The 268743-nt window shown below is 39.7% G+C and overlaps 1 protein-coding gene across 6 annotated transcripts; it reads left to right on the top strand.

The window, feature by feature from the left end:
• Positions 1–5201: 5201 nt before the first annotated feature.
• FOXP4 (forkhead box P4) lies at positions 5202–220773 on the top strand. Of its 6 annotated transcripts, none has more exons than XM_070745335.1 (17): positions 5202–5868; positions 61431–61644; positions 114085–114174; positions 137360–137482; positions 151095–151181; positions 157730–157880; positions 162372–162576; positions 175689–175793; positions 180190–180277; positions 183301–183384; positions 186915–187116; positions 187616–187692; positions 192825–192926; positions 214363–214484; positions 216531–216597; positions 218553–218719; positions 220249–220773. In XM_070745335.1, the coding sequence occupies exons 2-17, from the start codon at positions 61447–61449 to the stop codon at positions 220391–220393; spliced, it is 2013 nt and encodes a 670-aa protein (XP_070601436.1). In that variant the 5' UTR covers positions 5202–5868; positions 61431–61446; the 3' UTR covers positions 220394–220773. The 6 variants fall into 6 exon arrangements, with proteins under 6 accessions (XP_070601436.1, XP_070601435.1, XP_070601440.1 ...); XM_070745334.1 differs by having other exon boundaries at positions 5319–5550; XM_070745339.1 differs by having other exon boundaries at positions 5332–5550; positions 162387–162576.
• Positions 220774–268743: the final 47970 nt, after the last annotated feature.

Here is a 268743-nt window from a genome sequence, read left to right on the forward strand (position 1 = left end):
TTTTTATGCCGCCCTTCTCCTTAGACTCAGGGCGGCTTACAACATGTTAGCAATAGCACTTTTTTAACAGATTAATGTGATGGAGGAAAGCTTATTTGAACTTCTGGTTGTGTTTAACTGTGGATGGGTTTTTTTTTAGCACTGCTACTTTGTTGATTTGTGTTGCAGGTGTTTTTTCATTACTGAGCACATATGGCATTAAAATGCATTTTTTCCAAAAGCATTCTTAGCATGGTAACCTTTCAGTTGGTTAGGAGCCAACTGGTTAGGCGAGACAAACAATAAACAATAAGAGCAATGTCTTGCCCAATTCTTCCTGTAAAGAGGGGAGGGGAGGGGGTGAAAAAACTACTGAGTGAAGGTCTGGAGGCAGCAGTTGCTTCGCTTCATTTCCTCAAACTATTTTTGTTTTGGAGAATGCAAACTTTTAGATGTTGTCATCAAAGCAGCAACTGCTCCAGCCTTTCCCTTCGCTGAATTTCTTAACGAAGCAACCCAATAGTGAAAACTATGCTGTGAACCTCATTGTTTCTATTCTTTTATAGGAGACAGCTGGGAGTGGTAACACTAGATGTTCTGGAGTGCTACCCTGTCTGATTGCAGACTATATGGACCAGGGCTAACAGGTGAAGTCCAAAGTATCCAGAAGGCGCAGGATACTTTCCTCTAAAAATGAAGAGGAACAGGAGGAGACTGTCATTGCTACTGCTTTCACATTGGATAAACATTTCTCTGTTTCTTATTGCAGCCACTTGCATGTACAGTGGTACCTCTACTTACGAACTTAATTCATTCCGTGACCAGGTTCTTAAGTAGAAAAGTTTGTAAGAAGAAGCAATCTTTCCCATAGGAATCAATGTAAAAGCAAATAATGTATGTGATTGAGGGTGGGTGGAGGCCCTGTTTCCTCCCAGGAAATTGGTAGAGAGGTCCCACAGAGGCTTCTTCCTGCCTTTTCTGGCCCTGTTTCCTCCAAGAGATTCCTAGAGAGGCCCCAAAGAGGCTTCTCCCCACCTTTCCCGGCCCTGTTTCCTCCCAGGAGATTCCTAGAGAAGCCGCACGGAGGCTTGTTCCTTCCTTTTCCGGTTACAGTTTCAGAGGCTCGGGTTTGTAAGTAGAAAATGGTTCTTGAGAAGAGGCAAAAAAAATCTTGAATACCAGGTTCTTATCTAGAAAAGTTTGTAAGTTGAGGCATTCTTGGGTAGCGGTACCACTGCGTATCCTATTTCTTTGGGCAATGCAGATGGAAGAATTAGGATTAGTGTGACTATTCACCATAAGTAGGTAAAATTCTCTTTCTTACTGGAGTTATGATGGGCAACTTGGCTGGCTCTTCCACTGTTAACATGCTTCATAAGGGGAGAGTCCAGGAAGAGAACACTTTCAATAACCATTTTTTTTTCTTTTCCAAGCAAAGGCCTTAGCTTGTGTTCCCAATTTTCTTGTTGTGGGGCCTTGAGGTGATCCAAGAAGTGAGCAGGACTGAGGAGTATCCTCTTTCCTCTTCTCTTAAAAATGGTACATTTCAGGCAAAAAGTATTGAAGGTGATTAAATGCTGTGTGGCAGGGGAATCTCTCCTTTTCTGATTGTTTCTAGGGTCTCCCAGATACAATTAGCTATTTACAATTTGATAAGTTTTTCCTTACCTTTTACTGTAGTTGCTTTTCATTCAAAACACGAGTAGAGAAGGAGTAATCCTGTCATAGTTCTGTCATCTTGATCTGAATTAAGTTCTGTCCTAAGGCTGTCTGATCTGTAAGCAAATACTGCATAAACCCCACAGATCATGGACTTTCTGTATCCTGTCAAGCTTAGATTATTTTATTCCTGGATTTTTGTTTGGGCTTTACATTCTTAATAAAATCATGAAGTAGAAAGGAAAATACTATATAGTAGGGATAAAATAAAGTTATGCATAATAGGCACCATATACATTAAATATTTAAGTTCTTTATAGGTAAAGGGGTGAATCTTGAAAATTAATGTATTTGTATGTATGTAGAATCCAGAAAAGAAACCACTGTAATATACATAATATATAATTTAAGATATATCTACTACTTCTTTTAGTATAAAATTACAACCAGGTTAAATCCTGTTGAATATAGATAGATTTAATGTTGAAAATAAAGGCAGGGTGACTTAAATCAAATTTTAGAACTTTCTAAAGTATCACAGCAAACCAAATTATATTATAATTTCACTGTTTTACTTAGTTTCATTGTTTCAACTACATCTATTTGTCACAAGTCAAAAACAGTATTAACTTATACAGCGATAATAATCAGTAATTTTTTTTTAAAAAAAATGTTGAATTAGGTGTGCTTTTTATTATGTTTTAAACATTGTGTTTCAAAACAAAGTGCTTCAGCAAGGATCAAACCAGGATAGTTTGTGATATAAGCAATCTTGCATGACTGGAGAAGCCAAATGCTTCAGGAGGAGGAACCACTATGTCTAAAATTCTCCAGGAGCTGCATTAGCAAGGTAGAAAGGATATGAAGTTTTCTTGCCCCTCAAACTTCTCTTTCCCATTATTTTTATATTTGTTTACAATTTTCATATATATCATGATGGAAGAAAAACTAAGCACCCAGAGCTTTGCACTTTAGGTTCATTTGGGCTTGGTGTGCTTCCTTTTTAACCTTCTCTATCCTCCAAGCACTGTGGCAACTGCAGTGAGCAGGTCCTGCTACATTATGTGACCCCAGCACCTCTCTCAGTTCCCCTGTGGCGGCTCACTTCATATGGCAACTTTCACTATTATTTTGGACACTCCCATTCTTACCAGCATTGCTTCTTTGAGATTCATAATTCCTTGATGCCAGCCCAGCCTCATAAAAAGAAAATAGCGAGAAAAAGTGACTTACAGATTACATTGTTTTCAGTCTGAAAAAAAAAGCAAAATGTTGTAAACTGTTTTATATTATAAATATATTTATTTGTTTGTTTGTTTGTTTATTTATTTATTGATTGTTTGGATTTGTATGCCGCCCCTCTCCTTAGACTCGGGGCGGCCAACAACAGTGATAAAAAACAGCATATAATTATATACAGCATATAATATATATTTATATTTTATATACCTTTAATTCAATGCAATTGGAAGAAGGTACTTGTTAAGTATAGAACTAGCATGCTCAGTCAGGCTATTTAATACTGACAAAGAAATTTATTATCTGCACTTTTAAGTATCTGATTGTAAATTAAAATAATGCTATTGAAAATACATTGTCTGTTTGCAATATATCCATTTGTAGTAAATAACTCCCCCCCCTATATTTTTACAAACTAATCCCCAGCATACCTATTGACCTGGTTTCAATCAGACCAAAATTCTAGAAAAATAACTTTTACAGTGTGAACTGTACTCCAAAGTAATTCATTTTATTTACTCCTGTATAACTTTAGATAGAATGCAATTTTAAGGAAGTTAAAAGGAGTGTCTAAAATGAACAAATAAAAATTGCAAAGGTTTCCACACTGCTCTCATCTTACTATGTTTTTTCTATCATATAGCTTGATTTTAGGGCACAACCAATGCTCATCTTCTACTTCAGTCTTGAGTTTTGAACATTTTCCTGCATCAACATGAAACCTAAAACTGAGCTTCCCACTGTGTCTATATGCAGTCATGCGAACCTTTTTGCAGAAGGCGAAGTGCAGGAAAGTCGTAAAGTGTTGATATTGGCATTAGGGGATGTGAGATGTGTAATGATACAGTTAAGCTTCACATGTGAAAATTCTTTATTCATTCTGTGGTCTTTGTATGAACTTTGTGCTTCACACACACGCCAGATCTCCAGTATGCATCTCTGCATGCACATCTTGAAGTAAATCCTCCTACTTGCATCTGTATTATGCAAGTGGAAGGATTCAAACTGGACTGCAGAAAATACGACTTCAGCCATAGAGCGATCAATGCCTGGAATGCACTATCTGACTCTGTGGTTTCTTCCCCAAACCCCAAAAACTTTAACATTAGATTATCTATGGTCAACCTCTCCCGGTTTCTAAGAGGTCTGTAAGGGGCATGCATAAGAGCACCACTGTGCCTACCGTCCCTGTCCTACTGTCCTATTGCCCTCTTTTATCATTACTTTTTAACGTATGTTATATTTATACAAACTATACACTGCTCAAAAAAAAAAATAAAGGGAACACTCAAAGAACACATCCTAGATCTGAATGAATGAAATATTCTCATTGAATACTTTGTTCTGTACAAAGTTGAATGGGTTGACAACATGTGAAATTGATTGTCAATCAGTGTTGCTCCCTAAGTAGACAGTTTGATTTCAAAGAAGTTTGATTTATATATATATATAAATATATATATATATAATATATATATATATATATAATATATATATATATATATATATATATGAAGGTCTTGGCATATTCGGGTTTCTTCCTGTGTGTATAAAAAAAAAATAAAGGGAACACTCAAAGAACACATCCTAGATCTGAATGAATGAAATATTCTCATTGAATACTTTGTTCTGTACAAAGTTGAATGGGTTGACAACATGTGAAATTGATTGTCAATCAGTGTTGCTCCCTAAGTAGACAGTTTGATTTCAAAGAAGTTTGATTTATATATATATATAAATATATATATATATATATATATATATATATATATATATATATATAAATATATATAATATATATATATATATATATATGAAGGTCTTGGCATATTCGGGTTTCTTCCTGTGTGTATATATATATATATATATATATATATATATATGACAAATATATTTGACAAATAAATAAAATAAATAAAATAAATTATACATGAAGGTTTGTTGAATAGATTTTACACAGTGAAGTGCTTAGTTTAAAATTGATCGGCTAGGACCCAATCATTCCATAGGCCACTTTACGAACGACAAACTCGATATCTGCATTCTTTTAGGGATTAATTCATCACACTGGCCATTAATTTAAGCATAGAGGAGCAAAACAAGGAGAAAGGCAGAAGAGAGTTAAGTACGGGTCGCCTTCACTATCTATATTCGGCAGCCTGGAGAAAGCAGCAGCCCCCTCAGGTAACTTTAAAAAGGCCCCAAAGTGACTTGACAGATCACGCAAAGAGAGGCCTCCGTTTCCTTTTAACTCCCCCCGGCTTCAAATAGCGTCCCTTCCCCTCTCCTTCGCCTCTTTTATCTCCCCCCTCGGCTTCCTCTCCCATTCAGGACCTTGAAAACGGAGCTGCACCTGCTTTAGAGGAATTATGGTAAAACTGGAAGTAACTCGCTCTCCCACCCCTCCCTTTTCCCAAGCTCTCAAGTCACATCTCCAGCGCAGACACAACCCCTGCGATTAGACGCCGATCTCCCCGTCTGAATGGGACAGAGAGGAGAGGAGGGACCCGCGGCGTAGAGATTGACTCCCCCCCTCCCGGCACACACACCCCTTGAGACTTCCATTGAGGAAAACGGAAGAGGAGAAGGAAGAAGCGGGCGCAGCCCCCCCGGCCCCACTACGCTACGAGAGAAGAAAACAGCGGGGGGGAAAAAAGCTTGAGCAGGAGAAAAGTATGACCATGCCCGAACTGTGTTAGAGCTTTCTTTTCTTTTCTCTCTCTCTCGGCCTCTTTCTCTTTCTTTCTTTCTCTCTCTTTCTCTCTCTCTCTTCTCCCCCCCTCCTCTTTGTCTCCGAGGTGTTTTAACTTTGGGGGATCTCGGGCATTTTCTGCACCGCAAAAGGGACGAAGCTGGAGGCGGCGACGGCGGCAAAGCAGCAAAAAGGCAGCAAGAAAGCGAGGCAGCCAGGCACATGCGCCGAGTGGGGGGGTGTTAAAAGTTGACTCTCGGTTCCGGGGCGCCGTTTAAAAAGATCCAAAAAAACCACAGGTTGGTAGGATTTCTTAAGGCCCCCCCTCCCAGCGGCCTCTCTTCTCCCCCCCCCCTCCATTCCCCTCTTTCCCCGATTCTCCGAAAACTTTCATTGTTGGTTGACTTTTTTTTTTGTTTGAATCCGGGCGAAAGGGGACCTTTTTTTTTTTTTGTAGTTCCTTCCTCTTTATTTTTATTTTATTTTCCAAGCAAGGACCGTTCTCGCGTTGAAAGTCTCGAGAAATTACCCATTATTTTTTTTTGCGCTCGGGGAGAGAAGGGGGGAAGGACGCGTAAAGTTGCTCAACTGGCCGAGCTGGTGTTTCTCTCTCCCGCGCCCCCCAGTCTCCCTCCCCCCCTCCAGGTGTTTTGGAAAACAGGTGTCAGGGGAGAACTGAGATTTCTTGCTTTGTTGGTTCCTTCTCTCCCCCCCCCTCCGCACACTTTTCTCCCACCGACCCGTGTCCTTCCTCAAAGGAGAGCCTGGGGGGTGGGGGAGGGAGAAACCCTTTTAAAAATGTCGCGGGGCTGCATGAGGTGGGGGGGTGGGAGAGAAGCGGCGGCGCGAACCTATGTGGAGAAGCCGCTCGGAAGGCGACGGCTGCCCGCCGCTCCGAGTTGGTTTGCTTTGGATTTCTCGGCGGTTGTACGTGTGTGTGTTTGTGTGTTTTCCCTGCTGACGCGACGCGTGAAAGTTTCGGGGCACCCGGGACTTCTGAGGCGAGCGAAAGACAAAGAAAAAAAAAAGGTTCCTGAGGGAGGCCAACTTTTCGGCTGGGTTTTTTTTTTGGCCGAGCCCGGGGGTTGTTTTGAGGGGGTGCGGACCCAACCGTCCCCCTCACACACACCCTCCCGGCATGAATGGGGCATCGGCCGGCGACGAAAGTGGCACGTTGGAAAGACTTCCTCTTTGTTCGGGGGCGGCGGCGGCGGCAAGGAGGCAGAGAGATAGGAGGATCTTTGCCTGTGGGGGGAGAAAAAAAAATGAAGGAAGAAGCGGCGAGCGTGCGTGCGCGTGAGTGTGAGGGGGGTGAGTGAGAGTGTATTTGGCTGTTTTTTTGTATGTGTGTGTGTGAACGCGACGAGGGGTTGGGGTGGGTGGAGGGAAGAGAAGATGTTGCAAAAACCGCTTTGGGGTTTTTCTCCAGATCAATCAGTTCGGTAAGTGTGTCTGTGAATTACAATTTATTGTGATTGACAGGACGGGTTGACTCCGAGGTTTTTTTTTCTTCTTTTCCGCGTTGATGGCCGTCTTGAGTACACACCGGGGTGGGGGAGGGGAGGGAGAGGGGAAAGCTTCGCATCGGGACGGTTTAATCCTGCTGTCCCCCCCAATTCCCCCCTTTCAACTTTACTTCTTGGAGTAACTTTTTCTGGCAGTAGTAACTTGGTTCAAATTCTTCCCTAGCCAAAAACAAAAACAAAAAACCCCAACAACCCCAAAACAAAATCCAGCTTTTGGGTTCGTTCTTGTTTGGGATTGTAAAAACTGTTGGGATGGTCAAAAAACATTAAATAGTTTTTAAAAAGCCTCAGTTGGACTAAATTTTAAATGATTTGATTGTAAACAACTTTTTTTTATTTAATAGGTCTGGTTTTTTTTAAAAGTGTAGGTGGAATAAAAGTTAGAAAAGAACGTTTCCTTTTACTATGACTTTAAAGGAGGCTTTGTTTTACATATTTTTTTAATATTGCGCAGAATATAACACTGTCAAAGAAGCTCCGTCAAGTCAGTGTGGCATCATTTTCTTGTTGGCTTTCCTTCTTTTTAATGTCACCTATGATTAGAAATGTTAGTTTAGGGTAAAAGTATCAGAGAAACTACTGGATATGTTATTATCCCTAATATAGTATTCTAATTTCTAATTCTCTCTCAAATGGAAGAAGTGATGATACAACGATACAAATGTATAATGTTGATTCAAATGTAAATAGCAGAAGGAGCAGCACTTGAAATAACATTGTTCAGTGCATCAGCTGAGATTTCTAATTTTTAAAAAATTGAAAATCAAAATTTCATTATTAAAATGAATCTTAAACGGACAATTATGCAATTGTTTCAGATTGGATATTTAGTTCCTTGACTATAGCCCAGTTAATCTCAGCCAGTATCCCGTTTCTTTGAGCAATTGAGAAGTTTCAAGCAATCTATTGAAACAATTATGATTTGCATAGATTTATGAAATGTATTAATCCATCTTTATAATATTCATTTTCCCACAATAGGAGCAAATAGTAGGTTTATTTCCTGCCCTTATTGCTAAAGTTCTGAGTCCCCCCCACTAGTTTTTCTACACATATGTTTATGCCACCCTTATACAAAATTTTGTAAGACAGATCAGTTTAAATACAATGCAGAATTTTTTTCTTTGATAAGAATTTGTTAATGTTGGCATCTTCCATTTTTAGTATGTACCTGGAACAAACACTTTGTCTTGAATTTCGTTTTTTGTTTAAAACTGTTTAAACACATTCTCCTCAAATTCATAATACATGTTGCATAGGAATAGGCATTACTGTATATTCTTTTTTAAGTACGGTATTAAGAGAAATGTGTTGGACCCCTTCATGTAAGACCTTTATTTATATATCGCTTTCCAGAGTTCATTGACAACTTCAAATATATGCTGCAGCCAAAAATTGCATTTGTCTCTTGAAGGTAAAGTTTATAAGGCAGTCTTCTACTCTAGAAAATTCCACTTTTTAGCTCTAGATTAGTACTTCAATATTTTCAGATATTGGATGTGGGGGTAGGGACAAGAAATAGAAATATTGCTTGATATAATAATGTAGAATATTAATGTAGTACTATTACAAGAAAGGGACTTGTTCCGCTAATAGGCCATTTTGTATGAAATTTACATAGTGTATGATATTAACCTTCAGCCAATAGAACTCATTGGTTGTATGTGTTAGCTGGTAACAGCATTGAGCACTCTATTGAGAAAGTTCATACAAAATTAACTTTATTTAATCCTATATACATATAGAAGTAAAATCAGTAACTTCTAAATGGTATAAAACATTCCAGTGCTGCAATGAAGCAGTAGCAGTACTCTTGATTTTTATTGTATTTTAAAGTAAAACTAAAATCTAAAGGTAAGTGATCTTCAGATAATTTGATTTCAGAATATTTAATCTTTTTCATTCTAAATTAGTAAAAAAAAATCAGGCAGATTCTATGAAACTGGGCAGAAAACAATCTGGATCAGATATATTATTTATTGTGCAAACCAAATTAGAACTGAAAAATGATTAAGAAAATTATTTTTTTTCATGTGGGATTGGATGTATTAAAAGTCATTCAATCTATATTTTGGAGATTTCTTAGAAAGTTATTCAAAGTTCAGTTGAGTCCTTGAATGAATATTTGGTGTGTATGTCTGTGTATAATTTATATGTAAATCTGAAATGTGCAGAGTATAGTAAAAATAATTTCCTAAAAGTACAACAGTTTTAATGTATGCGATGTTTCATAAAATTAATTTGGGAACATTTATCAAAATCCTGGGTACTCTATTCATTTATGCATTATATGCCAGATCAAAAAAAAAAAGCATTGAGGTAGGAAAGAACTTCAGAATATGTAAGGATGTCTTATCACAGGTCCGTTGCACAATATTGTAAGAAAATTAGGAAATTGGCATTGAATTCCATTATTCTCAGACTGATAACTTTTTAAACCATAATGGTGCTGAGCACCCTGTTATCCTAATGCCACACATTTTAAAATTATAATAAAAAAGACTGGGTTTAGGACTAAAGGATGTCAATGAGAAAATTGTTTAAATGGGTAGCTTATCCATTTAAATTTAATAATTAACATTTCCGTTTATTGTTCCTTTATTAGAGGAGATTAAAATCAAGAACAGAGAAGAATTTTGGTGTGCTCCTAACTCAGATTTCCCGTATAAGAAAGAAGGATTTTTTTAAGACTAGGAAAAAAATCTATAAAGCAAAGAGCAAATAAAATAAGCACTTGAGGCGCTTTCTCTTTTTCGTTTCTAATAACCAAGCCGGGAACTATGTGCAGTCAGTTGTGAAGTTTTTGCCCAAAGAAGCCTAGGAGCATTTCTTTTCTCCTGGCACAGGGGATGCTTTTGAATCTGATAATGTTTGTGTGTGTCTTGCTGTGGGGTTGGAATAGGGGAGGAGGGGTGGGGAGGTAAGCTGAAAATATATTTCTGTTATATGTGGAGGAGAAGATTGGAAAAGGAAAAGATTCTGTTGCATTTTATGGTCCAATCCTATGCATACTTACTTAGAAATTAATCTCATTATGTTTAATGGAGCTTAATTCCAGGAAAGTGTATATACAATAGTTTTAATCAAATCTTTGTTTATATTTCAGAAGTAGGGTAGTGGAAATTTTTTAACCTATATGTTACAGAAGACGGAATGTGGGAAAGAGGCACACATAGATTACCCATGTATGTTATTTATTTATTATACTGTGAGTCTCTATAGAAAGAATGGAATTGTGTACATTTTTACCTGACCTCTACCACAGCAGGCAAGTTTTTTTCCCTCTCAAAAAGTTGAAGAGGAGAGAGAAGAGGGGGGGGGGCAGGGATTTCCTTCTTCAAATCTCCCCTGCTAGCAAGCGTGTTTCTTACTAAGGAAGGCATTTTCTCTCCCTAGAATTGCACATCTGTGCTTTAAAAGGCAACTTAATGCTACAAAGATACTTGATTTTGAAGTTCTGCAAGACATTGTTTGCAGGCTCTTAATGATCAAACTTTAAGGTAGAAATAGGTTACTTTATTAATTCCTTATGGAGAAGGTCGCTTTTGACTGCAAAAGTATATTGTTTCTTCAGAGGCATCAAACATTTTTAGCATTATTTATCAGCAACTTCAAATCCCAGTGTTGCCCATTTTGATTTAATTATTTTCCATTCCACATTGTTGTACTCTTGGATAGAACAGGATGCCACCTTTCAAACTTGGCTACTTCACTTGCCTCCAGGGCTGAGTGATTTCCTCCTTATTCTGTGAGTAATTGCTGCACGGCAGGTTAAAGCACACCTCCCAAATGTTTGATAGGAAGGAGTGATGATTTAAAGTTAAGTGAGAACTAAAAATCTTTCTTCTGGGAAATGTGAGTAATATGTAAGTGTATTCTAAAATAAACTTACTTTAAAAGTTTACTTTAAATTTTGTCGAAATTTGCTAATTTCACATTTCATGGCTATGCTTCAAATTTGTCAGCTACTCTTAGCCTTACTTTGTCTTAGTTACATTTTTTGACTGTTGGTCCTTAGAAGTTATGTTCTTTGTTAGCTATAAACAGTTTTCTATACTAATCAAAAGCTTTTGAAATGTTCATTTTCTTTTTAAATTGCGAATGTTATTTTTCTTATTGGACTTTGTTTTGTCCATGGAGCAGTTTTAGTCCTGGGATATATAGTTTGCACATGAAATTTAAAATAATGCCCCCCCCCCATTTAAAAAAAATCTTATGGCCGAAGGATTTTCAATAAATTTAATCAAGAATGTAAGTAGAGACCTACTGAGCTGATTTTTTCTAACAAATTCTTAGCATGTGTTATGTGTGAATTTAACTATTATTATTGAATTTTAATCTATTTAAAGTATCTTTTCTTAAAATTGGGGTATCCATGGAACAATTTAACTACCCAAAAAAGGAAGAAGAAAACATTTAAAAGTGTAATTGTGCATTTGAAGATGTATTTGTGTAGGGTGAACTAAAGTTCATAGAGCTGTGATTCATAGCATAAACCTGATTTCTCATTTTGTTTATTCTGTATGGAAGAATGATTACTGAAGATAAAATGCAAGTACATCAGGTTAGTGGGATTGTTGGATTGAGCTGTGAGCACTATTGCCAGATTTTTAAAATTATTGTATTCTATAACATGCTCTGCTGAATTGCCTTTACAGCATTATCAGTATTTATCACCAAACAGTCTGCATTTATTTCATATCCTTTGTGTCTTTGAAAGGAGACAGGATCAAATCCTTTTATTCCCATGTTCTTTGAACCTCCTTGTTACCCCTCAGTGAGAAAACTTGCAGTAAATAAATGGGAAAATATCAGAATTTTTGATTTCTTTTTGGAATTCCTATAAATCTTCTAGCTGTATTTTAACTATGTTAAAACTTAGATTCGTTTAAGTACTGTAGGCATTTACAGAAAAATATAAACTACTAAGGATTTGAGTAAAAGGAGAATAGCCACTTTCTTTGATGTATTTGGTAAGCATTTTATTCTAACTTATTGACCTGACTGTACATCTAACATCACACAGTTAAGATGGGAGCTGACAGCAAACAGGAAGAATTCATTCCAAAACGATTTACTAAGAAATACATGCAATACATATGTAGTTAGCAAGAATCTTACAAATTATGAAGAATTGGAAGTGTAGTGTGCATTGTTTACATATTGATTAGATCTTCATACTTAAAGACTCAAATGTTATTTTTCAAATGTGCCGGTTGCAATATCTTGGCTATAGCAACTTGGTGAAATTTAAAAGAAACTGCTACTTACCTGCATAAAAAGATGGAACTGAAGTGTAGGTGCATAGGGGAATGCATGCAGCATTATACATTAAAAAGATAAAATGATCCATGTGCATATGTGGTGTAAGACTACAGAGCATGTATATAGTGTGTTCCTTGAGGGCAGGATAGGAACTAACATGTTTCTGGATTTATTTGGCGGTATTTGATCCTTTCAAACGGAAACTCTTTGTGTAATGACTCACACATGCAGGAGTGAACAAAGCAGTTTTAGGGAATTTATCCATCTGTGCAGATGGAGGTAGGCCCTGACTATACCCTTTTAAAAGTCCAGAATGAGTACCCAGGAACTTAGGACCCTGCTTCAATCCCCCATGACCCCATTAAAAAAAAGTTTAAAAAAAACAAAGGCAGAAAAGGAAGAGTGTTGCTGAATTACTTCCATAACTCCAGGCAGAGCTGGAATAATAAAGAGTTGATTTTCACAAGCATTGTTGAAGGAGATTTGGCATGCATGATGACTCTGTTTTTAGCTTGGGTTGAAATTTGAATTTGGCTAAGTAGTAATATAAATACTCCATTTCATGCCAAGCTGCAACTTTGTTGGACGGTACAAACTATTTTTGAGGCTGATAAGAAAGCTAATTTTGGTGAAGAATTAAGTCCAAATATGAATCTATAATCTGGTCCCATGAGCACATCTTATGTTGTATTCCTTAAGGAATTACGGGATTTGTTTAAAATAAATTTGAAAATAGCAAATTGTGTGTACCTTTTGACATTAAAAAATTTCTATATATTTTAAAAGCTCAGACCATCTTAAAAGTAGTGATTTTATAATAGTTACTAAATTACAGGTATATTTAATTCAAACATGTATTTTGCTAACCATAATCTGTATTCTTAGTCCTTCATTAAAGGAATTGTCTAATTTCATTATAAGAAAAGGGTAATCCCAGTTTATGGTCCGAATGGCAAGGAACTCCTTGAAGATGGAATAGATCTTTTAGAATTTTTGTAAAATGTGTAATTCCCCGAATACAGTAAAGGAAGCTTGAAGTTGTTGAGGTGTGTAAAGGAAAGGCATTTTTCCGATTCTAATATAGAAATAACTAAAAAGGGGAAATGGAAAATAGTATTGTAGATTCTTTAGTTCTACAAAATGAAATTATAGAATTTCAGTTATTGGCATGACATAGGAATAGCTAGGGTTTTTTTAATGAAGGAAATATGCCTTTAGGGATGTGATGAAAAGAAAGCTTCTCTATCTTTACAAACAGCTGATATTTAGCATCCCTTCCAATATAGTACTTTATATCAAGGTAGGTAAATATTGTATTTATTGCAAAACTGCTTCAAATGTCAGGACATATCTACCGATTCTGATATAATATATATTTAAAACTAAAAAAAAATTCCTCTGAGTATATTCTGAATTTAGGATTTATTGCAGTACCAAAAGTTAACTGATCACTTAGTCATTTTATGGAAGTCCACTCATGGTGACCTCAGACCATTTTAAATTTCACAAGTTATTGTAGATGAAAAATGGACTTTGGGGCTAAAGTTAGATTCCTGATTTGTGGCAGATAAGATGCAGTTCTAGTAGTCTAAACTTGTGTCAAGTATGTCTATTACTTAAGTTGGGTGCCTCTTATGTACTTGTTCCAATATTATTGTTGATTGCAAGTTCTTAATGTTGGCTTGAATATATCTGAGAGAGCAGAATTGGTGAAGGCTGCTTTGTAACATCTACACAAATCTCTTTGTGCACCTTGCTGTATCAAACTGATTTAAGATATGAAACACTGTTTTACATGGAAAAAGGTTGACTGCATTTGGGAAGTAGTTTAGATCCTTATTTGTAAGATATCGATTGGAAAATGATGATGCTAAAAATCAAGTGAGTGAAACTTAATAATTAGCAGTTATTTGTATTAAAGATATATTTAATTTGGACCATTTTTCTAGGTCTTCTTTGGTTCTGTTTAAAAGTTTCATATAATTTAATTCTTTTAAAGACAAATATCTAGATGTGAGCCAAAGTCCTAGGTATTTAATTTTTTTTCCTATTTGAAAATACTTTTAATGGGAAGGATTAATACTATAAAATCTAATATACTTCCGAGATGGCTGTACCCCTTTCAAACGGCACCAATTCAATTGGATAAAAATTTTTCTCGAAAATAAATAGAACAATCTCTAAATTTATTTGGCATAATAAAAAACCAAGGATAAGTATCAAAGCACTGCAGGATTCAAGACTGAGAGGAAGATTTGGTCTTCCGAACTTAGAATTATATTACCAGGCTACAATATTTTTGTGGATTAAAGAATGGATTAAATTGGAGAACATTAGAATCTTAGCAATAGAAGGACATCATATTAATGAGGGATGGCACTCACACCTGTGGGAAAGAGAGTGTATCAAACATTCACAATTTAGACAACACCAGATACGGAATATTCTACTTGAATACTGGAGAAAAGTAAGAAAAAAACACTACGGAGAAGTGCCTAGATGGTTATCTACATTGGAAGCTCAAATACACCCGAATATAATCAATAAAAATCCAATTAAAATATATGGAGAACTTCTTGATTCCAAGGGAGTCTTAAAATCCAGAGAAAATCTTAAAAGTGAAGGCCTGGAGTTAGATTGGTTACCATATTTTCAGGTACAAAGTAGATATAAAAAAGATCTAATTGAATTCGGAATATGTAAAAAACCTAGTGAAATAGATAAAATTTTAATAGGACCAGATAAAAAAATTATTTTCAAAATGTACGGTTATTTACTAAACTATGAAAATACAGAGGAAATAGTTAAACATAACATGATAGCATGGATGACAAATTTTGGTTACTCTATTCAGCTAGATGATTGGGAAAAATTATGGAAAATTAATTATAAGATGACTGTCAGTATCATATAAAGAGAATTTACACAAGATGTTTTATTGGTGGCATTATGCTCCAGCACGTCTAGCCAAAATCCATCCAAATATAAGTAATAAGTGCTGGAAATGCAAATCTGCCATTGGAACGTACTATCACATTTGGTGGTTATGTCCGGAAGCAGAAAGATTTTGGTCTAGGATTCAAAATTGGTTGAAAGAAATATTAAATTATCAATTGGAAATGAAACCGGAAAGGTATCTGTTGGGAATAATCAGAGGACAGCATAGCAAAGAAGACTACTATTTAATAACTCATATATTAACATCAGCAAGGTTGGTGTTCGCACAAACTTGGAAACAACAAAATATACCAAATGAAGAAATAGTGATTAGGAAAATGTTAGCCTGTGCTAAATTAAGTAAATTAACATATGAATTACAGAATAAACAAAATAAGGACTACTATACAGTTTGGGGGAAACTATATAATTGGACAGAAAAAAAATAAAAAACTGAACTAATGTTTAAGGGAAGGAAATGAACTACTAGAAACAGAATTGTAAAGTATAAAATATTAAGCAAATTTAACCTGTATATATATAAGTATGTCTATATGTTTTGTTTTGTTTGTATTATAATGAAAATTTAAAAAATAGCAGTTATTTGTAGAATTTATTCTGCAATATGACGAAGACATCAATCCCTTAACAATCTTAATCAATGGAATTTAAGAAATAATCTTATTTCAACTCAGGCTGAAGTTGCTTGTCTTTTGACTAGTCAGGGCAATAGAAATTGTACCATTAAGAAACACCCAATGATTGGTTCTAATTCCAGTGTTGTCTCTAGGGTGGTACAATATTTGACATAAATTGTTTCTAATTAAAATAGGAGGGAAACTTAATCTAACTAGCCACAAAGTATAGTTTTGGGAACTAATTTCAATAAAAATTACTCAGAAGAGCACTGAGATCCAGTATGGCTTTCCCAGCTTATCCTGATCTTAGAACTTTAGTTGTTCTTTGGTTGTTTTTTTTTTCATTTTTACTCTTTTTCTCATTCTGCATCATGTGCTGATAGAGGACTCAATTTATATAGAGACATGATATTACTCCCCTGCCATCTTGTTACAATTACAGGAAGTGTCTAAATCTACCACCACATCACTGCTGTTTTAAAGAGTATTTTCCTTTATATCTTGTAATTGCTTCACATTTGTTTGTCAAGGTTCCTTAAATTTCTCAATAGTGGTCCTTGGCAGCCAGTGGAAGACAAATTGTTGCCAGTACCAAATATTTACAGCAATAATAAATATTTAATTGTGCAAGTCCCTTTCTCCTTCCCCAAAGTCAGCTCTATTGGCTTAAGACTCTGGCTACAGGATCTGGCAGGTTGGGTCTGCTCAGTAATGAACAGTGCCCTGGTTTTCCTCTCTGCCTTTGTTTATTACAAGGGTGGATATATTAATCAGAAGGGGTATGGCAGTTCATAATGCCAAGATATTTTCTTAGCAAGTCGAACTTAACAGACTCTTTCCTCTTCCCTCAAGAAAAAAAAAGAAAAATCTGGCTGACTTCTTCAGTAAATAGAAGGGAAAAGTTGGCACTGCATGATGGAGAACTATGAGGAAAAATAACAAAAATATGTAGTCACTTGAAAGCAAAGCAAAACACCTAGAAAAAAGTTTTCTGCAAAATGTATCTAAAGTGGTACATTTAGATCCATATCTGTACTTTAGTTAGACCAAGTGACATAGTGACTGGTAAAAGTCTGTTTGAACTTTATACTGTTCAGTTTTATAATGGGATTTTTAAGAAGTCAGAGGAGCCAGGACTCTTCTTTTTAAAGTTCTGATTTTAAGATTATTTAATAAATTGCATCCATTACTTTCTTTTCACCTATTTTTGTTCCCTATGTTATACAATATCATATTTAATGGACAAAGGCTTATTTTTGTGGTGAACTGAAACTGAAAAAGATTTTACTCAGTGAAATAGCTTTCTTACCTACCTACCTTGTTTATTTTGATAAAATTATGCTTTGGTAATAAAATATGTATTTGCTTTGAAAGCACCTCAAATAACTTCATGTCATGTAACTGCTCCAAGTTATCCTTGGCAGAATGAATAATTTCTTTCTCTTCCAAACTCTCAATTAAAAATGAAAATAACAAACAACAACTTCTGTTTACCTTCTTAATTTCAAATGAATCCGTATCCCCTTCTGTTTATTTTGCATATGTGGAAGAACTTGATTGCTTTATGTTATAAATGAAGAACTTACATTTTTGAATTTGTATTTTCATTGATCTTAACACTTTTTTAATATGGTATTTTTTGCTTCGTTTTACTGATATCCTCTCTATGGCAGATTATTTCATCAATAGATGAATGTAGAATTGAGATGGGTGCTGCATTCATTTATCTATTATGATAGGTGAAAGATTTGTTTTCACTGCTGTTCTTTGGACAACTCACAGTCATGCAGAAGAGCAAAATAAACATGGCTTGTTTGGCTTTTTCACCATTACAGAGGCTGTTTGTCCAATTCCCAATATGTTTTCCATCTATATTTTTCCCCAATATTGTTAGACTATGAGAGGGATCCCCAAACCTTGCCACTTGCTGGCTGCAGAATTCTGGGAGTTGAAGTCCACAAGACTTCACAAGTTGCCAGGTTTGAAGACCTCTGGACCTCTGGATATCCCAAACATCCTAATAATAATGCAGGAGTTTCCCCTCTATGCTTGCTTATTTGTGGGGCAAGTATATTTTGCTTATGTATTTATGTGGTATTTTATGAGTGCATGTTTTTTTTAATGCATATGAATCTGGGCTCTTGGATTTTTATAGATTATTTTCTTTTTGTTAAGTATGTGTTTGTGCCATTTAAAAACAACATTGGATTATTTGTGTTACTTTTATTTTTGTGCATCTTCCTATGTTTTCTTTGGGGTGAAGTGTTGGTATGAATTTTTTTCTCTGGGAAATGTAAAGTTTACATCTGGTTTGTTTGTATTGTTCCTTTTGTTATTTTCTGTTTGTGTGAATTTGGTGGTACGGCTGTGAATTTTTATATAATGTATATATTTTGCCCATGTGTATTTTTCTGAGCTTTGCAAGTTTTCCTTCTGTGACATGGATATTTTTTGTAGTTTGGGGAAGCAGATACATGATTTGCATTTAGTGATCAATTCTTCTCTTCTGCTTTTGACCTGGAGAAAACCTAGATACAGACAGTTGTTATCAGAGAGGAATAGGAAAGAAAATGCAAAAAAGTAAAATTTAACCTGAAAAATAGTACCTTTTAAATATGCTCCTGGCTTGCACTTTTGGATTGATAAGAGTGCTGACTCACTTAAAAATAAGCCAAGAGAAACATAGGGTTCAGAGTTTCAGGTGTGAAAAGCTAAATTAAATATTTAGGATTTAATCTAGATTAAGATTTGTTGCCAAATTAAATTCTGATTTCTTACCTTAAATAGTTTCAAATATTAAAATGAGTTATGAAGGAAACTATTTGCGGAATAACATCATGTGTGAACAAGTTAAAGAAATAGTTAAAGTTACCCAGATAATTTATGTTAGATTGTTGCTGGTAAATTCTATTCAATATCAGGCCCAGTTTCAATGATTGATGCAGAATTCTTTTGAAACAATTCTAATCTCTGTTTCTTTGCTATGCAAAATATATACATCCCTTTGAAAGGAAAATTACTTTAGCATTCCATCACCTCATTTCATATCTAAAAAAGAGGATGATTATTTTACTTGCTCTCAACTTTGACTTACTGTTGGATGTTCATAGATATTGTAAAATCTTAAAAGTAACCATAGTGTGGGAATTAGTATCCTTCTATCATTAGTGCAGGATATGTCATCAAATAACATTTCCTGGGCTATTCTCTGAATATTTGCTGAAAAAAGCTCATTCTGACGGACAAGGGGACTCTGGCAAAATGCCTTCAACAATGTTATAAATTGCTCAAAGTAAATAATCTGATTTTATTTCTGAAAGGAATAATGATACTATTCTGTATGGCAAATGATTTTGCACGTTGATGATATTGCAAGCATTATTAATGGTCAGCCAGTCATTATTTATATCCAAAGCAGAGCTAGTGCAAAGGCATCCTATATCAGTGATGCTGAACCGTTTTTGGCTCAAGTGCCAAAAGGGTGCGTACGCGCGTGATAGCATACACATGCATGCCTGAATCCATAATGCAATGCCCTCCCCGTACATGCGTACAATCCCCGCACTGTCCATGTGCATGTGTACAACCCCCTCTATGCTGCCCTCCCGTGCATGCGCACATGCCTCACTGAAGCCTCTGGACTCCCAAGGTTTTCCTGAACCTTGCGGATGGCAAAAAATGGCTGAAAAGAAGGCTGAAAATCAGATGGCCAGTGTGCTGGAGCTCACTCACATAGGGCAACATCTTGCATGCCCTCAGATATGGCTCCATGTGCCACCTGTGGAACGCATGCCATAGGTTCACCATCACTGTCCTATAATGTTGGCTTTTTAGTGATATTTGTTTATCTTTTAGTCTTTTTTCCTTTATCAAGTTTATAGAAAAAGGAAACAGATTTAAATCAGTTTCTCACTCCTTTTTTCAAGCTTGACTTGCTTGGTATCCTTGACAGGGACATGATGTTAAGGGCTTGGTGGTACAGTTTCCTTGGAAGCTGCAGAGGGCCTTTATACAGGTAGTTCTTGGTTTAGGACAACAATTTAGATAAACAAATAATAATAATAATAATAATAATAATAATAATAATAATAATAATAATAAATTAGACTTGTATGCCGCCCCTCTCCAAAGACTTGGGGCGGCTCACAACAACAATAAAACAATACAGATACAAATCTAATAATTAAAACTGTAACTGAAACCCATTATCTTAAAAACAATTGATACTACACAATCATAACCACACATAACTTTCAATGGTCAGAGGGGGGGGGGGACACTTTCCATTGTAAAGCAAGGTAAGTCATGCCAATTATACACTCTTTTAAGTAAATCCCTGGAGTTGTTAACTGAATCAGCTGTGGTTCTTAAGCGAGTCTGGCTACTCTCATTGACCTTGCTTGTCAAAAGCTGGCTGGGAAGGTTTCAAATGGCAATCACATGACCTTGAGACATGGCAACCATCATGGTAAATACATGCCAGTTGGCAAGTGTCCAACTTTTGATTACATGACCATTGGGTTGCAGCAACTGGTGTAAATGTGAGGATTGATTGTAAGTTAATTTTTCGTGCCATTGTAATTTAGTCATTAAATGGGTGATTGTAAATTGAAGATTACCCATATGTCTAGTATTGCTTTCTGAGGACAAGAATTAGTCAAGATGTTCTAGATTTTCTATTATTTTAACCTGCATCTAGCAGCAAACAATTAGACTGCACATGCTCAGGGGAAGCTTTCCCAGTGGAAAACAGGAGGCTTATTAATATCAATTTTGAAAAACCACGAAGCAGGAATAAAATAAAACTGATGAAAGTCTTTTCAACATGCTTCCATTACACTTGGATATAATGGTAAATTCTAAGTCCCCTGTGCACGTTTTCTTTCACTGAAAATTGCAAAATATAATATTCAGAATGAAAAGCTATTTTTTATCTATACTTATGTAAGGATGTCTGAATACACAGATGCGTTTGTTTTGATAGTACAATATCACCAAGATTGTATCTAATCCCTATGTGGAAAGAAATGGGGTGGGTGGGGAGATGCTGTGGTTATTCTCTCTATTTTAATTATCATTTGTAGTGTTTGTGTGTGTGTATGTGACATTCTGTGAACATTTTTCTTGACAATATGTCATGAGAAATAAAGGCTTTTGCCCTTTTGATAGCAGCGGAGCTTTTTAGGCTTCTCTGTCATGTTTTTACAGGTCAGGTACTAAGTTTAACAAGAACTTTTTGTTCTTACCACCACTTTGACTCTTGTTCTGATGGAGTAACTGCATCCATGGGGGCAAGGGTTAAATGCTCCTGGTTTGGACAGGTCGGTCAGTCATCGTAGAACTGGCAGCAATCACAGCGTGAGGCTTCCGCCACCTGCTTGGATGCCACCATTCGGCTTCTGCACATGCACAGAGGGTAAAATAACCCAAATGGTGGCATCCAAGTGAGTGGGTGAAGCACTGTGATTGCTACCATCTCTATGACGACTGACTGGTCCACCCGAACTGGGAGCATTTCCCCCCTGCATGGGAGTTGTAGAGTTACCCCTTAGTGGGGTGCTGGGGAGGAACGTATCTATGAAAACTTTGAGAAAATGGAAGGGAGAATTGTCAGAGAACAAAATATTTATGGAAAATATATAGTTTTTGGTACCTGCAACTAAAAGTTGGGGCTATGGTCGACTGATAACTTGATGATGTCTTGGAGTTTTCTTACAGTACATTTATTCAATAATTTTTCAACATTGGTTCTGGCTTTTTTAATGCGATGGTAAGATTTGTATTTTGTAAATACTTTGTATTTGTGATAATTTAAAAGTCTTAAATAATTATGTGCATGAATATTTTTTGGGCAAAAGCCCTATTTTTAGGTAGAGCAACAATAAAGATCTTGAGTTCCATAGTTCATAGGATTATGTAGTAAAAATTCTTCTTACGACTGAAATATTTCAAACTGTAGGTAGCTAAATTACACATATGAATACTCCTTTGTGGTACCTCTGTTTAGTGTAGTCTTAAACTATTTCCCTTGATTGCTGGACTTTTGTCTCTGTGCAGGCACTATATTATCCCCTTATTTATTATTCTATAACTCTTTCTTTTTGCTGACTACAAATTGTTGTAATGTGATTTCCCACTCCCCCTGGCTCTGCTTCACAATGCATTCAGTGCAACAGTTTTTAAAGAAGTTGAATTAACATTATACTGCACATGAATCTGTGAGGTCACACAGTAATGCGATCAGTTTGTCTCATATAATTTTTATGGTGTTAATTTTTGTGTGATTAGGAAAATTCTCTTTCAATTCCCTCCAGTTCTTTGCTTCTGTTGTCCAGGGACTGGCATTTCTTAAGTACTTGCTTGATTTTTGATTTTTGGATCTAGATTGGAATACTGTAGTTCTCTTCTCTCTTCTACTGCTTCTCTATTAGATTTATTGGCAGTTAATTTATATATTCTTAAACATTGATATTTTACAACATTCTGCTGTTTTAATATTCGTATTTCATTTTACTGTGAAGAACAGCATATGAATACTCAAGAAGAGGCCCTGGCTCTATCTCTGAATACAACTTTCTGCATTCTTAATTTTTGGCTCTGATGGGTAGAGGTTCTAAAGTTGTAACTCAGAAAAATCTAGCAGGAAAAAGCTCCAATAATGGCTTTGCTATAAATTGTCTTGTCTAGATGAGTTTACATCACATTTTTTTGAAGTACTGTACTGATTAAAAGTTAAACAAAAAATCCACATGATCTTTATTAATCATGGGAGTATTAAATAATGGGAATTATGCTTACATGTTCCCTTGCTCCTCTATTATTATATGATAGGAAAAAATCTGGATTGTTAAAACACAGCTTCTTGTTACATTCAAAGTAGGAACTGCTGCTTGATTTCTGATTATAAGTAGAGGCAGAAACCAGAAAGATCTTAGTACATATATAATGGGAAATTAAGGTTTAATAAAATATTGCAGTTTCTAATCCTGGTGCGTAAGAGATAAAAAGGGATGGATATAAAATAATCATGATTTGATTAGGAACTGTACCATTGTACAGTTCCTAATCAAATCATGATTATTTTCTATCCATCCCTTCTATTTCCCACTATTGAATCCTAACTATCTTTTTGTCTAAGAATAAGTTCCAAGTTTTAATATATTTTTACTGTATGATCAATTTAATAGATAGGTATACTGTATGGGATTTTTTTTTTTTAGTATAGATGAAATCTGAACTGTTCTTGTCCCACTAAGGCATTCCCATGTTGTCAACTCTGTAAATATATGTGCATTTTGTATAATTCATTGTTATATAAAACAATGTAAACTTAAAATGTACCCACCTATTATTTTCTTCTCTCAAATGTTGGATACGCATAGATAGGTATAGAGCTACTCATTACAAAAAAATCAGCTTCCAGTAGTCTATGCTATTAACTTTACAGCTCCATACTGTTGTGTGAAACTACCATTGCTTTATTCCTCACATGAAATTGGTTGTATCAGGGTAAAAATGTAGTTATGCACTTTTGAACTTCAGATTGATATAGCGTTCACTGAGATAAAATCTGTTGCCCTTATGTGCTTGGTATGGTTAAGTTGCAACATTTTTTAAAATTACTAATATGCTAATTTGAAAATGAAAGTCCACATTGATGTTTGTAGAACTTGCCAGTGGAGAAGAGATTCCTATATGATTCATAGGCATAGAGGGGAAACAACAATCTCATTTTTCCAGTGTGTATTGTGCTGGATTGTGAATATCTTCTCAGTTCTCAATGAAACCGAAGGCCCTATCATTAAAGCAGCCAATGTAACTGATATTTAACTTGCTGCCATTCTTCTTGCAGGTTAGAAATTAAATGCATAGGGAGATTCGTTTTGTGTTGGGGAGATGGAGGTATTGCCCAAGATATGTGAGAAACCTTTTTTCTACACATTAGTGTTTACTATCCATGTTCTAAATCCTTCAGAATTATGAGTCTAATTTGTTTATTCTATAAAATTGTGATAAAAATCTTCAGAAAAAGCAATAACACTTAGAACTGGGCTCTGCTATGAGATACTGTATATGTATTATGTTTTGGAGTTCTTGAGAACAACTTTGTATAGTGCCTGTATAAGAAGACAATGCACAGGGATAGCTGGAAAGTGCCCATTTAATTATTGTCTTTGTCTTTGTTAATGATTGTCTTCATTGTTTTCCAAACTAAATCCACTCAGAAAAAGTATTTTCAGCTTTTCAAAACAATATGGAAATGCTTTCAGCAAAAACTATTGTGCTGCCTCTGTATTTTATAGTAATTTAAACTCTGGCACAATTGGATTTGCAGAACTATTTTTAAATGACAAAAAATAGTTTTAGTTACACCTAACATGTGTATACATGTAATATTTCATGATATAAACTTTTGCTTAATAGCTTGTGGTGGAACTAATAAACTAATTTACCATGTTGTTTCTTGCATGACTGAAGTCACTGATTCAGTTTCTTTTAAAGCTGAGGAGAAAATAGATAATGTGGCCAGAGTTCCACTAATAAAGTGGTAGTGTTTTGCATGATATCGACCACAGAAACTGTCATTTAAAATACTGTGGCTTATAGGAATGAGTGAACTGCCATCATCTATGGACTGCACCTTCTGCGCCAGAATGTTTCATGTGAAAAATAGGATCAGATTGAAATTATAAAGCATATCCCACAAAAGACCGTTGAAAAGTTTGTCTTTCAGGGCAAACAATAAACGATAGATATCCAAACTTGTGATTGCTTGACTTTATGCAATTTCAACTGGCTTGATTAATACTTAGTCCTGTAACTATGTTACAGCAAATTCATAGCAATGGAGAATTTGATTCTATTAGAAGTTGGTATTCTCCATAGGATCCTCTGGAGAGGCCAGGTTGAGTAGGTTTAGCCCTGCAGCTCTATGATTGAGTTGTAACCTTAGGACCGTTTCCCTGCCAAGAGGGAACTGAGTCTTCAACTCAGTCCTAGCTGTGAAGGACGCTCTGGAGATTTCTCCTTAGCTAAATTTGGGTTAGGATTATCAGTGAAAACTCCCCTGCTTTTTTGCCTAAAGGCAATCCTTTTGCTATTCTTGCTATTGAGAAACACTGTCAGATTGATCAGCTGTTTGGGGGGGGGGGGCTCTCCTGGGCTGCAGATAGAGTGGGGATGGATTCCCTCACTGCTGCGATCATCGGAGGCTAGCTCCGGGCTTGGGGCTAGCCAGATTAGACTTTCGAACTTAGCCTGAAGTGAGTGTGTTCTGGTCGCGGCTCCTTGGCTCTCCGCTAAAGTGGATTGCAGCTTTGAGGGGGCAGTCAGCCATTTTGAGGCACTTCAAAATTTGAGGGACAGAGAATGGGGAAAAAATTGTCATTTTGAAATTGAAGCCTCTGGGGCTTGTGAGCTTGCTGGCTGTGCTGGGATGCTTTCCTGCCTGAAAAGGACTTTGGTGAGCTTCTGGCTGAGTTTCTCTTGGTTCCCACTCTAGGCAGTTGGAAACTTTGAGGGAGCGGCCATCTTTTTTTAAAGTTTGTTTTGGCACCAAAATCCTTGCTTGTTGGCTTCCCTTGGTTTTTCCCATGGGATTGTCTTGACTTGACTACAGCATTGCAAGTGTTCCTATTGCTGTCCCTGGGGAGTCAGCTTTTTCCCCCTTGGCTCTCTGTCAGGATCAAGCTTGGAGGGGGTTGGCCTTTTGAAACCAGTCACCAGCTCTTTTCACTGGTCACCATTTTGGCAGGTTTGGTTCCTTTTTCACAGGCTTTGGGCCATAGTTTACAACTATCCTCTTCAATGGCCATTGACTCAGGTCCTTTTTTTCTTGATTACCTATAGTGTCTCTCTGACAGAAGCCTCAGATCACCTTGTCCAGTTGCCCAGGCAGCAGTGATTCATGTAAGACTGCTCATTTTATGGTGGGGTCAGTATTTGTGCCCACCTACCTAAACAGCTGTGTCGGCAGCAGTGCTTGTTAGCATGCCTGCCTAATTTTTCTCCTGTCTGCAATGGAAGACAGTGGCACTGGGCCCAGCCGCTTGCAGGAGGGTGCTTGGTCACCTCAGTCCTCTGAAAGAACTGGCAAGGCTGTGGCCAAGCCAAAATCAGCCAGTTTGGTGGTGGCCTCCAAAATAAAAGGCCAAGGCTCAAAAGAAGGCCTCTAGGGCGGAGGAAAAGGCTGCTAGACAGCACAGAATGCATTGGACAGAGAGTTTGACCAAGCTAAGAAAATGGCTATAGAACAGGGTCTGTCACCTGTTCAACCATTGGCTATTCCAGGTGGCCACATCATGCCTATCACTGGACCAGTGCAGCAGCAAATTGATCATTTGTTTCTGCATACCAGATCCTGGTCTCTTTTCACAGGGAGCGATCAGGTCACCACTCAGGTGGGCATTTCCTCCCAGTTGGTGGCCCAGCCTCAGAGTGTTTCTGTAGAAACACTTGACTTGGGGGGACGTAGAGGTGCTCCAGAGGTGTCTTTCACTCTGACGACTGCAGGGCTCCATCAGGGGGGTTCTCTAGGGAAGGAGGTGCCCTCCTTCCTCAAACAGTGGATCACCCAGGCGGTTCAGAAGGAGGTTTCACAGGGTCTCCAACAGGCTCATCGACTCCTGTGCCTGAGGCAGACCTTAGGAGTCACCAGATACCTTTGGGTCCTTTGGGACCACAGGTTTTCTGTGATTTTGGACAAGTGTAATTTAGTCTCATCTGCTAGATTGGTTGGTTCATCTAGGGGCCCTTACTGACACTGTCAATGAACTTGTCTTCCTTTCTCAGGAGCTAAGGACTAGCATTCAGGTCCTGTCTAATGAAATCATCCTTGCACTCTCTGTCTACGCTCCTGGGGGAATGATATCCTGCATTTATATCGTGCCCTGGGGTCATTTCCATACAAACCAACCAATGCCCAAGGGGATCGCTGCTCATTCAACCAGGAATGTGGCTATTACCACTGCCTGGGCGACTCAAGCTTCAGTGGAAGAGATTTGCAGGGTGGTGATGTGGATGTTCATCCGCCACTATAGACTTGATTCTTTTGCTTCGACGGAGGCTGCCTTCAGCAGGAGGATTCTGCAGTGGGCCCATGATCATCAAGGGGTTCAGGAACATTTGGACAAGTACCCATAGGGTATGCCAAGTTTGGTATGTCCCATCCTGGCCTCTCTGGAGGATGCCATGGAGAAGGGACGTTGGCCTTACCTTATATGCCCTTTCTTGTGGCAATTTGAAGGAGAGGCCAGACCCTTTCTGTGGGTTTTTGTTTTGCCTTTGGGGTTTCTCTCTCTCTCTCTCTGTGTTTTGTTCCTGGCCCCAACTGGGGTATCCGTAGGACTTGACAGGATTGGCTCAGATTTGGAGACTGAGGGCAATACTATGGTATTGGTCAGCACAGCTGGCATTTGGATTTCACGGATTCTGGAATGCTTTGGATGTCGTGTTGGCTTCATTTCAAACTGGATGATTGGCAGGGAGGTGGTCCTAAATGTTACAACACAGTCATAGAGCTGGATGACTAGAGCCACCCATCCTGGCCTTTTCTTTGGATTGCCATAATCAGATAAGGCTAACACCCCTCTTCAAACATTTCTTTGCATCTTCGGGAATGTGATATCTGTGTGAGTAGCACTTAGATTTATATACCACTTCATAGTGCTTTACAGCCTTCTCTAACTGGTTTACAGAGCCAGCATATTGCTCCCAACAATATAAGTCCTCATTTTACCAACCTCGGAAGGATGAAAGGCTGAGTCAACCTTGAGCCTGGTGAGATTCGGTCTGCCAAACTGCTGTCAGTCAGCAGAAATAGTCTGCAGTACTGCACTCTAACCACTGCACCACTGAAACATAGAAACATAGAAGACTGACGGCAGAAAAAGACCTCATGGTCCATCTAGTCTGTACTTATACTATTTCCTGTATTTTATCTTACAATGGATATATGTTTATCCCAGGCATGTTTAAATTCAGTTACTGTGGATTTACCAACTATGTCTGCTGGAAGTTTGTTCCAAGGATCTACTACTGTTTCAGTAAAATAATATTTTCTCAAGTTGCTTTTGATCTTTCCCCCAAATAACTTCATGTATGTCTGCTCACTACTTCAGTGTTCCTTCTTTGGATGCTAGATTCAGCAACAGAAATTCTGACCTTCATTAAATCAGAATTTTGCCTGTGAATTGGAGATGTGTAACTTAAAGTCAGGAAGCAAAATATAAATTAACATTAAAGCAGAGTTCTGTGGTTCTTTTGTCTTACACATTTGTACCCATCTGTTTATTGTTGTTTCCTATTATTATGTGACATTAATGTTGCTAATTAAGAAGAAAATCTTTTTTCCTAAGTATGGAACAACTCTCCCTCTCTTTCTCCATGTACCACCTTCTCATATTAGAATATGACCTTGGCATTTGGATAGGATGCAAGGAGAAGGAGAAGACACTTGTGCAGATACCATGGCACCAGACAAAGCTGTACATTGTTTTAAAGCTATAATATCAGTTTGATCTTGAAATAGCTCATTGAAAACCAATGGCAAAGTATTCATGACTGTTAATCAAGACATGCAAAAATAATAATAAAATCCTTTGGGGTCTAATTTAAATTTACAGTTCTATTCTTAAATTAGGCCATGAAAAATATATTGTAATAATCTAAAGTTATGGAAATGTGGACAAGAGCCAAATTATATTTATTCATATAAAAGTACATATGTATTATCAGTTTAAAGAGAAAACATACGGTACTTCTGTAACTGGATCCAAAGAGAAAGCCAAACTCATTTGATAGCCATTATTTGTATATCATCTTATTTGAAGTGATTATTTTATTTATTGGTTTGTAAGCAACCAGTTGTTGGAAGGAAACTATAGAATAATAGATTCAGATAAGTGTCTTTAGGTTATCAGATCCATGTTTAAATAGAGGAGGACAGAGGCAAGAGTTGAGTCTTACCTATATTTAGAGATATCTCAATCCATATCTCAGATAATCTCTTCCTGTGGTTTTATATAAACCTAAACCTTAAAGAAGATAAAAGATGCTTTGTAAAACCCATTGTTTAGCTACATAGAAGCACAACAAAATTCTTTTAAACTAATCATCCAAATGCTATGGTGATTATGTTTCTGTGACACCATCAAGTTGTAACCTAGATGAACTGCCCAGAAACATACTAAGGTTGATGGTGTTAAAAGTCTTATCAGAAGTGGGGAGCCTTGTTCTTCCCATTCAAATAATCTTGTCAGTTGATCAGTCCAGTTCAGTTTGGAAACCTGATTTAAATGAGGCTAGAAAAGCAATTTCATCCAAAATTATATGTAGTTCCCTGGTGACTTTTTCCCCAAGCACCTTGGCCATTCATTAGCCCATATATGAACAGTTCAATGTAAGAGGAGTATGCTGGATCAGACTAGAATCTTGTCAGGTCTATTGTTGTTGATATACATAACTTCTGATACTGGAAAGAATACTGTGTTATTCCCCTTGAATTATATAATCTAGTCTGAAAATACTACTTATGTTTGCTTGTCTTTTTTTAGAAATAATTCCTCTGATCAGTAGATAGTAGATAGGAATCTATAGATATAATATAATATAATAGAATAGAATAGAATAGAATTCCTTGGACACACAAGGAATTTGTCTTTCGTGATATGCTCTCAGTGTACATAAGAGAAAAAGAAACATTTGTCAAGAATCATGAGGTACAACACTTAATGTCATAGGGGTCAAATAAGCAATGAAGAAACAATATTAATAAAAATCTTAAGGATACAAGCAACAAGTTACAGTCATAAGTTGGAGGAAATGGGTGATAGAAATGATGAGAAAAAAACTAGTAGTAATAGTAGTGCAGACTTAGTAAATAGTTTGACAGTGTTGAGGGAATTATTTGTTTAGCAGAGTGATGGTGTTTGGGAAAAAAAACTGTTCTTGTGTCTTGTTGTCTTGGTGTGCAGTGCTCTGTAGTGATGCTTTGAGGTAGGTGTTGAAACAGTTTGTGTCCAGGATGCGAGGGGTCAGTAAATATATTCAGTAAATATTTTCACTACCCTCTTTTTGACTTGTGCAGTATACAGGTCCTCCGTGGAAGGCAGGTGGGCAGCAATTGTTTTTTCTGCAATTCTGATTCTCCTCTGAACTCTGTGTCGGTCTGGTTGGGTTGCAGAACCAAACTAGACAGTTATAGAGGTGCAGATGACAGATACAGGAGATGTAACAATATAATTTAATCTAATATAGACTTAGTTTTTCTAGTTGGAATAGTGTCTATTTGTTTATTTTGGAATTAAATAAAGAGGGACATAGATTGGGTAGATTTTTAACATTTGAAGATTCAACAATTTACTGCTGAGTTACAACTTTGTATATTTTGACAGTTTAAGGGTGAAAATTGAATAAATTTAGGAGCAATTCTCTGAAGCTTATTTCATTCCCACAACACAAGGAAGAATGGGGAAAACTCATTTGTAACTACAAGTAGTTGACTGGATCTTCCTTTTCTTAAATTCTATGATTCTTACTTTCATAATACTTATCATTAGATTTATACCCCATCTGTCTGTTTATGTAAGCATTATGTAAGGCTTAGAATAATTAAAAATCTAATTAGAATTTAAGATATGATACCTGGGTTTCTCACTTCAAAAAATTATAAATCTAAAAAATAACCATCAATGAAATACATCCTTAGGGTTCGAAACTAGAAGCCCAATTTAAGAGCTATTAAAACTTAAAGCAATATTAAAGACTGAGTCTTATCCCCTGAAGAAATTATGGCTATAGTAGTAGGATTCATAATCACTGGTTGCATCTGCAGGCTTGTTTTTTCAACTGCCTGGTGTGGTTTGTTTCTATTTCTTCTCCCATCTGATATTTGAGGGTGTTCGACAACAGCCACTCTGGAGGGATTGGGCCATTAATTCAGTTTAGAAAATGTTGCAAAGAATACACTGTTCTATTAATATGCCTCTCTTTCCTCATCTGAAAATAATTCCAGATTTTTATAGTGGTTCAGGGCTGGCAATGTTTTGGTACTTGGGTATTTTTCCAGGCACTTATCTAATTGTAACCCTAAATATATGGTATGAAATTATATTTTATATGCAAAATTGTATTATATATTAAATGTGGGGAAATCGGTTATAACTTGGTTCTGGGCTAAACAAAGACAGCACAAATCTCTTTGTCTGTGAGTGATTAAGCCATTAGCTGTAGCTAATATTTGAGATGATGATTTAAAAATAAATGAATACACTTGACTGTCTCTCTAAATGGAGGAGCAGTATGCTTTAATTTGCCAATGAACTCTTTCACTCAATTTGACAATATGTAAAGGCTTAGGGAGGGAAAAACAGTTGCTGGCTCTGAACTGAATATCCCATGGAGCAATTTATCCAAGCGCTGACGGCATCTAGTAGAAGCTATGAGTAGAGGCAGTTAGATAAAATATGTACAATCTGACTGCCTTTGTCATCTTTCACTATTGAATTAAGATTATTGTAGATGAACCTTCCTGTTTGATTAGCTGAGAAGTTGTTTAGAAGGTCTGGTTCTCTCTGCAAATGTAAACATATACTGTTTCCTCCAAAATAAGACATCCCCTGATAATCAGCCCAATCGGGCTTTTGAATGCATGGCAATAAGACCAAGTGCTTATTTCAGGGTTCCAAAAATAAATAAATAAATATAAGACAGGGTCTTATTTTTGGGAAACACAGTATATTAAGATGAGAAGCAATGCAATCTCCCGTACTTTGTTTCTAGGGATTTTTCCATTCAGATAGAATTTCCTGAATATTACAGGGTACTTCTCTAACTCTACAAGGTTTCAGTGGTAAGTTTCAACAGCAGGAAGCACTAGAAACATAATATGTGTAAGGGTTTTTATTTCATTGATTTTCTACCCTTCATAAATTAATTTTTACTGTGATATATTCTCTTTTCTGATTAATTAGGCTGTGAAGAGAAATTATCTCTATTCAATGGTAAAACTCTGGTCCAAGCTGAAAGCTTGTATAGTGCATGAGGACATAATGTCAGGAGAAATATTATTTTAAAAATAATTCTCTTTATAAAAGCTTCTTAAAAGAAATGGTTTTCCTTTTCTGATGCCACCATCACCCCACCCCCCACCCTAATTAAACGGTTTGAATTTGCACGTTAACCGCTTGGCGTTTCCTCCGTGTCTCAGATGATTAGAAAGGGATATTCATTTATGCCTTTTAAACGCCACCCCGATTAAAATCAGAGAGATTTTTTTTCCTTCATCAAAATCTAACATCCTTGAAAAATTAATTTGATGCCTCTTGTTATCAATTAATTGAATCTCGTTGGGAAGGAAGCTTGTTCAGCGGGTGGTTAGAGCTGGTCCTTCTGTTCTTAGCTGTTTTTTTTTTACATATTCTTTTTTTCTCTTTTCCACCACTTTTTCCAAACAGTGTGGCATTGTACAACTTCATTATTATTTTACACTTCTTATACAATGAAGGAATAAAATTTGGGTCTCTACCATCTCCCTCCCTTTTCTGGAGTTTCTTCATATAAAAGGAAAATATTTCCTCTATATTCAAAGGGGGGGGGAAACATTAATTTTTAGCACTTTCTTGCTACTAAAGGTGGGTCTTCATTTGCTTTCAAAAGGTGAAATTAGATATTTTATTTTAATTTCTATTCATTTAAAAATGTACTGTACCTTCTTTTAAACTTATGCTTTTTCCTTACCAAAGTAGTTTTTAAAACATGGATTCTTCCCACAATATGAATAGACTTTCATCTTGAAACGTAAATAGCTCTTTGTCCCATTTTCATTTTCTTAGACAAAAAGCTTAAATACAAACCAATTTTTTATTTAAGCCTTTTATCTGTTTTAGTCAATTTTAAAATATTTTTAAAGAAATACTGTAATATATAGTACGTCTAAAGTTTTGACCTCTCTTTCCATATTACAGCAAAAGCATGGTCTAGTTATTTATCCAAATGTATAGCACCATGCTTAATAATATGTAATCCAGAATAGGAAGTTCTATTTATTTACATTCTACCTTTATCATTATTTTAAATAACTCAGTGATGAGAAAATTTTGCCTCAAACAGAAAGGCAGGAGTAGTAAATGATCTATAGTACATCTATCTCCTTCTCCTCCACTTTCAAATTCCTGATGCTTAAACATAAAGTATCCACTGTCCTGAAAGATTAAAATCCTGTATGTTCTATTTAAAATTAATATTTTTATTCTATGTTTTATTACCTGGTTCCTTTGAGTAACTTGATTAAAAGCATTTTCAAATTATGAACTGTTTTTAACAGCATCTACACACATGTATTCATGTATGTATTTATCCTCCCCCCCCCCCCGAAAATAACACCCTGTCTTATATTTTTTTGAACCCTAAAATAAGCGCTTGGCCTTATTGCCATGCACTCAAAAAAAGCCCAATTGTCTTATTATCAGAGGAAGTCTTATTTTGGGGAAAACAGGGTATGTATTCTCACACATAGATGAAAATGAATGCTGATGGTAGAACATTATGTAAAGTAATTGTGGAATGACAGCCTGAACTGTTGTAGGGATAAATTTACCCAGCAATTCTACATAAGAAAATATCACCTTTTATCTTGGTTAGTTTGTGCTGTTACTTAATTTATTTTTGAAAATTGGATCTTTTTTCTAATTCTTGATAACACTGAAAAAAGTAGAGCTTCAGAGGTTTTTCTAGCAAAACCATATACAAAATGTAGAAAATAAGAGTATAAGAGAAACTTTCATATTTTCAAGGGTGGATGGAGTATCTAGATAGACTTTATGGACATCAGTATTCATGTAGTTAGGAAATTGGCACTAGCTATTTTGAAATAACTTTTCTTAAGGGCAAGTTGCATATTATTTCATCCAACCCTATACTTTATAGATTAAATCCCATGCATGTGAATTTGAATGGGCGTATTTTGTATTAAGTGCACTCAAGTTAACATGAAGCTGGCATAATGCTTAGATACTGTAATTTGTGTAGTAGTGCATGTAAAGTCTCTTTCAAAATGGGGATGGCAGACTATTGTTGGTCAATGAATATCTTTTATTATAGGCAGAAGTAACATTGTTAATATTTGTAAGGAGCGAATGGTATGGAGAGATACAGTGAATGGTGCTGATCTAAACTGGATAAAGCTTGCTTTCTTTCTTTCTTTCTTTCTTTCTTTCTTTCTTTCTTTCTTTCTTTCTTTCTTTCTCCCCCCTCCCTCCCTCCCTCCTTCCTTCCTTTCCCCTAAAAAACAAGACCCAGATACATACTGTTTGTGAATATGTATGGATACCCTGGAGACATATGACTAGTTCAACATGTATTGTGCATAGTCTTCACCAATATCACCAATTGTGTGTGTGTGTGTGTGTGTGTGTGTGTGTGTGTGTGTGTAAAGATTAGAAACTTTGGGGGTTTTGGGTTTTTTTGCATTAAATCAAACCATTCGTATTGTACTACTTGCTGCAGCGCCTCTCCAAAATTCAGGCAAAATTTTGTTTCCTCATCTTATTTGGAGATATTGGTGGATACTTTGCAAAATATGTGTTGAATTACTTATGTACCTCCAGTTTTGGTGTGTTGTGTTTTTGTGATTGAGATTCATTATAAATAATAATGATGATGATGATAATAATAATAATAATAATAATAATAATAATAATAATAATATCAACATGGGTTAAGTTTGGCTTTTCACCTGGCAACTAATGGGGCAGTAGAAAGAAAAAATTCCATGATTGAAAAATACCTCCATTGTTATGTAAGACATAGACAAGATGATTGGGCTGACCTCTTTCTGTATGCCGAGGTTGCTACAGGTAGGGAGTTCGTCCCGATAGCTGAATGTCCCCAGGTGGATTCTACAGTCCAAAAATTGGTTGAGCAAACCCAGAGTCCGGCCAATCATATAAGAAGTTCTTCAACAATCCGCTAGGCAATATAAGCAACAGGTGGATAGGAAAAGACAGCCTCATCCACCTTTTCAAGTTGGTCAGACGGTCTACCTATTAACCAAATATCTGAATTTAAACTGCAATTGCTTTCTTAAAACCTATTTACTGATTCATGCCTTTCTAATATGACATTTAAATTTAGCATTTGTTTATTTTTTCTTGTTTATGATTTCATTTGTGTTTGCCTCAATATTGGCTGTGGAATACAAAAGAAATGATAGTTTCCATTTATGTATTCTAGCTAGTATACAATTTGACATCTCCATTATGGAATGTGAAATATTAAGACTCAGGACCTATACATTAGGTCCAATTGAAAGCAATAACCATATGCATAGAATGAGTTGGCATAAAAAGTAGTTTTAAATGCTGTATTTAAAAGTGTTATGTGGGGAATATTACAGTCTTGCTATTTCACATACAATATTGTACAATTTATACAGCAGAGTCTAAGGAGAAGGGCGGCATAAAAATTGAATAAATAAAATAAATAAATAAATAAATAAATATTCATAAAGTGCATTAAGATTGAGTTATAAAAGTAGTTTTAACAAATTTAATCAGAAAACTGAGCTAAAAATCCATCTCTTTTGTAGTGGATACATAGACTAGCATGCCGACTTAAAATGAACCATAAATATTTTTATTATTACTTTCTCAGCTAATTTGCTCTTATTATTTTGATAGTCAAAAATACATATTTGGGGAATTTATTATTAGGAGATTAAGAGAAGAAACAAATTATATAAAGAAACATGTAAACTAAAATCCATTAAATTAAAATGTTTTTACGTATAGAAAGTAAATAGCAATAATATCCTCAAAACAAGCAGATAATCCAAACCTAAGCAGGCAGTTTAATGAAGCAAATTTAGCAAACTTTCACCGTTAATAAGAAATGAAATATCTTGGCTTCAGCCTTTACACTTAAATATATCAGTCTAAACTGTAGAAACAAGAAAATTCCTGATAGTTAGATCAGTGGAATGGCTTCCCTTCAGAAGTTGTAGATGCTCCACCACTGAAGATTTTTAAGAAGAGATTGGCAACCATTAGTCTGAAATGATGTAGGATCTTCTGCTCGAGCAGAGGGTTGAATTAGAATACTGTACCCCCAAGGTTCCTTCCCACTCTGTTTTTTGTTAATGTGCAGTGCAACAATATATAAGTTATTAAGTGGCAACTTCTACTCACAGAAAGTGGCATTTTAAATAGGAAATGTTATAAAATCATAGAATTATGGAGTTGGATGAAACCACAAGTATCATGTAGTTCAACCCACTGCAAGGTACTGGAAAACAAACCATGAATGAGTGATTGTCCAGCCTCTTCTTAAAACCTCTAGTCAAAGAACTCATGCTTTCTGGTAGTAGATTGTTCCACAATTGAACCAATTTTACTATCAGGAAATGTTCTCTTGTATTTAAGCAAAACATAAGTAGTTGCAGTTTGTCTCCATTATTTCTGGTCATAGTTTCTGAAAAATAGTTCCTGCTATCTTCCCTATGGTATCCTTTTATATACCTGAACATATTATATCTCCCCACCACCACCATCTTCTTTTCTCCATATTTTGTTTATGTGTACCTCTGAACCACTCTGGCTGCTTCAAGGACATGTCCATGCAGTTGACTTGGCAATATTTTTGGGAATAGTTTTCTGTTGTCTTCCTAGGACTGACAGAGAATGACTGGTTTAAATCACCTAGCTGACTTTATCCCTAAAGCAGGGTTAGAACTCATAATATCCTTTTTTTGGGCTCCTTTCCTTTAACAACCACACAACTGGACTAATCATCTCCAATTCTTTCAGCTTATCCTCAAAGTACTTGTTCTCAGGTGGAAACTAGGAATGGTCTCACGTGTCTCATCTTTAGCTTGTTTTCACTGAGCAGACACAAGTCTTTGTCCAATGTAATGCTTCCAAGACACAAACTCTGCATCTTAAGTATATACTCTATATTTTTCTCCCTAAATGTAATACAGTGATCCCCCGAGTTTCGCGATCCCGATCATTGCGAAAGGCTATATCGCGATTTTTCCACCCGATGACGTCACTCCCTTCCTTTCTCATCTTTCTTTCTCTCTCTCTTTCTCTATCTTGCTTCTTCCTCTCTCACACTCTCTTCCTCCCTCTCTCATCTCTTTCTTTCCTTCTCTCTCTTTCTCTATCTCTCCCCCTCTTGCTCTCGAGCGGCAAGCGAGCAGCCGGGCGGGCGGGCGAACGGGCAAGCGGCAAGCGAGCAGGCGGGCGGGCGAACGGGCAAGCGGCAAGCGGCAAGCGAGCGGCCGGGCGAGTGGGTGACGGGCAAGCGGCAAGCGGCAAGCGATCTTGGGGTTTCCCCTTTGCCTGGGCGGCGGGAAGACCCAGGGAAGGTTCCTTCGGCCGCCCAACAGCTGATCTGCTCCGCAGCACGGCAGCAGCGAGGAGCCGAAGATGGGGTTTCCCCGTTGCCTGGGCAACGGGGAAACCCCATCTTCGGCTCCTCGCTGCTGCCGCGCTGCGGAGCAGATCAGCTGTTGGGCGGCCGAAGGAACCTTCTCCGGTCTTCCCCGCCACCCACACGCAAACTCCACCATCTGCGCATGTGCGGCCATGGAAAAAGGGGCGCGCATGCGCAGATGGTGTTTTTACTTCCGCACCACTACATCCCGAAATATCGATTATTGCGAGGGGTCTTGGAACGGAACCCTCGCGATAATCGGGGGATCACTGTACCTTACATTTCTCCCTACTGAAGGATTTCTTGTTCATCTCCGCCCAATCTTTCAGCTTGTCCATATTAGATTTCTATTTTATTCTATCATCCTGAGTGTTGACAAGACCTCTCACATTTGTCAAGCAGCAGGTCAACCCTTTTATTCAGATCATTAATAATGTTGCATACTATTGAATACAAGTCAAATCCTTGTGAGAACCTGATTGACAGACTGTCTTAAATGTGGTTAGTCAACCAGTTTTGGAATCAACTTTGTTGTAATGCCATCCAAACCACATTTCTATTGGTGGTCAGTGGGAACAACCTATGGCCTTGCTTTGCTGATTTTTGGATAGATTATATCCATAGCATTCTGCTCTTGTGGTTCATGACATTTAGTTTATCTGGTTTATTACTTATATTTTCTACATGAGTGTAGAATCTTTTAAGATAAAAGTTGGATTACATATAGTTATTCTCCCACTTTTTATGCCCGAAATTATTTTATTGTCAATTATATGCAAATTCGTTAATCACCAGTGGTCTTATGACTCTTGTTCCCAGTCTCTGCTTCCTGGTTGGTACCATTGTTGAAAATCCACAACCTCTTTTGCTTGCACCAATCCTGCAATAAGGAATTTACTGGAAATATTTTTATTTTCCTCATGAAATTTTGTCTTTAATGGGGGAAGTATTAATTAGAATACGATATGGGTCCCATGATCCTTCACCTCCTCCGAAAGCCATAAAATGTTATATGCTGCCTATCATATGTCCCCATATGACTGAGCAGAAAAGACCTGCCATCAATTCCAGTGAATCCTACAACACAAGTTTCTACAATGACAAGTTTCCTTTTCTTCCTATTGATGGTGGTAGACTACTTCAATATTGCCAGGTGATTGAGTTTCAGCTATGGGTTTAGGGTAGTTTTCAATGTTTGTAGAAGCTTCTTGGAGGATAAAGTTTGAAATTGATTGTTCAAGACTAGGGGAATGGCCTCCTTAGTGCTAATTTTGTTTGTGATGATGATGTGTTCCCAAATACAGTCATTGTCATTCTTTGATGAAATTGTAAGCTTCTACAATGGTATATGAAAAAGACAATGAGAAACTGGGCAAAAAGATGAAGGGAATGGTTAAATAAGAAATAGCAATGCTTGCAACTAGATTCAGAATAGCCTGCAGTTAGAGAGAAAGCAGCTCAACATCATTTGTACCGGGGGCGCCTCTGGTGGCCTGAGTGCTTTGCTAGTGAATACCGGCTCCCAATCTCCATTTTTGGCTGGGATGGTCTTCTGCAACCTCGGCCAGTGAAAAAGGAACTCGGGAGGGCCGCTTTTGCTGGCAGAGGGTTGCAGGAGGCCATCCAATCTGAAAATGGAGATTTGGAGTTCATTTTTGCTAGCAGGCTGGTCCTCTGTTGTTTCTAGGGTGGTCCCGAAAGCCAGATCTAAGCACCCGATGGGCCGAATCCGGCACCCAAGCCTTGAGTTTGACACCCCTGTCCTACCAGATGGACACAGTGAGGAGACCTGACCACTATTGTCTCGAGCTGCTTCCTAGCTGCAAATATGTATGGTTTCCTGATTCTTCTAAACAGTGAGGGAAGAGCCCTGTGTGTGCAACGTCACTATTTAATTAGTTATCCCTGATTAACAAAACTTGGCGTTCAGCTTCCTTCTGCCCTCATCTTTCCTGGCTTCGAATCAATGGCTTTGATATGCTAATTAGGGAGTAATTTAATTTCAAAAGGCCGCAATTAACAAGGGTGTTGTGGACATGCTGTAGTTAAGCGGCGTAATCTAATTTGCATTAGTAACAAGCAGGGACTAATTAGAAGCTTAATTAGACACTTAGATGGCTCTTGTGTTTACTTTCTTAATGAGATGGAGTGGGGCTCTTTTTTAATCTTTTCAAGAGCTCAGCAGAAAGCAAGCAGTGGGTGAAACTAGAATGCCAACCCCTGGCACCTTTTCAGTTGCTGTAGGCAGCAAAAACAGGCCAGTTGCCTTAGCCAGCCACTTTGCTTTTCCGTAGGGAAAAAGACTTCCTAATCTAACCTGTGTAGGTTTTCATATTTCAAATTTCTAAAACTTGATGCTGGATTTAGGAAAGGGTTTGTGGATTTTTTAAAATCTTGACATTATAGAATTCTCCCTGCTACTCACTTCTGAACTGACTGAATGAGGCTGCTGGGAGTTGTAGTTCAAGATCTGAAAGGCTATCGTTTCCCCACTGTTTCTAGTTGTTTTGAATGTTGAATGACATTTTACTCTTTACTAGAGAAAGCTACATGGGAGCCATTTACCTATCCATATCAACATCATCTTCTGTTTTCTCTCCTAGTACTGTATCTTACAGATACAGTTTGGAAATAAAATAACATACTTTTAATAAATCAATAAAATTAATTTCAGCATATTTGTAAAATGCACAATTATGAAAGACCAGTTCATGTTTGGAAATAAAATAAATTAATATACTTTTATTTAAGATAAAAATAAAATAATTTCAGCATATTTGGAAAGTGCACAATTATGAAAGACTAGTTTACGTTTATGAGAAAGGGATTTTCCCACCTTAGATTTATCAGGCTGAGCATAAAGTGGAGGACCTTGAGGCCAAATAATTCCGAAGGAAAGCATCCTTAAACATACATAGAGGGACTAATTGTTGATAATTGTTAGCTGGACAGAGCTGCTACTGATGTGATATAATTTTACTTCAAATGGTTGGAGATGCAAGGAAAATACTTCTAAGTTAAATTAAAGTTAGTTTGTTTCTTATCTCTCTTCAGACACAATAGCCAAATACACTGTATTTTCTTTGTTTTTTATTTTCTGCTATGTAAATTTAATTTTAACTAGCCAATTCTTTTATCTCTGTGAAAAGACTTTCAAATTATATAGATTTTACAATGCAGACCACTACATAATTCTTATTCTTTAATATAAAAGGAACGGGATTGGACTAGAAGACCTCCAATGTCCCTTCCATTTCTTGTTATTCTTCATTCTGTATTCTATAACATGAAATCTATGTCCATGAAATTACTCTGTTGTCTCCAGCTTCTATTATTAGATGTACAATTTTATCATTGTGTAATCATACAGCTCATATTCAGAGTTAAGGACTTTGACCACATAAGCAAACTTAGAAATTGATAAAATCTAAATACTGCATCATGTATCACACTGAGGACTTAAAATCAGTTCTCTAAATAAAAGTTCAGGGAGGGAAGAAGCATAGGAGCACTTGTCATGTACTGGAAGTGTGTGTGTGTATGTGTGTGCACGCACATATGCACGCCCATATGCATGCTTCAGTGCCATATTAGTATATTAGGAAGCTCAAAGGTGACTGTTGTCCAAAACATAAGAAATAAAAATTAGTACTAGATGAAAGCATACCTAGTGGTGATCCCATTAAAGGGGAACCTTGACTAAGCCAATCCTTCTTCCTTAAATCTTTTCTAATTTACAGTAATGCTTTAAATTCATTTTAGCTCTTGCAGATTTTATTTTCTAATCCCCCTCTACATTTTCTGTGTTTATGTGTTAATTAAAGGGTAAAAAGCCATATGGAGCAATTTCGGGTTCTTCTCCTCCAAATCATTTTATGATTAAATAACTGCTTTTTAAAGTCATTCTGGTGCTTATACCTGGGAACAAAATGGTTCATTTCTCTTCATTTAAAAGCTAGGACTGCAGAAGTGAAGATACCTGAATGTCATTTCCAGGAGATTTTATCATTTATACGTTTGGAAAATATATTCTTGAAAACTATATTGGTTATTTTAGACACCATGTAGAAATAGTCTGAGGTGTTTCCGTGAAGGTAATAAGAAAGTCATAAGATCTCTTTTCTCCTGCATGAAGTATGAGTTTTTGTTAGCCTTGAAGTCTGTATCAAGTGAGACATTATTTCAAAGGTGTCTGTAGAATATGAGTGAACATTATGCTACGCGCACATTGAATTTTGTGTTTGGGAATGGATGACTATGGCCTTGAATTTTATTGTGGCCGCATACACATTTATCCTTGCTTATTGTAGAGAGGAAAAGTATACACTTCGATTTGCTTAAAATTTTTACTCTCTTTAGTACAGCAGTGGAGAAACTTTTTTGTCTCGGGTGCCAAAAAGATGTACAGGCTTGCAATAGCATGTATACGGGTACCCATACCCATAATCAAATGCCCTCCCCCAATCTATGTGTACAACCTCCGCACTGTACCCCATGCACATGCGCCTAGGCCTCACTGAAGCTGTGGAGTTGCAACCAGGCATCCCACACTTCGGCCCATTTCTTCTGCAGCCGACAATGCTTTCCTGAAGGACTTTGTAGCCGATAACAGAGTTCCAGATCAATTCGGAGCTCTGTTATCAGCTGCAGAGGCCTTTTTCTGAAGGCCTCTCTCGCCGATAACAGAGCTCTGGCTTGATTTGGAGCTCTGTAATCGGCTGCAGAGGCCTTCAGGAAAGCCTTGCCGGTAGCAGAAGAAATGAGCAGAGATGTAAGAGGCCTGGCTACAGCTGTCCAAATCCAAAGAAGTTCCTGAAGATCTCTGACAGTGAAAAGGAGGCTAAAGGTGACACACACAAATGAACTTCCGGTTGAGCCATTTTTCACCGTCCGCAGGCTTCAGGAGGCTTTCCTGAATTATGGGGAGAACTCAAATGGCTGAAAAGGCCAAAAATGAGCTGGCCTAGGGCAATGCCTCGTGCGCCCACAGATATGGCTCTGTGTGCCACCTGTGGCACTCATGCCATAGATTTGCCATCACTGCTTTAGTATCTTCAGTATCTTCATACCCAAAGGTGCAAAGAAAATAGATTTATTTACAGTTGCTTTATCTAAATGTCTCTGATGAATTAGTATTACTCAGGGTAATATTAGGTATTAGAAAAAGTAAACTAAGATAAAAATATCTGCAAAATGGGTTTCCTAAAGGTGTTATTTGTGAAATTGTATTTTGTTGTGTTCTTCTTATACCCAGCTAAAGACAACAGTGTCTGATATATAGTATTTCTTAATTTTGGTGTGGCTGTTTAAGAATGTCAAGTGTTATTTTCTGTAAGCTACTGAGTCTCTTGCTGAATATGCTGGGATATAAATGGAATGAATGAATAGGTGCATAAATATATTTATTATAAAAGTCCCTTAGCACATAAGTAGGCAATCAGGAATTTTTCGAATATCATGTGATGCAATTTCTATAAACCTTATCCAGTGCCATAGGGTGCCATAGAGACAACATCTCTACCATTTGATAACATCTGAAGATATCATCCATACTATCTGAGCATTAGAAGAACACTTTCTTGTACTTAGGGGAATAAACACAATTTTGTATCTAGCCTCAGTTGTAAACACAGTTTTCTACTTGGAGCCTAAAAGTATTGGACAAATTAATACAAATATACAGAATGGCCTGATGCTGCCGACTTGAAGACTGTGAATTAGTCTCCAAGTCTGCAGAAAGCTCCAGAGCCTGTCTAGGAGCGTGGGGAGGGCGAAAATTGCCTCTCCCCGCGGAGGCACTCTGGAGGCTAGAAATGGCCCATTTCAAGTTGTGAAACGAGCTTTCCCCACCTCCTCCAGAGACTGACTCCCAGTGGACTGACTCCCAACTGGCTGGTGTGTGCATGCGCACTGGACCTGATCTTCTTTGCCCGCCAATATGGCTCTACATGCCACAGGTTCACCATCACGTTGTGTCAAACTAATACAATCCTGTAATACAGTGGTACCTCTATCTAAGAATGCCTCTACTTACGAACTTTTCTAGATAAGAATCAGGTGTTCAAGATTTTTTTTGTCTCTTCTCAAAAACCATTTTCAACTTACAAAGCCTCTGAAACTGTAATCAGAAAAGGCAGGGAGAAGCCTCCATGAGGCCTCTCTAGGAATCTCCAAGGAGGAAACAGTCGGAAAAGGCGGGGAGAAACCTCCGTGGGGCCTCTCTAGGAACCTCCTGGGAGGAAACAGGGCCCTCCCTGTGATATCCCCAGTCGCACACATTATTTGCTTTTACATTGATTCCTATGGGGAAAATGGCTTCTTCTTACAAACTTTTCTACTTAAGAACCTGGTCACGGAATGAATTTAAGTTCGTAAATAGAGGTAATACTGTATATTGATTGTTTTAGATTTCTATTTTAATGCAAAATACAGTGGTACCTCAAGATACGAACCCCTCGTCTTACGAACAACTCGTGATACGAACCCGGGGTTCAGAAAAATTTTGCCTCTTCTTACGAACTTTTTTCGAGTTACGAACCGGCGTTCGGAGACTGCTGGGAAGCTGCGCGGCTGTTTTAAAAGGTGACAGCCGGGCGGCGGGGCTTCCCAGAAGCCTCCCGAACGCCGGTTCGTAACTCGAACAAAGTTCGTAAGAAGAGGCAAAATTTTTCTGAAGCCCGGGTTCGGTTCGGGAGGTTGCTGGGAAGCCCCCCAGCCCGGCTGCGACCTTTTAAAACAGGCGCGCGGCTTCCCAGCTGTCTCCCGAAGCCGAACGCGGAAGTTCGACTTTGGCGTTCGGCTTCAGGAGACAGCTGGGAAGCCGGGCGGCTGTTTTAAAAGGTCGCAGCCGGCCTGGGGGGCTTCCCAGCACCCCCGAACCCCGAACCCGGGTTCGGGGGGGTGCTGGGAAGCCCCCCAGGCCGGCTGTCACCTTTTAAAACAGCCGCGCCGCTTCCCAGCAGTCGCCGAAAGCCGTTTTTTTGCGGGGGTTTTTTTGGTTGCACGGATTAATTGACTTTACATTGTTTCCTATGGGAAACAATGTTTCGTCTTACGAACCTTTCGTCTTACGAACCTCCTCCTTGCACCAATTAAGTTCGTATCATGAGGTATTACTGTATTTATTTTATTCTTTCTAAAAGAAAATGTGTGGGGGAGAGGAAGGGTCTCCTAAAGTACCCAATTTTTCTGCTATAAAAAATCCTAAAAACTCTTTAGGGATTAAAATGGGATGGGAAAATTCATACCCTTGTTCAGTTCAATTCATAGCCTCAAAATTTGTTGGATCTAAATAGGATGCTACTGAGATAGTTATCTACCCCATAATTAATTTCCAGAGTGATCTCCTTATTTTTACTATTTTGATATAGCTGTCTTTTCAGCTCAGATTGATTAAAACTTCTGAAATAGAAAGGAGTGGGGAAATGTTCTGTACTCAAATTCCATGTTAATGGAGACATGGGGTAGGTTTAGTGAGTGGACTGATTTGCCTTGAATATGAGTATATTTTTTTATTACACTGTCTGATCAGAATTGCAAACAAAAACACATTAAAAATAAAAGCAAAACAAAGATAAAATGTTATAATTGTTGGTGGCCTTGTTAGGGTAAAAAAATCTGCCTTATTTTACAGGCAATAAAATGGCTATATTCAAGGAAATGGAATTAAATATGTTCTGCTAACAACTATACATTAAAAAACCCCATATGTTTCTAACATTTTACCAGGTAAAAAATTGTAAGGCATGTTCCTGAGTCCTTATAAAAAATACTGTATTAGAACATGAACTGTAGTTTCAACAGCTTCCTATTCTCAGGGACACAGTCTCAGCTCCTGTACAATTTAGTTGTATCTGTCCAAACCTGTTCTGGGGAGAGTGCTAAAGTGTTTAAAGTTAGTGTTTTGGGGTACCAGAGAAAAACTCCTTGTGTGTCCAATCACACTTGGCCAATAAATAATTCTATGCTATGCTACGCTACGCTATTTTGTTCTAAAAATGTTCATAGGTAAAGCAGACTGACTGGTCCTGTTGCTATATGGTTTAACTGTGTTGAGTGCATGCTTGTAATCCATCAGTAGAAGCCAAGATGTTGAAGCTTTTCTGACATTGTTCTAAATGATATTGATTCGTAATTGTCTTCAATAAAGTAAAAACTCAAACCTGGGGTGAAGTGCTCCCAGTTTGCTTGTGCCTGTTGGTCATCAGAGAACCAGTCGTGAAGGCATTTGGTATGACAAAGTTCTGATGTTCATTGTGATTGCTGGATTTATGGAAAACCATGCCCAAGTATTTAAATTATACTGCTCAAAAAAAATAAAATAAAGGGAACACTTGAACACAATATACTGTCTCCAAGTAAATCAAACTTCTGTGAAATCAAACTGTCCACTTAGGAAGCAACACTGATTGACAATCAATTTCACATGTTCAGCACATTCAACTTTGTACAGAACAAAGTATTCAATGAGAATATTTCATTCATTCGGATCTAGGATGTGTTCTTTGAGTGTTCCCTTTATTTTTTTGAGCAGTGTATTTCACTTGTTCAGTATTTTGACCATTTATCCCCCAGGTGTGTGTGTGGATCTCTTTGCAAAGACCAGAATTTTAGTTTTACTGTACAGTGTTCCCTCGATTTTCGCGGGTTCAAACTTTGTGGATAGCCTATACCACAGTTTTTCAAAAAAATATTAATTAAAAAATACTATGCGGGTTTTTTTCTATGCCAAACTTTTATCTGCCATTGCTGATTGGCTGAAATAATAATAAATAATAATAATAATTTATTAGATTTGTATGCCGCCCCTCTCCGAAGACTCGGGGCGGCTCACAACAACGTCAGCGTTGTTATCACACACAAAAAATAATTATTGTTAAAAAATAATTATGTTTATAAATATCAGGATTACTAAGTGTCTTATTCAATGGTGAGTATCAGTAATAATGGTGAGAAAATGGTTGTTAAGGGAATGGGAATTGGTAATTTAGGGATTTAAAGTGTTAAGGGATGGCTTGTGATACTGTTCATAGCCAAAAATGGTGTATTTATTTCCGCATCTCTACTTCGCGGAAATTCAATTTTCGCGGGCGGTCTTGGAACGCATCCCCCGCGAAAATCGAGGGAACACTGTAGTTGGTTTTAGATGCTTCCTCAGATCAGTAATTGGCCAGAGCATTCAAAACTCATTTAAGTTCAATTAACATTTGTGACTGAAATATTGTGTCGTCTGCGCACAACGAAGTTGCAGTATGTCTCTTTGCTAGGGTTTTTTTGAGGGGGGAGGGGATGATGTTCTAATATATTTTGTTCATAAGTGTACAGATTAAACAAGGGAGATAAAATACATCCCTGCCTCACTCCTCTGTGGTTACAATATTTTTAATGTGGTTGCCTTGCATATAGCATTAAACTTGGATTTTAGAAATGTTATTAAGATTTGCGATAGTAGCTGCCTATCAGTGGTAGTATTTTGGTTAGTCCATAGCCTTGCTCTGGGAACTGCTGTAGATCGAATTTAAACCTAAAATCAATAAATGCAGTATACAATATTGAACCTGTTTTAGATGTGTATTTTTCGGCCAAGTGTGCATATTGATTTGTCTTTTGGACATTCTGGTTTAGATTTAGTGGATAATTGCTTCTAATTAACCCATACTTCATTGTTTCTGATAGGGATAAGTGCCTTTCCCCACCTTAAAACCCTGAAAGAAAAAACCATTCTGATGGATACCTCAATGAGATTTTCTCATCTCCTGAAGCAGCATTCATTCTGTAGTCTTTTTGATATCTCTGTTAGAACGATTATTCATTTTACATCTATTTTCCATGTAAATTAAGATTTTTGCAAAAGTTTTGCAACATTTAAACATTTGCTAAAATATTTTATAATTTCGCTATTCTATCAATAAATCCTCTATGTACTTTATCTGAAATTCCATGATTGTGATAGATGGCACGAAGACAGATTATGTTTGTGGATCTACATCTTCTTTGATTACTTTAAGAGTCGAATGTGTAGACATGGTGAAAGCAGAACTTTTCGTGTCCGAAGGTTCTGTGGCAGTTGATAGTGGGCAATGGGAAAGACCAGAAGACATGGAGATTCTGGTTGCTCCTTGCAACAAGTATATACTTGGCAAGATAATTATTTACTTGACATTTAGAAGAGGAGAAGCCCCAGGAATATGAGGTGATAAAATTTTTGCCAGTACAGTATAAGAAAACTGGGCCATATATTTGTAGAGCTGTATTGGCAATTGTATCTATCATTTCACTTAATTTGGATAAGATATCATTGCATTTATCAACCAAATCAGAAATACTGCACTGAGACTGTAATAGAAAAGTTGAGATATCACCCTGGTATGGAGAATAATGTTCAGAAAGGAGAAATAGTATTTCAAAAGGATATTTTTAGTTGACTATAACAGTTTTGATAAAAGGAAGTCTTTACTCATAGATTAAGGGACAAGAAATGAAAGGGAAATTTGGCATGTGTATGTATACTTGTTGCTTCAAGAGCTCCATGAGAAGAATATATGCAATGTACTGTATTTTTTGGACTATAAGATGCACCAGTGTATAAGATGCACCAAGATTTCAAAGAGGTAAGTAAAAAAAAAAAGTTTTTGTCCTCCTCCTAGGAGCATTCAGCAGGCTTCCCAAACCCTCTTTTTTGCAAAAATGGGCCCATTTTTTTCACCCATTTTTGCAAAAAAAAAAAAAGGGGGGGTGCACAGAGGGTTTATGAGGCTTGCAGGTGCTTCTGGGGGCTTGGGGGAAGGCAAAACCACCCCCGTTTTTGCAAAAAAAAAAAAAAAGCTTTTTCCACTTTTTTTTTCCTTTGCAAAAACGAGGTCATGTTTGCCTTCCCCCAGTGCCCAGGAGCACTCTGCAGGTCTCCCAAACTCTCTGCGCACACCATTTTTGCAAAAATGAGATGCGGACGCAGGGCTTCGGGAGGAGAAAAATGGCTGCGTTCAATGTATAAGATGCAAAGATGGGGTGTGCAGAGGGTTTGGGAGACCAATATTTCCACCCTCTTTTTTAGGGGGGGAAAGTGCATCTTATATTCCAAAAATATTGTATTTGAGTATATAATTATAATATATTTTTCTATGAAAACAATAATCCATGACAATTTAGAGTTCTGCACATTTAAAGATATTAATGCTAGTAAAGAGTTGGCATAGTTATTGGTGATTACACTAAGGTGTCTTTATATATTTAGGATGAAATACATGAAAATTATGGAATATGCATATATGCAGACCTATAGTTGCCCCCATTTAAAATTTAGTGGATAATTTGGGTCCTCAGCTATGTATGCTTGCTCTCAGTGGGAGATCTGTCCACATAGCAAAACCAACTGATCTCTGCTCTCCCTTCTGGGAAACTCCAGGCATCCATCAGTCTGTTAATTGCACTAATTAGAGAGTGCTGAGGTGTTAATTGGAAAACCCTGGTATTGTGCCTGTTTAGGGGAAGAAAATGTCAATAAAAATTAATTGATGACTTGGCATGGCATGTGCACTTCACAGGTTAGCAGAGAGTCAAAAGATGTCAAGGCAAATGTTACTGCTCAGATTAAGCAATCGTTAATTAAAAAGTAGCAGTAATTAATATGCCTATTTGCCATATGGTATTGGGTCTCTAGTAGCCCTTCTTTCTTTTCTTCTCTCTCCTGGCACCTTTTTCATTACCAAATAAAAATGTGTTTGAAATAAACAAGGATAGTAAAATGGATTGGCAGTTATTGAATAAATGTATTTTGATTCTATCTAAAAAGAACATTAATTAGATATTCAGTTACAGTACTTCAATTATTGTAGAATGAGTGTTTGCCTTTCGTGCAAACACTTTTTATTCGCTTACGTAGTTAACTTTTTCAAAAAGCCTATAAACTACTAGTGTTAACATTGCCATTTTACATTTTATTTTTTACTTGCTTAGCACCAGTTAGACCTTTTTAAAAAAATTACTTATTTATTACTTAGATTTCTATGCTGCCTTTCTCTGCAGACTCAAAGTGGCTTAAAACAGGATGAAATAACAAATAAATATTAGCATCTTTTAAATCTAGCAGTTCTCATCACTGGTCATATTGATATACCGTTCAAACAGAGCCAAAGTTAGAAGAACAAGATATATTTTTGTGACCATGAATACTTTGATCATAGATCTTGGCTTTATCATTGGTCATATAATTAAGACAAAAGGGGTGATAATCTCGTAGGTTTGTTTATTTACTTACTTACTTACTTACTTACTTACTTACTTACTTACTTACTTACTTATTTGATTTTTATGCCCTCCTTCTCCTTAAACTCATGTCCACCCTAGTCCTTCTTTTCATTAAACTGGACATACCCAGCTCTTGCAACCATTCCTTATATGTTTTAGCTTCTAGTCCCCTAATCATCTTGTTGCTCTTCTCTGCAGTCTTTCTAAAATCTCAACATCTTTTTTATATTGTGGCAAACAAAACTGCATGCAATATTCCAAGTATAGCCTTCTCAAGGCATTTTAAAGTGCTAGTAACATCAGAAAGGATAGTCTTATTTTTCTTTTGTTAATGAAATATCTGTAGCCTTCTGCCCATATCCTATGAATTAGTACAGTGCCCCCTCCAAATCTTTTGGGCACCAGGGACTAGTTCCATGGAAGGATATTTTTCCTTGGACTGGGGGCAGGGTAGTTTCATGTACTTCCTGCACCCCTTTGCTTGTTTGCATGGCCCGATTTCTGGCATGTGGTGGATCAGTGCCTTTCCACAGACCAGGGGTTGGGAACCCCTGAATTAATATATAGTGCATAAATGAGCAAATGAAACACTTATAAAACTTCATATCTTATATCTTTAGAGATACACTATGGTATGTGAAGTCATACATATAGAATGCATGTCATTTCTTAGGCATGACATGCATTCTATATGTATGACAAATATAAATGTAATTACAAAAACTGTTACAAGCAGCTCAGAATTGCCTAGAACCATGAGATGGGCGGCAAACATATTTGGCAAATAAAACCAAAACACATTATTGAAAAAATAGCTTCTAGTAAATTGATACATAATTCTGGTAAATTGATACAAGTTACATAATAGTAATGGCAATGTGACTTTTTAAGTAATAATTTCTAACCTTTTGCTAATATGGCCTATATGATTGTTCTGGGTCTAGATCTACTTTCACAGTTGTGTGATAAATGGTTCTTAACAAAGTGGAAAAACAGGAATAAGCCTGTTCTTTCCTCTTTTTTTCCCCAGCTATGTTTTCCCCCCCTAGTGTTCCTGGTGTTTGTCAGTAGACGGTTAACTATCTGACATGTGTTTCTAAATCTGTAAACAGCTTCAACCCCCCCCCCCCTTTTAAATGCTTTGTAATATATGGTCTCACTTGCTTCAATACTTTTTCCCTTTACTTGAAAATTGGTTTTCTCACAAAATAAATATGCTTGGCAAAAAATGGTCAAATGCACAGATGTTTGACAATTGAACGTATTAAAAGAAAAAAAATCTAAAAAGGAGAAACAAAATCAAATGTGCATGAATAAAAAAAGAAGAAATGTGTAGAGTTAGCCGTTAGCTGTAGTAAAACCTGTTTTCATGCAAGTACGTATGTCTTGGGATCATAGATATGTCCATGCAGTTTTCTTTTTAATATGTAGTAATTTAAAGTAGCTGAAAGCCTATTTTTGGTGCATACGGTGCTCTACTTTAAAGCACATTTCTTTTAATGGAAATCTTCCATATTATGGTAATTGTTTCATGCTAATTTCCCACCGGAGAGAAGTGGTTACCATGTTGGGAGTATTCCCCTCCCCGATAGTGTAAAGTCTTTCCATATATTTTAATCGAAGTTGTACTGTTTATCCATTTCATTCTGTATTTTCCATTATTGGCAATACCAGCAGACATCTTTCAGCTGAATTGCTGAATGAGATGCCAGATATTGAATCAGGGACCTTCTACATGTTAACCATGTGCTATTCCTTTCAGAGTTTATAGAAATGAGGCATGGTGCAATAACAATTGTGGTATGATTTTTCAACCTTATATTTTCCTTTTGGGTCTGATTGTGATCTTCAGCCAGGCATAAGCAGAATTAATAGGTAGCTAGAGAATAAAATTTGATGCATTACCCATACCCATATACCCATAACTATATCTATTATTTACATTCAGCTTGGTTCCTGTTAACTTCAAGAAACGTTGATGTTGTTTTCTTGGTCAAAATAAAGAAATGGATTGCTTCTCCCTTATTTCAACCATTTTCTTCTTTACTTGCTTTCCTATTAACTAAGCCTGAGCCTGCTCAGCTTCAAAATCCAGGCATAGTCAGTTATGTGCTGCCACCTTCTGAAATGCCACAGTGTGAGTATTACAAGGCTTTAGCCTCCCTCCTACTTCCCATTCTCCATAGTAAGTGGAGCTAACATCCAAGAATGGGGATGACACCATCCATTCAGCAAATGAGGACTGAGTTGTCAAATTGTAGATCTCCGCCTCTGCCTCGATTTCCCCATCTTTGACTCAGTCCTCCGTCTGAAAGGACCTGTGTTTGTTACTCTTTCATCTTGAGATATCATCTCTACTTTTTCTATCCCTACATGCAGTCCATCATAAATGAGGCCATCAGACAGGGCATTAAAGTGGGAATGAAGCTGGCAGATCCTTTCCTACTTTGTGATAGCTGGGCTGTCAGCTCCCACCCGCACATGAGCACATGAGGACCCCCAGGGTAGAATTACGACAGGTATTCCCCTAATCGCTCCATGGGGTCCCGATCACAGGGGTCCCTGGAAGATGGTCAACTAGACTTGGACCTCTCTGAGGGTGAGGGCCTTGTCCCAGACCCCCACCTTATCTGTACTGTTGATCCAGGCCTTTTCAAATCTTGAAAGAAGGCCACCACCAACTTAGGTTCTCCCTCTGTACCTTCAACCAAAGCTCCGGATCGAGAGACCCTCTTTTTAACCCTTGTATGCTGTTCGAAAAAAGTTCCTAGTGATATGTTCGGGTCACATACGACCCGGACAGAAAACACTTCATTTGAAGTGCTTATGTTTGGTCAATTTGAAAACTTTTTTCACTTGGAAAGTAGTCTGAACATTTCTGCACACAATGATATGAAAATTGAAATGAAAAAATTAATCCTTATTGGTTTATTTTGCACATAAATGTGCCCCCCCCCCCGTTTTTGTGATTTTTTTTCAATTTATGGATAGTTTTGCTTGCAAAATGCATTCTATTTTACTAAAGTTGGTGTGGGATTGGTAGCTTGAACATTACTGCACACAATGATATGAAAATTGAACTGAAAAAATTAATCCTTATTGGTTTATTTTGCACATAAATGTGCCTCCCCCCGTTTTTGTGAAATAGTCTTTACTTTATGGATAGTTTTGCTAGCAGAATGCATTCTATTTTGCTAAAGTTGGTGTGGGATTTGTAGCTTGAACATTTCTGAACATAATGATACTGGAAAAATTGATGCATATTGGTTTATTTTGCATATAAATTTATTTCAATTTATATAAAAATTATGCTGTTAATTTCAAACTTACATACTTTTTTTTAGTAAAATGGATTTCTTTCATAAAATTAGTTATCTGCCTACAATGTGGTTGATTTTCAAAAGGATATTCCAAATATTTATAGACAAATATGTATAAACAGTGACAATAATGGCACACAGCAAGGCCGGGGGGGTGGCCCTTTTGTGGCAAAAATAAACCAATAAGAACCATTTTTTTCAGTTCATTTATATTTTTCTCATGTTCAGAAATGTTCAATTTAGTATATCAAACCTTTTGGGGGAAAATTCCTTAGGGATTTGTAGCCTTAAAAAATATAAATTGACACGAAATTCAGAAAGGATGGGGGGAGGGGCTTTTTGATCAAAATAAAAATATAAGTCTCAATTTTTCCAGTTCAATTTTCATACCATTATGTTCATAAATGTTCAAACTAGTTTTCCAGTTGAAAAAGTTTTCAAAAAGATTAAATTCAAGTACCTAAAAAAAATATTTTTGGTCCTGTCATATACGAACAGAAACAGATTTTAAGTTATGATTTTTTTTTGCCCAGAAAACAATTAGCCACCACCCCAAAAATATTTTTTGATGACCAGCATTGTTAAATTGAGTAAATGAATGCCTAAGATTTTAAAGAATATTTCGGATTTGGAGCATAAAAAAATAAAAAGTGAAAATGATTGCAAGCAGCCGAGGGGGGGGGGGGAGGCCTTATTTCTGATGTTAAAAAACCAGTAAGAATCATTTTTTTCAGTTCCTTTATATTTTTCTTATATTCAGAAATGTTCAAGCTACCAATCCCACACCAACTCCAGTAAAATAGAATGGATTTTGCAAGCAAAACTATCCATAAATTGAAAAAAAATCACAAAAACGGGGGGGGGCGGCACATTTATGTGCAAAATAAACCAATAAGGATTAATTTTTTCATTTCAATTTTCATATCATTGTGTGCAGAAATGTTCAGACTACTTTCCAAGTGAAAAAAGTTTTCAAATTGACCAAACATAAGCACTTCAAATGAAGTGTTTTCGGTCCGGGTCGTATGTGACCCGAACATAACATTAGGAACTTTTTTTGCTCAGCAAAAACTAAGCCCCCCACCCCCCCAAAAAAATTCTCATAGAGAGAACCCCTGAAATGATGAAAAGTCATGAAATTTCAAGTTTCAGATATGCAGGGAAAATTTTTTACAGGGACTCAAACTTGGCTTCGGGTCACATACGACCCGAACAGAACAGCATTAAGGAAGCCACAGCGGAGGCTGACGTTTTCCCGGCTCTCACTCTTTCTGTAGACACAGTTCTGTGACAGTGGCACTTTCCAGCATCAGGAAGATGTCTGTCACTGGCAGACAAACGCTATTATAATGTAGCCATGGATCTTGAGCAGCATCTCCAGATTCCATTTGTGGATGCTCTGGTCTCGACCTTGTATTTCATGTATTCCATGGCCAACATGCCAGATTATCCTGAAGAACTGCTGTAGCCTGAGGACAGGAGAATAGAACAGGCACTCAAGAAAGCTCACCAGGTGGCTGCTCCCATCAGTGGTAGACTGGCTCTTTTTGCCAGCAGGTGGGGGAAAATTATGACAGATAAGTGGGTTAGGGAGACAATTTCATCTGGTCTCTCCCTGCAGTTCCTTTCCACCCACCGAATGTTTTTCATAAGATGCCCTAGGTCAGGGGTAGGCCAAGTTGGCTCTTCGATGACTTGTGGACTTCAACCCCCAGAATTCCTGAGCCAAGCATGCTAGCTCAGGAATTCTGGGAGTTTCACCCCTGACTAGAAATGTATATTTTGCCTAAAACCAAATAATGGTAACGTTCTGTCCTTGAAATCCCTGGTGCAAGTATGTCATTCTGTGTCACAGTGTGTGTACTTGATAGTGTACAGGAGGGAATCTACAACTCCACATGGGAATTAATGTCATTCGCACACCCTGTGGAAATGACTTTTGAAATGCATATAATCTCAAACATGCAAATGAGAAGCTTGCTTCACCCTGTTTAATATGAATGATAGCTTCTGAATAGCTATTATTACATGGCACATTCCAGCAATTTTGTTGTTCCCCAGTTTGTCGGTCTATCCTGCCAAAAAAGCAACAGCAAAATCTACAGGCATTAAAGAAAAAGGTAGTAAAAAAAAAACCACCCTCTTCTTCTGCCCTTTTTTGTTTTCACACTTGCTGATTCCTTGTCTGGTCAGTTCCAAGTGTGGGCTTTGTGCTTCATTTGATCCAGAAAGCAGCAGTCTTGAAGGAAGAATGAGTACTGTTTTCTTTATAGAGGAAGAAAGCGAAAAATCCCAGTGTCTCTTCGTTTTTCATTTCCATTAGTTTGATTCTAGTGTAATTACAAAAGCAGAAATTACTCATTGGTTATCATTCAAAATTGGTGATAATCAATTTAAAGCAATTGGCATTTCCTCTACCGAAGATATTACCTAGCTGAGTAATAAAATGTTTGAGAGCACCCAGGACCCCACAATTTAGCCCTGAGCTACACATTTTCTATCTCCTCAAATTTCAATTTCCTAGATTACTGAAATACTTTGAATACATATTTGAGTCTGCTTTTACTTTGTAGATGAACAATTCTTTTCTAGTAGTGGCAGAGGAAATACTGATCATGATTAGAATACACCTTCAAGAGGAGCCCAGCTATAACTATTACAGCTCTCTGCTCTTCCAGCCCTCATACATTAAAGGCATATTGATACCTGCAGCTGGGACTATCCCTTCTGGAGTTGAAGTCCACAAGTCTTAAAGTTGCCAAGTTTGAAGACCTCTGATAGACAAGAGTTTCTGGCAATTTACTCAGAAAGTAACCATTTTAGATTCTTGTTCATCTGTCTGTGGTTTGAGCTGAGGGCAAAGTTCTACACAAATTACTTTCAAAATTATTAGTCTGAATATCCAGGACAAATAAAAATAAAATTTCCAAAGTCTTTGGCACTGTATTTTGCATTTGAGGATCTGGGTATTTTTGCTTTGCTGAGAGGAGAGTGGGAGAAATGTTAAATTGTTATTGTTCAACCATCTAGGAAAGCTTTATCTTTATTAAGATCATGCATTCAAACTGAGAAAGTACATTGTCCCATCCCAAGCAGAACAGCAGAACACCTTATTCAGAGGTGGGCTGCTACGGTGGAATGGTGAATAATAATAATAATAATAATAATAATAATAATAATAATAATAATAATAATAATAATAATAATAATAATAATTTAGATTTGTATGCCACCCCTCTCCGAAGGCTCGGGGCGGCTCACAACAACAATAACAGTACAGTACTGTACAAATCTAATAGTTAAAAACTAAAGTTAAAAAGCCCCCCCCGGAGAGCAGAATTGCTCCCACCCTCCTTGCCTTTCGTAAGCTCCTTAAAACCCACCTCTGTCCTCAGGCTTGGGGGAACTGAACTACCCTTTTTCCCCCTAGGCCTATACAATTTATGCATGGTATGTTTGTGTGTATGTTTGGTTTTAAATAAGGGTTTTTAATTATTTTAAACATTAGATTTGTTATATGCTGTTTACTACTGTTGTTAGCCACCCCGAGTCTACGGAGAGGGGCGGCATTCAAATCAAATCAAATCAAATCAAATCAATAAATACCCACTATCCTTAAAAAACAATTGATACTACACAATCATATCATACTCAAGTCCTACTAGTCAGATGCATTAATCTCCCCGTGTAAGCTCGCCCCCATGGCTCTGAGTGCTAGCAGAGTCCAGCACAATTCTGATACTGCACCTGGGCAGGTAGTGAAATTGCGCGCGGATATGCAGGTGCCCCCATGCCCAGGTGCAGTAGCAGAATTGTGCTGGACTCCGCTAGCACTCAGAGCCACAGGGGCGAGCACACATAACCGTTCCACTTTAGCAGTCCACCTCTGACCTTATGTATCTTGCAGTAATGAAGATTGTTGTCTATGTATAGAGCTAAGTGAGACAAGAAAATTGATGATTGGGAATTGATGTGATTCTCATTTTGCCAGGGGGTGCTGGTAGCATGAGGACAAGCAAGTTTCCTTTTTGTTTCTCCCTTCTAATCTCTAATGTGGTTGAGATGAAGGACTGACAGCTAGAGGTGGGAATGCCTCCATTCCTCCCAATCCTTCCTAGGTTTTAAAAATTATCATGGAGATTATCCTTTTACAATTTAAAGGTTTTCAATGGGAAAATACATAAAGCCTTATTGCCATTATTTAATGTTGAAAATTAAAATTGGAGGCTATTCTGAACCTTTCTATAACGGGGGGATAGAATTACTCTCTGTTACTATATCGGAGAATTCAAGTATGACTGTCTTTCCTAATAATTAACTCGCATGGTTTTGAAGAAGTGAGCAATCTTTCCCACTGTTGACCTCTTTATGCTGTTTATGCAGTCTTGCAATTTTTGAATAGAAAGGTTTTGAGAGCCAGCGTGGTTTGGTGGTCAAATGTTGGACTGTGTCTGGGAAGGTCCAGACTCAGGTTTGCTTTCAGCCATGGAAAACCTTTGGTGAGTTGGGCATGTCATAATTCTCTCAGCCCAGCCCACTGGATAGAATTGCTCTTTCAGGAAAAAGGAATTAGAACAGAGAATGCTGAGTAAGCAGCTTTGAGCTCATTGAGAAAATGCATATTTAACAAATAAATTAATATCTTTATGTTTGGAAAATCCATGTATCTTTGATGATAATTGTGTCTGTGTGTGTGAAGACAAAGAATCTCTTGATTCTTTGTCTTCACAAACATTTTGTGATCTAGAAATGGTAAACTTTTAGTTTTCCTCTTCAATTCAATTTTTCTCTTCAGTTGTGAGGACATCAGTAGTGGGCTGCGCCCCGTACGGGCCACATTATAGTGTGGTTGTAAAATGGAGATACAGTACACATGCATCTCTGTGCGCATTTGTGTGAAATTCTACTTCTGCGCATGCACCAGAAGTGAAATCTCACACGAGGATGCTCATGCGTGAGAGATTCCACCAATTTTGGGCCGGTTTTTTGCTTCCGTGTATGCCAAAAATTGGCAAAATCTCATGCGTGTGAGTGTCCTTGTGCGAGATTTTGCTTCTGGTGCATGCGCAGAAGCTGAATTTTGCACCAACATGCATGTGCCTGTCTATAGGAGTGCACCGGGAGCACCAGAGACAAGGAACCCTACACTGAATGACAAGCATTTCTTATTTTCACTAGCACAGTAATAATTACATATAGCTATTGGAATAGCTTCTCACAGCTTTTAACCTAACATTTTAAACACAGCATTGCGTATCTCCCACAAAAACTTTGAATTAGATAGCTGGAGCAACATTTTTATGATATATTATGTTTCACCTTTATTCATTTACTTTCATTGTCTATGTCCAGCATCTTTCCTGCAAAGTGTCAGTAATATGAGAGAGGGAGTTTGGTTCTAGAGGTCCTTTTATAATAGTTTCCTAACTACCTGATGCCGTCTATGAATACACTGCGTGCTTTCAGATATGTGTGTGTATTCTTTCAAATCAGTGCTTTTCTCCTGGAGACTGTCTCTGCTGTTTTCTTGGCAAGGCTTTTGGAAGTGGTTTTCCGTTGACTTGTTCCTAAGGCTACAAAAAAGACAGACTGGCTCAAGATCATCTAGCTAATTAAGGTAGAACTAGAACTCATAGCTTTCCAATTTTAGCCACATGGTTTTTACCCACTACACCAATTTGGCTCTGCCTAATTTGAACACTGTCTAGGGATGGGACATTTTAGGATATCTGGTAGACAAATTTTAGATTACCTACAGATGCCTTCAATCACTGGTTTACATCCAGAAGTGTTCCTATATTCCCACGATAATGTTGCAGGATCCAATCTTGGTCAGTCACTGGGACTTCTGAGGTTTCCGACTCACACTGGAGCCCATCACGGGGAACTTTCCTCTCACCAGAATGCATGCTTTGAGATATTCTATGCATAGTATTTAGGCGGTGCCTGGTTGTATATGACTTTTTTATTATTGATTGGGTTGTTGATAGCTGATTATTAAGTTGTTGGCTGTTGTTTCCTCGTGCTACCAAGACTCTTCAGTACCTGATAACTGGGGGTAAATCAACACTCCTGTTGACTGACAAAGGGCATGTTTCAACCATTTCCCTGGTAATTTTTATACCTGCTTAGCCAACAATCTTAGTAGCTGTGAAATGTATACTCTTGTTCATTGCAATGTTCCTGTACAATTTGCACATATCAAATATTAATTGTGCGTTAGTGCCTGTTCTTGTTAACAATCCTTGAACACAATACAAATGAACAACATTCTGTCTCTGTATTAATTTGCATTGAGAAGTTGGGTTTTACTCTGTAAATTTTCATAGTGGGATGGTTGTCATTTTATTATACGACTGCTATATAAAGTATCCAGTTCTTCTCTTTGTTTTAAGTCAGGGTTAGGCAAAGTTGGCTCTTCTATGACCCATGGACTTCAACTCCCAGAATTCCTGAGCCAGTCATGCTAGTTAAGGAATTCTGGGAGTTGAAGTCCACATGTCATAGAAGAGCCAACTTTGCCTACCCCTGTTTTAAGTATTTCAAGAGCAGATGAGTACCCAATGTATATAATTTAGTATGTTGAATGCTGAAATGGGGATATTGGTGTGTGTACTTGATTGAAATATTTTATGATCCCCTTGTTAATTATAATAAATATTATATTGTCTATTTTCCCTTTGGTATGGAATGAAATTCTATTGAAAGATTTGTGCAGGATTTGCACTTAAAATTGTATTTTCTTATATATGAATATTGGCTGCTTTTACTTTTTTTTGAGGGGAGAACAGATACAAATATGAAATTAAAAAATACAATAAAGTAATAAAGGTATTTTATTAATCAAATTTATATAGCTACCTATTTCAGCAAAGACGATTCTGGGTGGTGCACGACAATAATATAATAATAATAGCTTTTTGGTGATATATGGTTATACAAGTTAAAGGGAAAAAAAGGAATAAAATTCATGTTTACCAATGCACATATTTGCTTGGGTATTTATTAACTAGCACTACATAAAAGGGACAAAGTTTTTCCAAAGATAAAGTTTTTGAAGCATCTTCTTGATTTCTCCTTAAATTGTCATTTCTTCAAACAATGTTTGTGATGAATGGAGAGCTAGATAAAAGACTCCACAATATTATGATTAAAGTGATAGCATCATCAATTCACACTTAAATGTTTGTTGTTCAATTTGATATACCTCTATCAAAGAACTTTATACAAGAGGTTTCTTGACATCAGAATGGGATAACTTGTTATGGCCAGCTCACCCAGCCAACTAACTTGCCACAGCCAACTCATCATAGGACAGTGATGGCGAACCTATGGCACGGGTGCCACAGGTGGCATGCAGAGCCATATCTGCTGGCACACGAGCTGTTGCCCTAGCTCAGCTTCAACATGCATGTGTGTGCTGGCCAGCTGATTTTTGGCTCACACAGAGGCTCTGGTAGGGTGTTTTTGGCTTCCAGGGAGCCTTCAGGGGGATGGGGGAGGGTGTTTTTACCATCCCCCAGCTCCAGGGAAGCCTTTGGAGCCTGGGGAGAGGAACATACTGGGTCCACCAGAAGTTGGGAAACAGGCAATTTCTGGCCTCTGGAGGGTCTCTGTTTTCACCCTCCCCAGGCATTGAATTATGGGTGTGGGCACTTGTGCATGTGTAATATCGTGCACCGAAGCTCTTTTGGCACCTGAAGAAAAAAAGGTTCACCATCACTGTCATAGGATAACTCTGTTGGACAATTAAATTATTTAAAATTATTTAAAAAGTATTTTAATTTTTGTCATTCACATTTCATTTTGTCCCATTTTTTGCTTTAACAATCCTATTGCGTTATTTCTTTGCTATTACTGTAACTCTCATCCCATGGAGGGTTGTCCTGTGGTGAGTTGGCCATGTCCTGTGGTGAGTTGGCTATGGTAAGTTGTCTCACAGCAAGTTGGATAGAATGAATTGGCTGTGGCAAGTTGAATACAGTGAATTGGTCATGATAAAGTGGTCATAGTCAGTTGGCCATGGTGAGTTGGCTGTGGCGAGTTATCCTAGACCAGTGTTTCACAATCTTGGCAACTTGACGATATCTGGACTTCAACTCCCAGAATTCCCCAGCCAGCATTTGCTGGCTGGGGAATTCTGGGAGTTGAAGTCCAAATATCTTCAAGTTGCCAAGGTTGGGAAACACTGTCTAGACTCTCTTGACATCACTGTCTTCCATCTGTAATAGTCCTGAATTTCTCTTTCTTATAGGAAAAAATAGCTAAGTGATGTATTTGATTGGTAATGGTTTTATTAGCAAATGGTTCAAAAAACTATATTTTAAACTCAAAAATAGTGTATAAATCTTATTCTCTGAAATACAGCAGCAAATCTCCTTTGCAAAGAAAGCAAAGGAATGAAACATCACTTATTAGAATGTGATCCTCAAGTATAATTTAGAACCTGCAGCTCATATCTTTGCTTAGATATCCTGTTATTTCTTTCTTTATAAAGGTGCTGCTAGCAAGTCATGATGGTTGAATCAGCCTCAGAGACAATACGTTCTACTCCCTCCGGTCAAAATGGTGTCAGCAGCCTAAACAATCCAACTGATGGAGGAGGAGGAGGTGGCGGCGGTGGAGGAGGATGTGGAAGAGAGGGAGGAGCCAGTGGAGAGACCAATGGAGAAGTGAGCCCAGTGGAACTCCTCCATTTTCAGCAGCAGCAGGTACTGTGGACTTGATTCTTTCATTTTCTTCTTTATTTTTCTTGCTCCATTTCTTTTAAGTTAAGTTGGCCCTAGCTTTAGGAATAGAATAGAATAGAAATGGAAATAGAAAAGTTATAAATCAGGTGAATAACCTGAAGATGGTGGGTCCCACGTTATATTTGTTTTCTTGCATTTATAAAAACACATTACGCCTAAATCCTGGGTAAGAAGATTCTCACGGCACTTCTTTGTTGATGTGTATGATGTTTTTAACAGAAACATTCATCCATGGGGGCTATTTGACTGCATCTTCTTACTAATAAATCTTGCTAAAATTTAAGGGTTTAAGGTAAACCTGGTGCATAATTGTTTCTTAAGTTGTCCCAATACATAATTCAGAAGCTACAATGTGACATCCTTAGAAATACTGCTTTGGTGACAAAATAAAAACATTTGACATGGCTACAAACACTCTAGAACAGTGGTTCCCAACGTGGGGCCCATGCCCCATGAGGGGAGGCATTTTGATTTTTAATGGGGGCAATTAGAACATTGTGTAAACCAAATTAATGGCCTTTTTGGCTTCCTCCGTGTGAGTAGGAGTTCACTTTTTGAATAGTAAGAATTAGATGTCATGTGGGGGGAGACCAGGATTTTAGAGATGCTTAGGTGGGGCATGGCCAAAAAAAGGTTGGGAACCACTGCTCTAGAAATATGCCAATACTTCTCCGTACTGAAGGAGCGGGTCCAGCAGTCACATGGGGTTGCTCATGTCCAATCCGGTGGAACTGAGCCTAGTGTTAAAAAAGCTTGCCGGATCCGCCCCTTCCCCAGAATTCGCTCAGTTCGCATATCCTGCGGTTGTATTGTGATAGCTCGTTCAACATTCTAACACCTTCCCTTCGATCTTTTCCTTCAAAAGTAGTAAGAATTGTTTTACCATTATTATTTACTTGCACTAATAGCGCCAGCCGTTTGCGGCTCGGCTTTTTTCCTTTGGAGAAGTTGCGGTTTCGTTTTCCCCCGGCGGTTTTGCCGTGTACGATCCCCGCTGCCGCTTGTGGATTCCTTTAATCCTTTGGCCTGGAGGTCTTGGTGCAAGTATTGATTTATTGATTTATTGATTCATTATTGTATATTATTAAAGGGCTTAAGAAATACCTCCTGCGGAGTGAGACGTCTTTCTAGTCTCCTGGACTTAGTCGATCGCTTCCCCTTTAAGGAATATTACGGAGCGATTTTTCGGCGCGAAGGCCTTCGCGCCCTTTTTAAATTTAGGCCTCTCGTGTTGGCCTCCTGCCAGCCGCGTAGGCCTCAGTCCACCGCGTGGATCCCGGAGCGGGCCTTGGGACGCCCAGGCTTAATTCTCCACCGGCTAAGCCTCCAACCAGAGTGCCTTGGTTTACTTAATTATAAAGTTTAGGGAGGCTGGCCCCGCTGGATTTGGGGACACGAACTCTGGGTTTGCCCAGATTGCCCTCAAGTCTCAGCAGCTTCGAGGCCTCGAAGCAGGATCCATTCCTCTTGGGAAGTCCTTGAAATTCTTCTCCTTAATTATTCAGTTATTGGCTCAGCCTTGTCTTCTGTTAATTGTCAGACTATGGCTACTTTTCCCAAGAGAGGCACAACTAAAGGTCCCAGAGAGGCCAGGCCTACAGGCGATGAGATTACTAGTATCCCCCAGGCCTCTTCCTCCTCTTCTCCAGGGGCCCGCCCCTCGACCAAGGTCACCAGGGCCGAGAAGAGAAGGGACCTAGCCCTACAAAGAATCCATGACAAATCAGCAAAACGTTTGAAAGTACAGGCCCAAGTACTCAGTAGTCAAGACCCCCCAGAGGCCTCTAGTCTACCTCCTTCTGGGGTCCCTGTGTTATCTCTGGATGAGCCTAACCTAGACAGACCCCAACCTAACCTATGGGGCATAGGTCCAGAGGAACCAGATATTATTGAAGATTCCCCCCAGCCAGGATCCTCCCAGGCCTTTAGGGATTCTTCTGCCATTCCTGCTGATATTTCTAGTTTACCTCCTGAGTTCCAATCTATTTTTGCTGTGTTGTCCAAGGCCATTGATGCCAAACTCTCCACCATCAATGAGCTTCCCTTACCTCCTCCTCCTCCTCGTCCCTCCCGCCCCTTGGGTTCTTCCCCAGCGGTTAGAGCTCCTATTCAGGATGATTCAGATTCCTCTCAGGACGAATATGAGGATATGGAGGATGATGAGGATCCCTTTCAAGGCCTCTCAGATGATGAGGAATCCCAAATAAAGGTTCCTTCTCCAATTACTATTTTTCCTTCTCAATTATTCAAATCTCTCCTCCTCAAAGCTAGAATTTCTACGGGATTAGCGGCCCAGGAGAAACAAGCCTCCACTTCCACTGATCCCCCGGAGGAGAATTTACCTTACTTCACAGAGGAACAGGAGGATAACGAGGTAATTCCTATGCCTAAATTGTTTAAAGATGCTTTACTCAAACAGTGGGATTTCCCAGCCTCTGGCCTTAATCCCTCCACCAAGGACAGAAAGTTGTACAAACTTTCCTCTTCCTATGAAGAGCTTCTGTCTTTTCCCAAACCGGATGAACCTGTCAAGATCCTTCACTCGGCAGCGGCTGTGCCAGGCGAAGCGGAGGAAGTCCTCCGCCCAGAGGACAAGCGGATTGAACAAATGCTCAAAAGAGGATTCACCGCAGATTCCTGGGCCATTAAAAGTTCTGCAGCAGCTTCCTTTTTCTCCAGAGCCATGCTTCTGTGGCTTCGCCAACTTCAACAGCATATTCCTCCCGATGACTTGAGAGGTCAACAAGACTTCAACAAGGTCTTTGCAGCTGCCCAGTACGTGGCTGATGCCACCTTGCAATCTACTAGATTTTCTGCTAAGTCTATTGCAGCTTCTACAACGGCAAGAAGACTCCTATGGATTCGCCCTTGGCAAGCGGGAGTACGCCAGAAGTGGCAGTTATCCCAGGGACCCTTAAAGCGCGACCTTCTTTTCGGCGATCTTCTGGATCCACTCCTCACGGAAACCACGGACAAGAAGAAAGTTTTGGGTCCAACCACAAAAAAGGCTACCAAAACGCAGTCCTTTCGTCGCCCAGGGCGCCAGCAAGACCAAGCGGCTTCCTATCAGAGATCTCCAGGTCAGTATTCCCCCCGCTTTCGTTCCCAAGGTAGGAACTCCAGGGGCAGAGGTTTTCGCTTCCAAAGGGGAGCGTCCTCTAACAGGGCTTCAAAGAAACCTAGATGGTAATCTTTCCTCAATTCCCATAGGGGGTCGCCTAGCCCATTTCGCCTCTAATTGGCGTCTCACCTCCAAGGACCCCTGGGTCATTGACACTGTTCAAACAGGCCTTCTTTTAGAATTTATTTCTCCTCCCCCGAAACGTTTTATTTCCTGCCCTTCTCCCAGGTCCTCCTCAGATTGTAACCGTATGGAGGAGGCCATTTCTCATTTATTGTCCATCAGAGCCATTCAACCGGTTCCTTCCGGTCAGAAGGGCCTAGGTTTTTACTCCATCCTATTTATGGTTCCAAAGTCCTCCGGAGGTTGGAGAGCTATTTTGGATTTAAAGAAGCTAAACCTATTCATCAAATATAGGAAGTTTAAGATGCACTCCTTATCTTCTATTTTGGCCGCCATCCACACGGGAGATTTCATGGTCTCCTTAGACCTCACTGAGGCCTACCTCCACATTCCTATAGCCAAATGCCACAGAAAATTTTTACGTTTTTCCTTTCAAGGCAGGCATTTCCAGTATAGGGCGATGCCATTTGGCCTTTCCTCGGCCCCTCGGGTCTTTACAAAGCTCTTGGGGTCCCTGGCGGCCTATATCCGGGCGTCTCCCATCCACATTTTATGTTATCTTGATGATATTTTGATTCATGGGAACTCCCTAGAGAAAGTGAAAACAGACCTTTCTGTCACCATGTCAGTCCTTCAGGACCATGGATTTTCCATCAACTTTGATAAAAGTCACCTCCAACCTTCCACATCCATCTTACACCTGGGATCCATTATTAATTCAGAATCCTCCCAGGTTTTTCTCTCTCCCGAGAGAAAACTCAGTATAGGGGAGTTAATTTCTAACATTGTATCTAATTCTTCAGTATCCATAGTAACTCTGTCATCCCTTTTGGGGAAGATGGTGTCATGCATAGGCATCATTCCCTGGGCTCGCCTTCATGCTAGGGAACTCCAGTGGCTCCTATTACCCTTTCAGAGATCGGGGCACAGCAACTCAAATCGTCGCATTGTCATCCCACCAAGTGTTCGCAGATCCTTCAAGTGGTGGAAGTCTCCGGCCATGGACAAAGGATCCCCGTTCAGGTGCCCGGATCAATTTGTCATCACCACAGATGCCAGTCTATCGGGATGGGGCGCCCACGCCCAGGGGATGATAGCCCAGGGCACGTGGTCCCCGGAGGAAGCTTCCAGGCCAATCAATTGGCTAGAGTTAAGAGCCGTTTCCCTGGCTCTGAAGCATTTCCCTCCTCGCATTCCCAACCGGCACGTTCTCATTCTCACCGACAACATTGCCACAAAAAGCCATATCTGCAGACAGGGGGGCACGAGATCCAAGGCCCTCATGAGGGAGGCCCTCAAGTTAGGCCTTTGGGCGGAAAAACATCTTCGGTCGCTCCTAGCCGACCACATCTCGGGGAGCCTCAACGTCCAGGCGGATTGGCTATCTCGAGCAACGATAGACCCAGGAGAGTGGAACCTCCATCAAGACCTGTTCCATCAAATCAGCCTCAGATTCGGCCTACCAATCCTGGATCTCTTCGCGACCAATGCGAACGCCCAACTCCCTCGCTTCTTTTCCAGATTTCCATCCCCGGGAGCGGAAGCAATCAATGCCCTCCGGAGTCCATGGCCTCCAGGCCTACTCTACGCATTTCCTCCAATTCCAATTCTCCCGGACGTGATTCACAAGGTCCTCACCGAGAGGGCCCGAGTAATCTTAATCGCCCCTCATTGGCCCCGCCGGCCCTGGTTCGCGGATCTCCAACAGCTGTCCGTCCAGGACCCTTGGCGACTCCCCGTTTCGGGGGATATGCTGCGGCAGGGGGCCTCATTCCATCCAGACCCGGAGTGGTTCCACCTCACCGCCTGGCTGTTATCAGGAGAGACTTAGAACTGCGTGGTCATGACCCCGATTCAGTGGAGGTCATTTTAAAGGCCAGAAGGGGTTCGACCAATCGAATCTACGACCACACGTGGTCCAAGTTTCACCAGTGGTGTCTACAGGAAGGTCTCTCCCCTCTGTGCATCCCCATACACAGAATCATTTCCTTCCTTATGCAAGGCTTCCATAAAGGACTTTCCACCAGCACCCTCCGGCGTCATCTGGCAGCCATTTCGTCTGTCCTAGGGGGTCCCCGCAGACAGCCTCTCCGATCCTTCCCTGAAGTCCAGGAATTCCTCAAGGGCATAGCCAACCTCAGACCTTCCAAGGTCCACAGGTATCCATCCTGGGATTTGCCACGGGTTCTCCATTCCCTCACGCAGGCACCATACGAACCCCTAAAATCGGCGTCCCTCAGGTACCTATCCTTTAAGGTAGCATTCCTGGTGGCTATTACCTCTGCACGACGCATTTCGGAGTTGGCTGCCCTCTCAATCAGGCAGGACCTTTGTCAATTTCATCAGGACAAGGTAGTCTTGCGACTGGACCCCACCTTCTTACCCAAGGTCAGTTCCATGTTCCACAGAACTCAGGATATTGTCCTACCATCCTTCTGCCTCCAACGAGACCATCCCTTGGCAATTAGATGGCACACCCTGGATCTTATTAGAGCGCTGAGAATCTATATCCAACGCACTGGACCCTTTCGGAGGTCAGAAGCACTGTTTATAGCCTATCACCCCAGAGTCATGGGTGCCAAAGTGTCTTCAACAGTAATAGGCCGTTGGATCAGAGGGACTATATCTAAGGCCTATGAATCGGCCTCCCTCTCAGTCCCAGGGAACATCACAGCGCATTCCACCAGGAGCGCAGCCACCTCGGCCGCTTGGGCGACTCAAGCCCCGTTGGAGGAGGTCTGCAAAGCAGCCACTTGGGCCTCGCCAAATTCCTTCATCAGGCACTACAAGATTGATGCTTACGCTTCAGCGGACGCTGCCTTCGGCAGAAGGGTACTCCAATCCGTTATCTCACACGATAGCAATCTAATCCCTCCCTAGGGACCATCTATTGGGTATGTCCCATGTGACTGCTGGACCCGCTCCTTCAGTACGGAGAATAGGCGTTGATTGCTTACCTGAACGCCTCTTCTCGTACGGTGAGCGGGTACAGCAGTCACTTCCCGCCCTTGTATGTGTCTTCTTTACCTTCTATAATCCTTTTTCCTCTAACAATAAGAGTTGAACACTACAGAGCTTCACAGCTGAGCCTAGTCTATGGATTCGCGAATTCTGGGGAAGGGGCGGATCCGGCAAGCTTTTTTAACACTAGGCTCAGTTCCACCGGATTGGACATGAGCAACCCCATGTGACTGCTGTACCCGCTCACCGTACGAGAAGAGGCGTTCAGGTAAGCAATCAACGCCTATTCTCTCATTTTTTATTTATAAAAGCAGCTGTCAGTTTAGTTATATGTTTATGCTCGGTATCTCTATGCTTAGTTTCACTAAAACTATTATTCAACTGTTAACTGTTGTGCTTCTTCAGTTTTATTTTACAAATAGCATTTGAACAGTGGCTTCAAAGAAAGTGTGCAAAATTTTTTGTAAACCCTAAAATTCCTTTCATTTCAGCTTCTATAATCAAAAACTTAATAAGCATTCATTAGTACATATTTGAATAATTATTTTATAGGTGAAGAAATTAGCAAACGTTAATCTGAAACGATGCTTCATGTTTCAAAGGGCAGTGATAATAAATACATTAGTAACAGCCTATGCTAACAGATCTAATGTAATGTTAACACATCAAGAAAATATGCATATAAAAATATTGTACATCTAAATCCTGTTCACTATTTATGTTCCTTCCACCATCCAACTGTTATTTTTCTTTACTTATTTTTAGATAGTTCTATAAATGCAGAGGCAGTTATAAAGTTCATGGGCATTTAATTGCTTATTTTGAACACTTATTGACTATAGATTTGACGGCACTTCATTTGTAAATGCTAACATGCTATGTTGTACAGTGATCCCCCGGGTATTGCGATCCCGATCATTGCGAAACGGCTATATGGCGATTTTTCAACCCGGAAGTACAAACACCATCTGCGCATGCGCGCCCTTTTTTCTATGGGTACACATGCGTAGATGGTGCCGGGCAGATCAGCTGCTGGGCGGCTTCCCTGGGTCTTCCCCCTCTTGCTGGCGGGAGGGCGAGAAGCCCCCCCCAGCACCCGCTCGCCCGCCGTTCGCCCGGCTCGCCCGCCGCTCGCCCGCCCTTCGCCCGGCCACCCGGGTTCGTTTGGCTTCGGGACATGCCGGCGGCGACGTTTTAAAACAGCCGCGCAGCTTCCCAACTGAGTCCCGAAGCCAAACGCGGAAGTTCGCCTTTGACTTCGGGACTCAGTTGGGAAGCCGCGCGGCTGTTTTAAAACGTCGCCGCCGGCATGTCCCGAAGCCAAACGAACCCGGGTGGCCGGGCGAGCAGCGAGCGAACGGCGGGTGGCCGGGCGAAGGGCGGGCGCGCGGGCAGGCAGGCGGCGGACAAGCGGCGGGCGCGGCAGCAGCGAGGAGTTTGCGTGGGCGGCGGGGGATCCCCAATCTTCGGCTCCTCGCTGCTGCAGCGGAAGTAAAAACACCATCTGCGCATGCGCAGATGGTGTTTTTACTTCCGCAGCGCTACTTCACGAAAAACCGATCATTGCGAGGGGTCCTGGAACGGAACCCTCGCAATGATCGGGGGATCACTGTATATCCTTTAAAGAATAAAATTGCCTGGATTGGCAAAATTGTCATTTCATTTTAATGTTATATATTACACACACACACACACATACACACACATATACATGTATACATATATACATACATAACACAAATCTTGACCACCCCTTCCCCCAATTTCTTATTTACTCAATTTATCATGTGTATAAAAATGAAAATGAAGGCTGTCCCAAAAGAAGATTGCCAAATAAGTGAAGATTTCACCAATAGAAAATGCTACCTGTTATCTCAACCATTCAGAGCGATACAGTAAGCAACTTCTGCTTGCAGAGAAAATGTTGTAATGCAGCATTTGTGTCATTTGTTTAATTGCAGCCAGACAAGGTCCAAACAAAATCTTTCAAAAGGATTTAAACGTTATATAAATAACTTGCAGTTAGAAAACTTCTGTTCATTAGCAGTCACTAGTGGTATCACAAGCAGTACACATATTAAAACATATTCATGTGTGTTCCTAGGCTATCATGGTATAATAAAGAAAGATTTGCCATTTTCATTGGTAAATTTTAACTGTGGGATGTTTTTAAGTACAGTTGGGAGATGTTAAAAGTCTGTTATCTTGTCGCTATATCAAGTACATAAAGATGGACCAAGTTTCATTTGCATTCATTGTTTCTAATTGGAATTTTTAAGAAAGACAGCTTACTGTTTGTCCATACAGCTACCCATCCATTTACCTCTTCTCTCCAAACCAAAGGACCCTAATAGCCTTTGACAATGATATGCCTGCTAGCGTAGTTCTGCATTACACAACTGAATGTGATTATATTGCTGTGTATCAGTTGTTTTGTATGCTGACTCTTCTGTTCATTTTGCTTTGCTTGCACATTTTAAAATGACAGTCCCAGTGACTCTATAATTGTTTGTGAGGTAGTATGTACTTGCTACATTCAATATGAGTAGGTTCCAAAGCAAAGTGTTCTACCTATCAAACACAACTTTATCTTATCTATCATAATAAGAATATAATCAATCAGGAAACTAGTTGTCAAAATTTTCAAATACAGTGGTACCTCTACTTACGAACTTAATTCGTTCCGTGACCAGGTTCTTAAGTAGAAAAGTTTGTAAGAAGAAGCATTTTTCCCCATAGGAATCAATGTAAAAGCAAATAATGCATGCGATTAGGGAAACCATAGGGAGGGTAGAGGCCCTGTTTCCTCCCAGGAGATTCCTAGAGAGGCCCCACGGAGGCTTCCCCCCACCTTTTCCGGCCCCGTTTCATCCCAGAAGATTCCTAGAGAGGCCCCACAGAGGCTCTCCCCATCTTTTCCGGCCCTGTTTCCTCCCAGGAGATTCCTAGAGAGGCTCCATGGAGGCTTCTCCCTGCCTTTTCCGGTTACAGTTTCAGAGGCTCGGTTTTGTAAGTGGAAAACGGTTCTTGAGAAGAGGCAAATAAATCTTGAACACCCGATTCTTATCTAGAAAAGTTCTTAAGCAGAGGCATTTGTAGATAGAGGTACCACTGTATATAGATAACTTATAGCTTAGTGAGATAATTCTTGTCTGCATATAGAAACATGTCATCCAGTTGATTCTTCTGTTAGCTGACTCTGCAGTTGGCTTGCAAACTGTAGTTAAAGAATACTCATCATGGTTTCTCAATAAATTGGACTAAGGTTATAGAGTTCAGTTCTTGGGATTGATTCATTTTAGCATTCTTATTAATAAATTGGACAAATTGCAGGTAATACAGAACTGGATAAATAGTTTAAAACTGGGGTCCCAAACCCCCAGGTCTCAGCCCACTAGTGGGCCTTGAGCTTTTGAAAACTTGGCCGTGGAACTGGCAAGGGTGCACGTGTGCACATGCATGTATGCATCCCCACTCTTGAGAGCAGTGGGTGAGTGTGTGCATGCACATTCAATTTCCACAAAATCATTCCTTTCCCTTCCCCCTCCACCCACTGCTCTTCAAAGCTGAAAAGATTGGGGAATCCTGCTTTAAAAGAGAAACGTTTCAAAATGATCTTGATTTTTCAATGCATTGATCCTCCTGTTGCACAAGAGGAATGGAAAGCTTATCACATTAAAAAAAAACCATCCACAGTTATAGGATGTAAAAGAACTGATTTGTTAGTAGTGTATATGAAACGTATATTGGAATTATTTATTCTCTCAATATATAGTCTGTTTTTATTAGAATGAGTAGAGTGACATTGCTGCAAAAAACCCAAAAAAACCAACTCATTTTTGTTGCTTGTATAGTTTGCAAACCATAGAAAATAATAGTTCCACTGTATTCTGGATTAATCGGATTCCACCTTGAGTAGTGTGTCCAGTTCTGACAAGGAGTTGGGAATGTTTAGTTTTGAGAAAGGTGACACAGGGAGGCTATAATACTTGAAGGGTTGTCACATACAAGAAAAATATTTTTTATTCTGTCTGTGTTCAAGATATAGAATAATGGTCACATGATTATAGGAAGCATTGCCAATAATAATAACAATTTTATACTAGAATCAATTATTAAAGGTGATAAGATATATTTGCTGTAAAAGGCAATAATCGGACAAGGATATAATCTGGATTTTTGTTCTATGCAGGGGTTGATTGTCTAAACGGTTACAATTCTCTGCTGTTATTTTATCAGTAATGCCATTTCATCAAGGATTATTACCTGCATATGCTGTAGTACATGTACATTAGCATCAGCTTCTTCTTTCATGGCATTCAAGATTTAGGAGGTCACTTAGCATTAGGAGAATATCTTGAATAGTGAATGATATGCCTGGAACTATGTCATAAACATAATTGTTAATACAGTCAGCGAATCAACAGTGACCTCTCAGGCTAGGGTCTGGGTCCAATCAGCAAAGTAACCCTCTCTTCAATTTTCATAGAGTAGGCAACAAGGCACCACTCGCACGGGCTGGTTCCCCTCTCCCCTCCACCAGGGCACCAAGCCATAAAGGTTGGGGACCGCTACCTTAAGGAGGCCTCATAAATGAGGTGAAATAATGTGGCCCCTTTGCCTTTAGAAACAAAAGGCCATGCTGCTTTAAAAAGCAGTGCTGAAGATGTGTTTCATGCAGATTTCTGTCAAAGCAGCTCAGCCGTTTGGAACCTTTCACAGACATTGTATGTACTTTTATCAAATAATCAAGTAATTATGCATTTGCTGTATCTACAATCTCTTGCTCTTCAATTACATAAGCTTGTAATAAATCAGTTTATAGTTCCATCTTGTAGTTACTGGGTTTTTTTAGATCAGCTTTATGGGCTATGTCATAAATCCCTACAATCCCCTGTTTAAAAGATTGACTACACTATGCTTATGTAGGTTCCACTTGCTCACAAGAAATCCAAACAATAGTCTTATGGGAATAAATCATGCTACTTTTGGTTTTGTCCATGTTTGTCCTACACAAACATGTTTTTTTTTTAAAAAAGTATGTGTTTTATAATGGATTATACCTTTGACCCAAATTTTAGGCAGACCTTGTCAGGATATTTTTTGTGTGAATTCAAAAGTCCTCAAAGGGAAATTTATCTCTCATAAAATGTGCTTTTACCCATGTTCTTAAATGATGTGTGTGTGCACCTATTTGTGTATATTGCGCTATGCCTGTATCTCTGTCTCTATTTCTATCTCTGTCCCAGGAATGACATCAGAGCTCTCTTTCCAGAAGAGTGCAGTGTTAGGGGTAGCTTAAGATACTGAACAGAACCCTCAAAATCCCAGGCCTCTGGTAGATGACCTGAGATTGAGAAAGCACATATTCCCCTTAGGGGTGAGAAGGGATTTTTAAAAAATCAGCAGTATGCTTGGACGTCAGCCTATATTTTTGCTATGTTCTTTCAAAATAAAGAAGTGTGTACAGATATGGTAGGTTTGTTTCATATAAAAGAAAAGTATAGAAAGTATAAGGATTTTTCAGCTTGCATTTTTATTCTCTCCCCTCAACACCCCAACATTTAGGTATTTGTTTGAACATAATGTGGATAAAGTATCTACACAGTAACTGCACAGATGTGTCTGAATATGTATGCATATATAAATATATGCTAGTTAGCTCTAAAAGAAGTGAAGGCTCCTTGGTCTCTCTGAACTTGGTTGTTTTCTTGCAGGCGTTTCATTACCCAAACTAGGTAACATCATCAGGGCTAGTCATTTCTAAAATGACTTTTAGGCAACATAATATGTTCCTCCTCATTTATTAAATACGGCAATGAGTCCAACCACGTTGGAGATTGTCTCCCTGAGCCATAAATATTAGTGCCAGAGCTATAAAAAAATTTCTATGATGCTTTAATAGCTAACATTGTAAATCCATTACCTTTACATTAGATTGCAATGAAATGCACAATGCAATGTACATTATATTACAACTGTTTCTTATTCAGTCAAGCCTCCGTTTTTGTGATCTGAAAGGAAATTGTGTGTGTCCTGCTTTTTGGAATCGTTCTGCAGAACGGTAGAGATGCATTTCCCTCTCCTGTCACAGATGTGCTTGTGCTTATGGCCTTAGTAAAGTCTGTCTTCATAATGCCTAGAATCTCGGCAGCGTAATTCAATTAATTACTTTGTAGGCTCTATTTCACTAGGGGTCTAAGTACTGCAGTGCTCAATGAGCAGAAAGTCCTTTACTGAGACGGGTGCTGATTGGTTGGGCCATTAAAATTCACAGAAGGAAAATTATGTCATGTTTACTTAATGCCTCTCCCAATCAATGTGGAAATTGCCAGATACTTTCAAACAAGAGCTTATGATATGGTTTGACTTGATGTTGTACATGGAAAAGATGTTCAGACTCACCGTGTACCTCTCAGAGGCAACAAATACTGTGTTTATATATTTATCACAGTCACTTGTATAAGGTTACACAAAGATCTGCGGGACAATTATGTTGAAGAGGTGCTTATGAAACATTCAATTAGTCATTGGATTTTTGGATTCCATATGAACTAGCCAAGTGGATGACAGTTTTCTCCAAATTTCTTTTCATTTATGAATTATGTATTTTTGCAAATATAAATAATTGTATTAAATTTAGCTGCGGGTTCTATTTATAAGATGACTTGTCCCCCCTTTTAAACTAAGCACAGAAAAACATTTGGTTTGCTTCCCTTCCTTTTCTCTATAGCATACGTAGCATCATTCACTATATCTTATTAGGCAGATATTTCTTTATTTAATTTATATGCTGCCCATCTCACTATCCCAAGCAACTCTAGGCGGCTTACAGTGCCATAAAATCAAAGATATACAAGTATTCAAATTAACCAATAAAGACTAAAAATTAAGAGCCTGAACAGTACAGTAGTCACCTCTTGTCTTATCACTCCACCAACTACCTCCAGCATAATGCTCCTCCATCGAGGCCCCAAGTCAACCATCAGAGCCAAGATTTTAAGACTCTTCCAGATGGCCAAAATGGTTGTGGCAAATCTCACCTCTGGTGGCAAGGTGTTCCAGAAGGTGGGGCCATAGCAGAAAAGGCTCTTCTCCCAGACCCCACAGTCTGAAGTTCCTTGACTTGATCAGTTTTGTAGAAAGTTTACCTTATATCCTTCAGAAAGCACTCTAAAGGCAAGGAAGGTGAAAATTGGTTGAAAACACAGCTCCTGTAGATACACTATTATGATAGGATCTGACTGAACAAGAAACATTGGACAGGATTGTTTCAATTTATGTAATGTTCCCTAATCCTTTCTGGTATTGGAAGTACAGTATTGTATTTATTGTTGCTATCACTATGGTCTATATTAACTGCAGTTTTAACTTTTCCTCCTTAGCCTGCAAAGATCATAATATTGTGTCCATTATGTAGGGGGGTGGGGAATGCTCAGCCTATATATCTTCCCTTTGGAGAAAGGATTAAGATATGAAATAGGTGTGCTGAACAATATGGGGGTCTGATGCATTTTTAAGAGGAATAATGTGAAAATTTGGCTTGTTGAAAATTTGTATGTTTTTTTAAAGAAATGTTATGTGATTTGTAGCATTCTTAGGGTTATAAAACTATATGTGGATATAAATCATCCATGCCTCCAATATAGTTGATCGAAGTGATAGAAGTGATAGAAAAAAGTAGAAATGAACATACTTTAATGTCCTTTACTTATATCAGCAAAGATAGCCTCTTAAATCTACCCTTCCATGTATGTATCTTAACTGTAAAAAGAAGCTATGGGCATGTGTATGTGTGCACCCACACATGCACACTTGGAATCATTATCCCCAATAATGTTTGCCTTCACTTAAATGCATTCCCTGATGATGTATATAATTAACCTGTGGAACTCACCAGTGCGAGACAGTACTTGAAGGCAGAGGAAGTTTTGAACACAGATGGCATCTGCAGTGACAATAGCTCAGATGAGAATCATTGGTGCCATCAATCTTCATGCTTCAGGAAACAAGCTGAGCAGCAGCTGGGGTCAGTAATAAATGTCCCCATCTATAGAGTTTTGCACAATTAGGTACTTCATGAAGGATTTACACCTTCTCAAGAAGTATCCCATGTCTGCCCCTGCTTAAAAGGGTAACCTAGCCATCAGCTTGTTCCTGTCTGACAGCTTCTGTCTCTTCCTTGTGCTTTAGACCCCAATACATTTTACCTCAATGCTTTTTCCTGTTGAGCTCTAATTCTCAAGAGGGAAAAGGATAGAATGAAAATATGGACTATAAAGAAGAATGTAAAGGAAATATTAGTTTTCCTTCGGGTATCGAGCCAATGCAAAATGCAGTGTCTAATAACCTCCATGCCATACGATGGTCCAGGGTGCTACAAGATGAAAAAAAAAATTCTGAATAATTTCTTTCTGAGGACAAATAGCTAACACCATCAAATGAGGAAAGTTTAAAACTTTCTGGTGTAGGACTAAATGTAATTTAAGTTGGCTTCATTTGGAGAGAGACAATGGCAATGCATCGTGATTTGTGTATATGAAGCTAATTATCATATTCTCCGTACTGAAGGAGTGGGTCCAGCAGTCACATGGGTTTGCTCTGTCCAATCCGGTGGAACTGAGCCTAGTATTAAAAAAGACTGCTGGATCCGCCCCTTCCCCAGAATTCGCTCAGTTCGCATTCCTTCGGATGTGTGTGAATGCTCGTTCCTCCCAAAACACCTTCCCTTCGATCTCTCTTCAAATCCAGTAAGAATTTTCCATTACTGTATTAAGCTTGCCGGCTGGGGATTCCACTCAGCCCTCCTGGGCTTTGAGTTGGGGGAGAAGTTAGCGGCTCAGCCCCCGCGGTTTTTCCCTCCGTGCTGCTGCCGCGGCCGTTATTTTACTATTACGGTCTGGAGGTCCCGCCGAGAGCAAGCCTTCTTTAACTAAAATAAACAAACTATTAAGGGCTAATTACCTCCCGCGGTGTGGGACTTGAATTGTCTCCCGGGCTTAGTGTCTCCGATCATAAATTAACGGAGCGTTTGTTTTTGGCGCCAAAGGCCCTCGCGCCCAGTAATTGCACTTTCGGTTCTGCCCTAAGAGGTCGGCCATTAGTGCTTCCAGCCCGCCGCCTGACCCTTGGAGTCGTCGTTCGAGTTCCCTCGAACCTATTCTCCACGGAAGTGGCCTCCAACCAGTTGTGCCTTGGTTTTTCTTAAAGTTAAGTTTGTGAGGCCTGCCACGCTGCACTTAGGGACACGAACTCTCTGGTACCGTCCAGGATTGCCCCTTAAGGCGCAGCTGCTCCTGGGCCTAGGAGCAGGGTCACCTCTCCTCTTGGGAAAGCTCACAAAAAATTCTTCTCCCCCCTATTTTATTGGCTCAAGCCTTGTCCTCTGTAATTTGTTTCAGACTATGGCTTCTTTTCCCAAGAGAGGCACTACTAAGAGTCCCAAAGAGGTTAGGCCTACTGTTAATTCTACTGAAGTTCCCCAGGCCTATTCCTCCTCTTCCTCTGGCGCCCATTCCTTAGCCGGGCCCACCAGGGCTGAGAAGAGAAGGGACCTAGCCCTACAAAAATTACATGATAAATCAGCCAAACGTTTTAAAGTGCAGGTCCAAGTGCATACCAATACACCCCTCCCGGAGGCCTCTAACCTGCCTCCCTCTGGGGTTCCTGTGTTATCCCTGGATGAGCCAAACCTAAATCCACCCCAACCTAACCTATGGGGTTTAGGTCCAGAGGAGCCAGATATTACTGAGGATCCTTCCCAGCCAGAATCTGCTCAGGCCTTCAGGGATCCTCCTTCCTTTCCGGCTGATGTTTCTTCCTTGCCTCCGGAGTTTCAGTCTATCTTGACTATTTTGACTAACACCATGGACGCTAAACTCTCATCTTTCCATGTGTCTTCTTTGTCTCATCCCCTCCCACGCTCCTCCCGTCCCGTGAGTTCTGCTCCTTCCTACAGAGCCCCATTCATGGAGGTCTCTGACTCCTTTCAGGAAGAGGATGAGGACGTGAATGCAGCAGAGGATGATGACCCCTTTCAAGGGCTGTCGGAAGACGAGGAATCCCAGATCAAGATTCCAGCCCCAGCTGCTATCTTCCCTTCTCAGCTTTTCAAATCTCTCCTGCTTAAAGCAAGAGTATCCACGGGGCTAGCCGGACAGGAAAAACAGGCTACTACTCCTTCAGACCCTCCGGAGGAAAATCTTCCTTACTTCATGGAAGAACAGGAAGACAATGAGGTAATTCCTATGCCCAAATTATTTAAGGATGCCTTGCTCAAACAGTGGGACCACCCAACTGCTCGCCTCACTCCCACTTCCAAGGACAAGAAGCTTTACAAGCTTTCTCCCTCCTATGAGGAGCTCCTAACATGTCCTAGGCCAGATGAGCCAGTGAAAACGCTCCACTCAACGGCCGCCATGCCTGGCGAAGCAGAGGAGGTCCTCCGGCCGGAGGACAAACGCCTTGAGCAGATGCTCAAAAGAAGCCTCTTCGCAGATTCATGGGCCATTAAGAGTGCTGCAGCGGCATCCTTCTTCTCCAGAGCTATGCTCTTGTGGCTCCGTCAGCTCCAATCTCACCTGCCTCCAGATGATCTAAGGGGCCAACAGGATTTAAACAAAGTCTTCGCAGCTGCCCAATACGTAGCAGATGCTACCTTCCAATCTTCAAGATTTGCAGCCAGGTCAGTAGCAGCCTCAACAACGGCCAGAAGACTTCTGTGGCTCCGCCCTTGGCAGGCGGGAGTAAGACAAAAGTGGCAGCTAGCCATGGGTCCGCTGAAACGCAACTTGCTCTTCGGAGACCTACTGGATCCTCTCCTTACAGAGACCACAGACAAGAAAAAGGTCTTAGGACCCACCACCAAGAAGGCCCCTAAGCCGCAGCCCTTTCGGCGCACAGGACGGCAACAGGATCAGGGCTTCACCCTTCAAAGGAGTCCAGGTCAATATTCCCCTCGGTTTCGATCCCATTCTAGAACCACCAGGGGCAGAGGTTCCCGTTATCAGAGAGGATCCTCCTCTACCAGGGCTTCCAAAAGAGCCAGATGGTAAGTACTCCTTTTTCCCCATAGGCGGTTGCCTAGCCTGGTTCTCTTCCGCCTGGCACCGTTCTTGTAAGGACCCCTGGGTCATTGACACTGTGAACAGGGGCCTAAGATTAGAGTTCATTCTTCTCCCCCTAACCGCTTGTTTCTTGTTCTTCTCCCAGCCTCCCTTCAGATAGTTTCCGAATGGAGGAGGCTATTTCCCTTTTGTTGGCTATTAGAGCTATTCAACCGGTCCCCTCTCTCCGGAGAGGTTCTGGCTTCTATTCCATCCTCTTCATGGTCCCTAAGACCTCTGGAGGCCGGAGAGCCTTTTTGGACCTAAAGAAATTGAACCGGTTCATAAAATATAGGAAATTCAAACGCATTCCTTATCTTCCATCCTAGCAGCCCTTCATCGGGGAGACTTTATGGTGTCTCTGGATCTCACGGAGGCCTTCCTCCATCTTCCCATTGCCAAGGCCCATAGGAAATTTTTGCGCTTCGCCTTTCAAGGCAGGCACTTCCAGTATAGGGCTATGCCATTTGGGCTCTCCTCAGCTCCCAGAGTCCTCACTAAACTCTTGGGATCCTTGACGGCTCATTCCCGAGCCTCTCCCATTCATATCTTATGTTATTTAGATGACATTTAAATTCATGGGAATTCCAGAACTGGAGTGGCTGCAGACCTCTCCCTTACCATGTCGGTTCTACAGAATCATGGTTTCTCCATAAATTTCAAAAAGAGCCACCTGGATCCTTCCACTTCCATTCTGCATCTGGGAACTATCATTAATTCTGAGTTAGCCCAGGTTTTCCTCTCCACTGAGAGAAAACGTAGTTTTTTGGGGTCTCATTGCTCGCATTATGCCCCAACAATCTGCCTCCATTGCCACCCTATCTTCCCTTTTGGGTAAAATGGTGTCATGTATTGGTATTGTCCCCTGGGCCCGCCTTCACGCCAGGGAACTACAGTGGCTTCTGTTACCGTTTTCAGAGATCGGGCCACAGCAACTCAAATCGCCGCATTTCCATTCTTCTGCGGTTCGCAGATCCCTCAAGTGGTGGTCGTCTCCAGCCCTAGCAAAGGGATCTCTCTTCCGGTGCCCGACCAGTTTGTAGTCACCACAGATGCCAGCCTCTCGGGCTGGGGAGCCCTCGCCCAAGGTCTTTTAGCTCAGGGCACAGGGTCACCGGAGGAGGCTTCCAGGCCCATCAATTGACTAGAATTACGAGCCGTGTCTCTAGCTCTAAAACAATCCCAATCTCACATCTCCAATCAGCATGTGTTGGTCCTCACGGACAATATAGCCACCAATAGCCATATTTGCAGACAGGGAGGCACAAGATCCAAGGATCTCATGAGGGAGGCCCTGAAGTTAGGCCTCTGGGCAGAGAAACATCTCCAGTCGCTTCTAGCCGATCACATCTCGGGGAGCCTAAACGTCCAAGCGGACTGGCTCTCGCGAGCGACCATAGACCCAGGCGAGTGGAACCTCCATCAGTCACTGTTCCACCTAATCTGCCTCAGGTTCGGCCACCCAGTGTTAGATCTGTTTGCGACCAAAGCCAATGCCCAGCTCCCTCGCTTCATCTCCAGGTTCCCGTCTCCGGGAGCAGAGGCAATAAATGCTCTCAGGAGTCCTTGGCCTCCGGGTCTTCTGTATGCCCTCCCTCCAATTTCAATTCTGTCAGACGTGATCCACATAATTCTTCTGGAAAAAGCCGGGTAATCCTGATAGCCCCTCACTGGCCTCGCAGGCCATGGTTCGCGGACCTCCAACAACTGTCCATCCAGGACCCCTGGCGACTCCCCGTTTCGGAGGAGATGTTGCGGCAAGGGGCCCCCTTCCATCCGGACCCGGAGTGGTTCCATCTCACCGCCTGGCTATTATCCGGAGGGACCTAGACCTGCGAGGGAATGACCCGGACACAGTGGAAGTCATCCTGTAGTCCAGATGGGGGTCTACCAATCGGATCTACGACCATACTTGGTCCAAATTCCATCAATGGTGCTCACAGGAGGGCTTATCTCCCCTGTGTCCTTCCATACACAGGATAATCGCCTTCCTCATGAAAGGTTTTCCACCAAGGCCTCTTTACCAGCACCATCCGGCGTCACCTGGCAGTCATTTCTTCCGTCCTGGCGGGGCCTCCCAGGCAGCCCCTACGCTCCTTCCCGGAAATCCAAGAATTCCTAAGAGGAGTGGCCAACCTCAGGCCTTCCAAGATCCACAGATATCCTACCTGGGACTTGCCACGGGTTCTCCACTCCCTTACTCAGGCACCTTACGAACCCCTGAAGTCTGCGTCCCTCAGGTACCTATCCTTCAAGGTAGCATTCCTGGTGGCGATTACATCTGCCCGACGCATGTCTGAATTGGCAGCCCTTTCTACCAGACAGGACCTCTGTCAGTTCCACCAGGACAAGGTGGTTCTGCGACTGGACCCCACCTTTCTCCCAAAGGTCAGTTCCATGTTCCACAGATCTCAGGATATCGTCTTACCTTCCTTCTGTCTCCAACGAGAGCATCCCCTGGCAATTAGATGGCACATCCTGGTTTCACTAGGGCGCTAAAGATCTATATCCAACGCACAGGACCCATAGGAAGGTCAGAAGCACTCTCGGGGCTTACCACCCCAGATCCCGGGGATCTAGAGTGTCTTCCACAGTAATAGGCCGTTGGATCAGAGGGACCATCTCTAAGGCCTACGAGACAGCTTCCCTTTCCATTCCAAGGAATATTACAGCGCACTCCACCAGAAGTGCTGCCACATCTGCCACTTGAGCAACTCAGGCTCCGTTGGAAGAAGTCTGCAAAGCAGCCACTTGGGCCTCACCAAATTCCTTCATAAAGCACTACAAAATTGATTCGTACGCATCAGCGGACGCTGCCTTCGGCAGAAGAGTACTCCAATCCGTTATCTCTCACGATAGCCATGTACTCCCACCCTAGGGACCTATCTATTGGGTATGTCCCATGTGACTGCTGGACCCACTCCTTCAGTACGGAGAATAGGCGTTGATATGCTTACCTGAACGCCTCTTCTCGTACGGTGAGTGGGTACAGCAGTCACTTCCCTCCCTTTGTGTGGTCTTCTTCACTTTCTATTCTAACTTCTTTTAACACGGGAGTTGAACTTTAAAGAGCTTCACTACTGAGCCTAGTCTACGGATTCGCGAATTCTGGGGAAGGGGCGGATCCAGCAGTCTTTTTTAATACTAGGCTCAGTTCCACCGGATTGGACAGAGCAAACCCATGTGACTGCTGTACCCACTCACCGTACGAGAAGAGGCGTTCAGGTAAGCATATCAACGCCTATTCACTGATGATAGTTTATTTTAACTTGGTCTTTGCCAACCTGGTACAGTTGATGAGTGGGAACTTCACTTTGAGAATAAACTAGTCAGCATAGCTAGAACAACATTTCTCAGCTGTGGCGAGGGGGGCACTTGCACAGGTCCTGCTGGTGCATCAGTTGCGGCCATATTTGGACAGGGAGTCTCTTCTCACAGTCACTCATGCCCTCATCAGTGGCCTTGTCTACTTCATCAGGTGTCACCATTTCAAACTTATCCTACACAACCAGACTAAGATGTAACCCTATCACCTCTGTTGATTCTGCCCAGTTGGAATCCAGGTCTGTCCAGATCTGACCGATGTTATCCGCGAGAAACTTATTAAACTCCTCAGCTCTGCCCTGCAAGGATTTCTCCACTCTCTCCATGTCAAGGAGGGAGGGAGTCACCCTACTAAACAGGGCAGCTGGGTGAGATTCTGCAGATGCAATCATGGTGGAAAGATGCTAACATTTTACCGTCTTGATAGCCACTAGATAAGTCTTAATAAAAGATCTGAACAGTGTCTGGTCAGATCTAGATTTACTGGCCCTCCAATGCTGCTCCAGACATTTTTTTGGGTGCTTTATCTCCCTGAGCTCTTTGGAGAACCAAGATCTCCTGGGTCTACTGCCACAAAAAGGTCGCAAAGGCACAATCCGGTCCAGAGCCCCCATTGCGGCCGTATTCCAGGTCATTACCAGGGACTCTGTTGAGCTGTGCATAAGCGAATCCAGAATTTCCCCAAGCGCCCTTTGAAACGCTTCTGGGTCCATTAGGCATCTGGGGCTGAACCATCTAATCAGTTCCACCTCCCTGTGAGGGAGGATTGGAGCCTTGAAGTCAATCCATAGCAGAAAATGATCTGACCACGACAAGGGCAAGGTGTATCTCAAAGAGAAACATTCACCTGATTGTTGAGCAGAGTATGCTATAACAGTCTTAGTCATTTGAAATTATAGTGGACCCACTCCTACATTTGCATTCACATGACATGATAATTTGCATGCACAACATTGTATGTTTCTGGCTTCATAGTCTATCTAACTGTCTAACCAATGGGGAGACTTCTTCACATATGTAGTTGACCTCGCCTGTACTAAAAGTACACATATACTGTATGTTCATAACAATAAAAAACACAATCCTTGGAGTTCAAATCAGTTCTATGTCTACTCTTGTATTTTCTTTCTTTTTCTAGTGACAGAAAGGTGGATTTTCCCTAAACATACCACTCCAGTGCATTCACCAGACTGATCACTGGATAAATCCTTGATTCAAATATCAAAACTATTTTGTAAAAGCTGCCCATAATTGTATAAGCCACCTGCAGATCACATATATCTGATGAGTTGATTGTGGAATATATTGATTTACTGTTCTGGCAAACAGGTGCTGTGGGCAAAGTGATATAGTGGTACCTTGTGATACGAACCCCTCGCCATACGAACAATCCGAGATACGAACCCGGGGTTTGGAAAATTTTTTGCCTCTTCTTCCGAACTTTTTCCGTGTTACGAACCCACTGCCCGAACGCCGAACCCGGAAGTTTGGCAAGAGTTCGGGTTTGGCGTTCGGGTTTGGGAGGACGCCGAGAAGCCCCCCCAGCTGTTTCAAAAGGTGACAGCCAGGCGGCGGGGCTTCTCGGCGGCCACCCGAACCCGAACTTTTGCCGAACTTCCGGGTTCGGCATTGGGAGAACGCTGAGAAGTGCCCGGCTGTTTCAAAAGGTGACAGCCGGGCAGCGGCGGTTTTTTGCGCTTTTTTTCTTGCACGCATTAATTCATTTTACATTGTTTCCTATGGGAAACAATGTTTTGTCTTACGAACTTTTCGCCTTACGAACCTTTTCCGGGAACCAATTAGGTTCGTAAGATGAGGTATTACTGTATATAGATTTAGTCTGCAGTATTCAACATGAGGCAATCATAACTTTATCATAAAACATGTTAGTTGAAACAATGCTTCTTGTCCCAGTGTATAGCCTCTGCCTTATTTTATTGAACTCATTTGGTTTTGCAGATGAGCATTCTAGTAATGCTATCATTTTGTTAGAGAAATTCTCAAATTCCTCGCAAGTGGTAATATATTTTCCCAAAACAGTTGAATATCTAGGACAAAACAATTACACAACCTGTGAGAGACGTCTACTAACTGTAAGAGCGCTTCTGCATGGCAACTTTAAGCCGCTTGTTTGTGCTAAAGCCAACTGGAAATTAAGCCAGCTTAAGAAATTGCTGTGTGGAATTCAGACACTTCATCAGTTTTAGCAATTATGCTGGCTAGGTGTCCTGTCCAGATGGTGGTTGCCATGACCCCTGATTGGTGGATTCCCCTATTTCTTTACCCCATCACCTGGTCTGGAAAATCAAGCATCATTCACCATGTGGATAAGTCTTTAAATATGTAATTTCCAGTGATAGATTTTTTTTAAAAAAAAAAACACCTAGTTCACTAGTGTATAAAAAAGAAAGGTGCCACAAATGTGCAGGGAGTTAAGGAAGACCCCCTTTTTAAAAAGAAAAACAATCACAATTTTACTATTCTTCACTTGGGCTGGAAGGATTCAGCTGTCCTTTGTGAGATTATATGTTTATTTGTTACAATTTGATAGGGCCGAAGACATAGTAAAAGGGTGAATGATTGCATAGGTAAAAAAAGTGGGACACAATATACACTTGGCTGACTGGGAATTTTTTTTGAATAGAAATGATAAAATAACAAAATAGGCATCATATAATAATAATTATAAAATCTTCTATCGCTGGCATTTGGCACCTGTGTGGTTGGTTAAAATATATCCAAATTCAAATTCAATCTATTGGAAATGCAAAAAAGAGCAAGACACTTTCTTTCACATATGATGGTCGTGTCCCATGAAAAAATATTGGACAGAGATAAATAATTGGTTACAAGAAATAATAGAATAACATTAGAATTTACCCCAGAACTTTTTTTATTAGGTATATTTAAAAGGCAATATGATAAAAATACCAAGTATCTGATTTTGCACATCACAACCGCTTCTAGGATTGGGTACCCACAATGGTGGAGGAACCCTAATGTAGGCACCAAAAATTTTATATTCAAGAAGATATGTGGTTGTGCAGAAATGGACAAATTAACCATAGAACTTAGAGGACAAAAGGACCCAGACTATTATGAAATATGGGAAAAGTGGTTTGAATGGACTAACGATAGAAAATCAAAGAGATAATGTGGGACGAAGATACAGAATTAGAAAATACTGTAAAATGATATATAACTTGTATAAATATAACAATAATGTATAGAAAAGGCTGTAGATCTGCTCAAAAGAAATGTTATACAGTAAGCCCTCACCTATCGCTGGTGTTACGTTCCACACCCGGCCGCGATAGGTGAAATCCGCGATGGGGAATTTATCGATTGATAGTACAGTGGTACCTCAAGATACGAACCCCTCGTCTTACGAACAACTCGTGATACGAACCCGGGGTTCAGAAAAATTTTGCCTCTTCTTACGAACTTTTTTCGAGTTACGAACCGGCATTCGGAGACTGCTAGGAAGCCGCGCGGCTGTTTTAAAAGGTGACAGCTGGGGGGCGGGGCTTCCCAGAAGCCTCCCGAACGCCGGTTCGTAACTCGAACAAAGTTCGTAAGAAGAGGCAAAATTTTTCTGAACCCCGGGTTCGGTTCGGGAGGTTGCTGGCAAGCCCCCCAGGCCGGCTGCGACCTTTTAAAACAGCTGCGCCGCTTCCCAGCTGTCTCCTGAAGCCGAACGCTAAAGCCGAACTTCCGCGTTCGGCTTCAGGAGACAGCTGGGAAGCGGCGCGCCTGTTTTAAAAGGTCGCGGCCGGCCTGGGGGGCTTGCCAGCACCCCCCCGAACCCCGAACCCGGGTTTGGGGGGGTGCTGGGAAGCCCCCAGGCCGGCTGTCACCTTTTAAAACAGCCGCGCGGCTTCCCAGCAGTCGCCGAAAGCCGTTTTTTTGCGGGGTTTTTTTTGGTTGCACGGATTAATTGACTTTACATTGTTTCCTATGGGAAACAATGTTTCGTCTTATGAACCTTTCGTCTTACGAACCTCCTCCTTGCACCAATTAAGTTCGTATCATGAGGTATTACTGTACTTATTTAAGTATTTATATTGTAATTGTTTGGTAAGTTTTCATTGTTTTAAGTGTTTATAAACCCTTCCCACACAGTATTTATTTTAGATACAGTATTTAAATACAGTATTTACAATTTTAGATATATTTTTTTTGAAAAACCTGCCGATCGAGTTCCGTGGGCTGTTTAAATCTGCCGATCGACTTCCTCAGAAACCCGCGAACCAGCGAAGATCCGCGAATGATTTTTCCCATTAATATTTCTTGAAAACCCGCGATGAAGTGAAGCCGCAGTAGGTGAAGCGTGATATAGCGAGGGACTACTGTAATATGTAAAATGTGTAAAATCAATAAAAACACATTTAAAAAGGGGGGGGGGGCATGCAGGCTGGCAGCCCAGGACAGATGCCAGGACCTGAAGATATTTGCTCCACAATGCATAGGAGCCAAACAGAGTGGAGGCATTTGCTGCTAATAAAGGGAAGGGCAGTGGGTGGATCACTCAGCATTACTTGTGAAAGCAGAAGTAGAAAAATACTACTTTTAATGCAGGCAAGAAAAAGCAAGTAAAGGTTGCTTTACTTGCTCACCACAGTGGACTGTGGTGAGGAAGAGGGCAAGCTAAGGATGGCAATAGGCACCACTGCTCTTATCCTGATGTTTGAGGAAGCAGTGTGGAGGAGCCCTGAATGCTGAGTTAATTGCTCTCTGGCTTTTAGATTGCTGCTTGGTCTGAAAAATGATTTCTTGATCTTTTGGTAACTTGGGCTTTTTCTGTCAATGCCTAACTAATCTGCAGGCTGAAATCACTTGATAAAGATATTGTAAAGATGCCTACTTTCAAACATGGAGTTTAAAAGAACCTCTTAGATAGTATAGAAAAGAATTTTGTTGTGATTATTCCAGCTGTTGTACAGGTATAACATGTTCTCCCCACCTCTTCCCAGGCAGACAGAGTGCCCAACTCCTGAGCTTATGGTAAACAAGGTCTGGAAACGTGAGCTCGGCTGTGGAGTAATGAGGTGACAGAAAGAGAGAGAGATAAACAGAGAGAGTCAGAAGTCAGGCATCTGACAGGAGTTTAGGCTGAAACAAACAGCATTGGCAAGAGAGCACACGTCACTTTTGAACAAGACAGAGTGTCTGTTTCCATGCAACGGGTAGAACTGAAGAGCTTGTTTAAACAGAGATGAAAGGAGCAAGGAGACGGGGTGACCTGTAGCCAGTGTATGGTCCTGATGTTAGGGGAAAAAATGAAGAGAGGTGTAAGGAAAAGAAGAAGGGAGTTGCTGAATCCTAATTCACAGTGTTTTTAAAAAATCTGGGATAGGTAAGTAAAGACCTTGAGAATTCCATGCAGAGATCAAGAAGTTTAGGCTATTTCATTTATGAATTAAACAAGGACTCAATTTAATAAAAGGGAAAGCAGAACCAGTGGTATACGATTTAATAACCTCTGTTGCTAAATCTGCAGCCTCAGACTGACAAAGATTGCAGCTTTTTGGTATTTAGGGGAAGAATATTTGAACCCAAAATCAGAAGTGTTTTGTTTTGTTTTGTTTTTTTGCTAATGATGGTTTACTTCCCATTTCTGAATTTCTGGCTCATAAGTCTAGTTAGTGTTCTGTTATCTTCTGAAAACTTGTCATTTTATCAGTCTTTTCAACCTCATATTCCTGTTCTTTATGGCATGCTTCTTAGCTTCTCTTTCTTTTTTTCCGATCACCTTTTTCTATTCACTTTGGCCTTTCCAATTTAATGCAGTAGAGTCTCTAAGAAAACATTAAATATTGTGTGCAGCTGTTAAAAAAGCAGAAATAGTCATTTTATGTTCTGCAATTTACTAAGAGTCTATTAGTCAGGATCTGTGTTTGTGTTTATTCATTGTAGAGCAACTTGTAATTGAAAGTACTGTACTTTTATAAGTAATAGTACATTTGTATAATAATAGGTACAGTTCAGCACTGGGTTGCTCCCGGTTCAGACCAGTGCTTAGAATCGGTAATGGTGGCGGCAGGAGGCTCCACCCACCTATCCAGGATGCTTCAGAGAGGGGCGGCATACAAATCTAATAAATTCAAATTCAATTCAATTCTGTGCAGGCGTGTGTGCGTGCAAAAACCTGTAGCAAATTAATTCAGAACCCACTAATATAGTTGTATAATAACAATTTGTATAATAACAATGTTCTTATGTAGTTTGAGGTTGCTAGAATAGATTAGGCTCTGATTACCTTTGAAAGGGATACTTTGGAACACAAGGGCATGAATACAGTTCTTGTCTGTGACTCATTAAAGCAGTCATGTCTGTTTCCAGGATTGTGTGGTTTCAGCAAATATCTCCCCTGCTTTCCCTTTGCAGATGCTTAAAAAAGATGTGTTTGCCTGAATGACTCATATATAGATGCCACATTCTTATTCCTGCACATTCTGAAGCTTTATATAGTCCTTTATAGATATTATCACTTGCCCAGATAAGCTGCCAAAACATTTGTAGTGGTTCTAAGGAATGTTTTAAAATGCTTCTTCCCACATTTCCTATCCAGGTACCTATAGATCATACAGATTGATATTTGAATCTGAAAAAGTAGTGCTGCATGAACAAGTTTCTTATGCAATAAAAAGGTTTTATATATAAAGCTTCTACAAGTAACCCTGGTACACAGCAAAGCTTTTCAACAATATGCACCAGCAAATAGATCTAAACTGATCCTTCACGAATTCCTTGTGGAAGCTGAAACTAAAGTACTGAATTTTCAAATCTCAGTAGAGATTTAGTTGGGCTCCTAAGCACATTGTTAAAGAAATAAGTACAGTACATGTGTTCTGCGACAGTCAACCTAGATCAGGGATTGTGCTTTTGTTGGAGAACTCTGGACACATTTGTGCTCCTTACACTGGCTCATTTAAGTGGTTTTAAAAAAAAATAGAAAATATGTTTTGGGATTTCTTGCTTGCATTCTGAAAGACCAGAGGTCAAGAGCCCTTGATTGTAAGCAACCCAGGTCTGGAAATATAGCTGCAACAATATGCTATGGTGTGTCTTGTTCATTTGAATTGTGTTCACTTTCAAAGTAATTGTGCCACACTTAGTTCACAAGGTCAGTATACCTGCAATCTAAAAGCCGGTTTAGCAGACTGTATGCATACAGTTCTCTTGCAATTCTGCCCTAAAATGTCTTCAGGAAATGGGGAGAACAACTCTCATCCCTTTCCAAGGATGAAAGTATTAAATGCAAAATCTACAGAGCTTGTCTGAGAATGGGAAGAACAGAGGAATCACTTCCCAGCTTTCTCTAGCAAATTTGATGGTGTTAGGAGAAAAAGCTTAAGTTTCAATGGTGGGGCCCAGTTGAAAAATGTCCTGAGATTCAATAGCATGCACTTACTTTGTGGCAAAGGTCATGGGAGGTGAAAGGTCAGTCAGGGTCATGAGAGGGTTGCCTAGCATCTGGGAACTCCCACAGTGGTTGCTGTGGGAACACCGAGAGACCTCCAGTGTGCTAACATCCTGTAACGAGATTCAGAAGAGCTCCAATCTTTATACAATAATGAGTTTTTAACTTGGGCTAAGTCCACCCCTCCAGAACCATGTTCTCAAATGCAGATCCCTTTAATCCTTAGGAAAGGGTTGGTGGGGGCGGATACTGCAGAGACTGCATAGTGAAAAACAAGGCAACATGGTGAAAAGTGACCCTCTTCCTTGCTCAATACAATGAGGGTAAGAATATAACCCTGAGTAGTAGGCTTAGAACAGAATTATGGTGCTCTTGACTTCCTTAGGGGCCTTTGATAAGAACATCTGGAGAAAGATCAACTCTTCAGAAACCTATTATTTTTCTTCTGTATCTGCTTGACAGGATGATCAATCTGGTAACTAAAATTCTGACACAAATGTCCTCTCTGCTGGAGTGGCCAGACTAACCATGCTGTAAAGCCAATGTTTATCATCTGGCTTTGAACTAAGTTTTGTTTCAGTGTGTCTGGGATATTTGCAACTGTTATTATGATCCTTTTTCTCTCAAAGCAAGGATCTTTGCCAGATGTCTGCAGGCACAAGTAAGCCTATATCTTAGGCAGTTTAATGCTGCGAAGACTGTTCTTTCTAGTGAATTATATTTGACAATTGTTTTCTGTCTATACTCTGCTCAGAACCGCTTGAAACTGCTGACAAAATGCAGAGTAACTTGTGTGAAAGAGGCTGCATCTTGTTTACACATGCTGACTTTGAAGGTGGACTAATAATTTCCCTCTATATGCAGTATTCCCCTCTCTCCACATATCTTTTAAAGCAGAAATCTGCCAGTTTGATTGGCCTTCTGATGGGCTAATTAGATTAGTAGGTATTGAGTTTCTAAATTCTGCAGAACCATCATTTGTTCCATTAATCTTTAGAAACAAAAAAAACCCCTAAGTGCCAGTTCAGGTGTTGTTAATTTCAAAATAATTACAGTGATCTAATATATTGAAATGTTTCAATTTTATATTTAATATAATTGAATACAGTTTCATAAAATTTCTAATGGTTTTTAAGGATTAGGGACAGGTGTTCTCACACTACATCTGATTTCTAATTTAATCAATCCATGCTACACATTTGTTGGGAAAGTACTGTGGATATTTAGCAGGACAGTTCCAAAGTGAATATCTTTGACTTTTCTAAGTTTAAACCTTTGATTGAGCAGTAGCAGAATAGAGATGGAAAGTGGGACTCCAGGTGATCTTTTCTCTATTCTGTACCAGGGAAGAAAAAGTTGATGGGATGGAAATGATATATTCAGCAACATTCAGAAGGTGTAGAATAAATCAAGAGGATGGATAATAAAATAGTCAAAGGCAGCTAGTAAATGCATGCTATTGAATCTCAGGACATTTTTGAAGGGGTCAGAATGATGAGAACATTTCACCATTCCAACGCAAGATTAAAAATAGGCAATGTTATGAAAACCATGTTAAATATACAATTTATATATATTTAGAGCTATCTACAAATATGGGATGTATAGTTCTTATGCTTAGGCTTGCTTATGAAATGTCACTGAAGCTCAATTCTTATTTGGAAGGCTTCTTCCAGTATTATAGTTAGTTCAGAAGCAATAACATCTGAGATGATTAGGGGAATATACAGAAAGTTAGGTCTTGATTTTCCAAACAAATAATGTTGATTTTTTTTTAAAAAAGAAGCCAATGTTTGATAAAGTCATCATCAGTATGATTGGTAATCTAAGACATTTATTTTTAGCTTTTAATCTGAAACATAAAATTGCAGTTAAAATTAAAAAAAAACTAGGCAAAAATAAAACATTATAGGATGCACTTTTTCATTACATAGGAAACAAACTAGCTACCTTTGATAGTGCACAACACCATGGCATAATGAAACATTGAAATACATGGTTAGCTGACAATAATTGACAGTGATCTGCTAATCCTGCAAAAATTATAGAAAGTACAGTAATTTGTTCAGGGAAAAGTTTCTAAAAGAAACTAGTGTTTTTAAAAGAACTAAAAAAACAGAATAACAACAAAATAACAAGAGTTGGAAAGGGGCTTGGAGTTTTCAAGTCCAACCCCCTGCCTAAGCAGAAAGCTCTATACTGTGTCAGACAAATTATTCTCCAATCAGTGGTCACAAATGTATAGGTATCATGTGAGTACAGAAAGATTGGCAATGTCATAGATATCACCCATTAAGTGCCCTGGCAACTGCACTACCCATTACACTTAGCAAGTGCACAGCAATGGCAGTGCTAACTGGTAGAGGAGAATGTCATTTATTCTGCAATCCTAAAACAAGAGTATAGTACTCAAAATAGATCTAGGTCAAGAATCTAGAGCAGTGATGGCGAACCTATGGCACGGGTGCCACAGGTGGCACGCGGAGCCATATCTGCTGGCACGCGAGCCATTACCCTAGCTGAGCTCAAATGTGCTTGTGTGTGCCTGCCAGCTGATTTTTTGGCTCGCCCAGAAGCTTTGGGGGGGTGTTTTTGGCTTTCAGAGAGCCTCTGGGGAGATGGGGGAGGGCATTTTTACCCTCCCCAGAGAAACCTTTGGAGCCCGAGGAGGGAGAAACACAAGCCCACTGGGCCCACCAGAAGTTGGGGAAAAGGCCATTTCCAGCCTCCAGAAGATCTTAAGGGGGCAGGGAAAACTGTTTTTGCCCTCTCCAGGCATTGAATTATGGGTGTGGCATTCATGCATATGCGATAGCACATGTGCACAATCTTTCGGCACCTGAGGAAAAAAAGGTTCACCAGAGAGTTAGGACAGACTTATCCTTAAGATTTTCTTCTTATTAGTCTGGCAAGCAGGCAAGAGAAGTACAGTGTTCCCTCGATTTTCGCGGGTTCGAACTTCGCGGAAAGTCTATACCACGGTTTTTCAAAAATATTAATTAAAAAATACTTTGCAGGTTTTCCCCCTTTACCACGGTTTTTCCCACCCGATGGCGTCATGTGTCATTGCCAAACTTTCGTCTGCCTTTAATAAATATTTTTTTTAATAAACTTTAATAAATCAACATGGTGAGTAATAATCTGAATGGTTGCTAAGGGAATGGGAAATTGCACTTTAGGGGTTTAAAGTGTTAAGGGAAGGCTTGTGATACAGTTCATAGCCAAAAATAGTGTATTTACTTCCGCATCTCTGCTTCGCGGAAATTCAACTTTCGCGGGCGGTCTCGGAACACATCCCCCGCGAAAAGCGAGGGGACACTGTAGTTCCTTGCTAAGCCTTACTTCCATGGCCACATGTAGAAAACTCAAGGAGAAACAGGTAATCAACTAATTACTTCAGAGGAATTGGGTGCTGGTTAACCGATTAGTGGAAAAGAACACTAAGAGACACTGATTGGTTGCTAAAAAGAAGTATAATACAAAACTGTAAAAATAGTCTTCGGAGAGGGGCGGCATACAAATCTAATAAATTATAATTATTTATTATTATTATTACTTTCTTTTTGCAATTTTGAGAAAGAAAGAAACTTTCTAATATAATCTTTGCTCTTAATCTGTATATTTTAATGACAGATTATATTTGATCACACAGGTTTTCCCAAAGGAGATAACTGGATGTATGAACACCTCCCTCCCTCTCTCTCATGTCTAAGTAAAATACAGTATATTGTATGAGTTTAAAGTTTGAGTTTAATTTTAGTTCCTAAAAACTTCCTTACTTTCTTACTTTATGCTTACAAAAAATTTGGCAGTGCTACTGAAATACACCTTAAAGTCTTAAAAAAAAATGTTAAAAGCCCCTAAGGGAAGTGTTTGATATATTGTCCCCTACCTATTATCTACAACAGTGTTTCCACACATGTGATTCATGTGCTTTCAAATTTTTGAACTTTGGGGATGGGAAAAGTGGATTTCATAAACCTCTCCCTTTTATTGTAATAGCTGTAAATTTTCAAGTGAGTTTTCTATTGCTCAAAACCTCATTGGATATAGGTTGGGCACCCTATTGCTTCAAGCACCAAAAGAAATATCAGATTATTTCATCCCATTTAGAAAAAAGCTGTTCTCTCCTAAGACAATTCTGTTGATTTTGAGTAACTGCTTTTTAAAAATACAATGAAATAATACTGGCCCATCTGGAAAAACCATTTCATTGACAAGGTATAGAATTTATTTTGTCTCTTTGGAACCAGTTTTATGACAGACATATGTTATACTAATGTTAAGTGAAAATAAGCTTTTAAAATGGAACAGTTCATATTAAAACAGAGTGAAGGTGTATCTACATAGATTGGAAAATAAGTTGACCACATAAAACTATGTTCAATGGATCTGATCACATTTCAAATATACATTTGTAAAACATTATTAGAGTATTTTAAGATAAAAATGAAAGGTTGGAGCACTTAAGTGCTCATCAGCTTTCTATTACTTTGCCTGATTTATAGTTCCTAAATGAATATAAAACAGACTTTTTTAAAAAAAAAATGAGAGAAGCTGTTTTTTCTATCCTTTGTTAGTGATGTTTTTGACGAAGGAGAGTGATAGATAAAAATTGAAGTCCTACATAGACTTTGTAAGGAGTTGGTAACATGTGGCTATAAAAAAATAATGAGCTTGGAAGTTAGAGACATTTCTTTCAACAAATTGGAAAAATCTGACCACATGTTGCTGCTTTTTTATACCATTTTGTTCTGATCATATAAAAATAAGCAGATGTAAGTATATATTTCAGAGTGATAACATTTCTTGCTAATAGCTATCCAAAATATGTGATCAAATGTTTTAAAACTGCTGAATTTGGAATATGATGTTATTTTTTATGAGGCTAATATAACAAAATGTGAAATATGTGTGGCTTTTCCATACTTTTCTGATTAAGTTTTTTTTTAGTAGTTGCACACATGTATAGATAGATACTTAGCTATCACATTGTTCTCTTTCAGAATAAGTAATAATAGGCAGAGTGAATTAAAATAAATATAGTAGTGAACCTTAGAAATTGAAGGTTTGATTATACTAAAAACAGAAATAGTGTTACAATAATGAACATCAACACAATTCACTGCATTTCTTACCTTGGAAATTCTTCTTGCTTTCATCATATGGCTTCAAATTTTGCTCTTTATCCTTTAAACTTCTCACTTCTCTTTTTTGAGGAATTCATCTACTCCATTCATCCATGACTTGCTCAGTCTTTTCCTTTCTCTCAATTCACTTGCGCTTCCTTTATATATTTGTTTTGCGAGTTGATCCTGCTCCATTTTCATTAGATGACCAGATCACCTCAATGTACTTCATACCACCAGTCTTTTTTGCATTCAAGTCACAGCCGTTCATGACCCATTCACCTTTACTGATTTTTCACCATAACATTTCTTAAGTGCCCTGTTCCCACTGCATTAAATTTTTGTGTTTCTTCTAACAAACCTAGCTCCCTCTTCTATATTAAAAGTGGCAAAACCTATGTAGCCACTTTCATATCTTTCAATATTCATTCCTTAAGATTCGTGCATTACTTCATTACTTTTTGATCAATATTTCCATATGTTACATTTCCACTTCTATTATCAACCATTTTAATAATCCTTTTAAAATAAACCATTTAAAAAAGCATATACATTTATTTACTTGCTGCGGTTTACAGCAGTACCTTGTACTTGTTCATTCCATTTCCCCGTCAAATACAGATTTACTGATGTGTGATAAATTGATAGATCATTCTTGTTGCATTATATACTGTACATGATCATTTAGGCAACATTTGTATGTATTTATATCCCCAACTAACCTATCTGCTGTCACAAGTTTTTCATAAATTATCCATTAATATATTAAGCTATCAAGGGGACATTAGGCATCCTTATTCCATGCTCAGTTGAAAGCATTCATTAAGCCTTATATTTATTCTCATGCATACAGTTTATTTCCATAATATGTTGCTCTTATCTTTTCAGCAGTCCTAACCTCTGTCTTCATTTTCAATTTAACCAATGTAGTCCATAATTCAGGCATAGTAACTTTAACCATTTTTTCTCTAAATAGATTTTCTTTCAGAAAACATACAGCGTTATATACCTCACTAATTCTTGCAGTCTTTCATCATAGGCTAGTGATGGTGAACCTTTTTTCCCTCGGGTGCCCAAAGAATGTGGACACGCACTGTTGCGCATGCCCAAGTGCCCACACCCACAATTCAATTCCTGGGGAGAGCTTCCCCTGCCCCCTCCACCCCCCAGAGGCCCTCTGGAGGGCAGGAACAATTTGTATCTCAACTTCTGGTGGGCCAAGAAGGCTCGTGTTTCACCCTTTTCAAACTCCAAAGGCTTTCTTGGAGCTGGGGGAAAAGTAAAAATGCCCTCTCCCAGCCTCCTGAAGGCTCTCTGGAAGCCAAAAATGCCCTCCAGAGCGTCTGTGCGAGCCAAAAATCAGCTGGCCAGCACACACATGCACATTGGCGGTGAGCTAGGACAACAGCTCACGTGCCAGCAGATGTGGCCCCGCGTGCCACCTGTGCCACCTTTATAAAAAAGGTTCGCCATCACTGTCATAGGCCATTAAGTCAACTATGCTTTCAAATTTATATTATTTCCATTCTTATGTGAACATATGAATAAACGTATAGCTGCATGCAAACGTTTAGGCACTTTTGGTCAAACTATATATTTAAATAAATCCAGAAGTAAATGTAAAGTGACAGAATCTCAATAGGGTATAAAGTTAAATACAGTGATCCTCCGATCATTGCGAGGGTTCCGTTCCAGGACCCCTCGCAATGATCGGTTTTGCGCGAAGTAGCGCTGCGGAAGTAAAAACACCATCTGCGCATGCGCAGATGGTGTTTTTACTTCCCAGCAGCGAGGAGCCGAAGATTGGGGTTTCCCCCCCGCCCACGCAAACTCCTCACTGCTGTCGCGCCCGCCACTCGCCCGCCCTTCGCCCGGCCACCCGCCGTTAGCTCGCTGCTCGCCCGGCCACCTGGGTTCGTTTGGCTTCGGGACATGCCGGCGGCGACGTTTTAAAACAGCCGCGCTGTTTTAAAACGTCGCCACCGGCATGTCCCGAAGCCAAACAAACCCGGGTGGCCGGGCGAGCAGCGAGCGAACGGCGGGTGGCCGGGCGAAGGGCGGGCAAGCGGCGGGCGAGCCGGGCGAAGGGCGGGCGAACGGCGGGTGGCCGGGCGAAGGGCGGGCGAGCGGCGAGCGGCGGGTGGCCGGGCGAACGGTGGGCGAGCGGGTGCTGGGGGGGGGTTCGCCCTCCCACCAGCAAGAGGGGGAAGACCCAGGGAAGCCGCCCAGCAGCTGATCTGCCCGGCGCCATCTATGCATGCGTGCCCATAGAAAAAAAGGGCGCGCATGCGCAGATGGTGTTTTTACTTCCGGGTTCAAAAATCGCCATATAGCCATTTCGCAATGATCGGGCTCGCAATACCCGGGGGATCACTGTATATCTATTTGCAAATTTGAAAGCATGTTTATTATGTGTTATTGTTTATATGTAGTTTATAAATATGCAATTTATAAAGTGAGCAAAGCCAGAGTTGCAAAGCAAGAGCTACAAATGCTGTGACAATGGTGCCCACACATGCCTACCCAACATGAGACAGAACATTTCGTGACCGAAGAGCCAGGGTGGTGCAGCAGGTAGAGTGCTGTACTGCAGGCCACTGAAGCTGACTAGATCTGTAGGTCAGTGGTTCAAATCTCATCACCGGCTCAAGGTTGACTCAGCCTTCCATCCTTCCAAGGTGGGTAAATTGACCTGGATTGTGGGGGCAATATGCTGGTTCTGTTAAAGTGCTATTGCTAACATGTTGTAAGCCGTCCTGAGTCTAAGGAGAAGGGCGGCATAAAAATTGATTGAATGGATGAATGAATGAATAAATAAATAAATAAAATAAAGGAGTGAATATGTGAAGTAGAGAAGCTTGGCTGCTCTCATTGATTCAATTCCTTATTTTAATTTGAAATTGTTAATGAGTGGATGTTTGTATATACACATACACACACCAAGAGACACCATTGTCTTAGGTCTACAACTGACTGTGATGATAATTTCACAGGTGAACAAATACTCTGACCGATCTCATATTAGGCATTATTTTTCTGTCTGCTTTAAATGTATTCTAAGCAGTTTCTTTATTAGGAGTAAATATATCTTACCAATACTTACAAAGCAGGGGAAGATTTATTTTAAATGGTCTTTAGAATTTTGTGGTGGTTTTGAATTTTCTGTACTTCTACGATGGACAGAAAATATTGATATTTCTAAATATCATTTAAAACATGAACTTTATTGCTGCCATGGAGCGTGGAGGGGAAGGAAGGATATCTAATTTTAGGATTTGTGTGGAGAAGAGATCATGGTTTTGGTCACATTTGTGCAAAATTATGAAAAATATGGAAGGTTTGCAAGCATTTGGACACTACCATATATGTAAAAAAAATGTTTTTTGGACATTTTCAATTGAGATAAAGAAATTAAAATTATATAGATCTTGTAACAAATCCTGGAAGAATAAGAAAAATCTCTTTTAGAATCAACTCAGAATTGTTCAGAATGGCAAAACAGAAGCCATAGGTCACCACAGATGACCTGATAAAAAGTTAAGCTGATACAAGAGTAGTTAATAGGTCTACAGTAGAATATTGCATATATAACAATAATCTTGCCAGAAGACTTTCTTTGTTATCGCAAAAGTCATTATCTACAGTATGTGAAAGAAAATGTTGATATACATTTTGAAACAAAAGTGCTTTTGACTGATGAAATAAAACCTGACATATTTGGCAACAATTACACAAGAACGATCTGGACAAAAGAATAAAACGTCATATTTAATAGAAAATAACACCTTGCCAACCATTAAGCATAATTGATGGCTGCATTTTATTTTGGGTTTTATGGTAGCCAGTGGCATAAGAAATAGTGTACAAAAAGAAGAAAGGATTCATATATCAGCATATACAGTGATCCCTCGATTATTGCGAGGGTTCCGTTCCAAGACCCCTCGCGATAATCGATTTTTCGCGATGTAGGGTTGCGGAAGTAAAAACACCATCTGCGCATGCGCGCCCTTTTTTTCATGGCCGCGCATGCGCAGATGGTGGAGTTTGCGTGGGCGGCGGGGAAGACCCAGGGAAGGTTCCTTCGGCCGCCCAGCAGCTGATCTGCTCGGTAGCGCAGCAGCAGCGAGCAGACGAAGATCGGGGTTTCCCCTTTGTGTGGGCGGCGGGGAAACCCCGATCTTCGTCTGCTCGCTGCTGCTGCGGCCGCCCAGCAGCTGATCTGCTCGGTAGCGCAGCAGCAGCGAGCAGACAAAGATCGGGGTTTCCCCGCCGCCCACGCAAAGGGGAAACCCCGATTTGGCTCCTCGCTGCTGCTGCGCTACCGAGCAGATCAGCTGTTGGGCGGCCGCAGCAGCAGCGAGCAGACGAAGATCGGGGTTTCCCCGCCGCCCACGCAAAGGGGAAACCCCGATTCGGCTCCTCGCTGCTGCTGCGCTACCGAGCAGATCAGCTGCTGGGCGGCCGAACGCTGATGCCCCCGCTCGCCCGCCCGCCCGCCGCCCGCCGCCCGCCAGCAAGAGGGGGAGAGATAGAGAAAGAGAGAGAAGGAAAGAAAGAGATGAGAGAGGGAGGAAGAGAGTGTGAGAGAGGAAGAAGCAAGATAGAGAAAGAGAGAGAGAAAGAAAGATGAGAAAGGAAGGAAGAGAGTGACGTCATCGGGTGGAAAAATCACGATATAGCGTTTCGCGACGAACGAGATCGCGAAAATCGAGGGATCACTGTACTAGAAGCCGATGTTTCATTGTTCTTAAATGAAGAAATTAAAGACATTGGACATTTCAGCAAGGCAAAAATCCAAAACATCTCCCAATCAATCATGAAATAAAGAAAAAAATGGTTTGGAACAGACAGTGCTGAGAGTTAATATTCTTAAAAATCTGTGGGAATTATTTTATTAGATTTGTATGCTGCCCCTCTCCGAAGACTTGGAGGGAATATTGCATGCATGCATAGAAACCTAAAAATATTTCTGATTATAAAAAAGGGTTTTTTTTTAATTCAAAATCAAAGATAGAAAGATTCTTTGTTAATTACAGGAAATGGTTGTATGTTGTTGATTTCATTAACAAAGGTATAACAATCAGTACCTGCTATATTCCTTCATTCATATGTTTAATATCAACACAACTTTTTTTAAAAAGGGGGAAATTCTTTTTTAAATGTTCAGTTTTAGGAGTATGCGAACATTTTATTTGTTGCTTACTGCTTAGCATTTTAGCTGTTCTTATTCCAAGTAGTTCTTGAGTTACAATTGTAATGGAGCTGCCTATCCCAATCATAACTCATGATATTTGTAAAGCAACTTGTATAACCAATTTGATATTAATCTTTTTTTGTAGTGCTTGTTAATGTTTGGTCATTAATTAAAAGTAAATTTTGGCAACACCATCATAAAATGTGTGATTGTGACCTGCATCTGGGGATGTTCCAGTCTCATCCTTGTATTCCATGGCCAACATGCCAGGCAAACCAGATCAACTGCTGCGGCCTGAGGACAGGAGAATGGAACAAGCACTCAAGAAAGATCACCAGGTAGCTTCCTGGTTGGTTCGGGCATCAAATTTGGTCTCCTTTATTTCCCGCACTTCACTGAAGTGGCTGAGACATATTCAGGAACAAATTCCACTCTCTGACCTCAGGGCCCACCAGGATTTGACCTGTCATGAACCACAGCCCAGGGTCTGGGGACCTCTGATACATTAAATGTGCTTTTATTAGATGGGAAAGCATTTCAAACATGATATATGAAGTACAGTGGAACCCCGACATAAGAGCTGCTCTACTTAAGAGCAACTCGAGATAAGAGCTGGGAGGGGAGAGATATTTTTGTTCTACTTACAAGCCCAAATTCGAGATACAAGCGCCAAGGAGCTGTCTCCTGAAGCCAAACGCTAACTTCCGCGTTCGGCTTCAGGAGACAGCTGCGAAGCGGTGCGCGTGTTTTAAAAGGTTGCAGCCAGCCTGGGGGGCTCGGGGGGGGGTGCTTGCAGCTTTCTTTCTTGCTCTTTTTCTTTCTCTCTTTTACCTTCCCTTCCTCTATTTCTTCTTTTCTTTCTCCTTCCCACCTTCTTCCCTCCCTCCCTCCCTTCACTCATTCCTCTCTTACTCTCCCCTTTCATAAGTTTCCTTGCTTCCTTCCTCTGTTCCTGTCCCTTCCCCCTTCCCCCTTTCTTTCTTTCTTTCTTTCTTTCTTTCTTTCTTTCTTTCTTGCTCTTTTTCTTTCTCTCTTTTACCTTCCCTTCCTCTATTTCTTCTTTTCTTTCTCCTTCCCACCTTCTTCCCTCCCTCCCTCCCTTCACTCATTCCTACTCTCCCCTTTCATAAGTTTCCTTGCTTCCTTCCTCTGTTCCTGTCCCTTCCCTCTTTCCTTCCTTCCTTCCCACCCTCCGTCCATTCATTCACCCATTCCTCTCTTGATCGCTTAAAGCCGGTCCCTGGTGCAAAAAGGGTTGGGGACCTCTGTCCTACAGGATTGGGTGGCAGAGAAGTTGAACATATGTAAATTTAAAAGTTTAAGAAAGTTTACAAGTTAAGTGAAAGAAACTTCATTATTCATTTATATGTACATGTACATTTCTTCATTAAAAACATGTCTTTCTGCATAATTTAGACTAACTTTGTGAGTTTTTTGAGGGCTGGAACCAATTAAAATTATTTACATTAATTCCTATGGGGAAAAGTTGTTCGAGATAAGAGCTGCTCGACTTAAGAGCCCAGGTCTGGAACGAATTAAACTCGTATCTCGAGGTACCACTGTATTTTTAAAATGTCAAACTCTTTCAACGTCTTAACAGTCTTCAAAATGTCTACCTTGTCTTTCACTTTGAGTTAGGTTACATAGAAACACAATTGACATTAAGAACTGTAGTGAGTCTTTTTTCCCTTCTAATTCTCAAATTCAGACTTTATATGTGAGCAGAATATCTGAACCTAGCCAGAATTATGACCATGACTGCTCATGTAGTGAAATGGAATTATTTAACTGCATTAGATTACTGTAGAGTGGTCTCCACTTTGTCCTCTGGTGATGAACAAGGTAAGGTTAGATTAGATTTCACAATGTTGCACAGATAATCAGTTTCTTTTCTATAACCTTCTAGAGTAAGCTTTATGGCTGGTATCAACCTATAAGTAATTAGTAAAGGGATGCGAAGTCATGCAATCACCTAAAGTTGTTTTTGCCCTTATTTTTGTTTTGTTTTGTTTGTTTTAGGAGAAGGCAGAGAAAAGACATTGCCGCATGTCTGCTTTGGCATCTCTCCCAGACTACTCAGTCAGGGCATCAGTTTGTAACCAGTAGCACAAGTGATTTATGGCCAAGTTCATTGTTTGGAATTTTAAAAAAACCTCTTTTGTTTATTATGTTTTAATTTACAAATAATATATTTTGGCATGCCGCTTAAAGGATAAGCATGTTTCCATATTACCAATCAATGTGAGCAAACTAAAATATATAAACCAATCCTTTTTTTAAGTGATGGAGATTAACAATTTAAATACAAACAAGATTTGGAATCTGAAAAGAAGGCTATCTAGGCCTGTCACAAAGAAATTAATATGTGGGTATTAGGCAGGTATCCTTTGGGCATCATAGATGGGCTGTCACTGTGGTGAAAATCCAGTCTTGTTTGGTTGAAATGCTCATTATAAAACTAAACCTGAAAAGTGAAATAGCTGGGTTCATTGTAGATATTAAGATGTCGTTGTGTTTACTTCATGAACATTGTTGATAGCAAACAAGTAAAATAAAGAGATAATTTTGTTTAGTTCGTCATAAGAGTAAGAATAATAATGACATTGTGCTAAATAAAATAAAGAGGAGAAAGGCAAAGGTATTTCAGTAGAATTAAAGATCAGAATACAGTAATACCTTGTCTTACGAACTTAATTGGTTCCGGGAGGAGGTTCGTAAGGTGAAAAGTTCGTAAGACGAAACAATGTTTCCCATAGGAAACAATGAAAAACTGATTAATGCGTGCAAGCCCCCCCCCCCCAAAATTGCAAAAATGGGCACTCCGCTGGGCGTTGCCACCTGGCTGTCACCTTCCGAAACAACCGGGTGCTTCTCGGCGTTATCCTGAATGCTGAACCCAAAAAGTTCACCAAAAGTTCAGTTTCGGGCGGTCACCGAGAAGCACCACTGCCCGGCTGTCACCTTCTGAAACAGCTGAGGGGCTTCTCGGCATTCTCCCGAACACCGAATCCGGAAGTTCGGCAAAAGTTCAGGTTTGGCATTCGGGTTCAGGAGACCATTGAGAAGCGCCGCCGCCTGGCTGTCACCTTCCCAGAAGACCCATGGAGCTGTCGGCCAGTCAGGAGGCTCAAACGGAGGAGGGGAATCCCAGGCCTCCCAACTGGTCAACAGCTCCAGGGCTCTTCTGGAAAGGTGGCAGCCAGACGGCGGCGCTTCTTGGCATTCTCCCGAATGCTGAACCCAAACTTTTGCCGAACTTCCGGGTTCAGTGTTTGGGAGAACGCCGAGAAGCCCCCCGGCTGTTTCAGAAGGTGACAGCCGGGTGGCGGCACTTCTCGGTGGTCTCCCGAACCCAAACGCAGAACCCAAACTTTTGCCGAACTTCCAGGTTTGGTGTTCGGGAGAACGCCGAGAAGCCCCCCGGCTGTTTTGGAAGGTGACAGCCATGCGGCGGCGCTTCTCGGTGGTCTCCCGAACCTGAATGCCGTTGCAACGGAAGTCTGGAGGTGGGGCATCCTGGCGGCAGCGGCAGATTCGTAAGGCGAAAAAAGTTTGTAAGAAGAGGCAAAAAAATTCCGAACCCTGGGTTCGTATGTCGAAAAGTTCATATGACGAGGGGTTCGTATGACGAGGTACTACTGTAGTTAAAAACAACTGCCTTTCAAGGGAATATTTGATTGTAAAAGCTGCCCATTAAGAAAGCACAAGAAGGAAACAGATCTTTTGAATTCTAGGTTGGGATTTGATGACTAAGAAATCACAGACTTCAAGAAGGCCCAGTTCATCAGTTCTGGGCCAGAAAGGGGCTGATGACTTGAAAAAATGATCAGCAAGCAGAAATCACATTGGGAATGGGATTTGGGGATGAGATTAAACAAAAGATTGTCTAAAATTGCTGATTAGACCTGTGAAGATTTATAGTAATAGAAAAAAGGGAAGGTCCTAGCCCTCTGAAACCACCTCCCCCCGGAGATTAGAATTGTCCCCACCCTCCCTGTCTTTCATAAACTACTCAAGACTCATTTATACCGCCAGGCATGGGGGAGTTGAGATATTACTTCCCCCTAGGCCATTACAAGTTATGCATAGTATGTCTGTTTGTATGTTTGGTTTTATAATAAGGGTTTTTAGTTGTTTTATTATTGGATTGTCACATGCTGTTTTTATCATTGTTAGCCGCCCCGAGTTTACGGAGAGGGGCGGCATACAAATCCAATAAATTATTATTATTATTATTATTAATAATAATAATAATAATAATAATAATAATAGTTTTGTGGATGGACAGAATTTTAAAAAACACTATTTGAAGGAATATTGATTGATTATGTGCCATCGTCAGTGTTGAATTTAACAACCACATAGATTTTCTCTATGACAATTACTCCCTCGCTTGATTTTTCAGGTCTTCTAATGGTATTAGGGGTAGAAACTTACCAAATTTAGGCAAGTTGAATGGACATACAATAATCAGGAATTGAATTTAACTTGATAGGCTCAAACTCAGAGGACAGGCAATTTTTAAAAAAAGAAATTGAGACCCAAGATTGTTTTCTTTTTTAGAAAGCATTGTACTAAAATCCTGAATGGCAGTTGAATGAAAACTATTAATATTCAGAATGTACATTATTGCTGTTGACTTGAAAATATCAGCCAATTTCAAGTATTCTAAGCAGCTGACTTTGGACAAAGTATGCTATTTGAAAAGTACACAAATAGTTAACCAGACTTGTTCAAGGTTTTAGTGGCATCTTCAGATCTCACTTGTAACTCATCTGAATTAACGAAATCAAATGGTATGAATATTTTGATTAATGAAATTAACTTCATTAATTGTGGAATCATATCAATTCTATCTTTAAAATGTCTTGTAAATTTGTCACAGCAAGACACTGATAGTGTGACCATTTCCTTTTTATAGGTAGTTCATCATAACTCTTTCCCTGGGAATGTGCTGAATTATTCTAAAAAAGGCATAGCAAAAGTGAAGAAATCAAATGCTTTTTTTTTTGCTACTTAATCTACTATATCATAAACTTACTAATCAATTGTGATAATTTTTTCATCTGGATTTAGCAAAGAATCTTCTCCACCTGCACATTAACTGCTCTCCCACTTGTTTCACTGTGTTCAACTTTGAAATTTCCTCTTCCTCCTCTTCCTCCTCTTCCTCCTCCTCCTCCTCCTCCTCCTCCTCCTCCTGCAGTTTCCCACAGATGCAGGGGCTGCTTTTTAGATCAGGAACACCATTTCATGCAATATCGTATCCACATTAGTTGTATCCTGCTACCTTTGTTTTGGTTTTCTGAATGGGCATTTGCCATCAATGATAAAATGGTAAGTGGTGTAAATAAAGGTATGTGGTGGTGATTGTAGAGCATGGCCATCCCGTTGTAGGTATTTTTCCTTCATTTTCTCTACTACTGTATTAGTGCAACCCATCTGATGCTGGACTGTATCATTGTTAAAAAGGAAAACACCTAAAGACAAATGGAACAAACTCCATGGCATGTAAAGGATTCTCAGCAGTGGTGAGTTCCTCCTGGTTTGGACCAGTTTGGCCGAACCGGTAGTTGACTCACTGGTGATGTCATTGAACTGGATCAGTCGGTGCTGGTCCATGGGTGCTGCCATATATTTTTTTTATTTTCATTTTTTTACTTTTTGGAAGGTTTTTCCTGTTCTGCTCCTTGAAAGAGTGACCTCCTTTGCGCCCCCCGGTTTTATACTGACCTGTATTCCTTCTTGTGAAGCTCAGCTAATCAGCTAATCAGCTGCTTAGCTGTGTTTTGGGCTGATTTCAAGCTACTGAGCATGTGTGGAAGCAAAATTGCACATGGGGATGCGCACATGCAAAACATGCACTTCCATCGCAATGCGAACTGGTGGGGAAGATAAATAGAACCTACCCCGATTCTCAGCACTTTGGGTTGTTGGCCAGTACTTACGGTATATAATTTCCAGTATATGTTGAGGTGTTGCTAAATTGGACAGTTCTATAGGGGTGATGGTTAAGGGTTTTTTTTCTTTTGTGAGAGCTACATATTGAATAACTTTTCTGTGACAGTTCATTTCCCATAGGACAATCAGTTTGAGAGTAGGCAGTATAACACCTTGATTTTATGTCACTTTCTTGATCCATGTCTAGCCTTATTCAAAAATCAGTTAGAAATGTTCATAATCATTAAACTCTCCCTTAGATATCTTCTATTTCATCTTGTAGTTGTTTTTCCATCTTTTCATAATTAGATGTTTTACAGCATTCTTTCAGCTCTGAATTCTTTACTCTCATTATCCTTCTTTCAATTTGCAATGGCCTTTTAAAATTTGTTTAACACTCTCTCTTGTACTTAAGATATGGAATGCCTGTAGTTAGGTTCCGACTGTACACTGTTGCTTTAATTGTTTTAAAATGCTTAATTTTTTTCCTTTGCAAATGTTGATATTTCAGAATTTAATTTTTATTTATAAAACAGACAGGACAATTTTAATAGAATCTAGATTATTAATATCTATCTTTCTTGGCTTTGTAACGCTTGACTCTGTCTTTTTGAATTTTGTTTTTAATCTCTGTTATCTAGATTTTTTATTATTTTTCAGTTGTATAGGCATAACTCAATTTTATTAATTCTATCAAGTAATTCATCTTTTGCTTGTTAATATGCACCAATTTGACTCCCTAATCAGTAATCAATTAGTGTTTTCTTTCTGTGGACCAATCTAACTATTAGCAACTATGCTCATTTAATAACAGTAATCACAAAGAAAGAATTTAAAATGTTATTAAAGATACCTTGGGGATCAGCAAAACGATGGACTACATGGATCTACATCCCTTGTTATTTGATATTCCTTCTATCTATCTTACATTCACCTTTATAAATGGCACTTTTATATTCTGTTTCTTTTCTTTCAGGAACATTCCCACTGTTTGTAAACTTCACAAAATGTTCCCTCCAAATATTCTTGGTAAGGGTAAAATAATTTCCACAACTGAACTATGATTAAATATATTTTCCCTCAAGTATATTCACGGAAACTATGAAGGATGTGTTGTAGGAGAAGATCTAAGACTTCCCTTAGGCTACTAACCTACGGAATTCCTCTTTTATCACTCTCCTTCTCTCCCTTCCCCCCTCTCTCTTGTTTGCATGCAGATACATTTGATACCAGCATAAGGATTGCAAGATAAGTGCTTTAAAATTAGATAGTCATCAAATAATGCCAGCTTTTCTCCTAATGTCAGTTTAACATTTTCTTCACTAATCTGGCACAGATAGAGACTATAGCCCTTTTCTTACAATGCTCACTATCTGTAAATTCTATGCTCTGTTTGAAAATTGCATAATAAAAGATCAGGTCATCACTTTCATATTTAGAACTCCCACTTGCACTTCCCCTTATATATTAGCCTGGTTTGTTCCAAGTGTTTCTGTTGCCTGAAACTCATCTCTCTTCACCAATAAGTTGTATGTTGAGACACTTGATCTTTGTTTAGTTGTGCACTGCTAAAGTAAGTATTTCAGAGCAAGACAGTGGTGGGTTGCTCCTGGTTCAGCCCGGTTCTGTGAACCGATAGCGTGGTGGTGGGAGGCTCCGCCCACCCACCCGGGACACTTCTGTGCATGCGTTCCACCCATGCAAACTGGTAGCGATGGGATTTAGAACTCACTACTGGAGCAAGGCATCTTGGGAGTCCTGCTATCAAGAAATCTAAATTTCCCTTTCTTTTATTCTTTAATTATCTTAGCATTATTATGGTATTGCTCTTAATTTCTCTCTCATTAAACCTATGTTCTTCTTAAAAATATATAAATTAAATAGAGATATGTTCAGCAAGGAAGGAGCAAATGGACACATCGATTTCAAAGATTAAAATAGAAAATCTGAAGAATTGGCAAGTTTCATTTTTTGTAAATTAATTACTAATAATATAAATTTACCTCCATATAATTCATGCTGCATAGTTAATTTTTAAATAATATTGATTGAAAATTTATTTATTTTCATGTTTGCAATATTGCTTGTTAATGTGCTGTCACTGATTGCTCAAAAGGAACCTGCATTTTAATCCTCAACATTTTTTGCTTCTGTTTTAACTTATTAAATTATTTCTATACAGTATAACAATTTAAAACATCAGCCACAAGGCAGCATAGAAATTATTTAATAATTTTATATTTAAAAATTGAATCAAGTGAATCTAGTCTGCTGATCACATGCTGGTTGACTTTTAAAATGTATTTATTTATTACATTTCTATGCCACCAACCTCTCCTACAAGATGACTCTGATCGTCTTAGAAATTATCAAACCAGATGAAAATAATTTTAAAAATTAGAGAAAAGTACTAAACTTGAAACAAATTTTGACAGATCTTGAAACCTCATTTATTAGTTTGAAAGGAGACTGTGGCTAATTCGTAGTCACCAGCAGTTTCTCTGGCCATTAATTGAATAGGATGTCTGTGATAGGAACGGCATATAAGCCAATATGTAAATAAAATCAATAATGTGTACATTAATTATAGATTTGTGTGTATTAGAGGCATATGTGCTTTGTGACATAATTACAAATGTTTGTCAACTGTTCCGATGAAATTCATTTAGCATATTTTGGAAAAAACAATTCTAACCCCAACTTTTCTGGAACCTGGAGCTACCTATGCAGCTGATTCCTATCATTGAATGCTCTATTTTCTTCTTCTTCTCCCTTTGTTGATTGTAGCTGAGGGAGGGAAGGAAGTATATCTGTGGGTGAACTGCATAATTGTCACAAGGGGACCCTGAGACTGTAAAGCCATGTCATTTTTTCCCTCTGTAAATCTTGTAATTTCGTGCTTCAGAGCACAACAAAGTGAGAGAGTCAGCAGGGAGTGAATTAAATTCCCCCATGAGAGCTCCTATGGGGTGGGCCTCTCCATTCTGTTCACAATTCTCTTGGCTCTTGTGCACCATGCTGTTCATCCCCACAATCAAGCACCAGGCCTTATGCTGCCTCCTGTGTACCAGGATGGCTTGGTGCCCTCTTGACATGTTCTGGCACTCGTCACAAGTTGTATTCTTCTTGCACAAGCCACGACCAACTTAATAAACTCACACTGTCTTTACAGGGTTCCCAAAGCCCATAAAACAGGAGGCAGTCCTTGCCGTCCTTGTGGGAACAATGCTCCCATTGGGTGGCTAATGCAATTAAAATGGGGTCTTTTGGAGACTTTATACAGCTGGCTGCAGCATCACAGTTTCTGCTAGCAAGCCACCTTTCCAATCAGTATGGCATTTGTGCTGTGACATAACCCCTTTCTCCTAGACTTGCTCAGAATTTGTTCTAAACTTTGGTTAAATTAATTTAGGAATTGAAAAGCAGACATGGGAAGTATTACTGCTATATTGTTTTATTGTTGTTGTGAGCCACCCCGAGTCTTCGGAGAGGGGCGGCATACAAGTCCAATAAAGTATTATTATTATTATTATTATTATTATTATTATTATTATTATTATTATTAAAGACTGAGTTTTTTCAGTGGAAGATTTTTGACAAATAAGCGTTTGATTTGTTTGGTCCATGATCCTTACTCCTGTTAAAAAGTAGTCATATCCCTTTTGAAGATTTTTTTTTCTTTCGGCAGAGTGCCTGATGTACTTTATAGTGACCCTGGAAGTTATTGCATTGGGGCAAATAATATTTTAAGAGGTTCTGGTTTAGTCAACAGTGTGACAGAGCTGTATGAATCCAAGGCAGGTCACTACAACCTATCGTGAATGAAATCCGACTGTTTTGAATTGACTTGCCTTCCTTAAGCAAAGGAAAACAAGCATTTGGCAAAAGTTAATTCAACGTGCTGTTAAAAGAAAAATAAGTTGTTTGGGATACAGTTATAGTGCACAGAAATTAACAATTCCCACCGTTGTTCGAAAGCCAGGTGGTGCAACTGAAACTTCAGACTGTTGAATTTTGAAGGAGGGGGGTGGGTTTCTTTTTTACTGTTCTTATTTTGTCTTGCACCTATGTAACAGTAGAAAAAATAAATGAAAAAAAATAAATTTTATTCCATAAAATGGCAATGTCAGTCTCCCTGGTTTATTTAGTTATTTACACTTGTTTCCCCCTTCCCCAGGAATTGACTGTTGAGATTTTCTTTTCTGTTTATCGTTTTTTCCCCTTCTAACATTTATAAATAACAACAGCTAACAATATAGTGGAGATTTTAGTATTAAGCTCACAAATCAAAACCTTTCTCATATTGTATAGCAATTCATTGCATTTTGCAGCAGTTTAATTATACAGTTAATCGAACTTAAGTTCATTATATTTTAGAAATCATGGTTAAGTTTGTTGTAAAGTTTTCTCATTTTTAAAGGTTTAATTTATCTAAATCATCACAATGTTAATCATTTTAATTGCTATTGTATAAATACCACTACATTCAGCCACTATCTATATTCTATAAAGTATTACCTGCATTTTATAATACAATAAAACTATTAACTGGGGGAGGGGGGGTGAAGAAAAGAAAAACAGTGAATTTAGATTTAGGGACTTAAATGTATTGTCTGTGATATTTTTCGTACTTGTTGAAAGCCTCAAATTGGATGTGATCTTTGGCTTTACTTTTATATTTTATAAACATGATTTTAAAGTTACTTTAAATTGACAGTTACGTTTTAGATTTTTATACAGCATCTAAAATTACTGTAGTGAATGTAGTGAATTGGGTCAGAAATTGATTGCTATGGGCACCTGTGCAAACAAGGGAAATTATCAGTAAACTTACTCTTTAGTCATTCAACTGCTTTAAAGGTGTAGAAGAAACATTATCCTTTTTAGTACTTAGCATAGTTTTAATAAAATACCTGATTTTCCTAAGAAACCATTCTATGAATAATAAATATTCATAACTTGTAATTTTAAGGGGTACTTTGCAAAAGATTTGCTTTTTCAGTAAATTTGCATAAAATACAAATTAGTCCATTTAACAGTAATAGTAAATATTAATTATGTTTGCTATATAGCAGATTTAAATCAAAATCTATACATGAATTTTATGTATGTGTAGTGATCCTGAATTTTAACATCCTTAATTGGTAAACTTTTTAAATTATATTCTTATAGAATCCTGAAATTAATTTTAGAAATATTAAGCTTCTGTGTTCATAGATGGAATACAGTATATATTTAAAAAAAAACAATTCCAAAGTGTGCTCTGTATGCAACTTTATGTATGTACATATATTTCTGCAGTACGTTTCTAAAATGACATATTCCCTATTTGTGTTTCTTCACTGCAAATCCGATGGTTTTAGTTTTTGATAGTACATTGCAATGTTTCTCTTGTACGTATGCGTAGTTAAACTGTAAGTAATAATTGGTGTAGAAAATCAGCTGTTCCTGCAAACAGAGAAAGTACGGTAGTGTATGCAGGATTTTAAAGGCCTGACGGAAAGTAACTTTGTTCTTTATGGCTGGAAATGTGGAAAATTAACAAGCGACTCTTTCTCTGGGACACACCCTGCAAGTGCCTCTATTGAGCAGGGAGAGCACAGCCGGCCTTTGGAAGCCAGAGCCTTGATTTACGGCTGCAGTGTTGACAGCTCAGTGGAACCCACATGCTGTTTGCAGCACCGCCAAGCTGGGCTATGACCCGCCGACCTCTACCCTGTGCTCCCCCCTCTTGTCTCTGTGCTGTAATAAAAACCTGTCTTGCAGGCAGGGCTACAATGACTTTGTTGTTCAGAAATGTACCAAAATTTTTTTTTATGAAATTCTTTTCAAAGCAAAAATAAGGAACGCATGAGGAAATGGGGCTTTGGGAGCGGGTTTGTTTGTGCTAGAATTTATTCTCTGCTTGCAGTCCTCTGCTGCTGGCTCCTGAATGGAACTCCTCTTCTCGGTATGCTTTCCTCCCCACCAACTTTCTGGGGACAGCCCCTCCAGTCTGAAACACCAGGGCACACTTTTAAATGCTTGCATTCTTTCACAAGTTTCCTGCTTTATGCGCACCTTTCCCCTTTCTTTTTTTTCCTGAGTGGCTATCAGGATTTTAAAAGGAGATCCAGCCATACTGCCTTCCTGAAGATCTTGTGTCCCTGAAGCTCCAGAATACAGTTGTGTTCCATTTGGGAACTGAACATTTGATAGGGCACAAGTTGATTCATGTATATAAAATGAGAATTTAAGAGAATTAATGGCTCGTTTCATTCACCCGTCCTTACACTTTGGTCTAGCAAAGATAATCCTCTGTTAGGCCAAAGAAATAGGGTAAATTGAACTTTTCATTGACTACTTAGAGTCCTAGACACATCCTGTTATTATTGTTTTTATAATGATAGAGTGGTTTAACATTGCTTTCTTAATATAATAGATAATAATCTCCATTTTCCTTAACTAGCATGGTGTTTCATACTGCGTGGAGGTATTAATCTTATCCAGGCCCCCCATTAGAAAAAGGCAATATTTCTTCTAATTATTTTATGGATGCGTATGTGTGTGAGAGAGAGCGAGTGAGAGTTTAGCTTCAAATTCCTTGAAATACACACACACACAGAGAGAGAGAGAGAGAGAGAGAGAGAGAGACACAGAGACAGAGAGATTATCTGATTTGAGAGCTCAGTGATTTGCCAAACCACATAAAAATTGAGATGGTATAAGAATTGGGATTTAAACTGAGTAACGCTTTTTGTGTGAGTCTGTGGGTATCTGTCCAATAAATAATCATACACAATAAATGGAGACTTTTCTTGAAAGTGCGCTCTCATCTGATAGAGGGCCACAGTTGGTTTTCTTTGCTTTAATGAGAACTTGCTAAGTTAAAAGCTGCTTTCATGTTGGTAATCAACATGTTTCTTCTAGTTGCATGCTGTCAATTTACAGTAGAAAATTATTTTCAGATAGCTTTAAACTCTTTATACATATCAGAGAGAAAGATAAATATTTTTAATGTATATAGATACTAAGTTACACTTATCTAAGCTACATTCGAAGTATACTATGTGTCTAAAATATAATACAGCCCCTCATGCTGTTGCACATTTCTTATTTTTCTGCATTTTTAGCAATGCCCTTTTTACTGAAACAGTTTTAGAAGTAACTGTGGCCAAATTCACACTGCCTTGAGTCATATGTTATATCCATATGCAGAACATATATTGAGAACATTAGCATGAAGCTTAAATATATTTCTGAGATATTAATGGTCTGAATAAAAGATTGGTGCATTGCATGCCATTCAATCCACAGTTATGTATCATCTTAAATAAATCCATAATTATAATTTTAACTTTTATCCTAATATAGTACATATTTTGTAGATAAAATGAACTATTCTAAGCAATGCATTGCATTAGGAAAGGTATGGAAATGGTAAGTACAGTATATGGTATGAAGGAGAGTAGTGCATAAGTGAAAAGAAAACCATTTTCAGATCTTTCCTTGAGAAGTATAAATTAATGGTTCATTTAAGAATTCCTATTCTTAATCTGATTCAATTGCCTTTTTCCTTTGAGGCTAGCAGAATTCATAGACATTTATCTTGAATGGGCTTTGCATAGGAAGTAGGGTGCAGTGAAAGAAAGCATCAATAGAGTCCATCTGTCAGATAATCTATTGAAGTCCCCCCCCCCCCGAATATAATACGTTGTATGTACATTTTGTTTGTTGATTTGTTTGTTGGGTGTTCCAGGGTATTCCCATTGAGTTTGCCAATCCAGTCTATTTCCATTCAGCAGCATTATGCAGCATTTTGAAATTGTCAGATTATTCTGTGAGCTCTAGGATATTTCAGGGTTGAAGATGTATTTCTTCTTACATAAGAGAATACTTCACAAAATTACATCACTATGTAGGAATCATGCTGTTTGAATTAAGTCTACACTTTTATCGATCATACAGACTTTTAGGGACCCTTCCCTACACTGATAGCTTAAACATGTACATAGTTATTGTAGTTTATTGCTTTTGAAGAAAACTGAAAAGAGAGTGTAACTTTTTCCCCTTTATTCTGTCCTGCATTTGTTTCTATCAAGGCTCTTCAGGTGGCAAGGCAATTCCTTCTGCAGCAGGCAACAGGACTGACCTCTCCTACCAGCAATGAAAACAAGCAGCCAGCTGTTCAGGTAAGGGACGGTGAAAATGTGGGTACTTGCTATTAAATGTAATAGGATATGAGAATGTTTAAAATTCTACTTCAAATCTGAAAATCTGAGCTGCCTTAGTATAGCTTTCAAAAAGCATTAATTCTGTAAACTCTTTAGCGATTGAAAGGTATTTTTGCCATGTTAATATTATTGGCATGCTTTTCATTGCCATGATTTTATGGTATAGGGCAGGGGTCGGCAATCCACAACTCTGGAGCCACATGCAGCTCTTTGGAGACCCTGCTGTGGCTCCCTGTCCCATCACTGCCTGACCTCGCCCTCCTCTCCCTCGCCTGGCCTGAAAAGGTAAGGGTGACGGCAGGAATGGAGAAGTCGCCAGGGCTGATTTTTCAGAACTAGTTGAGGAACATAGCCACCCCCCTTGTATAGGCTTCCCTTTGGGGGACCCTCCTCCCCCTTTCATGACTCCCTGGATGGCTATGGAAAGGCCAGGAGGGTGCGCATGCGTAGGGAGATCCTCCTTCTGGAAGTCGTGGAGCCGTGAGAACCTTTCTTCTGGAAGCAGAAGTCGTGGTGGGCGGGCAGCTTCTCACTTAAGGAGGGTCTTTGGACGCAGTTTCTCTCCTGGCCTAAGGATCCAGCCATCACCTTGCCATGCCTCCCCCCACATGAGAGGAGTGGAGAAGGAGGAAGGACATGGGGGCCTTAGTGCAGGAACGAAGACGCCCTGTACCTGCCTTCACATCACATTTATGTGTAAGGTTTCACTTCCTTCACTTCCTGCTGCTTCAGGCTGGAGCTTATGTTCTCCGTGCTCGGCCAAAGAGCTGTGGGGATGCGGTGCACAGGGCAAGGTGACTGAATACTGTGTTCATTTCTGGAGACCTCACCTACAAAAAGATATTGATACAATTGAACGGGTCCAAAAACGGGCTACAGGAATGGTACAAGGTCTTAAGCATAAAACGTATCAGGAAAGACTTAATGAACTCAATCTGTATAGTCTGGAGGACAGAAGGAAAAGGGGGGACATGATCGAAACATTTAACTATGTCAAAGGGTTAAATAAGGTTCAGGAGGGAAGTGTTTTTAATAGGAAAGTGAACACAAGAACAAGGGGACACAATCTGAAGTTAGTTGGGGAAAAGATCAAAAGCAACATGAGAAAATATTATTTTACTGAAAGAGTAGTAGATCCTTGGAACACACTTCCAGCAGACGTGGTTTGTAAATCCATAGTAACTGAATTTAAACATGCCTGGGATAAACATATATCCATCCTAAGATAAAATACAAAAAATAGTATAAGGGCAGACTAGATGGATCATGAGGTCTTTTTCTGCCGTCAGTCTTCTATGTTTCTATGGCTAGATCCTTAGGGCAGGAGACAATCCATGTCCAAAAACCCTCCTTAAGCGAGAAGCCACCAGCCCTCCATGCCTTCTCGCTTCCAGAAGAAAGGTTCTGGCTTCTCCACAGCTGGAGGGTCTCCCTGCGCATATCCGTTTCCCATAGAAAAGAAAACATAGGCATAAAACCTGAGTTACGTGGTTGTGTGGGGGGGTGTGTGTCATGAGACTTGGTGGGAGTGAGTGACATTGAGTTGGCCACACCCACCCAGGTTTTTTTCCTCTGGGAAACAGGTCCAAATGGCTCTTCGAGTTTTTAAGGTTGATGACCTCTGATATAGAGCGTTATCATGATTCTCATTATACTCATTATAGAGGTGAGGAAAACTATTATTGTGCTGATGCTTTCTGCAAGGTGGAAGTTTTGTAGCTACAGAGAATTTGTCTTTCACGTTCTAAGCCAGTTCAGTATTGTCACTCGTTGATAATGTGCAGTTTTGACTGTCTGTAAAAATAATTGTAATGCCTGCTATTAGAATCTCTTTATCTATAAAACAATTTTTCAACCATTGGGGATATGATGGCATTTTTAATATTATTGTACTTTTTAAACATTTCTGCACCATTATACTGCAGTGATTTAAATAATTAAAACTTACTACCAAGAAATTTACTACCAGGGAAGAATTTAGAAACGACTGGTCTACCTTAAATGAAATTTGACAGTTTTCTTCTTTGCTTGTAAGCCTTATATTTACTTTTCATTATAAAAACCATGAGAACCACTAGGGGTATCAAAAAGTATTAAAATTAAAGTTTTTAATAATGAGGAACTTTCTTTTGGATGGAGATGAACATTATCAGAAAATACAGGTGACCTGATATTCTGCAGTGGAAAAAAATAGTAAAAAGAAAAAAATCCTTTTCTATTTTTTTCCAGGAGACAATGCAGGCAACTTCTGGTTCTAGTATTTTGGGAATGAGAAAATAGCTTTTCTTTGTCTATTTTATCTATACAGCGCAAAGGTCTATATACTTCAATCATATCTCTTCTCATTTGCTTCCATTCTAGATTAAAAATTCTGAATTTTACAACTTTTCCACATAGGAAAGCAATCTCTTAATCATCTTAGTCCATTTCCTCTGAACCTTTTCTAGCTTCAATATGTACTTTTAAGGTGCAGCAAACAGATCTACACACAATATTGCAGGAATGGTTACACAATTGATTTACAAAAGGGTATCTTTGGTATCTAATATTGATATCTTTGTTTTCAATATATTATTCCTAAAATATTGTTGACCTTTACAACAGATGCATGCTGTGTTAACATCTTCATTGAACTATTTACCATTGCTTCAAGATCTCTTACTCATCACTGACTACTAACTCTGATCTCCTTAGTCTATTTAAGTAATTATAATGTTTGGCAGCAACGTACATACTTTACATCTACTCATATTGAGAGACATCTGCTATTTTGATGACCACTATCCTATTGTGCAGATATCCCTTTGGAGCTCTTTTATAGTCCCTTATTATTTTTACTACTCTGAACAATTTAATGTAATCAGGAAAATTGGCTATTTTACTAGTGGCATTTCATTCTTATTTATAAATATATTAAAAAGCACTGGTCCTAGGACAGAAACCTGTGGGATTCCATTAGTTACATTCCTCCATTGTAAGAAATTGATTTGGTTTTCTCCTCCTCTTTTCTATTTTTAGTTGCTTTCCTATTCAAGCCTGCTGGGAAATCTTTGATGATGAATTTTATTAGAGACTTTGAAAATCTGAGTAGATGATATCTAATTGCTTGCTCTTATCTGCATCTTTGTTAACAAATTTTAATAGATTAGTTATACAAGACATACCTTAGTGAAGCCATATTGGATATCCCTGAGCAAGACCTGTGTCTCCAAATGCTTGATAATTTTATCTTTAATAGTAGTTTCAAATACGTTGTTGTTGTTGTTGTTGTTATATTATTATTATTATTATTATTATTATTATTATTATTATTATTATTATTATTAAATTGGATTTATATCCTGCCCCTCTCCAAGGACGGTGATCTGTTCCCTGAAACAGTTATTAAACCAACAGGCCGAAAATTTCCTGGATCTCCTATGACAGTGATAGCGAACCTTTTGGTTCAAGTGCCATAAGGGGGGAGCATGGGGGGGTTGCGCACCTGTGTGCCCACACCTATAATTCCATGAGGCCCCCCCCACGCATTCACACATTATCCCCCCACTCCCGGCATGCAATGGCATGCCTATTTTTTTGCTCTCCCCAGGCTTCAGAGCCTTTCTAGGAGCCTGGAGAAGGTGAAAATGGCTTTTCCCACCCACCCCCAGATGCTCTCTGGAGGTAGAAAATGGCCCATTTGTCAACTTCTGGTTGGGCTGGAAGGCCCATTTTTTTGCTCTCCACAGGCTTCGGAGCCTTTCTAGGAGTTTGAGGAGGGCAAAAACAGCCTCCTCCACCCCCTCGAAGACCCTCCGGAACCCAGAAATGGCCCATTTCCAAATTTCTAGACAGCAAAAAAATGGGCCTTGCTGACCCCTCCAGAGGCTGGAAACAGCTTGTTTCCCAACTCCCACTGGACCCAGAATGCCTGAAAATCAGCTGTCTAGCATGCACATCAGACCTGAGCTCGCGTGCCCACCAATATGTCTCCGTGTGCCACTTATGGCACGTGTGCCATAGTTTCGCCATCACTGTCCTATGAGCCATTCTTAACAATCACTGTCCTATGAGCCATCTTCCAGTCTTCAGTGATCAGTAGAATCTGGCTGCATAGTTCAGTTAGAAGGATCCCAATCTCAACTCTTAAATTCACCAGTATGTATTATTCTCTTTTGAGTTTTGCACTAGACACCTAGATCAGTGATGGTGAACCTGTTTTTTCCCTTAGGTGCCGAAAGAGTGTGTGTGTGCCCACACCCATAATTCAATGCCCGAGGAGGGCAAAAACAGCTTCCCCCAGCTCCCAGAGGCCCTCTGGAGGCCGGAAACGCCCTGTTTCCCAACTTCTGGTGGCCCCAGTAGGCTCCTGTTTTGCCCTCCTGAGGCTGCAAAGGCTTCCCTGGAGCTGGAGGAGGGTAAAAATGCCCTCCCCCATTTCCCCCCAAGGCTCTCTGGAAGCCAAGAACACCCTCCCAGAGCCTCTGTGCAAGACAAAAATCAGTTGGCCAGCACACACATGCATGCTGGAGCTGAGCTACGGCAATGGCTCGCGTGCCAGCAGATATGGATCCTTGTGCCATAGGTTCACCATCACTGACCTAGATGATCAACCCTAAACAGAAGTAGTCTGCAGTAGTGGGCTCTAACCACTGTGCCACTGCAGCTTGGTTTATTATCATTACATAATAAAAAATAACTGTCTTGTTTATTGTACGGGAAACCAACCCACCATTCCTATACTGTAGAATTTTCTGGAATGTCCCATCTGTGGTTTATGCATGTGCATATTTATATCTAAATAGTAAATGAATAATGCAGGTAGTCCTCGACTTACAACAGTTTTTTTTATTGTTCAGAGTTTCAATGGCATTTGAAAACTGTCTTAGGATTGTTCTTCATACTTCATAGCATCCCCATGGACATGTGATCAAAATTCAGGCACTTGGAAACTGGCTCATATTTATGATGGTTGCAGTGTCCCAGGGTCATGTGATCATTTTTTTTACAACCTTCTTCTGACAAGAAAAGCCATGTTCACCTAACAACTGTGTTACTCGCTTAACAACTGTAATGATTTACTTAACAAAGGTTAAGGATTTGAACTGGCTAATACTTTCTTGGGAGACCACCAGGAAGTCCCAGGTCTATAACTTATACTGGAAAATTAAAAAGAAATCCGAGAAATCAGCAATAGATAATTGCTTATGTCATGTTACTTAAGAAACAAATTGGATGCACTTGGCGTTGATTACAATTTGATGGAGGCTTTAGTGATTTACTTATTTATAAACTAAATCTACAGGCAATGAATGAATCCTCACTGGGTTTGTAAAAACTCAGCATCATTGGCTGTTATTTGAGGTTTTCTAGTATTGAGATTTAATTTATCTTAGTTTTTATATATAAAATTCTGCCATGCCTAACTAGGGTGTTGTATTATTTGCCCATGACATTGTAGAAAATATAAACATTTTTACTCACCAACTGAAACAGAAAGTATTGACGCTCCCGTCTCTACCCACTATGTGATTATGGAACTAGAATATTATCACAGTCACAAAGCTGTTGCTCTTCTGGCATCTAACATTGTGTGGAATATCATGTTGTCATGTTCTGCACTGCCCTCCCCCCTAAAGTGATACCTAGCGATTACAGTGGGAATGAAGAAATATATAGCATGATGTCATCACATCACACTTTTGTCGACATTACAAGGAAGAGTGTGAAAGAGACCCAGAAAGAGGTAGCAACTTTATGCCTTTTGTAACATCTAATTACACCCTGAATCAGTTACATCTCAAGCATCAAGCCTGCTCTTTAAATTTAAAATGGTAAAACTGTCCTCTTTTCAGCTTCAAATGTCCCCAGAGACGTTGCCAAAGTAGAGGTCATTGTACATACCAGCCAGGGTAGTGGACCTGGGATATGCAAAGGGTTGCCAGATGAGCATAAATTAAGGTCTAAAGGAGGAACAGAAAAAAAGGAGGGGAAGCCCAAGTGAGTGGAAAGTGACAATTTTAAATAGCTGTGTGGAGGGACTCTCCCTTTAGGCTAATTAAATTTATCGCCGAAGAGCAGGATACTTTATTAGAGCCACACAGGTTTAATTAGCAAAATAAAGTAATTAATATGTGCTATCCTGAAACTGAAGGTCCTACCTATATATCAGTCTGCACTCCTTCTCAAATCTGCTAGAAATCGCAGCCTGTTTTCTGATTATCTAGAAGGCTCCAGGTGGCTAAAAACCCTGTGATAATCTTGATATTTGTTTTGATCTCATGTTTTGTTTTTAAAGTGCGTCTCAAAACAAGAGGATTATCTTGTCTGTGGTTTCTCATTCCGTTTTGTATGCGCACACCCTGTCCTCAAGTGAATATGCCCCATTTCCTTTTTAACCAGATTCTATTTATTTCTCATAGAGGCTGTCTGCCTCGGAAACTGTGCAGCTGAAGCTGTGTTATGTTCCTTTGAAAGCCAGAGAAATTTTGATTTCTTGATGCCCAGCATTATTCATTTCATGATCATATGAAGATATTATTAGCGAGACTAAAGTTCATTGTGCCAAGATTCACTTTTCAGAGAAGGCTTGTCTTTGAACACCCTCTCCCCTCCCCGAGTTGCCTCCACTTTCTACATCTTAGTAAAGTAAAGCTAAGCCAGATCAGAATCCATTCTGGAAAAATAGTTTTAACTCACATGTTCTACTCTCGCTTCACTTGTATGGTGACTTTGCTTGTTCCAATAATTTTCAAATGAACTCCTACTGTGAGTTTTCTGCTAACCGTCTTGGGGTTTTTTTTCCTCCTAGAGTCTTGAAAACACCATAAAATGACATTAACTTATAAAAGTTTGTGAGACATGACAGAATCCAGATCCACTTAGAAACATTTCCCCCCCCTGTATGTCTGTCTTCCTTCTTCCTTCTCCTTCATCACACCTGACCTGAAAGGAGGAGCCGTTCGGCAGAGGGAGCAGAGAAGCCACCGGTTTCATTAATGAGTTTAACTGAAAGTGAAGAAGGCAAAATCATTGTTGATATTAACAGCAATAATTCATCTGCACTTCTCCTGAGCCAACAGTCAGCTTTTTCCAATAGCTTTTTCAGGAAGGAAATGCAGTTACTAAGTGGAAAACATATTTAAAGAACAAAGGCAGTATGGGTGAAGTCAGATTCCTGTAATCTGTGAGTCTCTCTCCTTTTTATTTTTGTGTGAATACACATGCCCATATTTCCTATATTTTTCCTATTGTTTTTCTCCCCTTCTATTTTCTTTTCATTTTTTTTAGGGATTATTAAGTGTGAATCTAGTCTCATTCTGTCATTATGTGTTTACCTTCCATTTCACCTTCCCTTGTTCCTGGTCTGTTTTCTCTCTCCCTCTTTTATTTTTTATGGTTCTTTTGCTTTGTCTCTTTACATTACCACCACTCTTGGTGCACCCTTTTCCAGTCTCTTTTCTGTCTGTCTTGATAACTTTCTTAATGTAAACAAAGCCGAATGTTCTCTCTGCGTCTACCCACCTTCCTCCCCACTTCTTCCTCCCCATTTTTTTGTGTTGCAAAAACATTTGTAAAAATTATAGGCGTGAGTCAGGCATAACTCAAAACTCAGCAGCTTCTCTCTCCTCCGTATTCTCCAGCAGTGTTACTGGAGGAGGATTGAAATGAAGTGATGGGATTAAGCCAGACCTTTTTTAAAATAAATAAATATATTTTATCTAACAGGGGAATATGGTGTAGATGAGATTGTCCAGGAGTTTTCTTCAGGTTGGAGAACGGATAGAAAGTGTGTTTGTGTGAATGAAGAATCTGTTGAATAGGAATGCTCCAACACTGGAAGTTTTTAAGAAGATGTTGAAGTAGTGTGGGGTTTCCTGCCTAAGCAGGGGATTGGACTAGAAGACCTCCAGGGTCCCTTCTAACTCTGTTGTTGTTGTTTGTTTGTTTGTTGTTGTTGTTGTTAAGAATAAAATGTAGGCTTGTCGATAGAATATGTAAAAAAATGATTATAGAACTTCAGAGTATTTTGAATTTGAACTTTTATATAAATTCTGCAGCCAAAGACAAGTCCAAATGAAGCAGGTATGTTTCCATGAGCGTAAGAGAAACAAAACAAGACTTTGGCCCTGCCTCCTACCCTGCTCGACAGGCTTCAATCATTGTTTTCCACTCTTGCCCATAGAGTGGAAAGAAATGAGAACTCTCCAGTCCAGTAGTCCCTGAACCACCCACTATAATGTTTTCCTTTACAAAGGGGATAGGAAGTATTAAAAACAAGCTGCACGACTAGAAAGGAAAGTAGAGCTTTCTAATATTGAAATCAGACTTAGTGCAAGTGTAAAACACATTAATTTGATATGATGTGGCAGAAGAAGGAAAGCAAAACAAATGTAGCATTTTAAAACTTTTCTATTCAGGTTTGGTAGCATGAATACTGTATGGTGTATGCATGAATATTGAGAAAAACCGAAACTGTATTGTTGATCTTACTGAATAATAACATCAGATACCAACATTTAATAACTGGGGTTTTAGACAAAATTTAGATCAGTTTTAATTAATGGGTTCCTCTTACGTCTTTTTGTATTGTTCTCACTTTGTAAGCCATTCTGAATCTATGGAGAAGGGTGGCATAGAAATCTAAGTAATAAAATTAAACAAACAAACAGTTTCCCCCAACAAAAAAAATGAAGTTTTGACAAAATACGTTATTTTCATATCTCTTTAACTATGTCTTGTAGTGGTATTTTAATAAATTGAATAAAATTGAATCTGGTTTTGGAGCCATATATAGATGGAAGCTACCTTCTATATATAGATAGACTCTAGTCCAAAGTTTGAAATGGAGAAGTTTCCTACAGAACAACTTTTCAAATATAAATTGTCTCATTTTAACACTCATTGCTTGTCAATTGTAATTTTTTTGGGTGATGTGGGCGAGAACTTGCCAAGCCTAAACTTCCCTATCAGGCTTGTATAGTCAAAAAGTATTAAAACATTGAATCTATTTCAGTTTGATAGTTGTATGTGGCTTAGTGAAATAAGTGATGTGCCTGTTTATTTTATTTAGAAGTCACAAAATTACTGTAAAGCAAAATCCACGAAAAAGAGTTAACTTTAGGCATTTTTATTTTTTTTTGTGGTTGAAAAAGGTCACTCAGATTAGAATAATTTGTGGAACTTTATTATAGAGGAAATTCAGTGTATCTGAACTTTGTGAACTCTGATGCATATAATCCGAATTAATGTGTGAAAAATAATTATAATGTTTTGTCACGTTTTTTTCAAAGTTCACAGTGCTGTTTTCAAATCTGTCTTAGAGTAAAAAAAGTTCTTAAATAGCACTTTGAACATTATGTGTGTAATATAAATTACATATTTAGGTACAAATTGTGTGTATTTTAACAAGAAGGAAGGGAAAGGGAGGGAAGGAGGGAGGGTGGAAGGAAGGAAGGAAGGAAGGAAGGAAGGAAGGAAGGAAGGAAGGAAGGAAATTAATTCAAGGGAAACCAAACAGCCATTTGCTAACCTTTGGTTTCAGAGGAACATTTCACATCCTCTAGATTTATATCATTTGCATTATATTGTGAGCTGTGAGTATGCATGTGATATTAGGAAAAGTATCTTTAATGTTTTATAGATTTTTATTTAGGATTTCTGAAATTTTGACATTAAAATTAGTTACAAACTCTTCCTTCATTACTTGCTTCCTTTCCTCCTTCCCTCCCTTCCCTTCCCCTCCTCTCCCCTCTCCTTCTCTTTTTGACCAAGTGAACATATCCTTACAGTTCTACTTGGCATTCTTAGCTATCTGCTATTTTATTTCTTCCTTGATTTGTTGTATTTCTTATTAATTGTAGTTGTTTTCCTCTTTGTCCTCACATATCACATGCACATTCGTATGAGGTATTCACTCATTTGCTTGCTGCTGCTTCCACTTCAATGATTACACTTTTGAATGTTTTATTAATGATTCCATTTTAAAGTCAATATTTGTTTCAAAATTTTAGGTGGAGGCCTCTATGTACAGTATTCCCTCGATTTTTGCGGGTTCGAACTTCGCAAAAAGTCTATACCACGGTTTTTCAAAAATATTAATTAAAAAATACTTGGTGGTTTCCCCCCCTATACCACGGTTTTTCCCACCCGATGATGTCATATGTCATCACCAAACTTTCGTCCACCTTTAATAAATATTTTTAAAATAAACTTTAATAAAGAAACATGGTGAGTAATAATCTAAATGGTTGCTAAGGGAATGGGAAATTGCAATTTAGGGGTTTAAAGTGTTAAGGGATGGCTTGTGATACTGTTCATAGCCAAAAATAGTGTATTTACTTCCTCATCTCTACTTCGCGGAAATTCAACTTTCGCGGGTGGTCTTAGAACGCATCCCCTGCGAAAATCGAGGGAACACTGTATAATTTTTTTTTCTTATATCAGATTATAAATTTGTAGAAAAGTGTCAGTATCCATTTGGCCTTTGAATTACGGTACTTTGAATCACCTGGCAGGTACTAGGTAAAATGATAATGCCTATTTGAAGTAAACATAAAAAGTTTTGATATTCAACTGAGATGAAACAATCAGATTTCAATGATAATGAATCTACCATATTTATTTTGATAATCTGAGGTAATTTCATGTTCTGATTTATTATTAATTCTATCTTAGATGATTTATTGTTTAAAAGAAAAAGCAGAATTAATTCCAGGAGTAACACTGAAATTCAACTCTCCATTCTGACCTTTGGCATGTTATGAATTTTATGTATATGAGAGCATAATGCTAATGTAATTCACTCTACATCCCTAAATCGGTATTTTACACTTGGAAGTTCAATTATGCAGTGATGACAAATTATGAAAACCAGGTTCTTTCTGTATAAGATTACTTAATTTTAATAGTCTATGTAGTTGCACATTTGTACTCACTCTACTTTTTTTCTGTTTGTTTGTTTAGAAATATATTACGGGATATAAACTAAAATATAAAATATTTATTTCATGTAATCTCTGAAAGATGAAAATGTCCCAGTCACTATTTTAAAATGCGAACTTCTAGTGTTTCTGTAACTATACTGATCAAGGTTACTTCCCTCAACAAAAGATACTTTTCATGCAAAATTACCTATCTTGGGTATGACCTGTCATTTTGATTGCAACTTTTATGTGTTAATGCTTTTACTTTACCTTATACATAATATGACTTCCATTTCTTGATCTTGAGTCACACCCCTCCCCCCAAAAATGTTAAATAGGACTCTTCTCTATCAAAAGATGGCTCAATCCTGACTTATAGAATAGAATAGAATAGAATAGAATAGAATTTTTATTAGCCAAGTGTGATTGGACACACAAGGAATTTGTCTTGGTGCATATGCTCTCAGCGTACATAAAATAAAATATACATTTGTCAAGAATCATGTGGTACAACACTTAATGATTGTCATAGGGGTCAAATAAGCCATGAAGAAGCAATATTAATAAAAATCTTAGGATATACGCAACAAGTTACAGTCATACAGTCAACATGGGAGGAAATGGTGGCACAATACATTTCACAAATGAATTGGAATTTAAACTGCACCCCCAATTTATTTTGGCAGTTGTGCTTCAGTAGAATTTGATATTCCACCATCTTCCCCAGCCATTTGGGCTATAGAAGTTGATGGACTAGGAGCCAATGATGTGGTTTCAAAAGAACATTTCCAAATTCTACTTTGGAGAATGAATTGGTTGCAAGATTATGCCCATTTTAAAAAGTTCTGGCAATGGGAAACACTCTTTTCTTCTTGAGATTTTGTCCATTTCTGAAAGAAAACTGCAGGGTAAATGTGCTATTTCAAGGCATTTTTGTAACCAAAGAACAGTACAGGGAAAGAGCAGCAAGTCTGGAGCAACTGCAGGAAATTGCTTTTCTTTTGTTTGTGTGGCAAGAGACCAGTGGTGTGGAAAAGTGTATTTTGTTGATCTGAACTTGAGTGAAATGGGTAATGAAGACAGATCAATATTAGCCCTTCTACCTTCACTCACTTGAGAAAAAACAGGACTTCCTCTATATGTTTTGTACAGCTGATATTTCTTTTAGTTGGTCATAGTAAAGCTGATTCTCTTATTATCTTCCATGCCTTGATCGTCCTCCTTTTTTATTTGTTCTGTCTTTTGGTTACAACTCTTACTTTTGCTTGGTATCCAGAACATTGGTAATGTAGGTAAAGAGAGATTATGAAACAAAATTACATTGCATTGGTCATTCGGGGTAATAAACTATTGGTTTAACACTGATAAATCTGAACAGTGTCATAGGAGATTGTCATGAAACTTTAACACACTGGTTTTTTTGTCCAGGGATGCTAATGTATCTCCCACAATGTTCATATTCTGTTCTTAGAATCCCAGAATTCAGTGGACTTTTGCTTCATTTGGATTAAGAGTATGATGCCCATCTCAGGCCATCTGTTTAAGAATATTTTTACTTTAACTTGTAGCAATTAAAAATCAATAAAATACTTGTGCAAAGTTTCTTAAAATATAAATGAATTAACAACTAAATGTTAGGTGCATTTTTATAATAATTAGAGAATACAGTAAGACTCAAATTTGTATAAATTTACCTAGTAGGCACTTATATGTGTGTGCTATAGTACAATAATTTAAAATATTCTGATTCCACTACAAACCCAAAGAAAGCTTTCCACAATTTTTACCTCTTCTTATGATATTATGTCCCGCATGACAGATTATTTTTTAAGTAGGAAAAATGTGCCAGCCCCTGGAATAAGATTTAGCTCAGAATGATATGTTATATTATAACTTGGATATGCTATGTTCGATATTGCATTATTTCCTTGAATCACTTGATTTCTCCATCCCCATTCCTCCAAACAAATTTATATCTTAGGTATTTATACAACTTTGGGTGAAGATGCCAAAATAAGTTATAAAAGTATGCCTACTTATATACAATCTTTCCAATTAGTATTTTTGGCTGGCTGAATGGGATAGAACTCTCTAGCTTTTTGAAAGTCAGGCTTCTGCTCTCTTTCAACCAAATGTAAATATCGAAATCCCCTTCAGAACCTCTGAGGAAGTTTGCAGTCGAATAGGTGAGTTTGGCACATGATATGCTAATCTGGGTGTATTGTGCATGACCTTACACCCTTACATGTGTTTGCAAATCCTGATTGATATAAACTTGAATAGGGCTATTTCTTTCTTAATATGACACTTGCTTTCTACCTACAAACAGGCTATTCTTTTGTTATTTAGTCTTTAATTAGGGTATAATGGACTTCCTGCTCAAGCATCTTGAAAAGGCATCTCCATTCTGATGCTTTATCAGAGCTTTGTTATAAGTCTAGAACAGTTAGTAAGCAGTTTTGTAGAATGGCAACAGGCCAACAAGTGAGTCATTGACTATCCCAGCTCATGGTCTGCCAAATGCCAGCTATGACACACCCATACCGACAAACCATTATTGAAGAGAGAAATTCATATCTCTATCCACAGACACAATGCTTCTGTTGTTGCTGAGAGTGTTAATTTTTTAGGAGAAGAGTCTAAGATTGTAAAATTTAAAAAGTAGGCTTGGGGCTAGTTAGTAGAAAGTTCCATAGTAACTTAATTTCTCTTGAACTTATGTTAGTAGTGCAGAAACTAGCTGAAATTGCAACCCTCCTTAGAGTTTGGACTTGTGTGTAAGGCTTACTGAGAGCTTAATTAATAAATAGTGGTTTGAAAGTTTAAGTCAAAATTGAAGATATTTTTAAATAGTTACCCTGAAAAAATGATGTGTGTGTGGCTTCCTTGTTTGCTTGCAAATTAAAACTAACTAGAGCAAGAGTATCAAACTTGTGCCCCATGGGCCAATGTGTCACATGCTGGCTCCACCTGGTTTAGTGAAAGGGGGGAAAGTCCCGATACATCACATGATGCCATTGTAATGGCACGAGTTTGACACCCCTGAACTAGCAGTTAGTAAAAGTGGATTTTAAAAACTTGTTTGCATCTTAATGTAAAGAAAACTGTAAACCCCTTATTAATTTTTTGCTGAAAGTGGATAAAAATGACATTGATTTCTGGATTTTAAAAGAGTTGGATATATGGAAGAACTACGTGATATAATCTTCATGGGGGGGGAGGAGTGACAATAAATACAATTGTAACAGTTGTATGGAAGATTGAAAGTTGCTTTTCTGTTCATTTTAAATATTCAAATTATTTATCAACAAATAAGACTTAAAAGTTTTTTAAAAAGTCACAGTAGAAGGGAGGTGCCTTCAGAATACACAGCTAAAACAAATGAGTGAAGATCAGTTGTTGCACCATAAAATGTACTGTACATTTCATAGCTTGACAATAATACAGAAGGGCCTCTTTTGCATGTCTGATGCACAGCCTTAGAAATAAAGGAGATATCTTTGGATGGTCTCTACTGTATAATTTTATACCACTCAGAGTCACTTCTTATGAGACAGACAGCTATATAAATGTGTTAGATAAATAAAGTCATAATAGAAGAGGGCATCCTTCAGATATTCACGTTTTAAGACATTTAGAGTTGTACAATTAATCTGCCTATTCAGATACTTGGTAGGGACAGACTCTTTCTGTAAATGAGAAAGACATTGTTATGTCAACAATTTATATAATTTATATAGTCTAATTGAGAACAGCCATATTCAACCTGGAGCCCTCCAGATTTGTTGGTTTGCAACTCTTGTACTCAGCCTGCATGGCAACTGCTACTGTAGGCTGGCATTGGGAAAATTAAAGTCCAGCACACTGGAGAATCCCCATACTGGGGAAGGATAAAGAAGGTAGGTGAAAGTAAGAATCTAATCACGATTAGTGACCGTTTCCATCAACTCTTTGTAAACTAGGAAGCAGGAATGTGTGAATCATAGCTCATGTATATCTTCCTTCATGACCCTCCTCTAAGAAGCCCCCACCATTCATGGTGTCAGCATAGCATTTTAAGAGAAAAGGGGAAGCTATTTGATGTAGACAAAGGTTTGTATGAAAATATAATTCTGCTTTGTTAGCAGCCATCACACTCTAAAAGGCGCCGCTTTTGTTTTCTTGTAACGTTGTGAAAACCTCATGTCGGATCGAGAGCTGCGGCCCTCGACTAATCGCCTCTCCTTTGTGTTTTTAGATTATAGGGGCAATTAGTGTTGTCAAAACCTCTGGCAAGTCTCTTTGCTCTTGACAGGGTGTCAGTCCGACGGGCGCGAAATGGAAGGTGTTATAACTCTCCGGTAATTAGAATGCCTCCGATTTTGAAAATGCCAGCCAACGTGTATCAAGCTGGATGTACGGTGTGGTGGTGGGGGTTGGGGGGGGGGGAGAGTTCAGATGGGGGATGCAGATGAGCAATTAATTACAGACTCTCATTCAGAGCACATTGCAAGCTGATGAGCAGCAAAAGGAAATTATCCTGATGCTTGTCTCTTAAAGAGTGGGCATCAACGGCATTTTTTCTTGTTCTCCTATTTGCTGTTACCCAAATTTCTCTGCTGATTTTCATTGCTTCTTGCATGTTGGAACAGCCATTATGATAGATAAAGCATGAACTACCAGCAACTTGATATACTAGCCAAATACAGATTTGTGGAGGTTACAATAACAAGTCTTTATGTTAATTACTCCACTACAATTCATTAAGTCTCTTCTGCTGTTGCTGTCCTTGTGATAAATTTAATTTCCTATGAGCTCTCTTCAGGTAAAAGCTTGGAGGAATGCTACAATTATCATAAGCATTGTTAGTCTCTTTCTACTATTAGGAAGTTCAAGCAGTCTGGATTTTGTCAGGATGGACCAAGGTCCTATTGCCTTGATTCATTGACTGATTCTGGTTGTCAGTGCCTCTTCAGCAGTCTTGGCGCAAGTCCAAAGGCAGTTAATAAATAACCTCATAAGTTAACTTGGAGTGACTTCTAGAATGACAAATGAAATTTGGGGCACCTCCCTCAAGCCAGCAACCTGAGTAAACAGATAAGCTTTGTAACATGCCCCAAAGGTCAGCAAGCTCCTGCTTGCTTGAACTGACAGGACAGAAGGGTGTAGAAATTCCCTGGTGCAATTCTGTCTGCTTCAAGAACTATTAAATCTAAAGGTAAGAATGTCTTCCAGGTTTTTTTCCCCCTCACTTGCTGGTCTGATGACAGAGTTGATCTGCTTCATGTGCCAAGTTGCAGCCTTTCTCTTTTTTAATAGATTGAGAGAAGAGAAGAGGCAACAAGCATTGCATGGCCTTCAATGAAAGGAAAATGAGCTGGGGCATCCTTAATGACAAGTAATGCTGGATGAGATGAAAAATGTGTGCTACTGTATACATCATTTGGGAAAGCAACAGATAATGTTTCCTTGAATGTACTCCAAATATGAGACCTGTTCCTTGTAGTGTTCATTTGACATTTCCTCCTTGGAGAAAGGCATGGCTGAAATAGAGTAATTTACATTCCTTGTACAAGTAATTTATATGCCATTTTCCTGTGCTCAAAGTGACTTCAAAGCATCTATTCCAAGAGCACTGAAATGCTTGAAACATACAGCTAATTACCATCAGAAATAGATATTCCTTACAGAAGACACAAAGGAGGAATGCTACCTAGCTTAACCAGGAAATCTTTCCACCATTTCATGACATCTGGGTTCAAAATCTTGCTTTTGGTTGAAGGCACATAGAGAAAAGCTCATCTGACATGTTTGGATCTTTTTCTAGGATATGTTCCATTTGAAGAAACAATAAATTAATTTTATCCTAAAAATTTAAATCCTCAAACTTCCATTTTCCTTCGCTCTTTGTATTCCTAGCCAACAACTACTATAAGAAGGACCATGACATTGTTTAGAGAGAGAAAATATGCTGAGTGCATTAGATTTAAGGTATATTTATGTACTGTGAGTTAGTTGAGAAGATGCAAAAAGACCAGGTGTAAATGCTTAACTATTTTTAACACCAATATTGAAATGTAATAACTGGCAGCTACACTGAACTAGTCCAAAGCAATTACAATATTTGAAATATAATTTTATAGAGCTTTGCGTGGAAAACGCTACTCAGTTCCACTAGCTAGATCAGACCAGGAAATGATCTCCATAGGAAAGCTAAAACTACTTTATTGAGATTGATTTTAACAACAGAGTCTTGAAAATCTGATTATGACATATCTCCTCCCCCTTCAGGGAAGAATCTGGCCATGTCACTTATTAATATTATCTCATTTCTCTGGACTTCTTGTCCTCTGAAGCTTCAACTTCATAACAATTCTTGAATATTTCTGCCACGATCATTTCATAAAGATTGTATATATATTCATATATCTTTATCTCTATCTGTCTATCTATTCTATCTGTCTCTATCTATCCTATCTATCTAGAATATATCTCCAGGATTTAAAGTGTACAATTGATAATCTAAGTTATCATTGGAAGCCACTATGGTTCAAGAATTCCTTATTGGGTAATCAAGGTGAGAGTTATGCAATATGAGCCACACGGAACGTATTTCAGATGAGTTCAGGGAGGAAGGAGAAAATAGGTTACACAGGCAAGTGTTTGCTCTGATAACAATGGAGGTAGGCTATATTCCAAGAGTGTTCAATGATATTTTAAGGATTATTTTAATAGAAGTTTAGTTTATTATTGTTAGTTTTCTTGAAACACAATGTGCTAACTATGTGTGCACATGTGTAGGGTGTTTTAGAAATATAGATTGACTTTGAAATCAGTTGTATTATTTCTGGAGCAGAAAGGCATTCAAAACAACCTTGTCCCCCTAAATGCTGTTTGGAATAGAAGAAAGAACTGCCAGGGTGAAAATACATTTTTTTTCTTGTCTATGGAGATTCTCAAACATCCAGGTACTGGTTGTCCCATAGATAGTTTTGCAAGAGGCAACTGGACTTTCTTGTTTTTCTTTGAAGATGTTTCACTTCTCATCTAAGAAGCATCTTCAGCTCTTTTATTTTCTTATTCCTCCCACCTATATCTTCTGGGCTAGCATATAGCCTAAGGTCCATTAAAAATGGAACTCTTTATGGACTATTCTATCAATAACATAAGATAAAAGAACTCATTTCCTCCACATGGTAAATGGCTTTAATTAAAATACCCAATTAGGCAAATGGAATGGATACAATCCTAATCAAATTTAAGTTTTTATTTTTCTTCAAGTGGTTATTGCTGAGGAACAGACATTTTTAATTGCACGTTAAGATAATCGAGGATTTTATTTCTGTCTAATATGATATTATATAATATCAATGTTTTAAAATATCTGCAAGAATTTCAAGAAAAATAATTAGAAGATAAAAGTTAGAATTTTGTTTGGGCTATAGTAATTTAATCATACAAGTGATTGAAATTTTTCTTCCTAATGAAATATTTCACTTCAAGTATTTCTGATTACTGGAGGGAAAATCAAATATGGATGCAGCATGAAAAATATTCTATGCTTTTCTTAGTTTTCTAATTGTTGATAATTGTAATAATAATCAGTAGGTTGTCGATAAGCATGAAAAATCTGATTCCATTAATTTAGGGAAACAAGCCTTCATGAAACTTTTTTGAATAAAAAAAATGTTTCTGTAATGGCGTGCCTAATGCTTTAGGCATGCCATATGTTTTCCTCTCCCCACTTTATTTAATGGAAAACATTTTTTCTTGCAACAAATACATTTCAACCTGAAGACACTATTTCTCTCACAGTCGGCATTTTCTCAATCAACCAGAATAGAGCAGGAAGGGACCTTGGAGATCTTCTAGACCAGTGATGGTGAACCTTTTTTGGTTTGCATGTCCCCCCCCTCCCGCGCATGTGTACAGGTCTTATTGAAGCCTGGTAGATGAAAAAAAAAAACCAGAGATTCAGATGGCAAACCAGAGATTCAGAAAATGCACTTCTGTTTTGCCCATTGTGCTGTTTTTTGCACTCTGGGGCTTCAGGAAGCTTCCCTGAAAAAACAGCACAACCGTAAACTGAAAGTGCATTTCCCCAAACCTCTGTCCATTGGGTGATTTTTTTTTTTTGCTTTCAGGGCTTCAGGAAAGCTTCCCTGAAACATCCAGAGAGTGAAACAGCCTTTCCCAAGACCAAAAATGAGCTGGCCAGTGCACGCATGCACATTGGAGCTGGCGCAGGGCAAAGTCTCGCGTGCCCTCCAATATGTCTCTGCGTGCCACCTTTGGCATATGTGTCACCAGTTTGCCATCACGATTCTAGTTCAACCTCCTGCTCAAGCAGGCGACCCTATATTAGTGATGGCGAACCATTTTTCCTCGGATGCCGAAAGCTATCGTGCATGTGTCCACATCTATAATTCAATGCCCTCACACATATCCCCCCCTGTGCTGCCCTGCCCCCCATGCATACATGTACAGGCCCCCCAGAGACCAAAAGCATCCCATTTTTCAATTTCCAGTGGGCCCGGTAGGCCCGTATTTTGCCTTCCCCAACCTCCAGAGGCTTTCTTGGAGCCTGGGGACATCAAAAACATCCTCCCCCACCCTGGGAGACCCTTCAGAGGCCAAAAACATTCTCCCATAGCCTATGTGCAAGCCAAAAATCATCTGGCACATGCACTCTGGAGCTGAGTTATGGCAACAGTTCGCATGCCACTTGTGGCACACATGCCATAGTTGCACCATCACAACCCTATATCATTTCAGACAAGTGACTCTCCAGTCTCTTTTTAAAACCTTTCAGTGATGAAGCACTCACAACTTCTGAAGGCAAGCTATTTCACCGGTTAATTGTTCACACTGTTAGGAAGTTTCTCTTTAATTCCAGGTTGCTTCTCTCATTGATAAGTTCCCTTCCATTGTTTCTTGTCCTGCTTTCTGGTGGAGACCCTTCATCTTTGTGGCAGCCACTCAAATATTGAAACATTGCTATCATGTTCCCCAACAGTCTTCCTTTTCTCTCCACTAGCCAACCCCAAATCCTGTAACCATTCTTCATATGTTTTAGTCTCCCTACCTTGCACCATATTGTGATAAACATGTTACCTAACTCGCTGTTATGAACAGCAGTGCAATTTTCATGCCACAACAACATCACAAACTTAGAATAAATGTTTTCAGTACTGATGGATTTGCTGTCACCGATGGCTTGTTGACTGGAAGTGTTATTCACAAATGAACAAAGATCAGGGGTGGGTTCCTCCCAGTTTGGACAGTTCACCCAAACTGGTAGTGGCCTCCTGATGATATCACAATGATATCACTGACCCAGATTGGCCGGTGCCAGTCTATGGGCGCGGCCATCTTTTTTTATTTTTTTTTTTATTTTTTTTAAATTGATTTTTCCCCCTCTTCTGAACATGCACACAAGCTGAGTTCTGACACTATGCATGCAGTCGCCTTATTCATTCATTCATTCATTCATTCATTCATTCATTCATTCATTCATCCATCCATCCATCCATCCATCCATCCATTCATTCATTTGATTTTTATGCTGCCCTTCTCCTTAGACTCAGGGTGGCTTACAGCACGTTAGCAATAGCGCTTTTTAACAGGGCCAGCATATTGCCCCCACAATCCGGGTCCTCATTTTACCCACCTCGGAAGGATGGAAGGCTGAGTCAACCTTGAGCCGGTGATGAGATTTGAACCACTGACCTACAGATCTACAGTCAGCTTCAGTGGCCTGCAGTACAGCACCCTACCCGCTGCGCCACCACGGCTCTTTTTTCATATTTTTTTAAAAAAATTGTTACTGCGCATGCGTGTGCACATGGCCATGCGGCGCACTCACGCAGTGCGAGAGAGAGCAAACCGGCAGCGAGGTAAGTTGGAACCCACCTCTGACAAAAAGGAAATAGTGATCAACCACAAAATATTTATGTGACTTGTTCTTGGTCTCCCTTGTCCGGTAAGGATGAACCCTCATTTAAAATTTTTGTTTGACAGAGCATCATGAATTATAGTGACCCAATTCTGACTTGTCTGTTTTGATAGTAATGTAGGCTGTAAGAATAATAACCTTTGGGAACTTAAAGAAAGCAGTACTATTTCCTGCTCTTAACAGGGCATGTTAGGACAGGTGGTTTATAGCCCACAGACAAGTTTTTTTTTCAAAGGCTGGGAAATAGTATTATGAAGCAATGAGTGAACATTAAATGCATGCTTGGGTGGAAGAATGGGATCAAATCTCAGTATGAATCTCTGTTCAAAATATTTTGTAACATTATGCAATACTTTGCTACAACAAAAAAGCAGAATTTTATTCTCAGGAATTCAGCTATATTGCATGTCTCGATTGTGTTAAATAGACAACTTGCCACCCTGAAGCTGTTCTGATTGTGCTGCTAGCTTTTTATGGCCCAATTGCTAAGAACCAATTTAAAATGGAAAACTCACAACATTCTAGACTAAATCTAGAAACAAAGTACAGTATTTAAAACAGAATGAAATTCCCATTAAAACAAAAGGACTGACAAATTGTCCGCATTTATGAGTGTGATGTAACCGACTCACTTTGCCTGCTCTAGCCTACTTTACCAGTCAAAAACAAATAAGTGCAGCAATTGGTAAAAAGGAAGTACCACAGAACTTTTCAAAACAACCTATGGCTGTGATGGCCAACATATGGCGTGCATGCCACAGGTGGCACACGGAGCCATATCTACCGGCATGCGAGCAGTTGGCCTAGATCAGCTCCAGCACGTGTGTGCATGCCCACCAGCTGATGTTTTGCTCGTACAGAGGATTGGAGGGCAATTTTGGCCTCCAGAGTACCTCCAGAGTGAGGGTGGGGAGCATTTTCATCCTCCCCAAGCTCCAAGAAAGCCTCTGGAGCCTGGGGATGAAAAATAACGGGGATACCGGGCCCCCTGGAAGTCGGGAAATGGGGCAATGGGAGGTTGCACACAGTGAAGGGCTGGCAAAATTTTTACTACCACACTGTGGGCGTGGCTTATGCATTTTCTTTCAACATCTTTCAGTGCAAATTGGGTGCTCTGGGGTGGAGCTTCATTTTTGCTACCCCATTGTGCCCCCCCTCATCTGGGCAATAGCCCACCCCTGGTCGCACATGCAAGCGCAGGGGGTGGGGTGAGTGGGGGGCTTTGAATTATGAGTGTGGGCACACACACTACTGTATTTGGCACCCAAGGGAAAAAAGATTCACCATCACTGACTTATAGCTTCATCTAAGAAAATAGCATTTTCTCTCGCTTTCATTTCTCTCTCTGTTTGCGTGCACATGTTTATGTGTGTGTGTACACAACTCTTTGAATAATGTTCATTCACTAGCTTCAGTTCTGATTAGGGGAGGTAGAATAAAAAAAAAATCTGCTAATTGAATTACCTGTGAAATATGAAGTAGAATTTTGTATTTCCGTCTACAGCTTTCCATCTGTAGTGTTAACATCAACTTTTGTCCCAGGCTTGTTTCACTGTGTGCATTCGGAACTTGGATAAAATTTTAGGATTTGACAGAAAAGTGTACCTCAAAATTGAGATCATGTTTTGTGATATATATTTTTTAACACTAAGCAACAAGTTTTGGCTTTTCTGATTCTGAGTACTTAAACACTCTAGCTTTACTGCACCTGAAGAAAATACATCCACATATCTGGACAATAAAGAATATGTATATGAGTGTAATACATTATCTGTGCAAGTATAGAAACACAGAAACATAGAAGTCTGACGGCAGAAAAAGACCTCATGGTGCATCTAGTCTGCCCTTATACTATTTTCTGTATTTTATCTTAGGATGGATCTATGTTTATCCCAGGCATGTTTAAATTCAGTTACTGTGGATTTATCAACCACGTCTGCTGGAAGTTTGTTCCAAGGATCTACTACTCTTTCAGTAAAATAATATTTTCTCATGTTGCTTTTGATCTTCCCCCAACTAAGTTCAGATTGTGTCCCCTTGTTCTTGTGTTCACTTTCCTATTGAAAACACTTCCCTCCTGGACCTTATTTAACCCTTTAACATATTTAAATGTTTCGATCATGTCCCCCCCTTTTCCTTCTGTCCTCCAGACTCTGCAGATTGAGTTCATTAAGTCTTTCCTGATATGTTTTATGCTTAAGACATTCCACCATTCTTGTAGCTTGTCTTTGGACCCGTTCAATTTTCCCCCAGGTTTCTTAACCCTTTACTTGACATGGCCTGTAACCTATCTTTTTTTCTTTAGGTTCCAGTGTCTGTGGCTATGATGTCTCCTCAGATGATCACACCCCAGCAAATGCAACAGATTCTGTCTCCACCCCAGCTTCAAGCCCTGCTGCAGCAGCAACAAGCAATTATGCTGCAACAGGTAAAGCAGCTTACATTTGAACAAACCTTTTATGTGAGAGTCACAAAGGCTGACGTCTATGTCTGAATTTCTCTCCTGCAAGTGCAATGTGTTTCCTGTTTGTAAATTTGCAGGATGGGCTGAAAACTACTGACTTGCCCAAAATTGTTGGATGTAATAGTCGAATAAAAACATGAATCCTTGACAGTAAAGTCCAAGGGCTCTTTTCAGTTTAAAAGAACTTTTTTCTTTGGTCATGGTCATGAACTAAATATATGGATTGCAATCTTTTATATAATTCAAATATTGGAGGTTGATAAAAAAGATAGGATATATATAAGGGAAGATTGAGGATTTTATTTGCAGATGAAGATTTTGCTTGTGAATAGGCGTTGATTGCTTACCTGAACGCCTCTTCTCGTACGGTGAGCGGGTACAGCAGTCACATGGGTTGCTCATGTCCAATCCGGTGGAACTGAGCCTAGTGTTAAAAAAGCTTGCTGGATCCGCCCCTTCCCCAGAATTCGCGAATCCATAGACTAGGCTCAGCTGTGAAGCTCTGTAGTGTTCAACTCTCATTGTTAGAGGAAGAAAGGTTATAGGAAGGTAAAGAAGACACATACAAGGGCGGGAAGTGACTGCTGTACCCGCTCACCGTACGAGAAGAGGCGTTCAGGTAAGCAATCAACGCCTATTCTCCGTACTGAAGGAGCGGGTCCAGCAGTCACATGGGACATACCCAATAGATGGTCCCTAGGGTGGGATTAGATTGCTATCGTGAGAGATAACGGATTGGAGTACCCTTCTGCCGAAGGCAGCGTCCGCTGAAGCGTAAGAGTCAATCTTGTAGTGCCTGATGAAGGAATTTGGCGAGGCCCAAGTGGCTGCTTTGCAGACCTCCTCCAACGGGGCTTGAGTCGCCCAAGCGGCCGAGGTGGCTGCGCTCCTGGTGGAATGCGCTGTAATGTTCTTTGGAACTGAAAGGGAGGCCGACTCGTAGGCCTTAGATATAGTCCCTCTGATCCAACGGCCAATCACTGTTGAAGACACTTTGGTACCCATGACTCTGGGGTGATAGGCTATAAAAAGTGCTTCTGACCTCCGAAAGGGTCCTGTGCGTTGGATATAGATCCTCAGCGCTCTGATGAGATCCAGGGTGTGCCATCTAATTGCCAAGGGATGGACCCGTTGGAGACAGAAGGAAGGTAGGACAATATCCTGTGTTCTGTGGAACATGGAACTGACCTTGGGTAAGAAGGTGGGGTCCAGTCGCAAGACTACCTTGTCCTGATGAAATTGGCAGAGGTCCTGCCTGATTGAGAGGGCAGCCAGCTCCGAAATGCGTCGGGCAGAGGTAATAGCCACCAGGAATGCTACTTTAAAGGATAGGTACCTGAGGGACGCCGATTTTAGGGGTTCGTATGGTGCCTGCGTGAGGGAATGGAGAACCCGTGGCAAATCCCAGGAAGGATACCTGTGGACCTTGGAAGGTCTGAGGTTGGCTATATCCTTGAGGAATTCCTGAACTTCTGGAAAGGAACGGAGAGGCTGTCTGCGGGGCCCCGCTAGGACAGAGGAAATGGCCGCCAGATGACGCCGGAGGGTGCTGGTGGAGAGGCCTTGATGGAATCCCTGCATAAGGAAGGAAATGATCCTGTGTATGGGGATGCACAGGGGAGAGAGGCCTTCCTGTAGACACCACTGGTGAAACTTGGACCACGTATGGTCGTAGATTCGATTGGTCGAACCCCTTCTGGCCTTTAAAATGACCTCCACTGTATCGGGGTCGTGGCCACGCAGTACTAAGTCTCTCCTGATAACAGCCAGGCGGTGAGGTGGAACCACTCCGGGTCTGGATGGAATGAGGCCCCCTGCCGCAGCATATCCCCCGAAACGGGGAGTCGCCAAGGGTCCTGGACGGACAACTGTTGGAGATCCGCGAACCAGGGCCGGCGGGGCCAATGAGGGGCGATTAGGATTACTCGGGCCCTCTCGGTGAGGACCTTGTGAATCACGTCCGGGAGAATTGGAATTGGAGGGAATGCGTAAAGTAGGCCTGGAGGCCATGGGCTCCGGAGGGCATTGATTGCTTCCGCTCCCGGGGATGGAAATCTGGAAAAAAAGCGAGGGAGTTGGGCGTTCGCATTGGTCGCGAAGAGATCCAGAACTGGTAGGCCGAATCTGAGGCTGATTTGATGGAACAGGTCTTGATGGAGATTCCACTCTCCTGGGTCTATCGTTGCTCGAGATAGCCAATCCGCCTGGACGTTGAGGCTCCCCGAGATGTGATCGGCTAGGAGCGACCGAAGATGTTTTTCCGCCCAAAGGCCTAACTTGAGGGCCTCCCTCATGAGGGCCTTGGATCTCGTGCCCCCCTGTCTGCAGATATGGCTTTTTGTGGCAATGTTGTCGGTGAGAATGAGAACGTGCCGGTTGGGAATGCGAGGAGAGAAATGCTTCAGAGCCAGGGATACGGCTCTTAACTCTAGCCAATTGATTGGCTTGGAAGCTTCCTCCGGGGACCACGTGCCCTGGGCTATCATCCCCTGGGCGTGGGCGCCCCATCCCGATAGACTGGCATCTGTGGTGATGACAAATTGATCCGGGCACCTGAACGGGGATCCTTTGTCCATGGCCGGAGACTTCCACCACTTGAAGGATCTGCGAACGATTGGTGGGATGACAATGCGACGACTTGAGTTGCTGTGCCCCGATCTCTGAAAGGGTAATAGGAGCCACTGTAGTTCCCTAGCATGAAGGCGAGCCCAGGGAATGATGCCTATGCATGACACCATCTTCCCCAAAAGGGAAGACAGGGATACTATGGAAACTGAAGGTTGAGATAAAATGCATGAAATTAACTCCCCTATACTGATTTTTCTCTCAGGAGAGAGAAAGACCTGGGAGGATTCTGAATTAATAACGGATCCCAGGTGTAAAATGGATGTGGAAGGTTGGAGATGACTTTTGTCAAAGTTGATGGAAAATCCATGGTCCTGTAGAACTGACATGGTGACAGAAAGGTCTGTTTTCACTTTCTCTAGGGAGTTCCCATGAATCAAAATATCATCAAGGTAACATAAAATGTGGATGGGAGACGCCCGGATATAGGCCGCCAGGGACCCCAAGAGCTTTGTAAAGACCCGAGGGGCCGAGGAAAGGCCAAATGGCATCGCCCTATACTGGAAATGCCTGCCCTGAAAGGAGAAACGTAAAAATTTTCTGTGGCATTTGGCTATAGGAATATGGAGGTAGGCCTCAGTGAGGTCTAAAGAGACCATGAAATCTCCCGGGTGGATGGCGGCCAAAATGGATGATAAGGAGTGCATCTTAAACTTCCTATATTTGATGAATAGGTTCAGCTTCTTTAAATCCAAAATAGCTCTCCAACCTCCGGAGGATTTTGGAACCATAAATAGGATGGAATAAAAACCTAGGCCCTTCTGACCGGCAGGAACCGGTTGAATGGCTCTGATGGACAATAAGTGGGAAATGGCCTCCTCCATACGGTTACAATCTGAGGAGGACCTGGGAGAAGGGCAGGAAATAAAACGTTTCGGGGGGGGAGAAGTAAATTCTAAAAGAAGGCCTGTTTGAACAGTGTCAATGACCCAGGGGTCCTTGGAGGTGAGACGCCAATTAGAGGCGAAATGGGCTAGGCGGCCACCTATGGGAATCGAGGAAAAACTACCATCTAGGTTTTTTTGAAGCCCTGTTAGAGGACGCTCCCCTTTGGAAGCGAAAACCTCTGCCCCTGGAGTTCCTACCTTGGGAACGAAAACGGGGGGAATACTGACCTGGAGATCTCTGATAGGAAGCCGCTTGATCTTGCTGACGCCCTGGGCGACGAAAGGACTGCGTTTTGGTAGCCTTTTTGGTGGTTGGACCCAATACTTTCTTCTTGTCCGTGGTTTCCGTGAGGAGTGGATCCAGAAGATCCCCGAAAAGAAGGTCGCGCTTTAAGGGTCCCAGAGATAACTGCCACTTCTGACGTACTCCTGCTTGCCAAGGGCGAAGCCATAGGAGTCTTCTTGCCGTTGTAGAAGCTGCAATAGACTTAGCAGAAAATCTAGTAGATTGTAAAGTGGCATCAGCCACGTACTGAGCAGCTGCAAAGACCTTGTTGAAGTCTTGTTGACCTCTCAAGTCATCGGGAGGAATATGCTGTTGAAGTTGGCGAAGCCACAGAAGCATGGCTCTGGAGAAAAAGGAAGCCGCTGCAGAACTTTTAATGGCCCAGGAATCTGCGGTGAATCCTCTTTTGAGCATCTGTTCAATCCGCTTGTCCTCTGGGCGGAGGACTTCCTCTGCTTCGCCTGGCACAGCAGCCGCCGAGTGAAGGATCTTGACAGGTTCATCCGGTTTAGGAAAAGATAGGAGCTCCTCATAGGAAGAGGAGAGTTTGTACAACTTTTTGTCCTTGGTTGTGGGATTAAGCCCCGAGGCTGGGAAATCCCACTGCTTAAGTAAGGCATCTTTAAACAATTTAGGCATAGGAATTACCTCGTTATCCTCCTGTTCCTCTGTGAAGTAAGGTAAATTCTCGTCCGGGGGATCAGTGGATGTGGAGGCCTGTTTCTCCTGGGCCGCCAATCCCGTAGAAATTCTAGCTTTGAGGAGGAGAGATTTGAACAATTGAGAGGGAAAAATAGTAATTGGAGAAGGAACCTTTATTTGGGATTCCTCATCATCTGAGAGGCCTTGAAAGGGATCCTCATCCTCCTCCATATCCTCATATTCGTCCTGAGAGGAATCTGATTCATCCTGAATAGGAGCTCTAACCGTTGGGGAAGAACCCAAGGGGCGGGAGGGACGAGGAGGTGGAGGAGGTAAGGGAAGCGCATTGATGGTAGAGAGTTTAGCATCAATGGCCTTGGATAACACAGAAAAAATAGATTGGAATTCAGGAGGTAAATTAGAAATATCAGCAGGAATGGCAGAAGAATCCCTGAAGGCCTGGGAGGATCCTGGCTGGGGGGAATCTTCAATAATATCTGGTTCCTCTGGACCTACTCCCCATAGGTTAGGTTGGGGTCTGTCTAGGTTTGGCTCATCCAGAGATAACACAGTGACCCCAGAAGAAGGCAGATTAGAAGCCTCTGGGGGGTCATGACTACTGAGTACTTGGGCCTGTACTTTCAAACGCTTTGCTGATTTGTCATGGATTTTTTGTAGGGCTAGGTCCCTTCTCTTCTCAGCCCTGGTGACTTTGGTCGAGGGGCGGGCCCCTGAAGAAGAGGAGGTCGAGGCCTGGGGGATACTGGTAATCTCATCGCCTGTAGGCCTGGCCTCTCTGGGACCTTGATTGGTGCCTCTCTTGGGAAAAGTAGCCATAGTCTGACAATTAACAGAAGACAAGGCTGAGCCAAATAACTGAATAATTAGGGAGAAGAATTTCAAAGACTTCCCAAGAGGAATGGATCCTGCTCCTAGGCCTCGGAGCTGCTGAGACTTGAGGGCAATCTGGGCAAACCCAGAGTTCGTGTCCCCAAATACAGCGTGGCCAGCCTCCCTAAACTTTAATTAAAGTAACCAAGGCACTCTGGTTGGAGGCTTAGCCGGTGGAGAATTAAGCCTGAGCGTCCCAAAGCCCACTCCGGGATCCAAGCGGTGGACTGAGGCCTAAGCGGCTGGCAGAAGGCCAACACGAGAGGCCTAAATTTAAAAAGCGCGCGAAGGCCTTCGCGCCGAAAAATCGCTCCGTAATAGAAAACTTAAAGGGGAAGCGATCGACTAAGTCCAGGAGACTAGAAACAAGCGTCTCACTCCGCAGGAGGTATTTCTTAAGCCCTTTAACAATAATACAATAATAAATCAATGAAGCAATACTTGCACCAAGACCTCCAGGCCAAAGGATTAAAGGAATCCACAAGCGGCAGCGGGGATCGTAAACGGCAAAACAGCCGGGGGAAAACGAAACCGCAACTTCTCCCAAAGGAAAAAAGCCGAGCCACAAACGGCTGGCGCTATTAGTGCAAGTAAACAAATAAGGATAAACAATTCTTACTACTTTTGAAGGAAAGATCGAAGGGAAGGTGTTAGAATGTTGAACGAGCTATCACAATACAACCGCAGGATATGCGAACTGAGCGAATTCTGGGGAAGGGGCGGATCCAGCAAGCTTTTTTAACACTAGGCTCAGCTCCACCGGATTGGACATGAGCAACCCATGTGACTGCTGGACCCGCTCCTTCAGTACGGAGAATTTGATTTTTGTTTTATTTACCGAGATATATTATAGTGGACAGATTGGGATTCCAGTGGCCCAATTTTCTTTTGATTTACTTTGTTTTTCTCTTAATTGTGATCTGGAATTGCTCTAGTTATGCATAAATTGGAAAGTCTAACTTTGTTAAATGTCGGAAGTTAAAAATATTGTAAAATGGTTTCGAAGTTATACTATAGTTGGATAAAATGTGGCTCCATAGTGGGAGGAACTATCATCCAGAATGGGTCACCCTCATCCAATCAGCTGAGGACTGAGTCTGTTAATTTTGAATTTGGAGTTCTGTCTTGCCTGGTATCTCCAATTACAACTCAGTCCTCAGACTGGACAGATGTGGTTTGGTCATCTCCATTCCTGCAGTGTTTTTCTGAATCAGCGTTCTATAGAACATCGTGAGTTGTCATTCTCCCGGCTCTTCAATTCAAATCATTGCAAGAGCCAGATGGATTGTGGCAAAGAGCATCAGTTCTCGCTGCCCCAGCAGTTGCCCGTGCTGCAGGAGGCATTGAGACTTGTATAAAACATTGTCTTTGTTCTGCCTCAGAACCAGAGGTTCCCTCCAATCCGCTCCAGCACATGTAAGGGGCTTAGACTCTGTCCTTCTTGGACAACACAGCATTGGCCTGAGGAGCTTCCGCGCTCCCCTCTCCCTCGGACAATTATTTAACATCAAGTGGGAGAGTTCCAGCGCTGCAGCAAACTGATTGGGACAGTTTTTCAACAGGTAACAGCTCAGCACGGTCTCAGGACTATCTCAACTGGTGACCTGGCCACTTCTAGGGTCTGCTCCCCGTTTTCACCATTTTTTTCTCTCCTTCTCTGCCAGTCTGTAACTAATCACTTGATGGAGTCTTGAGCTCCTGTGATATGGGCGGTTTCTGCATGTGCCCTGCCAATTATCAGCTGTGTTCCCCTAAACAGCTAATGATCAGCAAGCGTCTGCTCAGCTAAATTAATAATAATAATAATAATAATAATAATAATAATAATAATAATGGACAAAAAGAGTCAAAAGGAGGTCGAGCTGTCGGAGGATGTGGGCTTCACTTCAGAAGATACACCTAATGGATTCTGTCATCCAGCAACTGTTGGACATTGGAGCCATCCAACAGTGCCTCACCATCAAATCGATTTCATTTTGTTCTTGTTCCCCAGACCTGGGGGAGATGGAGGGTGATTCTGGACCTAAAGCATTTGAACCATTATATAAAAGATTGGCGGTTCAAAACGCAATCCCTTCGATCCATCCTTGAGGGAGTGCGCAGGGGGGGGACTACCTACCTTCCATAGATCTCACTGAAGCCTACCTGCAGATTCCCATCAATCTCCTTTACCAGAAATACCTCCAGTTCTGCTATGCGGGCAGGCACTACCAGTGCACAACCCTCCTCTTTGGCCTGTCCTCCACTCCTTATGTCTTCATGAAAGGACTCACGGTGGTGGTGGCCCACCTAAGATCCATGCCTGTGCATGTCCAGTATTATCTCAATGACATCCTGATTCAGGCCTCTTCCAGACAACTGGCCTTAATTCGTATCCAGATAACCTTGGACACTGAGACATCATGGGTTCTCGATAAACACGGATAAGAGCCATCTAGATCTCTCTACCACCAACCTCCACTTGGGAGCTGTCATTGACTCTGTTGAAGGCAGAGTCTACTTGTCTCACAACAAGCAAGATAGTATCAGAGACCTCTCTGCCCTTTCTAACACCAGCATAGATTCCCAATTTCTCTACTGTCTTCTCTTTTGGGGAAGATGAGCTCGACAATTTCCATCATGCCCTGAGTTTGTTTACATTCCAGGGCTCCTCAATGGCTTCTTTTACCAGAAAGCAGGCTGCAGCACCTCTATGGCCAAGATCCTGGTCCCTCTGAAAGTTCGCAGGTCCCTCACCAGGTGGTGCTTGACAGTGATATTGTAGGGCTGCCTCTTCTGAGAATCCGCCCGCCTAGTCGTTACCACCAATGTCAGCCTTATAAAATCGATACCTTCATGTAGCTGACACATTGTTTGCCTGCAGGGTGTTGCAGAGGATCCTTGAAGATGGGGTAAGGTGAGGGACCCAGCTTGATCCCTCCCAAGGACAAATTGCTTGGGTATATCCCATCCTGGATGATGGTTCCACCCATTATGGAGAAGGGGTGTTGGTCTTACCTGATACGCTTCTTCTCGTAGGGTAGAACTATCATCCAGTCCCACCCAACATCCGCTGGGCATGAACAGTGTTCTACTTGCCATGGCTACGGCCTCTTGAATTTCCAATGCCTCCGCTCATGAACAGTGTTTCCCCCTGCTGGTTCTGCAATTTCCTGAGAATCCTGGAGACATCACGTCAAGTCTGTGTTTATTGGCTTCATCGTAACTAGGGATACCAGACAAGGCAGAAGTTCAGAATTCAAATTCAAAATTAACAGACTCAGACCTCAGCTGATTAGATGAGTAGATGAGGTCGCCCCATCCTGGATGATAGTTCCATCCTACAATAAGAGGCATGTCAGGTAAGAACAACGCCCCTTTTCCCCCCATAAGAAAATTATTGGGTTCTACCCTAATCCTGGCAAATACAGTTCCCTTCCCATAGCAGGTTCCTTAGCACAAATTTTAGTGCTAGTGGACAGTTATAAAAAGTTCTTTGTTTCTTGTCCTCCTGCATTGATGAAATTTTAAGAGAGAGTAATTGGAGGAAAACTGAAAATGAGAAGCATAATCCTTGACTTATAGCAGTTCATTTAGTGAATGTTCAAAGTTACAATGGCCCTGAAAAAAGTGACTTACGGTCATTTTTCACACTTATGACTGTTGCAGCATCCCCATGGTCATGTGATCTAAATTCAAATGCAATTGGCACATATTTATGACGGTTGCAGTGTCCCAGGGTCATGTGATCACCTTTTGCAAACTTCTCATAAGAAAAGTCAATGGGGAAGCTAGATTTCCTGAACAACTGTGTTGCTAACTTAGCAACTGCAGGGATTCACTTAGCAACTATGGCAAAAAAGGTTGTAAAGTGGGACAAAACTCACTTAACCATTGTTTTGCGTAGCAACAGAAATTTGGGGCTCAATTGTGACTGTAAGTCGAAGACTACGTGTACATCTTTCAGTTAAAGATTTGTACTAAACAAATTAAGATTAAATGAATGCCCTACTTAACAACATATATTTTGCATTGAAACTTCATTCCACACATTGTATTTTGAAGTTGTTTTTTTTTAAACATAATTTTCATTTTGGTTTTGGTGACCAAGCATATACTCTACGCTGCAACTTTTCAAGTTCTGGCTTCTGAATTGCAGCAGCATGTTTATCATAGAAGCTTATGGCTCTAAAATATGCCTAATCCTATAAAGCTTTATATTAAAGCAAACAGTTCCCTTAGGAAATATTTTCATCAACCACCATGTAGACTTGGGAATCGGGTGACCATTTTTTAAGAAAGTATATGTAAGTGAAAATAATTATTAAAATGAGGGAAGAGATTTAAAAATCCCCAAGAAAACACAACTGTTTGGACAAACATTTACACCAGGGAAGGGAGAGCAAACATAAAAACCACAGCATCCTCCACACCCTTCCTCCTGCCTTAAGTACCTGTTTATTTCAAACATGCTGATAAGGAGTCAAGGTTAGCCCCAAGGGAAGAACAAAAGGTAAACACTAACCTGGGTGGGGTCCTTCCCTCTCAGAGCCTTTTTGGAGCCAGATAGAGAAACACGTCTGACTGCAAATTAAACAGCCTGGACCGGAATAGCTGGCATTCTCTGTGAGAAGAAAACCAAACATCACACCTCTCACCTCTTGACCCAATGTTCTCAGAATCCCATATAGAGACCTGGTTTTGATTGGCTTTTGGGTAAACAAGGGAGGCTTTCCAAACCTGTTCAGCAAAGTTAAAGAGAAAGGTTTCTGCTGTCAGTACTGTCAAACACAAGCTGATAAGGACTCTCCCAGAATCCCCAGGGACATTCCTCAAAGTCAGCTTTCCCCTGCTTCAACCGCCCCCCCCGCCCCCAGTTGAGAAAATCTGTGCTGGTCTCTTCTCCCCCCCCTCCCCCCGAAAAGAAATTACATCTGTAAATCATGTATTTTAATATAATGAAACTAAAACTGGAAGGCCTAAGAAAAGCTTAGAGTAATGCCATTTACCGTACACTGAGCAAAATTGCACTGAAGAGGTGAAATCCTTCATTGTGATAAATATGATTGATTGATTGATTGATTGATTGATTGATTGATTGATTGATTGATTGGACTTTTATGCCAAATGTTTTATTAACATTTTGTGGACAAAACAATTAAGGAACTAAAACTGAAGTAATTTATAATTTTATATTCTGAATCTAGTAATAGTCACTAGTTAAAAGTTATTTTAATTTTTATTTGTAAGGGGTTGTTTTTTAAAAAAAAAGATTAAAAATACATTCTTTAGTTTTTATTGAGGTAAGATAGGTCTGAAAATAAGCAATATTAACCTAGAAATGGCTCTCTGTCCAAAATATTAAACCAAGTTAAGTACAAAATCACATTGCCAGTATTTCTCAACTTTAGCAACTTTAAGTTGTGTGCATTTTAACTCCCAGAATTCCCCTGCTAGCATACCTAATGACATGGAATAGTTTATATAATTAGTTTCATTCATTACTTATTAAGTTTGCTAAACAATAATAGGTATACATTTTTACTATGGTCCACTCAAGCTCATTATTTGAGTGCTTGTAAAAACAGATTCATCCATTGGTTTATCTATATAGATTAGGTCATATTCCAAAGCTTCTCTTAATTGAAGTTCATAAATTGCACATAACTTTCCAAAAACATTTATTTAGAACCAAGTTTACTAGTTATGGATTAGGAAAAGCCATAGCTTGCGAACCAGCCAGATGTGAAAATAAATATTCCTAATGTCTTCAGGCACCTGGGTTTCCAGAGACAAAGCCTTGAACACCATATTTTATAAAAATGTTATAAAAATAATTGCAGGAACACCTATAGGCAAGAATAAAATGGTAGGACGAGATATATATATAGATATATAGACTATATTAGATAGGAGAGAGAGAGAAGAGAGGGAGGGAGGGAGGGAGGGAGAGAGTGAGAGAGAGAGAGAGAGAGAGAGAGAGATGTGTTTGTTTTCTAAGGCAGATGCTCTTTCCTAAAGAGGATGGGAGTAGAACATGGAACCTTTTTACCCCTAAACCCTTTCGATATAATTTTTAATTCTCGTCCCCAATGATAGCCAAAGCTTGTTCATATTCACATGTATTCATGCTTTCTACCCTTCATCTCATCTTAAACTTTAAGCTCCTTTAAAGAAGCCTGTTTCTTTTCCAATAAAGCATTGCCTATAGTATAAATTATTCTTCGTGGTCTCCTCTGCATGAAGCCCCTTCATCTGCCTGAATCATAAGGCTTCTACAGCTGTTCTGTACCTGAACTGATCTGGCAAGTTGCAATGCAAGAGTAAACCATGCAAAAAAGTGCTTTCAGCATTAACTTCTAAGCTATGTAGCAGGTCTCCCACCAGCAAAACTCTTACCTTGCCTCAGTTTTTTGGCTGCTTCTGCCACCTTGCTGAAGTCACCATGACATCCTACCAACATCTCAATGTGAGCTTTAATGAGCAGATTTTTTTTCTTTCAAGCATATAGAGTAAGACAAGAACAAAAGGCGAAGCAGTTGGAAAAAGCATTGGTTGACTCTAGATGTCACAGTCCTAAGGACACTTGCAAGACGCAACAAAAATGGTTTTCCTTTTTTAGGATTAAGAGATCCCAGTGGCTGTGCACCCTGAGATACTAAACCAAAGCTCAAAGAAACAAAATATTTGAGAACCCCTCATTTTTGCTGCTTGTTTTACTACAGCTGCTATGCTATGCTTTTAGTTTGTTATTTTCATATAGGTCAGTCTGCTGAATGCATTTATTCCTATTGTATTCTTGGGTTTATTGTGTATTAATCTCAAATAAGATTGACCTTTTAAATTAGAGGTTTACAACTTTTGTAGAACTGTAACTTAAAGGCAAGTATAAATGTTTTAATAAGCAAAATAAATAACATTTGCTCTGATGTGAATATAAACATTATTTAGGCAAGAATGATTTTTCTTCTGTGACTTCATCCTGTTAAAACAGTATTTGTTCACAATAGTGCCAGATAAGCCCTGGGAACTAATTATATCCAACAAGCCTTGTTTGGGTCAAATGCCCCTCCAAACGTTTCTGTGAAAATGTTATCATTTTAATTAATCAAAAAGGGAAAATTAAATAAATGACTCATTGAATAAGTTAAAACAAATATACTTTCTGCCTTGGGCACTCCATTTTTTTCCTTCTGCTTTTTCTAATTTGGTATGCAGCAGTTGGAATGCCATGTGCCACATGCGATAGTTTCTCCAAAGTTCAATATCTCTGAAATATGGCATAATGCAGTTCCATGTCTATTTATTTCTGGTTAAAAAAAAAGACATAAAAATCCACAGGATTCCATATCTTCGCCTCCTCTCTTCCCTCTTCAATCTGTTTCTCTTGTCCCAAATAATGATTGGCAAGAGAAGGTTACAGCCTAAACCTCATGTAATTCAATAAAATGTTAGTGAGTCATATTCCTTCAGTTCTGGGAATGCTTCTTTTGATTGACTCTTCTAGACTGTTGACATGTATTCTCTACACCCTCTAGAAAAATATTGCAGTTGGCTATCTGCTTTCATTTCAAGTTCTGTATTTTTGGGGGAATAATTTCCACGTCCTCTTTCTCAAAAAAAGAATATTCGTGAGAAGATCAGGTTTCATGAAGTTATCAATATTTTGGTCTCTGGATCTATATGAGAATAGAAATGTTAGTGACCTCTTTTCAATAACGATAGTGACTTTCAGCAATTATATGCTAAAAGCAAAAAGAAGTAAAAATATTTGTTTGACTGACTGTTATGATCCTATAGGTCAGCGGTGTCAACCTCGATTTCATTGAGGACAGAATCAAGGTTGTATTTGACCTTGGGGGGCCAGGGTGGGGGTAACCAGCTTGATGTCACTCGTGTTGGTGTCTGTGGTTCTCCAAGCACTCTGCCAGTGAAAATGGACTCCTGATCTCCGTTTTCAGCTAAGACAGTCTCCTGCAACCCTCTGCCAGCGAAAACGGAGCTCAGGAGACATCCCAAGCTCCATTTTCACTGGCAGAGACATCATGGGATGGTCCTTCTCTATTTCCAGGGTGGCTCCGCAGACCAGATCTAAGGACCCCATGGGCTGGATCTATCCTGCAGGCCTTGAGTTTGACACCCCTGATAGCACCATCATATCTGTTATGGTGTGTTTGCATCTTATTAGATAGTTGCAAAGGATTAAAGTACTGCAACACCAACTTTATCATCATTTTTTTCTATTTTTCTCTTATCTTTTCTTCAGCTTCAGGAATACTACAAGAAGCAGCAGGAACAGCTTCACCTACAGCTTCTGACTCAGCAACAAGCTGGAAAGCAGCAAGCCAAAGAGGTGAGGTTTTCTTTGAGTTTAGGAAGACACTATACTTTGTAAAAAAAAAAAAAAACTGCAGAAAAGAAAAAAATAATTGAGGGGAAAACATACCTGCTAAAAAAATTGCATTGCCCTGCATGCAAAATAACAGATGTGCTTCTTGTCCATCTGAGAAAATAAGCTGGACTATCTTTAGTTATTCAGTATAGATTTAATTTCAAAAAAATTATCAAGGTACTGCCTCTGTTATAACCTATGTTTTGCAATAAGCAGGTTTAACTGTGACTAATTCACTGTTTAGGTAAATGTTTTGCAGGGATTCTCATTTTAGATATTTATCTGCCTTGAGTACATGCTTTTTGCTGTAGAATTCTAAAATAAAAGACACTTGTACCACTTCTGCTATTGGTACTTTTGCCAGAAGCATCATCATAATGTAGAGTGTTGTGAAAGAATTTCTGGCAGATGTGAGGTTACTGAGAAACATAAATTGAGACTCTATGATAATATGGAAAATCTATTATATTCATCTTATTAGTACAAGGAAAACATAAAGGGTTACCTCTTAGACTCGAAAAGAATAACTTTTCAGAATTCCTATATTCATTTTATATTATTATTATTTATGATTAACTTAAAAATAGGTATTTTTATGTTAGTTCCAAGGTCAAAAGGTGACATACAGAACAAAATCTCCTTCAATTTTCCTCTCAGCGTGGTTAAGCGAGGTTGGAAGAAAACGTCTGGCCCAAACTCAACCCATGAGTTTATGTGGCCTTGAACCCAGATTTTCAACATCCTTTGCAATACTGTAATCATTACACTATGTTGACTGACATAAAGTTAAAAGGATGTATGTTGTAAGTAATTTTAGTACATCTCACAAACTTTCTGTACTGCACTACTTCTTAGTCTATGATTGGGGGGGGGGGTCTATTGATGGTAGAGTTTGCTTCAAATGATCCCTAATATGAGTACCAAAATGGTCAAAATCCCAATCACATTGTTGTATTGTCTGAAAGTTTGTTGACCTACTCTGAAACTCTGTGAAATTTGATTTTGGCCAGCTATATTTATTTAAAGATATAATATCCTATAAAATCACATCACATCACAGGGCATCTATGTCGTGATATCTGCAAATGCATGCTTAACCTTCAGTTTCTGTGGCTTCTTGGATGAGAAGTGAAACATCTTCAAAGTCCAGCTGCCTCTTGAAAAAACTCCTTTGGGATAACTTTAGAAATGTTGCTTTCTTTGAATTAAAGGGGAAAAAATGTTGGCAGGTATAACTTCAGCCCTGTCATCATATACTGTGCCTAGGGTTACCTTGTGCTTTGTACGGATGCATTTGAAATGCTAAGATAGATTCAAGAAATCTTGCAATCCTAATTTCTTCTGTAACTCCAGAAAGCTTGAGAGTGAGAATTTTCAGAAAGAATCTTGTCCCTGACAGTTGTCCCAGTATACCACCTGATACACCATGGTTAATCTAGGAGGGGAGCAGCACAGGAGGATTGGCCAGCAAGTAACCTGGGCATCAAATTAATGAAGTGCTCCTGTCAGTCCACAGTGTCACGCTGAAACTTCTCTTGATGTGCTCATAAATCAAAGTGACGGAGCCTGTTACCCCAGTAACTGCACCCACTCAGCTGCATCTAATGTAAACAGAGCAGACAAAATGTTTTAAGAAATTCAAACTCCATCACCAGGGAAAAGATCAGGGATCAAAGAACATAGAGTTGGTGCAACAAGAAGTGAAGGTAAAAATCTGAGCTTTAATCCTAAATAAACGCTTTCTATAGATACCTGCAAGTATTAGAGGAAGAAAGGATTGTAAACAGTATGATCAGTACACCAGTAATTGCTAGTGACTGGCAGAATAATCTTCAATAATTATTTTCTTGTGTTTAAGATTTTTATCAGTGTGCAGATAAGCTTCTTGCTTCATTGGTTCTATTAAAAGTACATGGAGGATGATCTCCAAAAGTGAAAATGCTCACAAATTCTGACAACAGAAAATATGGGTAAATGTTTCTAAGGCAATGCCAGATTAGCTCTTTAGATCTAGTGATCAGGGAAAAATCTTGGAGTAATGTGGGTTAATAAAAATAATACAGAAGAACAAATGACGTGCTACCTAATGGGCTGCATTTTTTGTACCCAACACACTGCTGGGCTTAGTAAAATTACCAATATTTCAAATTTCTAATAAATTTCCCACAACTCCCCAGGACAAAGTACAGTAGTTTAAATTATGCGATTTACTTTGCCTGGCATTCAGTTTTTAATTAAAGGATTTAACATGCGGACTGTTTTTTTAAAAAAAATTGGTGCATTGTGGGTTAGGTTGGCTGTACAACTTTTGGGAAGTAGAGATAATTTGGGTTCAATAAAATTAGTTATTCCCAAAAAAAATCATTCTCCACAAGTAATCCTATATTCTACCTATATGCTCATGACAATTTCCTTTAGAAGGAAACTCACATTTAGAATACTATAAAAAATAAAAAAATAAAAAAATTAAAGATACTTCCAAATGAAGCTTTTATTGTGCAACCACCTGCTTCACCCATGAAGCTTCATTTCAACGGAAGGAATCCAAGCATCACAATTATCTATTTATTACCTCCCCATAGTTCTCCATTGCTTTTATTTTTATTAATATATAATATATAAAATCCCATATGTAATCCTTGTAGGAGGATAAACCAAGATAACTTGGCCTCTTGACTGGTGAGTTCTGGAAGCTATTCTTCTATTGTTCTGGAAACTTCTGAAAAGGAAGTTTCTTCTCAAACATAAAGAAAGTATATAAGAAAAGCATTTAAAAAAACAAACAAACATTAAACATTAGTCATTCATAAGCACTTTTTCATTTCCCCTAAGTTAATTCAAGGCCTAAAAAGCAAGGTAAAGCTACTACTTGACTTACACTGGTTCATTTAGTGACTAAATGAAATGGTTTACTTAGTGACAACAGCACTGAAAAAAAATGACATATAACTGTTTTCCACATTTATGACTGTTGCAAAATCCCCGTGGTCACATGATCAACATTCGAATGCTTGGCAACTGACGCATATTTGGCCCAGTGTCATGTAAACACCTTTTGCAAACTTCTGACAAGCAAAGTCAACGGGGGAGCCAGACTCACTTAAATAACCATGTCACAAACTTAACAACCGCAGTGTGATTCACTTAACAACTGTAGCAAGCAAGGTTGTAAAATGAGGCAAAACTCATTTAACAAATGTCTCACTTGGCTACAGGAATTCTGGGCTGAATTGTGGTCTTAAGCTGAGGACTACTTGCACTTATAACGTGGTTATCAAATTAATAGGCTTGGATTTCACTGAATTTGTAGTGGGAGGAAAGTTTATAACTGTGAGCAATCACCAAGAACGTCAGTCTTTGTAATAATCCTGTTTCTTGAACTTGAACTACGCATTCTATAAACACAAGATCATCTTTGGCTGATGCCAGGATGTATTCCCATAAAAAAATGATACTCAATAAATCTTGTAAGTGTTCGGGGGGGGGGGGGGGAGAAACATAGAGAAGTGACGGGCAAATGTTCTTGACCCGCTCATACTGTTGTTCTACTTGTGTTGATTGGGAAGGCCTGCAGAGCGGCTGGAATTCTATTCAGCTTATGTACTTCCAATTTTCTCTGCATTTGAGAACTAAAGCAAATTGAGGGCAGTGCTGTCAGAAAGGAGAGGGCTGGAGTTCCCTCTTTTTCCCCCCTCTCCAGGCCACTTAGTACAGCTGTTTCACCCACAAAAATGGCTTAATGTGAATGCCTAACCTTTTCTTGGTGTGCAATAGTAGTTAAGATATTCGCCTAGAAACCAGGAGACCGTGAGTTCTAGCCCCACTGTAATCTTGAAAACCACTTGGCCCAGTCACTTTCTCTCAGCCCAACTGACTTAGAAACATAGAAGATTGATGGCAGAAAAAGACCTCATGGTCTATCTAGTCTGCCCTTACACTATTTCCTATATTTTATCTTAGGATGAATCGAGGTTTATCCCCGGCATCTTTAAATTCAGTTACTGTGGATTTACCAACCACGTCTGCTGGAAGTTTGTTCCAAGCATCTACTACTCTTTCAGTAAAATAATATTTTCTCTAATCTTTTCCCCAACTAACTTCAGATTGTGTCCCCTTGTTCTTGTGTTCACTTTCCTATTAAAAACACTTCCCTCCTGAACCTTATTTAACCCTTTGACATATTTAAATGTTTCGATCATGTCCCCCCTTTTCCTTCTGTCCTCCAGACTTCACAGATTGTGGGGGAAGAGCGGAAGAGGAAGAAGTATTAATATGTTTGCTGGCCTGAGTTTGATGCTTTTAGTTATTTATTTAAAAAGTAATGAAAAATGTTTTTTTTAAAGACATTTTTTGTTTTCCTGCCTGCAGTATAATCCCTGCAGGGGATGTCCCTTCCCACTTTGATGCCTTTTTGTTTAAAAGTCCTGATGATTCATTGGAAAGGAATTCAGCCCCAAATCAAAAGTGAATGACCTTGTCTTGAAATAGGCACAATCCATAATGATGTATTCTATTTTGTTCTTCAGAAAACTACTAGTCAAATGCTTTCGAAATGAAATGATAGACAAATTTAATGTTTGGGGCCTTGAGTATGTCACGTGTCAAAGCTACCAATTCTTGATTCTCTGAGGCCCTCTTCAGACTCAAGCTGCTGCGGGTCTCTTTGGCTTCTTAAGCGATCTTAGCTGCTCTGCTCATTAGAGTATACATAATTCTTGAGTAGAGGCTAGGAAGATAAGAATTGTGATAGAAAAGAGCTACATTGGAGGGCGTGTGATTTTTTTTTGTTTAAAATATATTGTCTGTTACAGTGTTGCTGATAACATAATAATTTAATAATAATAATTTATTCGATTTGTATGCCGCCCCTCTCCGAGGACTTTTCATAAATATTAAAAACCTATTTCTGATGGTGCTTATAAAATAAATCCTGCTAATGTAGACTTGTGAATATTTTGGCAGTGGCTATTACTACAGAGGGCCAGATTTCAGGGATAAAGCTTAAATGAAGAAGCTAGGCCACTGGAAGCAGCAGCAAAGGCTACCCACGCATCAAGGATGAATTAATTATAGCAAAAAAGAGACGGAATAGCAGAGTTACAATCAGGGGTGGGCTACTGCCCGAATGGGGGTAACGCAGTGGGGTAGCGAAAATGGAGCTCCACCCCAGAGCACCCAATTTGCACTGAAAGATGTTGAAAGAAAATGACGGTGTCCTGCATAAGCCACGCCCAGAGTGTGGTAGTAAAAATTTTTGTAGTCCTTCACTGGTGACAATGCTTGTTTTTTATAACATTACTAACTATAAAGACTTAGTGTATGCATCACTGCACCATGGCACAGTACTAACAAGAAAATGGACCACAATGGAAAAGTAAATACCTGCGATTATCTTTGTAGCAGCGTTTTTTATGCTTACATATTCATTGTATTAGCCCTATAACAATATGGACAATTTGATTTAAAGGTCAACTATGAAATGGCTACAAAACAAAAATAATTATATAGTGTATAGATTATACTCAAAAATTGTTCGAATGATTTATAACATTTTGTATGCTACCCACTCCTTTAATGGCTCAAGATCATTTACAGGACTCAAATATTTAGTGCTAGTGGCAAGTGCACTTTATTTTCCATATGCAACACTTTGCTCTTTACTCTCCTGATTGCAACACCACAACACTGCAACACCCCAATGTATACTGTATGTTGTAACAGGTTTAAAGCAATTAAATAACAAGGTTAGATAAAAGGGGGAAAATTTGTTTGGAATCTTTAATTAAAACTTCATTATCCCTGCATCATTAATATCGAGCGCATCTATATACTTGATTGCTTCCATATGTAATTCAAGGTGACATAACTAGGATTCTCATGTATGAGAGTGATAGAGTGCATCAAATCAATTAATATTGAACATTCCCTTTTATTTTGAAACCTCTGGATCTCATGTATTCTCATTTCCGGTATATGTGCGGCCCAGGCAGTACTGAGTTTCTGCACAAAAAGGAGCTTTCTTGCCTTTAAAAAGCCTCGTGGGAGACTGCATGTATGCACAAGCCTTTGGCATTCATAGGAGCTTAATTTATACATGTTTAAGGTCGATAGCTTCTGCTGACATATAAGATGTTTTGTCTCTTATAACAATCCAAATAACAGATTTAATGGAAAGGCTCATTTGAGAGAGAGAGAGAGAGAGAAATAGAGAGGGAGTGTGTGTGTGTGTGTGTGTGTGTGTCAGCGTTTTCAGTGCTCCGCCAAGCAAGCTCGCTGTCTTCTCTTCCGCCACCCTCCCTTCGTTTTCTGCCGCTCTGATAGATCAAAGGCTTTCAGTCTTGGTTATATGCTGTGTAGCCACGGAGGATAAGAGATCAGAACTGAGAGCTGTGCTAGCTATAGCTAAAGCTGAGACCGGGCTGCTCGTGCAAGACCTGATGGGGGAAAATAGAGAAGGCCCGTGCTTCGGGAATGGAAATGTGTTTTAATTTATTTCTTTTGTTTTCCAGCAGCCATTAGGGAATAAGCAGCTGGCATTCCAACAACAGCTCCTGCAGATGCAGCAGCTGCAGCAGCAGCACCTGTTAAACCTCCAGCGACAAGGGTTGGTCAGTTTACAGCCAGGACAAGGCACCGTTCCTCTACAGACCCTGCCACAAGGTAATGCGCATAAGCCTCCTTCTTCTCTAATTGCTGTAGGGAGAACCCACCCAGCCACTGCAGCCATTAGCTTTGCCAGTCGGTTTTCAGCTAATTTTAAAAGCTGCCTTTTGTCCATGTACTTGAAGCCTGATGCTTGCTACACTTTTACGTTTTGCTGTCAAACAGCCATCGATAAAAGCATTATTAGATTGCAATGCTGTGGTCCTCTAATTCGGGAACAGTTCAAGGACTACCTGGAAATGTGCTGATGATAGTAATGGGAGAGAGAGCTGGGCCTAATGTGGAAAACAGTCACTGGGAAGCAGTAGCTGCAGTGCTGCTACTTTTTCTATAGAAAAAGAGAATTTGTATGTGATAATGTTGTTTTATTCCATATACTTTATGTCTTCACTATTTTTAAAGGAATTAGCAGAATCTGGGCTGAAATCATGCTAAATATCAGCATTCCAGGGATAATAATATGTAATGGGGAGGGATGGATAAGATGGGAGTGAAAGCACAGTTTGGATTTCCTGAAGGGGGGCGGCGTACAAATCTAATAAGTTGTTGTTGTTGTTGTTGTTATTGTTATTATTATTATTATTGTTATTGTTATTATTATTATTATTATTATTATTATTATTATTATTATTATTTATTTTTTATTTATTGGTTAGATTTGTATGCCTCCCCTCTCCGTAGACTCGGGGCAGCTAACAACAATAATAAAGCAGCATATGACAAATCTAATATTTAAAATAACTAAAAACCCTTATTAAAAAACCAAACATACACACAAACATACCATGCATCAATTGTACAGGCCTGGGGGGAAAGGAATATCTCAATTCCCCCATGCCTGACGACAGAGGTGGGTTTTAAAGGAGCTTACGAAAGGCGAGGAGGGTGGGAGCAATTTTGATCTCTGGGGGGAGTTGGTTCCAGAGGGTCGGGGCCGCCACAGTGAAGGCTCTTCCCCTGGGTCCTGCCAAATGATGTTGTTGTTGTTGTTATTATTATTATTATTATTTATTGTTAGCAGCATGCACCTGAAAGCTATTTTCTTATGCCTTTCCCTAACCTATGTTCATACACCACCTATCAACTTCTGTCAAATTCATGATTAAGGAAATTTGAGATGGAATAATAATAATAATAATAATAATAATAATAATAATAATAATAATTTATTAGACTTGTATGCCACCCCTCTCCGAAGACTCGGAGCGGCTCACAAAGACTCGGAGTGGCTCCAAGTCAGTAAAGTCCATGTAAACCATTGAAATTACAATCTGACATTCTGGAGCCGTTCTAGTTACAAGAAGGAAAATAGCAACAGTGTGTCAATATAGAATGAACAATTTATTAATTTATTATTAGAGTTGGACGGGAGCTTGCAGGTCATCTAGTCCAATCCCCTGCTCGAGTAGGAGACCCTACACCACCCAAGACAGATGGCAGTCCAATCTCTTTTTGAAAGTGTCGAGTGTATTAAATTCTTAATTTATCCCCTGTATATCTATTAAGGATACACATTTCATCTATCAACCCAAAAGGCATTTAGATACTGCTGGACAACAGATAACTGAATTCATGTTCAGTTGCCATGTTTCCTCTATTAAAACTCCAAGGCTAGCTACCAATAAATTTCATGAATAGATTGACTCAATTTGGACATCAACCACTATAATCCAAAACCACCCAAATGAACTGCAACAAGTCTTAAGCTCTTTAACAATCCTGATCCATTTTCCTTCTGTGGCATGTTCAGGTTGAGTTTACAATCAGCTTTCTCTTATGATTTTATTTAATGCAGTTTAGGCATTTATCTGAATTCTAAATTGTTGGATAAATGAATGTTATGAGATAAATAACAGTTTGTGGGTTTGAGGAAATGACAAAAAGAGTCAATTTAACACGAAAAAATGTTTTTGAATATTTCTTTTCATTTATATGAATAGATCAGAGAAGGAAGCATGCAACCTCCTTTTCATCACTTTAAACTATGCTTCATTGTGACCTAGAACTTACTTATCCAATCAAGGTATAACCTTATAGCATAAAGAGGTTTTCTCAGATATCTATAAGCTAGCATCCCTGTAAATATTCCCAATTTATCCTAGTAGACAAGAAAAATAATGCCTTTAATTATATATATCAAGTAATCCTATATATATGGGTTTTGAAGTTAGTCAAAATCCTTCAGATTAAAAACCAAAAAAAATCAACTTTAATATACAAACGTGGTCCTAATTAGAAGTAAGAAAATAATAACTGTAATCCAATATGGCGTAGAATAAGTGTTAAACTTTTGGAGATTATCTCTCCAAAAGTGGGAGAAGTTGCATGTCAAGGATATTGAAGTGTGACATACTATGCTAACTTTGAAACAGTTTGATAAATAGCACAAATATTTATGATTAGCCCTCAGCTAATTTAAAGTTAGAAAAACAAGTTTGTCCACTAAACTGACAGAAGAAATGTTTAATCCTGTGGAATGATCCACGATTTAAAATTTTCCTAAAACTTTGCTTTGTTTTACAAAACAAAAAGAATAATAATCATAGAGCTACTTGTGTATTTTCTTCCATAAGGGCAAATGCAAAGTAAATGATTATGGATCAGAGGAATTGGTCCCCTCAAATCCATCAGTAGAAAATAGCTACTTTTAGTTTATCATAATTTTTCTGTGATCTTGTCATGTCAATAAATGAGTTTTCTACCTCAAGGATCCTAAAATTTTAATAGATATTATGCTTGGTATTTTATGCAAGGCCTTAGGTATGATCCTAACCTCAATATAAGTGCACAGGGACATAGAAACATAGAAGTCTGACGGCAGAAAAAGACCTCATGGTCCATCTTGTCTGCCCTTATACTATTTTCTGTATTTTATCTTAGGATGGATATATGTTTATCCCAGGCATGTTTAAATTCAGTTACTGTGGATTTATCTACCACGTCTGCTGGAAGTTTGTTCCAAGGATCTACTACTCTTTCAGTAAAATAATATTTTCTCATGTTGCTTTTGATCTTTCCCCCAACTAACTTCAGATTGTGTCCCCTTGTTCTTGTGTTCACTTTCCTATTAAAAACACTTCCCTCCTGGACCTTATTTAACCCTTTAATATATTTAAATGTTTTGATCATGTCCCCCCTTTTCCTTCTGTCCTCCAGACTATACAGATTGAGTTCATTAAGTCTTTCCTGATACGTTTTATGCTTAAGACCTTCCACCATTCTTGTAGCCCGTCTTTGGACCCGTTCAATTTTGTCAATATCTTTTTGTAGGTGAGGTCTCCAGAACTGAACACAGTATTCCAAATGTGGTCTCACCAGCACTCTATATAGCGGGATCATAATCTCCCTCTTCCTGCTTGCTATACATCTAACTATGCAGCCAAGCATCCTACTTGCTTTCCCTACCGCCTGACTGCACTGTTCACCCACTGTCCCTAGATGATAGTTATTTAAAAAATAAAGATGGCCATAAACAGACAAGAAAGCCCAACTTTATAAGATCTATATTATCACATATGATTCCATGAGAGTTCACATTCTTAATTTTTTAAATTTTTTTCCCCTTTCTCTTTTGTTATTCTTCCTGTGAATCATATGAAATCTCCATACTTGATCTTCGCCAAAAGGCTGAGAAGCAATGAATCACATGAAATCTCATGATTGTGCTCTGTACCTAAAAATCTACTAATCTTTGATGGAACAGAAAACCAAGGATTCTAGTTCAGCACAGATACTATGACTAGGCAAATTAAAATAATAATTTTACAAAACAAATTAATAAATAAGTAATTAGATTCAGAAATGTAAAGTTTATTCTGAATATTAGACTTGCATTTTTCTCTGGCATAATTTACATGAAAGTAGCAGGTTAGATGGAATTCATACTTGATTTTACTCAGCATTGCTTAAAATCAAGAAATATAAATTCTGTCCAATCTACCACTTTTACGTAAATTATTAGCACTGATTATCACGTAAATTATTAGCACTGATTATCTATTAATATTTAAGTGATTTATAGTTTGGATTTGTTTTTTTTCATGATGATTTGTCTTAAGTGTTGAGATTCTTGTACTTTCTTAAAGCAAATAACAGGATTGAAATATATGCAGTATTGCTCTGAAATATGTTTAAATATTTAAAAGTCTCAGAGGCTGCAATTTAATATCAGTGTGGAAAGTTTGTATGTAAGGAATCCTTGGTGCTCTCTGGGCTTCATTGTTTTCTTACAAATGTTTCATTACCCAAACTAGGTGACATAATTAGTGCTAGAGCACCAAGGATCCTTCATGTCAACTCTGAGCTACAAAAATTCTCCTTTGTTAAGGGAATAATAGCTATGTATTAGACTGATATAAATTAATTCCTTTTTTGTCACTGCATTAAACTGGGGAGACCTTCGCAGTGATAGAGTTGTTCTGAAGTACTTATAAATAAATCTCTCTGTGTGTCCTCTCTCCCTCTCTTCTCCCTACAACACTTATGAAGCTGTATGTCCCTCAGACCTTCAGCAGCTGTGGAAAGAGGTCACTGCTACTCATCCTATAGAAGAAAGCATCAAGCAAGAGGGACTTGACCTCAGCACCAACACCTCGAATTCTACCTCGTTTTCGGTTGCCAAGGTCTCTCCTCCAATTTCCCATCACCCTCTCTCCAATGGACAGAACGCCATGCTCGCACAAAGGAGGGACAGGTGAAGCTAATGGACCTTTATGTGAAAACAATATAGATTTTATAAAAAGAAGATTTAATCTCACTATAGAACTTCTATTTGTTAAAGTCTGCATATATAATAGGACAAACCCTAAAATCTGTTTTTGTCTCCTGCGTTCAAATCTAAGGCACTATTGTTATGTGCTAGAATTCAAAGTAATAGCACCATAGAAAGCAGAACTCGGAGGCAGATAGATTCCTCAAAGAACAATTTTGTTGGCGCTATCATATTGGCACAAACTGATGAAAACCGACTCTGAAAATTCCCGTGGTTTTCACCTGATTAAAAGTGAAAGTTTCCCTTTTCTCCAAACAGTCAGTCACATTGTCCAATCAAGGTCCTGGTCAGTTGTTATTTCACCCCTCTTTCTCCAGCTGCCTATTGAAATGTCCTTGGTTCCCACAGGAAACTATAGTTAGATGAGAGTTTTGTATTCAAAACAATGTCCCCCCCACCGTATCTCTTCTTCACATTGTGGCAACCCTGAAGCTTTCAAAAAGGCCCCATCCAGGTTTGCATTTCAATTTGCTATAGTATCAGCAAATAAACTTGGACTCAAATTCTGATTGTAACAGTTTAGGATAGTAATCTATAGCTAAAGAATACGCCTCCTGAAGTCAGCTTTGGGATACTGATTTTATCCCATCAGTTGCCTTATGGCAGTGTCTAGAAAGTAATAATTTAATTTTTTTTAAAAAAAATCTAAAGGTGGCTGGCTGTACGTGTGTGTAGATCTCACATATATACTGCTCAAAAAAATAAAGGGAACACTCAAATAACACATCCTATAAAATGTTCCCTCTAATTTTTTTTTCTGCTAATGTCTGAGCGGCACATTTTCATGCCTGGGCGTGGATCAGTTAGAAACCTGGTCTTTAAGCAAATCTGGCTTCTCTTCCCCCCCTCCCCCATTGTCTTTGCTTGTGACACAGTCACAAAAGGGGGTCACGTGACCTCAAGACACAGCAACTATCATAAATATGAAATGGCGGCCAAGTTTTGATCACACAGTCATGGGGCTGCTACAAAGGTCATAAGTGTGAAAAGGGGGCGTAAGTCACTTTTTTCAGGGCCATTGCGACTTTGAACAGTCAGTAAGTGAACCATTGTAAGTCGAGGACAACCTGCCTTCTCCCCTAGATATTTTCTGTGGAGCTTCAAAATGGACTCCTGATCTGCTTCTAAAAGAGTGCACTGGTCAGAGAGATAATCTTCGACTTCTGTTCTGACCCCAATGGAGGCCAAAGTTTCTATCTCCTGAGTAAGACAATTATTAAGTGAGTTCTACCTCACTTTACAACCTTTCTTGCCACAGTCGTTAAGTGAATCCCTGCAGTTGCTTGTCAGAAGATCCCAAAAGTTGTTCACATAATCCAGGGACATTGCCACCATCATAACTACGGACCAGTTGTCAAGTGTCCAAAGTTTGACGCTATGACTCCTTTATTTTTTCTAACAAAGTCCTTCTTTCCTAGAAGGAAGAATAGAAAGAATAAAATGGAAAAAGGGATTAAAAGGGGATACGAAGAAAGAAAGAAAAGGGTTCAGGTCAAAGTTCTGCTCAGATGAAAGAAATTGGAATTTGAGAAGGGGTGATTAAGCTTGGAGTATTGTTTTGTTTGCTCTTTTTTTAAAACTTTAATTATTTTTTCTATTTAGATATATGAATTTAGGAATTGCTGATCTGTTTTAATAAAATTAGAAGTATTAATTATAATAAGATATGTAGTAGGTGATACTCATTTGGATTAATGCATAAATAGAATTGAATTTAGAATTGTTGGGGAGATTAATGAGGTTAATGATTTTTAATCGATTGAAAATAGAGAATATTTAGAATTTCTCCCCCTTTATTTCTCTTCTCAAAGTGACTGAAATTTAAGATTAATAATTAAATAAGAAATTGGCTAATGTTAGATGGGCTGAAATAATTTTTAAATTTGGTATTAGGTAAATGTACTATTTAGAGGGGGGAAGAAATCTGTAATTCGTATATGTTTATGTTTTGTTTTTAATTTACTTTTGTTAACATTTGATTGGTTATACAAGGTTTTCTTGGTTTATAGAAAAATGTACAAAGAAAGGAAGGAAGCACTTTGGCATAATATTTAATAAGTTAGAAATATAATTGGTGGTATACTTTTTGAAGGAACATTAAGGAGGGAATTTAATTAAAAGAAAATGTATGTAACTGGATGACAAAATTAGAAAGAAAAACTTCTGCGATTTTTTGGATGATTGATATTAATTACTAACAAAACTGCATTTTTATTCATGGGAAATTAGATGGTACATTGTATTGTTTCAATGTATGTTGAGAGAATTTTTTTAAAAATTACCCCCCCCCAAAAAGTCCTTCCTTCCTCCTTCCCTCCATTCATTTCATTCTTCCTCCTTCTTTCCTTCCTTCCTTATTCCCTCCATTTCTCCTTCCTTCTTTCCTTCCTTCCTTCCTTCCTCTCCACTTCTCTCTTTCCCACTCTCTCTTTACCTTGTCTTCCTTTCTCTCCACCTCTTTTCTCTCTCTCTCATTCTCTCCTTCCAGGTCTCTCTCATTTCTGTGTCCTCTCCCTCTCCCCCCCCCTTCACTCTCTCATTTGTTTCTCTCTCCTCCCTTGTGTGTCTAATCACACTTGGCCAGTAAAGAAACAAAGGAGGGATCGTCCTGGAGCAGACTCCACTGGCTCCGAAACAGGGGGGACTGCGCTGAGGGGTCTGGGTCGCGGGTGTGTTGGAAGGAAATAGGGTAGGGAAGAGACGTGCTGCCAGGCTCCATCTCCTCTTGCCTTTTCACCCTTCGGCCGAGACAACCCTACCTCTCTCTGAAATTTCACAACTCCACCCATTGTCTCAGCACTCCTAAACCGGCTTTTGTTTCTGAGGAAGTCTTTGAGGACGGCTCGCATCTCTTTTGACTGCCATATTTCCCATTTCAAAATGGGGGGGGAGCAATCTTCCAGGCCCTGCTTTATACACCCTCAGAAGGCTTTTGAGACTCTTTCACAGTGAAAAGCACTGTTCCTAAAGACAGCCCGAGACTCCGGGGCCCAGCAAAGATGGGGGGGGGGGGAGATGGGCACAAAAGGCAGGGCTGGCCATCGCCGTCCTCAAAGACTTCCTCAGAAACAAAAGCCGGTCTAGGAAGTCTTGTCCCACTGGTTTGCTATGAAGGGAGGGAGGTAAAGGAAGGAGAGAAAAGAAGCAGCTTTCCCAGTTCCGGACACAAAGGACATCACCTTACCGCAACAGGAGGCGATGAGCAGGAGCAGCAGTGGAAGGGTCCAAGCAACGGACCTTTCTGCTCCCCAGCAAGAGGCCATAACACCGCCATGCGGGGGAGGGAGGGGGGAGGAGGAAGAGACCAACCAGAGTTGCATCATGTGAGCCCCGCAGTGGGAGGGCCTTGCTGTCGCCTGGCCGGGGAAGAGCTCCCCCTGCGCAGCCTGGGCTTTGCTGGGCGCTGGCTTGGAAAGGGAATCCAAGGCACTTGGGGTTGAGGCCAGGGAGCATGGGGGCAAGGCATCCCCTCGGCGCATCTTGGGAATCCCACGGGGGCAGATCCTGGCCAAAGAGAGATTTCACAGAAGCAAAAGACAGAAGCTCTGCCCCGCGGGACTCCCAGGATGTGCCGAGGGGACGCCTTGCCTGGTTCTTCGCAGGAGCAAAGTGTCTTGTTCCCTCTTGGGTGGAATAGTGCTTGGCTCATTGCTAGGTGCACCAGCGCGCACCTATGCACCTTAGAGGGAACATTGATCTTAGATCTCAATGAATAAAATATTCTCATTGAATACTTTGTTCTGGTCAAAGTTGAATGTGCACAACAGCATGTGAAATTGATTGTCAATCATTGTTGCTTTCTAAGTGGACAGCTTGATTTCACAGAAGTTTGATTTACTTGGAGTTGTAGTTGTTGTTTAAGTGTTCCCTTTATTTTTTTGAGCAGTGTATATACCATGTATGTATGTATGTATGTATGTATGTATGTATGTATGTATGTATGTATGTCATTGGCAACCTTCAGTCTCGAAAGACTATGGTATCGTGCTATGGATTGAGTTCCTAGAACAGCATCTAGTATGGTTGAAAAGGCCATATGTGATATAGATAGATGGATGGATGGATGGATGGATGGATGGATGGATGGAGAAATAGAGAGAGAGAGAGAGAGAGAGAGAGAGAGATGTAGATGTAGATCAATATATACAAGTCTAATAAATAATAATAATTTATTAATTATTATTAATTATTATTTTTATTATTATTAATTAGATTTTATGCCACCCCTCACATTTTTGGGAGTTTAAGACACACCTTTCCCCCCCCCAAAAAAGTGGGTGAAAATTTAGGTGTGTTTTCTAGGCCAAATACAGGTGTTTTTGGCCTCCCGAACCTTACGTACATTGTGTTTCACCCTCCCAGCTCCCAGAAACACTTTTCAGTGTTCAGCATGGCCCATTTTTGCCAATAATGGGCTCATTTTTGGCCTGCAGATTGCCTTTTGAGGTCAGAGAGGGTGAAAACGTGATGTGCAGAGGGTTTTGGTTTTTTTTTTGTGAAAATGGGTCATGTAGAGTACTGCAAAGTGTTTCTGGAGGCTGCGGAGGACGAAAAAGTGATGCATGGAGGCTAAAAACTATTTTTTTCTTATTTTCCTCCTGTAAATTTAGGTGCATCTTATAGTATGAAAATTACAGTAGTTACAGAGACTCATTGTATTATTATTATTGAATTATATTTGTTTATTCAATAAAAAGTGTATAGGTTCTTAAATAAACGTGTGCAGCATCAGAACAGCAGAGAAGACGTCAAACTAAGTTATGATAGTGCTATAATTTGAATTTTCTGTACAAAATAGTATATAATCAGAAGTCTTCTTTTTCTTTTGTAGAAATAAATAGAGGGTTATTCAGAAAGAACGAACTGATTTCATAACGCATTGCTTCAGTTCTTAAGCATCGTCATGTAAAGAGTCAATGACCATTTGAAAGAGGCGTTATCTAAGTTTTGAATGGCTGCCATCAGGGCAATGTAGTCGTGTCGTTCTTCCGGCAATGTTCAGTTGTTTGTTTACGATCGACTTAGTGGGTTGTGATATGCTGATACACGCCTTGGATGAATTCTCTTATCATATTGATGTTGCCTGTGCTGCAGGTGGTGGCCACATTGAACATTTGTAAGACAGGAGATAAAAGTTGATTGTGAGTAGAGTACGTGAGACTTTGCTGGAGTTTTGTATTACTTTTCCTTGATAAAATATTGCGTCATGAAATTGGTTCATTCTTTTCGAATAACCCTGTATAATCCATAGAACGATAGTAAATGGGAGGAAAGAAACAACCTGTCAAGATACAAAGCAAAAGCAGTCCAAAAGGAAACAAAGGAAGCTAAAAACTGACAAAACAAGTCGTGATTATTTTGCTTAGCTGCAAAGCATATTCTGTCTTGTTCAGCAAACCATGGTATAAAAAGTTGTTACTGTGCAATGTATGAACCTAGTCATGGTCAAATAAGGAAAGTTCTCCTTAGGGTCACTGAATGCAAAATGTAAAATTAATTAGCTATAGCTCTGTGGAGATAATTCTTTCTTTGCCAGCTCAAATGCTCTTTTGATTCCTTAGTACAAATACTGTATAGGCTGAATGTTTCAGTTTACAAGTAATCCTCATTCAGTGACCACAATTGAGTTTGGCAGCTCTGTCATTAAGTAAAGCGGTTGCTAGGTGGATAGTTAAATCACTGTGACTGTTTCTCTACCCTTTGAAAGATTTACCCTTGAGCTGGAATAATTAGTAAAAAGGGGAAATAATACTTGTATTTACATTCATTGGAGAGGAAGGGATTACAAGAGAGTAAGCAGGCACACAATTAAGAATACACCAGCTGGGGTTGGGTGCTGCAGGAATACTCAGAGCTGCATGTGCCACTGCATTTCTGTTGATGTGTATCCCCATTGCTTACTCTCTTATAATCCCTTCCTGGGCAATCTCTCCACTCTGCAAAGGGAGTATAGGGCAGGCTTAGGACAGGGCAGGCATAAGGCAATGCATACTGATTGTAATGGCAATCATGTGACTGAGAAACATTGTGAAAGTCATACATTGATCATAAAGTTATTTTTTCAATGCCATTGTAACTTTGAATGGTTACTAAATGGGCCAGTTAAGTGAGGTCTCCTTTATTACACAAGATTGCCCATCCTCCCTACTAATCATATTGTTTGCTAAGGTCAGAAGTGAAACTATTACGGATCTAGAATTTCCTACACTCCTAGATTTTGCGCATTCTAGCAGACAGCTAGGAATGTAATGGTTTGAAATTACTTGGGGGGAATTAGACTGATGGCAATGAGAGGAAGACTGGTAATCAGCAAATCTATCAACATCACATAGATTCAATGTATATTGTGATGATGTTTTATATCAGTGCCTCTAGGATGCTAGAGCCATCTGGTAGTCCATTTAAGGTGAATGCGCAAAAGAATGGTTATATCTGACTTTGGTGTCTTGGTGTGTGCACATATAGATGTGCCAAACAGATCCCCCCACACACATTTTTTTTTGCTGGAAAAAAGGGAATTCTTTGCACTGAACTCTGTACCATGATTATATTCCATATCAGGATACATAATTGCAACTTAAAACATTGCTTTAAAATATTTGGGATAATTTGTAAGGCCAAATCTGTGGCAGTTTCTGAATGTATGCGTATAACCTGCATGCAGTAAAATATGAGCTGGATCACATTTCCTCCAGAAGACTCACATTTGCCATGCCATCTATAGGATAAATCTAAGACGAACTAAGATGAGTAAATTCATTCTCCATTGACTCTGGAAGGAGAGTCCATCATGGGTTGTAAACCAATCCTATTGGTAGAGACTGAGTTAATTTAAATAATTAATTAACTGGCACCGCCCCCTTAGCAGCCCCCATGAGCCAGTTTTAAAAACTCAGTCTAAGTGTAGAGACTGTTGTTTTATGTACTCTGTGATTTTAATGTTTGAAATGTTTAAAATGTTTATATTTATTAAAGTGGTACCGTTAATCTTTTCTTCTTTTGTCTTACTGCAGGTGTGAAGAAATTTTCAAGGGGTCTCTGCCCTCCGTGGGCACCACCCCCATCGTTATCTCCTCGGGGGCCCCTTCCCTCAGCGGGTACCACCCTGATCGAGGAGCAACACAGCCCAGGGTCCCTGTCCTCCGTGGTCAGACCCGGCTGCGAGCTGAAGGTGGGGGGGTCCGTCCCCCCCACTGGGAAGCTTCGGAAAGTCGATCCCTGTCCTTATTTTTGAAGAAAAAGCGGTTTGGCGGCGTGCTAGCGCCTCTCAGCTGTTCGGCGGCCGGAATTAAAGCCGCCGCCTCCGCCTCCGCGTTACTGTGAAAGCCGCCGTTTTTCTTGCTGCCGACAGTCTTTTGAAGAGGTTTTTCGGCGTTTGCAAGCGGCGTGCTGGGACCTGCCTTTGTAGCTTCGGCTCTTCGGCAGAGGAAGGGATCGCGTTTGCCTCAGAGCGCCGCCATTTTGGGCTGTCAAAAATAGACGAAAATGCCCGCGCTTTTTATTGTGGCCAGAGGCTGTGAGGTTCCTCTCCGCCTTTTTTATTAGGCGCGAATGAACTAGGCAGGCAGTTCTGCGCATGTGCAGTGCCTGCAAAGCTCCCGATCGCCATTTTTATTGTTCTGAGAGAGAGGCGAGTGTCGTGGAGCAGTGCTTTTGAAGTCTGTGGTGTTGTGATCAGCTCTAGTGAGTACTATGGAGGGTCACGCTACACCTGATAAGGTGACCTCTCCCTCGGTGGCCCCCAAAGAAAAGGCCAAGATTTCCAAGTCCAAGGACAAGTCTAGGACATCCCAGGCCTCCTCTTCATCAATTAAAGAGGCAGAGAGGCGTATCAAGGCCTTAGAGCAAAAACTTGAAGCTGCTCTTCATGTCCCAGCAGTGCCCTCTGTGCCTTCTCAATTAACTATGGCCAGAGAGGTCTTGTCTCCTTTGCCTGCTATGAGGACTGCTGAATCCTTCTCTGACAAAGACTGGTCTCCTGATAGGCAATTTACCATCAATCCGGTTCTGCCATCTCCAGGCCACAGTGGGCCTAGACCAGGCTCTGCATCACATTCAGTGAGGAGCTGCCAAGGGCCATCTGCTACTTTCACACCCACAGCAGCAGGGTTGCGAGCACAACCTGATTCCTGGCATCAGATGTCCCCATCAGTGCAGGATTTAATTAACAATGCCTATTCTCAGGGGATGGCAGCGGGGGTGCAACAAGTCACTCAGCAACCCCGCCCAGTGCAAAAGAACCTGTGGTGTGCACCGCCCCCCTCAGGTATGGGGTCTTGGGCTGAAGAAGCTAACCCTTTGGAGGAATCTGACAAAGATTATGAACTGTCTGACGATGAGACACCACCAGAGCAGCCTGTAGCTGCTGGACTTTTTAAGGCCTCCACTTTCAGGGTTTTGCTTCGTAAGGCCAAGCTAACTGTGGATTTACCAGGTCCTGCTAAACCAGACACCACGGATGGGACCAAACCAGCTACAGTCCTATTCAAGGAACCCCAACCTGAGTCAGAGCACATTCCATCCTCTGATATTATTGTACAAAGTGTAAAAAGACCCTGGCAACACCCAGCTGCAGCCCAGGGCCCTTCTGCAGTAGAAAGGAGATTCTACACTTGTGATGAGGAGGTGGAGAAATTATTGGAATTCCCTCCTATAGATCAGCCTGTCATGCAGCTGATTTCTAAGTCCTTTGTACCCTCTGAGACAGGGGATAGCTTGAAGCCTGAGGACAGAAAGGCAGAGGTGTTGATACGTAAAACGCATCAAATGGCGAGCTGGGGATTTCGAGCAGCGGCGGCTGCTTCCTTTTTCACCAGGGCGTCTATAGTATGGCTGCAGGAGATGCAGGCCCGGCTGGGACCGGATGAAAGCCGCCTGAGACAGGATCTGGGAAAGCTGTTGGCAGCAGCTGAGTTTTCTGCAGACGCCACTCTGCATGCTGCTAAATTTTCGGCCAGAAGTATGGCGGCCACTTTGGCATCGCGGCGCCTCCTCTGGCTGAGAAGCTGGCCAGCAGACCTAAAGTCGAAATGGAACCTGGCCTCGGCGCCCTTTCAGGGGGAAAAGCTTTTTGGGGAAGCGTTAGATCCCGTCCTTGTGGAAGACAAGGACAAAAAGAAGTCCCTCCCCAGAGCTTACAGGCGACAGGAGCGTCGTTATACCCCCTACCAGCGCAGGCCGTCCTTTCGGTGGGACTCTTCGGCTCCAACGGGTCAGAATACTAGACCCTACTCCCAGCCCCAGTATAATTCTAACACATTCCGGGGTGATAGAGCGCCCTTCCAGGATCGCCAGAGAGGGTATCAACAGGCGAGGCGGCCCTTTCGTGGAAACCAGAGGGGCTTCAAGCGCCCTAAATGACTCTGTTCATCAACACCTGGGAGGCAAGCTCCAGTTTTTCGAGGCCTCCTGGCGGACTACGTCCTCAGACAGGTGGGCGTTAGCAACTGTCTCCCAGGGCTTGCGTTTGGAGTTCCTCCAGCCCCCTCCATACCGTTATGTTCAGTGCCCAGTTCAGAGGGACCCCCACAAAAGGTTACAGCTTTCAAAGGAGATAGCCCATCTCTTGGAGATACGGGCGATAGAGGAAGTGCCCAGGCAAGAAATAGGTACCGGCTTTTATTCAAGGGTCTTCCTTGTACCAAAATCATCGGGAGGGGTCCGAATGATCCTCAATTTAAAAAACCTCAACGCTTACATCAAGTATCGACGGTTCCGGATGCATTCTCTTTCGACCATCTTGGCTGCAATCCGAAGGCAGGATCTATTGACGTCCATAGATTTAAAAGAGGCTTACTTGCATGTCCCAATCCTGCCGGCTCATCGGAGGTTTCTCCGGTTCCACCTAGACGGCTCCCACTACCAATACAGGGCAATGCCGTTCGGCCTCTCTTCGGCCCCTCGCACATTTACAAAGCTTCTCGACGTATTGACTGCCCATATCAGGTCCCGGGGAATTCGAATCCTGGCATACCTGGACGATCTTATTGTCCTGTCCAGCTCGGCTCAGAGTGCGCTGGCCGATTTGGCAGTCACGAGACAGACGTTGGAATCCCACGGGTTCACGATCAACGAGGAAAAAAGTCATCTTTCCCCAACAGTCAGACTGTTACACCTGGGGTCCATGATAGATACTTCCACAGGGACTGTGACCTTATCCCCAGAAAGGATGGAAAACATTCGTCAACTAATTTTACAGCTTCAGCGCCAACAGCGGGTGCCGCTCGCGTTCCTTTCCAAAGTACTGGGGACCCTGGTCTCGACTATTGGCATAGTGCCTTGGGCTCGTCATCATCTCAGGGCACTGCAATGGTTCCTCCTTCCCTGGCAGAAGGCCAAATTGAGTCATTCACAAAGGTTAGTGCGGCTCCCTTCAGATGTCAGGGTGTCGTTGCGATGGTGGACTTCCCCGGCCTTACACAAGGGGTCACTCTTCTGCAACCGGGACCTCTTAATCCTCACAACAGATGCCAGTCTGTCGGGCTGGGGGGCCCACATGGGACTGCACATGGCCCAGGGACTTTGGTCTCCGGAGGATCTGAGCCCGATCAACATAAACTACTTGGAGCTCAAAGCAGTTTTCTGGCTCTTCAGGCTTTTTCCCCTTGGATTCAAGACAAGCATGTGTTGGTTTTAACCGACAATGTGGCCACCAGGGCCCACGTCAACCATCAAGGGGGAACGAAATCCCTCCGTCTGATGGTAGAGTCAGCGGCCCTTTTCACCTGGGCCGAGTCCCGCTTAGCTTCTCTGTCGGCGGAGCACATTGCCGGGACCAGCAACGTCCAAGCCGACTGGCTGAGCAGGTCCACTCTAGACCCAGCAGAGTGGAAGCTCGATCCCGGAGTCTTTCATCAGATTATTCAACGCTTCGGGACCCCTCTGGTGGACCTTTTTGCGTCACGAACCAACACGCAGCTGGAGAGGTTTTATTCCCGGTTTCCGACACCGGGGGCAGAAGGGGTCAATGCCCTCTTGTCCCCATGGCCCAGAGGTCTGTTGTACGCATTCCCCCCGACGTGTCTGCTTCAACGAGTTCTGGACATTGTAATCCGGGAGAGGGCCGAAGTCATCATCGTGGCTCCATACTGGCCCCGAAGGCCGTGGTTCGCAGACCTGGTCGCCCTCTCGGTGTCCCCTCCTTGGAGGATACCGGATCAGCTCGTCTCCCTCACTCAAGGATCCATTTGTCACCCGGATCCTCAATGGTTCCAGTTAGCCGCCTGGCGTGTGAGCGGGAGAGATTGACGCAGCAGCACCTTCCAGACACGGTCATTGCAACAATGCAGGCGGCTCGGAGGCCGTCGACGGTGCGAATATACCAGGCAACATGGGCTGCATTCTGCAACTTTTGTTCTAACCGCCACTGTGATCCACAGCAAGCCTCGCTTATTGTAGTTCTAGAATTTCTCCAATCAGGGATTGACCGGGGATTGGCCCCTAACACCCTGAAGCGACAAGTGGCTGCCCTGTCCACTATAATTCATGTATCAGATTTTCGATCCTTGGCTCACCATCCATGGGTGAGGGATTTCCTCAAGGGAGCTATAAATCAGCACGCTCCCCCAGTAAGGCGGTTCCCTACGTGGGATCTTACCCTGGTGCTACGTGCACTCACGGGGCCTCCCTTTGAGCCCATGAGGTCCATTTCATATAGATTGTTATCCATTAAGACATTGTTTCTGGTCGCAGTTACATCTGCCCGAAGGGTCTCGGAATTGTCGGCACTGTCCATCAGGCCGGACTTGTGTGTGTTCCATCCGGACAGGGTGGTGTTGCGATTGGACCCTTCGTTCATCCCGAAGGTGAATTCGGATTTCCACAGACGGCAAGAACTGGTGCTACCGGACTTTTGCACACATGGTCAACATCCTTCCGAACTTCGTTGGCACAAGATTGATGTCCGAAGAGCCTTGAAGCTCTATATCAGGAGGACAGCATCCTTTAGAAAGACTGAAAGACTCTTTGTGTCCTTTGCTCAAGCCACGATGGGTCTTGGAGTTTCTTCCCAATCGCTTAGTCGCTGGATTAGGGATTGCATTGCTGAGGCTTATTCATCAAGTTCTCAATCTCCTCCCACCGGTGTTATGGCACATTCCACTAGAAGTGCGGCTACTTCGGCGGCTTGGTCAACTCAAGCTTCTTTGGAAGATATTTGTCGAGCTGCTACTTGGGCATCATCTTCTACTTTTATACGCCACTATAAACTAGACTCTTTGGCTTCTGCGGAAGCTTCATTTGGCAGGCGTGTCTTACAGCGAGTGTGTGTCACTCCACCGACCTTGGCCCAGCCTTTTCCCTCCCAGGGGAATTGATCTTTGGTATATCCCATGATGGACTCTCCTTCCAGAGTCAATGGAGAAGAACCGTTGTACATACCTGAACGGTCTTCTCAGTGCTCTGGAAGGAGAGTCCATACCCACCCGGCATGGTGTTTGGCCAGGTCGCCGGAGTGCTGGGACTGTTATAGTTTATGTTTGGTTATGAAGTTAATAAATTTTTTCTGATTATTACATTGTCTTCGTTTTTAAAACTGGCTCATGGGGGCTGCTAAGGGGGCGGTGCCAGTTAATTAATTATTTAAATTAACTCAGTCTCTACCAATAGGATTGGTTTACAACCCATGATGGACTCTCCTTCCAGAGCACTGAGAAGACCGTTCAGGTATGTACAACGGTTCTTCTGCCAGCATAAATCTGCAGATTATGTCCGAGCTACTTAAACAATAACTTGTCTTCACTCCTGTTTTGATCATGCAGATGAATGATTGCAGATCACAGCTGCTCAACCTAGGGAATGCACCTTCTGCCAATTTGGACAGCATATCAAATTCCTCTAAAATTCACATATAGTTTTTCTCTTGTTGACCAGTACAAATGCATTATATAATATATGCTTAGTCCAAAACTCAGAGATATGAAAGGCGGGGAAAAAATATCCCCTTTCCAACTTTATAGTTCCTAGTAGGCAGAACAGAGAAGCCTTTAATGTTCAGCAGTCATGTTTATTTTCTTTTTCTTTGTCCCCATTTGCAGCTCTTCTTACGAGGAGACTCCTGGCTCACATCCCTTGTATGGACATGGGGAGTGCAAATGGCCTGGATGTGAAACCCTCTGCGAGGACTTGGGACAGTTTATCAAGTAAGTGACTTGATTCAGCCGCTATGCTCATTAGCTAAAGATATACTTTGTTTTCATTCATCTGCATCCCAGTATAGAGCTAAATGTATAAATAAGAAACACCAGTAATTATTGTTCTTGGATCATGAGGACGGTTTCCTCTGTGCTGGACTTAGTTTGCTTTGGCATGTCAGAAGATAAAGGGTCCTTAGTGCTCTCTGATTTTGCTTGTTTTCTTACAGATGTTTCATTACCCAAACTAGGTAACATTATCAGTGCCAGTAAGGAATGCGGTTTGCTGTCAGTTTATATTCTACAATATAAATAGAACCATGATGGCCAACCTATGGCACACGTGCCACAGGTGGCACACAGAGCCACATGAAAGGGCACGCGAGACTTTGTCCTTATCAGCTCCAGTGCTCATGTGTGCACTGGCCAGCTGATTTTCGGCCTTTGGAAAGGCAGTTTCATCTTCTATAACAAGTGTTTCCCAACCTTGGCAACTTGAAGATATTTGGACTTCAACTCCCAGAATTCCCCAGCCAGCAAATGCTGGCTGGGGAATTCTGGGAGTTGAAGTCCAAATATCTTCAGGTTGCCAAGGTTGAGAAACACTGTTCTATACACTGAAGCCCCGGAGGCAAAAAAAATAATACCCCAACGGACAAACCGGAAGTTCAGGAAAATGCACTTCCGGTTTGCACATTTGGGCATTTTTTTCACTACTAGCAGTGGTGAGTTCATACCAGTGTGGTCCAGAGATCTGTGCTGGTATGAACCCACTGATTTTCGGTTATTTTTTTGACATTAAGACAAGGGTGGACAGGAGGGCTTCTTCCATACAGAGACGCCGTAAAAAAAAAAAAAAGCTGAAAATCAATGGGTTCATACCAATGCATCTCTCTGGACCACACCGGTAGGAACCCACCATTGCCTACCAGGCTTAAGGCCTGTGTGCATGTGTGTGTGTGCGCATGGGGGGCGAGGAGTGTAGGGAAGTGTAGCACATCTACACACACCCTTTTGGCACACAAACCAAAAAAGATTTGCCATCACTGCAATAGAATATTCTAGATCAGTGATGACAATCCTTTTTTTCCTCAGGTGCCAAAAGAGCATGTGTACACGCTATCGTGCAAGCGCAAGTGCCCAAACTCATAAATCAATGCCTGGGGAGGGTGAAAACAGGTTCCCTCGCATCCCGGAGCCCCTCTGGAGGCCGGAAACGGCCTGTTTCCCAACTTTTGGTGGGCCCAGTCAGCTTGTGTTTCACCCTCCACAGACTCCAAAGGCTTCCCTGGACCCGGGGAAGGGTAAAAATTCCCTCCTCCATCCCCCCGGAGGCTCTCTGGAAGCCAAAAATGTCCTCCCAAAGCCTCTGTGAGAGCCAAAAATCAGCTGGCCAGCACACACATGCACATTGGAGCTGAGCTGGGGAAACGGCTCACGTGCCAGCAGATATGGTCCGCCATCACTGTTCTAGATATTCTTATATTCTATTCTAGAATATAAACTGACAGCAAATTGCACTCCTTACTAGTGTTCTGTCGGGCTCTCTGGTAGAAGCCTCTTGAAAATTCACGGGTACAAATTTCAGACATACACACGTTTCAAAATTCAAAACAATGTCCTTTATCACAAAATTCAAAAGAAACAAAGCACCCTTTTTGTATTGCAAAGAGCAGTCTTCCCCAAAACAACCTTGTAGGCTGTACAAGTCCCTTAATCAGTCCTTAAGTACTTAGCTAGTAGCTGTGAAGAAACGTCACAGCCCTCCTTATTCCCACGAAGCGAAACACACACACAGTTTACTCTGCTTTGGTGTCAAAGGTGTGAAAAATCCACAAAGTTCAGAAACAGCGAGGCACGATCCTGAAGAACTGTGATCAGATAATCTTCCACAACGGCCAAACTAGCACGCTGCTATTTATAGCAGCAGCTCCAATTACTGGAGCCCCCCCCAAACACAGGTGGCCTCTCTTATCTCCTGTAATATTTCCTCAATTGGTCTCTTCGATGCATAAGTCTGCGCCTGCATGGGTCTAACACTTTGTCATCCGAATCGACCAAAGATAATGGTGATTGGCTTCCTGGGCTGTGTGCCAAGCCCCCCTCTTCCAAGTCACCCCCACCTTCTTCGTCCAAGGAAACTGCACTCCCTGACTCTGCTGGCAACAAAACAGGCCTAGGACATGTTGACGTTTCCCCTGCCTTCACCTCCACATTCCTTGGGGCAGGAGCTGGGCCAGAGCCAACCACAACAACTAGCATTGATGATGTTAGCTAGAGTTTGGGTAATGAAACGTCTGCAGGAAAACAAGCAAGCTCAGAGATTATTAACAAGGATCCCTCACTTCAACCCTGAGCTACAAATGGTCTCCTTTATTGATATCAGAAGATAGTTTTGCTCTCTTTAAAGAAGTAGTTGCCCAGCAAGGTTTGACAATTAACCCCTTTTTGGAACTTGAAGCAGATCTATCTGCCACGGTTACATGTAGAAAAATTGATCACAGCACGTGTTCTCAAAATGTCCTGAAATGGAGGTAAGTCACTCTGCTCCTCACTTGTGAAATATAGTTAGGTTCCCATTATATGCTTAATAGGGAGAATGCCGAAAGCCTACAAGACCCCATGGCTGTACACTGAGAAGTGCAAAAGGGGTGTAGACAGGAGGAGAAGCTGCTGAAGGGATCTACAGCAATGAGACCAGCAAAGTTTATAACTTGTTCACGTTAGGCAAAGGAAGGCAGGAAGGTGGGGGTGGAGGAGAGAACTAGAGAGAAACAGATGGCAGCACGGCAGCCTGCTGACACCGCTTGTGGGCTCTGTCACTGACTGATTAACTCTGCTGTCTAAGAGCCCTCTGCTAGCGTCAGGGTCAAACAAATTGTTTTCACGCTTCGTCAGAGGTTTACTTAATTAGTTCATTTGCAATTAGATCTCTTTGTAGCCAAGATTTTTAGCAAAGACATCAGATGAAACTGACGGGTTTTCTTTTCCTTGCCTCTTTGGGATTTTCCCCTCCCCTTCTTTGCTTTGTGACTACACATGCTCCCCCTCCCACAGGCACAATATACCTCTGCTTGTTTTCAACCCCCCCCCCCTTCCCACTCTACTGCCTTTTGAACAGAATGTTGGGGAGGAGGGTGGAAATGATGTTAAGAAGGCGGGAGATATTGGGAAGCACAGCCTGTGTGCCTAATCAGACAGTGTGTAATGTTATTCTGCAAACTGAGCATTTCGACAAATCTTCCTTTCACTAGTGGAAGATCACTACAATGGCCAACAAGTGTCGACCGTAACAGACTTGGGTACTCCTTCCAAACTCCACCCAGCATTTTGCATTTCCAAATGCGAAGGACAAATGGAGAATTGTTTTCATATATATGTATATTTTTACTCTGCCCTTCCACAGTCTTCCCAAGATTAGAGAATGCTTCCCTTTATCTCAATCCTCACAAAAAAAGTTGTTTTGACATTGCTGTGATTCTCTAATACTGCACAGAATGTTGTTTAGCAACCAAACCAAAAATCTTGGAATGAGATATAGCGTATTTCATTGTCTGACATTAGGACAACTTTCACTTGGTGCCTAATTTCCATTTTGAAGTTTGTGACTAAGTTCAGGTTTGTTCTAGCTTTATTAATTTAGTATAGCAATAGAGCAGTGTTTCCCAACCTTGGCAACTTGAAGATATTTGGACTTCAACTCCCAGGGAATTCTGGGAGTTGAAGTCCAAATATCTTCAAGTTGCCAAGGTTGGGAAACACTGCAACAGAGTACCATGCTTCAGTCATTGACATGAACTTCACAGCAGTTTATTTCAGCCAGAAAAGTTTGCTTAGGAATCTACACTAGAGAGATTGCTGCTAAGAAATAGAAGAAAAGTACCTCTTTTTTAATCCATCTCACCAAGATGAAGAAATTTTCTTTTTAAATGGAGAATGACAAATTGTTATTCTGTTTAATGGGTTTGTAAACATGACATTGTGATTCTATGATTCAGGATCTCCACCTATTCCTTTGATTGTCCTATCCCTTCAAACTATAAAAATGTGTTGTGTATATATAATGCCATTAGAGAATTAGCTTTGAAAGAGGAAGTTCTGGAGACAAATCTCTGCTCAGTTTACTGGGCTACTGAATCAAAGTTACTAATAGACTCGCTAAGAGTTATTTCCCCACAGGACATCTTTCACAGTTATCATCATGATAAAATAGAAAAACCTAATGTTATCAGCAATTCAAAAGAAAAAACAGAATGAAAATCTGCTAAATAGGAAAATATATAACATAGGCTAGGTCGCAACTCTTAAACATAAAACATTAAAAAAAATGCACAAATGAGTTATGTTAATTAAGCACTGCACATTTCAAATCCTTGGAGAAAAATGGGTATTTTCCTATTTTTAGACACCTCAACACAGAACATGCACTTGATGACCGGAGTACGGCTCAGTGTCGAGTTCAAATGCAAGTGGTACAGCAGCTGGAAATACAGGTCAGTATAAATGTATGCAATAAGTATATTTAATTCTATAAAATTTGCTAGGAGCTGTAGCCTTGAGTATCCTCTTACCTGATTTAAAGTTTACTTAAAAGCTATTTCCCAGATGGTTTTTACTCCTTTATTTGACCACCGTAATTTTTGAATTGCATTCTGCCGTCTTGATTGTAGCACACGGAAGGTACAAATTGGATTCATTGGGCCCAGTTGCCACAATCTCCATAGAACATGTGTCACTGTTACAAGAATGGCAGTTGCTACACCTTTTTTGAATACCACCTGCTTCATACCTCATTTTTCCACTCTGCAATGCATAGACCTCATAATGTGTTGGAGAACTGCTCATGTGGAGAGAAAAAGTCCCTTAGTGAAAAGCAGCTTGAGGTTTCATGATTTGCTCTGCTATGGCATGTTTGTCATGTTTGTCAAATCAAGGTAGGCTATAGTTAATATAAAAGGAAGCAAATAGTGGACTATTTGCTTGATAGGTTGTATTTCTAACATAGAAAAAGGCAATTTACAAAGCAGAGGAAACTGATTTAATAGCCTGGTTATTTGCACATCTCCCATGTAGAAAGACTCTGAGATGTGCGAACCAACCACAAATATAATCCAGCAGTGCTGGCTGAAATGGGCTTCTGTGGCACTGAACTGATTTTCCACAATGTTCCCCCATCTGAGTTTTATTTTATGGTTCCAGAACTGATCATATGAGTTTATGGATTATTAATATGGGTAATAGATTTATCAAAAATAGATTCAGAAAGCAGCAGCAACAAAATTTTCTTTCTTTTTGACTTGGTGATGTAAAATTGTGCTGATTTCCACATTCTCCCAAAAGTAATTGCCAATGAAGCAGAAAGAATATAAAAAAAACAAAAACAGACAACACAATATCTTTATGTCACACATTTCATCTTTTGAATGTTGGCACTGCACAAGTAAGGACAAGTGGTACCCTGCTACTGATCTGTATGACAGTCATGTAACAACTATAACATTTATTTGAGGGCTATAAATTGTAAACAGTGACAGAAGGCTGTAACATTAACAGATTGAAAGTTAGCATCTCAAAGGGTGATGAGAGAAAAGTGTCCATGAGGAGGTAACTATAAATGGTTGTTAAATGTATGGGATGCGGTGAAACAGCATGTAATCTATGATATGTAACAGGGAATGCCCTTTGTTTTTAAAGTTCCTTGCAGTCTCTGCCAGCACTGATACTTGCTTCATGAACTCCAGAGAGATGGAGCAGGAGTTTCTTTTTATCCATGTTGTTGCATGAATTATATATGAGTGAAATGGGGATGGGGATGAAAGCAGGAGCATTTCACGGGACATGGCTCTGCAGCAACAGGATTAGTGGCAGAGGAAAGAGACTGCCAGGGAGATAGCCAGTTATAACATAGTGGAGGCCGTCTCTCTTGAAAGTTAAATTAAATCAATGGGTGCAAATGGGGTTGGCTAGAAGGATGCATCATTTACACCAAGTAAAACAGGCAAAGAGCTTTTAAAAAGCAGAGTTACATTGTTTATAACCTTCAGTCAACTATGCGAATTTGTCCTATTCTCAAACAGACTTTCAAACAATTACTGATCGTTATGTGGGAGACAGTCTTTTTAAGAGAGAAGAAAGTTGTGTGTGTGAAAAGAAGAACCTGCCATTGCTCCCCATTATAAAGTTTTTACTGCAGAGATCCTACAGTGGATCACAGGAATGGATCTGTCAACTGCAACGAAAGCCACGATGCTGTCAGATCATCCTTATGTCAGAATCTCTCAGGCAGCAGTGGGTTGGTACCGGTACAGCCCATATCTACGAACCGGTAGTGGTAGCTGACTCTGCCCACCCGCCCCGGAAAACTTCTGTGCATTTGCAGAAGCGTGTGTGAATATAGAGATGGGACTTGCAACCTATTACTGCTCTCAAGCCTTCAGCAAACTCAATACTGCATTTAATTCACGTGATTTTAGCCCTCATCTTTTCTTCTGGGAAGGGATTCCGGACATCATAAGGGGGAAAATGTCCTTTTCTCCATAACCCCTGCAGTCTGCTTCAGGACCCATCAGGTCTGGGTGGAACCAAAGAAATGTTTGAACATTTAGAAAATGAAGGTAGCAATAAGATCCTACAGGCTCCACTGTTTTTACAGCATCCAATCTCTCCAGCGCCATAGCACGTATTTCACCTTTCCCCGAAACCTGAGAAATAAAGTCTATCACACAACATAAAGCATTCCACTTAAATAATATTGCGCAACTGGAGAGGTAGATAGGCAGGTAAGTGGATAAGCTGAGAAAAACAAAAGCAAAAAAGCAACAGAAACAAGACAGTAGAGACATGGACAAATGACAAATTAAAAGAGAGCAAGCAAAAGAAAGCAAGAGCAAATGTCTGAGAGGAAAGGATATTAGAAAGATGGTTGATCTAATCTAGCGGCATTCCTTATGGGACAGGGTGCTAGTACCAGACACGCATAGAGAAAATAACCCAAGTTCTGTTAGTTGTGAAAAAGAAAAGCAGTATATAGATATCATTTTATTTGCGGGTAATAGCCTGTCTCTGTATAGCCAAAATTAATTTCCTTACAGTAAATGCATCAGAGCTGAAAACCCCACTTCCTAATTCTGACATCCATTTATGAAAGACAATAATTTAGTGGCCTGGAAATATAATGTTCTTGCCAGAGTCATGATATTAAGGAATCAGAAAAGTTAGCAGTTTTTTCTCCCTTTCAGGTATGTTCTAAAAGGCAGCAAGACAAGAGTTAAAGGAACAGCTTTGTAATGCCACATTATATCATGTAAGAACAATTAGTCAAAACGAGAGGAAACCATGCATACTCCGTAGCTGAACAGGGCAATCTAAAGTAGCTGGTATTGCCTCTTAGTGATGGACAGGGAGACATTTTAGGGAATGGTTATCAAATCTTGGCCCTTTTTCTAAATAAATGAATTGATCATTGTAAGGGATGTTTCCTCCAAACAAATAACTTCCTGTTTGATTCTCTCCACAGCTAGCTAAAGAAAGTGAACGTCTCCAGGCAATGATGGCCCATCTGCATATGAGACCTTCAGAGCCAAAACCCTTCAGTCAGCCTGTAAGTCTGGTCATTTCTGACACGTATGCCCCAACTTCTCTTTATAATAGGATTTATTTTAAAAGATGATGTCATCGTCTTAGGGGACTGATTCAGGGCTGAAAGCCAGTGCTGACTGTGACATTATTATTAAGCTCAAAGGGGAAGGACTGTTTCCAAGGAGCATGAAGATATTGTGCAAGACAGACGGTTTTTGTTCCTACTGAAGATGCTAAATAAGATGTTACTGTTTTCTCAAGCAACTTGTTTGAATGCTTGAAGATTACTCTCCTCAGATGAAATCATAGAGGTCAGATGAGATTATAATAACTGACCGACCAATTAGCAGCAGTAGTCCTGTTTTATCATAGTGAAGCTCTTGTTCAAATGGTTGCCTCCAAATCCACTTAAGGATTCAGGCCTCATGGTTTCCTACAAGGTTGATCCAAAGGTTAGGTAAGCTCCTCCTTGCAATAATTTGTCTTCATGTGACTCCATAAAGCATTGTAATAATGCTGGCAGGCTGTATAAATAAAAATAATAGGTCCTTTACTAGGTCTACTTTAGGAGTATTAATCCGTTCTTTCTATATACAGACAAAGTGAAGTTGTTTTGATACAGCATAGCTTACAAGTTGTGCCTAGTTAACCAAAATCACTGATATATGCCATTAATAGAAAAGAAAGTGTCATTCTTGAACTTAGAAAACCAAACAATAGAAAGAGTGTACTGCTGCTTAAGTGAGGGACTACCAGCAGGAGCTGAAAAGCTCTGTTGTTTGAAAATGTGGAGACAGCAGACACAATCCTGATGTCATAACTGATATTAACAAGACCTAGGAACTTACACGTAGGGTGTGTCACTGCTCCTTCCTGATCTGTTGCCCATTTGTTTATCAGCCATTCCATATGGCTACTAAGGAAAAGCCAGCTTGTGACACTGATGCCCTAGACCACATCAATCAGAAACCCTGCTAGAATAATTTGCATTGTCAACCCAAATATTTAATATTTTCCTTTTACCATCTTGTTCTGCATTTTGCACATATGGCATTTGGACCTTGTTACCACAGTCCATAAAAAGGAAGGCAACTGTAATCATAACTTGAGGAAGGAGTAAATAAATATATTGCTACTACTACCTCAGAATAATTTATTGGAAGATGTTTGTGTGCTATCTCTCTTGCCAAAAGCATCAAACAATATGGTTTATATCATGCAAAATTGCAAAAAAGAAAAATGTAAAAGATAGTATAAATCAGTCAAGGCACTAGATCAAAATGTAACAATATCTGCCATACACAAGGGAAACTTTGTAGAATTGTCTTTAGCATATAGTAAAGGCCAACAAAGAAAGATGCAGCTGCCCAGGGCAAAACATTTTTTAGTCTGGGAGCAGCCATTGCAAAGATTTGTTTTTCCCTTTCAAACATGTTTTTATGATAAACAGGAAGTAGAACCTTCGCTCCCTTCTGTTTTTAGCAAGCAAAATGCAGGAAGGAGAAATGCTAACTTATTCTGTATGTATCTCAGACACCCGCATTTTGTTAATTAAAATTTTATTGATTTTCAAATAAAAAGACAAACTTTTCAAACAAACAAAAAAACCCCCAAACCAAACATATAACATAATTTTTGAAAAAATAAATGCCCTGTAAAAATTAAATACCCAGACACCAGCATTTTGAATTAGAAGCTGGAAGCTGTTTGATAACCAATGCAGCTCTTGCAGGATTGGTATAATATGATTATTTATTTATTTATTTATTTATAGGTTTTAGGAAATTATCTACTGTTTTTTATTTCAAAAGCACCAGAGTGATTCATGTTAAAAACTATGTACACAAACTGCATAACAATCAAAATCATAAAATCACTTTGTTATTACTGTAAATAAAAGCTTTGTAGCCTTATTGGTAGTTGTTATCTGCTGCACCTGGACCAGAGTGAGCTTCTGTAGCCTTTTCAGAGATGGTTTAGGTTTAGGTTTATTGGATTTATATGCCGCCCCTCTCCGCAAACTCGGGGCGGCTCACAACAATAATAAAAAAAAAACAGTACAGTACACAATACCAAATCCAATGCCCACCCATCCATATAAATTACTCCATATAAATTGCATTCTACATGTCCAGTATGAATATGACTGAAGCAGCTGTAACTATATCAAAGCCTGATCTCCAGGAAAATGATCAGACTAGTTTCAAGTGTCGGGGCCCTTCACACTACATCTGCTAAAGATTAATCATGTGTGGCCATAGCTACGCATGAATGTCACATATTTGTCTGTAGAGGTGGGTAGCATAACTCTTCCTTCAAGATTGTTAGCACAAAAGCCTCTCTTTCAAAAAAGGCATTATCTTTCAAATTCAGTTCATATTCCCGCCCTGTTTACTCACATAACTTAGAAGGCCAGTGATTCAACCTTGAATGGCTGATATCATGCTCGAAAGATCCCAATCGATGTCCTTAGATTCAGTTCCATATCACCCACTAATGTGTCCTCCAGCCATGTCTCCTGAGCTGAGTCATGTTGATATTGCCACCTATAAGAAACAAGTTGTGTCTGCCTTTTCTGTTTTCTTTTTTCTTTTTTAAAAAAACTCTTTTCTAAGTCGTGTTGTTTCTAATATTAAAATAAGATTCAGATTCCTATTCAGCTGGTTGGTTGGTTGGTTGGCCCAGTACTTCAGTGTGTCATTCAGTGTTTATATGAAGCTATCAAATCAGGTTGTGGTATTAGGGAATTTGGGTATATTGTCTTCAATAATTCCCTCAACACTGTCAGACTTTTTACTAAATCTGCACTTCTATTTCTACTAGTTTTTCTCATCATTCCTATCATCCTTTTCCTCCCACTTAGGACTGTATGACTTTAACTTTTTATTTTTATTAATATTGATTGTTTCTTCATTGCTTATTTGACCCCTAACAATCATTAAGTGTTGTACCACATGATTCTTGACAAATGTATCTTTTTCTTTTATGTACGCTGAGAGCATATGCACCAAGACAAATTCCTTGTGTGTCCAATCACACTTGGCCAATAAAATTCTATTCTATTCTATTCTATATACATCGCACCATTTTTTTTCTCTGCAGTGTCATTTAAACTTTTCCAAGTCTGATTCTTTAACTTTAGCACCAGTTGTGGTATAGATTTAATACTGCTGAACTTTGAGGTGATAGAGTTGGGTAATCATCATTGAAAATTATTCCTCTTAAAATCTGTCTATACAAAAAAAAAACCTAAGGATTTGTTTTTGTTTTAATTGGAAGTATACTAAACAACATGCTTTGTTATAGCTAAAGTTGGTAAAGGGTTTCAAGAATCAACTTGTCATGATTTGGTCCAATATACTTTGAAATACAACGAATATGTCTCCAATTGTCAATGAATGAGGTCCCATTGAAATATACCTACTTTCACTGTTATAGTTATCTTTATTGATAAATAGTGCTCACCACCTGCTCCATCTTGACAAATAGTGTTTATTCACTGACTTCTGCACTAGTTTTAATCATGGTCTTCTTTTAAACCTCTTTGAGCAGCTGAATCTGGTTTCCAGCGCTACAATGTCCAAAAGCACTTCTGATACCTTTCCTGATGGATTACCTCATCCCCCCACCTCTGCAACTGCACCCATTACTCCATTGCGACAGGGTCCTTCTGTTATCAGCTCCTCGACTTTACACAATGTAGGGCCTATTCGCAGGAGAAACTCAGAGAAGTTCTGCACACCAATTTCCTCAGGTGAGATACCATATTTTTCAGAGTATGAGATGCACCCGAATATAAGACACACCTTAGTTTTGGAGGAGGAAAATAGGGAGGAAATCTACCTAACAGGTATTCCCCTGGATAGCGCCCTTAGTCTGTTCAGGTTCAGCACATTATTTTATCCCCAGTTGGGCTGAATAAGCCTTTTTCAGAGGGAGTAGGAATGAAAAGCCCACAAAGACGTAGGGCTGGAAAATACCTTATTCAGAGGGAGTAGGAAGCCAGGAAGATTGTTTGCACCTAGTTAGGGCTGTTTGGGGAGGGCGGAGCTTTGAAAAAGCTACATTTGGAATATAAGATGCACTCAAATTTTAAGCCTCTTTTAGGAAGGAAAAAGGTGCATCTTATATTCTGAAAAATAAATCAGTCAAGGCACTGAGTTGAGAAGTTCCAGTTACATCAGATATTGTACTGAAATTGATTATTTGGAATGTCTTTTGCTGTTCTTGATAACTTACTTTCTTCTACCTAGAACTTGCACAGAATCATGAATTTTACAAAAATGCAGATGTCCGCCCTCCCTTCACATATGCCTCACTTATCAGACAGGTAAAAAAACTTCTCTGTTTTGTAAGAATGCACATAAATATAATGATGTCTGGAAAAGGCAGCAATCTTTCTTATGAAGTATTCCCACTTATATTCAATTGTTAATTGTTGCAAGTGTTTCTAATGTGCCAGTAATGTACCCTGAGATTGTTGCATTCTGTCCTAACTCTGAGGAATGCAGTTTCGTTAAGCTGCAAATTTAACTGCCAATTTACATCTTGAGAGCAAAATTATCTGTGGTCTTAAGCCTTTGTTTGTGCCTTTCACTAAGCATTCTAGTACTGCTGGTAAATGAATCAGATACATATTCTTTTTTTCTTTTGTCTATTTTGTATGAAGGAGAGACCTAGAGACAAAAGACACAAGAGTTGTATTTCTAGTTTTTATTGCTCTTTAATTATTTATAATTATAGTTGTATCCTGCTCGAATCCGACAGCTCTTGGCAGTTCTGACCTTAGTTCTTCTTAATGCACTGTTTCATATAGTCAGGTTAATAGCTCTCTGAATAAGGGTAGGGAAGGGACTTTTTTAATAAAAAAAAAAATGACAGTGATAAGCTCAATTTTCATTAGTAAAAAAAATCTGCCCTTCAGTGTCTTCAAGAGTTTTCAAAAATACAGCAATGTAATGTTAAAGTAATTTCTTTCAGAGTTGCTAACCTTGTACTGAATAACAAAAGTCTCCCTTTAAAATAACTTGTATTGATTAATCCTGTTTTCTGGTAGATTTCATTGAAATATTTTAATTAAAACTAATTATTAGGCTAATTTAACTAGTCATAGTCAAACATTTAATATTTGTATATAAGAGATCATCGTTTACTGTAGATTCATTTGTATCAAATGTTTCTTAATTTTAGATGCAGTATAATCACATGTTTCACTTATGTAAAACTATAGAGTTCCTATACAGTATATTCATGTTAGTGGTTTGTAACTGCTGATGTCTCCTTCCAATCTTAATTTTCTGGCAGAGCAGATATAGTTTTTTTTGGGTCATAATGTCTTATATAAACTGCAACCTTCTATAGCACATCTTCAAAAAAAATCAAATCTCATTTCCTTCTCTGTTCTGTCTTCTATTCCTTTATTTGACTATTTATTTTCAGTTATTTTTTTAAAATTTACTCTAATTATTTTTAATACAACTATATACAAAAAAAAACACCATTAAATTTCCTGAGAAAATGGCTACCATTGCACCCTGATAATATTGTTTTGGGCCAGCATCTCTATTTTGCAGTGAATAAAAACAAGCTGGGTACCTTAAGAGTACAGACTACAGTATTTTCCTAGGCCTCTGACCTTACAGCCCTATTTCCTTCTGGCTGAATAAATGCCTTTATAAATGCTTTATTTTGCATTTAAAATATGCTTAGAAAGACAAACTAAGACCATTACTTCTATTATCTCCTCCTTAGATGTAGTCTTTTAAAGCCTATGCAAAAAGTCTGAATTAGATTGTTTCCTGGTAACTTATTCCCGTTATTTTCAGGTCTTTCAGATTAACCTGAATCTACGGGATATCTATGATTTGATAAGCTTTTCCAAGAGATATTTTGAAAGTTTAAACAAATATTCTCACTCACTAGCTCCCCCAAATATTTTTGCCCTTGATGCAGATAGTGACATGTAAAAATATTAGGTTAGATCAAATTACTCTTTCAAACATCCCAACCCTGCTGAGTTAACAGTTGATAGAAATTTACTGTCTCCATCTTAATCCCAGTCCTGAAAATTTTGATTATGTTTCATTTTTAATTGCATCACCACTAAAAACTGATTGGGCCAAGTGCCTGAAGTATTGCCTGATCTGTATTAGTAAACCTGAATGCCAACCTGTTATCTTTTCTCTGTTGACTTTGCTAAATATTGAGATGCAAAAGAAAAATAAAAGAAAAGAACCATTTTAGGGTGCTCTTCTTTTGCTATATAAGCAATGACCAGTTTTTGAAGAATGTTTGAGTACATATTGACAACCTTTCTTTGCCCATATACAGTGATCCCCCGTTTATTGCGTCCCCAACCATTGCGAACAGGGTACTTCGCTATTTTTCAACCCGGAAGTCAAAAATACCATCTACGCATGCGTGCCGGGCACGCATGGGTAGATGGCAGCGGCTTCCCTGGGTCTTCCCCCTCTTGCTGGCGTCAGCGAGGAGTTTCCCCACCGCCCACGCAAACTCCTCGCTGCCGCTCGCCCGCCCTTCGCCTGCCCACGCCGTTCGCTCCCCCCTCTTGCTGTCGGGAGGGCGAGAAGCCCTCCCCAGCACCCGCTCGCCCGCCCTTCGCCCTGGCGGAGAAATTCCAGCCCCCACCTGGTCCCGCCCGATCCTCCTCCCTGAGGCAGCTCGCCCTCCCATGGCCGCTTCCTCCACCCTCTATTGCAAGCCTCTCTCCTCCCATATTCTGCCCCCCTCCCAGCTTCCAAGCCGCATTCGCCTTCCTCCGCCAGGAGACGGCCGCCGTCACCGCCATACGCGGCTCGGCTTCCCTGGCTGCTGCTCCGGTCGCCCGATCGTCTCCTGCCTCCCGTGCCGATGTTCCCTGCCAAGCCTGGCTCGGATTCCCTGGCTGCTTGGCCGGGGGGGGGGGGCTCGGCCGAAAGGAGCTGGAGACGCAGAGCTGAACACACCCCTTCATCCCCAAAGGCCGGCCTTTTTGTCTGGGAGGGAAGATGACGTGCCGGTGGCACAGGGGCGAGGGGCGGGAGGCAAATCGCTGCGTCTCCAGCCACTTTTGGCCGAGCCCCCCCCTCCGGCCAAGCAGCCAGGGAAGCCGAACTGGGCTTGGCGGGGAACATCGGCACGGGAGGCAGCTTCTGCCGGACATGGGCAATGGGCGGGACAGAGAAGCGGGGAGAATCAGGAGGCTCCTTTGGCAGCTGGGGGCTGCCTGGCTTTGTTGTTTTGGCTGCAGCGGGTGCCAGGCAGCCTCCAGCCGCCAAAGGAACCTCCTGATTCTTCCCGCTTCTCTGTCCCGCCCATTGCCCGTGTCCGGCAGAAGCTGCTGCCTTATTGCTCTTTGCCGGCGGGATGCAAAGTGCTGGGGTGGGAGGGTGTCCTGACAGCCCCCCCACCCATATGCTTCGCCTCCCGCCGGGCAAGAGCGCTCGGGTGGCAACTTCTTCTAGATACGGGCGATGTCCACGCTCTCTCTCGGCGCTTTCGAGCCGAGTCCGTGAGCGAGTTCGCTCCCGGACTCGGCTCGAAGGCGGCGAGAGACAGCGGCAAGGAACGGGCCTGTCCACGCTCTCTCTCGGCGCTTTCGAGCCGAGTCCGTGAGCGAGTTCGCTCCCGGACTCGGCTCGAAGGCGGCGAGAGACAGCGCCAAGGAACGGGCCTGTCCACGCTCTCTCTCGGCGCTTTCGAGCCGAGTCCGTGAGCGAGTTCGCTCCCGGACTCGGCTCGAAGGCGGCGAGAGACAGCGCCAAGGAACGGGCCTGTCCACGCTCTCTCTCGGCGCTTTCGAGCCGAGTCCGTGAGCGAGTTCGCTCCCGGACTCGGCTCGAAGGCGGCGAGAGACAGCGCCAAGGAACGGGCCTGTCCACGCTCTCTCTCGGCGCTTTCGAGCCGAGTCCGTGAGCGAGTTCGCTCCCGGACTCGGCTCGAAAGCGCCGAGAGACAGCGCCCCCCGGACCCCCAACCCGGGTTTGGGGGGCTGCTAGGAAGCCCTCCATGCCGGCGGCAAACAGCCGCGCCGCCCCCAATCTTCGGCTCCTCGCTAGCGCTGTGGGAGTAAAAACACCATCTGCACATGCGCAGACGGTGTTTTTACTTCCGCATCGCTACTTCGCGAAAACCCGCTCGTTGCGGGGGCTCCTGGAACGGAACCCTCGCAACGAGCGGGGGATCACTGTAGTACAATTCTCAGCTTGGAGACATGATTACAGTACCTGCCTTGCTTAGTCTGCTCCATTTCTGTACTTAGGGAATAATAATTAGCAGCAATTTTGTACTTACTATTTAGCAGATCTTGTTCTCAGCAGTTAAGCCTACAGTACTGTATGTAAAACAGAATATTGTTCTATTTGCATAAAGGAACCTTCTGCTAAATACAGCTGTCTAAAACCTTATTCCCTGAGCAATGCTACTCCTGATCTACATAGATTAGATCTACTTCTTTATGTGAGATGGATGACCTTATTAGACTTACTGACTTATATGAGAGGTACCCATATAATTTGAAAATAAATTTTAAAAATTAAGAATAATTTTTAATTTAACTAAAAATTAAATTAAAAAATAGAAATATTTATTTTTTAAAAAAATAAAAAATACTTCAGAAATCATTAGGCCTACAAAATGGTGTTCTACATTCAAACAAAGAAAATAAATGTTTAAGTTGGTTGGTCTGGTTATTTTTTTAAATAAAATGCTGAAAGAACCAATTTTATTGTGTTTGGGAATTTTGTATATCATTTCCTAGAATTAATAATAATAATAATAATAATAATAATAATAATAATAATAATAATAATAATCTAATATTAGCAAATATTGAATTTCTCTGAAGATATTTAATTTAATTTATTTAAATTTTAACCCACCCAACTCCCTGGGAACTCTGATATAAATACAACTTAATAAAAAGACTGTATGGTCTTTACATTTTCTTTTGGTACCCAGTTGCATGGTGACACATTGCTGTGTCCATAATATATACCTTTATTGGCTTCTACTGTTTTGTCTTGGAATAAGCAATGATAATTCATGATATTACAGTATGTCATTCCTAGATACTTCTACATTTTTGAATGTCAATTGATTGGTTCACAAATGTGTATGTTACTCTCGATGCTTTGTCATATAGCTTTTGTTGAGTCATAAATTCAATTCACTAAAAACCTGTGGTTTCTGGGTAACATCATTCCATGGGAAAACTCAATAATATAGGATCTATATGGCTACTTTACTCACACTAATTCCCACTTCATTTTCTAATCATTAAGTGAAGAGAAATCAATATGTATTAACTTGTCCTAGGTTCAGCAATTTTAACAAGTGGTTGAAAGTTTTGTAAACATACCATAGTAATGTCGTTCCTTTTAACATTTTTAATAGTAGTTCACCCAGGAATAGTGATGAGGAATGCTGAGTCTTGTAATGACTTTTTCTCATGTCTAAATGTAGGCTATTCTTGAGACACCTGACAGGCAGCTAACATTGAATGAAATCTACAATTGGTTCACACGGATGTTTGCCTACTTCAGGAGAAATACAGCTACATGGAAGGTAAAATTTAACCTAGGATTTAAATATAGCCTTGAGACACATATACAGTGTTCCCTCGATTTTCGCGGGTTCAAACTTCGCGAATAGCCTATACCACGTTTTTTTCAAAAAATATTAATTAAAAATACTTCGTGCTTTTTTTCTATACCACAGTTTTTCCCGCCCGATGATGTCATATGCCATACGTCAAAAACTAATAATGTTTGCAAATATATAACAAAAAAAATAATTATTGTTAATAAATAATTATGTTTATAAATATCAGAATCACCAAGTGTCTTATTCAATGGTGAGTACCAGTACCAGTCTGCGGAGAGGGGCAGCATACAAATCCAATTAAGTAATAATAATAATAATAATAATAATAATAATAATAATAATAATAATAATAATGGTGAGTAAATTGTTGTTAAGGGAATGAGAAATGGTAATTTAGGGATTTAAAGTGTTAAGGGATGGCTTGTGATACTGTCCATAGCCAAAAATGGTGTTTTTACTTCCACATCTCTACTTCGCGGAAATTCGACTTTTGCGGGCGGTCTCGGAACGCATCCCCCGCGAAAATCAAGGGAACACTGTATATAATATTCTTCACAACAATATCACTTTTTAAAGAAATATGGAACTCTATTAATCAGAATGATTAATAAATATGGAGAAATGGATGGAGTCAGAAAAAAATTAAGAAATACTAATGGTATAAATGTAGGGAGTAGTATGTAGTGTGTCATGAAAAACTGTTTATGGAAAGAAATGAAAACTGCCTATAGGTAAGTGCATTTCTACCTACTTGTATTGATTGTATTTTATGGTATTAAGAACACAGTGAGAATAGATTTATTTAAGAAGTGTATGTAGTTAAAACCAGAAGAGATGGGAAGTGGGAATTAATAAGAAATGGATGAGTAGAAGTACAGAACTAAGTGACCATTATGTAAAAGAGATGTTGAGGTGAATTGATCATATAGAACGGATAAATGAAAAACACATTGCAATACAAATATATGAAGGAAAAATTGAAAGATTTAGAAGTTTATGTCAGGATGAGAGTAATTAAAGTCAGTTTGAACCTTAAATCATCCTGGAGGTGATGGATTGAGAGCTCAGACATTTGTTCTTAAAGCAAGATTTCTTTTTATTATAAAAGAAGAAAATTAAATATGTCACAAGGGACAAATGAAAAATACATCTTCACATGATGGCTGCTAAGACAGGAATGAATTAGCAAATATGGAGAAAGGTATAAAGACGGATGTGAGGTATAATGACGTGGCAGGATTTTACATCATAGTAGGAGGATCTAATAAAACACACACACACAGTTAAATATTTAATTACTGAATGTCTCTGAATGTCTCTGGGGCTGTCAATATTCAGCGTGACAGTTTAGACATTGCTGGATGATGAATTCCTCAACTTTAACTTGTAAACAGAGGTTGCCAGTTAAATGAAGAAAAGACAATCCAGGTAGTCCTCGACTTACAACAGTTCATTCAGTGACCAAAGTCCCAGTGGCACTGAAAAAAAGGGATTTATGATCATTTTTCCATACTCACGACCATTGCAGCATCCCCATGTTTAGGTGATCAAAATTCAAATATTTGGGAACTGGCTCATATTTGGAGTGTCCTGGGGTCACGCGAAGTCCCTTTTGCAACCTTTTGACGAAGCAAAGTCCATTCACTTAACAACTGTGCTACTAACTTAACAACTGCAGTGATTCACTTAAGAAGTGTGGCAGGAAAGGTCGTAAAGTGGGGCAAAAACTCACTTAACACATGTCCCACTTAGCAACAGAAATGTTGGGCTCAATTGTGGTTGTAAGTTGAGGACTATCTGCATGAAGCACTATATGGCCATGGTGAAGATAAGGAAGATTTGCAGAGAGGGTATGGATAAGTATACAGTAGTCCCTCGCTATACCGCGCTTCACCTACTGCAGCTTCACTTCATCGCGGGTTTTCAAGAAATATTAATGAGAAAAATCATTCGCGGATCTTCGCTGGTTCGCGGATTTCTGAAGAAGTCGATCGGCAGATTTAAACAGCCCGCGGAACTCGATCGGCAGGTTTTTCAAAAAATATATATCTAAAATTGTAAATACTGTATTTAAATACTGTATCTAAAATAAATACTGTGTGGGAAGGGTTTATAAACACTTAAAACAATGAAAACTTACCAAACAATTACAATATAAATACAGTGGTACCTCGAGATACGAGTTTAATTCGTTCCGGACCTGGGCTCTTAAGTCGAGCAGCTCTTATCTCGAACGACTTTTCCCCATAGGAATTAATGTAAATAATTTTAATTGGTTCCAGCCCTCAAAAAACTCACAAAGTTAGTCTAAATTATGCAGAAAGACATGTTTTTAATGAAGAAATGTACATGTACATATAAATGAATAATGAAGTTTCTTTCACTTAACTTGTAAACTTTCTTAAACTTTTAAATTTACATATGTTCAACTTCTCTGCCACCCAATCCTGTAGGACAGAGGTCCCCAACCCTTTTTGCACCAGGGACCGGCTTTAAGCGATCAAGAGAGGAATGGGTGAATGAATGGACGGAGGGTGGGAAGGAAGGAAGGAAAGAGGGAAGGGACAGGAACAGAGGAAGGAAGCAAGGAAACTTATGAAAGGGGAGAGTAAGAGAGGAATGAGTGAAGGGAGGGAGGGAAGAAGGTGGGAAGGAGAAAGAAAAGAAGAAATAGAGGAAGGGAAGGTAAAAGAGAGAAAGAAAAAGAGCAAGAAAGAAAGAAAGAAAGAAAGGGGGAAGGGACAGGAACAGAGGAAGGAAGCAAGAAAACTTATGAAAGGGGAGAGTAAGAGAGGAATGAGTGAAGGGAGGGAGGGAGGGAAGAAGGTGGGAAGGAGAAAGAAAAGAAGAAATAGAGGAAGGGAAGGTAAAAGAGAGAAAGAAAAAGAGCAAGAAAGAAAGCTGCAAGCACCCCCCCGAGCCTCCCAGGCCGGCTGCAACCTTTTAAAACACGCGCGCCGCTTCGCAGCTGTCTCCTGAAGCCGAACGCGGAAGTTAGCGTTTGGCTTCAGGAGACAGCTCCTTGGCGCTTGTATCTCGAATTTGGGCTTGTAAGTAGAACAAAAATATCTCTCCCCTCCCAGCTCTTATCTCGAGTTGCTCTTAAGTAGAGCAGCTCTTATGTCGGGGTTCCACTGTACTTAAATAAGTACTATCAGTCGATAAATTCCCCATCGCAGATTTCACCTATCGCAGCCGGGTCTGGAACGTAACACCAGCAATAGGTGAGGTCTTACTGTAGTCCAAGAGTCACTCTGGATAATGAGATTGGTGGCATATACATTTAATAAATAAATAGTGATGATATTAGTCTATATTAAATTTAACTGAATACTTTTGTTTTCCCACTTTAATTTCTTTAGCTTATATTTCTGACTCCTTTTCTGTGCTCTGTCTAATGTTGGTAACCACAAAATGGAATTGTTGGTTGTATGTGTGTGTCTGCTCACCTGTGCATATGTACAGGTTCTAAATGTAGAAGATATACAGGACTGAATTCAAAATTACCCTTAGAAAAACAATAATATGTTTATGGCTGAACTGGGTTATATTTTATTAGTATTCTGAATGTGGGCATGATATTAAGAATTTTACAAAACCTATACACAATCGCACATCAATACATTCATTCTATGATTTAGTAGCAGCATGGTTGAGTTTCCTTATTTGATTCCATGTGCAACAAAATCTGCCCTGAAGATCTTAATATGTGAAGGTAAAGAGAAAGATTGTAAAGAATATATTGTGCTATATAATGTACAGTGATACCTTGTCTTACAAACTTAATTGGTTCTGGGACGAGGTTCTTAAGGTGAAAAGTTTGTAAGATGAAACAATGTTTCCCATAAGAATCAATGGAAAAGCGATTAATGCGTGCAAGCCCAAAATTCAACCCTTTTGCCAGCCGAAGCGCCCGTTTTTGCACTGCTGGGATTCCCCTGAGGCTCCCCTCCATGGGAAACCCCACCTCTGGACTTCTGTGTTTTTGCAATGCTGCAGGGGAATCCCAGCATCACAAAAACGAGTGCTTTGCTGGCAACAGAAGTCTGAAGGTGGGGTTTCCCATGGAGGGGAGCCTCAGGGGAATCCCAGCAGCGCAAAAATGGATGCTTCGCTGGCAACGGAAGTCCGGAAGTGGGGCATCCCAGTGGCAGCGGTGGGTTTGCAAGGTGAAAATAGTTTGTAAGAAGTGGCAAAAAAATCTTAAACCCCGGGTTTGTATCTCAAAAAGTTTGTATGACAAGGCGTTTGTAAGACAAGGTATCACTGTACTTGGGTATTTCAGGTGACTTAACATGATCCACTGAAATGATATTTGAGTGACTTGTGAAACGTTTTCTTTTCTTTCTTGGCTTCTACTATATTATGTGCGGAAGACAAAATTCTTATCTCTCCTTCAGTAAAATATATGGTGTATTCCATATCTTCCACAAGTAAGGTGATCCGTTCTTTAGCCATTACCCAAAGTGGAGAAAATAGATATCTGAGTCATTTTGTTGCTTCCAGTTAGGATGAAGGGGCTGTGAGACTGTCGGGACTGATGAATTCCACCTTCTTGAGCACAAGATATTCCTCTGCCTCTGTGGCTTTCTTTCTGAGCTGTGGGCTATAGTTTTCTCTTGATGAGAATGTATATTCCTCAGCACAATAAACAGATAATTTAACATAAAATGTGTCAAAATGCATGGATGATTAAACCAGATTAGAGCATTAGGTTCCATCCCTCAGAACAATGTGTTTTAGCTTCTGAGGTGGGGATAACGATGTGTGGGTTGGTGACAACAGCATGTGATCAGTCTGTTCCATTATAAGCCTGCAGAAATAGGTCTGCAGCTGCATGCGTGTGGCTTCAGTACAAGAAAAGCAGAAGGGAAGTTCAAGATGCTGGAAATAGAAAATAGGGCTAATGATAAAGAATAATAAAGAATTCTATAACCTGGGGGGTTGGTATCTCACTGCATGTGGCAAATAGATGTTTCAGTCAACCTAATTCAGGTTAGTTTCCAGATTACAAGAAGTACTTGCCATAATACAGAAGGCGTCCTAATAGGATAGTCATGGGTGTATGTGTGTGTTCACAAGAGAGATACATGCAATACTCAATTCAAACCTAGCTTTCAATTCTGGGAGAGAATAATAATAATAATAATAATTTATTGGATTTGTATGCCGCCCCTCTCCGTAGACTCGGGGCGGCTAACAACAATGATAAAAACAGCATGTGACAATCCAATAATAAAACAACTAAAAACCCTTATTATAAAACCAAACATACACACAGACATACCATGCATAACTTTTAATGGCCTAGGGGGAAGGAATATCTCAACTCCCCCATGCCTGGCGGTATAAATGAGTCTTGAGTAGTTTACGAAAGACAGGGAGGGTGGGGGCAATTCTAATCTTTGGGGGGAGTTGGTTCCAGAGGGCCGGGGCCGCCACAGAGAAGGCTCTTCCCCTGGGGCCCGCCAAACGGCATTGTTTAGTCGACGGGACCTTGAGAAGGCCAACTCTGTGGGACCTTATCGGTCGCTGGGATTCCTGCGGTAGCAGGCGGTTCCGGAGGTAGTCTGGTCCAAAGCCATGTAGGGCTTTAAAGGTCATGACCAACACTTTGAATTGTGACTGGAAACTGATCGGCAGCCAATGCAAGCCACGGAGTGATGAGGAAACATGGGCGAATCTTGGAAGCCCCACGATGGCTCTCGCGGCTGCGTTCTGCACGATCTGAAGTTTCCGAACACTTTTCAAAGGTAGCCCCATGTAGAGAGCATTGCACTAATTGAACCTCAAGGTGATGAGGGCATGAGTGACTGTGAGCAGTGACTCCCTGTCCAAATAGGATCGCAACTGGTGCACCAGACGAACCTGGGCAAATTAAACTTTACAATGGAAGTTAGCCTTATAATAGTTTCCAGTATCCAGGCTTTTATCCTGAACACACTCTTGAGGTTCTAATAAAGACACTAACCTGGGGACACTAACCATCAATCGCTGCCTATGGATGAATGTATGTTGAATGGAAAGTATGTTGGTGGATTGGAATGACTTTTCAAATTAAATTAGTGTTTTAGATTGGTTGTTTTAGTTATTATGGGATTTTAGAATTGTATTATTTTTACATGTTGTAAGCCACCCCGAGTCCTCAGAGATAAATAAATAAAGGTCTGATCACCTAATATAGCTAGTCCTCCAATTGTAAAATAAAACAAGAATTCACATAGTGTGGTCCATCACTGTAGACTATAGAGAACAGTACACTAAGTGGACCAAGTAGTGAGTGTATGTGTATGTTTCCCTTAAATCAAACCAATTGTGTTCTAATGTTTAGAAAAGCAACAGTTTGAAAATATTAGGTGCCAAGGCTTGTTTATATTATAAAATCCAAAATGCCTTCTTTGCAGATTTGTTTTTCTGATTAATACTTTAGTAAAACCATACAGTAGATCCTTAAAATATGAAGTTTGTGTGCTTGTCTCTCCCTCCATCCCTCCCTCTGTGTGTGTGTGTGTGTATTTTTCTTCATGTGAAATAGTACTCAATTTCCATTTTTAATTTGTATTTTGACCTGTTAATAACCTCTGTCTCTGAATCTATTTGCCCTTCCTTGCTTCAGTGATATCTGGAAATAGAAGAGGCTAGTTCTCCTTGGGATGCAAAAAGGGGGGAGGGGGGAGAAGCAGAGGGTTGTCTCCAGAGCAGAGAGGAGAGGTGTCATGTTCATGCAGCTGGGCATCTTTGCCTTTCAGACAAAGCCCCGATAAGATTCCATCCTCCAGACATGACATAATTCTGCCAGTGTCACACTCAGGCCCCGATACAATCACTCCCTTAGACGGGAAGCCAGAGTTATTGTGTAGCCGTCAGACTTTGATAACGGCCCAGCAGAACTTGCTGCTTGTTAAGCAAACACAAGTCTGAGAGCAGCAAATTACTCTGAGAATGAAAAGGAGGTCGTGGCATTAGGCTCTTGTGGGAAGTGAGTTGATTTGGATCAATCCAGGAGGGACCATGAAAATCTGAACTTGCCAGTGAAGTTTGCTGGAGAAGGCAGCTGCCCTCTAGTCCAACTCATGCTTTGAGACAATACATGAAATAACCCATTATGAGATTTCAGAGGGCAGGCAGAATGTAAACTTCTTCTTAAGATACTTCTTGTTTCCAGGGAAAAGCAATTTTGTTCGTACTCGTTAAAAATTACCGCTAAAACTTGCTGCTTGAAGCCTTATTTTTGTTTATGGTATGGGATGTTTGTGAACAGTTTTTCTTTTCAGAAGATGAATTGTAAGGTTTCAGAAAAAAAGGAAGAAGTCATTTCCTACCTTCTTTCCTTCTTATGAATGCATGCATGATTCTAAGATTTATGCATGATTATTTTTAAGATTAACTATGAAACTGCCAAATGTAGAACTGTAACTAACACAAAATCTTTACACAAACCTCTAAACATAAACACAATAATATTTCTATTTCTGGTGTGCATTTTGAGCCATTTTATTCTGGCAGCACATATAACAAAGTGCTGATTACTCCCTGTGTAGAACATGTCTTAGACAAGTTGCATAATCACTGTAATAGATTGTCTATATAGATAGACCTTCACAACCATAATTGAGCCCAAAATTGGTTGTTAATAGAGACTATTTTTAAGTGAGTTCTGCTCCCAATTTATAACCTGTGTTACCACTGTTGTTAAATGAATAGTACAATTGTTAAATTAGTAACAGAGTTGTTAAGTGAATCTGGCTTCCCTATTTACCTGCTTGTCAGAAAGTTGCAAAAGGTGACCCAGCACTGTGTAATCATCATAAATACATGCCAGATGCCAAGCATCTGAATTTTGATCACATGATTGTGGGGATGCTGAAACAGTTATGTGAAAAATAGCAAATCATTTCCATGCTGTTGCCAAAAAAACCTGCACAGTTATATCAATCCATGTAATCAAAGTCCACCTTGGCTTGAGATTTTTAAAAACTGTATTAAACCTTCTGTGTCATTGGAATGTAAAGCTCAGCTTACCTCATAGGCATATTAAAATTTCTGATGCATACATTTTATAGCATGCCAAATTATTGGTTATATGCCATCTTAAGAATGCAAAGCATGTATCTGAGAAATGTGTAGAAAAGCTGCAAATTTTCTATCAGCAAAGGTTTGGGAAAATACTGCTGTCAATTCCCTTGTATGTTTCTGATTAGGAAAGGGGGTAAATGAATTTGTGTTATGTCCACTTAATTGTTGCAATTGGCTGGCTGGCTTTAGTTTTTGCAGTCCTGTCCTAGTAGAAAGACTTCTGATTTAATCACACAGGGAGTTCAATTTCTCTGAAAGCCCTGGATCTTGCTAGTCATCTGTATCTATATTTTTGTCCTTTTTTATTTGAGAAAAGGAATCCTTCCTGTGGTTAATATAAGCATTGTACAATATTAGGCTCATATAACAAATTGCTGAAAGCTCTAATATTGCAATTGACCACATCACAGAGCTTTTCCCATAGATGGTGGCAGATGGTTAACCTATTGAAGTATAATATAGAGGCCTTAAAGAATTTTCATTTATGCTTGTTCAAGAATTATATAATCTTGGTTGTTGGAGTCTAGAAAACAATTATTAGCTGACACCTAGTCAATTCACCTGCCAGAGGAAGAATTTTTCCTACTATGTAATTATTTACAATACAACAAATTTCAGCTGTAATAGCTTATGTTATGCTATAATCATGTTCTGAAAACACCAGATATGAAAGTGCTTCAGGGGAATACAACCGCTGTGAAATTCACAAACAGCATGTGATGTCTTTAGCAATGATATCAACTGTGTATAGCCTTGTGCTTTTATGTTTTGCTTATAGTTTCTGTTAACAAGAATTAAGAGTATTCTTACTGGCCTTCCTATATGCTATATAGGCAGATGCAACGATGTAGTACTGTATCTGATGTTATTGCCATTTATTTTTTATGCTATATGTAGGTATGGTATTAAAATAAATTTAAAATAAATTTTGTAGAATGAAATAATTTCAAATTATTGTAGGAATGAAATAACAATTGTTGTTCCAAGTGAAGTTGATTTAAAAATGGGAACTTAAGCCTCTGTTTCACATCATGCAGTATTATTTAATAACTATATGGGAAATATTATTGACTATACCTACAGTTCATCTGAATTTCAGACTAGCTTTTGAGGTCCCCAGAGTGCTTTTCCATAGACATTTAGCTTTTGAGGTGAATCAGCCCAAGGTAAAAAGCCAAAAGTAAGCAAGATGCCCTATTGTGAGGGCTCTTCTCTTTTAAAATAGAATAGAATTTTATTGGCCAAGTATGATTGAACACACAAGGAATTTGTCTTGGTGCATATGCCCTCAACGTACATAAAAGAAAAAGATACATTTGTCAAGAATCGTGTTGGTACAACACTTAATGATTGTCATAGGGGCCAAATAAGCAATGAAGAAACAATCAATATTAATAAAAATCTTAAGGATACAAGCAACAAGTTACAGTCATACAGTCCTAAGAGGGAGGAAAAGGATGATAGGAATGATGAGAAAAACTAATAGAATAGAAGTGCAGATTTAGTAAAAAGTCTGACAGTGTTCAGGGAATTATTTATTTAGTAGAATGTTGGCTTTTCGGCTTTTTATACAGATCCACAAGATGCCTTGTGCAATATATCTTCCTTCGTGAATGAATTGCGTGAAAAAGATTATATTTGATCACTTCGCTTGATTCATTTCAGTACTATCCAACTTTCCTTGTCATCCCATCCAAATATCCATATAACAGAGGTATACATCTACTGCAGGGCAGCCTTTGAACATTGACCTACAGACTTTAATCTTTCAGGGAAGTCTCAATGTGTAGAAGCCTAACTATGTAGACCTTTCCATGTTTGAAATTGCTGTTGTTGGGTGAATTAAAAATTGCAGAAACAGAATTCTTTTGCAAATGGATTTAAACAATCTTGTTGCATACTAAGTGTTCTGTCGGGCTCTCTGGTAGACTCCTCCCAAAAATTCACAGGTACAAATTTCAGACACACACCCGTTTTAAAATTCAAAACAATGTTCTTTATAATGAAAATTCACTCTTTTGGTATAGCAAACAGCACTTGTCTCCAAACAAACTGGTCATTTGTACAAGTCCCATATCAGTTCTGTGATACTTAGCTTGCAGCTGTGAGGCAATTCACAGTCCTTCTTCTTTCACAAAGTGAAACACACTTTGCCCTGGTTTAGTTTCAAAACGGGGAAAAATCAGCACACAAAAGGTCAAAGTCAGTAAAGCAGTCACGAAACACAACGATCAGATAATTCTCCACAGTGGCCAAACCCACAGGCTGCTTTTATATAATAACATATCTGAGAGATATAATAATCTCTCAGTTGTTGTTGCCTATGCAATGTATATGGCTGTATCATTAACTCTTGTTCTGAATCCATGGAGGAGCTAGATAATTGATCTCCTTCTGAGCTGTCTGCCACACTCTCCTCCTCCCTGTCACTCATGTCTTCTTGGTCAGAGCAGCCTTCATCAGCAGATTCAGCATGTGGATGTCTCCCCCACATCCACAGTCCTTGGGGCAGGAGCTGGGCCAGAGCTAACCACAACACTGTTTGAATTATTAATTTATGAAAAAGACTTATCCAGGGATAGGGAACTTATGAAACTCAAGATGATGCTTAGCAACAGTTCCAAATAGCTCAGCCAATTTTGAGTAATGTTGGGAATTGTGGGCCAGAACATTTCAGGAGCACACCTTGTCCATTTCTATATAAGATTAAGAATAGACATTCAGAAGAGATTGTATATAGCTCGGGGTTAAACTATGGAGTTTAGTATACTCTCAGCTTGGTTGATGGCTTGCAGACATTTAATTACCCAACTTAATAACAACAGTGCACATAATATAGACTATAGAAATAATAATACTCTCCAAACATATCTCTCTCTCAGGTCCTTTTCACTCTTTAATGAATAAATGAATAAATTATTTTTTTCTCTTATCCGTAGCCTACAAAAGAAGATACTGATACTTCAGTTGTCAGACAAACTGTGAAGCTTAAAAGGAAAGGGGTAGAGTTATTGGCCGTCCAGATTGACCTATCTGGACTTTATGTTGTAATACATATGACTTAGGATTTATGTAATATGTTTCTTAACATTTACTTATGTTAAGAATTAGGTTATGGATAATAAATATTGTTAGAAAAGTATGAAAAAAAATCTTAAAATATGTGGTATCTAATTGTTCCATAAAAATATTCATCATCCACATCAGGGTGTCAAACTCACATCCTCACGACATCGTCATGTGATGTATTGTAACTTTTTCCCCTTTACTAAACTGAGTATGGGCGTGGCCAGCGCATGATGCATCCAGCCCATGGGTCACAAATTTGGCAGCCATGATCCATATGATTTACCATATCCTGTCTGCTAGTCTTCTATAAGCTTCAGATAATTTTTTAAAATCTAATCATTGTTCCTAACTGTATACAAATTATCACTTCATTTTTTTTATTTAAATGTGAGTGTGACTTACAGAGAAAAAGAGGTAATTTAAACTGTGTTCATTTCCCCCCTTGTTCTTAAAAATGAATAAACTCTCTTCCATATTTGGTAGCTAAAAAGGATGGTTTATATCTAGAATCACTTAAGGATGAAAAAAGCTAAAATGCACATAAACAATGGGATTCCCTACCTCCACATTTATTTATTTTATTTATTTATTAATTAGATTTGTATGCTGCCCCTCCCCGTAGACTCGGGGCGGCTAACAACAGTTAAAAGACAATATGAACAAATTTAATATTAAAAGTAATGTAAAAAACCCCATTTTAAGAAACCAATCATACATACAGACATACCATGCATAAATGTTATAAGCCTAGGAGGAAGGGAATATCTCAGTTCCTCCATGCCTGATAACAGAGGTGGGTTTTAAGGAGCTTACAAAAGGCAAGGAGGGTGGGGGCAACTCTGATATCTGGGGGGAGTTGGTTCCAGAGAGTTGGGGCCGCCACAGAGAAGGCTCTTCCCTTGGGTCCCGCCAAACGACATTGTTTAGTTGATGGGACCCGGAGAAGCCAACTCTGTGGGACCTAACTGGTCGCTGGGATTCGTGCGACAGAAGACGGTCCCAGAGATATTCTGGTCCAATGCCATGAAGGGCTTTATAGGTCATAACCAACACTTTGAATTGTGACCGGAAATTGATCGGCAACCAGTGCAGACTGCGGAGTGTTGGTGTGACATGGGCATATTTAGGAAGGCCCATTATAGCTCTCGCAGCTGCATTCTGCACGATCTGAAGTTTCCGAACACTTTTCAAAGGTAGCCCCATGTTCCAAAGAAGAAATTTGCACACAGACAAGACCAATGTCCTTTGTCCATTTTTTGAATATGGAAATTTTGGCGGGTTCTTAGGGGTCACAGTGATTATAGCTTCTACATTCATCTTCATTTTAATCACAAAACTAATAAAGTTCATGCTACTGAAATTTTTATTGTGAAATTTGCCAGTGCAACCTAATTATGAGGCCCCTAAAAGAAGGCTAGGGACCATATGTAGCCTAGGAGTAGAGAGAATTGTAGAGATGCAAAAAGGAAGGTCACAGAAATGAAAATTAGAAGCAAGGCTGATAATAGAGATGCAGACTTTAAAAAGTACTGCTGCATGGGTTAACAAAAGATTGCTGGGTTGGTGGGTGAAGGGACTAAAAAGTCATGAATTAGAATAATCTAGGGTAAAGTGGGAGGAGGTTAGGTAGTGGGATAAAACGTGCAGCTGGCTAATATTTTGTTCAGAAATAAACCTCAAAATTGACGAAGAAGCAGATATCTGTGAATAATATGGTGAAGCATTCCTCTGAGTTAATAAAAATAAAAAGTGGCTCTGTAATCAGTGTTCCCTCTAAATTTTTTTTTTGGGGGGGGCGGAAAAGTATAGTGTCTGAGCGGCAGTCCCTTCGGGACTGGGCGGCACAGAAATAATAAACAAACAAACAAACAAAAAACCCACCCTGTTTTGCCTCAGAGAATATCAAAATAAAGTACTGTACTGTGTGTCTATAACAGTGAGCTCATAATAGGGCAACTCTATCAATATCAAAATGCCACTTAAATAGTTGAGCTAGTTTCAAACTAGATTTTGATTTTCTTTCTCTCTTCCTTACTCCCATTCTTTTTCTTTCTCTTTTCCTTCCTCTCTTTTTTCTATCTGTTTCTCTCTCTTCCTCTCTTCCTCTCTCTCTCCTTCCCTCTCACTCTTTCCCTCTCGGCTTCTGGGCAGGTTTGGAAAACTCTGAGTTGATGATGATTTTTAAGTGAGCGATTGCTCACTACTCAGCTTAGAGGGAACTATGACTGTAATTTTAAGTTGCAGAGAGGGAATCTGCATTTTCTTCTCCTCATTTCTACAGTTACCTTCCCTTCCCTTACTGCTCATGTTTCTTGTCTCATTTAAGGTTCTCTGTGCCCCAAACGTGTACAATTTGCCTCGTTGTCTATCACTCAAATGAAAGCAGCATAATCTGAGGCATTTTCTGAGTTGCCATTTAAAAAGACACCATCACATTCATGTGGAAAGGGAAATGGGTACTTTATATTGCTCTCCTGTTCCTTGACTTTGAGCGGAGCATATCTTTAACCTGTTTTAAGTGGGTGGGCGAGTATCAGTTGCCATTTCAGGAACATTTGAAGGGGAAAGCTCAGCTTGTTAATTTTAGCACAAACAAATTCATGTATTTTTTGTGTTTCAGTATCTGACTCATAGTGGGCCATCAACTATGAAATACTTAGTGTTTTTGTGTGGTGTATTTTCCATTGTTCTTAGTTTTCAATTCTTTGGTATATCTATTTTTATTGTGTAAGTGGCTACTTACTATTCTTAATTAGCTTTATGTGTTCTTACTGCTAACCATTCATAGATGTTTAAAGTGCAAATCGGTCACACAACTTACTACCAAGATTATTTATTTATTTATTTATTCATTCATTTGTCCAATTCACAAATACATAGGAAGAAAAATAAACATGTAGTAGTATATATAAGGGTAAAAGTGAACTTAGAGGAGAGGACATATGAAAGGAAGAGAATATATAAGATAGGTGAAAGAAAGGAAAGACAATTGGACAGGGGACGAAAGGCACATCAGTGCACTTATGTACGTCCCTTACTGGCCTCTTAGGAACCTGGAGAGGTCAATCGTGGATAGTCTAAGGGAGAAATGTTGGGGGTTAGGGGTTGACACAATTGAGTCTGGCAATGAGTTCCATGCTTCGATAACTCGATTGTTGAAATCATATTTTTTACAGTCAAGTTTGGAGCGGTTCATATTTACAGTCAAGTTTGGAGCGGTTCATATTAAGTTTGAATCTGTTGCGTGCTCTTGTGTTGTTGCGGTTGAAGCTGAAGTAGTCATTGACCGGTAGAACATTGCAGCATAAATCGTATTTTAAGCGCCGTAGTTCTAATAGCTGATTCTATATTAATTAATTTGAATCCCACCTTTTTTTAAAAATGAGATGTGCCGCATTTTATGAAGAAAACTTGGAACAGCTGTGTATCTTCCTTCCCAGCTAATGGATTTTATAGTAACATGTTATTGTTATCCCTTTGTTTGGAAGAGGATGTCAAGGAAAGGGAACTGCCATTAAGTTCCATTATCCTAACCTACTATTTCCTAACTTTTTAAAACTAGTTTTTTAAAACAATCTCTCCTCTCCCCAACAAGGAACATAAAAAACTCTAATACATTCATTTCATTCCCTGTCTAGAATATTTCCCTCATTTTTGCAGAGATTAATTTTCATATTTATTACTTGCATCTCAGGTCAATAATTTTTAAAAAGTGAATGCCTGTGTATAGGTAGTTGTTGGGGGGAGAGTCACACACACACACACACACACACACTTTCTCTCCCTCTCTCTCTTTCGCTCTCTCTGATGGAATTGTGATGTGAAAACAGCACTGGTGATAGATATAGTAGAGCAACATCAGGAAATATGAAAACCTGGAGAAGTACTGGGTCCTTAAGAAGGGATTAGAGAGGACATGGAAAATAAAGGCCAAAGTGGTCTTAGTGGTGATAGAGGCACTCAGTGTTGTGACTTTTAATTGGCTCCAACAGATTCCAGGAACAAAATCAGATCTTCCTGTCCAGAAGAGTGCAGTGTTAGGAACAACTAAAGTACTTCACAGAATTTTAAAACTCTCAGGTTTTCAGTCGAGGGCCTGAGTGTGGAGGAAGACCCATACCACCTCCAGCAGGGGTGTCAAACTCAAGGCTCATGGGTCTCAGCTGGCCCGTAGGGTGCTTAGATCTGGCCAGTAGGACCAACCTGGAAACAGCAAAAGATCAGCCCACAGTGAAAATGGAATATGTTGGGGGGGGGAGCACATGCAACCCCCAGGCTCTGTTTTCACTGGCAGAGTACTATCAAAATAAACTAAAAACAAAAAGGAGAATGTTTCCCCTTTTACATCTGAGCATGTAAAGGAGGGACAGGAAAGGAGAAAGGGAAAAAGGAAAGACAAAAAAAGATGTAAAGATGAGAAGAGAACAAGGAAGGAAAAATAAGGAAAGGGGAAGGAAGAAGAAAGGAGAATGGAGAGGGAAGAAGAAAAGGGAGGGAGGTTATAATGAAAGTGAGAGAGGGTCATGAAATAAGAATAGAATAGAACAGAACAGAATAAAATAGAATTCTTTATTGGCCAAGTGTGATTAGACACACAAGAATTTGTCTTTGGTGCATTTGCTCTGTGTACATAAAAGAAAAGATACATTTGTCAAGAATCATGAGATACAACACCTAATGATTATCATAGGATACAAATAAGCAATCTGGAAACGATTAATATTAATATCAATCGTATGGATACAAGCAACAAGTTACAATCATACAGTCATAAGTGGGAAGAGATGGGTGATAGGTATGATGAGAAGATTAATAGTAATGGTAATGCAGCCTTAGTGAATAGTTTGACAGTGGTGAGGGAATTATTTGTTTAGCAGAGTGATGGTGTTCAGGAAAAAAACTGTTCTTGTGTCTAGTTGTCTTGGTGTGCAGTGCATCATTTTGAGGGTAAGAGTTGAAACAATTTATGTCCAGGTTGCAAGAGGTCAGCAAATATTTTCACAGCCCTCTTTTTGATTTGTGCAGTATAGAGGTCTTCAATGGAAGGCAGGTTGGCAGTAATTGTTTTTTCTGCAGTTCTGATGGAAGTCCAGCCTTAGCACTTGGCCACCACAGGTGCCCCCAACACAAATCCCATGTCACGACCACCATGGCACCATGCCGCACGCACTCCCTGGCCCTCTAAGGTCAAACGTAACCCTGATGGGGCCCTCAGTGAAATCGAGTTTGACACCCCTGACCTATGGTTTTAAGTTTTATGCATGTTCTGACAAGGAAATTGTGTTTTGTAAGTTTTAAAATTCTTACAAAAATAATTAATAAATAATATGTACTAATATGACGAATGCTACTGTTGCTATTCTTTGGGTTTAGACATGTAAAAATGGCTTTAGACAGTTATACTCAGGTCAAGTGCATCACCCTTTTATTTAGTTATTTTATTTATTTATTTATTTTGTCCAATACACAACAATACGCAATGAAGGTTATAGAGGTTATACTCGAGTAAAATATATTAGAGAAAGAATAGAAGTGAAAATTTAGGAATAGAATATATCAGTTAGTGAATAGAAGGATATTATGAGAGTATAAGAGGATTATAATAGAAGAATAGTAGATATGATATAGGAAATATAGGAGAGACAATAGGACAAGGGACTGGAGGCATTAATAAGCGCTATTAAGATATATATATATATTTTAAAGACGGGGACAGATCTGAGTCAAGATGTGGTTAGATGACACTTTTATTTTCACTCCTTACTTTGAAGCAAAAACCACATTATTAATCAGAATAGATATCTGTGAACTGAAATTTGAAACAAACTGGTGTAATCATTGACCAATCATCGACTCCCTCTAATGGTTTGGTTCAAAAACTACAAGTACAAACACTGGTTGTACCTTTGAAACTAAACAGATTATATATACTATGCATGTTGCAAGTGGAGCTCCATAGGAGAAAATGGGGTGAGGAGGCTTGTGTTGGGAATATGTCAGACAGAGTCCCGTTTAGAACCAGTGAGATAAGAATAGAAAATGGACATCCATATATTTGTGTCTATACCTTTGAAAGAAGTGGAATGGATAAAAAGTTGTCCATCTTTGAGTTCTCTATTGATACAAACATATGAGCCATCCTGTTACTATTAGAAAAAAACGCTGTTGCAAATTGAAGAATGATACTTTAAAGCCCCTGCCTGTGAAAAATACCTTTTAAATTGTTTTTGTGAGTTGCCTTCCAAAAATGGCTGTTTAGTTATCACAGGAAGTTCTAAATACCCTTTCCTTTTTCATTGGAAGAATTAAAGCAGTGTCTTTTTTTCTTTTCTTTCAAAGGGATTATGGGTAAAACAGAGATTTTACCACCACGACATGCTTTTTTTTTCCCCTGCAGGTATATATTTCGAGTGACACAAAGAAAGTGTTTCAATGTTTTAATGATGATAACATTTAGATATCCTTCTATAGCACTTTGAAGTATTCTTTTAATAGAAGCTGGGCAAATGCAAAGTAAACAGGTGCCAAGAGGTAAAGTGCCCAGTGCCTATAAAGAGACAGGTGTGAGGAGGCTTTCAATGATATGACAATAGCAGCACACAGGGTAAGGAGCTGAGGGAGATACTAAATGGCTGGGATTTGAGCTGGAGAGACCGGCTGGGCCAGAGGCATAAAGCAAACATCATTAGAAAAGGCAAAGATAAGAAACAAACAGAGCAGCCAAGGCTGATATTAGACAAATACTCTGTAAAAATACAAAAGCTGCATAAAATCAGGCAAGAAGGCCTCCCTAGAGCAGGGAGTCACAGAATTGAAGAAAAAAAAAACACCCCAAGATGTGCTTGACAGAACCCTGCTACCACCCACTGGTGGGAAGATAAAGAGGAATTAAAAATGGTAAGTTCCCAAATGCTACGAAGTTGAAGATTCTTCAGAAATCAAGTTGTGTCAGCCATCAGATTGGCATTGTGATATAAAATTATGCTTCTAAATTTGAACGGAACATTCTTGTAAAACAAATTCCAGAAAGATGTGAGAATAGCATAGAACAAAAGGGAATAATAAATCATTATGTTACTATTACATTTCCTATTAGGTATACAAAATAAGGTAACATCACACTTCTGTTTAAAGGAATTGGGCAAAAGCAATAAAATAGCACACTGATGCTAAAACAAATCTAGGTTTGGATCTGGACCTCTTGATTATCAGAAGAAAAAGACTCACTTTTAAACCTTATTATTTGGTCATTTGTATAGTTGGGAAACAAATGTGCACAGGGTATTATTCCAACAATAAAATAACAAGCCTACCTTGAGAAGAACACATGGGAAGTATATTTCCAAATGCATTGTCATTTCTGTGAACCATAGGAAAAAATGCATCATTTGTTTTCCAGCTATGTATTCCAACCAGATATCAATAAGGCAACAGCATTTTTGCAGAGGGACCCGAACATATCTTTGATTTCAGTGTTGTGATTATGTAGAGATACAGATTCAATTCTTATCTGAAATGGACTTCCTAAATTTTATCATTTTCATTATTCTTTTCCTGCCCCCTTCAACTCACTTCTTGCTTTCTTCTGCACACATGCAACATGTCCCACTATTTGTGAGATATATATTACAGGCAGTAGTGGGCTCTAAATCCCATTGCTACTGGTTCACTCGTGAGCACACGTGCATGCAACGCTTCTGCACATGTGCAAAAGTAGGTGGGTGGAGCCTCCCGCCGCCACTACTGCTTCATCGAACCAGGAGCAACCCACTACTGATTACAGGTAATCTTCAGTGGGGTTATTCTGATTATAGATAATCCACAAAGCAGCATTTAGTATTTATCTGAACTTCATGCTACAGCCATGCACCATCAGTGCCACAGAAAGTGAAGAGTTTCAATCTCATTGAAAAACATGCAGAAGACTAAATACCACTTGGGCTTCTGTATTAACACCAGCAAAGCAATTAGGAAAACCATTTTATTAGGTTGCAACGTATTTGACTATTTTTAAAAGAATGATACCTTGCAGATCCCCTGAAGCTATTGTGAACTTTCGCACAGCTATCCCAAGAAGATAGAGTCCCCACACTTTGGAAGTGTTCGGTGGCAATGATTGAAGGCTATTGAGAAATTCTTTAGCTGCCTAAAAAAAAATGGGTCAGCTGGTTTAAGAAATAGCAAAGCAAAGTCAAGTACAAGCTTTTTCTTTTTTTTTTCTTTCTTTTAAATAATTTTATTGATTTTTAAAAACAGAAAATTAAAACAATAAACAGAAGAAAAAATATTTTAAAAAGAGAAAAAAAATCAAGAAATAATATTGAAGTGCAAAAGGAAAAAAGAAAAAATTTAAAAAGAATTTCTGATTTTCATATATAGATGAATTTTAAAAATATACCATAGTCTTACTCTGTGATTAACCTTTGTCTGCTTTATTTCAATAATCTCATATAAATATATATATTTTAAATTTGTCATAGGCATGCCAGTATGAGAACTCGGCTCTTACCGTTTTGTCAGTCAGTGTGGTCTTTCAGCCCCAAGAAAGAAGTTTTCCCTACTGCTAAATTCCTTTGCTGATCAAGTGATGTGTCAGCAATATAAAACCTAATGTGGTTGCAGACATTTATGACAAAAATGCCCTTTATAACAAAATTTTTTTAAAAGGTCCTCCTTTCTAAATTTGGGGAACAGGCATTGAGGAGGAACAACTGCATAATTACAATTGGATAACTAAGTGGAGAGAGAACCTTGGAAAATAAACAGTAACCAAAATTGGAGGAAAAACTCTAATTCATTGAGTTTCCAAGAACTGTAACATTTCTAAGGTGGGGGGATTGTTTCCCATCTCTCGCTTTTGCCTTGTTGTCTTGGCCAGCTCTTTTGTTTATACGGCCCCCATTCGACCTTTTAAATTGCTGTTAATGTTTTAGCGTAACGAATTAGTCTCTCATCACGAATCAGGGCTCGAAATAAAAAAAAAAAAATCCTCTGAGGCCAACATCCTGAAATTGGGGTCATTCTCATTTGCAAGGCAGAGAATCTGAGAACCTTAATGCAAGGAAATTTATTCAAAGGCAGAGCCCCAACGTGATTAGGCCCTTTGTAATTATAGCTCGGAGAGATTCCACTCCAGCCTCCTGCCTCCCTCATGGATTAGCAAGTGAGTCGGAAAAATACACAGGATTTAATTAGAGGCAAATTAAAATTGGTAATGAAATAGGGGCAGTAGCAAATGGCAGGGAGCGACTTGGGGGGGGGGGAGAAGGAGCTAGTAGCTCTCAGGGCAACACTGCCTGTGTACGTGCATTTTCTTTATTTTTACATTTAGAAATGTAAAGATGGGAGAATAAAACGGAGGGACGTGCTGTGAAAAAGGAGGGAGAACTCGGGGTTTCAGAAAGAAGATGACAATAGAAATTCATTGCAATATCTGAGCTTATTTTTCCTCTCCTTTTCCCCCTAATTTAGCCGATAGTAAAGAAATATGTAGGGTGGTTTGTGGAAACCCAGTGAATATCGTTGATTGATAAACGAAAGAAAAACAATAACAATAATTTGAAATTTCCATTAAAAATTAGATTGCAACCCATGGTTGTTGTAGGGAAGTTTTATTATTAGATGTTTTAGAGTTTAAGAAAGAGTGGTTGCCCAATTTGATGAAGTACACTGACTCTCAGGAAAACTGGATTGAAATTGTCATTCAGTAATCCCTTCCTTTCATATCTCTAGGTAATAGTCTTTTTCAAGTGGCTGTGGGCACTTGATCTCATTGCAGTGGTGTCTCGTGTAACTAGTGATCATATTTTTTCCCCTATTACTGACATTCTATTTCATGGAGCTCAGATCTCATAACCATTGAAATTCTTCAGGATAGTCCATGAGTATGTCTGTGTTATGACATGCGTTAACTGGGACTGTTAATGTTTAGGAGAAAAGATTTCATACAGATCAAGAGATATAAATGAGCAATATTATAGGACAATTGAATAGAGAGAATTCAACAAAAAAAACCCATCTGTTGCAACAATTACTACATGTTGTTTTCAGCACCTGAAACCAGTTCTTTCTTAGAACATATTATGTAGAGTTCTTTAAAATATAGATACCATTTTGTTGATGACAGCTCTGTAGGAGGCTATGTTTGGTTAACAGAAAAATTGATTGGAAATTTTTCTTGGAGAAGAACTGTTAAATGGAAGATCTTCATCCAGTTTGATAATGTTCTGTTTCTCTCTCTACCCTGCTGTAGAATGCTGTACGCCACAACCTGAGCCTGCATAAGTGCTTTGTGCGAGTGGAAAATGTCAAGGGAGCCGTGTGGACAGTGGATGAACATGAGTACCAAAAGAGAAGGCCACCAAAGATGACCGGGTATGTCTGATAGTTTGCCAGGTAGCTTCTTTGGGAAGAAGAGTGTTATGGTTCAATCTTTACTGAAAAAGTAAATGTGATCTCGAGTATAACACTTGGTGACTAAGTAAACACAACAGAAGAAAACACAAGAAGTTTGGTATAATGTTGTTTTAGTCCTAAAACTGGCCCATACACATATTATTTTCCAGTGATTCCAGATTTATATATTACCCTGCTTACTTTCTGAACACAGACAAGATAAGCCAATGATTCCTTCTGCTGAGATATGGGAATGGTTGGGAGTAAACAAAAACCAAATTACATGCAGGTGGGAAGTGCATGGAAATTCTGGAACAGGAGCATTGGATCTCACATCAATATATATCTGTCATAACTATTAGTCATTCATAGCCTCCTATGAATATCTAGGCTTATGACCACCACTGACATATTATATATTATGACCACCACTAATACATTATAAGCCGTATATACATAAGCTAGTAGTATATTTTTGAAATAAGTATTTAACCGCAATATGATTCCCACCAAATGACCCAGGAAAAGAGGTGACTGAGAGGCTTGTATGATTATTGCATTCTTGAGGGACTTCATTATGCATTTAGTCTTTTTTTTAGAACCATATTTTAACTTTTGCTTTAATAACTAATGTTCATGTTGACATGTCAGCTTCTTTGTGTGAACTGAACCACAACACAGTATTACAATGATTTTGTAATCATTTGGCTGGCTGTTCATTTTCATGCTCCATGTGTATATATAAATGTGTGCAATGTAAATATCCCCTATCAATACGAGACCCTTATCACTAACTGTTTCAGAGATTGCCTTGCCTCAGTTTATGACAGTTCCCTTGGGAATTGCATAAAGTATCAAAAAAGAGGGAGTTTAGTCAAATAAAAACCAGCCAAAAGAAGACAGGATGGAAATGAAAAAAGAGAATGTATCTGGTACATTCAATATGCATTGATACCAATGTTATTGCTATAGCCATACTATTAATTTCTGTAAGTTTATGTGATCAAAAGAATTGTATACTTTCCTTCTTGAATAGTATATAGAATTGTGCTGCAAACATGACCTGAGCATGTCGTAGCATTGATAAAAATACATAGAAGCATTTGGCAGAATAAACAGATACAAAGGGCAGATACCAGATAGTAACTGAAACGTACTAATAGTTGTTCATACATAATAGTGCTATAGCTTCCCATTATTCTTGACAAAATGCTGTTAAATAAACCATTGTTTGTTTTGCCATTAGCTGTGTTTAGAGGTATATTTATATATAAAAACTGAGCTAACATAAATAATATGCCGCATTTTTCAGAGTATAAGACACACCTTAGTTTTTGGGGAGGAAAATAGGGAAAAGAATCTGCTTACCATCTGGCTAGCGTCCTTAGTCTGGTCAGCTTCAGCACATTATTTTATCCCTGGTTAGGGCTTAAAAAAAACCTTATTCAGAGAGTGTAACAATGAAAGACCTTGCAAGCCAGTAAGAGCTGGGAACATCATTAGCACCTGAAAAGAAACATTCAGAGCAAGTAGAGCAATGGGGAAAACCCTGCAAAGACTTAGGGCTTGAGACATCCTTAGGTGTTACAAGTAGCTGAGAAACATCAACCATAACACAATGAATAGGGGGGGGGGGTGTTTAAGTAACAAAAATGTCCAGAATTGTTTCCATAATGATAATGTCTACGTTGCAAGGAGTAGGAACAAATTACCTTCACCTACTTATCCCCCTTGTCTTTCCAGGAGTCCTTCTTGAATGGCCTGGCAACATATAAAATAAAATAAGACAGACTGTAGCAGAACTTAGAATATATTGAGAGTAAATAGCTGTATTATAAAGCTAGGCTAGAAATATCTCAATATTCCTTAAAATGGTGGTTTTGTATTAGGGGAGTTGTAAATTATGGGAATTGGGAAGGATTAAACAATGAGGGAGATGAACAACAGTGTTTTTTTGAAGGCACCTTTGTTATCTTACTCTTGTTTCTTGATAGGAATGTTAAAAGCTGCATCTTTTGTTTATAGGAGTCCAACTTTAGTGAAAAACATGATTTCTGGCCTTAGTTATGGAGCACTTAATGCCAGCTACCAGGTAAGACTTGTGGAGAAACACAGTTGTTTCCATTACAGCAAGACATCTTTTTTAGGGGAATATTGGGTTGGTTGTCCCAAGTTATCAGAGTAACTTCTGCTCTATTGGAATCTTGTATTGCATTGTAGAAAATCTTCAAAACTCTTTCAATGATCATTGAAGTCATTATTCCATTTAGTTTATATTCCAGTACAGAATATTTAGTGTGGTATTTTGAAAATACAATTTTTCCTCAAGATAATCAGAGGAACCAGATTACTGTAACTCACCACTTCACCACTCCTGGTATACTCCAGTATCCACCACCTTGCTGTTTCTGTTACATTGCAATGTTTGCTTATTTTTAATGTTCTGCTTCACAATATAAACGCTAACTTTTAACAAGGTGAGAAGAAATCAGTTACAGCAAATGGTAGAATAGATCAGTGGTCTGCTACCTTGCTCTTCTGATGGGGAATAACAGATTGGAATAAAAGATAGCATTGGGTCCTAATGTGAACTAGCTGTGTAGATATTTTACGCATTTTTTTCTGTTAGGGAAAGAGTGACATATTACTATTTAATGAATCCCATTAAATTAAGCTTCAGACCAAACGATTATCAGTACCCATATGGGTAGAAAGCTTATATTTCTGACATCTGCTTGAAACAGACCAAAATATTTGCCGCAATCTTTTTAAAGGGATAAAACGTAAGGGAATAAAACCATAGAGCAGGGGTAGGGAACGTTGGCTCTTCTATGACTTGTGGACTTCAACTCCCAGAATTCCTGAGCCAATCATGCTAGCTCAGGAATTCTGGGAGTTGAAGTCCACAAGTCACAGAAGAGCCAACGTTCCCTACCCCTGCCATAGAGGTTAACCAATGGGGCTTTCAAATCAAGAAGAGAAGCAACCTTGAATTAAGGAGAAATTTCCTAAAAATGAGAACAATTAACCAATGGAACAGCTTGCTGTCAGAAGTTGTGGGTGCTTCATCACTGGGTATTTTTAAGAACAGACTGGACAAATACCGTACTTGTCTGAAATGGTATAAGGCCTCCTACTTGAGCAGGGGGTTGGACTAGAATACCTCCAAGATCCCTTCCAGTTCTATTCTATTCTAATTATATTTTAGTTATCTATGCTGAATTATTTTTTCACGTAAGCCATTGTAATTGTTGGTTATCCCCTATGAAGCCCAACAGGGCTGAGAACCAGATTATTTACGGGACCGACTTCTGCCTCACACTTCCCAGTGGCTGATCAGAGCCCACAGGGCTGGCCTTCTCCGGGTCCCATTGGCCAAACAGTGTCAGCTGACAAGACCGCGGGGGAGGACCTTCTCTGTGGCAGCGCTGGCTCTTTGGAAACAGCTATCCCTGGAGATCTGCACTGCTCCCACCCTCCTGGCCATCCGGAAGGCCCTAAAAACATGGCTTTGCCAGCAGGCCTGGCACCATTGAGCTAAAGCACTCTGCTCCGGCCTAGAAGTGGTGAATGGGTTTTTTTGTGTTGGGGTTTTAATCATTGTATAGTGGTTTTTTTACATACGCTGCCCAGAGTCCGTTAGGAGCCTATAAATTCAATAAAATAAAATAAATAATTGATATTACTGAACGCGAAGGTAGAAAGTAAGCATTCTTAATAAGTAATACATTTGTATTTATCTAAACCAGTGTTTCTCAACTTTGGCAACTTGAAGATATTTGGACTTCAATTCCCAGAATTCCCCAGCCAGCGAATGCTGGCTGGGGAATTCTGGGAGTTGAAGTCCAAATATCTTCAAGTTGCCAAGGTTGGGAAACACTGATCTAAACCATTGATCTTTTCTGAAAAATAAATGTACTGTTAGTAAATAAATAAGGGGTTTAACCATTTTCTCAATAAATAAATATCGGGGGTTGTTTTCCAAACATGTCATATTTGATTTCTTTTAAGCATTTGTGAATTATACCAGTTGCTTTTTGTGTTTAGGCAGCTCTGGCTGAGAGCAACTTTCCTCTTCTGAATAGTCCCACCATGATCAACACAAGCTCAACTAGTGGCATGCTGCACATAGGACATGATGACGTGAGCAGCACTGTAGAACAAGTCAACAGCAATGGCAGCAACAGCCCCCGGCTTTCACCACAGCAGTACAAGTAAGCCCAGAAACAAAGTGTTGGTGGATATTACTGCTTCTGCTACTACTACTACTTCATACTGATGAAAATTAATGAAGTTTATTGGAAGTGCTAATACAATGTTATTTCCAGAAGTGAGATTACTAGATCCAGAAGTCTTTAAGATTTAATAGAGAATCCATTTAGAATTTTTCAAGAGCTTATGCAAACTTGAAATAGATCTAGAACTTCCATTGTTGATTATTTTCAAAAAAAATAATCATATTAGTCTTTCACAACAAAAAGAAAAAGCATTGAAACACTGTAAAGACTAAGACATTCATTATCATGTGAGCTTTCAATTACAGTCCACTTCATCAGCTGCTTATTTTTGTCAATAAGCAGGCATGGCCCTGGACTTTCACACAAGGTTTTTAGTAATACTGAGATAAGCTTTGCAATTCTGTCCTTCAGCCTACTGTAGCAATCTATAGGTTTGTTTGTTATTTAACTTGTGCCAGCAACACTATTAATAGCGCAAATGAATACAGTGGTACCTCTACTTAAGAACTTAAGAGTCTTCGGAGAGGGGCGGCATACAAATCTAAATAATAAAAATAATAATAAACTTAATTCGTTCCATGACCAGGTTCTTAAGTAGAAACGTTTGTAAGTAGAAGCATTTTTTTTCCATAGGAATCAATGTAAAAGCAAATAATATGTGCAAACCCATTAGGAAATAAATAAAAGCTCAAAATTTGGGTGGGAGGAGGAGGAAGAAGAAGAGGAGGATAGTCGTTGCCTAGAGCGAAGGGAGCATTTCTTTTCTCTGGGCGCTGGCAGAGGTTTATTCCCTCTCCAAACGCCCAGAGAATGGAAAATGCTTTGTTCGCTCTGGACTGCCAAAGCTTCCTTAAGCGCCACCGAAAGGCTCTTCTGGGAGTCCAGAAAAGCCCGAGATGGCCGGGATTAAAGGGGGAATGGCAGGAAACTGTCCGGGCCTTTGTGTCGCTCTCAAATTTCCTGGGAAATTTTTCTGGGCTTGGATTCTTAAGTAGAAAATGGTTCTTAAGAAGAGGGGGGGAAATCTTGAACACACGGTTCTTATCTAGAAAAGTTCTTAAGTAGAGGCGTTCTTAAGTAGAGGTACCACTGTATTGCCTTATTTAGTCTAACTAACAGGTAGATATTTTCACTATGGTCCAGCCATCAAAAGACAGCTTGAAAAATGTATTTGGATTACTTGTACTGACAAAGACGTCTAATTTACAATGTTTAGAAAATATGGAGAAAAAGAATACATTTTTTAATGTCAAAAATGTAATCATGTGGAGGGGTGCAGCATGGGAGTTGTGTGCATGCATGGGGGTAAGGAATTCATTATGGGTGTGGGCATGCATATGTATGTGTGCTATCGCGTGCGCACCCTTTTGGCGCCCAAGTTAAAAAAGGTTTGCCATTAGTGCTCTGCTATATAGTTCCATCTGAAACCGCTCTTGCCAATCTCTTGTAGACTCTTATTGTATTTGTTCTAATTCTACCTGGTTCTCCAAAATTTTATTCTTCAGCCATCAAGTGCATGTGAAGGAGGAACCAGCTGAGACAGAAGATGACAACAGACCTGTTTCTCTCATGGCAACTACTAATCAGAATGTGACGATTCCTGATGACAGAGACCTAGAGGAGGAACTGCCAGTGGAAGACTTGTCTTAAGGGTCCATCATCTTCACATAGGGCCCATCATTTCCCAGAGACAAAGTAATGGCTCCCACCTCCTCAAGGTGACCTTCAGCATTACTTAGTTAAGGCACTTCTACAAAGCAAAAGGCTTTCCAGGAGCCTACCCACTGCTGAAGGAACACACTCCCCCCCTCCCCCTTTTTACATCCCGATGACTCTTAAAAGACTTTCACAGAGGGGATGTGAAAACACAAACAAAAAACGGAGTTGAGCTTTTTCCTTTTCTTATTTTTTTTTAAATTTTGTAATTGGTAAACGAGGATGGTAGGTTGTTTCTGTCCGAAGACTTCTTTGCTGCCTCCCCTCCCCATACCCCCATCTCATGGGGATAAAAAAAAACAAGCTGTCTTGTATTGTCTGCTCTGTGTTTTGTCATTTTCAACCCACATGCCTGGTTTCCACAAATCAAGATTTTGGAAGCATCCAGTACATTAAGGGGCAATATCAAAGCCAAAGGCTTCAGTGAATGTCCCTTATTTTCCCGTGGAAATTTTCATTAGTTTGCCGGTAATCCCACTGAGAACTTTGCACTAGGAGGAATCTATTCTCACTTTTTCTTACTTTCACACATGCACTGTCTCCATTTCTCACACACATACATCCTTGCCACTGTAACACCATTTCAGAGTACTGGAATAACAATGGAAGCAAGACCCCTGCCAAGGTCTTAAATATTGCAATTTATGTTCATTTTCTGACTGGGCAAAAAATGAAAAACTGACTTTATTAAGTACATTATAGGATAGCAAGGGGTTACTGCCACACATAAAACCACTTGGTTATTCTTTTTTTCCAACCTCTGTTTGCATCTTTCCAAATTCAAGAAGCATTCTTCTATCACCAGTCATGATTGACAGCCAGTCTTCAACCCACAAAAATTTATTCTGCACAAAATCAAGGAATCAATATCCATTCCCTGCCGTCACATAATTTTAAATAACTTTCAGAAGCCTATACTGTATATGGGCAGCCAGCGGTCAAGATAATGGGGCCCAGCTTGAGACAGAATCAGGGAGAGACTTCGGCAAGATGAATCTTTTGCTTGCTTCTATCAGCTGCCATCCTGTGTTTTTTTTCCGTTCGAGCAAATACTGAAGCCAGAAAGCATGACTCCTTGATCGCTTGTGTGAGCAATGGGAAGGTTTAACAGATGTAAATACAGCTGATTTGGCAAAGCCACCAACATCTCAAGCACTTGGGATAGGAAAGTGGGGGTTAAGCTGAAATTTATGGCTGTGGAGAACAGACCAAAACTGGGTTGACCAAACAGAATTCAAAGCAATATACCTGTATAAATGTAAGATAAGTAATTCTCCACCTTTGTGACCAACCTGAACAAAACTGTAAAGAAGCACAGTTTCCTTGAACATTCTCTAGTAGAAATATATCCTGTCCCACAACTCTTGTGCTACTCATTAGTTCTTAGCTGTAAGCCAATGTGGGAGGGAAGATGCTTCAAAACTAATAAGAATTAAATGTGTCAGATGAATAGTGTTGACCCAGACTTGTCCCCATACTTGATTTTATCAACTCATTGTCTGCTGCCTCATATCAAAATATTTTTTTTAATCTAAAGAACATTTTGTGTGACAGAAAACATCAGGTTTCCAAAGGCTACTTTGCTATTGTCCTCATGAAAGGACAACCCAAACACTTCTCCATGATTACTGAGACTTTGATAATTGCTGATTGGCAAACTGGTTTGTTATTTGTGTGATTGGGAATCCAATATCTTAAGGAAGATGGATACTAATGTTTCTAAGGAAGCCTTTTTACAACAGATCACCATATGCTTCCCTTTCCCATCAGGAAATATCTGAAATTTATTTTCAGGCCAAATTGGGATATAGGAGTTTCTCCCATTATTTTGGAGACAAGCTGATCCAGGCAATTTGATGTTTTCTGAAAAGACAGCTGTTCCTGTTCTATATTCTGTAGCCCATGAAGAAAATAAATCATCACAGCTATGTTTGAATAGTCACATTCAACATTGATAATTATGTTAAATGACTTCCCCAAACTAAGATGCTCAAGAATACTTTGTCAGCATATTTCTGATTAATTTAGGATTCCTTTCTACTCTTCTGATTTTCGTCGTTAAATAATGTTTTTTCATTGCTCCAAACACTATGCAGCTCAGTTGGTAATATGTAACATTGGTATTTTTGACTTAGGAGGGGAAGGGAGAAGAGGGATATTGCATTTTTTTCTTATATACAGAATTTCTCCATTTGTCTCACATACTTGGTGCCCTTTTTAGCAGCTGGCCAACTGTGGTGACAGACTGTCTTTTTTTAAAAAAAAATGCTCTTAACTCACAAAATTATAATAAATCAAGTAGCACTTGAGCCTTTTTACCTATCACAAAAAAGGACATTATTCCTGTACAAATTTCTGTTTGTACACAATTGGTGTCAAATTTCTTAACCCAAATCAAATTATCTTTCTTTTTTAAAAAAGATAGAGGATTATTCTGAGGATTATTCTTTCCAATAACTCTAAAGCACAGAGTAATCTCTATTTGCTCAGTTTTTCAAATAGATCTAGGGCTATGGCGGGTCATGCTAGCATTAAAAAAGGAAAGAAATGGTAGCTGGCTGATCTTGGCCAGTCTCCAACTTTTTCTCCATGGATGGAAGCAAAGCCTTGACTTCAAATCTCAGCCTTGGTAAAATTTCAAAACATTTTATCTAATTCTTGGCATTGTCCATCTAGCAAACAAAGTTTATACTTCCTTTCTAAAATTCCCCTCCTCCAAGATTCTCAATTTTCTAAATAACGTATCCAAATAATCCAAATTGATTTTGAATCCAGGTAAAATCAAGAACACCAAAAATTTGGGGGGGTGTCTCCATTTCTGAATTATGACTGCAAGAAATTCCACAATCCTTACTACAGAAAACTTGTCAAGACTTGATTCCAGTAGAGGGCTCTACTGAACATGCATTTTCTCCTATTTTGTTTACTACTGCTCCTAACAGGCAAGCAAAGTTGTCATTTAGATAAAATGAGCTAATTACGCTGATTTGAAAGGGGCTGTATGCTTAAGGGGGCCAAGAGGAACAGTCTCTATGCTTCAGAAAACTGGAGATGATCATGTTTAATGGGGTGTGAATCAAAATACATTAGCTTGTTTGAGCCTCCTTGGAGAACCGTCAACAAGTGGCTTGCTCTTCAAGGACCACAAAGACAGGCAATATAGGATTGTAGGCACTAAGAATACCTCAACACTTTCATTATCCATCTCTTGGGTCCCAGCTTTACTCCAGAAGCAGCTCGAGAAAATGTATCTATCCTCCTTTTATTAAGAACACACCACACCTCATTTTATTCTTGGGACCATATTTAAATGTCTCCCTGGTGTCCTCTATAGAATGCTTTGCAATTGGCTTAACCATTTACCAAAGACCTTGCTTAGACAAGAAGCATAAACCAAAACACTTAATATTTTTTGTTTGTGTGGTGCTTTTATTCTGACTTATCCTAACTTTTGGCATCAGCCAAAAAGGGGAGAAAAATCACAAAGATCCTGCATCCCCTTAGCCCTTTTGTCACTTTCTTTTGATTTTAAGTTATTATTTAAATCAAAGTTTACAGGTGCTGTTTTGTACATTTCTAATGAAGTTGTATGGGGAGCATGGATTGCTGCTTTGTGTTTGAAGTTTCTTGAACCAAGGGTACGCTGTGAAGCCTAGAGTGGTTTGGCATTCCATGGATCTCTTCTGAACCTACTTCCATCTTGCTGCTGGTGGTTTCTTTTCTTTTTTCCTTTTTTCTTTTTACAGGTCAGAACTGTATTTCATGTTAACTTTTCAGCTGTTTTTTATACACTTTGGAATTTCTCTCTTGTTTTTAGCATTTTTTTCTTAATATTCAAAGAGTTCATTGCCCCTAACCCCTTCTCCTTCTCTTCCCAAAATTGGTCTTTTCTTTGAAGCACTGTTGGGTAACTTGTGTTTTTGAAATACAACAGATTCATTGTATAATGTCTCAAACTTTGGGCAGTTGATCTACAAATTGCACTGTGTGGATTAGAGAATTCTGAACATAAAATAATGTTGCAGGGGTTGCTGAAGTCACATCATGTAATTGTTTCCCATAAATAAAACCTATAGTAAAGTTTATAGTTTATAGTAAAGTCATGCATCAGAAAAACAAATTATGCATAGTTTATGTATGCAAGTTTTCATTGATTTTTTTAAAACTTTGGGTTGCATCTTAAAAAAAGATTCTTGCAGCCTAAAATGGTAAATTCTGGAATGTGTAATGTTTAGACCCAACTCTGTGCGTGGACTGAAGTGCTTTTTTGAACTTTGTCCGATTGTATCACAATTTGTAGTGCTCCATTGTGTCAAATTGCTTTGCAAACAGTTTTAGAACTAAATGGCTGTTGTATTTTGTCCTTGGCTCCCTTTTCTGTCAATCCTGGTATTACAGCTACATTATGATAAGTTTATTCTTCTCAAAGTTGCTACCATCCTGATTCACTGATCTCGGGTTTTTGTCTTGCCTGGTCCTGGTACAATATCAACCGTTTTTTGGACATCTGCAGCTGGACCTGAGATGCCCAGGATATATGTTTTCTGCCAGTATTAAGTGATGTTTCCTGGTACTGTATAGTCAAGAGCTAACTGTAACCACCCTAACACTGAGAAGAGATTCTCTTTAGAAATATAATTGTCTCTGTTCAAACTAAAACTTTTGCCTTGCTGTTTGGGTTTGTTCATCCTTATACATTTAAAGAGAGAGGCACAAGAAAAAGAAAGCACGATACACTGGGGTTAATAAATAAATTACCCATTGTAAACTGAGAGATAAGTAATACTCAATTATAGAGCTGGGGAGTGCTTCAGGTTTCAAGGGGAAAATATGCTTTGGTTCATGTGGGGGAGCTAGTGTAACATCTTGTTAATATGGCAACCATAAGAAAATATTTTGAGTTTAAGGCATTCCAGACAGGCTACATCCCACTTTGGCTAACTCCAAAATGTATTTTTACCTTCAAATCCAAAGCATTGCAAAGCCTAACTTGGCTGTTGTTGCAGTGTTGCACAACAACACTTAATATATTTAAAATTAAAAGTTTTCCAATACTATCTCATTTGGGATAACAGAATGGAGAAAGGTCATCTGGAGCTACAGAACTGAGGAAAGGTTATTGCCAGACAGAAAGTTACCAGTAATCTTTAAGCCTTTTCCATCATATACTAAACAGTCATTGGGCAGAGTTTTCCCCCAATGCATAATAAAGCAATATGCTACTATCCTTCCAAAGAAACAGTGCAAGAAACTATTGTACAATTCTTTGGTGGATATCTGTAATTTAGCTTGACTTTCTGAACTTGGATGCTGCTCTAGAAGCATCCCTAACCTGTGTTGTTACTATACTGGTAGCCTTCCATATTTTTTTCTTGAGACTCTTGACAAAGTTGGGGGTATTTCCCTTTCATCCTATACATAATTCATTAGGCATTTACTATCTCTCAGGGGAAATGATTTCAGCCCTTCACTGCTGCATAAAGGCAAACAAATGCAGCCTCTAGAATTCAGTTTTGCCCAAAATGGAGCAGCTCCAGAATGTATTTCATGGCTAAAAAAAAATCCTGCCAGTTTGAGCTCTTTCCTGCCTTCGTGTGACAGTATTAATAATATATGTGTGTATCTTCAGAGGATAGCTTTAAACCTAACTCTCACAGGATCTGTCTGTGCTTAACTATGTCAGATCAGCCTACAAGAGGGAAGGAAGTCATGTGACTAAGCGGTCATCTCACCACAACTTTCTTCCATGCAGAATTATAAATAAATAAATGGAAAAATTAGCCACACAATCTGCTACTTGAAGCCTGAAGTGGTACAACTCAAAGACAGGTTTATTCATTGAGAAATCATTTAGTTATCATTGAAGGCGGGTGTTTTAGGTCTTCGATGCTGTGACAATATTAAGTTCCTCAACCAAGTGGTGCTTTCCTTCTGTTTCTTTCTCCATCTGCTTTTGTAGTAGATGAGCTTCAAAATATTGGGTGTGCTTTCTTCAAATGTCTGTCTTATATGCTGAAGCTTGGCTTCTGTACCCAACTTGTCAATATGAGAGGTGGATAGATAACTCTTACTGTTGGATTGGCTTAGAATCTAGGCCTGGCCCTGAAGGGAACCAGCATATATCTAAGAATTGGAAAGTAAGAAACTTTGGAATCATGGATTTTTCTTCCAACTTGTGCCTGTGACTTAAAGCAAAATTATTATATCACCGTATTTCTTGTTTTATTTGGTGACCCTGGCATTCCCAACAAAGATTGGTTAGAACTGTAATTTCATTTGTTCAGTGTTGTCAAACGGTCCCAATTTGGGGGGGGGGGGGGGGTGTTGGTTACAAAACATTTTTTTTTACAAGCCAACAATGAAATTGAGAAGCAGATCCTAAATCTATTCATTTTCAATTAAAATCTGTCTGCTGGTTATGCTTGCAATTAATGAGGACTTGCATTATATTTATTTCTCTTGAGAGCTTTGAGAAGCCTACAGGTGTTTGTGTAGTTTGTAGGACTTTAAATGTATTTTTCTAATCCTGATATATCTCTTAAAAGTATACTGAAGAAATAATTTAATTCAGCATCACTGAATAAATATGCTGTTCCCTAAAGATCTTCAGTTTAGGGTGATTTTGTCCCCCAACATCTTGGAACTTTGAAATTTCTCCCAATTTGAACTGTTAAAGCTTTAGTTCCCAACACCTGACATGGCTGATGCTGTTTTGTTTAAATGTACCACATTTGACACTCTTTTTTTCTAATTACGACTGGGCATTTGTGTCCTGAATTTGATTGCCTATCACCGATAAAGTGGATTGATTTATAAAAACCTTTAAATTGAGTGAGAGAATCACCAGCAAATGATGACCAGTTGCTTCTGCCCTCGTTCTTTGGTTAGCATTTGTTCTGTTACAATAGCATAAATTCAGATAAATATAAAAAAAAATAATAAATGGCACCTAAGGAATCCAGGGCAAGGGTGGATGAGGAAGAATGTTTATTCTGTTTTAAAAGCCTATTTAAATTTTAGCAATAAAACCTGTCCTCCTGGCTTCCTTCCTAACAAAATCAAACAGTTAAATGAGAAAGATATGCCTATTTGAGTAAGCACATTGAGTAGGTACTAAAGCCATGATTTCATCTGCAAGAGTCCCTTCAAACATTTATAAACTCATTGGTCCTTTACTTAGATTACGTTTCTCCTATAAGGGTTTAATGGATTATTTCTAATTCTATTTTTTGGTGGGTTGCTGTAATCAGCAGATTCACCTCACTTTTTCACTTGAACGATGCATATACAAATATACATGGGCCCAGTAAGAAATAAACAATAGCATTTATGTGACTGCTTCTATTTACTTAAATATGTCCATGTATTATTATTCCATATACCAATACTATTCTTCCATTCATGCTATGGAAGCATAGTATTTAAAAGTTTGTGTTGGCGGCCTCAAGCTCTTGGGATTTTATTTTTCTCACCCTTAATTCCTGATTGCTGAAGTGAGCTTTGAAGAGCCCCCTTTCTTTGGCCATTCTTCCCAGACTCTTGACTCCATTAGGTACATCTATTTTTGCACATTTATGTCCACCAAATTATTTCATTCAAAACTACATATAGTACTTATCTGGGGGAATTTCTTTTTTTGTCTTTAAAAAAAATATTTTATTTTTTGTTGTTACCTCAAAAATGGTTTCTAAAGGGGTAGTGTGGGAAAGACCAAACACAATTCGTGGCAGGATAGTATATGTATATATTGATATAAATGCTGGTTGAAAACCTACTAAAATTAGATTATTGTCTGTTTAACCATCCTGTGATGAGACTAATGCAGGGAATACTTGGGAAAGGGTTTTTTTTTCCTTGTTCTGGAATTTAGGAAGCCATTCTTGTATTTCTCTTTGACTTGACTTGGATGCTGTACCAGTTCTTTATGTTGTTTTTGGCTTGTTTTCTCTCTTAAATTAGTCAGTAGAAATAGTGGGAGGAGATAGATGGTTGCTGAAAAGAAACCAGGATAATGATATAATTTCCTTTCCCTCATTGGTTCCTGAAGTTAGAAAAATAGGAACGGAATAAAAGAAAACATTGTATTAAACCAAAGGTGTTCATATTTCAGTTTTGTATGTTTACATAATTTTAATAGAGTTATTTTTCAGGGTGAACGACAGAAATCCTACTCTGAAAAACCCCCTAGGATTTTGCCCTGTATTATCCATACTCTGAATTCCTGATTGCCCTGATCCACATGAATGTGGAAATGCTCCATAATTTGCAGGGGAATGTTTCGTTTGTTTTTCCAGATTTAGATATATTCCAAAGTGCTGAAGGTTTGTCAGTTCGGAGTCCTCTTGGTTTGTTTGTTTTTTTATATAACCATGTTGTTCTACTATAGAAGTAAGATTTGAAGACCCATTTCTCTGCCCTTCATTTTGACGGGATGCTCTATGAAACCACGTTTCTCTGGGCCCTCCCAAAGGGTTGAGGCTCTACTTCCCTTGGCGTTCTTGTCTTCCAAATCTCTCAACTGAATCTCAGGTGGCAGGAAAACACCCAAGAACCAGTGACTGGTGACTCTCGAATCGTATCAGCGTCAGCGGTTCAGCACGAGCCAGCAGGGTCTCTGATCTCACTGAATGAAAACGGGAGGTTGACATGTCTCCTGCAATGATCTGGTTTTTCTCATTTGTAATATTTTATGTTGGCCCCAAGGGGCTTCTTCTAATTAAATCTTCTCTGTTGCGAATAGGTATCTCCTTCCTCATGCTAGGACCCAATGTGTGGTGGGAAGGTGAGGAGCACTGACATGTCAGCACTCGGCTGTCATTTCCTTTTCCTGGCACTCAGGAAGATAGAAGGAAAGAGGCGAGACATGCAGTGACCTTTAATATTGTGGGTTTTTTCTCCCTCACATTTGTTGGTTTGATGTGATCATCCTTTTAGCAGGTGGCAAGTCAGTGTGAAGTGAAAGATTACTGGGAAGGATGTCTGTAATCCTTTGATCCATCCTCCTCTTACTGCCTCACACTGCCATATTTCCATGCTGTATAAAGGAAATAGCATTGCTGTGTATTTGTATTCTGGACTTCTGTGTGTCTGCTCTGTCAGACGGTAAACCCTTGTACAGTAGATCTAGCTGCATGTAATCTGTATGGACAATGGCATTATAAAATGCAATAAAATTAAATTACCTATGAGGTGGCTGTGACTTCTTAAGAATATAATTCCTCCAGTTTCTCTATACCATTGTTCCTTCTGCCTACAGTTCTCATGCTTCTTTCATGTGGTCTTACCTTAGGGAAATGGCTTCACTCAATATTTTAATACTCTCTGTATGTTAGCAGCAGACACGTTTTTCCACACATAATATTTTCATGTTGCTTTGTTCTATCAATTGAGTTCTTATTCACTGCTTTGTGGGAGTGATTTAACTTCCTTTCCCCTTCTTCCTTCCACCCTATATGTAAAAAAGAGACCAATGATATTTAGGGTGATAGAGTCATGAAATCACAGATGGAACTATTAAATGACTCATTGGTTTTTAAAATGAGTTATATTTTCTGGCAACATCTTGATTCATTTAAGCTAACATTGGTCCAGTTATTAAATTAGTATTCTTCTTATACTCAAATCCTACTCATCAGCAACCCAAAAGAACATCTGTCTCCTGTAAAGAGCATTTCCCCCCCTTTTAACATGTCCAAGACATCCAACACCAGTCTGATTATCTTAATGCAATACTATTTTTAAATAATCTCAGAGACCCCATGAGTTGTACAGCTCCAGGCATCACTTCCAGGTGTAGAACACTTATACAGTAATGCATTTCTAATAATTGATTATGTTATACACTGACCACCAGGAACCTACAGGACATCTAGAGCCATCTCCATCTGATCTGGAGTAGATCAGAACATCTTGGGGTAATTTTTAATTTGTTTGGGTGGCATAAACAACTTAAACTGTTCTATCTCTGATTCAAAAAGCTCCATAGAAGCATGGTGCCCTATGTGATGATGCAGTGATTAGAATAACTCTGACCAGTGCCAACAGTTCAATTCTGATCAGCTGAAAGTTGACTCAGCCTTCCATCCTTCTAAGGTCAGTGCGATGAGGACCCATATTGTTGGGAGCAATATGCTGACTCTATAAACCACTTAGAGAGGGCTTTAAAGCTCTGTGAAGCGGTATACATAAGTCTTAAGTGCTAGTATTGTATCCTGGTTTTTTCCAGGAATGTTGTGCTTAGTCTTCTGCAGTCCCTTGAGAAGAGGAGGAAAGGAGAGTATTAGATTCAGTAATTGACATATGCACCATCAAATCAGATTGATTGTCATGATAACATTACCATCTTTTTGTCTACTCCTACCATCTTGAAAACTAAATAGAGAAAAGGTGTTGGGAGAATCCTTTGACTATTTTGTCTCGGGTATCTCTCTTCCCATCTATAGAAGCAAAACTTTTGTAATGGTTAACAACCTTACTGCTTTAGATATGTTAAGTTTATATTCTCCCCACTTTTAATACTTGACAATCATTTCACTGCATTCATAAAATATTATTCCTTACCCCTGCCTCCTCTTATCATCTGCTTGTATTTTTGATTTATTTATCCCCTATGTCTTAAATATCTTCACTCAAGATAAAAAGGTATTAGTACTTTGTAAAATATCTTCACTCAAGATAAAAAAGTATTAGTACTTTGTAAAATATAAAATTGGAATTTAAAGGCATATGGTTTGAAAAAAGATGCACAAGTTTCTATAAACTGACATGCTTTATTTATTCAAAGAAATCTAACTTCTACATTTTGTCATGTTCTGGTAAAAAGTCAATTAACAAAATAAATATTCAGCACTTTAGAAACTGATCGTAAAGAGAGTTTGCTTTGTGCTAATATTTATGAAGAGCATTGGTGAATACCCTCTATTTACAATGCTTTCCTGCATCCTTCAATTCTGGTTTTTGGAGGAATGAGAGGTGGGTTGGAGGGGAGCATAAAGTAACAGCTCTTTGGTTTTCTATGCTAGATAATAAAAGATTGGGGATTTTTCTTCCAATTGTGTTGTATTACCCTAGTTCGACATAGTGTGGATTGGTTTTAAAGGGCCAAATACATAACCATACAAATGGAGACACAGATCAAAAGCTATCTTCTGCAGGCAGGAAGTCAACTACTAACTGGTTCAATTTCTCAAGACAACGGCAGGGATTTTTTTCTTCAGATTCCTAGTTAATGTTCAAGAAATGTTCAAGCTACCCATACCAATCTTTAGTAAAATAGAACGCATTTTGCAGGCAAAACTATCTATAAATTGAAAAAAAAAATCCACAAAAACGGTGTGTGTGTGCATTTTATCAGCAAAATAAACCAATAAGCATTATTTTTTCCTTTCAATTTTCCTTTCATTGTGTGCAGAAATGTTCAAACTTGTTTCCAAGTGAAGAAAGCTTTCCAAAAGACCAAATATAGGTACCTAAAATGAACAATTTGCGGTCCGGGTCAAATAGACCCAGGAACAGAACTTTAGGGTGTGTTTTTGAGCAGAACAGCAGGAATAAAGTGCTAAATTATTACTAAAACTCTTATTGGTGTTCATTTAGTCCAATTTGAAAATAGTAGCAGTTTCTCTTTCCGCAGGACAAAAAGAGTTGTTTTTGCAAGATCGAAGGGAGTCCCAACTTTTCAAAAATAACCTGTTTTTCAGACAAGATCTTGAGATAGTCTGAAAGAGAAGATTCAATCAAAATATTATCCTGGCTTGATGATGGGTATCTTTTCAAGTATTTTTGTATATATTGAGCATTTCTAACACTCCATGTTGAAAACCAAGCCTCAGCCTGTCACTTAGAAAGAATCATAATAAGTAATAGTTCATGAAAAATCTTTCCTTAATATGGTCTTGCCAGATTGTTCTCAATAAGTTCCTGTCTAGACTTCTGAATTATACAGTCTTGCATATATGAATCTACAGCCTTCCTCCACCACTTCCTCCTTAGTGACCAGTTTTGTACCAATTGTCAATTCATTTTTTCCTGCAATGACAGGGGAGCCTAGTATGTCCTAGCATGCTATAAAAAGAGAACATGGCCAAGTTATCTCTGCATTGCATTGATGCCACATTTCATTTCTTCTTATCCCCTTCCAAAATCGGGAGAAAGAACTAATAAGAACACAAAAATACTATGCAACTGGCAATGTCACATTGATAGTGCATGCTAAAATCCAGTCTTACCAGTCAGGCACAAGGAGAGCCAGAATGTAGCAACACCGACATGCTTCTATAACATTGTGATGTTTCTATTCATTTGTGATTAAATTTGAATCCCTCACTTCTACAAATGTAAGCATTGAAAGTGCTTTATTATGCACCATTTGGAATAAAATGGTTTGAAGAAAGGACTGGAATAACTGCTTAAACATGCAAATGCAGCCTTGTCACACACCTTTCCCAAGTGATGCTCAGACATTGTGCCATGGAGTTCTCAGTTCAGAATGAAACAACTGTGGCATAAATTAAGGGCACTGAAGTGGGGATTATTTGGAGATTCCTACATGCTTGGGTTTGCACCCCTGACATTTATAAATACATGCAATAAATAATCATGGTTTTGACTAATAGATTAACAGAAGATAATGTGCTAAAATGTTCAGTAAAGCTGATTCAAAGGAGACTTGCATAACAGTGAAATTGGTTTTGCTTCAGCAAGTCCTGCTTAAGAAGCTTTTGTTGTACAGTACAGTGGTACCTCTACTTACGAACTTAATTCGTTCCATGACCAGGTTCTTAAGTAGAAAAGCCATTGCTCATCCCATTGTGCTGGTTTTGTTATGATGGTTGGGTCTTGAATCTGTCAGCTTTCCATCCAAAAAGCCCAGCATCTTAATCACTGAACTATTGTGCCATAGGAGGACGTGGGTAATACACCCCAAGAATTATCTTTTTCCTCTTCTGTCCAGAACTACAATTCTTCTAATTCACTATTTCATATTAGCATCAATGACTGATCAACTAAAGTTCCTAGCTTGTTTATAATGGTTAATTCCTGAACAAATTTAATCTCTTGACCTGCAATATTTAACTATTGTGTCTGCAATCCAACATGGCCAGCCATCATTATCCTCTAAAGCAGGAGTATTAAACTCAATGCCCCGGGACCGGATCCATTCCGTGGGGTTCTTAGACCTGACCTGCCAATGAAGGACTTGTTTACAGTGCCTCCACCAGCGAAAACGGTGCTTGGGAGGGCTGCTCTGTTTTTACTGTCAGAGGATTGCAGGAGCCATTGCAGCCAAAAACAGAGCTCGGAAGCCCATTTTCACTGGCAGAGCACTCTGCCCAGCGCAGTCACCCCCAAAACGAGTGACATTGAACTGGCTACACCTATCCTGGCCCTCCCAAGGTGAAACACAATCCTGATGCAGCCCTCAATGAAATTAAGTTTGACGCCCCTGCTCTATAGGAAGAATGTCCAACATTGGCAATTTTAAAAATTTATCTCCTGGAATTCCCCAGCCAGCATGTTGATAAGGATGGACTCCCTGCTCTATAACATGGAACAGCTTGCCTTCACAAGTTGTGAATGCCAAACACTGGAAGTTTTTAAGCAGATGTTGAATGACCATCTGTCTGGAGTAGTGTAGCTTTTCCTGTCGAGGCAGGGGGTTGGACTAGAAGACCTCCAAGGTCCCTTCCAACTTTGTTATTATTATTATTTTTAAATAGTTTTTATTGAAATTTAAAAGAAAATAAAGACATACAAAAAGACAAAACACAAAAAAGGAAACATAAGAGAAACTAAACAACATACACATAACAATAAATCAATTTACAAAAACATTATTATATCAAACACCTTCCTTATATTCTTTGGTTTTCTTGTTTTGGCAAATAACTTGGTAAAAAAAACATATTTTGGTTATTAATTTCTCTAAATATATACATCTATTATCATTCCTACTTCCTTATCTTAATATTTAATACAAGAATTCATGTAATTAAAATAATCAAATTTAGTATATAATTTTAAAAAAATGATATTTTAATATTCTTAAATGTCTGGATATTTGTAATTCATACACTAATTTATTATACTATAGCCGCCCCGAGTCTGTGGAGAGGGGTGGCATACAAATCTAATATTATTATTATTATTATTATTATTATTATTATTATTATTATTATTATTATTATTATTATTATTATTATTATACATTTAGTTTTCCTTCCTTCTTTCCAACTCTGTTATTATTATTATTAACATCAAAAGTCCTTTCCCTTGTGTCTACTCCTATTCTGACTAGTTATACGCAAAACAAATTCCAGCAGAGGTGATTAGTATGTTAGCTGAGTTCAGCCAATGTCTACGTTTTTACTACTAGCTACATCAGGAAGGCAGGGAATCTATCATCACACGTTTGTAACCTTTCTGCCAACCAATTTGTCCCAAAATCCAGACATTTCACCATCATTGGCCACCAGAGGGAGGTATTGGATTTGAACTAGGGGCCTCTTATGAGCAAGAACTGCTTCTAGGAGTGAGAATGGGGAATTAGGAATAAGGTGGGTCATAACTTGTTCCGTCAAGATAAATTCTTTTGTAATTATGCTCCACAATCTAGACAGCTCTGAAAAAAGTTTTAATATTGTAGTCTGACTTTGAGAAATGGAAAGGAAGGAATATATGTGGTGATGGCATTTCGGTTTACCCAAGATCATGCTACTTTTCATTGTCCAGCAGGTTTCCTGCTACTGCCGGACTCCCCTGTATCTAATCACATTCAAATTATATAGACACATTATATAACTAATGACTAGCTAATAAATATTCCTGCGCCAGTGAAAGTTGTGTACGCAGCTGGCCAATTGTACAGTGACTACACAAGATCCCTAAGCATGGATTAATTTACAGTTTAATGCAGCTGTCTGTCCTATTCATCATTCTTTCTTCACCCCCATTGTAAAGCAAATAAAATACATGGTGGGGCTCTTTACTTATTTTCATGCATATTAACATATGAAGTGTGCAGTGCCTGCACCAATAGAGCCTAGCTATTCCTGATTGAGGGATATCACGAACGTCTGAACTAATAATGTGTGCAAAATGTTACTGGGTGAAGGAATGGATTCCCCCCCCCAATCTCCCAATTAAACACAGGCTTTTGTGTGTTCTCTGGGGGAGGGGGGGTGATTTAAATTGCAGTTATTTAAATAAATTGGAATAGGCAAAACTGAAGCTACACTTTGGTCCTGAGCACCAAATTAAAGTCCTAGCTTATTCAGCTGTCACTCCAAACCGTCTCTAAGGTTTTCCCATTTGACAAAGTACCCGTGAGAGGTACTTTGCATTCAGAAATAGCTCAGACACAGGTAGCCACCTCTGTCATCCTACCCAAGTTTTATTTAAAAAATTATGAGATGCAAATATTAGGGAGTAACCCTGCTATTACTGAGCTGCAGCAATGTCTAAAACAAGCTCTAAAGGGAATAAGAGTAGCTTATTTTGTGCTGGAGTGTGATAAATTTCCTGACAGTGAGAGCAATTAATCAGTGGAATGACTTGCCTCCTAAAGTTGTGGGTGATCCATCACTGGAGGTGTTCAAGAAGAGAGTGGACAACCATTTTTCTGGAATGGTACAAGTTTTTCTAATTCAGGCAGGGGGTTGGACTAGAAGACCTCCAAGATCCCTTCAAACCAGCGGTACGTTGCACTTACCTGCAAAATGGTGCACTGCGCACACATCCTCTTCACTCAGGCACGTCTAACTGCACGCCCGGTCATGCATCCCTCGTGCAATTTTGTTTCCGTGCATGTAAAGAAAGCAAAAATGTGCCAAAATCTCATGAAGAGATGGACGTGCAATTTCAGCTATTTATTTCTTTGACTTCTATGCCGCCCAATCCCAAAGGACTTGTTGTGGTTAGCTCTGGCCCAGCTCCTGCCCCAAGGACTGTGGATGTGGGGGAGACACCCACATGCTGCAGGCCTGTTTTGCCCCCGGTGGAATCTGCTGATGAAGGCTCCTCTGACCAAGAAGACATGAGTGACAGGGAGGAGGAGAGTGTGGCAGACAGCTCAGAAGGAGATCAATTATCTAGCTCCTCCTTGGATTCAGAACAAGAGTTAATGATACAGCCACGCATGCGGAGAGTGATGCATAGGCAACAACAACTGAGAGATTATTATCAAAGAAAATGAGGCCACCTGTGGTTTGGTGAGGTTGTGGTAATTAGTGAGGCTGCTATAAATAGCAGCCTGTGGGTTTGGCCATTGTGGAGGATTATCTGATCATTGTATTTTGTGACTGCTTTACTGACTTTGACCTTTTGTGTGCTGTTTTTCCCCCGCTTTGAAACTAAACCAGAGCAAAGTGTGTTTCACTTTGTGAAAGAAGAAGGACTGTGAATTGCCTCACAGCTGCAAGCTAAGTATCACAGAACTGATAAGGGACTTGTACAAATTACCAGTTTGTTTGGAGACGAGGGCTCTTTGCTATACAAAAGAGGGCTTGGTTTAAGTGAATTTTCATTATAAAGAACATTGTTTTGAATTTTCAAACGTGTGTGTGTCTGAAATTTGTACCTGTGAATTTTTGGGAGGAGTCTATCAGAGAGCCCGACAGAACAGGACTCAGGGCGGCTATCACCGAAATCTCACCCACGCAAGTGCCCCCTTGCAAGATTTTGCTTCTGCGCATGGGGAAAAAAGATGGCATCCGCTGACAGACCGGCACCAGAGCGGTTGCATGCAAATTGCACTCTCTGGGGGCCGCTATTGGTATGGAGTCAGCTAGCGCACCAGTAGGAACCCACCACTGCTTCAAACCAGTAGTGGGTTCCTACCGGTGCGGTACAGAGTGCCACATCGGTAGGAACCCACTGATGATGCAATTTTCAGCTATTTTTCCCCCCAGCATCTCTGTGTCAGAAGAAGCCACCCATCCATCCTCATGTTAACGCCAAACTTTATTCTTCATCCGAACCACAGTTGAGAAGCTCCTCAGCTGTGTTTCGGCTTGTAATGTGATCCTTATCAGAGCTTGCATTTGCGGAAACTAGCCTGCTTGTGCCCAAGCAGCAAACTAGTCCAGCCAGCCCAGCAACCCAACCAGCCAGCCAGCCACAGACCAGTAGAAATGGAGTTGAAGTCTTCAATGAAACACAGCAGCAGTAGGAAGTTGTGGAAAAATATATTTATTTCTTTATAGTTTTATACTACTACTGTTTATACTATACATGCAATAAACTAGTATCTTACTAGTACCTTGCTACAACTATCTTAGTTTAATAACTCACAGGAACCAACTTTTACAGCATTACAGCTTCTTCAAAACATACTTCCACGAACAGCAGCAGCACACAGCTAACAGCAAACCAACAGAGGGAAAGAGCAGGGAGCTCTTGCCTAATTAAATACTTTTCACATAATTGCTAAGTTGCTGCACCCTCAACTGCCTCTGAATGACTCAGCATTCTTATCTGAGGCCTACCTTCTGCATTAAGACATTACCCAATGATTTTTAATTCCTGACAGTCCTGAGCATGTGGGGAAGTGAAATCGCGCAGTGGGACACATTCGCGGATGCGTCCTGGTAGCAAAACTACCAACTGCAACCCGTCCCTGCTTCGAACCCCATGATTCTCTTGAGCTGAAGTTGAAACAATATGGAAACATATTTTCTAAACCAATTGTCCATGTACAAATGTATTACTAATTCATATGATTTCTATATATATAAGTCGATTGCATATTCATCTGTATTTTTCAAAATATTACATTTTTGAATGTTTATTATTTATTTATTTATTTATTTATTAGATTTGTATGCCGCCCCTCTCCGCAGACTCAGGGCGGCTAACAACAATAAAAAGACAACGTAAACAAATCTAATATTAAAAAATCTAAAAAACCCAATTTAAGAGATCAGTCATACATACAGTCATACCATACATAAATTTTATAAGCCTAGGGGAAGGGAATATTTCAATTCCCTCATGCCTGATGACAGAGGTGGGTTTTTAAGAGCTTACAAAAGGCAAGGAGGGTGGGGGCAACTCTGATATCTGGGGGGGAGTTGGTTCCATAGGGTCAGGGCCGCCACAGAGAAGGCTCTTCCCCTGGGTCCCGCCAAACAACATTGTTTAGTCGACGGGACCCGGAGAAGGCCAACTCTGTGGGACCTAATCAGTCGCTGGGATTCGTGCGGCAGGAGGCTTTCCCGGAGATATTCTGGTCCGATGCCATGAAGGGCTTTATAGGTCATAACCAACACTTTGAATTGTGACCGGAAAGTGCAGACTGCGGAGTGTTGGAGTAACGGCATATTTAGGGAAGCCCATGATAGCTCTCGCAACTGCATTCTGCACAATCTGAAGTTTCCAAACACTTTTCAAAGGTAGCCCCATGTAGAGAGCATTACAGTAGTCAAGCCTCGAGGTGATGAGGGCATGAGTGACTGTGAGCAGTGACTCCTGGTCCAAATAGGGCCGCAACTGGTGCACCAGGCCCTCTCTCTTCCCAAACAAATGAATTTTTAGGGATTTTGCTATGCTTTCTTTTGCTTTTCAACTTGAGCTTCATACACTGTAGCTATCGGGGGAATGATAACAAGGTCCAATATCTATATATTAATTTAATCAGATAGGGGTCAATTCATATTGGAATTTCAGAAATGTCCTTCCTTGAACATGTTTTCTGCTTGACATACAGTAGAACGGTTCAAGAACCATTTGGAAAGGCAGCAGTTTTATTTTTGTGCTGTTCAGCGTTTTAATTACTGGACCTAAATAAAACAACTGTTTGTGCCTGTAACCAGAGTTTATCTTCTTTCCCTACAGACCAATTTTCACAGAGCAGCAATCATTGTATTTAATGGATGAAGGCAAAAAGATCCAGGTTCAGCCTCTGAAACCTTGCCAAGCTGAGTGTGCAGGGATAGTGCTGAGCTTGGTGGGCCAGTGGCTTGACTCAGCTAAGGGACCATCTTATGATCCCATGGTAGTAAAACAATAGGTAGAATGATTAGCAATTTCCTTGTACAGACGTACATACCGTATTTTTCAGAGTATAAGATGCACCTTAGTTTTGGGGGAGGAAAATAGGGAAAAGAATCTGCTTACCAGGTATTCATCTGGCTAGCGTCTTTAGTCTGGTCAGCTTCAGCACATTATTTTATCCCCTAGTTAGAGCTTTAAAAAAACATTATTCAGAGAGAGTAACAACAAAAGAGCTTGCAAGCCAGTAAGAGCTGGGAACATCATTAACACCTGAAAAGAAACATTCAGAGCAAGTAGAGCAATGGAAAAAATCCTGCAAAGACTCAGGGCTTGGAAAACATTCTTCTTCGCAGAGAGTAACAAGGAAAGAGCTTGCAAGCCGGTAAGAGCTGAGAACATAGGTAGCACCTGGTTAGGGCTGGAAAGAAACTTATTCAGAGGAGATTAGAGCAATGAAAACAACCCTGCAAAGACTCAGGGCTTGGAAAACATTATTCACAGGGAGAAACAATGAAAAAGCCTGGAAGGTAAGAACTGGGAAGATTGTTAGCAGCTAGTTAGGGCTGAAAAGAAATAGCTACATTTAGAGTATTATCAGCCTCTTTTGGGGAGGAAAAAGGTTCGTCATATACTCCAAAAAATAAGGTATTTGTGCACTTAAAAACAGGAGAACGTAACATAACATTCTGGGGAACTGAGGTGCATGCCAAGAACCACACTACTGGATTGGAAAGGACAAAAACTATCTTATTTTATTTATTCTATTTAAATTGGTGAAAATACAGCTAGTCCTCAATTTACAACAGTTCATTTAGCAGCTGTTCAAAGTTACAATGGCCCTGAAGAAAGTGACTTATCGTTTTTCACACTTATGACTATTGCAGCGTCCCATGATCACATGATCAAATTTCAAAATTTCAGTTGCTCGGCAAATGACTCTTATTTATGTCTGTTGCTGTGTGCTTGAGGTTGAAAGCTGTCCATCTTTGTTTAAAACACCAAGGATGAAAAAGCCTTGAAGGATGGACTCAGTTTCACTTACTTAAGAGCCACAGTGTGCAGTGGTTAGAATGCAGTATTGCAAGCTTCTTCTGCTGACTGTCACCTGCCTGCAATTTGGCACCACGCTCAAGGTTGACTCAGCCTTCCATTATTCCGAGGTCAGTAAAAATTGAGGAGCCAGATTGTTAAGGGCAATGTGCTGACTCTGTAAACGGCTTAGAGAGGACTGTAAAGCACTGTGAAGTGATATATACTGATAGGTCTAAGGGCTATTGCTACTGCTTCTTGTGGGCAGACTGGTTCTGTTAGATTCATTCGTTTATGTAGCAATCTATCTCAGAAAAATGTGACTCTGCACAGTATACAATAAATGAAAACAATAAAGCCATAAAACACCCAAATTTAAATAAAACAGAAAAACTGAAAATATAAAACCCCCAAACAGGTAAAAAATAGGATTATTTCACACACACACACACACACACACACCAGGGGTGGGCAGCAGGCAGGACAGGGTGGAACACAGGCGGAAATGAAGATGCGTGCGCAGCTCCAGCTGATCGGCGGTTGTCACTTCCTGGATTACTGGTCTCAGCTTGGCTCTCCTTTTTCCCCCTGCTGCTGCTCTGCTGCATCTGCGCTCCTTGCTTTTTTCCTCTTTCCTCCTTCATGGTCTCGGATGAGTTTCCCTCTCTCCTGCCTTGCTCCTCTAACCTCACATGGCGCCGGCAGCATTTATGCTTCTAACAGCACCTGTTTGCCTAGCTACCCAGCCAGAGGCAGGGGTTTGACCCAGGAAGGAGAGCGCAGGTAACGCGAAGCAAATTGTCACCCCAGCGAGCGACACTGGTAAGATTGTAAGTCGAGGACCAAACAGTTCATTTGAACAATGATGATCGTTCAAGTCACTGCCACCTGATCACATGGCCGACAAGCCACTCCTATCCAGTCACATGCCCGTTAAGTCCCACCCACAAAATAAGCCACACCCACAGTGTGGCAGTATAAACTTTGGCTGCCCATTACTGCCCCCCCCTATAATCACATTACAGTACTGGCTCTCTTAGGGTCTCTGGGATTGATAGAAAAACAAACATGAGAGCTTTTTAGAAGGTAAGCAGGGATAGGACGAATCTCACCTCAGGGGGATGGTGCTCCAAAGAGTGGAGGCCATAGCAGAAAATGAATGCCATCTGAGTCTCTTCATTGGAATTCCTATTTTTTTTAATTCCCTAATTTTTTTAATTCCTTAATAGACGGTACCTGCAGCATACAGCATACTTGGCCTGATGGGATGGGATCTAACTGGGAAGAATCGGTCCATCAAATAACCTAGTTCCATGCCGTGTAAAGCTTTAAAGGTCAAAAACTACCACCTTGAATTTCACTTGGAATTAAATTGACAGCCAGTATAGAAAAGAACTCTAATATGTGCCATCCTAGGAGTGCACGTAACTGTCCTCCCATCCTCATTTAGCAACAGTTAAAACTTCTCTTAATAATTCCTGTGAATATATATTTTCAGAACTAAGCACAATGTTTAGCCTGTGTCTTTCCAGTGTGCCATCACTATTTCAACAACTACTATTTACCATACAATGTACAGAATTGGGTAGTAATTGATGACAGGCAGGTTTGGCTCTAGGTGGAATAGGCACTGGCTTAAAGCATCTAAATTTTAAAAAATCTGAAAACTACAATAAAAGAGGAAATGGCACATTCTGTGAGCCAGGGCACCTATGTGAGGATTAAACATAATCTTGCGGTGTAAATAGGGTGAAAATGTCGGAAAGAAGAAAAAAATGTCCAGGGCTGAAAATTACAAGTGTAACATTCAAAAACACGAAGAAACAAAATCAAAGGGAGTGCTTTTTTGAAATTCCTAACAGAATTGGAAGACACACGGTAAGTCAACCGTAGGATTCACCAGAATGTGACTTTGCCAATGGAACCAAAATGTCTGGAACTGACCCTGGTGACAATGGTGACACATTCAATAGCATGTGGAATGGGAAATTATTTATCACGAGAAACATACACTCGGGAGTGGAAAGGAGAAGTTCAGGAGACGTGATTTTAAATGTTGCAGCTGACCCCTTTGCCATGTATGGCACTTTTTAAAATAATATTTAAAGCACCTGAAAAATAATGAAAAACATCAGTATAGGATTGTTTTCAAAAGTAAATGGACACATGAAAAAAATATGTAAAGTACTTTGCAAATAACACAACAGTGAGCTTTCATACTTTGCAGTGTCCTGATGACAAATTTTGGCTAAAAGCTAAAAGTTTTGGTTGATGGGTTGTTGTGCAAAGAATATAATGCTGAACATTTTAACACTTGTTGAAGAGGCTTTTTAATGAAACCATCATGACCATTTTTGCATTTAAAAGTTTTCTTTTTTCATTCGACCACCAAGCTTGCACTAATATCTGGTATTAAAATTAAATCAAACAGGATCCTTTGGAACAGGAGCACCTAGATTATTTCATCCATTCACCTTTTAAAAAAATTATAGAATGAGATGATACATTTTAAATAACACTTTCCATTTTTTTACACATTTTTAAAATGTTAAGAACATAAATCTATGTTCTTAAATTAAGAAAATAGTACTGTTAGATAGTGTTATCAATGCAATGAACATGAATTTGGGCAAACTCCAGGAGACAGTGAAGGGGGGGGCAGCTGGTGTGCTAGGGTCTATAGCAGGGGTAGGCAAAGTTGGCTCTTCTATGACATGTGGACTTCAACTCCCAGAATTCCTGGGCTAGCATGATTGTCTCAGGAATTCTGGGAGTTGAAGTCCACAAGTCATAGAAGAGCCAACTTTGCCTACCCCTGGTCTATAGGGTCGTGAAGAATCAGAAATGACTTAGCGAATGAACAACAAAGAACATCATCTTAACATAATAGGTGTCAGCAAGCTCAGACTTAACCCAGACAAGACTGAGTGGCTATGGGTACTGCCTTCTAAAGACTGTATTGATTGTCCATCTTTGGCTCTGGGGGTGGGGAGAAATTGTCCCACTCAGAACAGATTTGCAATTTGGGTATCCTCCTTGATCCACAGCTAGGTTTAGACCAACATCTAACAGCTGTGGCTAAGGGGACTTTTGTACGGGCTCTTCTGGTGCACCAATTGTGACCCTACTTGGATCAGAAGGCTCTCCACACAGTCACTCATGCCCTTATCACCTCATGGTTGGATTATTGCAACGCACTCTACATGGGGTTACGCCTGAAGAGCGTTGAGAGACTACAATTGGTCCCGAATTCAGCTGCATGAGTGGTTATGGGTGTACCTAGGTAAACTCACATTACACCAATCCTCCGCAAAGTGCACTGGCTCCCTATTGGTCTCTGAGCGCAATGCAAGGTGTTGGTTATTACCTTTAAAGCCTTACATGGCTCAGGGCCAGGTTATCTCCGAGACCACCTTCTACCTCATAGTTCCCAGCAACCGGTAAGATCCCACAGAGCTGGTCTCCTCCAGGTCCCACCAGTTAAACAATGTCGGCTAGTGGTCCCACAGGAAGGGGCTTTTCTGTGGCTGCCCCAGCTCTCTGGAAACAACTATCCCCTGAGATCCGGAATGCCCCCACTCTATTGAACTTCTGAAAAGCATTGAAGACCTGGCTTTTCCGGCAGGCTTGGTGCCATCGATCTCACAATTTTACGAGTTCCGGTCTTGAATGATATGTATGTATGTATGTGGGGTTTTTAAACTGTTTTTTTTCTTAATCTATTATGATGTTTTAAATGTATTTTATATTGTGTTGTAAGCCACCCAGAATCCTTTGGGAGTTCTGTGGTGTAGAATGAATGAATGAATGAATGAATGAATGAATGAATGAATGAATGAATGAATGAATGAATGAATACATACATACATACATACATACATACATACATACATACCCTTCATCAGCCACTGAAATGGAGTGCAGTGGCTCACATGATTAAGATGTGAGATCCAATTGTTGCTGCAGGATGGAGTGAACTCCCATCACTCATTCCAGCTCCTGCCAACCTGGCAGTTTCAAATGGGTACCATTTTGGTGGGGAATCTAATAGGGACATGAAAGGGATCCGCAACTGGGTATCCCCCAAACAACGATGATGTCACTGGCTAATACTTACAACTGGAAGCATTTGATGCTCCAGACACAACTGTAGTTGTAGCCACTGAAGAAAGTAAAACATTCCTTGTGTTGTCTGATTATTTTAATTTTTTTTCTCTACACAAGGAGAAAGGCAAAAAGAAACATCCCAGCTGATCCCAGTGGTGGTATTTCCCCAAATATAGACCAGCTTTGCATGATACATGACTTGCCCCTCTAGACCAGTTTTCTTAAGCTAATGCTTTCCAAATCTTTTGAAACTATGTAATAAAAATGATAAATACAGGACACCAGGATCAGAAAGACTATTTTAAAATACTATGCATATATGTAGGTGTACTGTATTATTTCACTGAAAATGGAAATGTGACATAAATGCAGTTAAATCCAGCAATTATTTCATATGGCATTGTAAATAAGATCTGAATGTTTGTTTGTTTGTTTGTTTGAATATACCATGATAAAACTTGGCTAAAATTAAATCTATCATTATAGACTCCTATTTTCTTTTCCCCAACAATAGACACTTTAATTTATATCAAAAGTAAATAGAAATACTAACATCTTCAGCCTTTTGCTTTTAATAATTAGCAAAACTAGGGTTGAGTAGGATGACTTCTGGTTAGATACCTATCTTTTACTTACTATTAGTAGATTTGATTGGTTTTGAGTCAGATACTATCTGATCCGATTATTTGGGTGAATCAAGAAAAGTATTTGATTTTTAAAAGAAGAATCTTACATAGAGGCAAGTAATAATTCAGCTCAACTTATTTTTTTGCAGCACACATTTGCTGCCCTCAGGTGGCTGCTTGTTTGTGATTCCTCCATTGTAAGTCTAGCTAGCAGATATGAAAGTTAATGTGTAAGTTTTTATCTACTTCATATGTGTGTGGCAGCACACATTTCACATTTCAGAACCTCAATTACAAAGTCAGCGTCAGAGTTTGTCTACAAGTAGTTTATATACTGCTCAAAAAAATAAAGAGAACACTCAAATAACACACTGAAGATCTGAATGAATGAAATATTCTCATTTAATACTTTGTTCTGTACAAAGTTGAATGTGCACAACAGCATGTGAAACGGATTGTTAATCACTGTTGCTCCCCAAGTGGACAGTTTGATTTCACAGAAGCTTGATTTATTGTGTCGTTTAAGTGTTCCCCTTATTTATTTATTTTTTTGAGCAGTGTACTATGAAACATTTCTAATTTATAGCCCAAAAACATGTTTATATATGAATAGTAAGATTACTCAAGTCTGCACATATTAAAGATGAAGGAACCAAGAAAGAGGGATACTGTAACATTTAAGATTTTTTTATACCCAGTTTTGAAAACATATTACATGGCTATAGTTACTATAAAAGGAAGAAAAAATGAAACTCTTACAGTTTTATTGCTTCTCCAATATTGTCAACTTCACTAGGTACACCAGGGCAGAAAGTCAACTGCAACGGAAGAACTATACTGTATTGAGACACACTATATAGTAGTTCAAGCTTGTAAGACTGGTTGTGTTTCATTTCACTTCCTCCTTATATCCCAATGAATCAGGGAAGAACCTGCTTATCTAGCTTCCCAGAATAATTTTTCAGCTTTCTTTGCTTATGTAAATTGTTCTGGCAAACTTTTCCCTTGAGGGGGTGCGGTGGCTCAGTGGTTAAGACCAGGGATAATTTTTTTTTTATTTTTTTTTATTTTTTTATTCATTCATTCATTCATCCATTCATTATTTATTTATTCATTCATTCATTATTTATTTATTTATTTATTTGTTTATTTATTTAGTCAAACAATTATAGGGTGATAATTTGTACAAATAAAACATTAGATAAGTAATGATAAAAAGTAACAAAAGAAGACAATAGGACAGGGACGGTAGGCACAGTGGTGCGCTTATGCACACCCCTTACAGACCTCTTAGAAAGGAGGACAGATCAATTGTAGATAGTCTAAGGTTAAAGGTTTTGGAGTTAGGAGTAGAAACCACAGAATCAGGTAGTGCATTCCAGGCGTTGATTAGTCTGTTGCTGAAGTCGTATTTTTTGCAGTCAAGTTTGGAGCGGTTGACATTTAGTTTAAGTGATTTCGTGCTCGTGTGTTGTTGCGGTTGAAAGTGAAGTAGTCGTTAACAGGTAGGACATTTTGGTATATGATTTTATGAACTATAATTAAGTTGGAACGGAGATGACGGAGTGGGCGTTGCTTGGTAGGCGTGGCAGGGGAAGGCTACTGCAAAATCTCCATTCCCACCCTACTCTGGGGCCAGCCAGAGGTGGTATTTGCCGGTTCTCCAAACAACTCAAAATTTCCACTACCGATTCTCCAGAACCTGTCAGAACCTGCTGAATTTCATCCCTGGTTAAGACACTGTTTGCTAAAAAGCCAGCAATCCAGGTTTGAGACCTGAGCACCTCATGACTGGGTGAGCTTCTGTTGACCTAGCAGCTCAAAAGCATGCAAATATGAATAGATAAATAGGTACCACTTCAGTGGGAAAATAACAGCACTCCATGTGGCTGTAATGATAATTGAGTGTCAATGCTTTTTAATAAAGCAGAATCCAACTTCAAAAAGATTGCTGAAAGTTGATTTTAGTATATACATGCATGTAAATACTCATATATGTTCTGCCTGACTGGGCTCAGGCAATGCGTAACAGTCCAAGGAAAAGAAATCAAACACACACGTGCTCTGCTAATCAGAAAACTTGTATTAGATAAACAAAAAAGGGTTACTCAAAAACAGTTCTTAGTGTCCGAAAACAATGATAGTGCAAGGCTTACTTCAGCCGCATACAAAAACACAGGAAAAACAAACAAAGACAACCTGGAATGAGCCAAGACGTTTCAGGAGTCCTTTTGAATCTTTGGAGCAAACAGCAAGTCCCAGAGTTTTCACCTCCCACTTGTCTGAAAAAGCTGGGTTGAAAACTCCAACAGCATGGAACAGAAACTTCAGAGCAGGAACCACAAAATAACACAGATAAACAGCCACAGTTTGCCTTGGGCCTTTGTTCCCTTTTATCCCTTTAGCCCTCATTAAGGGCACCACACCCAGCCCTCAGTATAAGAACCACACCCAGCCCAGGTGCTCCTATGATGACTTGTAATACTCCTTCAATCGATCCCTTCTTTGCATAGCTCTTCGGCTACGCAGATCAATATATTGGGATGAAAGACTGTCTGAGGGACTGCATGCCAAATCCCCTGGGCTCTCTGCTGAATCCTGCGTACCAGTGGCCTCGTCCTCCTGGCTGTCTGCCACATCTTCCTGGCTATCAGCCAGGCTTCCGCATTCACTTTGTGCCGCGTCTCTCCCATCTGTGGGAGCAACGGCTGGCCCAGGCCCAAACACAACACTATACAAATTTAATAGGAAGAATACATTACCTGGCTAAAACTACTACAAACACAGAAAAATAAGAAATGGAAAACAAAGGAAAACTACAGGAAGATATTAGCAACAACCAGGTCCATGGTTCAGCATTGGAGAACAATTTCTTGTCCTCTGCAAGTACACTCAGATTAAATGAAAGTTGTCTACCTGTAAGCATCACCAATAAGGAGACCAATAAAAACCAGTCCTCCAAGCAGCCTTAATTGGTTTAAAAGAAATTAATGCAATAGGGAGGATGATTGGAATGGTTTACTTGGGGGTTGAGGACAGGGGGCATTCTGGTTCATTTTACTGCCAGTTTACTCAGGGTTGTGTCGGGCGCACACACACGACCCCACAGCAATTAAAAAAATAGCTTCTGCACATGCACAGAACCAAAATCCAAGATGGCGGCATCCACGTATATCATTGTCTGTTTCTTAACAGTTCTAAAGAACCGGTAAGAACCCACCTCTGTTCAAGGAGGGTGGTGGATGATCAGACATGATTGTTTTGGGCTTGCCTACACATAGGTCACAATTCAAAGTGTTGGTTATGACCTATAAAGCCCTTCATGGCATCGGACCAGAATATCTCCAGGACCGCCTTCTGCTGCACGAATCCCAGTGACCAATTGGGTCCAACAGAGTTGGCCTTCTCTGGGTCCCATCAACTAAACAATGTCGTTTGGCGGGTCCCAGGGGAAGAGCCTTCTCTGTGGCGGCCCCAACCCTCTGGAACCAGCTCCCCCCTGAGATTAGAACTGCCCCCACCCTCCTTGCCTTTCGTAAACTCCTTAAAACCCACCACTGCCGTCAGGCATGGGGGAACTGAGATAACTTCCCCAGGCCTATATTGTTTATGTATGGTATGTTGTATGCATGTTTTTTAAATTATGGGTTTTTAGTTTTAATTATTAGATTTATATTGTACATTGTTTTTTCTATTACTGTTGTGAGTCACCCCGAGTCTACAGAGAGGGGCGGCATACAAATTAAATAAATAAATAAATAAATAAATAAATTGAAAGAGAAGTGCCTGTCGTTCATTCTACACCTCAAATCATTCTTTTCTTCTCCTTGGATTGGAGCTCAATTTTAGGCACTCTGTTCCAGCTTTCCTCCAATCTACCTTTCATTGTGAAAATATTTCCTCAGTCAAATATTTGTTTGCTTAATTCCTTCCATTTCACTATTAACTTCATTTCTCTTCTCTTTGGTCTAAGGACCAAAAAAAGCATCTATCAGTTCCCTGTAGCCAACACATCTGCTTAATTCAGGATCCCCCCACAGATGCTTTTAAACATGACTTACTGTATGTTTTGGAGTATAAGACACACCAGAGTATAAGATGCACCTAGATTTTAGAGGTAGAAAATGAGGGGGAAAGTATTCTGAACCAAATGGTGTAGTAATGTATTATTTAATAAAATACCAGTGTAGCGGAATACTTTTTACAACCATGTAAGTTTTTACAAACATGTACACTTTTTTGCAAACTTCAAACTTGACAGCTTTAAGTCTAGTGGACTTTAACTCCCAGAATTCTTCCTCCAGTCATGCTAGCTCAGGAATGGGAGTTGAAGTCCAAAAGACTTGGCAAGTTTGAATACCCTTGCATCCCTAACTCTAACTCAGGGGTCTTCAAACTCGACACCTTTAAGACTACTGTACTTCAACTCCTAGAATTCCTCCTCCAGTCATGCTAAATGGGGTAATTAGAAGGAAAAATCAGCCCCATTTTTGTGAAAAAGGGCCATTTTTGCCCCCCCTTTTTTTTTGCAAAAATTGGGTGGACAAAGGGTCTGGGAAGCCTGCGGAGAGCTCCTGAGTGTCACGCTGAAAAATTGCCAGCCACAGAGACATGTAGTAATGAAAGAGTTAACTGTGTGTGCCTTACTAAGATCCTCCTATTATGATGTAATATCCTGCCAAATCTAACATCACTTCCTTCTTCTTCCTCATCATTCTCCATTCTCTTTTCTACCTCCATCATGTGAAGACATATTTGTTGTGTTGTCCCTCGAGACATGTTTTATTTTCTGTTTTATAATAAAGAAATCTTGTTTTGAACAAATGACTAAAGGCTTCTATCTATCGCCTCCGCAGGACTAGGGTTGTAACTGACTTTAATCACTCACAAACCGCGACACTGAGTGCTGGGGATGACAAAAATGCCTCCAGTTTTGTGAAAAACAGGCCAATATTCTCCCATTTTTTCCACAAAAATTTGCCTTCCCCCAGGTTCCCCAACCCTCTTCCCATCTCATTTTTGTGGAAAAAAATGGGTGAAAAATCGTTCATTTTTTGCAAAAACAGGGGCATTTTTACCATTCCCCAGCACCCAGGAGCTCTCTGCAGGTAGAGGCTGGTTGGCTTCAGAACAGCAAAAATGGCTGCATTTGGTATATAAGATGCACTGACTTTTCTACCCTCTTTTAGGGAGAGGGAAGGTGCATCTTATACGCCGAAAAATACAGTATATAGTGATCCCTCATTTTTCACGGGGGATGCGTTCCAAGACCACCCGTGAAAAACGAATTTCCGTGAAGTAGAGGAAAGAATTTTTTTAAATGTATTTAATGAGTATTTGGACTTTTAAAACCCACCCTTTGCATTAAACAGTCCTTCTATAATGTTTCTCAGATGGAACTACATGTGATATCCTACCAGTTTCTTTGATGGAGTACAGTAGTACTGTAGAAGAATTTTATGAATTTTTAATGGATTAAAAATTTTCAATGGATTTAATGGATTTAAGCCCCCTTTGAAAACCCGTGAAGTAGTGAATCCGCAAAAGATGAACCGCAAAGTAGCAAGGAATTACTGTACAGTGATGCCTCGTCTTACGAACTTAATTGGTTCAGGGACGAGGTTTGTAAGGTGAAAAGTTTGTAAGATGAAACAATGTTTCACATAGGAATCAATGGAAAAGTGATTGCTTGCAAGCCTGAAACTCACCCCTTTTGTCAGCCAAAGCACCTGTTTTGCGCTGCTGGGATTCCCCTGAGGCTCCCCTCCATGGGAAACCCCACCTCTGGACTTCCATGTTTTTGTGATGCTGCAGGGGAATCCCAGCAGAGCAAAAATGGGCACTTCACTGGCAACAGAAGTCTGGAGGCGGGGCATCCCAGTGGCGGCGGCTTGGCTTTGTAAGGTGGAAATAGTTTGGAAGAAGAGGCAAAAAAATCTTAAACTCCAGGTTTGTATCTTGAAAAGTTTGTATGACGAGGGGTTTGTAAGATGAGGTATCACTGTACTTCCACCAGATTGTATTGCCATTTCTTGGGTTGGGGGGAATGAGGGAGAGGCTTATTCTTACAGTTTTAATTGGAAACAAAAGAACAAAGGACTGTTCCAACTAATTGCTAAACTTAATTCTCTGTGGAGGCATTTTCTAACAAGTCTGAGACGAACAATGATGAGTAGATTTCTCCGTTCTCATTCCAGCTACAAATAGCAGTAGCCACAAGAGCTAGCAGCCAACAAGAAATGTAAGAAATTTGCCACTGATATAGGTGTAACAATTTCTGTTCTGTCACATTTTCCATTTCTCCCGTTGCACCTCATTTATAGACATTCCATCCCTTTTCTTTTTGCTATCATTTCCAGTCTATACCAAATTAATGTTTGGGAACTTTCCAATCATTACAATACTGTAGTATGTAACATATTTGCCTTAATTCAACCAGATCACACATTTCTATTTTATATACTGAAACCTAAAATTCTAAAAAATGTAGGCTTTGAGAATATAACTTTATACATATGAGAAATGGGCTAGATATTCCCTACTAACTTCCTAGTCTACTATGTCAATGACTACTTCATCTTCAACCACAACAATACACGAGCACACAACAGATACAAACTTAATGCAAACCACTCCAAACTGGACTGCAGGAAACACAACTTTAGTAACTGAGTAGTCGATGCATGGAACTCACTACCAGACTCTGTAGTATCATCTCCTAACCCCCAAAACTTTACCCTTAGACTATCTACTGTTGACCTCTCCCGATTCCTAAGAGGTCAGTAAGGGGCGTGCATAAGGGCACCAGAATGCCTTCCATCCCCTGTCCTAATGTTTCTTTTATTTTTTTACTAGTATCATGTATATGGATATTCTTATATCTAATGTTTCTTTTTATTGTTTACTAGTATCATGTATATGAATATTATTATATCTTTACATACCTCCAATATGTACTTGACAAAACAAACATACAAACAAGTAAATAAAATAAAATACATTCACATCTGTAGGACATCTTCTCCTAAAAGTTTCTGTCCATCCAATTAGAAGGGAAGGAACTGCCTGAGTCCTGTCCTTGAGGGATTGTTATCCTTAAAGATAACAAAGACTTGCCTTTTCTGATGTTGCCATTTTCTTTAGAACAGTGATCCACGTGAGGCCAGGTCAGCACCAACCTGGTTAATATTCACAGAATCTACCAAGAAAAAGCCTTGCTGTTTTGGAAAGCCTTGGGGGTGTGCTGGAAGTAAACAATCATTGTTATGAATGTTTTTCTTCAGTGGATTAATAGGCAGGAAGACCTACTGATGTTTATAGTGTTTGGGGTTTTGTTCTGTTTTCTTTGCTATCCTATTTGATTTTTGTTTTATTCAAAAGCCACTTGAAATTTATTTACTTACTTACTTACTTACTGACTGACTGACTGACTGACTGACTGACTGACTGACTGACTGACTGACTGACTGACTGACTGACTTACTTACTTACTTACTTATTGGATTTGTATGCCGCCCCTCTCCGTAGATTCGGGGCGGCTCACAACAGCAATAGAACAATTCATAACAAATCTAATAATTTTAAAACATTTTTAAAACCCCATTATTAATCAGACATACATATAAACATACCATACATAAATTGTATAGGCCCAGGGGAGAGATCTCAATTCCCCCATGCCTGGCGGCAAAGGTGGATTTTAAGGAGTTTACGGAAGGCAAGGAGGGTGGGGACAGTTCTAATCTCCGGGGGAAGCTGGTTCCAGAGAGTCGGGGCCACCACAGAGAAGGCTCTTCCCCTGGGACCCACCAGACAACATTGTTTAGTCGACGGGACCCGGAGAAGGCCAACTCTGTGGGACCTAATCGGTCGCTGGGATTCGTGCGGCAGAAGGCAGTCCTGGAGATATTCTGGTCTGATGCCATGAAGGGCTTTATAGGTCATAACCAACATTTTGAATTGTGACCGGAAATTGACCAGCAACCAGTGCAGACTGTGGAGTGTTGGTGTGACATGGGCATACCTGGGGAAGCCCATGATTGCTCTCGCAGCTGCATTCTGCACGATCTGAAGTTTCCGAACACTTTTCAAAGGTAGCCCCATGTAGAGAGCGTTACATTTAGATTGTTACTAGGAGTCAGAAATGACTTGGCGACACCTAATCAATCCCAGATTTCTTCAAAGTATAAATATATTTTTTTTTCTCATGGATGTTACAGTTTGATTCTTTGATATGTATTTGAAGACTGAGTGCACGTGGCACTATCAAAATAGGCAACACCCTCATTTTCAGGTTGGTGTATAATTCTGTTCAAGTTCAGCTGAGTTAGTTCAGAATTTGCAAGAAGCTAAATCAACCAACTTTCTCTGCATTATTCCAGTTAGAAACGTTTTCTCTAAAAACAAAGAAAGGTAGGAGCCAGCAAGTGGGCAGGGCTACATTTGGAGTAGAAGACCCACCCAAATTTTCAGCCTCTTCTAGGAGGGAAAAAATGGAAATCTAGATCTGGGAAAGAGGGAAATCCATCAGGTTCCAAAGTTTCTGGAGAACTGGTAGTGGGAATTTTGAGTAGTTCAGTGAACTGGAAAATACTATCTCTGTCTGTCCCCAGAGTAGGGTGGGAATGGAGATCTTGCAATATCCTTCCCCCAGGAGTGGGGAAGGATTGGGGATTTTGCAGTATCCTTCCCCTGCCATGTCCACCAAGCCACACCCGCCAAGCCACACAGTGCCCAGCAATTCCCCCCTACAGAACTGGTATTAAAAAACATTGTATTTCACCACTGCCTTATAGTCACTGGGAGCTGAACTTCACTCAAGGGAAGCTTTATTTTGTGGATAGATGAGTCAATGGATGGGTGTCACTTTCTGATACATTGCATCATTGATGTTGGAAAGGACTTAGATTGGATCAGCTGCAAAGCCAATACAATTTTCCTAGTTGTGGGGAGGATGCAATTATGCATGTACTGTAGAATACTGGGATAAAATGTCTTACTTTGCTTACATGGAAAATGTGTAAAAAAAATTGTTTTGTAGCCAACAGCTGGATTATATAAAATATAAATTATATAAATACGAGAATTTGGGAGTAGGGCAAATATTGTCTTTTTTCCAATTAGGCAGAGAGGGGAAATCCCAGAAAATGCAAGCTTGGCATCCATTTCCTCAACAACATTATTACTATAATGCTGATTTTCTTGGGTTGATGTCTTCCAGATATGATGAACTATATTTTCCAGGACTTCTACCTGTTGGTAGTGCTGTGAAAGGTTGTTGAAAAGTTCACAGTAGCATCTGTGTGCACATGTATAAATGTTGTGATTGGCTCTGGGCCAGCTCCTGCTCCGAGGACTGTGGGTGTTGGTTTGGGAGAATCCTCATGTTATCAGAGACCGGCTTTGCTGCCCACAGCTTCGGACAGTGAGGAGTCTGTGTCAAGGGCAGATTCTGGGAGTAAAGCAGGATCGGATGATGAGTTAGTTACAGGCAGCCCATTAGCTAATGACCCCATTAGTGAATCATTATTAGATTCAGAGGAAGAGGGATTCATAGATGCTCGCAGGTGCAGGTTTATGACGAAAAGGGAACAACTGCACAAGTATTATAGAAATATAAGGGAGAATACCTGTGGCTGGGGCAATTAGGCTAATGGGGCTGCTGATAAATTGCCAGCATTGCTGAGAGCGTGCATGGGAGATTATCCGTTTGGTGAGAGACGAGTGCTGTTTGATTTTGGATTGCTCCAGGATTTACCAGGACTTTTTGAATAGTTCACAATTAAGTACAGCTTGAGGACTCTTGAAGAGGGGTGGCTGTGACATCTTCACAGCTGCCTTTATCTTCTCTGCTTTTGTTTTTGCTTTTCACAGCATTCCAGGCTTGTGGTTTGTGGGAGAGCACTTTGGCTGATTAAAGTGCATGTGTACAATATTTTTCTTTTGATAAACTCACTCTTTGTTTACTTTACAACAGTGTGTGTGTTTGATTTACACTTCAGACTTAATTGGGGCTCATAACGTGAAACCCGGCATAACAATAAACAAAATAGATATACAGCTATTCACTATTCCCTTTCTTTATTCGGTGTTAAATGAAACGTAGACCGCTCGTGCCTCTGTGCTCCAGGTGTTTCTTACATGACTTTGGGCATTCCTTTTAATTCATGTTTTTTTATCACCTGGACAACACACAGCCTTGTTTTATTTCATTTTCATTTCATAGGGAAAGAGGCAATACGCAAAAGATAAAGAAAGAACAGCAAATCCACTTGTTTACATGACTAAGCTAGCAACAAACAAGCTAATTACATGGGGGAAGGACGGGCGTGGACCTGTGACTCGGGCAATGAGCAAATTGAGCAGCATTACATAAGGCCAACTATGTCTTCAATGGGGATTTTAATACTCTGACAGCGTTAGTAGAGGACTAATGAAAGCTTAGTTAATTTTAGTAGTTTTTAATAAATTTTAAACATTACAGAGATCACAATGGCTGTTGTCTCTTCATTTATAAATACACCTGGAACTCACTTTTTAGGACAATTTTTGATACACACACATTTTTGATACTGTTTTTGTAGATTTTCATGGGTATAGGCATAGTTCCCTCTAAGCTGAGCAGTGAGCAATCGCTCACTTAAAAATCATCATCAACTCAGAGTTTTCCAAATCTGCCCAGAAGCCGAGAGGGAAAGAGTGAGAGGGAAGGAGAGAGAGAAGAAGAGAGGAAGAGAGAGAAACAGATAGAAAAAAGAGAGGAAGGAAAAGAGAAAGAAAAAGAATGGGAGTAAGGAAGAGAGAAAGAAAATCAAAATCTAGTTTGAAACTAGCTCAACTATTTAAGTGGCATTTTGATATTGATAGAGTTGCCCTATTATGAGCTCACTGTTATAGACACACAGTACAGTATTTTATTTTGAAATTCTCTGAGGCAAAACAGGGTGGGGTTTTTATTTATTTATTTGTTTGTTTGTTTGTTTGTTTGTTTGTTTGTTTATTATTTCTGTGCCGCCCAGTCCCGAAGGGACTGCCGCTCAGACACTATACTTTTCCGCCCACCTCAAAAAAAAATTAGAGGGAACACTGGGTATAGGTATGTAGGTCTTGGCATATTTGGGTTCCTTCCTGTATAAGGTTCGGTGAATCCTGGTGAAGTTTCAACAAGCTCCCACTCATCATCTTCAGGCTGGTGCTTTCAGCTTTATATATTATATATTCAGCATATACAGTGGTACCTCGGTTTTCGAACGCTTCTCAGTTCGAACAAATTGGTATTCGACCAGGAAATTCAAGAAACTTTTGCCCTGAAATCCGAACAAATATTTGGAACTCGAACACTCGAGAGAACTGAAGACAGAAGCCGGCAAACAGAGAGAGAGAGAGCTGGGAAAAGAAGCGGGTGAGCGAGAGAACTGAAGACAGAAGCCGGCAAGTTACAGAGAGAGAGAGAGAGAGAGAGAGAGAGAGATGGGGACAGAAGTAGGCAAGCTAGAGGGAGAGACAACTGAGGAGGGGAATTTATCTTAAATTGTTTTGGTTCTCAACCAAATCAGTTCTCAACCACACTTCCAGAACGAATTGTGGTCGAGAACCAAGGTATATACACATCCATTCATATATGTATCTACACCCATATATCATACAACCCATGCTTATATACAGTTCCAAGACCACCCATAAAAAATGAATTTCCGTGAAGTAGAGGAAAGATAGTTTTTTTAAATGTATTTAATGAGTATTTGGACTTTTAAAACCCACACTTTGTATTAAACAGTCATTCTATAATATTTCTCAGCTGGAACTACATGCGATATCCTACCAGTTTCTTTAATAGAGTATAGTAGTACTGTAGAAGAATTTTATGATTTTTTAAATGGATTTAATGGATTTAAGCCCCCTTTGAAAGCCCGTGAAGTAACGAATCCTCAAAAGATGAACCGCGAAGTAGCGAGGGATTACTGTACACGTATTCATCATTGTCTATTTTGAATACATAGAGGAAAGATGGAACTTGAGAGTTCACAAGAATGATACTATATGGAAAAAAACTATGACTGAATCTAGCTGATTTGCTTCAGATACCACAAAGCCTCCTCCTAGAAGGTATCAAAAGAAAATAGGTCACGAAGACAATGTGTAGAGTTCTAGACAATACTGTGGACCTTGCTTAAGCATCACTTACGTGCTATGTCCTGGATAGAAGGAAGTGAACTCCCAATAATCTTTTCTGCCTTCCTCACCACTCTCTGCACTGCCTTCCTGTCTGAACCACAATGCTTCCAAACCAGACAGTAATGCCATATGACAGGAAGCATTTGATCAACCCTCCGTAGAAAGTGTTAAGGACAGAGGAAGGATGTAATGTACTTCTCTCGTGTGATGCAGAAAATTTTTATTTATTTATTTATTTATTTATTTATTTATTTATTTATTTATTTATTTGTCCAATAAATAAATACAATACATATTGAAGAGAATAGACTTGTAGTAATATATATAAAGAAAGGGATAGAAGAAAAGATATAAAAATAGAGGAGAAGATATATGAAAGGAAGAAAAGATATATGAGATAAAGGAGAGACAATTGGACAGGGGACGAAAGGCACACTGGTGCACTTATGTACGTGCCTGTGTCCACTTCACCATTGTCTTACTAGTGAAGCAACCAAGATAACCTACTCATTAGCTGCACACCCAGAAACATAATGCTGCTAACCACCTCTACAGGTGAATCATTAATACAGAAGTGTGTGGTTGTGGCTGCCTGTTCTGAAGTCGGCAATGATCTCTTTAGTTTTTCCTACATTTAAACAAGGCTGTTTATATTACACCAGTTCACCAAACCTTTCACCTCCTTGCGATAAGCACCCATGTCATTATCCTGAATAAAGCCCACTAATGTTTTATTATCCACATACTTTGTTTGTTTGTCTGTTTGTCTTGTCACATAAATATTGGTGATATACAAAGATATAATATTTATATACATGATACTAGTAAAAGATAGAGACAGTAAAAAATATAGAGCCGAGGTGGTGCAGTGGGTAAGAGTACAGTACTGCAGGCCACTAACACTGACTGCTAGATCTGTAGGTCAGCAGTTCAAATCTCATCACCGGCTCAAGGTTGACTCAGCCTTCCATCCTTCCAAGGTGGGTAAAATGAGGACCCAGATTGTGGGGGCAATTGGCTGGCTCTGGTTTTTTTTTAAAAAAAATGCTATTGCTAATATGTTGTAAGCCGCCCTGAGTCTAAGGAGAAGGGCGGCATTTAAAAAATCTAAGAAATAAATAAAAAAGATAAACATTAGGACAAGGGATGGAAGGCACTCTGGTGCACTTATGCACGCCCCTTACTGACCTTTTAGGAATCAGGAGAGGTCAACAGTAGATAAGGTCTGAAGATATTTGAAAGAAATCCATACAGTAAAAAAAAACAGAGCTTAGATACATCCATCAGCATCACTTCTTCCCGTGAGGGTGTTAGTGAAATCATTGCCTTTAAAAAATAAGACAAAACCATTTCTGTCCCCAAACCAAATGAGGCTGATTTAAACGAGTGGCATAAATATTCAGAACAGCCCAACTATTCTGTTCTTGTACACAAGCTGCCCTTCTGGGTACTACCTGTTCTGCTTGACCGACCTCAAGCAATGATTAACGGTCCAGAAAAGAAGGTCAAACACACACGTGGATAGTTAATCAGCAAACTTGTATTAAACAGTAAAGAAAAAAGTCTAAAGCAAATGGTCCTTACTTTCAGGAGAAACAAAGAGGATTCGTTGCAAAATTCAGTCAGTTACAAAGTTCAGTGAAAAGCCAACAAATACAAAAGTCACGGAGTATAAATAGTCCAAGAGTCTCTGAATATTCACAGCACAAAAGCAGCAGCTTGTCCCAGAGCGTTCAACTCCCACAACGCTGAAGTGCAATCCAAGAGCAGGAACTTCAAAGCAGGAACAAACGACGCCACACAAACCACCCAGATAATCAGCCACAGTTTGCCTTGGTCCCGTTCCCTTTTTATGCTGTTAGCCCTCATTAAGGGAACCACACCCAGCCCAGGTGTGCTTATCCTACTTCTTAAAGTGATCCCTTCTTTGTAAGGCCCTACGGCTGCGTAAATTGATGTATTGTCCTGCAGACGAGCTAAGAGAGGATAAACTGTCTGACGAATTGCCAGCCCCTTCCCCTGAACTGTCTGCCAATTCTTCCTGGCTCTCTGCCCCATGTTCCTGACTGATGGCTACATCTTTCTGGCTGTCAGCTGCATCATCCTGGCTGTCAGCCAGGCTTTCACAGTCACTGTGTGCCGCGTCTCCCCCATCTGTGGGGGCAAAAGCTGGCCCAGACCCAAACACAACACTACCCAGATAAACACAAACAAGAAAACAAGGCCCACAATTTTCCTTGTTAAACATTCAGCCTGAGATAGTAAAAAATATAGAGGCGAGGTGGTGCAGTGGGTAAGGCCACCAACGCTGACTGCTAGATCTGTCAATTTGTTCACTCTGCAGAGTTGCCCAGGAGAGGTTCCATTTCCACCTCCTTCCCTCCCAGTGACTGATTTATCCACTTCCACCCACTTAATACCTTCGCACCAATGTGGCAAAATGATATATTACTGACTCAGCAGGGAAGACTTTTATGACAGGAAAGGTATTGGAATGGCAGCAGGAAAGTGGCTCTTTTCACAGTCCAGCTTCCCATACGTTTGATGGAAACGTGCACTCTTACGTTGGAGCCTGGCTCAAGCATGTAATACTGCACAATGTTGTTGACATTGCTTTAGTTCGTAACAGGTTCACCAGGGGTGAAATTCAAAAAATTTTCCCTACTGGTTCTGTTGGCATGGCTTGGTGGACCTGGCCGGGGAAGGATATTACAAAATCTCCATTCCCACCACACTCTGGGGCCAGTTCTGCAAACTACTCAAAATTTACACTACGGATTCTCCAGAATCTGTGAAAACCTGCTGAATTTCACCCCTGATGTTTATTCATATTCACATTATCCACCTAAAATGTACAGGATACACACTTTTCCTTGTTACCTGTTGCAGCTAGAGGGATTTTTTTAAACTCTTCATGCTTTGATTATAGTAATGCTAAATTCCTCTCTGCTAGGACATGACTCCATACACACATTCTTTCTCTCTTTCTCCCTCTCTTTTTCTCTCTCTTTCTCTCTCTCTCTCTCTCTTTTTCTCTCTCTTTCTCTTTCTCTCTTTCTCTCTCTTTCTCTCTTTCTCTCTCTTTCTCTCTCTCTCTTTCTCTCTCTCTTTCTCTCTCTCTCTTTCTCTCTCTTTCTCTTTCTCTCTCTCTTTCTCTCTCTCTCTCTTTCTCTCTCTCTCTCTCTTTCTTTCTCTCTCTCTCTCTTTCTCTCTTTCTCTCTCTCTTTCTCTTTCTCTCTTTCTCTCTCTCTCTCTTTTTCTCTCTCTCCCACTCTCTGTGTATGTGTGTGTTTGCACATTCACAATAATGTGTTACAGGTGCAATCAGTGTTTTCATGCCAATACATGTATTTAAACAAGAAGCAAAAGCTTTGGTTTAAGTATCATAATTCAATTACTTAACGCCAGATTTTATTCAGATCGAATCAGAATTGTATATAATATTTGATGCAATGAAGAAATCAACTTTTAGAAAATTATGTGGATGTAGAATTTGTGGTGGAGTGAGGCAATATTTCATGCCCATAGAAGAAATCTATTCTGTGAGGCCAGTGGGCAATATCAATTGGATATCAATTGAAAAACATATAAACGTTGGTGATAAGAATATGACTCAGTACAATATACATATATGTAAATAAGTAATAAGAGCATTTGGAAACTTCAGAACAGAGCAGAGCAGATCTGGAATGCTTCCTTCCAAATTATATGGGAATCTTTTCAAACCTACTCTCTCTAAAACTGAAGTTCTATTGTCTGTAAAGGCAAAAACAGAGATATATCAGTGAGCAAGTCATGGGTAGACTTTCCTACTAACCATTTTAGACCTACAGGAAAAGCATGTAGGCTGTTCCAGCAACTCTTAGTGGGAGGTAAAATGAAGTTGAGGGGATGTATTAACTGCATTGTCTAATTTGTCTTCTATTGCCACAGCAATTGTTCTCTATTGCCACAGCAATTGAAGCAATACAATGTACTTTTTTATGATCACATACATTCTTACCACTTCATGAGACAGCATGTCAACATAGTTCTTTGGGTATGCTCTGCTGCCCTATAAACTGAGAAAGGGACCTTGGGGTTATTGTTTACATACTCTGTAGTAGCTCTTTTAAGATACAGAATTGCATCTTTAGTCTTTTCTGGAATTTACAGTGTTTTACATGCAAAGGAAATACTCTGTAATTGAGCTCCAACCTTCTTTCAATGAATAAAGCACTTCATTTAAGTATTTGATTGATTTTAAAGATGCTAAGTTCATCTAGTGTATATCTAGTGTAGAAAATATGGACAATGTCGTAAAAATCAAAAAGGAGCTGATTATGATATCTAGTTCCCAGAATGTGTTATTGTTTAATCCAATCTTTAAGTAGAAGAATTGGAATAAAGTATGCACTGTTGGGAAATCTGGGCACTTTGCCTTACATTGTATATATTTTATACATTTTATTTAAGTATTTCTTTTTAATTTCCAAAAGCAGTCATGGCTACAGCAGATTGGATTTTCAGGGTTTTTAAGATTAACCAGGCACATTCCTTTAAAATGCTCTTTCTCGGAATCCAGGTAATTGAGCAATTACTAAACTCTGTCCAGGTTTTTTTTTTCACAGCTGAAGTTTTCATTTCACTGCTGGCTAAATATAATGGTAGAGAATTGTAGACCGTGTGTATTCCATGAAATGTCCATGTGCTGAATCAAGAGTCTTTCTAAAAATGAGTATCAGCTTCTAATTTTTAATGGACACAAAAGAAAAAGTGCTCCTTATAGCAATCATATAACCATAATTGTATTAATTATAATTAACTAATTTGGTTGAGGAGGAGAATGAGGATGATGTGCGCTGAGAGCATATGCACCAAGACAAATTCCTTGTGTGTCCAATCACACTTGGCCAATAAAAATTCTATTCTATTCTATTCTATGATGATACAGGCACACAGACAAACAAACAAACAAACACACATATCATGTTACTTTTTCGGAGTGAGCTTGCTCTCTATCAACTCCATTTGTTCTCCATACATTCTCATTTTCTCTCCTTTTTTCTTTTATAAAAATCTCATCTTCCATCCAACTTGGACTTTCTCTTTATTTTGCAGTCCCATCCCCATCTCCCCCTTTCCCCCCCTCTTTCTCTGAAAGACCAAATCACTCCATTTTACTGATCATTTTCTTCTGCATCCAATTCACATTTATTCAGTACTCTTTCATTCTTGATGGTGTCTCTTCTTATTTTACACACTTAAATAAGCCACTCTGTGTCTGTTTTTTATATATATTGGGATTGTTTTATGAATTTTTTAATTTAAAATTGTAATTAGATTGGTGGGAATTGGATTTGTTACTATGTACTGTTTTTATTATTGTTGTGAGCCGCCCCGAGTTTCTGGAGAGGGGCGGCATATAAATCCAATAAATCTAATCTAATCTAATCTAATCACTCAACTTTATTATTTCCCCAGAAGATCTAATTCTCAGGTGAGCAGATGCTCAAATTAAAGCATATGGAGCTTTACCACTTTGGATAACTATTCACATTATTTGGGTACAAAAGTTCAATTACATCACTGACCAACCAAATTCTACCATCAATACAAGTATTCTTTATACGTTTATTCCTAAATCATTAAACCACCAATGGAGGGTTGTTAATCCTTGCCTTATTGTTGCTCAGCATTGAACCATTTGCTAAGCATTCTATTTATTCTCACATGATCTTTACTTTCATTATGCACTTCTCTCATACATTCAGCTATCAACTGTTAACTTCAGAGTTTAAGCCTGCAATATTTACTTCATGATATAATTTCTCTAAATCAACAGTCAGGTAATATACATTGCTCAAAAAAATAAAGGGAACACTCAAATAACACATTCTAGATCTGAATGAATGAAATATTCTCATTGAATACTTTGTTCTATACAAAGTTGAATGTGCTGACAACAAAATGAAATTGATTGTCAATCAGTGTTGCTTCCTAAGTAGACAGTTAGATTTCACAGAAGTTTGATTTACTTGGAGTTATATTCTGTTGTTTAAGTGTTCTCTTTATTTTTTTTTTGAGCAGTATATTTTCTCACATTTAAATATTTCTCAATGATACTCTAGAGACCAATTGGAGCTACCTCAGCCCTACACAAAGTCACACTATATTTCCAAAATTTTGATAATCATTATCCCTTTGATTATTGTTTCTATCAGGAAACTGCCGAATAATTTGCAAATTACGCTTGGAAAATTAATCTCACTACTTCTGAGATATTGCCCCATTTTCCTCAAAACTCTTCTCTCCTTCTCACCATTATTTGCAGTATAATATCAATACATTCATTTTGGGAGTATTATCATATCACTCAAAGAAGAATAGGTAACTGTAATAATGCTATACAAGAACTTTTTCTAGAACTTAATTCGAATAGAAATCTAATTTCAAATATTGCACAAAATTGATTTCTACCCAGATTAATTTCTTTTATTTTTTGTACATGGTGCTTTCAAGGGGGATAAGGGGTATAATAAATGGTTTAAAATTGCCCTTTCTAGTCTGGAATCACTCTCTTGTATACCTTCTAATTTTGATACATGGTGGACCACATTAAATTTGAAATTATGGACAAAAAAGATGAATTTGACTAATGAAACTTGCGACAACTGATGGGACGATGGGACAAGGTAAGACGATATATGGCGAGTAGGATACGAGACCAAGCTATAAGAAATAAGTTGGAATTACTTTATAATATGTAAATAAATATTTCGCTCTTGTGTTAAAATAGTCTATACAAGAAACCCCCCTGGTTGGTGGTGGGGTATGAATGTTTGTCTGGTGGTGGGCACAATCACTGAGCACTTGTTATATGTTGTGTGTGTGTTTTTTTATATATATTATAAAAATCAATACAAATATATTTTTAAAAAACCTTCTAATTTTGATAACATTGATGGGAATTGATACAAATGAAGCTAATAGAGGATGGTTCATGCACAGTTTTGGACATTCCAGTTAATCCTCTTGTGGTTCATCTGGAATGGACAGATAAGCTCTGCCTTTCTAGGTAAAGGAGCTAGCAGGTTTAAGTAATTGTTATGCAAAGGACTCCCTGAAAGTTTTACAAGCAGAAAAGGAAGGAAGACTTAGAACAGATTCTTGGCTCAATACATATAAGGAACCCTGAAGTATGGGGAAGGAGAGATATCCTATCTTATCATCTGCTTTGCAAGTGTGACTCTTAGCAGAAGGAATGGAAAGGATGAGTTGGCATTTTATCCTCAAAGCGGTGGCTTTAATTCATGGGGACTTGGGCTCCTCCTACATCTACCAAAGGGCGGGCAACTTTCTCCTATGAGCCTGAGAAGATGAAGGAAGGAGTTCAGTTCAAATATGTGATGCAAACTCTTTTCTCTCCCCCCCCCACACACAAAAAAATTGCCTGCTCCAGTCAGCAGCAATACAAAGGGAGAGAGGAAAGAATAGAAATGGGCAGATACATTTAAAAATAAATTAGTCACCTGGGGCTGACAAGTAAACAAACAAGAACAAAATAGCCAGAGAGGCTGCGTTGACATGTTTGGAGGGTGATTCATAGCCCATGCTGACTAGTAGTCAGAAAATCCAAGGCACACCCACAAGGACATAATTGCAACTAGCTGGATGTCAAGAAAATCAGATCAACTTTTTTTTATCATGGTCAATCAGCTCTTTCCAAAAAAAAAGGGGGGGTGGCAGGGTCTTTCCAATGGCCATCCCAGGCTACAGTGCTATACTTAATGAACATGGGCTCTATGAGAACTTCCTCTGCCAGTTCAACTCTTAAAAGAACCTGGCGGAGAAGAGTGCAGCATTTTACAAGTCCCCAAGTCATCCAAAACTTTCTTAAGTCTTCGGAGAGGGGTGGCATACAAATATAATAAATTATTATTATTATTATTATTATTATTATTATTATTATTATTATTATTATTTATTATTATTATTATTATTATTATTATTATTATTAACAAACTGTCCTCCAACAGCAACTTTCCCAGCAAACCTTCTCCAAGAACATTGTAATGCATAACATCTAGTTAAGGAAGGCTTCTGTAGGGAAAACTACTAAACCTACTAATTGTGGAAGTGATGTGCCGGTGCCTGGAGGCTGTTGGGGCCTGGATGGGTGTCAACAGACTCAAACTCAACCCGGATAAGACGGAGTGGCTGTGGGTTTTGCCTCCCAAGGACAATTCCATCTATCCTTCCATTACCCTGGGGGGGGAATTATTGACCCCCTCGGAGAGGGTCCGCAACTTGGGCGTCCTCCTCAATCCACAGCTCACATTAGGGAACCATCTTTCAGCTGTGGTGAGGGGGGCATTTGCCCAGGTTCGCCTGGTGCACCAGTTGCGGCCCTATTTGGACCGGGACTCACTGCTCACAGTCACTCATGCCCTCATCACCTCGAGGTTCAACTACTGTAATGCTCTCTACATGGGGCTACCTTTGAAAAGTGTTCGGAAACTTCAGATCGTGCAGAATGCAGCTGCGGGAGCAGTCATGGGCTTACCCAGGTATGCCCATGTTTCACCAACACTCCGCAGTCTGCATTGGTTGCCGATCAATTTCCGGTCACAATTCAAAGTGTTGGTTATAACCTTTAAAGCCCTTCATGGCACTGGACCAGAATATCTCCGAGACCGCCTGCTGCTGCACGAATCCCAGCGACCGATTAGGTCCCACAGAGTGGGCCTTCTCTGGGTCCTGTCAACTAAACAATGTCGGTTGGCGGGCCCCAGGGGAAGAGCCTTCTCTGTGGCGGCCCCAACCCTCTGGAACCAACTCCCCCCGGAGATTAGAACTGCCCCTACTCTCCTTGCCTTTCGTAAGCTCCTTAAGACCCACCTTTGTCGTCAGGCATGGGGGAACTGAGACATCTCCCCCGGGCATATACAATTTATGAATGGTATGTCTGTATGTATGTTTGTTTAGAAAATGGGGTTTTTAATATTTTTAAACTGTAATTTAGATTTGTTGTAAATTGTTTCACTCTGTTGTGAGCTGCCCCGAGTCTGCGGAGAGGGGCGGCATACAAATCTAAATAATAAATATAAATAAATAAATAAATAAATAAATAATTGAGCTTTATCATTTCAGTTTTTCTGAGTCTTTCTAAAAATGAGATTCCTGAACTGAACAGAACACTAAAGATAGGGCTAATAAATCATGTGGAATCATTGCATACCATGACTTCTGTGGATTTTGTTTATTTATTACATTTAGTTTGATCCCCATGGACTCTAGTTGGTATTCAACGACAGACGTGCTTGTTTTCCCCCCCTGACTGAAGAACATGACTTTAGTTTGTACGAAATGCCATTACATTATTTTGAGCCTACTTTAACTGATCATTCTAAAAGTTGTTTTGTCTTCCAGAGTATTTATTTAGGGCTCTGTACTATCCCAATATGAGCATAGAGTACAGAATATTCTACATTATTTTTATTATTATTAGAAGTCCTGATTTAACAGTCCTGGTACATTGTTTACCATTAGTTGCCTAGTGCACAGCAGCAAATATATAGAAGTTTAAGTGAAGTTTTATACCTGCCAAAAATGGAAAATTGGTTAGTTGGCTTTTCAGGTGCATCAGTGAGGGGTTTTCTGGCAAAGGTACAGAGCTGATTTGCCATCTGAGATGCTTTCTTAGCTTCCCAATATAGCCTACAGTCTTGGGATTTCTGGGAGTTGTGGACTCCTTTTCTGGGTGTGTGTGTGTGTATTTTTTAATTTTTCCCCACCTTAAGATAAAACATATACAAATAACAAAACACAATACCAATATCCAATCATATATATATGCAAAATGTCCATATCATTAATGTGCTGTAATGAGTTTCTTTACTTTCTACCTTCCCTCTCCCCTCCCATAACTCCATCTCTCCAACATTAAAAGTAGTACTAAACTTTAAAAACAAGGACAAAGAAGAGGGAAATAAAATAAAAGAACAAAAACAAAACCTCAACATCTTTCAGAATAGAACAGAAAAATCCCCCTCACTCCAACATTTAGCTAATTTCCTAATAAAAATAGTTAGAATAATGTAAAACATAAACTATCTTAAATTTGTTTGCCTTTTAAGGTCAGCAGAATACTAAAAGCACAGCATGCTGACTGCAAGTCTATAGATGCTGAATACAGCCCTGTGCTACCATCATCGGCATACATTTGCTTATTAATTATAATCAAAGACTCACTACATTCTCCATTTATAACACTGAAGGAAAATGGCACCGAAGCAGCCTCTCTTCACACACCAAGCAAGCAACCATCCTCCAAGTTGTATTATCAGAAGGCTACATTTAATCCTGATTACCATGATATGTAAGATCAGTGCCATCAGTGGAGTTGAAAGTTCCCATACTAGTCATGCATGACCCATCTCTGTATCCAGTTGTAAATGCATCCATCTGAATGTAAATCGGTCTGTTTTTCAGTGTCAAAAGCATTATTCCCATAACATAACATCCAGCAACTAAATATTTAACAACTGAGGATGTAATTCCAAAAACTGTGGGTGTCTTTTTAACAGTTTAATTCAGTGTTTCTCAACCGTGGCAACTTTAAAATGTGTAGACTTCAATTCTCCAAATTCCCCAGCCGGTGTAGGAGTTGAAGCCTACATATCTTAATGTAGGACACAATCTGAAGTTAGTTGGGGGAAAGATCAAAGGCAACATGAGAAAATATTATTTTACTGAAAGAGTAGTAGATCCTTGGAACAAACTTCCAGCAGACGTGGTTGGTAAATCCACAGTAACTGAATTTAAACATGCCTGGGATAAACATATATCCATCCTAAGATAAAATACAGAAAATAGTATAAGGGCAGACTAGATGGACCATGAGGTCTTTTTCTGCCGTCAGACTTCTATGTTTCTATGTTTAATGTAGCCAAGCCTGAGAAACACTGGTAATTGTTTAGAGCCTCAGTGGCGCAGTGGTTAGAGTGCAGTACTGCAAACTACTTCTGCTGATCACCAGTTGCCAGCAATTTGGCAGATCAAATCTCAGTAGGCTCAAGGTTGACTCAGCCTTCCATCCATCCAAGCTTGGTAAAATGAGGACCCAGATTGTTGGGGGCAATATGCTTACTCTCTGTAAACCGCTTAGAGAGGGCTGTAAAGCACTGTGAAGCGGTATATAAGTCTAAATGCTATTGCTATTGCTATAATTCGTTCTTTATTTGGAAAGCATGAGATTTATTACCTTAAAAAAATCCCGTGTGATTGTCCAGAAACAATCATGTAAGGCACAGAAAGGATTCTGAAACACTTTCTTTGGAGTTGGACTAATGTGAATATATATATGTGCAGTAATCT

This window comes from Erythrolamprus reginae, chromosome 3 (genome assembly GCF_031021105.1).
Source record: "Erythrolamprus reginae isolate rEryReg1 chromosome 3, rEryReg1.hap1, whole genome shotgun sequence".
NCBI lineage: Eukaryota > Metazoa > Chordata > Lepidosauria > Squamata > Dipsadidae > Erythrolamprus > Erythrolamprus reginae.

Excerpts from the sequence above, each read along its gene's own strand:
- FOXP4 (XM_070745335.1), top strand. The coding sequence starts at position 61,447 with ATGATGGTTGAATCAGCCTCAGAGACAATACGTTCTACTCCCTCCGGT. Across the intron at positions 114,175-137,359 it reads ACAAGCAGCCAGCTGTTCAG|GTTCCAGTGTCTGTGGCTAT; the intron begins GTAAGGGACGGT and ends TTTTTTCTTTAG. Across the intron at positions 162,577-175,688 it reads CTCGCACAAAGGAGGGACAG|CTCTTCTTACGAGGAGACTC; the intron begins GTGAAGCTAATG and ends CCCCATTTGCAG.